The 288,358-nt window shown below is 38.1% G+C and overlaps 6 protein-coding genes and 1 long non-coding RNA gene across 9 annotated transcripts; 3 read left to right on the top strand and 4 right to left on the bottom strand.

Moving 5' to 3' along the window:
- Nucleotides 1-454: 454 nt before the first annotated feature.
- tbcd (tubulin folding cofactor D) lies at nucleotides 455-138,115 on the bottom strand. Its single transcript, XM_034040536.3, has 40 exons — nucleotides 137,997-138,115; nucleotides 137,453-137,673; nucleotides 136,268-136,318; nucleotides 135,361-135,458; nucleotides 134,619-134,720; nucleotides 134,081-134,227; nucleotides 133,596-133,651; nucleotides 125,762-125,894; nucleotides 116,823-116,868; nucleotides 116,331-116,463; nucleotides 111,455-111,600; nucleotides 110,124-110,184; nucleotides 107,534-107,608; nucleotides 107,076-107,170; nucleotides 82,701-82,857; nucleotides 65,812-65,869; nucleotides 62,518-62,547; nucleotides 58,594-58,679; nucleotides 56,334-56,414; nucleotides 56,031-56,104; nucleotides 55,677-55,794; nucleotides 54,024-54,084; nucleotides 53,911-53,933; nucleotides 51,314-51,345; nucleotides 50,817-50,879; nucleotides 47,599-47,675; nucleotides 46,843-46,924; nucleotides 46,184-46,302; nucleotides 45,474-45,565; nucleotides 44,613-44,753; nucleotides 41,106-41,189; nucleotides 40,659-40,817; nucleotides 37,524-37,662; nucleotides 21,992-22,113; nucleotides 20,339-20,416; nucleotides 18,298-18,387; nucleotides 16,483-16,570; nucleotides 9,826-9,935; nucleotides 5,586-5,670; nucleotides 455-2,141 (listed from the first exon to the last, which is right to left on the bottom strand). The coding sequence occupies exons 2-40, from the start codon at nucleotides 137,643-137,645 to the stop codon at nucleotides 2,127-2,129; spliced, it is 3,600 nt and encodes a 1,199-aa protein (XP_033896427.2). The 5' UTR covers nucleotides 137,646-137,673; nucleotides 137,997-138,115; the 3' UTR covers nucleotides 455-2,126.
- Nucleotides 98,311-106,371, top strand: LOC117424311 (zinc finger protein 750-like). The gene is made up of 3 exons (XM_034040537.3): nucleotides 98,311-98,442; nucleotides 103,605-105,269; nucleotides 105,620-106,371. Exons 2-3 carry the CDS (start codon nucleotides 103,834-103,836, stop codon nucleotides 106,185-106,187), a joined length of 2,004 nt encoding a protein of 667 aa, XP_033896428.3. The 5' UTR covers nucleotides 98,311-98,442; nucleotides 103,605-103,833; the 3' UTR covers nucleotides 106,188-106,371.
- Nucleotides 138,116-138,690: 575 nt separating the features above from the next.
- On the bottom strand, nucleotides 138,691-143,151 carry fn3krp (fructosamine 3 kinase related protein). Its single transcript, XM_034040634.3, has 6 exons — nucleotides 142,918-143,151; nucleotides 141,798-141,952; nucleotides 141,504-141,595; nucleotides 141,187-141,269; nucleotides 140,781-140,903; nucleotides 138,691-140,352 (listed from the first exon to the last, which is right to left on the bottom strand). The coding sequence occupies exons 1-6, from the start codon at nucleotides 143,077-143,079 to the stop codon at nucleotides 140,014-140,016; spliced, it is 954 nt and encodes a 317-aa protein (XP_033896525.1). The 5' UTR covers nucleotides 143,080-143,151; the 3' UTR covers nucleotides 138,691-140,013.
- A 3,043-nt stretch (nucleotides 143,152-146,194) lies between these two features.
- On the top strand, nucleotides 146,195-204,107 carry LOC117424126 (ras-related protein Rab-40B-like). The gene is made up of 6 exons (XM_034040225.3): nucleotides 146,195-147,144; nucleotides 186,920-186,980; nucleotides 191,202-191,262; nucleotides 198,661-198,738; nucleotides 200,832-201,054; nucleotides 203,023-204,107. Exons 1-6 carry the CDS (start codon nucleotides 147,003-147,005, stop codon nucleotides 203,292-203,294), a joined length of 837 nt encoding a protein of 278 aa, XP_033896116.2. The 5' UTR covers nucleotides 146,195-147,002; the 3' UTR covers nucleotides 203,295-204,107.
- A 3,404-nt stretch (nucleotides 204,108-207,511) lies between these two features.
- On the top strand, nucleotides 207,512-224,339 carry LOC117424300 (WD repeat domain phosphoinositide-interacting protein 3-like). Of its 2 annotated transcripts, XM_058992450.1 has the most exons (11): nucleotides 207,669-207,775; nucleotides 213,680-213,779; nucleotides 215,404-215,478; nucleotides 216,675-216,776; nucleotides 219,246-219,333; nucleotides 220,397-220,491; nucleotides 221,531-221,721; nucleotides 221,917-222,002; nucleotides 222,968-223,069; nucleotides 223,404-223,525; nucleotides 223,986-224,339. In XM_058992450.1, exons 3-11 carry the CDS (start codon nucleotides 215,421-215,423, stop codon nucleotides 224,090-224,092), a joined length of 951 nt encoding a protein of 316 aa, XP_058848433.1. In that variant the 5' UTR covers nucleotides 207,669-207,775; nucleotides 213,680-213,779; nucleotides 215,404-215,420; the 3' UTR covers nucleotides 224,093-224,339. The 2 variants fall into 2 exon arrangements, with proteins under 2 accessions (XP_033896411.1, XP_058848433.1); XM_034040520.3 differs by lacking the exon at nucleotides 213,680-213,779 and having other exon boundaries at nucleotides 207,512-207,775.
- A 5,056-nt stretch (nucleotides 224,340-229,395) lies between these two features.
- Nucleotides 229,396-247,853, bottom strand: LOC117424789 (forkhead box protein K2-like). 2 transcript variants are annotated; one of them, XM_034041491.3, is made up of 9 exons: nucleotides 247,292-247,853; nucleotides 235,661-235,855; nucleotides 234,840-234,987; nucleotides 234,073-234,219; nucleotides 233,514-233,707; nucleotides 232,891-233,069; nucleotides 232,302-232,595; nucleotides 231,327-231,536; nucleotides 229,396-231,246 (listed from the first exon to the last, which is right to left on the bottom strand). In XM_034041491.3, the coding sequence occupies exons 1-9, from the start codon at nucleotides 247,585-247,587 to the stop codon at nucleotides 231,059-231,061; spliced, it is 1,851 nt and encodes a 616-aa protein (XP_033897382.2). In that variant the 5' UTR covers nucleotides 247,588-247,853; the 3' UTR covers nucleotides 229,396-231,058. The 2 variants fall into 2 exon arrangements, with proteins under 2 accessions (XP_033897382.2, XP_033897381.2); XM_034041490.3 differs by having other exon boundaries at nucleotides 232,837-233,069; nucleotides 247,292-247,852.
- A 25,626-nt stretch (nucleotides 247,854-273,479) lies between these two features.
- Nucleotides 273,480-276,902, bottom strand: LOC131698743 (uncharacterized). The gene is made up of 2 exons (XR_009307754.1): nucleotides 276,495-276,902; nucleotides 273,480-275,807 (listed from the first exon to the last, which is right to left on the bottom strand). It is a non-coding gene; the product is annotated as an uncharacterized LOC131698743 (long non-coding RNA).
- Nucleotides 276,903-288,358: the final 11,456 nt, after the last annotated feature.

The following is a 288,358-nucleotide window of genomic DNA, read 5'->3' on the forward strand; positions in this document are numbered from 1 at the left end:
TATTAAGAAAAAAAACTACATCTGCCGCTAAGACTGTAAATACAAAATGATTACATGACAATTACAACTACCAACATGTACAATAGGCAGACAGACAGGGCAACTCTACTATAAGCGAGGAATAATAAACTGTAGGCAGGTTACGCAACTTTCTTCTTATACTGAGGAACTGGTTTTAAGGTGGTATTGACCTTTCCACCATCATGTCATTTGCTGTGCACTAGCCATTTCTCTGAAAACACTGAATGTAAAAAAAATATATAGAATATAAATCGCTGAGATCAAAACCATTTTCCCATTTTTTTTATCTCAGTGATTTATATTCTATATATTTTTTTATATTCGTAATGGCTATCTGCTTACTTGTTAGCTTCTCAGAGCTCGAATAATTGTAAATCACCCAAAACACAAGAATCATTATCTATTTTATGAACAAACATGACACAGACAACAATTCAACTGGAGATTTTATTTTCAGATGTTTCCCCACACACTGTACATGTTAAGCAACAGTCCTTTTCCTCCTGCTCAGAATTACAAGCTGGCATACAGACCATTTCATTGTTGAACCTGGTACAAACCGAGCTGAAACTATTTCAGCTGCAACCACAGCTCAAATAGGTAAGGAAGGACATTCAGCTGAGTTACAACAGCTTGTACATTATACAGTTGGCATGCCTGTTTACATATGGGCATTGCTGTTTTATTTTCTAGTACAAACAACATTAATTTCTAACTGGAAAAGAAATAGAGAGCGAGACAGAGAAGAGAGAGAAAGAGCAGGTAGTTCTTTTTTGCTTTATATTCCTTCACCTTAAATGTAACTACAAAAGTTCTCCCAGGTTTGATCTTTAAATTAAAAGAAAAAAAAAAAGCTTAAAAAAACAGCAACTGAAAAACAAGGACATAGTGTACCCAAAGGAAGAAAAAAAAAATTATATTAAAAGAATTGAAATAATTGGTCCCCTGATCCTTCTGAAGTTTTCAAACATGAAGGCTAAGTAGCTGGATCTCGTCTGATGAACACACTCTAAAAGAAGCAGCGTTTGTTTTAGTTTGAGGGCCGTTGTTTTTAACAGTTAGGGGATTCTGGCTGCTATGGCAACCAAATTAAGGTCTACATCAACACGCTATATAAGGCAAAACACCAAGAGAATATAAACAAGTTAGACATTTTCCCATAAAAAACTAAAAATTCTGTTTTGTTTTACAACATTAAATTTAAATGAATCAGAGTTAAGAGCTTATAACAGTGACGTTAATACCATGCTAATTAATCTGAAAACCTGCCTGTATCCCTTAGCAACCAACATGAGACTGGGTCACTTGGAGCTGTCCTGAAAAGGAATTGCTGCATTTTTGTTTGTATGAAAATTACCTAAAAAACTAAAGGGGTTTTAGGGAACCTCTTCTTCATTGGCTCATGTTATCTCTGCCGCACAAGGGAGCTGAAGTTTTATTAACCTTTAATGCTGATTTAACCACAGCTTCCCTAGTCTGCCATTCCCCAGTTTAGAAGATATGATTGTATCTCACTGCCTCATGTCGAAGGGTATTCTGAATCATGATATAATATACTGGAATAAAACTATATCCCTCCTGACTGTGCACTGCTGCGTCAGAGCAATGCAAAACAGGCTTCAATACAACAAAATAGCCTTTTTGTTAATAATAAAACATTTCCTCAAATAATAGCAATGATTTTATGAATCATCAAATGTAACTGGGGTTTCAGTTGTTTAATCCACTTGGGAGTGGGTTATTTCCCCAAAGCACCTAACTCTCCCATAAATCAGATTTTTACAAACAAAGAGATTTTAATTAACAAGCTACATACTGTTCCATCTCTTTACGAAGCAATACAGTTGATTCAAAATAAAAATAAAAATAAAATAAAATAATAAAAAAACAATAACAGCAAATTGGTTTCAAAAGAGCGAGCTTTATCGAAATATTCATTACAACATGTTTTTATTAATCCTTTTATTATAATGAAATAGGTTTCTTCGTAACAGTGCATAGTACAACTGCCTTAAAATACCTGTGGGCACTGATTAATAGTTTGAAGTATTTTGCATGCAGTTATCAGTGCGCTCAACAGTTCCTCTTCAAGCCATCCCTACTGGCTACTGGACTGAACTCTAAAGAGAAAGGAAAAGTTTACATTCATTAATGATGTTACCTATGATCTGTAATCACTTTTGCACACTTTTTTGTGTACATGAGCTTTGTTAAGATAAAGGCATTTTCAGTATAGTCCAGGTTACAATCAGTTACAATCAGTTCCCTGAAACAAATCAGTAATCTCAACAGAATTAGCATGAGTTTACTGGATAAGCACAATCTAAATCGTATTGAGGCCACCTATTTGAGGAATCGACTTCAGAATCATCTAAAACCTGCATGTAGTGCAGGTTTTAATCAGATTCAAGTGCACACTGTAGGTTCAGAAGCATTGATCCCTCCAAACCCCATTGAGTTGGGCATGTAAACCCTGCACATTTGTTTTCTTTTTTTCTCCCAACCACCTGTACATTCTGTTTTACTAAGTAAGAATGCTTTTAGCTCAGTATTTACATAACCTGGGAGTGTACGATCTACTGGAGCAAAATGCTGAACTTTTAGCAGGAAATTTCCATAATAAACAGTGCACATGTGGAAACATTAGTGTTTTGATTCATCGCCGATGATGGGTTAATTACATGAAAGAAGAAAATTGCTCCACATTTGCTATGTTAATTGGACAGATTCAAATTTTGCTCAAATGCTTTTTCCAGGAAAATGTTAATTGAATACGCCTGGTTGCTTTTTTATTTCTTTACTTAAAATCAGTAAACAAATGCATTTTGTTTATTTTTATTTTTTTACTTCACATAAACAGCTCTTCTGAAAGAAAGATGATATTTGCCATGGAAGCGCAGACGGGTTGCTCTGGTAACTTAGAGTAAATGATGGTCTAGTGTCGAGGAAGTTTCAGAATATTGGCAGCGGAAACGATTCTGTTTTCTCAGACGGCAATTACACTGTCAGACTCTGTAGCTCTCCGACAGCTCCAAACAAATGAAAAATATCAGGAACCGAAAAAACTGTAGGGTCACACAACCACCAAGATTTGGGCAGATAAAAGCCTGAACCCCACACTGCCTTACTGTATCTGTATTCTTTAAAACCTGTAAACAGGATAGTTTGAAAAAGTGGGAATAATATGAGAGGTGGCGACTAAATAAATATCAGGATGTTATTCCCATTGTTAAAGTGTACCATGCCCTGCCAATCAAAACTTGGACAGGAAAAAAAACACCCAGTACAGATTGTTATAAAACGAATAGCCAAAGAACGAAACAATTCAACTGACTTTAATATTATTAAATATTGTATGGCTTACGTTATGGGTGGCATGTGATTCCGTAATACATAGAAAAAAGCTCTGGTACTTCTTTGGTATGGGACGGAACAGCGAAAATCATAGGTACAATAATGTACAGCTTAAGATATTAAAACAATCCTTTTTCAATACATGCCATTGTGCTCCTTTATCTTATAATGCACAGAAAATATCCACCCCATTCACTAGGAAGGTCATCCACACTGGAAATGAACTTCGACTCCCATTCTCTCACTGCAAGTGTCTGGCCTTTGACCCGCCTTCAGAAAGTGAACTTTGACCCCTCACATCCTGTCTTACTGGAGCTAGTGGCACCAGAAACCAGAAGACAGCACAAGACAACGGGTGGCACAAATACACTGGAATTCAAAAAAAACCTTGCTGTCTAATAGATCAGAATTAAAAGTGTCAGAAACTTTGGGTGCTCTAAACCCCAACTAACTAGAAAGTGCGCAAATGACTCAGCTCACAGATTTATTATTAGCCAGTGGGTAGGTCAGCGGTTACAATTCGCAATTGTGCGTGTGTTGTTTCCTGGCATAAACCTATTTCCAAATCAATCCAACCAAGTTCCATAGAAATAAACATCAAAACACAGAAACACCCATGCCAATTCTCTTTCTAGTTTTTGATTTATTTTATTATATTATTTTGTTGCAGTTCATACTAGGGAAAGGTTTTGCTTGAGTGCTTGGTTAAATGGCCACTGCATTCAGATGAATGCTATTCTACTGTGAATTTGTTTTGTATTCTATTTCAGTAAGTAACCCTTCTGCATTATACATGTATTCATTAAGCATTTAAGCATTCATTAAGCATACAAGTTTACCACCATAATCTAGCATGGCCATTTTGAAGTTTTCCCATGCTTTTATCATTGGTTGTACTCTGGGTGTGATTTGTCAAATTTTGGCAAGCCTTGCTACATCTGTAGTACACAATTTAAACAGTTAAGAGAATCACAAAATTACTTATTTATTTATACCGAATCAACTGAAATACAGCTACTGAATAAATGTATCCCCCCCCGCAGTCCTGGGGCTAAAACAAAGCAGAGCCAGGAACCCCCCCTCCCCCATATCAAATAGCCATGTTTAATAGTGCTGCAGGAACCGATTATTCGATTAATTGGGATCAAGCTCTCGACATGTGAAGGTCATTAGTGTTGATTGGGCTAATTTACCAATCCAAGTGAAGAAACAGCTGTTTGAATTTGTGTGGACTGCTGTTCTCTAGAGAGTCTAAGAAAACCAGCGATAATCACAAATCCTAGCAGCTGTTTCTTCCCTTGTTTTATATTCAAATCGACAGCAATGACCCTCATCCAATTGTCAGCATCGTCTTTCTGTGGAGAGCTCAAGCTGAATAATCGGTTTGCGCAGCCCTATTTTTTATGTTTTACCATGACTTTCTGTGCTTTACAATGCTTTATTACTATGCTTTTACTATATATTTTGAATGTAACATGAATGCTTTTGAACCCAGCATTACAGGTCAAGGACACAGACCACTTCCCGAGCAAACTGTGAACTTTTACAGAAATACTGGCCACCTGTGTATAAAGTCCTCAGAAAAAAACAAGCAGTGCTCACTCCAACAGCTCACACGCCAAGAGGAAAGGGCTCATATTTTAGTTAATAATAAATTACAAGGATTTATTTTTTATTTTTATCCAGGTGTTAATGTCTGAAAGTCCTCTGAATCCACCCAAAGAATTGCCTCATGTTCAAAAACTGCACCTTTATTGAGAGATGGAAAGAAGCCTGGAGAGGTGATGACAGATTCCAACTCAAGTCATTCTCCTTCTGGGCTTTTTAAACATCTGTTTTTATTTTTTGTGTTTGGCTTAATATTTTGTTATACACCCTTCATCTGAACCGTTACTTGTTTACTTGTAATTCACATCCTGGCTTTACAAATGAACTTATATAAGTATCGGAAAACTTTTAGGTTTTTAATCCAAACTATACAGATGTTAGTTTTGAAAACATAAATAGATGGAAACTGTGGAGCAATTTCATATTTGTGGTCACATATATTATTTTTTTTATTATTATTATTTAATTTTCAAGAAATTCGTTTGGACTGAAGTTTCCACATGAAAATCTTTTCCCCTCCAATTCATGCTGGCTCTGGTATTGAACTCGCTATGGGGTGGGATTAAAGCACTTGTCCTGACTGACAGGCCTAAAACTGTTACCTTGACAACCAGAGTAGGCTTCTGGACACCCAGCAATTCGCACAGTTGATTCCTCTGTGTTCTTACTGTGGTCAGTTCAGCTTCCCTGAAAGATAAACAAAACATCACAGATCTGAAGAACAGTGAAGGAAGATTCATACATGCCAGGGTCTGGGTAAGTGTCCCCCACCCTAGACCTCGAGGACCCCTAAAAGTACAGTTTACCACGCGAAGTAGTAACAGCTAATACTAAGAACATTAAAAGACAACTGGGGACTAGACTTCCTCGCAAGGTACAAGCCTAAAAAGGCCAAACTGCCTCTTCTTGTTCCCAATACTTCTAACCATACACGTGCTATTCATTTCTAATGTTTTCTTGTCTCGTACTAAAAGCCCTACAATCACAGACTGGTTTAATAAAGTCAGGTGCTTTCCGACTTTTTGATCAATTCAATATTTTTTTTTTTTTCTTATATAAACAACATTTCAGGGAAATGTCAGCACTAATACGGTGCACTTTTACTGATTAGGCAGTTCAGCTTTCAATGTCAATGTTATTTTATATATACTGGAAATCAGTGTGGCAACATATCTATCCATCCCCTGGCAAGGATATAAACCCATTCATACAGGTGTTGGGATCAGTTATTGTATTTCTTGCTCTTATTGTATTACCTGTATTGTAACACTTGAAATGTATTTGCTTACGATTGTAAGTCGCCCTGGATAAGGGCGTCTGCTAAGAAATAAATAATAATAAAATAATAAAGTAACCTTTCAAGCTTTTCCATCAAAAGAAGCATCCCTGATATAGCTTTTTTAGCACAATGGGAAACACTGGTCTGTTCTCTACATGGTAAAATGTGTCACAAGGTTTTTGGTTCCATGACGTACTCCACAAAACAAACACAGATATGGTTTATGAATCAGGCCTTGTTAGACGCCAGTGTCACTGCCTGCAGTCATGGGAGGCCAGCTTACTGTACTTGTGGCTCCATGTGTTCAGCTCTTGGGGGGCACAGCACTTGTGCACCCTGACTGTGTAAGTCATTACTGGAATATATCAGTCAGTATGTCAGCAACAGACATCCACCGACAATACTATGCATTCATTAGAGCAGAGTGACAAAAAAATAATGATCATGAAAACATGTAAGGTGTGACGTGCAAAGGTACGTACATACGTTTGCCTCCACTATATCGCTTATCCCTCGGGGATAAAAGAGCTTGGATTTGATTTTACCTACATTAACTGCTAAACTCTTCAACACGTTAATATTTTTTAAGTGTGAAGATCCTTTTCCAGTGCTAAGGGTGGCAGATGCACATCACTGAAACACAGAGCAAGCCTCTGCAATGTCCAATGCTGTCAGTTCCTATGTTTCATATTCACTCATTCATTTCAGCACCTAACGAACGCCAAAGAAAGCCATAGTTGATTTCAACCACAGGTCATATAATAACAGTACTGTATAACAGACTGGTTAATAATCATCTGGAGAATAAGGCAAAACCAAGCCACATGATAACTTGTCTACTCAGCTAACGTTATTGTTTATATAAGCTGTAATTGCTTGCTACTTCTAACATAGTACACGTCATTAAATCACTTGTTTGGAGTCTGCTGGTGTATTCTGGAAGACATGAGCTTTCAAACAAAGGCAAGATGTAGTGCTTGTTTTTTAGCCACTGTAAGGGTCTGCAATTACATTCAGAATTTGAGTGTAGTGCTAAGCTTTAGGAATTCCAATTAAAATACCACTTGTTATTTCTGAGTATGTTAAGGTGGAGTCATTTGGGGCAGATTGATTTATTTAAGCAAAATGGTAAGTATAGTAATTCTGAGTTATATAGTTAATATACGGCAGTAATATACTAAATATTAGATGCTGGTTAGGTAATGAATTTGCAGAATGTTTTTCTCCCCCATAAGCTTTTTCTAAAAAATATATTGTTTATGTACAGTATATATACTCTTTCTTAAGAGTCATATACAGGTACACACTTAACTGTTCCTGTTAGAACGGAGTTCTGTTTAGAACGTATTGAGGAGGCATGACCCTGCCAAACAACATGGGTTTTAATGGGGAATTACTCTGGTTAAAACTGAGTCATTTATAACATATATACTGTTCAATATGTAGTTTTCCTGTTCCGTAGGCATGTCTTTTACATTTAATACGTACAGTTTAATACATACAGTACCGTTTTTTTATTAGGTATAGTTTTCCTGTTTCACGGGCAGATGTTTTGCATTTAATATGTACAGTTCTCATGTTCCACAGGCAGGTCTTTTACATTTAATACGTACAGTTTAATACATACAGTACTGTTTTTTATTAGGTACAGTTGTCCTGTTCCACAGGTAGATACTTTGCGCAAATAAGGTACATCCGGGACAGTAAATGACAGTCACAGCAGCATTTGAGATGTCAGGCAGGAAACAGTAGCTGTTTAATTTTATTCTATGTTTTTGTTGTTAATTACATTTAGCGAAAATATAAATTTGTTAAATGGTACTACTTATTACACTTACTTAAAAACAGGGGCATGTTTTGTATAAATAATAAAATCCTGTTCTTTAGCAGTTAAGATTTTTTGTTTTGTTTATATTTAAGATACTTATGTTCTCAGTTACTCGGTTACATATCTCGAATTGTGGTATGTATATTGAAGGTAGCCACGGTAACAACAACTGCAATGTTGCTATCATTTAGGTTTTTCTGTTAATTCTCATAATACTAAATTGACAACCAGGAAGTAAAAGAGAATGCTTGGGCTACCTTAAAACTCAAATGGGCCCTGCAGCCCACCTCAATTATTATTATTATTTTTTTTAAGTATTTATTTTCATTTCTAAAAACTAATAAAATGTTAAATTGAAAAATAAAATAAAATGTGAACTTCATTCCCCTCCATAGATATCACCAAGGTAAAACAGTTTTATCTTCAGTTCTCCTGTACAAAATGAGACAGTGAACGTCTCAACAAAAAGACTTGTTTGTAATTCCAGTAGCATTAATCTTTCCCTTCAAGGGTAAGGTTTCAATAACTTTGACACTTTGTCTGTAACCAATGTTTTGGCACAATCCCTCGTTGGCCTTGCAAAACTGTAATTTCACTGTATCTTCCCTGTTTTAGCAACAATCCAGCTTTTGTTCCAGTGTAAACAAATCACCCTTTTCGTAAAACCAGAGTAGCTGTAATAGCACTAGAAAATATTTGAAATATGCCCAAACTCTCCAGTGCTGCCTTTCCTGTATGCAGTTGGTCCAGAGCATTGACATTAAACATCTGAGTGGCTAGTTTAACTCTGAGAGAAGGCGATTATTGTTTAGCTACCCAGAACATACTCTTTTAACCACATTCTTTAATTAATCCTATTATATATGTACAATTTTCTGGATATAAATTGTTATATTTTGATCACTGTCCTTGCTTTGCAACCACACAGTAAATGCTTATAGCGGTCTCCTCTGCACATTCAGGGCCTCAAAATACTGTATTAGACCAAAGCGGGAAAGGGGGGTTGGGGTTACCATATGTATCCCCTAGATAACCAACACCAGGAAACACTTGCGTTTGACATTTATTGTATTGGCATTGATCTATGCTTTCCTCTTCACTGTTTCCATTCAATATATGAACAAAAATTAATCGAGATATGCCATCTGAAACTACACATGGAACATGTTTGGAGTAAAGTAATAACACCTGTGTATTTTTCTTTTATAACACTGTGATTTTTTGTAGAAATGTATTTCTGTGAGGAACTACTTTAGGCCTCAAAAAAAAAAGCCTGCTTAAGCTGCCTAGTGTGACCAGACATCCCGGTTTGACCGGATTGTCCCCTTTTCCCACCAACTGTCCCAGTGTCTTGACATATTTCCCCAAAACTTAAAAATGTTCTGGTTTGCAAGACAGCACTTCTTAAACAATCGTCAATATGGTTCCAGAATAATATTGTTTCATATAGGTTACTATACTAAATTAAAAGTAGGCAAAATGAGAGTTAAGGGTAAAAATAGCAATACACAAGTATTCTTTAAACAAAAAAAAAACATTTTCTGTGAGGAACTACATAGTTTTAAAATGAATCTGTGTGTCCCGTTGAGCTCTGGAATGCTCCTCTCACAGTGGTGTTATTAAATCTGATGAGTTTCACAGCCCTTCAAAAGCAAGCAGAAGCTAATGCCAATCTGTAACAGAACTAAAGCGTGCTCAAAGCCATTTCCAGTGGAACCAGTTTCCCAGACCTCACCAGTTGGTGTCGCTGAGCATCGTCATCACCTCCTCCATCACGGCCAGGTCGATGACATCATCGTAAATCAACAGCATTTCATACACCTGGCTCGCTGTTGTTTTTCTTATCTGAAGTGAAAAGATGGAAAACATTAGACACACTTGAAAAGAAAAACAATGATATCAGAGGAACACTATAAATACAGCTGGTTCCACTGAATTTGGCTACATTGAGTTAGTTCCAGTTATGCATCACAAACTCAACCATTAAAAAGGAAAATTCACACGTCATAAGCTGGGAGGGCAATAAATCCTGTTAAAAGCTGAAATGAAGCAAGGCAAAGTATTTTTCTAAAGCCTTTATTCTGTGAAGCATTAATGGTATTGACCCACAAAAATGTTACATTTCACTTACAAGTGATGAGCAAGGGTGACACAGTACTAACTAGATAGACCTGATTTCAAGAATACAAGTCCCCATAGATTGGGTAAAAGCACATACTGAAGCAGTAATACGCAACACAAAGGGTGATACATCACACAATGGGCTGATTCGTCAAACTGTGTCAGTGTTCTGGTTACCTAACTATAATTCTGAACTTGCTTTTCCTTAGCGTTCATGTTGTGCCTTCTCATTCTACTCACTGTGCTAAGTCTGAAGTGACTTGGCTTTACTGTGTCTCAGGCAAATAAACAGGGATTTACAGACCCACAAATTGTACATACATTGACTTATTTCGTATTATGACCATTATGAAAGCGATTCACTTTGACTTTATATATTACAAAACGGCAATTGTCAGGAAATCAGAATAGCTGCTGTTAATTGATGAGTAATATTTTGTAATACTGTACCATATTTTTATTGCTATTTGCCATTAACTATTTGGAACAAGACTTAAAAAGATTTACTCACTCATTTACATAACTTTGTATCAAGTATAAAAAATCGCATTGAACCATCAGTAACAGACATTGGGGTTTATTTCAAACATTCTAAACAGCAACAAATCAACACATCAGCAAAACACACTGCCTGGCCACTTTATTAGGACCTGATCACAGCCTTGACATAGACTCCACAAGGTGCTGGAAGGTGTCTCTAAGTATGTTAATCTACTCAGGAACTGATATTTCATGCAACTGGTGCAGAGAGGTAGGATCGTGATGACAAACAAGGCATTCATGTTCGTCCCAGTGGCCATGGAAGCAGCCTGAAGTAGAGGTCTGCTCGGGCCTAAATTTAAAACCCGATCCGAACCCAACCCGACCAAACAAAATCCGAACCCGACCCGAGCCCGAGACCTTTGAAATATCTGCATACCCGACCTGACCATCTCCACAAATAGATTCCTAACATACACTACTGCAACTAAGTACCTTCAGTGTAGACTATTCCTGGTTTCCAGATAAAACATAAAGAAAGAAAAAATAAATCATCTCTCATTTACTTCCTTTCCTAGTAATACAACACTGCATGATTTAAAAGAAGATAACAACAGGTTTTGTTTCCATAAATAGCCACACAGAAGATGCTCCTGCAAATTTGCATACTCATTTTGGACAAGCCTATATCATATCAAACCACTAAACTAACGTTCAACAACAAATGACCACAACTATGGCTTTTAAAACAGCTACAGGACGAATACATCCCTTTTCAGTGTGCGCAGCAGAGATGAATTTCTTTTTGCTGTCATATTTCAGTAATGTTTTGCAAGATCTGCATTGTACAAAGCCACATGGACTTTTATTGTCGCTGAATACAACGATGTTGTAATTTTTCCAAACAGTGGATTTAGACGTACCCTTTACAGCAACGGAACGCTACACTGCTACACATTCTCCTGTTGATAGTCTTGATTGCCGTGCAGGCATAATTCATGATATAAAGCTGGTCATGACACAAACCGAGTTTCACGTTTGCCTATGACAGCACATTACGAGTGCAAGAAAAAAAGAAAGAAAGTGAACGGTGAATTAAAGAGCAGTGTTTTAATACTGTACATTTAGTCGTTCTTTACATTTAAACAAATGCATATAGTTTACTGTGGGACAAATACATTTTGTATCATTAACTGGAACGAAACAGTTTGTGTCTATCTAAAAATGGCATGAATTGTCGACTGATGAGAGCTATCAGTTGTATTGATAGCATTATATTGATTGCATTGCACTTGTTTTTTTTGTGTGTGCATTTGTATAAGACTGACTATGTTAAATGGTGACATTGGTGTTTTACAACTGAACTGTATCCGGTTAAGACCGCCCACACAGCATTTGTTGACGAGATGATTATTGGTTGTTAGTTGCGGTGGAAATTAATTATATCCTGTGGTTACTTAGTAAAGGCCGGCGACGCAGCATTTGACAGTCTGCACAAAACGAATAAGCAGGTTTGTGAGAGGTAATTTCTCAAAGAATCTTCCCGACCCGACCCGAGTCCGAACCATAATATACAAACTGCACCTTATCCGACCCAAACAGGTCCCGTCGGGCTCGGGTCGGGTAGCAAGGCTCTAGCCTGAAGTTGCTGTCATGCTTCTCAAACCATTCACACACAGTTCTGGCACGGTGGATGGGCGCATCCACAATGATGCTTAAAGTAAACTACAGCATTCATCCTTCCAGGGTATACCAGGAGAAGATTCCCAACAACAGGGTAATCAAGAACTAAACACTGTATTTACCTCCCCCTGAACATCACAAATTATAATAAAACACACCGTGATAAATGGTCCACAATTAAGAAAAGGGCTTGTAACCAGGAGGTCCCCGGTTCAAATCCCACTTAAGCCACTGACTCATTGCGTGACCCTGAGCAAGTCACTTAACCTCCTTGTGCTCCGACTTTCAGGTGAGACGTAATTGTAAGTGACTCTGCAGCTGATGCATAGTTCACACACCCTAGTCTCTGTAAGTCGCCTTGGATAAAGGCATCTGCTAAATAAACAAATAAACAAAAGTAGGGTTAAGACTAAGGCTGCAGGTACGGTTTAACCCCCCAGATGTCTATAATATAAAAAGTCTAAAAATGGGAAAAAGAAACCCTTTATTTCTATTCGTCTTGTACTGGCAGATGTCACAAAGTATATTCCATACAGCTGTCAACCAAATAACAGCTCCTCACAGACTGTGCTGCCCTCACTTCCTGTTAATGGTCTCAACCACAATGTTACTGTTGGCTTCAGAAAACTGAATCTTGCCATACGGACCCATATAAAGGCTATATACTGTTCCAACGAAACTGAAAACAGGACAGAGAACTTTATCAACCTGTCTGTAAAAAAAAAAAAAAAAAAAATTTAAAAACAAGTATGAAATGAGTTGGAACTTAATGCAGAACCCCATGCTCCAGAGTTTAAACATGAAACCAGGGTGGTAAGGAAAATTACTTCCAATCTTAAAGCTTTAGCAATAAATGACTCCTCTTTATGATGCTCATAGTTCTTGTTAGCTACTATCTTCTTTATACATGCTACCGCTGGGGGAGATATTTCGTAAGCATAGTGTACATTTTCACAGCTATGCTGATTACACATAGCTTTATATTTCTGTGAAACCTGGGGAAACCTCTGCGGTCTTTGATTTAATTGGATGTCTCTATTTTTTGCAGCTAAACTCAAATAAGACAGAAGTTTTGATTTAGGATTCTCAGCAACAACTGGAATTTACCAATTCTCTAAAAACAGAGTTGAGTAATTTGAATTCAAACACAAAATCAGAGGCCAGAAATTTGGGGATTCATATTTGATTCCGATTTACGTTTTGAGGCTCATATCCGTAATGTCACCAAAGTGTCTTTTTATCAGCTAGGAAATATTGCCAAGATTTGGTCTTGTCTTTCTCGTATTCTGAGAAACCAATTCATGCTTTTGTCTCATCTAGACTGGATTACTGCAATGCTCTTTTTGTTGGGTTAACAGACCATGCCTTTTCACGGTTATAGCTTGTTGAAAGACAAAAACTAGCCTGCTTGCGAACAAGCCTTTGTAATGGTGCTGCTGGATAGCTGCACTAAAACAGCAACGGCAGCAGTGGCTGCTCGGCTTTCAATACTTACCTATCTGTAAGAAAAATTAAACACAGTATATAATACAACCAATAGCTAACGCAAAGCGAAACACAAGGTAAACAGCACTGTAATGTAATAATTAAACAATTATTACAATGATATTAATAACAATAATATTCTTAATATAAAAATCCAGCTGATGAAACAAGTGCAATCGCAGACGCAGTGGTTAAAGTCAAAGGGTGTAGCTTCTCCAAAAGTGTGATTCTGATCAAAATAAAAATGCTGCAGACTCACTGCATTTAAAACGGAAAATAGTCAAATAATTTTGCTGTTAATTTAAATAAACTATCATATTTTTTTATGAAAAAGAATGCACATAGATATGTTGGTCAGAAAGTCCAATAAATGACACCACAGTCACACTGGTATTGTACCTCTGCCATTTTGAAACGGCCATTGAGAATGTTAGCTAACGCTAAGAAGCGCTCTCGGCCTCCAGGCCATTCAACAGAAAGCGCCACGTAACGCTCTGGAGTGCTGTCTATTGAACGCACCCATGGCTTTATGCTCGCGGGGGCGGAGCAGCACTAAGTCACCCTCCTCTGACGAGTGTCTTTGGTGTAAAGTTTTCAGGTTCAGGTGTCTTAAAAGGGGAACACTCATTTTGTCATGGTTAATATTCCCTACTTAAAAGGGAACTCCTCTGCTCTACACTGGCTTCCAGTAAGATATATAATTGATTATAAGATCCTACTTTTGACTTACAAAACACTACATGGCCTGGCACTGATTATCTAAAGAGCTGTTGTCCCTATATGTACCTAGACATGCTTTAAGGTCGGCCGATTCTGGTCTTCTGTCCTTCCCAAAGATTAAGACAAAAAGGAAAGGGAAAAGAGTTTTTAGTTACAATACTCCCAGATTAGGAAATAAACTACCATCTGACATTAGAGATGCAGAGTCACTTAATATTTTTAAATGAAGATTAAAAACTCCCTTTTTTAGACCAGCATTTTATACAAAATGTTAAGAGTTCTTTTCTTTTTTTTTTTCTCTACTAATATTGATGGGGGTTTTTTGTCATTTTTGTTTTTATTGACTTGTAAAGTGCTTTGAGATACTGTTGTATGAAAGGCAATATATAAATACATAAAAGTACTTACTATCTAGTGGATATAAATTGTTCTTCATTGGAAAATTTTGGGAAGATAGACATCGCAATACATTGTGTAACACATTCCTTTATATCCTCGGTACTATCAAAATATATTGCTGCAGTTAACAATTCTTGATTCAGAAATGCCGATACACTCTAAAAACTTGGTTTGTAATATATAATGTTATTGTATCAGAAAATCTTCAAACAAACATTCCATAGGGTAAGCTACACCTCTGATTAAGGTTGGAACAATAATTGATTGTTGTGATATTATGTATAATTTGTTTAGTCTTGATTACGTACTGCACAATTATTACTGCTAATCATATTATCAGCGTTTCTGACAGTCATCTAAAGCAAACAGCGCATCAACGCCCCTGCTAGAAATGTTCCTTTCTCTTCCTTTAGACAAACAGTCACAATAAGATGTTAGGGGGGTAAAGTGCCACGTAATTAAACTAGGCATCGGAGTATTACTTTACTTCCATCTCTCTCTATTACAGAAGACAACAGCGAGAGAGAAAAAACTACTACCTAGGGAGAACATTTCAGTATAGGCCATTCCTACTTTACCCCATGCCCAGAAACATCAAGAATGTGAATGCATCATGTCCAGACCCCTTGTCTAAACAATGCAGTATCCATACGTAAAAAAAAAAAAAAAAAAAATTAGAAAAAAAAGCTGGTGAGTGAACAGTTAAAAACCAGGGTGCCTACCAAGGAATCCAAAAACAATTAAAATGCAACCCTGGCCTCGCATTACTCAGACAAGAGCATGTCTTGAACACCACCCCCTGCCTGTATGGATTCCTCAATTTACTGACTCATTGGCAGATTTTTGCTGGATGAATAAAAGCTGGCCTGCTTCCAGTTTCCACATGACCCAGCTAACAGCTGCCTCATTGGCCACGGACAATAAAACAATAGAGGGCTTATATTCTACAAAGCTGTTAATGCCTCCGGGAATGTTTATGGAATTTTTTTTATTGCATCAAAATGCACTAAATCAATTCTAGTTATTGGTTTATGATGATCATCTGAGTGTGACTTAAAATATGGCACTGGTTCACCTGGCCATACTGTAAATCATAGCTGCAATAGCAGATAGACTATTAAATTGGGTGGGGTAATAACAGGGTCAGTGCTTTGGTTAGACATGTGTCATGGGCTTTGATTACTGATGCTGTCCAAGGTCAAAAACACCACAAACTTCAAAAATATATTTTTCTTACACAGCAAAATGTGTGTGTGGCATGATCTGTGCTGTGATTTAATTAGCTTAGGGTTTTGCAGCTTTTTTCCCCTCTTAAATACATGCCAGTTTATTTATTAGCGATATATACAAAAATATCCAATAATAACCAAAGGCCAACCATTTACATTAGTTTTAATTCCGATTTATTTACTGTATTGATATGACAAATATAGCTCAGACACTATAGCTCTTTTTACAATAGGGGACACGGTGAGTAATGCTGGCCACAAACACACATACTCACAACAGGGAATGGGTGACAGAGCAGCAGCAAAAGTTGCAACAGAACCTTCTTCCGGATGTCCCCTTGGAACTGAATCAGGCCGCAAAATCTGTAAAAACACATTTCTTATTATCAGATCAATAACTTGAATTATCACCAATTTGTTAAGTTGCCTGCAGTAGTGAATGATAACACGGTCGCAGCCCACACACTGTCTGCGCTACACTTTCTTTCTACACTTTGGCCAAAAAAATGTAACAGTTGGTACGACAAGTAGCTCGGCTGAAAAAAGCTCCAACAGCAGGTTTTTTTGTTGTCACAATAGTGGTAAATGCAGCCACTGCGTTGAGTGACACGTATCTCACACAGGCTCTCGCTATCATGCCTCTTTCTGCTTTCCCACTATTGTTGCTGAAAAGTTGCACAAAACTTTCACATGGCTGGTCTGTTGGGGATTCCAGATCAGTCAGTTTAGCCCAAAACTCCCTTTTTAATCCATTAAAGACCCACCCAAATAAAGATGATTTTTTTCAAACTCATACTGTCATCTGATCAACACTATTCAGCATGCTTTCTGAGGTTTTAACACTTCGGTTTTGTTTTTTTTAGTTAACAGGAACTTGCTTCATTTTTATTTTGGATCAAAACGGCTGATGGTTACTTTGGTGCAGAAAGGCGAAACGGTCTTTGTTATGTTGTTGCACATTAATAATCATAAGAATCCCTCAATACTGCAATAGGAATATTTTCTCAGTAGAGTTAGTTCAAATACAGTGTCTTTAGACTGACAAGAGCAGGGAGTTGTGTGAGCTGGTCTGAGGGGGTTTAACTGGAGATACAGTTAACTGTATTCGTGAAATCAACCACCAACTGAATCAGCTCCCTTTGGACCTGTGTGTAAAAATCAATGTGTGTACACAGAAAAAGAAAACTACAGATGGATGTAAGTTTGCTCCCAGGTTTGGTGTTTGTGGATCCCACATTAATCTCCAGTGCCTGAGGCTCTAGGCTTGTCAGATTGCTGTCTCAGCTGTACTGCGTAGTTATATATCAGATGAAATGAGGGCTTGGCCCTGCTCTCTCATACTCTTTTACAAATGTAGTATGTGGTTACATACTTATGGTTAGTTACCTTTTAAACCCATTTTAAAGATATGATTTCTATAGACAAGGGGTGGGTCATATTCACTTCACATTTACCAGTGAGCTTGAAATAGTTTGCACCGTTTTTGTGTACTACCAAGAAACAAATATGTTCTTGTAATAGTAATAGCTCTTAAAATAGACTGAGATAGTTATCTGAAGCTTTTTAAAAAAAGTTTTTTTTCTTTCTTAACTTACTGTGGTTAACTTAGCAAGCTGGTATATGCTTTGTGAATATGGCCTTACATGCACAATATCACTTGGGTTGAAGATTGCATTTCTTGTACAAAATCTAATTTTAAGTATCAACACTGACAGATCGTGTTTGAAAATGTAAAATGTAAGGCATAAGAATCACCGCTGGCTAATTCCCTGATCTTTCATTGCTTTCACCTACAGAGGTCTGGTTTCAAATCTAGCTCAAGTTCACAAGTGAAATTAAAACCCAGTGTTCATTACTCCACTTCCGAAAACTACCAGTATCTGCTTAACAGAGGCCCAGGACAGAATGGCAGGGGGTGTTTAGGTAAGTATTCAGGTGCACTGACTGAGCTGTGATGGGAACCAATCATGGTGACTGTCAACAGAGGGTCTGTGTGAAGCCAGAGACACTCGGCTTCAGCTCTCATTGAGCATCAAATTCACTAGAACCAACATTTTCTATCTATCTATCTATCTATCTATCATACTTACACAGCAATGCTGGATCGAAGCTTCTGGATGTCTTTGGACTTCCTGATTTCTTCTTTGCAAAGAGCAAGCAAGTCCATGCCGAACTGATGACTACGGGAAACAAGATGGTATTGTCAGTCCTTCAGCTATATCCCCTGCCTCTATATTGTTCACAATGGGCCAATATACCCAAGAGACATAGGGGAATGAGGAGCTAAAGTAATGCTGGGACAAATATACAAAATATTCAAACTGAAATGACAGCCCTTTCTGCTGTACAGTACTGTATTTCTCTCCTGTTTTATAAGGTAATTTGAGAGGTTGCTGGTTTTATTTTACTTTTTATAGATTTACTTACAGTGTTACTAATTCTATATATTTTTTAGCTATGAAATTAAAGAATATTTGTATATAGAACTTAACAAGATTTCACATAAGTTCCAAGTTAAGCTAAAAGATCATAAATGCAGTACTGAGCGGCACCAACTATGCTGAATGTGTCTCAACTGATTCACAAACTAGTATCTTTGGCCACCTTTCAGTCTTTAGTAAGCTTTAACCAAACAGATGCTAAAGATTTCAATTAGCTCAGATTTGTAACAAGACACAAATTGGCATGTTCCTGCATGGAGACAACTTCCTGAACAAGTATTTTTTGTTTTACTAAATTAAAACTACTTTTTGAGTAACAACTTCATAATTTTTAAAATTTTATCAACGAATAACTTTCACACTGAAAATAATAAAAAGAATATGCCGCCCCCCGTCCCCCGCTTTCCCCTCTCTCTCTCTACTTATTGTGTCCATCATTTCACTTTTCAACAGCGGGCAATCAGGAAATGCTAGATGGGCTGTGATTGTAAATCGATCTGCCGCTGCTGACATTAGTGAAGAACAGAGCACAAATAGGCTAATTTGAATACACATCTGGAAGTGATTAAGCAAAATGGGAGAAATGTCCATGACACCTTTGTATTTGAACAGACCTGCCCATTCCTTCTGTCACCTGATGGCTCCACATTTGAAACAAAAACAGAGCCGCTTCTTTTTAAACATATATATCAAAAGGCCGTTACTCTTTCAAACCCCATGAGTTGCGTCGGCACGAAACCAACCAAAACAGGAGGGGATCCCTTGGGAAAAGGGATCAGTGGTATTTCCTTCACTCCTGGGAATCCGGTGTGTCTGACTGAAGAATGTTTTTCTAAGAAAAAGGTGAGCTGCATTTCAACTAGATCTATACTGACTTGGCCCATGGTGGTCCTGCAATCTGAGAGAGGGGTAGTGCACTCTTTTTTTATGGGATGGCACCTGGGAGTTGAGTTTCTGATGGTTCAAGGCCTGAGGGCTTTTTACAGAAATAATTAAAACAGTGTGTGCATGTAATTTAATAAACCAGGCTATGTCTTTCTGCCTTGGTTAGGGGGCAAGATGGCGTAGTGTGGCTAATTCACTGTCTTGTTATGCCTTCGGAGGTCTGGGTTTGGCTCAGGTCACATATGAAATAAGCTGGGCTCCATTTAGCTCCCAGTGGCCATTAGTCTATGTCACAAGCCACCTCAAAATTCAGCACAATCACGCCTCAGAAGTACCAGTGCCACTGGCTTTCATTTGTCTCTGCAGAACAAACTTTGAATCCATCTTATTCCAGAGTGCAATAAGTCACACACAGTATAATAAAACCTGATATTGGCAAAGCAAACACGTTCCTTATTTCCCTTGGTCACATAATATTCGTTTTTTGTTAATATTAGTTTTGTTTCTCTTACTAGCAGTTTCGATTTCTTTAAGAGGACCCCAACTGGGCACAGAGTATCTGAATCTTAGCTGTCCTCTTAGACAGTTTATTCTGTCCATTTCCTGCCTGGACCAAATTAATCTGACACTCACTTATTGGCTTTCAAAAGACATTTACATTGAAACCAATGGAGACTTGCTCACAGCTGTGACTGGTTGACCTGCAGTGGTCGCCTTGAAAATCATTCAGTTGAAGCATGACACTTTGAGCATCTTTCAAGTGTACAGTATGTAAAAACGCTGGAGTGTTAGGAGAAAGACTTACTTTTCTTCTTTTGCAAAGATATCAAAGCATCCATTGGCCAGCATCTGATCAATCATCTTCAGCAGTGGGATGGAGACCCTAGGCATAAAGAATGGAATTACTCTGCTTCAAAGGAGCACCAGACTTAGGTAGTGAATATTGATGGGAAAGAATTGATGCTATTTTGGATTAGTTACAACCAGATACTGTATAAAGTTTAGCTTTACAAGAGCTCTTTGTGAAATTGGAACTGGGAAAGGGTAATCAAGCTATTAGGCTACAGGTTTATTTTCATAGCTTTTTCTCCAGCTCGAGTTTTGCAAACATTTTCAGGGTTCAAATTAAAATTAGAATGTGAAAACATGGAACTGTCAGTGAACCAAATTATTGTATTTCTCATTATACAACGTCCTGTTATTTGTTAGGAAGTTTAATTTAGGGGCTTAAAAGTGCGCCTAAGTTTGTAATTAGTTTTGTAACATTAACAGTTGGATTTCCCTTGGATGCATTTGGGTGTGTGAAAGGATATTAAAAGTGTGATTTGTACAAAGGTCATTAAATATTGCAATTTCTATTTGTATGGTGTTAAAGTTGTACTGTAACTTGACTTCTTCCCCCAGGACCTTCTTGTAAAGAAGACAATGTGTCTCACAGGTTTTACTAGCACATGCTCCCTAACTCAAACACACTGATCTCAAGAGAACTCCACAACACTTTAACTTCCCAGAGAAACATTACTGCATAGACTAAACCTTAAATCGGTTCGGGTCCTTTCAGGATCCAAGAGGTCACAGAAAAACAGTCAACTTAAAAATAGTTCCTTATAATTAGTGACAGTTACCTTGTTCAGGGCTTCACAATTAGAAAAGCCTTTCAGAATTTGTCAGTGCTTTCACTCAACAACTGACTTGTCACTCATACCAAACAAACAAAAAAATATGAAATAAATATTAACTTTATCCTGCAGAAAAAAGTGGGGGTTGACAGGTTCATTCATGATTGCTTGCCTTATTAGGAAACTCTATACATATATATAAAAAAAAAACACTTCACATTACAGCTTCAACCTTGAAATAATTTTTTCAAACAGTAATTTAGGATCATATCAGTCTTACATTCTACACTTATAATAAATAATCACATCCACTTTAGTTAATAACATTTCCTATATAAGTTACAAAAAAATCATGGCTACTGTCAAACCAGGTATTACTTTCCAACAATCAAAATGGTTTGCATCACCTTGGGTCCAAGTTCACATCACAAACCATTTCTTACTTGAATTACCAACTGATAATTAACCTTTACAGAACAGGAAATGTGATCATGGGAAAGTATGCCCATCTATTTCAATGGGTGCTTTCTCCAGTAGCGCAGAAAGAGGTGATGGCATATACATCTGGACAAAGGTTAAAAGGTGTGCTTTTATAACAACTCTGTGACAAAGCTAAGCTACACCCATAGCTCCTGTACTTCAGCCATCTACAAATCTTAATATTTTGATTAGTAGAATAATTATTGATTAACAATTACATGAATTACAAGGCACAGGAAGAAATAACAAAACCAGGAAAATAAAGAAATTGAACTCAAATATTATCTGCATTAGGGTGATCAAGGTTATTTGTTTTTAGTTCAGTAAATCTTCTGTTTCTACAGTCAAGCGCCCCCTACCTGTCATTCCGCACATTATCCCTGAAGATCTGCAGCAAAGTGCACCCAAAATTGTTCATGGCAGTCGCGTCCTGTTGTATCGTCTTAAGATAATCAAAGAGGGACTGGGCTGAGAATCGAACCTGCAATATAAAAGGTTATACGTTTAATGATAAGGAGAAGACAGCTTTCTGGATTTACTAAATAAAAAAACAGCAATTGCAGAAGTTCCATAACGTTCTTCAGACTGATTTATAATCCAAACCATGCTATCATAATTATGGATGTAGAAACCTTCAATGTCATATTGTATGATAAGCATGAAACATTTACAGCTGTTTTTTATTCAAAGGTTATTACTTATTTGTAGTGTTTTCCGCGTTTCCGGTTTATTCAGAATTTTACCGAAAAATTACAGAATTTTTTCGAAAAATTACAGATTTTTTTTTTCTTTTTTAACTGGACATCGGTTTTTACTGATTTATACTCATTTGTTGTCTATTATTCAATATTATCCCGGTACTACTTTCTATGAAATACACAATAATTTGATTTTAATGCTGTTTTATTTTGACTCTGACATTGTGGCAGCCCTGCACGGTATCCTAGGATACAGCAGATGTTTAGACGTCAGAGGACCAACTGTGGTTCTCTGTCATTTAACAATCACCTGATTATGTTGGCAAATCAAAGTCTGATTACTGTGGCAATTGCTGGGCGTAGTAACTACTAGCTTGATCAAAAATTAAATTGAAATACTTACACGAAAATAAAATATTTTTAGTGGATGAGGAATGGGGAGAAAACATAAATCAGATTATGAATATTCAAAAGAAAACTAATGTTTCTAAGTATACAAAAAGCAAAAACAGCAGAATTGGTTCAGATGAGGCAGAAGATGCATACTGCTGCATTGAGGTAGGCCTACATGTTCGCGCGGACAATAAAAGAACATACTGAAAAATAAGCGACACATTAAACTAAAACAAGAAAGTGAACTGAGGGCTCCCGAGTGGCACATCCAGTAAAAGCACTCGCTAGAGTGCAAGATGCGCTCTATAGCCTGGACGTCGCAGGTTCGAGTCCAGGCTATTCCACAGCTGACCGTGGACAGGAGCTCCCAGGGGGTGGCGCTTAATTGGCCGAGCGTCGTCCAGGGGGAGGGAAGGTTAGGTCGGCCAGGGTGTCCTCGGCTCACCGCGCACCAACGACCCCTGTAGTCTGGCCGGGCGCCTGCGGGCTTGCCTGTAAGCTGCCCAGAGCTGCGTTGTCCTCCGACGCTGTAGCTCTGAGGTGGCTGCATGGTGAGTCTGCAGAGTGTAAAGAAGTGGGCCGCTGACGGCACACGCTTCGGAGGACAGCGTGTGTTCATCTTCGCCCCTCCCGAGTCAGCGCAGGGGTGGTAGCGGTGAGCTGAGCCTAAAAATAATTGGGCATTTCAAATTGGGGAGAAAATAATAAAAACTAATTGTCAACGACTAAATAAAAAAAATAAAAAATAAACTGAGAGACAAGCAATCCATTTATGCGGCTTTTACACGCACTTTAATAAAAGAGAGAGCAGAATGACTGTTAATGAGTTTGTCAGAGCGCTGTGCTTTGCTGGACAGCCACTGTTTATTGCAGAGAGGTATGTATTGGTGACTACTTGTGAAAGTACTGTCTGTCCATCAGCTAAAACACTGCCTAACACCGACAATCTTAAATCGTAAATATTTGACAGAACATGGTGATGCTTTAGTTGGTAAACTTATGGAACGCATTGATGGAAATGTCCAGTGTGATTTTTGACGCGTCTTTCGATGGCTTGCACCACACAGTTCTGTCAATTTTATTTTATTTTTATGATTTCAAGGCAAATAAACCTGACTTGTTTTGTGCCGATGTCATGTTCATACCTTCTGTAGATACTGTTTCCGTCAGCACAGCGATTGCCCAAACGTTTCGTAAAGTACCAGCTAACTTGGGAAAATGTGGCTTCGACTTGCACAGATTGTACTTCATCAGACATGCCAGGGACGTTAAACCTAATAAGAAACCAGAACTGCTACACATCATATTCTACATGTAAAGTGTGTAGACTGAGATTCCCCACCCCGATTTTTACCAATGTTTCAATTAATTATTATTATTTTTTTTTTACAGGTTTTATCCCTATTTTAATATACGTAAAATAAACTCCGAAAAATTCCCAGATTTTTTTAAGACAAAAAACGAAAACGTGGAACACTACTTATTTGTTATGTAAAAAAATAAAAAAAAATAAAAAAATACATACATAAAGCAAAGACCAAACAAGTCAATCAACAGGCTTCTGTGCCAACTCGTTTGGATTAGCAAAAGTACGATATTGGTGTTAAAAGGAATTTTATAATCCTGAATATATATATATGTATTTTTAAATTCAATATACAGTGTCAAAAAAAACCTTTTAGGGAAAGAAAACACAATACTTGCCAACAATATAGGAGATGACAATTTGTTCACTGAGAAAGGTTTGTAAGTATGCTTACATGCAATGTCTTGGTGCTGTTGTACAAATGTGGTTACTTCAATTCGAGCAGGATGACTTCCTTAAATAACCAATTATCTTTCCGAATGGTACTACAAAGCAAAACGTTTCAATACAGACTCCACACTCCAGATGTCTTCTTACAGCACTCCTACTGTGCGATCGTGACACAGATTAATACACTTTACACCACAAGGTTTAGAAAATTTGGAAAAGTAAATGAACACAGGCTGGTTTCAAGAGAATAGAAGTGGGTTTTAGCGTTTGAAGGAAATCCCACTTCACAGTGTTCTTGCATTACTTTTTGGGTATAGTTCTACCAAAAAGAAAGCTCATGGTTTGACTTCCATATGGTGGAAGTCAAACCATGAACTTTCTTTTTGGTAGAACTATACCTACATGGGTGAATTTAAATTTGCTTCCGGACAGTAAATTATTCATTTTTATATGGATTTTTTTTTTTATTGCTGATTTCCCTTCAAAATTTAAAAAACGGTCTGCTCCCATTAAAAGATGCACAGAATCTTTTTTTCTCAGAGCTGGAGAAATGGAAGTGGTTTAAGGCTCCCATCTTTCACCACTTGAGACCCGGGTCTGAACAGAGACGAAACACAAGCGCAATGTGATTAGCGGCGTCAGCTCTGTCTTCTTGTGGCTCTGGGTGCAATTTCAAAACCATCAAACACACCTGGTGCCACCTGCTCAAAAAGAGGGCCTTTAACAACTGAAGCCTGTTTCAGTGCTTGGGGTGCCAGGAAACCGCTTATACAGCAGTGGGGCTGAGCAACTCCACTTGCCATGCACACAGTTCTGTTTTATGGACTGCTAAGTAATGCCCAGGTACCAGCATCCTGATTGTTTGTTTCTACAATTTCACTTACTGCAAAAGCCCTTTTTCTTACTAAAATATTGTATCAATTTATATATATAAGAAGTTAACGTCGCTATTTATTTTCTGTTCATTAATATTAAACTGCCCATAACATGCAATTACTCTCCCAATCAAATCAGTAACGTTGCTCAGTAGGCAGTATGGTGAACAGCTGATCAGTTTTACTTGTTTGCTGCTCATAGTAATTCAGCAACAGTATTCATTTTAGCAAATATATAGGAGCCAATTTACACATTCACTTCATTCAGTTTAGGGTCAATTTTAAAATCCCGTTCCGTCTCAGTGTCCCGGAATTGTGGAGCCTGTTGGCAACCCTAGTCACAAGTCGACACCGGCAGTAACGCAGACTGGCTGAAAGTATAACCAACAGCTACGATAACTTTGCTGTGTCAAACAGTCTGCAAACTCGGGGGTGCTTCAATCCTTCTGGTGCACCCGTAGACGTGTCTGCAGCTGACATACGGCTTTTGTCTGCGAGAGAAGTATAAACCAACCTTTAGGGTCAGTCAGCACACGGATTTCCTACAGTTTTTAGGAATTCAGAAATGTTCTCTATATCTGTGTGCCTCATAGGTGCTCTGTGTTTTAGAAGCAGTGTTAGCCCATTCAGTCCATCATTTTTGACCACTTTTTACACTTACAGGCAACATATTTTGTGTTTAGATGGTAGCAGGATTTCTGAGAACTGCTTGCTGTAGAGTGGTGTTTTTTTTTCAGTCTTTTTTTGCATATAAGGGATATGCTCGCTCGTTGTGATCAAGTCAACCTCCTCTGCTGGTACATGTGTGATCGAGGATGTTTTTCTAAACAGAATGAGGTTTAAAAAACATTTGGAAGCAAACACTCCTTTCACTGGGCGCTGGCATCTTCTTCACGCGCAAAACGTATGCAAATAGTAATGATTCGTCACGCACACATGGCCTTTCCTTAGCCCTACCTTAAATAATATTCATCTCAAGAGTCATTTACTCACCAGCATCTGTGTTTTTGTCGTGTTTAAATGTAACTCCCCTTTTAAAATGTCCCTGAGCACTGTTTAATGGGTTTTGGTTTCTGAATTGAAACAGAGAAACTGTTAATTGTGAAATTAATTTGTAAAGGAGAGACGAAAAGTCAGAAGAAAACACAGAAAGCAAGAAGCCCTAGTGTGTGTGTGTGCGAGTGTGTGTGTGTCTTTGTCTCGATACGTAGGAGAGGGAGGACGTCTCTAAGAAAATTAGAGGTAGTCTGTTTTTATTTGTTTATTTAAAAAAAAAAAAAAAATTAACTGAATACACATTTTTAAAACACAGATCTTAAGATCGGTCTATTAATTTTCCTGAAAAACACTGTACAACTATTGTTTTTTTTTGTAAATTCTGATTCCAGGGTGGGGCAAGTGCCCCTCTTGCACCTATCTGTGGACGCCCATGCTGGTTGCTATCGGCATGATTGAAGGTGGCCTGTCTGTTAGCAAAGTTGCCCAGAGAATGAGATGTTCTGCTTCAAAAATCAGCAGACTAGTCCAGAGAAACCAGGAAACCGGCTCGGTGAGGGACAGGCCACGTCCTGGAAGGCAGAGAGTCACCACACCGGCCCACCAAGTTGTGGTGAGCATTGTTGCGTTGTTCAAGCCAACTGGTGGGGCGGTGGAAGTGTGATGATATGGGGAGGAATCTCCTTTAACACAAGAACGCCTTTGTGGAAGAGTGGTGGAACATCCCACAGCAGTCTATCCAGAGGCTGATCAGGTCTGCATCAACACTGCCAGGATTGTGTTAATGCTCAGGGAGGTCATACCCGATACTAACTTTGTAATGTTTTCATTTTGACAGTGTGTCACGTTTCATACTGAAAACTTTGATCTGTATTTTTGTTCACATTGTTCACATTTTCTGTGATTTTGTTTGATATCTATGTTTAAAATATTTGATTAAATCCATTAGACCTTCTTTTGTGCATCAGTATCTATATATAATGATTTCCATTACATGAGAGTAGGTGTTAAAACTTCATGTTGATATTGGACTCAGCTCTCGCCAAGATAAGCACCAACTAAGACATAGCTTCTTTTAGTGTAAACTAATGTGATCCATCTGCGTTACAGATATCCTTCTGCCTGGTGTTGATGGCTGAAGTGTAATGCTGGCTCCAGGGATCAGCCTATTTTGCCTCCCTGGCGCATCAGCACACAAAATGGCTGCAATGCTGGCTCCGGGGATCAACAACAGTGCGGCCTCCCTAGCGCATCAGCATGACAACAGTCTGGACTAAGCTGAGTAGGGTACTTCTCTGGGGTCTTCAAATAGGCACCTTCCATCCTTGGTGTTTCGTCGACTAGCTCACGACACCTTAAGACGGCTAGACAGTGATTCTGGCGTCCCAGCATCACCCCCCTCCGTTCCCCACTCAGCTAAGTCCAGCTTACATACCTTCCTTTATATCAATGTTTTTTTTTTTTTTCTACTGTGCTTGAGGTACCCAACCAGAATCGTTTTGTCTCAACCAGAGACAGCTGCTGCTCCTCTGCTTCAGATAAGTTCTTCACTATTGAGTCGCAAATCTTGACCACTGAATACAGTGTCTCTGAGAAACCGGGTTGTCGAGTGCGCCCAAATCCTCGACAACCTACCTCCACTGGGTAAACCTGGACTCTCCATCCTCGCTGTTCCGCTTCAGCAGCTAGTTTGTACCAAAGTGTCTTCCTTTTATACACCTCATCCACAGCATCCTCCCATGGCACTGTTAACTCTACCAGTGAACAAGGCATGCTGATGCAGTGGGAAAATAAGCCGTTGTCCAACATCTGCCAGCATTTTCCAGTCTCTAGCAGCTTCTAGTTGTCCTAGACGAGTTTTGGTTGTAATACCTTTTCTTGGCAGTTGCTCCCCTGGAATGGAGGAATGTTTCTCTTCATGTATCATATTTTGCAAGTATTGGTGGTAACCTGTTGGTCCTGCTGCGCTTGTCTTCCAATGCTAAGGCCAAACATACTCCGTTAATGTAGAACCTCTTATCCACTACTTTACCTTTAATTATAGAGATGCTCCTTGACTCAGTGGGCTAGAATTGCATTCGTGCCCATTCTCCTCCCACTACCCATTTTGACGCCCTAATAATTACTTCCATTGCCATGGTAAAAGCCAGTGGAGAAATGGTGCATCCTGCCATTATTCCAATTTCTAGACACTGCTATGTAGTGGTGAATTTTGAAGTTGAAAAACAAAATTGCAAATCTCCAAAGTAGGCTTTCACTAAGTTTGTTATTGTCCTCAGTACACTGAAAAAATCAAATGCTGCCCAAAGAAGCTCATGTGGTACTGAACCGTACGCCTTAGCTAAATCCAGGAATGTTATCTAAAGCTCCTTTCTCTCCTTTTTAGCTGTTTAAATTTGCTGCCAAATCACAGGGATGTGCTCTAAGCATCCTGGGAAATCTGGAATAACAGTTTTCTGTACTGAAGTGTCAATGAAGCAGTTCTTCAATAGGTAAAGTGAGAATCTCTGTGCAACAATGCTAAAGAAAATCTTGCCTTGCAAGTTTAACAGGGAAATAGGGTGAAACTAACCGATACTCGTAGAATCTTATTCTTTGGGTATAAAGACCCCACCTGCTCGGCGCCATGCTCTTGGTACAACCTGTTTTTGTTCTGCTCTCATCCATTCCTTCCTCATCTGCCTCCTTTCTCTAAGTGCTCAATCTCCTGCTGCTATCTAGACTTCACAGGAATAGTTTGTACTTTCTCCTTTCTTTTTTCAACTCCAAACCTTTTGCTTCCATATGCGTGGATGGTATCCCCAAATTTATCCAGCTTCTTTTCAACTGTTCCACCTACCCTTTCCAGAGATCTGTGTTTACTGTGTCCCACTCTGTTTTCTCAGAAGCTCTTGGCCATTCAACTCCAGGTTTGGAGTTTCTTTTCTCTCTTACGCTGGTTCATCTGACCGGGTTCACAAGGATCATTAGGTCCATCACTAGTTGTGTTTATGCAAATCCGCCTCTCATCTATGACTGCGGTGCTGATATCCTGCGAACTGTGGTTTGCTACCTGTCACTGGATTTCATTCTATTGACTTGACTGACTTCGTAAAAAGTACTGATCAATGCAAGGCATTTGTCCCTTCTCCCTCAAGCATGTCATTCTCCCTTAATGAATCTTCAAATCCCTTTCCTCCGAAGTCAAACGCACGCAAAGATAAAATAGAAAGCTTAATTTCTTCTTACCACAATTCTGTCCTTGCGATCCATAAAACGGCACCCATCCAGGAAAACGCAACAGCAGCGTCCCTTCATGTTGCACGGCGTCTTGCAAAAAGCCTTTCACTGAAACTGAGCTTTTAAAATCATGTGCTATAGATATGCTGGAAGAAGTGCTAAATCATGACGAAAAAACAAAAAAATCTACCACAGAGCTGGTTAAACAAATTCCATTGTCTGATAACAGCTCCGTTAGAAGGGTCAGGGTACTTGGGGGCGACTGTTTTTCGTCTCTACTTTCTGATCTGAAGGCGGCAGATTTCATGTCACTTGCAATTGATGAATCCTGTGACAAAACCAATGTTGCCCAGCTTTCCGTTTTTTGTGCGCTTGTTTGATGGCAAGTCTTTGAGAGGAGCCGTTATGTCTGATTCCTTTGCATGGGCAACTACTAGTGAAGTAGTTTTTGAAGAACTAATCAAGTTTTTTGAAAATAACAATTTGGATCTTCGCGAAATTAACTCAGTCGTTGCCGACGGGGCTCTGCCTATGCTCTTTTCTCAAAAGGGATTCGTTAGCCGGCTTGCTGCTGTAAACCCGGCGATCATGTCAGTCCACTGTATAATTCACCAGTCCATGCTCTGCAGAGCAATGCAGGAAACCATGAATACAGTTATGCGACTCGTTAATTTAATTCGGGAAAACTCTAGTCTTCAGCATTGACTCTTCAGGACCCTTTTGGAGGATATGTCAGTGGCACACAAAGACCTGCTACTGCACAACGGTGTATGTTGGCTTAATAAGGGCAAAGTACTGGAGAGAGTGTGTGCACTGCAGGACGAGATCGGTGTCTTTTTAGGTACCCAAAAAAGCCAAAAGGCGAGTGCCTTTCTTGAATTTGTAAATGACAGAGCGGTGGTGGCAAAACTGTATTTTCTGTGCAACATCACTTCCCATCTAAACCAGCTCAATATGCAACTGCAAGGCCGAAACCACACTGTTGCTGACCTTTACGAGGCAGTAACTGCCTTCCGTAGCAAACTGATTCTTTTTTAAACAGACTTCAGTGGAAAGATGCTCCACTTCCCTTATCTACGCCAGCACTGTGAGAAGAGTAATTCAACTGTAGATGCGGACATGTGTGCATTCATGACATGGTTGATTGAAAACTTTTCTGCACGTTTTGAAAACTTCAAATTCTCCAGCGAGCTCCTTTTATTTCTCTGCCAACTATTTTCTGTATCTGCAAACGGACAGTGGACTGCCGAAGCAAAGAAGCTGCTTCCTTCATTGGATGAGGGATCTCTCCAGCTTGAGGTGGTGGAACTTTTAAACATAGAAGTGCTCAAAGCCCAACACATGTTCTTGCTGACAATGTTTGCACCCACCTACATTTGTGACTCTGGCTTCTCCATGATGAATCTAAATAAAAACCAACAGAGAAGTCGGATAACAGATGAGCACCTGCATCAATGCCTCTGCATTGCCACAACATCTTACCAGCCCGACTTCAGAAGGCTGGCATCTACCCGGCGCAGCCACTTTTCTCGTTAATCGGTGAGTTTTGTTTTTTTGTAAAGAGCAAAAGAACAGAGGTTGCAAAGCTGTGGTTGCTATGCTCGATTTTAGTGATCTCAAACTTTTTTTTTTTTTTTTTTCCCAAATACAAAACTATTAACGGGTCTTATAATGCTTAAATTGTGTAAATGTAGGCCTGGTTCTTTAGGGCCTGTCCAAGAGTTTAATTAGTTATGTAATCATTAAGGACAGGGTTGAAACAAAGACCTGGACTGGAAGTGTTGATGTTGTCTAACCTTATTTAATGAGACAACATCTGTAAAAAAAAAAAAAAAATAATAAAATGTTGGGTGGTTCTTGAGATTCGTTTATAAAGCCTGCCAATTCTAAACTTTTTTGGAAGCATCTGTCTCACGGCATGTGGGATTCTGAAAGGGCCGATCCTGGCAGTGAAGGGATCAAGAATTGAGTGGGGTGTAGAAGTACAGGTCTCTCTGTCACTTAAGTAAAGAACCATAAGCACCAGCTGCAAAGCAGTCCCTACAGCTTCACATCCAGCCAGATGCAAACCACAAGAGGGAAAGTTACTTCCATTCTGAAGCTTTCCCTCTGTAAAACTTGGAATTTGTACACCCAAATTAAGGTTAACATTGACTATAAATGTCACCAACAAATCGGCCTTTGAAAAATGGCTTGTTTTTTTAAACTTCAGCCAATATGTGCCGTTTATTACAAAGTGCACGAAAGTGCAGCCACTTCAGTCTGCAAGTAATTAAGGGTGTGTTTGAACTGGGAGCAGTATAGTTGGAGCCCGGCCTTGTTAGCCTATCACTCTGGCTCTGGTTCCTCTTAAACCCTTGTCACTAGACCCAGATTCCTTCAGATGTGAAGGGTCACAAGGTGTCTCATTATTGCCACAACCCAGACTTGAAGCCTGCACTCTGCAGCCAAATGTACCCTCTAATTCTGACAAGCAGTGACCATAAGGCAGTAAATTGTTCAGGAAACAAAACTTAAAAGGGAAACCGAAGCATTATTTCATGGATTCTACTTTGAAAAGGTGTTGCTTTAGATAAATTAATGCATTCAGCCCTTATAAAAGCTTACCACAATAAATGTACACAGTAATTTCTGCAGAACTAGTTCATGAAGCAAAACAGCAACAAAAGCAAATTGTAATGACAACAAGACGAAATTGTACAACAGAACATAACAGTGCCTAATCCTCGTAATAATTCAGAGTAACAAGGTTAAAATCAATAAAAGAACAGACTGCACTTTGAGGAATGGCTTCACACTGTCTGCAGCAAATGAGTCACAAGGATTTCTTAGATTATAAAGAGTGGAGTAAACATGTAGAAGATTACGTTCTTTGAAAGTGGCAGCTTTCAGTTTCATTTCAACAGTAAAGGAAGCTCCATCTTGCCAGCTTAACACAGTAAAGCAGGCATTAAAAACTGTAGGTCGCTACTCTGTGGGGAAAGTCAACAGCTGTAATTGCCGGCCAATTTGTTGGCTGTCAGAATCATTTTTCTGTGTCGTCACCTGGCAACGTTAAAAGTCACTAATACCTACCCGGGGGGGTGGATCACTGTCTGCTTGACAGTTTAGATCTGGTCACTGAAAAGAAAAGTTCTTGAACATTACGACCGTCAGTACATTTAAATGATGAAACATACTCCCTTTGCCAGCCTGTAAAGACTGCAAGGCTTGCTTTGCTGAATTCATTATTCACCAGCATTGTGTATTAACTGACCCCACAATGGAAGACCCCGAGCCACGTTTCTTGGACTTGGCCCGCCACTCTATTGGGACAGAAAGTCCTGGCACGGAGAACAAAAAAGGTTTGGCCGCTGCGAGATTAGCAGTTTCCTGTTTCTGAACAGCCGTCTCGGCAACAGTGTTTTCATTCGCACCCTCTTTCAGACAGTCAATTTGTGAAGATAGCAGTCTTTTAAATGCACAGCATGTGCACTTAATTCAGTACTCTGTGCTGGTCTGCACAAAGCATGGGAGGCACCTCCACAATGAAACAAAAGCTTTTATTTTATATTTAACAGTAAAACTGTGTATCGTGATTCAACCATAAAATCAGGAATGCATTAGGACTAGCAGAATAATAACAATTTGAAGCGTTTTTCCCACCCTGTTGCTTTTGTGTGGGATGAGGACATTATTGGACATAGCTGTGATACTATACAGATGCCTTTAATGGATGTATAGGGTATGGTTTGTAACAGTTTGAACTGCTAAAAGGTTCTTCCGGATTTTCAACAGCCATCTCAGTCACAAAGATGAAAAGTGGCCGATCTATTCTGAGTTCTCAGCCAATTCGTCTACTCAATGAAGGCCTCATTTGAATGAGAAGAATGGTGAGGGCTGCCAAGAAAAACAGTCCGAGGAAGACAAGACATTGTGAAAGCATTTCATCTTGGTGTTACTGATGACACTTTGAAATGTGTCTCCAAGGAAGAAGAATACAGCAGAGCTCCAATGGTTCTGCTCCCGTCCTCTTCAGTTAGCACGGATGGAATATTTGAATGGTGCACCCTGTGCAATGGTTTATAGCTGTTCTACTTCACTGGGGGGGGGGGGGGGGGGGCGGTTATCGTTCTTTGACTTTGTAATGTTTCTGAACATCGACAAGGTCACTGAAAATGCTATGCGATTATGTTCAATTATTTTCCTGGTTAAACTTTTTTTATTTGTTATTATTCCAAATCATTTACCAGTTTTATTATAGTTCAGTCAACTGTAATTAATGTCAGCTTTTGAAAATAATTCCATTACACAAGGTTGCAATCAAAGATGCCAACAAAAAAAACCAAACTTGACCTCCTCTTTTTCTTTTGAGGAAGACATGGAGCCCGTAGATAAAAAGCTGTGTTTTATTAAAATGCAGCAAAGGATTAACAAGTTTCATCCCAATTGTATAAGTGTTTTTCTAGATACAATATAAAGGAGTGGCATACATATATACATACAGTTTATACATATGGGAAGGCACCTTCTTATAAACCAATACCTCCACTTTCCTGTTCTAAAGAATGTCCTTGACACATTTCATCACAATCAGATACACTTTTCTCCAGATAAAGGAAAAATAGCAAACATAAAAAGGATGAAAGGACAGAAATAAAAATGTAAAAATGTCTTTTGAAGCTATATACAGTACACCCTCGCTATAACACCCTTCATTATAACGAACTTTTGGGTATAACGAACCTGGCCCCAGGATCCCAAATGAAAAAACAAAAAAGATCATATAAACACACACTGTCAACATCACGCACGCGAAGCCACCTCTGCAGTAAAGTCAACTCTTTTGTCTTAATAAAAAACGCGCGCTGTGAAACTATGCCTCCAAAAAGATAATTGTATGTTGCCACAAAGCTAGAAACTATATTGATAGTTTGAAAAAAGGAGTAACACGGGCATGTCTCTGTCGTGAATATAGGTTGTCAAAAACCACTTTTTTGGCTTGTTAAGCAACCATGCGGCAAAGCAAAATTGATTAAAGATAAAAAGGAAAAAAAAATCTGATTAACTTTTCATGTCGAGTTGATTTGGAATAAAAGCTCAGTTTGGGATTCTTGCATGTTGGACTAAGATTTGGTGCACTTTGAAACGATTCGTGCCAGATTGATTTTGAATAAATGTTCAGCTTCAGTTCAGGATTTGTACTTTCTGTACTGCGTTTTAATTCTTTGATGAACAGGATAAAGCAAAGGCAGAATACTGCATACATGAGACGAACATATATGTGTAATTCTATTGTTATTCACAATCTCATCTCATTAACTTACTCCAACAGTTCATCCTTCATTTTGATTGTCCTTTCACTATAACGAACCCCTCGACATAACAAACAGAAGGCTTGGACCCCAACAGGTCTGTTATAGTGAGGGTGTACTGTACTATTCAAGATTGGGGTCAAAAAAGACCAAACATATCCAGTCAATAAGTCTGGAATTTAGCTTGTAGGCACAATGCCAAATTAGTTCCATAGCGATATGATTCTGTAAGTCACACACAACACATAAACTGTAATTAATAAGTTCAGCGTTTCATTTATCTTCTCATGGGTGGCCGACTTTTTCATTTTCCTTATTTGGGGAAACATTCCTATTTCAGGATGTCACTATCCCCTCTGTCACCCCCAAACTTTTTTTTTATTCCCTTATTATTTTTGGCTTCTCTTGTGTAAGAAAAGAGAATCTCTCAACTGTGACAAAATTCAAAACTCACTGAAAGAAGACAGGAAGCAAAGGCTTTGGAGCCGTGTGCCAGTTCTGAAACCAGAAACGTTCCCGTACCAACAACATGTGCTGGTCCTGCTGATACTGTATATTAAGTGATGGGTGGTCTTCAGTGTTATGAATCTGGAGACAGAATGAAGAGTCTCTTTAGACCCCGAGTAAGAGACAGCCTTGGCAGTGTCAAGGGTTTCCACAGTACTGTGTTTGATGAGGGTAGTAGGGTTCCTCTACACTGGATTTCAAACGGTTCCCGTCTAGAGGAGCCCAACTCAAAAGTTATCTGGCAGTAAGCCTTCTTTATGAAAAGAGTACCGCAAGTCTTCTTCATTAGCACAATTTTTTTTTTCAAGGGAAACTTCAGTTCAGCTACAGTGTAAGATGAACTAGGCCTCAAGCTAAAATGGGCTGTGGAAGTGTAAATAAAACAACAAGAACAGAAAAATAACGTTTCTAGTAATAATGGCGGGAAAAACAAATACCAGCAGAAAAAAATTATTTTTGTGCTGGTGTTTAAATAGCATTGGAGAAGATAAGCTCAGCATACAAAGTACTCTACTGTTACTTATGAGATGGTTCATTGAAAAGGTTATTAGCTAAGGCTGACTGAAAAGATCATTCCAACACATTTGTTTTTAAGTGCACGTTTAAGTAAGCAACAACACAGCACAGGGTGTGTAGTAGTTATAAAACTGCCGGACTCCCTGGGTGCGTTGTGAGGCAGAGGCAAAGTCAAATTCCTTCAGCCACCCAGGAATTGAGGTAATTTCATAACTGCTGCACACCCTAGAGTGTGTTACTGCACTTATAAAATGGGCAAACAAACAATTGCAACATTCAGTCTTCACTCTCATTACAAAATTACATCCAAACTGTGAGGTTGTCCAAGAATACCTGCACGGTCATGTGATCGCTAAGAACCAATTTAGATATGAAAATGTACTGTAGGCCTACTACTATTTTATGAATACTTTACTATTTTATGAATATTTTATGAATAAAGTTTAAAATAGATACAAAAGTCAAATAGAAATAAAAAAGTCAACTGTGTGTTGTACGTTTTCTGAGTTTTACAGGAGTGATTTGTAAATTTAATTGATTAGTATCTTAGAAAATAATCCCTTAAAAAGTAAAATACATGTTTACCATAATGCATTTGTCTTTCATACAGAAACATGTGAAACCTACAAAACTGAGTGATTCATATTAGGTAAGATTTACTGGAATTATTTTGTTAGCGCCATAAAGGTAGAGCTGAAACCCTGTTACATGAAAACATGACTAAATATTGCCATCTACTGGAGGTTCCATGGAAAAACACTTTGCTTCCACATCCATTCACCCTTCAGTTTTTAGAGAAAGAGTATTCCTTTATTACTTTGTGGTGATAACAAATGGGTTAATTCTTTAAAACAAGCCATAAAAAATACTTTTCAGTAAAATAAACTAAAATATGTATATATATTTTTTTTGGTTAGATTCTATTAATAATAATTTTGAATGTACTGACCATACACCATAACATTAACACACATTGCAACTCTGACAGATGCATTAGTCATTTTGACTTGCCCTATAATTACATTAATATCTATAATTAACGACGCTTACCTTATTGTGGCTACATCAAAACAAACCACCTCTCCAATAAAGGAAGCAGATTTTCTTTGCTATTGTGCAGTGTCAACAAAAAATAATTGCATAATCTTTGTTGTTTTATTATTCTTATTATTTCTTTCTTAGCAGACGCCTTTATCCAGGCGACTTACAATTGTTACAAGATATCACATTATATTTTACCTTTACCCATACTGTTACCCATTTATACAGTTGGGTTTTTACTGGAGCAATCGAGGTAAGGTACCTTGCTCAAGGGTACAGCAGCAGTGACCCCACCTGGAACTGAACCCACGACCCTCCGGTCAAGAGTCCAGAGCCCTAACCACTACACCAAAAGCTACTTGGAGCTTTTTAAAAGCTTCTAGTTTAAGGATAGGGATCAGAACGTTTTACCTCAAATTAATTTCTTAGAACATGCTGACAATGCTTTAGGGGTCAATTAACTCCTTTTAAAGTAGTTTGAGTCAGTCTCGGTTTTACCGTTCTGTTAGCATCAAATGTAAAACTTTGATTGCCAAGTTAATTGGAAAGATGAGTTTGCAAGTGATTTCCACACTGTATCTAGGAGTGTTCCCTACCGTAGACTCTGTCAGTCCTCCCACAGAGACAGACAGCCCCAGCAGGGTGTGGTACTGGTAGGCAGGCATTCCCAGCAGCTGAGTGATATGAGGGAAAGCCTGAGATGGGGCGTTCCAGTTTAATGTCTCTGCTTCCGAGCTACAAAAGAAAACACAGGTTCAATTCTATTGTTGAACCCAATCCTGCAACACACGATCATGCACATAGAAGACACTGCAGGGGTCAGCATCATGGAAAAGGTAGCCCTACATCAACAGTATGTAGAATAGCAAGTCATACATGTTATTTATCCCGGTTTAAGGGAAATACAATATGAAAATAAACATAGAAGAGTATGTCGTAGTACGTTTTTGTTAGGATGGCACGAAAAATAAGTGCCAAGTATAACAACTGGAAAAGCATGCAAAAATACTGTGCAAATCTACCACTGTAAACTTTTAAAGTGGTTACTAATTGAGTCACACATCAAATAAAACAACACAATCTATATATAGCCTATAGAAGGCTACAGGCTTCTGTATGACTCTTAAAGGACTTTTTTTGAGTGCTCCCATGATCTTATTATTATTACTATTAGTAGTAGTAGTAGTAGCAGTAGTAAAAAATAACTGCATTCCTATTGATAATACAAAATGTAAAATCAAACATTTAAGGTGAAAATATAATACAACACAAATCTAATTTGTAAACCATTATTACAGAAATCTCACAAAAATATATATTTGGGGTTTTTATTTTTGGATTTTTTAATATCTTAAATCCTGAAAATCACAACAGTGCACTGTTAAAATGTTTAGGTAGTTTTCACGCAGAGTATATACTAGGGGTGCAACAATTAATCGATGCATCGATTATTGATCATCTGTCCCTAAATTTCCCGAGCTTCGATTACATATTGCTGAATCAATGCATCAAACTAGATCCCAGTTTGAAGTCTCCTGTTGCCGGTTTGCATTAAAACCTTGAGTGTGTCAGAGTTCTCTTCTTTCTGTGCTAGTGCTGTAGATTACCCCGTTGCTAGGATACACACTTTAGGCCTCTACATTCACAATGGACAAGCCAAATCAGAAGTATGCAAATTGTATCACGTTTTCTTGATATTTTTAAATCTATTATCTCTACCGATTTAGCTTTTGTTTCAAAGCATGTTGTGTTTGGATTATATGGCAATATTATATAAAAAAGAAGCTGAATTTAGTATGATAGTTAAATTAATCAGGATTTGTGAGATTAATTCAAATGTATTGCTTTGCTTTTGGACATAAATGATAACAGTAATGAACAACCATAGTTCAGATAGAAATTACTTCTGTTAAAATATAGTATTTTCTATTATTATTACAATGTTAACACTAAAACCGCCGCAGGCAGTCATTATGACGGTTACATTTTAAACGTCACTATTAAAAATTTAAGACAACCTATCGGATACAATTCAAAGGTTTTATTCAAGCACGTCATACCAAACATCTGCACAGCTGAAACGCTGTATTTAAATGAACAATTAAACATAAAAGGGTTTATTTTCTAACTTAAAGCTCTACTTTAAAAAATGAAAACTGTAATAAAATAAACATTTCAAAAGAAACTAGTGTGTAAAAAGGTATATGTACATACAAAGAACTATAAAAACGAATGTATTTTTTCATTTAAAACAAAAGTAACATATGTTTTCTCTGCATGTGTCACTCTGTATAGCACTGAATCCAGGTTGAGCTGTAGCAGGCTGCCGCTTTGCAGTTTTCTGATCGAAATGTTTCTGCCGAAGCGCTGTTCAAGATGACATCTCCTGATATTTTCCATGGTGCATTCATTTTGCACACAATGTATTGCAGAAGACAGCTATAATGCATAAGGTATGCAGGAATTTGACGAAAGGGTAGCTACAGCACATTTATAAAAATTACATTTGAATCACGTAGACTATATCCCCATATGATTTTTTTTTTTCTTGTATATTCATTTTAGTGCTCTGACTTTGCGATAAAGACAGACCTGTGTACTGAAGAGCGAACAAATGCCTCGTACATCACGGTTACACTTCACTACATTTTAGACTGGTAATATGTGCGCAGAATTCTAGCCACAAGGGAAATGGTGGTGTCTAAAAACCAGGACAACCAGCTTGCTCATTATAATTAAACTTGGTTTATCTTCTTTTGAATATGATGCTTTTTTTACCTCAGGTATGACTTGTATTTATAATTATGGTAAAGTGTAAAGAAGATTACAGACAAACAATTATTATTAATTAACAAGAGCAATAGCGATCTCACACAAGCTGCTCTCTGCTCACGCTCACTGTTATGCAATTACATTTGTTTATAAAAAGAGATCCAAGAACTGAGCCACGTGCAAATCACAAATTAGACTAAATGTTTGAAGGAGTATGTTCTGGTACTGTATAGTACCATGCAACAGCAGGGAATGATTGGACTGGATGTTAGCTTGAGTAGTGTACAACAACAAGAACGTTAGACTTCAAAATTCATACCCTATCCTATACATCCATTAAAGGCATCTGCATGGTTTCACAAAATTGCTTTTCATGTGCAATGCACTCAGAGCATTGTACCTATTAAGTATTAAATGGAAAACAACACTAATAAAATTCAAAGATACAGGCCTAAGCAGTTGAAAAGGCCAAACTTTATGCAGTAAATAAGTCTCCAGGTTTGTTGAATGTGAAGCGGCCCCACAGTCCCACAATGATGTTACATTTTTATGGCAAAATATGATTCTTGGCTGTCAGTTTAATGCATTCTTCCTGTGTGTCTACTCTACTTCTTAAGAAAGCAGACTGTTTAGCTTTCCATTTTGTTTAAATACACCTGTTGCTGACAAGCTCTGCTGTAGCTCAATGAACTAAAACAAGATTGATAAGGAAACACTTTATGATGTTTAAAAATATATATTTTAAAATATTTATTGGAAGGATGTCACTTTATAAGCCCACTGTGAATATATTGTTTGCTATACTGCATGTATTACATAATCACCAGAATAACCAAAAAACTAAATTCCCCTATTTAACTCATGTTCTGTCTATAACTTTGCATGCATAATTGACCAATTAAAAAAATAAAAGATCTGTGAAGTTTTATTTAAACCAATACGTGAAACTATTAGCATACCTGGGAAAGACGCGCAAGAGCTCCTCCCGGTGGGGGATGTGAGGTACTGCAGGGTTATTGAAGTGCAGGATTTGCAGGAACACTGAGCCGGCGTGAGCCCGATACCTGTCAATCTTCTCTGCAGACTGCTGAGCCAGGCAGCACAGCATTCGGCTGCAACTGCAGGGGACCAACACTGGTTAAACTTAGAACACACTTCACCATTAACATAGTTTACATTTGACTTTCTGATGTCTCTTGTTTGTGTATAGTTTACAGCTGGGTTACTAGGTACAGGGGCAAACAACATCACCGGACCCCCAGAAAAGAGACACAGACTGTACATTCACCTGCTTAAAATGACGTTATTATTTTATTTAATATGCATGTCATTGTAAAATAAAAGTTTTAACTCATCATTTTAAAACTATAAAATGAGGAAAGGTATATTTTTGGATCAATATTTACATGTCAGGTGAGATGAGTTCTGGGTGGCTCTGGACCAGGAGAAATGTCACCTTCATAAGACTAGTGATTGCAGCCTCCCGCACCCTGTCAAATAGAAAAGGGACAATCAGTAATGCCAGGCCAGAGTTTCATTACCGAAGGACAGCAACTCACTTACTACTAGCCAGGCCTAAGCTTGTTGAAGCCAAATTTCCACATCCTTGCTTGTACGGCCCACAGCCTATGCATTCTCTGTATGACTGGAAATGGCATTATGGGGCAAATGGTAGCCACACTGCATTATAACTTGCTCTAGGGACTACAGATGTTTACTAATTACGTCTTAAAAGTGAAAACATGTGATTCTCATGTTATTGATGGAGATATTTGCAGTACACATATAATTCATCCACTAGAAGGTGCACTTGCATCCAAGTGCTGAAAAGGCTAATCAATGAACTTTCCGCAATCTCAGACTTTTATCAAACTATACAAAACTGTGGAATCGTCATGGGAATCGTCAACCGTGGTTATCCTGGGTACAACCCCACAGCGTTCTTAACCCAACCAATCATACTCTTGGTCAAGCAGTTCTTCAGCAATTTTATGTAATGTAACACAAAATAGAACATTATTTAACCATCCCTGCTGGTTTGTGGTGCTTGGGGGTGAGACAAAAAAAATATATCATGACTGTTTTTAAAAATAAATTAATTTTATGTGTACATTTGTACATAATATATGTGCATACGAAAAGACAATCAGCTGATTACTATGACTGCAGAGAAATCAACAGGTAAGAGAAGACAGGTTATTAGAAGGGGTTGGGCTTGTTTTTGTTCACAGGAGTTCTTTACACGTTCTGGAACATTGGCAGGTTTTCAGACTGGTACAAAGTGTCTGGAAGAGGCTAAACTCAATTACTCACACCTGCAACAATTAATTAATTCTTTAGGATCCACCCCAAAATCCTTCCCTCCAGCTACAGGAGGGGACTGAACAGAACAAACAACAGATAACCCAAGTGTCTGCTTCGTGTCATTTAACACGTGGTGTGGTGTGGAGGGTGTGGTGCTAAACCTGAAAACCTGTTGAGATAGAAGTGTCACAGTGCCCCATTCACAATGCTTTAACTCTGAATAATAATACAAAAACATATTCAAGAAGCCAACAAATTGCACTGCATAGATTAGTAAATTAGTATCAAACTGTATTGTATTCATGACAACAGAATTAAATAACTTGTGTGTTAAAGCTTTGTGATTAGGGTCCAAGGTTTCAAAGCAAAAAGTGGTCTATATACTGTATGCTTTCCCTCTTCCCATAAAAAACAACATATGTGAGGGTATATGTTATATATTGTAATCCATACAATACAATCATTCCTCAAAAAGTTGGTGATTAAATATTACAATGTAAAAAAAAACAAGAAAAAGTCTGCATTGCATTTCTGGATTCAATTACCCATACAGTTTTATTTTTAATAAAGGCAATGGTGGAATGGGTTCCACACAAACATGTTTGCGTTCCAGTTGATCACTCACAGCAGTATTTAAGCCACCTGTTTGATGGGTTATAAACACGCTGGTGATGGCCCGTTTGGACTGAAACATAATTGTAATCCACTCCACCTAACTGAATCCAGATTACTAAGTGCAATACTCAGCACCATAGCACTGGCTTTTTATTAATGCGTCATTAGACTAAGCTGAGTGAAGGAGTATGTTAAAAGATTGCTTCTATTTGCCACACCTGTATAAAGATGTTAGGAAAATAGCAAAGGCTTCAATATGGATTGGTTCTGCTACATCAGTGAAGATACACCACTCTGAAATACTACCCTAGATCAAAACGTTTTAAATCCTTACTGTAGGTTATTGTGGGTTTTGTTAACATAGCAAAGAAAAACATAAGACTTCAATTCTAACCCCTTCAGATAATCTCCACATCAATTTCCATCTATAAAACAGATATACTAATTCACCTTAAGGCATTCACAATTAAGTGAATATATATTAAAAAAAAAGGTTACAATGAAGTTAATTTTCAGTCGCAATTCAAGCTTCTTACAAAACAACCACAACTAAACTTAAAAACTATTAAAAACATAACAGTTGGAACATTATCTACCACCTGACTGTTCAATGAAGTTGTAAACCACAAAACATTTAAACTACAAAATAATGTTTCCCAGTCTCTTAAAAAGGGATTTTCCTTTAATTAGCAAACCACACACGTATTAACTAAACATAATGTCTTCTACAGTCTCACTACTGAGATCCCAAACAGTAACACAGACTTTTCATAAAAATGGAGATGTTTAGTAGAGCTGGGAGAGCTGTACATTTTAGGCATGGTACAAATGCATGGCTAAGATTAGCGTCTGTTTGTTTCTGGTACATTCCATGAATATCGGTAAACTTTGCTTGGGGCATTGGTTACAATAACAGCGCCCAAGGGTTTTTCTTTTTAAAATGATAAGAACCTGGTCAAGCCACATTTCTAGCAAAACTTGGCAGCGCCACGCATCTCTGGTGGCACTTGAAGGGCCCACCTCCACCCCCCCCCACAGAACAGTGCTGTGAGGAGGGTGGTGCTCTACTCTAGTTGTATGACCACGCACCCCTCTCTTTAGATACCTGTTAAAAGGAGGGCTGCATGGTAAATTCTCCCTATACTTCTTCCTAATAAGGGGATATTTTGCGGCCATTAATAAGACTGGAGATCACTTCCAAAGGTTGGCACCTCAAACAGCAGGCTTGGGTGGCCAAGTAGATTCAGGTAAACAGTAAGATACAGTAACATTCATTTTTTATTTCTTACTAAAGCCCCTAAAAAGACACATCCGTGAAGAAGTTTCACCGGTTGACAGTCTCCTCCAGAACTGATAGCAAGACCTGAGTGTGGACTTACAAGAAACAGCCTGGCTTCTCATGAACCTTTGGTGTCTTCATACTGTATAACATATTGGCAGGTCTAAACTGTGCCAGGTATCTGAAGACAGTGACACTCTGAAACGCTCTAATTCCACCAACTGGAAATCGACTTCTAAATCCAAACTCAAGGCATTGATACCTAGTAAACGGTGCAATAGTAAAGATGGTCCCCTTTCTTATTTTTTTGTTCCCTATTCAACTTCCTCATGCAAGAGGAAGTTGAATAGAGTGATGCACCCCAGCCTGCATTGGTGCATTATTGCTCATTTGTCAACTGCATGAAAATGCACATTTAAAAATCAAGTACAAAGATATTAATAAACTGCTCCATCCTGGTAACTTTGCTGCAGGTAATGTGGTCTGAAAAAGAACACATGAAGTGATTGAGTAACAGGAAGCAGCCATAGCTTTTCACCTATACAATACCTGCAATTTTCCCAACTGAAGTATAAAATACAAACCAGAATTAAAGGAGGACCGGTGATAATATAACAGGTAAAAAAAACAGATGAGCACTTCATTAATAGAAACAATTGTTGGAGATGCCAGAACATTAGACAGAAGTTTGCAAACAGGCTGGCACGATGATTACCAGGAGCCAACGTCCCCTCTGCTGTCGGTGGTGTAGTCTCTCATGCACTCCAGCAGGGTGCTGTATATCTGAGGAACGTTCTGCTCACAAACCACCGAATCAGGGGAGCCTCCCAGAGACACGCCTACAGTCGCACAGACCCTGAGAAGGAAAGAAGATCACATTTGTTCATGTCAGGTGATTCCTGACAGGCATCCACCCTTGTTATTCTCTGTATGACAAGCATTTCTAAATCTGATTAAAATTATTTAGATTTCAAAAGCATTCATCCAAGATTACTTTCATTATCATATTCATTCAAACTGGATTTTAAGGTGTTTTTTTTTTTCAAGATTATATGAATGTTCAGAAAAATTTATCACAATATTGTCTTATTGAAATGCAAAAGGAATGCATTTTGAACGATTATTTTGCTAAATGTACGATAATAAAATGAATGGCAAAAAACTACAAAAGGAATGCATTGTGAATGGAAAAAAAGGATTCAAGCTATTCGCTGTATCTTTAAAATATACTGTACATTTTAAATATCTACATTAACAGATCACTTGAGGAACAGCTCTGAATCTTGGGCAAAAAGTGTTCCTGTTTTTTAAGGAACACAGTCTAGCCCAGTCTAACCCTGCAGGAAACTAGATAACTCCAAACATAAGGAGTTGTGTGGAACATTTCACAGGTGAAAGGGGTCTTGTTTTCACCTGCTAAGACAGGTAATACAGGTAATTCTCCCACAGCAGAGCAGGTTGCAGAAGGTTTACGTGTGGCTTACACAACAAGACTGTGCTACAGGCAGTTTGTTTTAGCTTTCATATACAAAGCACAGATTAAAGGAAAGGATTAGATGCACATTTAACCCCTTACTGTGCAGTGGCTTTCAGAGCATCCCTCCTTGCCTCCGCAAAGCTGACATCCTTCACACTGATGCTGGTGGTCTTCCTCAGGCCTTCTAGCACCTGCAATACAATATACCATCAATATACAGGTGCCAGGAAAATACAATGTATTTGGCTTTTGGTGTGCTTGTGAATTTAGTGCTCCTCAAAGCATTGACTAAAGTCAGGCAGCACGAGAGCTTCATCTCTGTAAGTGCACATCATTCCAGATGAAGGCTGTGAATACACGTTCTATAGATTACACCTTATGTGTAGTCGTTTATTGTTTAAACTATCAAACACATTTTCAATAAAAAAGTAGACCTAATTTACTATTTGCCGTCATGTTTATATTTTACCTTTGCACAAATTTCAAGTTTGACTTTGATTTCACAAACAGTATTCCATTACAGTGGTTTACAATGCACCAAGATACCACCCATGAAAACACTTGACATTGAAAACATTTGAAAGGTTTGTACATTGGTTTGCTGTGACACCTATTCTAGCTTCCACAGCACAGGGTCATTCAAAATCTGTCACTGAATAAACCCCAGTAATATAACACCATGACACTACTCTGGCAACTCGTTGGTATCTCTTGATTTGAGCGTGGTAACAGTTGCATGAAATTTTCACCTCCATCTCGTTGCTTTAGTAGTGGCATTGTCCTTGTGGTTCACTAGTCTGCACACGTACCTGTTGCAGTTTCCCGCAGAGCATGAACTGAGGCAGGGCTCCCAGAGCGAGTGCATATCCACAGCGAGTCATCTCCTCAGTGCTCTGCAGCTGCACAATGTAACGGCTCACCAGCTCATCTGTACGGAAGACATGCATATATTATACATGTATAAAATTTAAAAAGTTAAAAGTTTTTTGGGGTGGATGTGCACAATAATTTTTTTAAATAATTCCTTTCAGTACATTTTGGACAAAAGCCCTTCTTTAGCTTGTACAAAGTAAACAGCTAAACAGCTGTTCGAAACATCTTGAAATAAAATATTTTTTAATCAATTAAACCTTAAAACTTTTCATTTGGTACGCTGCAGTTATACACCCTTGTATGCGCGCACACACACACACACACATTTACCTGCAAAGCATAACTCTATTTTCACTCTATTGCACTTGTGAGCCAACAATTTTCTTAAAAAAATATTGCACTTCTAAATATGTAACTAGCTTGGGGGCAATATGGACTTGGATACATTTCCCAGATTTTGGCGCCATATAAATCAGAATAAAATCTGTATTTTCTAAAGAACGTCAGAGGCAATATTCATGACACCCTGTACATCTCTGCCTCAATGAACTGTTAACAACTATGGTCTGAGTCCAATGTCCTTATTCATTCTTACCCTGAATGGTGGGGTCCACTGCTCCCTCTGCACTTTGATAGTACTCATTGCACAAAGCAGCCAGGGCTGAGACAGCAGCCTCCTGGAAATGATACAGGCTAATTAATGAAGCTGACATGATGTACTGTCTTCACAGCGACTTTATAAGGATATCCTCCACAATTATAGTGCTTTAATATTGGGATATCAGTATACAATACACTTGTGTGGGTATATATAGATACATACATTTTGTATGTGTTGCGTGGGGTCATTCTTCATCAGCTGCTGCTAAACAGACTTCATATCTTTAAATGAATTACAGCTACTCAAAACGGACGACTGAGAGGCAGCGTAGCACAGTGGTTAGGTCAGTGAACCGGGATTCCAGGAAGATGTAGCTTCTCATTTCTTTCAAGTCCATAGTTTTCTCTTTAGCAAAAACAATAGATCTGACATTAGGGCTGAGCCCGATTCTAAATTTAACATTCAGTTTTGAAACCAATGTTTCTAATAAATTGCAAATGTTTTTGGATCTGGTTCAGAAAAGAGGACTGAGTCATTGGGCTGCTCAATGGCATGTTGTGTCATATGAAGCAGCAAGGTCATACACATTAGCTGACACATATACAATGCCTTGTGGAACAACGTTTATTACAACATTACACAACAAAAAAGAGTAAATGAGAGTGACAGACCAGCGTGAAAGCACTTCCAGGTTACCCAAACAAAATAACAGATTTCATATATATATATATAATGTATTTTTAAAAGTACCTTTATCTTCTGTTTTGCTGCGCTAGAGAAGAGATGGATACTTTTTAAGCTGTCATCGATCAACCATTGCCACCCACCTTAAAGACACAATGCATGTTCTGTTAATTCCACACACACACACGCATAAATACATTTTCCCAGTGCATTTTCTATCAGGGTTGTGTAGGAAACAATTTCATCTTTATTTCAGTGCCCACTAAGCTGAAAACATCTGCTCATTTAGGGCAGTTTTTTTCATTATACAGCATACAAAGGGACATTTTTTTCAGTCCCTACAGACCTTGACTAAAATTTAAGTGAAAAAGTCCATATCTTTTAGCCCAAACCACTTAGCCTGTATTAAATCACAAAGATGGCACCTGGAATCTCAGGGGTTGTTGTAGGGTAGTTTTTGCACATATTCTAGTTATTAAAAAGGAGTCCAATAGAAACAAATCATTGAACATGTTTTTATTTATTTATTCAGGAAATTAACCCATTGAGGCCTCGGCCTCATTTACAAGGGGGCCCTGTCATACACAGACACAATCATACATAAAACAACAAAATTAATATTTGTGTGGTCCAGCCTTAGACAATAACAACAAATAAACAAAGAAGCAGTAATACAGCAGGTTTTTTTTCAATGTGGACTAAAAGAAAAGCAATGCCAAGGAGTTTTAAGCAAATCCCCAATACGCTCTTTATAACCAAAAAATGAGAGGTTATCAAACGCCATTCTTAACCCATGTGAAAAAATGTTCCAGGTTTTTGGGAGTCTATAAGAAAAAGCCAGTTCTCCTAATCCGGTCTGTGTCCTTGGGACTACAAACTACCAGAATCACAAGATCGCAAACTATAGCCATTATTGACCTTTCTGACTAAAGTACTAAGACAATTGGGAACCACACCTTTAATAACTTTAAAAACAAAGCAATACCAGTGATAAAGACTTTGATTTGTCAATGAGAACCATTCTAGTTTTTTTATACATCTGACAATGATGTGTCAAAAAAAGCCACTCTAAAACAAAACGGCAGCATGAGTTATATATTACATCCAATTTTTGCAAAGACTGCTTGGAAGAAAACTGATAGATAAAATCAGTCCAAAACAGGTAGAATAATAACAGTCACTAACTTTAATCTGCTAGACTGAGTAAAAAACTAAAAAGGAAATTTTGAAAGCAGTTTATCAATGTGATAATTAAATGTAAAATGCTCATCGATCCATATACCTAAATATTTATAGGAGAAAACTTTCTTAAGTGATTCACCATACAAAGTAGTAATAGCCCAGGTCTGACTACTTATTTTCTTCCTGTTAGAACAAAATAACATGGTTTGAGTCTAGTCGCATTTAGCAGTAATCTATCTCGGAGTAGTTGTTTTTGCACAATATCAAATGCACTCTGCAGATCTCTTTGAACAGCCTGTATGGAATATCCAGTTGTATATAGAATAGTGTCATCCGCATATAGATGTATGCTTGGTGTAGTACCCAATTTACATCCCAAATCATTTATATACAAAGTAAATAGCAATGGTCCAAGTACTGAACCCTGAGGAACCCCTTTGCACAGAGATAAAAAGGTTGAAATATTTCCATTAGCTCTTACTGCTTGTGTTTGATTTGTTAAGCTGTCCTTGAACCAATCCACAGCCCTGTCACTAATTCTCAGGCCACCTAATTTTCTACAGAGAACAGTATGATCAACTGAATCAAAAGCCTTGGATAAATCTAGTAATAAAGCACCAGCATATTTCCCATCATCCAAAGCTATTGATATATCATTAATAACTTTAAGAACAGCAGTATGGGTTCTATGTTTTGACCGAAATCCAGATTGATGTCCTACCAAGATATTATTCTGTGTTAAAAAAAAACTCTTTAATTGCTCACTTACTAACCTCTCAAATATTTTAGCAATAACTGGTAGGACAGATACAGGTCTATAATTATTATTATTATTATTATTATTATTATTTATTTCTTAACAGACGCCCTTATCCAGGGCGACTTACAATTGTTACAAGCTAGCACATTATTTTTACATACAATTACCCATTTATACAGTTGGGTTTTTACTGGAGCAATCTAGGTAAAATACCTTGCTCAAGGGTACAGCAGCAGTGTCCCCCATCTGGGATTGAACCCACGACCCTCCGGTCAAGAGTCCAGAGCCCTAACCACTACTCCACACTGCTGCCCTATTAAGATCTGAGTGTTCACCTCCCTTAAAAACAGGGACAACATATGCCGATTTCCAAATTGATGGAATTAATTGGTGATTAGAGAAAGATTAAATAATTCAGTAAGTGGTTGAGCAATAATCCTAGCTGCTATCTTTAAGAAATATAGCTCCAGATTATCTGGTCCAGCAGACTTTCTTTGATCAAGGTTCATTAGTAATTTAAGTACCTCCTTTGTTTTTATAGTTCGAAAATAAAATGTAGCTGTAGTCTTATCCTCCCTTAATTTGTCTAAGTTAGAATCAATGTGTGACTGAGTATTGACACCAAGCAAATCCGTTTTTAAATGCTTGACTGGCCCTAATAAAATGCTTATTAAAATAATCAATAATATCTTTACTCCCAGTATAAATCCAGTCATTATGTACCCTGATGAGGGAGAGCTCATAGTGCATTGTATGTTTCCAGAATTTACATGGGTCATTCATATTAGCAGTAGTCTCAGGAAATAATCAGATTTAGTTTTCCATGCTCTAGCCCAACATTGGTCCCGAGCTTCTAACAAGCCTTTTACTTCACTAGTGAACCAGGGACAATTATATATTTTACTTAAAGATGATTTAGACAAGTTCTTCTGATTAGGCCAAGTTGGGACTATTATCAATTGAGTTAAACCCAAGGCAGAGCTTACATTTTTAAGATTTCTGGATTGAATAGTTAGCCAGTCGCAATTAAGATCACCCATAAGTTATCAGTTCACTGTTAGCTAAAATATCAGAGAGTCTTAAAAAGTCATTAATAATTATTTCAGAGGCTGAAGGAGGTCTATAACAACCTACTATCAGTAGAGGGTGTGTATTTGGCAAATATAAATGCAAACCAATAATTTCAAATCCCTTGACAACAGAATCCACTAATTTAAGTTCTACTTGGAGTCTTTTATGTATAATGCAATCCCCCCAACCCAGATTTCCTACACAAAAAAAGTTTGTAAAAAATGCAGGCATACAACAACAGAACCACAAGAAGAAAAAAAAAACAACTTACCAATAATAGGGTCGTTCTTGTAAGGCATTTTGGACAAAGACATTTTTTCTATAAGAGAACAAACTGTAGGGAACAAGAGAGAAAACCACATTGCACACAGTTTGCTTCAGTAAATACCACAGCATTTAAACCTATTTCAACTGTTGTAGCACCAGCTGCCCTTGCTGTTGTCCTATTGCATACCCAAATGCATAGTTTGTTTCATGGGCAAGCTGCACTGAACCCATGCAAAATATAATCAGCATCAATAACACAATAATAAATACAGCGAGTTGAAACCTACAAGAACGCACGATCAATTAGCACAGCAAACAGAAATTCAGAAGCTCTTTACTGTAGGATTTAGATAGCAATAATACAAGTTTAACATTTGAAAGAATGAACAGAATTATGTGTGGTTTCTGTCCCCTATGACCACAGTGCACCTCAATGAAGAAAATAAAATAAACCCAACCCCTTGTGTGTCAATAAGAATTTATTCTGGACTAAAACCTTACCTGCTGGTCTCATCAGTTCACCACCAAATCCTCTAGAAAAAGGAATGAAAAGAAATAAAATCGTTATTCTAACAATTGTAATCGCTTTACAGGGGGATTTTCAATTGATCTAAACAGTGGAAGACACTGCTGTCATTTCAATCCTTAAAATAGGACCCACCTTGACGTATGACATTTTCTTACACAAAAAAAAACAAACAAACAAAAAAAAAACACTAGGAGAGACTTGCAGGCACTGTTAGATGTTTAATTTTCATAATCCTGGAGTTGGATGGCCACTATAATAATCTGAACCCATGTGAGGTACAAGAAAGACACAGACAGTCTGGAATGATGGTTATTTAACAACATTCAAAGGATCTCTATTATGTAACTTGTTGCCTACAGCCTTTGATTCTCAGTGTTTATGAAAACAACATGTTTGTTTATTTAACAGGTATTAAGAGCCAGGAGCGTGTACACACCCAAGCCAACTCACAGAGTTGTGTGCTTTAGAGCAGTGTTTCCCAAACTTTTTGATTGGTAACCCAAATGAACATAGGAATAATGAACACATGACCCAAAATTATTCATTATTCATATTTTAACTGAAATACTCCTTAACCAATCCAAAAGCCACGTTTCATTTATTTATAACTACACTACAGTACACTATATAAGCATTCAGGCTTTGATAGTTTTACAGCTTGCCAAAATGTTTGCCTTTATCAAATTAATTATTAGTAGAAAATGGTATAAAATTATCATATTGTAACGACGAGGCAGACAAAACTCGGAAGGGGGGGGGGGGGGGGGGCGGAGGGGGGCACTTCTATGAACATTCTTTCACACAACAGCCAGCTCAGGTGTTTGAGTGAAGGGTCTCCTTCGCGCAGATAACAGGACTGCAGCCAATCACAGACATGCATTTGCAGGACAGCGCCAATGGGGTTTGATGGACTATGTGGGTGCATTGAGATAATGGGTGGTGGGACCGGAATGCATGCCTGTGATTGGGGGAGTGCGCACGACAGAGCGAAATGTAAGCCTGGCTGACGGAAGGGCTGGGTGAAGAGTGAGATTGGAGCTGTGGGATAGAACCTGTTGTTTTTCTGAATTACCGAGTCAGACACGAAGAGACTGTTAGCTTTATGTGTGTTACCTGCCTGTTTTTGTTATTGTTTATTGCATTTATTTTATTGAACTGCTCTTTCTTTTAAAATAAACCAGAATACTTGCCTGGATTGCTTCCTTTACCTCCACATTGCAATATCAATTTTAAATTGTTTTGCAACATAATGAATACCAGTTTTAATTTTCAATTCAATAAGCATTGCAAACATACCGACAACAGTCAGTTGTGCAGTTTTTACATTCATCTCCTTCTCTGAGGCAGTGACTGATTTTTTAAGAAAGTCTTGCAGTTTAGCTAACTGATCAGCTTTCTTCTGGAAAACTCGTGTCGTTTCCCAGCGCAATCTGGACGCCATGTCTCAAGATGCCGATGGCTTAAGGCTTTCGTGAGCCAGTACTTCACAACAAATGACACATGAGGACGCAGATCATCCTCGTCACCAATGTAAGAAAAAACAAAGTTAATATAAGATAGTAATAGCAAGGTTTGTTTTTGTTTCTTTGAGCTGCAAGTAGGATTAGACATGTTTTCATTTTGCATCCATTTTAACAGATTAAAACCCTCTCTTGTGGCAAGGTTGGCAGCAATATTACTCTGTATTTTATACAAGGTAATTGAGTGACAATTTGTTATTGCATTGTGTAAAGAGCCAAAAAAGGTTGGGTTCATTGAAGGAGGCATCTACCATTGCCACAGGTCTGGGAGTTAACATTTCTGTCATGTTGTTTTCTTACCATTTAATTAATTTTCATCTGTTCCGGTGGTGACGAGTTCAACAAAATGTAAAACAAAACAGCGCTCAAGCAAACATTTGAAAGACCAAAAGCCTCCAAAGACAAGGCCAGTTGCAAATTTGGTGCTTTTTCGTTTTTGTTTTTAGTTCATTATTAAAAGACGTTCCAGTGAAACCACAACTCGGCATTAAAGTCAGACAGCCGCCCACCAAGGCATCAAAGCTCCTCTTTTGCCTGTGTTGTTTATAGAATACAGGCTGCTAGAACATGTAAGCAGAGACAGGGATGTCATCATCGTACTGCTTTACAGTGATGGCACCTTGTGGTTAGACAGCTTCTGGATCCCCTCCAGGCACTAATCCCTCAGCAAGTGTCATCACCAGTCAGGACACAAGCAGGGCCTTATGGCTTTAGCACATGGTTTCACGGCACGCAACAAAAGAAATTTGCTGATGACAGGTAAGCGGACGTGAACATCGTGCAGCAACAAGATGCATCAGATCTGACCACAAAAGGATGGTTGGTGGTGGGTGTGTTATTAAATATTTAAATGTTGTAATTGTGTACACAAGGATTGTCTAAACTACAAAAAAACTAGATTATTTTCTTTCCTTTTTTTTTTTTTTTTCAACACATTTGTATTTTTTATTTTGTTTAATTGTGTTTTATTTAGCAGATGCCTTTATCCAAGGCGACTTACAGAGACTAGGGTGTGTGAACTAGGATGTAAACAGGGGTAACAATTTTACCTGTACTGCTGCTTACTGAAGAGCTGTAAAAGAAGAAACATGTTTGTGTTAAATATGCTGACTGTAACTTGAGGACTGGCACAAGACTATTTCAGATGACTAGTTCCACAGACCTTCTCGTGAATGCCTTTGAGTCCTTCTATTGAGGCCTCTTTCAGAAAATCAGTTACGGGCCTGTGAAATTAAAGACACAAAGCATTTCATTATTATCCACATAATAGTAGCACCTTAAAACAACAAAATACTTAATACACTTAAAAATAAAAATGAAGAAATTGCATGAGAATAGTAGTGGTTAGGGTTCTGGACTCTTGACCGGTGGGTCGTGGGTTCAATCCCAGGTGGGGGACTGTCACAAAGACGGCCGGAGTGGGTGGCGTCAGACCAGATCCAGGAAATAAACAACAGAGACTTGGGGTTTTGGTGAAGCACACGCTCAGCATTTAATAATTAACAGACAGAAAATAAAAAGGTTGTAACACAAAACACAGGGCACGGCACTGGTAGCCAAAATAAAGAGACAAACAAAAACGAACACACACTAACAAACAGGGACGAACAAACACGGTGAGAAACACTTCTTCTTCTTATTATTCTTGTTATTATTATTATTCTCATTACCTCCTCTCTCTCCCATTCTTTCGCCCTGAACACCCAACCACCAGTGAGTCAAACGTGCATCTATATATACTGTTGTGCTGGGATTCAATTACTAATTAATTATTCACTTGAATCCCAGCACGTGAATTAATTACGTGCAACCCCGTGCTCACATATTAATTACTTTAAATAAACGTGAAGTGATGTGTAATCCCGTGCCTAAATGCAATTATACATTTTAAATACTTGTGCTGCACACACCCATTTATATCCCGTGCAGCCATCTCTATACACCAACACTTACACACAACACGTAACATACACAGAAATGCACACAGGGGCGGAGCACATTGCCACAGGGACACTGCTGCTTTATCCTTTACCTCGATTGCTCCAGTAAAAACCCAACTGTATAAATGGGTAATTGTATGTAAAACATAATGTGTAAAAAAATAATGTAATTGTATGTAAAAATAATGTGATATCTTGTAACAATTGGAAAGGGCGTCTGCTAAGAAATAAATAATAATAATAATAATAATAATAATAATAATAATAATTCCATCATCCATAACTATTAAACACTCAATAGTGTTGAATTTAAAAATACAAAAAGAAATCTGCTATATTCATTGAACAGCAATTCTGAGTGACAGCAAAGGTAAGATAAAAAAACAAGGACATTTGGTATGCCACATACTATACACTAAACACGTTAGTGATTTATGATTTATCTGTTTCTTATTCAAGATTGAAGTCTATAATGAATTTTAGTAAAAGTGTGTTTACAGTCACTATAGCTAACAATATGTATCACTAATAGAATTTATTTTTTTCATTAGCAGTATGAATGAAGTGAATATGTACTGCAAGCTAGTTTGCTGTTAAATATGAATGACGACATACACATACAGCTCAACGATAAACACACTATGCAGAGGGTCCATAAAGGCATTGTAATGCACTCCAGCCAGCAGTCAAACCCCTCTTAGATGATGGAGCAGAGCTCACTCAGCCACCCCTGAGTAGATATAGAGGGGCACAGAATGAAGACTCCCCACAATGAATCCAACACATAAGATACCCGATAGACCCCAGTAGCCGCTCTCCGAAGCCACACTACAGTGTCACAATCACACGTAACTCTGAATTACCCCGGTACATACCTATTTGTCTCCAGTGCCAGTTTGTAAAGTGCATGTGTAATTTCAGCGCACGCTAAGATGGCCCCATGGCGGGTATGCAAGTCCACACCCACTGCCAGTGGCAACAGCTTTGGCAAAACTGCAACAACAAACAAGGAAAAAGACATTATTTGCAGTCGAGTTATTCAGCTATCACGTTTCTTAAAATGACATTTCTTAAAACGCTTAAGATAGCCAATCTGTAATTAACTCCATCTGGTTTTACACAAAACAGCAAACCATTACATCCAACAGGACTTTGTTTATGTTACTTTTTCAACGCTGCATGAAGAAAAAGCTTGTGTTTGGCACTGAAATGTTTATAACAGGGCTTACCAGTCGCAGCCATGTATTCGGGGGCCTTTGGTGTCAGGTTGTGCAGAGCTTTGGTGGCCTGTTCTCGAATCACACTGAAAAGCATACAATCGGACATTATGCTGCATCCACAGAAAACACATTTATTGTAGTGTCTTGTACTGAGGGAAAGGTGCTTTAACAATGTGATTTACTACATAATAAGTATTAGATTAACTGGATGTGAAAAAGCCAGGGAACAGCCAGGATGTGATAATCTATTAGCATAAAAACACACTTTAAATACTTCTGTACAACAAATTTAACATAAAATGTATGTCTTACCTATCCCAGTGGTTTATCTTCATGCTTACTAGATGGTCTATCATAGGCTGGGTGTACTCTGGGAAACTGGCAATATACACACTGTGGGAGAAAATAGCATGTTTGTATTTTACAGTTCAGCAATCTACTAACTTAAATACTAACCAGCACCCAGTCACTAATATGTGGTCAATAATCTTGATTTCCCTGGAGCACATTATTGCTCTAAATAGGTCCCAATGTGCAATGGTCACCTGATAAAGTTATCAAATCAGAAATAAACAACTCAGACATAATTTAGGGGCCTTGTTAGCAGTTATTTCTTACTCCTTCTAGAACTGTAATTCCAGAAATCGGAATACAAACACTTTGAGAATCTGCCGCATAAAGACCATTCCTGAATCTATCACTGAAATAGCATGTGTTAAACAAACAGTTGTTTTCACACAAAAAATAAAATAATTTATAATTTACATGCACTGCCAATGTCAATCAATCTCTGAATTGCTCCTGCAAGATTTAGCATGGTAAAATTAGCCAACTGCATTTGCATAGAAACCGTTAACTTCATAGAAAACTGGACTTGTTCCACACGAGTAACCTGATTTGCATATCATTTGCATACGCTGCACACTGTTTAGCTTGTAATGAAATCCTCTGGGGCTGGCAGCTATTCTTTTGAGGGATACCTCTATACACATTACAACGTGCTCATTCCTGCAGCTTTACTCCAGACATTATATCGCAAGGCCTGCTCTGAAAATGTTAGATGAAACTGTTAGCTTAAAGCACCACAGACAGTAAAATGACATGCCCACACAATAAGGAAAGCAATTGAGCCGCTAAAAGAAAACAGCTTTGTGGTTAGAATTATGGATACAAGCTAAAAGAATATAGCGTGACATTTTTATCTACATATTAGTATGTAAGCAACAATAGGCCATATTACCAAAAGTTTTAACTCATCTAGTCTGTTCGATGGCTTAAATGAGGTATAATATTTGAACTGCTGTATAGTGGCCATAATTCTAGAACAGTTTCAAGAATAGCAAACTGTGGGCTTTATTCATGTTAGGACAGTTTATAGGACAATATATACTGATATATATTTCTACACCACCTCAGACTGGGACCTAGAAGTCATGTGAGGTTCCAACGTTATTTCCGATGGCACATGTTAACATAGGGTGCTAAGAGAGGACTGAAAGGGTTAAGGCATTTAACTTGTTATACTGCCGTTGAAACCTTTCCCAATGGTTTTAGTGAGGCACCGTTTAAGAGTTTATAACATTCAAGCCCTTAAAGGCTGGTTGATACACATTTTGAGAAGCAGTAATTATTACATAAAGATAATAGGAATTTGCTCAGTATTGAAAAATTGACCACAATGTAGCTATAAAAAAACTCTAATGAGTTAAACACACAATCTCCTCCCTCTGTCTGTTGCCATGTTAAATCTCGTCTCTCCCGCAGGGTTTTTAATATGACGTTAGAACATGTAAGCAACAGGTGAATGAACCGGGGCCAAGCTCACTCAGGGAGCGAGTATCTGAGCATTTCTCTTTCGGCTCTTGTCCTGCTTGCCAACAATGCTGCACCAATGGCTGATTTCAAGCAGGAAACAAGGAGGGGGCTGAATGTCTAATCATATTGTAAAAGGGCACATAGAGGACACCAACCTGTAGCAAACCCTATATCTGTACAGTGTACTGTACTATTAAGGCCAGTTAAGAGTCAAACAAAATGTGGCATTAACAGGCGGTGGCCTTACTACTGCAGGTATACAGAACTTGTAAAAAAGGATTATTTAAAAACGCGTTGGTATAGGCTACTCACTTACAGGAACGGGTCAGTTTCTCAATTAGTTAAATTTAAAGTACCACCTCTGGCAAGCATTTTTTGCATTTCTATACTAGCTCAAATTACTCCTGGCATCACGAAAACAAGGAAGGCCGATTGCATCAGTACAGAGTCATTAAAGCGAGGTGACATTTTTTAACGCCACCTTTGAAACAAGAGCACAGCCTTGGGGCCTCATAATAAGGAAGGTGCACTGCTTTCAGTTTACACCATTATAACATGCTGTTGTACTCCCCTATAAAAATCACTAAGGGGCTTGCAATTTGGTAGCAAGGTTTTATGCTCTTAAAGTTTTCCTATAAACCTGTGGCAGTTTACAGGAAGTCTGTACGTTCATTCTGACATCATCTTGTGGTTCCCAGTATAAAATCTTTGAATCACTATGTGACTCCAAAACCCTTCAACATTACAGCAGTCCTACCTTATGTTTAAGAAACAATTTGTCCGGTTTCCAACAGTGAAGTAGTCTGCTGTGGTGAGAATGTCGATGCCATGTGGGAATGTACCCTGTTGAAACAAGAACATTTAACCTAAAGCAGTGGTTTTCAAACTGGAGTAAGCGAGAAAAATCCTAATCATGTTGTAGTACTTTGTGACTTAGAAATAAAATCAACAATGTTGAGTCTGCTTTAAAATAAAACCACAGCCGCACTGTTTCTGTTGGGCGAGGTTAACTCTATGAATACAGCTGGCTGCTGACAGTGAGTGAGCGTTGCACACACATGGCTAATTTAGGTATTTAAATGGCAAGGCGGTGGTGACTGCAGTCTGTGTATGATGTTGCCCTACTTTAGACAGTGAAATCACTCACTTGTTCTGCACTGGAGCTGGAGCGACACGACTGTTATCTTTACTTGTAATGCTTTTATGTGTTTTTTCATTATTAATTAATTCGTTGAATTAAAGCACGATATTATTATTACAAAAATGGAATCCTGGGATTAAAAAAAAAAACAATCCCTAACTCATGGGATTGGGAAGTGTCTGGAATTGGATTCCCTACTCCAGACCTATTGAGTGTCTTTCATATCATACAGCGCGTGCCCATTAACAAGCTTTAATGGTCTTACAGCTGATTAACATGAACAGACTACTGCACTAAACACTGTAAGCATTGTGTTAAAAGTCATTTTTGACTGCTAGATATAAATATCCCCTTTCTATTTTCAACAAATTAGCTCATGGAAATATTCACTTCAAAACAATGTGCTTATTCTGGCTAGATTTGATACCGCACAAGACACACATAGCCTTTTACATTGTCCCCATTGTTACATTTTCTCTCTACCCATTGCATTTGTTTGTAGAAATGCATGACTTTTGTTGCTTTTTTTATTTTGTTTGGAACCTTAGTTTTGTTTTTCAACATTTTTAGTTTGTGCGTTTGTACCGTTGTTAACTGATAACATTTTATTTTGTTAGTTTTTAACAGCAGTTTTCCATTTACAGTACTTCATCTAGAAATTAGAAAAGGCAGTTATTTTTTCCTGTTTTCATAGGTATATTATGAATACGGGTCTACTTAAATCGTTGAGAATTTACATATTCCCGGGTAGGTTATAGAATAAAATTAGGATATCATAGACCAGTTTAAACATTAAATAAACCTAAGTAGATAAAAATAGTGGCACTTGCTTCCTTACTAAAACGGAGTGCTGTCATTTGTTAAAGGCAAGCATGTGTTGCTGCCGACATTCTCTGTCTCCGTGGTGTGAAGGCTTGCCCATACATTGTACCGAGTCAAAAGAAAGAAAACGTGCCTATACGGGTCTAAAATTTTAACTGCGTTAAAAAAGTAAGCAGCAGGCTGTTTGAAGCGAGGTGGCTGTGCTGGATCGTACCTGCAGCACTGATTTAACTTGGCGATAACAGACAGGAATACTTTTTGGTTGCTCTGACGTTCAGGTTTGTTTTCGGAAAGCTATTATTTGTTTTACGTTCTGTTTAGCAGCCTCTGTAGTAGCCTTTCGTTTGATGTGCGATTCTGAAGCTAAATAGTTAGCGATGGTATTTTCACTAAAGTCACATTACAAGATGTGCAAAACAATTTACCTCTATCTGCATGTAAAGTTTCTTTGGGAAATGTCTTGACACGATCCTCAGCCGAAATATACTTTGCTTTTTTGCTTTGTCGTCCATTTTTGGTATTTTACCTCAATGCTGAAATCTAGATTTCAGCAACCTAAACCAAAATAACAATGCAACACTGACTTTGTCCCACCTCCTACTGTACAGTACAAGTCACAGAAAAGCCAGTACAGACGCGCCGATAGATAGGCTGATTAAAACACTGTTGTCAGTAAACAAGAAAGTTAACCGCTTTGGAGTATTTTTTTTAAAATGTTATTTGTCTAAGGACGCCCCCCCCCCCCCCCCCCCCCCCCCCCATTTAAATTAGGTTTATTTTCTCTTTCTCTAGCACAGTAAAAACTAGTTCAGTCAGACGCACATCGTTTACCAAGGTCACGAGACTGCTGTGCAGTAGTTAGTCAACCCTGTGTTTACCCATCTTATGCCAGTTTTGATACCTGCATAGATGCTCTAAAGAAATCTCAAACCAATTGTTCTAAGGTTTATTGGAAAACGCCCTAAGGAGTGTACAGCCTCTCAGGTCATTGACAAACAGTCATGTTTTAACAAGATTCCAGGGTAACATAAGCTAGCAGCAAAGGCACGAACCTGCACATAATACACCCGATGAGTCTTGTATTGCAAGGAGGTTAGTGGCATCATGGTTGCACACAATAGACAGGCAAATGGCGCAGAGTGAATAAAAGTTTCATACACACGGCCATTCATTGCACAACCCACTTTGCTTTTATGAAATTATCTCTGTTCAACCCGCGTAACTGTAAAACATCAAAACATTATAGAAGCAACAGCAGCTGCTAGTTTGACTATAGTGTCAAACATGACCGGTGAATTGCTGAGGACTTTGACATCTGAAAGGCGCCAATAATAAGCCGCAAATAGCTAAAGAGAAACTGTATTACCAGGTACAGTGCACAGGAAGCAGAATAACACTGAATATAGACTGCTTGCCAACTTTACTATTATTGCACCGATCACAGCCTTGACACAATGTGGCCAAGACACACGGTGCTGGAAGCTGTCTCGATTGATGATAATACAATCAGTCATTAATGCTTCTAAGCCTCTCTCGCTGTCTTTTCCCTCTGTTTGCCACCACAGCTGTCTCTTTTGGCGACAACTTCCCCTTTGTTTTGCCTTTGCTGATACTGATGACCTACATGACTGTACTTGCTATCTACTTGTCATGCACCCACTGTCTTTCAAATGCTTTTAGCGTTTTGCCTTTCTGGTAGACTATTTGCAATTGTGCTTTTAGTGCTACTGGGATCACATGTCACATCATATGATCAACCGAATTTTCATCTTAACCTAATTCAGGGCGGTGCCAAATCTAATCGGGTAGACAGGTCATAAAAAAGTGGCAGCGTGTTTTCACAAAGTTCAGGGTGGACAGGAAATCCGTGTAATCTGAAGTAGGGTCTTTCCAGCTCAAGTGAACCAGTAATATGTCAATTTCTTAATGTCGGAGACTTACACTTTATGTAATATGTCTCTTACAGCAGCTTATGATGATAGCACATGTGATAAATTAGCCAATTTTATAATGCAACAATGTATTTTGTGATCTGTTTCTTGCTAAACCCAGCTTAGTTTCACTGTAGCCTTTCCCTGACAGTCATGTTTGAGCAGAGCCTGACGAATGTGGTTGTCTGCTGCATGAGACGACATGAATTGGCTGAGACAGTAGGCTCAAGGTGCCAGACAATTGTTGCTGGTACAAAAACTGAATTATTGTCTTACTAGAACACAAAGACTCTTACAGAGCCCTGAAAAAAATGTTAAATGTCTTCTGTGATTTGTCAAACACGAATGTTAGTAACATACATCACCTGCCTCAGCTGTACATTCAAAATCAGAGCTTTAAGCATGTCTAAGAAGTTCACGACCTTGACATACATCAACAGCATGTACAGACTAGTATAGAACAAGATATGGCAATGAATCGTTTAATGACAATTGGATAAGTGGTACTCAAGATACATGTAAAAATGACATACAGACAGTATATCCCCACAATCTGACACTCCCTGTAACCTTTGCTAAATAATGTTAATCATATTTCAAATGTCACAAGAATTAGTGCGTTCTGAGACTGTGCAATTATTTAGTGGAACCAAAGTGACTATATATATTCGACAGCAGCCTGTGCATGGTATCCCCGTCAGTCTCTTGACCGTCCAGGCAGGTTCGGTAAGGAAAGTGGCACATGCACGTCTGTTGAGCGGTAAATGACAGCTATTTGTTTACTTACCTGTCTCCCAACATTCTCCTGGAAGGCAGCCTGAAATAAGAGACAGAAAATGAATGAATTAGGATAGAAAAAACAAACCGCATCAGTATATGAGGTCATCTGGTTTATGGCTGCTTTTATCCTGTTCTATTCAATTCTTTAAAAGGGACAAGAGTTTATAAAATGGGAATTTTGTCTATAAAGCAACAGCCAAAAGTTGTTTCACCTTTAATAGAACTAATATGAGGTATATTTTCAGAAATTCATTTGTCTGTTGCCAAATTCTTGTATTGAATCCAATGAAGGCCAATATTACTCAAATTATTTGTATTAGAATTTGATACACATGGAAAAAAAATAAGAATATGTAAATAGTCAAGTTCATGCAAATATAACTTATAGTACAGTAGTTCCAAGGTGAAACAACCTCCATGATACACACTGAATTGCCCTTTACCCCAGATCTCAGTTCTTTAGACAATCAACAAATGACAATAAAAATGCAGGTGTTTATTTTGATTAAAAAAAGGCCCCTCTAAGTTTAAGTTGGACCAATATGTACATTACACAGGTTTTGCGTATGCACTGTTTCACTATTTGTATGAGAACTTGAAATGACTGGTTACAATACATAAATTCTATTACATCAAAATAATTAAAGGCTGTAGTTAAGTACACAAATTGTGCTACTTTCATGCTACACACATATACTGTACCCACATTAAAAGGCAGCAAAGTCACTGTAATTCAATCTGTTTTCATCTAGAACTTATTGCATTTCAAATGTGTCAGAGTAAGGATTGGAGTACTGTTTTTTTTTATTTATTTTTTATTATTATTTGTGTTGTTTTTTTAAATTTGCTTTGTCTTTTTACTCGTCACAGGACAGGTTTTCATCTGCCGTTTCAGACAAAGAAAACAAAATTTTACGTAAAACAAAATCTAAAACCTACTTACTGGAAGGTCTCCTCTGACAATATAATGATTCACACAACTATCGATTCCTTTGGAGTGAAATGGGACCTGTATACCTATGTAAAGTATAATTGTGTATTGTGCAGCTCTGCTGTCTCACTGAGTAGAAATAAAATATTGCATCCAAATGGCTATTTACTCGTAAAAATAAAGCATGACCTTAGATAAATTTGATTGATCTCCACAATACAAAACTCTTTTTATTTAGAGGTGAAGGCTGGACAGTCTAGTAATTGTTTAAACATGGGTAGTAAGCAACTCAGTACTGAAGTACTGTGCAATCTGGTTAAACTGTGTTTTTTCTTTTTTGTATCCTGTTTGTTTTATGACTACTCTATTCCTTCGAATTTAAGACACGACCCAAATTTCAAGCCCTCAATTTAAGGAAAAAAAAAAAACATCAAATAAGTATGCATTTACAAAGATACAACCTCAATTACGCCTATGGAGGCAGTTTGCGTCCGTCTGCTGTCACACAGAGCATTACAGTTATGCGCTGCTTCTCATTTCCAGTCGTGATTACTCACACCTGTAAGGTGAACTGTGGTATTGCTTGGCATGTCGAAAAATACGTGGGTCTGATCAGTATTTCCAATCTGTCCAAGCTGGTACTGTCAGTTAGAAACGCTGAAATTGTAAAAGCTTCTCTTCGAATTCCTCAGGAAGCTAATAACGCTTATTTGAAATGGCTGCCTGTATGGCATGTCAATCACGTTGCAGTTTGTGTACTCGGGTAGTCAGGTCTTTTCTTGGCAATTTTAACACATGTATCACTATTCTGTACTCGAATATAAGACGCAGGCTAAGCAAAAAATGGTTCAAAAAGTGCATCTTAAATTCGAAGGAATACGGTATTTACCCAAATCTCCTGGGTCACTGCTATGTCTCTTTCAGACAAAAACATTAGACAGCTCTGTCTTAAAACCCCAGGCACATGTACCTATTCCATTACAACAATGTATTTGTAAAAGAATGTACTGTTTCTTTAATTTAAAAGTATTCCTTTCTGTGTTTATTCTCCACTTTGTTCATTTGATATATGCATTTATTTTGTAAAACCATAGCCAGCACAGGCAATGGAGACTCACAAATAAACAAATAAATAAATAAATAAAAGAACTGGGTACCAGATATACATCATGTGATATTTTGAGAACTGCAAATTTTACTTTTAGCATATCATTGATTGCCCCTCTGAGGAGCTTAAGTAATTGCATGGTAAAGTGCATGTATCTTTGTGACAAACGTTTCCACTAGAAGATTTTCTCAATGTCTTCAAAAGTTACACCCCAGTAAAAATAAAACAAAAGGTAAAAGATAATAGACTTTAACCTAACAAAACACATTATGAAAGGACAAACAGTTTTGAAACCGCTGTGCTTCAAATATAAAGTGAATTTCCTGCTTCAAAGAAACATGGGCTATTAAAATGATTCCTATGGTGTGTAGATCGGTGTACATTAGGAGGGGTTGTCATCTACCTCCAGCCCTATTCATTAGTATAGCCCCATTTGTGGTGACTGTAATCAGGGCTGGACCTCAATAAAACTGCACTCGTTCTCAGCCTGGGGCTATGATCACAAAGCGAGCGTTGCTGGCGCGAGATGGGCATGATCAAAGGGTCAAACACTTTGACCATCGAAACTACTGTAATTCACCTACTAAATACTGTGTGTGGTGAAAGACAAAGGTGCCGATGTTCAATTGTTTGACTTGTGTAGACACAGTAGGGTCTTTTTTAATTATCTAAAGTGTAGCAGATCTTAATACCACAACCATATAGTTTATAAACCTGTTTTTTCACAGCCTAGTTTCTCTGTACTTTTTTGTATGTAGTAATGTTAATCACCCCTAGGGGAAAGCCTAGTTGGAGCTGCATTATTTATTTTCACCACTGTTTAATAGTCAAAAAACACTGTGTAGAAAAATCACCTATCAGGATCTCAAATCTACAGAACAATATTAGACTGGATTAACAATTATCTGATTTCTCAATTACTATTAATACTAGAACATGGGTTCAAATATTCTTTCAAAATGTAAATGCATATTCGGTACATTTTGAATTATCTGGAAGTTATTAATATTTAGTAACATATTACACTGAAGAAATCTCCCAGAAGCAAAGTAAAAAATGGTACCACATCACGCTTTACAAGCAAAGCACAGAATGTGTATTGTTTAATTGAGACGTCATTAATGCATTAGTTTCCCTTGATTTCCCCCTGGAACCATTTTCAATTATGTTACAGGAATAACTACAAAAATGGTCACTTTTGCCTCTGTTTAATGAATATTATAGAGCTTAACAAGGAAAATGATTTAAAAGAGAGCACTTACAGAAGCAGCTCTTCTGCAATTGACATCCCGGTCAAACACAGCAGCTATCACCAGGGCACTGAAAAGAGAGAACACAAGAGCCATCAGCCGTTAGGAACAACAATAAATGAGGGCCTGGGGAGTCTGGATTCAGATACCCTGGGGCTGCCTCCCAGCACCAGGGAGCGGGAGAATTTGTGGCAAACAGTCTGTCTTATCCTGCTTGGGTAATCAAACACCCCATTAGCCTGACATCAATGAGGTTAGTGTGCATAGGTGAAAGTTTAAAACAACATATACAGTATGTCAGGTATAAAACCCAACATGGAACATTTGAGTCATTCGGTGGTTCGATATTGTGGTCATTTGATATTTAATAATTTAGAACTGCAAACTGAGTAACTAAACCTCTGTGCCCATAAGGAACCTCAAAAGTACATTTAAATTAAATACCATTATAAATTTAAAGGTCAATGAGAAAAACAACTTTTGAAAAAAACAAACATTTTGATTTTGCTTTGAGAAAATTGAGAACCAAAACAATGTTAAACAAAACAAAATTAGAATTTCCTGGTTAGTTTCACAGACCCAATGTTATTTTAGTTAAGGTACTGTAGTGAAAGACTAATGCTATTCAGGGGCTGTGAAACCAGCCATTAGGCTTGTATTTACTAAGCTTGAAGTTCCCAGAACTGAACATTGATGGTTGGTTTTTATAGACCCTGATTAGTACTAATCTTGGGTTATTTTACCTAATTAAAATCTGGGAGGATCGCAATTTGCTTTTAAGTCTGAGCATTTGTGATGTTTTAAATTCATGAAAGCTCCCCGCTACCACCCAAAATCAAAAGGAGTTTCTATAGATTTGTATGGCATAAGACCCCAGGTGCATTTTGAGAAGAATATACATGCCATTCCTTTAAGGGCTTAGTCAGGCTTTTTTGGTCCATTACCAAATATTGCTGCAGTAACCAAATCCTAGGCAATTCCATACTGAAGTGTGAATTACCAGTCTGGTTTGGCCTACAGAAGTAACCAAAACCAAATCGTGTGTTACTGATTCTGTAACGCAATGTTTGGTATTGCTTACTTCATTAGGCAATTTTAGCTTCAGATCAACAATATGCAATCCAGCTGATCATTCCACCTGGACTCCAGTAATACTAAAGGAAACCAGATTTTTTTTTTTTTATTTCTCAGTATTTAGATTCGCCACTTAGATAATTAAAAAGATCCAATGTATTTATTATTTTAGGGACCACATAAAAAAGGGGGGAACCCTTATTGCTCTGTACATCACACACAACATGGTAAACCTTTATCATACACTCCTAACCTCCAGACACTTAGAACCAAATGCAGGTACTGTGCAATTATTACATCACTATGAAGACCTTCTGTATGTGTGCATACTCATTTTAAATGACTATACTTACGGGGAACTGTAGTTTGTTTGAATATTTAAATTGTTGTACAAGTATTAAAAGCAGGTTTATTAGTTTGAGACAGTCAGTTTGAATGGGGGATTTATGTTATCAATGAAAACATTGTCAATACATTGTGGCTACTCCAAGCAGAAGAAAAAATAGACTCTTTTTCTCTTTCTCTCCTTATTCCTTTGTCTTTGAGCATGTTATAACATTGCATAGTTCACTGCCCTCCAGGTCTACCCTGAAGAATTCAGAACAGCAGACAGGTGGCTTGGTGGCTCACTCGACAGCTCCAACCTCTTTCTAGCAAAGATCAACAACTTAACAGGAAGCTTTGGGCAAGTTCAGTTCTGAAGCCTGCGGTCTCCATCCACCTGCTTTAATTGTCATGGGAGTGTGCAAAACCACAATGAGGAGTTCTTACATGGGAAGGATGACAGGGCTGAGGAGATTGTATCACGTTTCAGCTCAAGTCTCACAGGGTGCATGGTTAATTTGCATTGACAGTCAAATCAACACTCCAGGATTATCTGCACTTAAACTACTCTATATGCCCTGTAGTAAACACCAGGGCTGCCCAGCCTGTTGCTTACTTATTTAGACATATGTATCCCTTGTCTATAAGTGTAATAATTGTGTCATCACATTTTTTTTTCTGCTGCCTCATTACCTTTACATCGATTATTATTATTTTTTATATGTCTGTGTTAAGGTGCTCTAACTATGAGTGCAGGTGCTTCTCGTCCGTTCTACTTGTCTGCAATATATATATATATATATATATATATATATATATATATATATATATATATATATATATATATATATATATATACACAGCATATGTAACATAGGCAAGATTAGTCAACGTGTCTTTGTAAGAGCCAGAGCTGTCTACCATCTACCCATCTTCTGAATGAAGTTTTCAAGACACAGAACCCAAAACACCCAAAACTAAAAAAAAAATGGAATAAGTGTAATAAGAACCACTCAAAATGGAATCAAAACATAATAAATCAGTAAAGTAATAATATCATTAATAAAACTAAAGCAAAACAACATGGTAAAAAAGCTTAAATCACTATGTACTATGTAATAAGCTGCCGGGTGTTCTTTGGGCTATCACAATGGCAGAGACAAAAATAATGGGTGTTACTTAGGGTTAACTTAACATTGAATCAGGGCTTGAATTTCCACGTGGGATTGCAGGAATCTCACATTTTCCAAGTTGCTCCCGCATATCTGCAAATTTCAGTGCGGGAAAATCCCACGGAGATATTTTAAGACACCAAGCTACAGTATTTTTCACCCAATTTACAATGCCTGAAACGCTACAACAATCTCTAAAGAAGTGGGTGTCAGTGACGAAAGCACTATGAGCTGCATTCTGCATAGTTCTGGTTAAAATATATAAATAAATAAATAAATAAAAGTAGTGCTGGATATTTTAAGTGCCTCGAGACTTTATTCTCTCGTACGTGATTCTTGGCCGCTATCTTTAAGGATTATAGAAACTCAGTACACTGCAGTAAGTAAACAATTGTGAAAAAAAAGACGATACTAAGTCTATCTAGGCGTTGTTTTGCAAGCGGTGACTTTCACTTTAACTCTTACAAGTCGGCCCCATTCATTTTGGGGCGCCAGCGCACCGAAGGTTACGCAAATATTACTCAGGCACGGTAAAAGCCACCTACCTGGTGTAAAAGTACAGACTCGGGGCTTTCCAAAGATGTATTCAGTGTGTGTATGTGGTAACTCCTGCCTGAAGTTAAGCCTTTCATCATGTGACAGAGTTCACAGCTTAGGTTTCGTTTTGAGTCTATTGCTCCGTCATTGTAGCAGCTAGATTGAAAGGGGCAGTATCGTTGGAAAGCTTAGAAGCTCAGCTTCCCCACCATGTTCATTTTATATTGAGGTTCAATGGTGCAGTGTCTTTTTTTGAGCCATCTATGATTACAATATATAGCAGTGACCAATATTTTGTAATTTTTTTTTTTTTTTTTACATATATTCCATCTCTACCACATATAGTATGCCTGATCCTGTTGCAACTTACATAATATGAAATTAAATTCTGTGGCCTTTCATTTGATATGTTACATGCATCCAGTCCAAACTATCCAGTAGTTAAACATCAATGAAAACAGGCAGAAACAGGGCTGAGTGTAGAGTTAAAAAAAAAGAAATGGAGTGCTGGTTAAGTAGAAAAGCACCTTTTTTTCTGCTGCAATAAAAACTTCACGTCAGGCAATGGCAAAAGCAATGGAGAGTGCTCTGTCTCACAGTGATGAACAGCTGTTAGGTCTCCTGAAAGCAGCTTATTTTAAAGCAACACCAGTGTGAATGATGATGCAATAATATATATATATATATATATATATATATATATATATATATATATATATATATATATATATATATATATATATATAATTTTATATGCAAAAGTGCCTTTTTTTCTTTTGTCAGTCCCCCCTAAAATTTTGGAATCCCCCCATTGGCTGCAGCATAGGGGGGGAATCCCCCCAGCACACAAAAATGAAATTCAAGCCCTTATTAATAAACTAACTGTCAAACTAAATTAACACAGCACCCCTACACACGTTACAAAATGCAGCAGCAATATACATGACATGCACATTATTTAACAGAATGGTGAAGCAACTCACCACAACGGGAAACACCACATTTTTCGGTGACTTGTGTCTGATTCAGGTTTTTTTCAAGAACTCAAACAATTTAAACTTTGTGTAGCAAGAGAAACAGCAGCGCATTTTGCCATTTTGTAGCGATGAGGTGCACTCGTGGAAATCAGAATACAAAACAATTCAATGATATGGCAGCGGTTCTGGAAAGATATAATAAACCAAATCAGTGTCCCTCAAGACACTCTTGCAATGACAAATCACTTTTTTACAAAATAGTACTGTATCAGTTGTGAACAAATCGCTGTGGGTGCCAAGGTGTTCTTTTAAGCGAAGTTCCTGTTCCTTTAGCCGGAGCATTTACAATGGGAAAAAAATCATTTTCCCACAAGGGTGTTCTCTTGGGCGAAGTGTTCCCTTAGGAGGTGTTCCTATATGCAGAGACTACTGTAATCTGTCACAGAGGAAAGACCTGTTAATTAAAAGGAGCTTTACAGAGAACTAAATTAAATGGCAACACCACCACGTAGCATTTTTATGAAATGCAAAATGTCACGTCGATGAAGGTACAGGTGTTGATAAAAATGTTCAGGGCTATTGACAGATGTGGTGTGGAATTATTAGCATAAATATTTTGTTTACTCTTGGATACAGAAGCACCTGCCAACTGAGCATCTATTGCACACCCTCTTACAAAGTCAGATCTGACTGCACTATCTATACAGCTATGGCCAAAAGTTTAGCATAACCTATAGCTTTAGAACCTGGCCCCTGGACCCCAAATAAAAAAACTAAAAAAGATAATATAAACACACACTGTCAACATCCCCATCTGTACGGACGGGATGCCACCTCCACAGTGAAGTCAACTCTTTTGTCTTAATAAAAAACGTGTGCTGTGTAACTATGCCCCCGAAACTATATATTTTTTTTATGTTCCAACAAATCTGGCAACTATATTGATCGTTTGAAAAAAGGAGTAATGCAGGCATGTCTCTGACATGATATCAGTTGTCAAACCCACTAAGATTTGATGCACTTTGAAACGATTCATGTCAGATTGATTTTGAATAAATGTTCAGCTTCAATTCGGGATTTGTGCTTTCTGTACTGCATTTTAATTCTTTAACGAACAGGATAAAGCAAAGGCAAAATACTGCATACATGAGACGAACAGGTACATGTAATTCTACTTTTATTCACAATCTCATCTCATTAACTTGTCCTTTCGCTATAATGAACCCCTCGATATAACGAACAAAAGGCTTGGACCCCAACAGGTTCGTTAAAGCGAGGGTGTACTGCACACAGTAGTCAAAAGTTTTTCCCAATGGAAATGTATAATTTCTAGAAATGTCTCGAAAACAAAGACTTTGTTACAAGAATGCTTTTGTGGATAAGGAAAAAAAGTTACAAGAAATAGATGTCTACAATTCATGGGGTGTGAGCAAGGCCCCCCCGAGGTGATGTTTAGGTACGTGGAGTTAGTAACAGATGAAACACGTAAAGAGAGAGGCTCCGGCTCTTCGATGGCCCAACATATACAGTAGGGGGGTTCCGTTGCTGAGGAGACAACACGACATACGAAAATGCTCCGAAAGAAAAACATGGAGTTAGTAGTCATTAGAACATATAGAGTGGGGTGTTCCGCCTCTTCAAAAGCCCAACATAATAGAAGGGGTATTCCGTCGCTGAGGAGCCCCGACAAACAGGAGTGGGGTCACCGTCTTTGAGGAGACCCGAGAAACAAGATCGGTTCCACCGCTTGGGGGCCCTCACATAAACAGAGGCATCAGAACCTGAAAGAGAAAAAGACAATCATGCATGCTAAAGGAGGGGTTTGGCTGGGGGTCCCCTCTGACTCATGGAGAAGCCTCCTCTACGAGGTAAATGAAGCGACACTTAACAAACGGTTGGAGAAAGTGGAATCACTAACACCCCAAAGGATAGACCCCCGGCTCCCCGCTGATGACATTTATGTGAAGAAAAAGGAGAACCGCCAATGCATATAGAAAAGAGAGAAAAAAGAGAGAAAACATTTAACACGAGGAGGAAAGAAAACACTTAACGTGACAAAGGGGTTAGTAACCTGTATCCTACTATGTGGAGATGCTCCGCACAGTGGAAAGGAAAAAAAAAAAAAACTTTCTTTTTATTTTATGTTTTAGGGGGAAACCTTTGATGGCCCAGGCGGATAGGCTGTCCCCACTCCAGACATACTAGCAATGGACTGATGGGCAGATACTATTTCGGATGATGAAGAACAAATGTAAACATACATATATATTTATTTTTTATTAGATGCTGGTTAATCTTTGCTCTTGCTGCTGAAGTGGCTCCCCCGATTCTCAATGAATGAGGGTAGTGTAGAATTGCGGGGGAAGACCAAAGTGGAGAGCTGAGAAGAAAACCAATGCCTTGATACGACAGACCCGCTTGCATTGATGAACAGGGGGTCAGAAGGAGATTTGGGTTTACGTTCAGTGATATATTTCAGCATGGAAGCATATTGGCATAGAGGAGAGTCAATTTTTGAAAGCGGAATACATTGTACTTGCCGAAGCTGATCTGTTTTTGAAATGCTTAGGAAGAGAATAAAATAGGAATCTAGAATATGCGTGAGATCACTGCAGCGAATACCAAAAGTATTTGCATAATAACAGGTGAACTGGAACGGCCTTTATTGATAATATGACCTGTATATTTGTTTTCACAAAAGAAAAGTATTGGTTTCTTTGAACAAAATGACCCCATATATGTGCTGCTGCGATTATTGGGTTTTAGGTGTGGTTTTCAATTTCTAGTGGCCATGCACTAGAAAATCATTGATTGCTTAAAAACCTCCAAATCGTTTAAATGAGGCGTCCGTAAATAAAGCCAGGTCAAGAGGTGCTGAAATGAAATCATCATAGAATATAGACAGGACATGAGAGCTGACCACAGTTGAATGTCTTTTCTAGCATCTAATTAAATATTACTGTAGGAATCCAAGTGTTTGCTGTTGATGAAAGAGCAAGTAACCGGGATATAAATGTCCGATCTTGGGGAAAATGAGAATTGCAAAATTAAAATTGTCCAGCAAAGAGAGTGGTGTGCGTTTCTTAATCATATTACCTGATTCTGAATAAGGGAACGAATATGGTCGAGTTTAGATACAGGGGGCTTGCTTAAAACATAGTGCCAGTATGATACCTAGAAATTGCAGTGGCGAAACATCACTAGATATTGAGTTATTAAAGTATTTAAAAACAGTAAAAAATGGCAAACAAAAGGAGAGGTAGATGAACCGTTCTTAAAGATTCCACGCAGGCAAAGACGAACAGCTGGAATGGAGTGCAGTGTTGGAGAAGGAAGGAAGTTTTTCAAAACAAGCTGAGGATCCTGTGCTGAATGAGAATGTAACCAAATTAATGTCCAACCGGCGCTGGAAATGGGTGCCAAGGAAGATTTCGTTTAGCTCTAGCAGTCAGAATGCTGCCAGATACAGTAGCAGCAGGATCGAGTACTGTACCATCAAAGCGGCTGATGTAGAAGGTTGCCGTTGTGCTGAGTCTAAGATTCGCTATGTTGGTAGGATTAAACAAGATACCGGGCGGATTTCTTCAGCTATTTCATCTGCTGGATTTGGATAGAGGGATGAAGCCATCATCGGAGATTTCCTGATTTTAGAAAGAAAATTGCTACAGGTAAGTGCTCTTCTGTATTCCAAATAATAGATTTAGATGTGGGTCTGTAGTGATACATGAAACGAAAACTAAAACACAAGACTACTACATAGGGATGACTAATGGTTTAAATAGAGTAGACTTAATTGATGAAAGGAGATGATTGGATAGAGGGGCCCTAGCTAACGCCCCCTGAACCACACAAATGGGTTATCATATATTTATTCCAGCAATTTTTTTGCAAAACTCCAAAAATGCTAATTCAAAAGTATTCATACAATTTGATGCTATGATAGTATTGTCTACAAGGTGCTAGCAATGTCATTATGATAATGCAGAACCTAATTCTAGAAAAGTTTTGAAAATGCTGGATTGTAGGTGAACATTCTTAGAGTATAAAAGGGTTAGGCATAGGATGATTGCTGTCATTACCAATAAGTCAATATGGGAAAAAGTAAAGAGCTACCTGAAGACCTTAGGCAGAAAACTATTTCTTGTCATAAAGCTGGAGAAGGATACAAGAAGACTTCCTAGCATTTGAGTATCCCAATTTCAACTATTGTTTCTATTATCAGGAATTACAAGACTCATGGTACTGTCACAACGCTCCCTCAGTCTGGAAGAAAGAAGGTTCTTTCACCAAGAACAAGTACAAGAATTGTGAGGAAGGTTAATAACAATCCGAGATTGACTGTCAAATATAGTCAAAGTGAACTGGCTGCAAGTGGGACTGGGGTTTCCATTTCAACCATAGGTCGAGTATTGCATGGTGAAGGTCTAAATGGTCGCAGGACAATCACTTAAAGTTTACAAAACGGCATTTGAATGATGGATACGAGTTCTGGTCAAAAGTTTTGTAGAGTAACGAAACAAAAACCAAACTATTTGGTCACGCTGATAGTCGTTACGTTTGGAGAAAGTCTGGTGAGGCAAAGCACATGGTACAAAGAAAAAAACACCATACACCATACCATACACCAAGCATGGAGGTGGTAATATCCTTCTATGGGGCTGTTTTTCCTCTAATGGCACAGGAAATTTAGTTCCAATACATGGTAAAAAGGATTCCATAGCATACCAAAAGATATTGGCCAATCATCTGAAACCCTTCGCTACAAAACCTGGTTTAAAGCACAACTGGATGTTCCAATACAACAACGATCCAAAGCACACATCAAAATCTACTTCAGAATGGTTAAAGAAGATTAAAATCAAGGTTCTGGAATAGCCCAGTCAAAGTCCCAATCTAAATCTGATTGAGAATCTTTGATATGAGTTGAAGAAGGCTGTGCACAAGTGAAGTCCTTGGAATTTGAATGAACTGGAACAATTTTGCATTGAAGAATGGTCAAAAATCACTAATGCTCATTGACAAATATCCTAATCGTTTAAAATAGGTTATTATTGCTAAAGGTGCATCAACTAGCTATTAATTTCATATTCCTTGTCAGGGTATGAATACTTTTGAATTAGCATTTTTGAAGTTTTGCAAAAAAAATTGCTGAAATAAATAATGGTAGACTTCTATTTCTTGTAACTTTTTTCCCTCATCCATAAAAGCAAAACTTCTGTTTCAAAAGATTTTTCCTATAATTCTTTGTTTTTAAGAAATTTCTAGAAATTATGCACATTTTTCTTTTAAATTATGTCTCAATCCTAAAATTCTAGGCGATTCAAACCTTTTTTTTAAAATTTAGAGTGACCAATTATTATTTTTATTTATTTTCCCCCAATTTGGAATGTTCAATTATGTTTTTTCTCCTCACTGCAGCGAGTCCCCACACAGCACAGACATTCTGAGGGCGTGTAAGCATCCTCCAATATCACAAGCCAAAAGCCAGAATCACTTTTACTTCAAACAATACAGAGAAGAGGTAGAAGGACTATCGATCCCGGAGAAAAGAGATCAGCCCTGCCTCTTATCCATTCTGAATGTGCTCGTGTCTGGCCAGTACGGTTCGCTGTTGCGCGATGAGGAGAAGCAGTCCCCGTCGGTTTTCTATCTCCCACCCCGGGAGCATCCGAGCCAATGTGACGCTCCCCTCGGGGTCCCCAGGAAAGTTCGGCCTCTTTACTCAGCCTGGACGTGAACTGGTGCCGTCCGAGCTGTGCGACTCATCCTGCACTCCCAGCAGCAGCGCTTTAACTTGATGAGCCACTCGTGAATCCCGGTGATTTAAACCTTTTAACCATAGCTGTATATTGAAAGCAGCATGTAATTCCATATGTTAATGTAACATTATTCATCAAGTTTCATTTGACTATGAAGCTAAATTAGCAGTAATTTAGCAGTATTGTTTTGAAAACAGTGATGTAAATGGGCTGGCCACAGAAAACAATAACCATTTTGCTGGGCAACAGCCTTGCGTGTTCCTCACACAAAAGAATGATGAGGTAGCTATCTGCACCAGCATATTAAGAAATGAGGCTGTGCATGCAAGCAATAATCAATGAGGCTTACCCTGCAAAGCCAAATAACCACATTTACACTTGAGAGGCAGCCCTTGACCTTAACAAACCCCCCCCCCCCCCCCCACACACACACTTTTAATGTCTGTATTCATTACTGTCGGTGAGCAAATGTATCTGTTTTTTTGAGGAACAGCAGGCAAATCCCAAATGAAGCAGACCGCCCAAAATCAGGAATGAGCGAAATCATCTAGACCACAAGTGAGGCTCTCTACAGCCTTGAGGGTCGTAAGACCCTCTGAAGAAGTAAACATAAATCTTGCAGCGCTATGCAGTGTGTTCAGTCACTTACCAGAAGCAAACTAAACCGGCTGCCAGGTTCCCAAACACAATGCGTCTGTTTGCTGTATGACAAAAAAATATATTTACACATTCTAAATGAAATGAGAATTTTCACATGGAATAATATATTACACGACAGTGGGTACATTTTATGGAAAATCGTGAAATCTGTGAAAAAAAATACAGTCTTACAAATGACTCACATGGGCTTGAAGGGGACATATTTGGTGCTCAGGAAAGATATGGGAGAATGTCACTGGCACAGAACAGGTGCAAAAAAAGCTTACCCTAAGAGCCCTCACCTCTATCCTGAACCGACCATCCCCCATGTAGTGCTGGGCTTCTCTCTAGCAGCCACTGTCAATTGTGCCAATACCACTAAACGCACTACACTGCGGATTCAAAGGTCTTTATTATTGATGGCAAATCTGCTACATAACTTCCAGTTCTCACCAGAGTGCTACCCCTAATTTCCTCACTCTTGAAGCAAGATAACCTGGCTAGAAATAAACCCTCTTGTGCTTTAAAGTGCAATGTGCCAAGATCTGATGTAACAATGCAAGAGCCAGCGTGAAAACTGGCAAGCACCAAATTCAATCGAAACTTCAGCACAGATACGTTTGATTTGTTTTTTAAACTGCAGTGTTCTCAGAATTCAAGACAATAGATTTGTCCGCCCAGAGAGAAACCTTCAGAGGGTGGGAAGAACAAGTCAGGTTGCCTTTTAAGACACTTCAACATGTTAAGACTTGCAAACAGGCTGTTTCCTGCTAGATTAAAAGCAATTACCCAAGTACCTATTACAGTCATTGGTGCCTACAAATATTGCATCACTAGTTTTTTGCTGCAAAAGATACAGGAATTTTATTTTTTTTTATCCAAGCCATGGTGTGTTTTTTTTTTTAAAACTTTCTAAGACGTAGGCCTACTGAATAAACCAGTGGTACTCAACTCTGGCCCTCAAGATCTATTCCAGTTTTGGTCTTTATTCCAATAAGATCCTAAACTAGTTAATTGTCTCTTAGCAGCTTCAATTAACTACATTAGAACCTGCTTGGAGTAAAAACCTGGACTGGATTAGATCTCGAGTGCCAGAGTTGAGTACCACTGGAAGAAACAATAGTAAGTGTTAAACAACCCAAAGAAAAACAATACACAATCCCAAAATATGTGAAACGTTACCACTGCAAATTTAGCACAGTCATTTTGCAGTTTTTTCATGGTCATCCTATTCATTTATCATAGTTTACCTACCATGTTTTGCCATATTGCAATTATACAATGGCTATTTGAAATTAAAAACAAAACAAAACAAAACAAATAGTTTAAAGAGAACATCACATAACCCTTTGAAATGAATAGGAAGACTATCCTTTCCATTGTATTATTGCCTGTCATTGCTTATAAAAGTGTGAATAGACTTTGAGAACTATAATACTGTACATAAAACCGAAGTCATGTTATGTTTGTGGCCGTCTGCTGTTCAAGGATTATCTCAAATCTTTCCATGTGTTACTTGTCAATTGACTGAAGGAATGTACAGCTCCTCTCACTGGTAGGCTGGCAGTGGCTTCCGGTTTCAAGGGGAAGAAAGCTTGCGTCTCGATAGCTAAATCTGGATTGCTGACAAGTCACAGATTTACATTCTTTCTTCCTCCCTTCTGTCTTGCTGTCCTTCTTTTCCTGTCTTTTTTTAATTTACTTCTGTCTTATAAAAGTACAGGGGTTTAAAGAAGGGCACGATTATAATTAAAATGCAAAGAACAAGGAAGTTAACTCAAATATTTAAACTGTGTAGGAGACATAGCTCACAGCCATGCAGGAAAGCTGCTTGTGCTGCTGAACAAGCTTGGCCTGGGGCAAGCTATCTCTGGCTTGTAGCTTAGCCCAACACCCACACCCTACAACTTTTTTCTTTTTCTCAGCACAATAACCCAGCACCCGAGGGGAGACGAAACTGACGTGAACTCCCACAGTACACACACTCCTTGAACTGCGTCATGGTTAACAGGGCTCACCAAGGGACAAGATCCAACACCTCGTAAGAACCAACAGACACTTTATTTAATCTTCCTGCAGCCTGCCACAACCTTGCAGAGGGGTACCCAGTCCTACACTTGAACATTGTGTTTTTGAGGTTTCTTGGAATCAGATTCTGATATGAATAGAAACGCATATACTTGAGACTTTGTATAGCTTTGTAAAATTTTCCAGCCATCTTCAATCAACCAGCATGACAAAACTTCCATTTCCATGAAAGTATTCCTTAAGGATATTCAGAGTGCAGGAATGAAGCAGTAAACGTTTCATGTTAAAAACAGGTTATGCACTGGTGCACTGGGATGCCAAAGTAATACAAAAGAAATAAGTATGGCCACAGGAACGCAACACACCTGACTCAGAATACACCTGCTGTAACTGTTGGATGCAGGTTAACATTTCAACATGTTTCTGTTTTGCTTTAACATAATCAAATAGGATTCAGATCAATATCCCATATCAATATCTACCTGACCCTTTAATAATGCATTTGGCATGTGACAAATAAGTTTAGGGCTCGGTTTTGTATCTATGTATAAAATGTTGAATTCTTAAAGAGCAATTAGCTTAAAATGACATATGAAGTAGTTGTTCTAACTTGCTCGATTTCTGTTGATTTTTTTTCTTATGCCCTGGGTGGTGCTATGAAATGTTTGTACGATCCAATTTCCCATTCCACGTTGTAGATCAGAATTGATAAAAAATGTTTTAGATTTTTTGACATTTAGGAGTCAAGGAAGGTAGCTGGGCTTTTCAAATCAGTTCAAGAACTTTCCCAGGCCATACAAAAAAATGAATAAATCTTGAATACAGCTCTGAGCATCAGCAGTGTTTGTGCTAGGCTGCGCCATTGCGCCAATGCCCCCCTGAAATAAAAAATGTCCCGCTGAAATTCTCTAACGAGCCCGTGTGTCCCCCTTCCCAGACCAGACGCAATACCGATACGCAGTAAATTAATGCATGTTGTATTAGCATGACATGACTGACGACAGGCTAATCTTTTTACTTGTTTGTTTACACTCGCGTTTTCATAATTAAACTCCTGTGCCATATTCAGGCTTGTTAACAACATGGCCCCGCGCAAATATAACCTTGTATCCCTGTTACACCCGACCATCACTTCTGGAAGAATAAGTAATCAGCTTCGGCAGTGACTTTTGAAATGCAGGCTATTATATTTGTGCTTAAAAATACTGTGTGCTGTAGATTTGCTAAACGAAAACCGCATCATTGACAAAAAAAAAAAAAAAAAGTAGCCTACGGTAACGTTATAAAATATGTGAAATTTGTAAAATATATATCCACACAGTGTATGTGATTTTATACAGCACTGTATATCACATACACCACTGGAATCGGAATAAAGGAAATTATTATGTAATACAGTTCACGTGCAGTCACGGTTTTGGTAAGTAGCATTTTCAAAACCATATCATTATGTGCAGTATTAAAATAAGTTAAAAAAAATATAGCAAATCCACAAAACCAACGAAATACATATTGTATATTTGACATTTTATTTTTAGTGTTCTGTGTAACACGGGCCATCGTTTAACCTTGAAAAAAATTCAATACAGTACCTGAAGCAGATATACGCGTTTATCATATCAACAACACCAGAATATTTACTTGGGGGCTAAGAATGAAAAATGTAAACAAAAAAATGCAATTTTTTATATGGAAATTTGTCAAAATAAAGGGGAAGCTGGAAGGTAAGAATTTACCAGTCAGGACAATGACATTTAAATACTTTATTATTTGTTTATTTGTTTATTAAGCAGACGCCTTTATCCAAGGCGACTTACAGAGGCTAGGGTGTGTGAACTATGCATCAGCTGCAGAGTCACTTACAATTACGTCTCACCCGAAAGACGGAGCACAAGGAGGTTAAGTGACTTGCTCAGGGTCACACAATGAGTCAGTGGCTGAGGTGGGATTTGAACTAGGGATCTCTTGGTTACAAGCCCTTGTCTTTAACCACTGGACCACACTACTATTAAACTGTATCTGTTAGTAATGTGGTTTCTTCTAGCAGTTTTCAAACTGGGGTACACGTACCCCTGGGGGTACGCGAGAAAAATTCTGAAATGGCGGACAACGCATTTTATTTAGTACCACTTGCCAATCCTATTGCAAACTTTTGTCATGTAATCAACGTTTAGTCGCTAACACCAGACTGACGAGCTGTGACAGAGCGTGCAGCGCACACGTGACTAATTTACATATTAAATATGTGCGTTTTAAATAAGCCCTGTTGTTTAAATGTCATATAAACAGTTGGTCTGTCTGGGATAAAAAAAAATTAAAAAACTAAAAGCCGAGTCTTTAACTCATTTTATTTCCTGTGTGCGTTCATGCCTGCAAATCGATATTTTTTTTTTTTTCAATGACCCGATTAAAGTTTATTGTAACTAAAGTACTACATTTCAAAATACAGAATGTATGGCCAATCAGAAACCAAAGTATTGCCATGCGGTCTAGTTTGACAAGCCGTTTTGTGTGGTGTGAGAGTAGTAAGAGTTTTTAGCTTTCAATCCAGTGAACAAACATGGATTGTTGGCTCAATACTAGTACATTACTAGCAAAGGGCGATCAAGACTAAATACCGTCAGAGATTAAAAACGCCAAAAATGTCTTGTGACTGAAGCTCTCTCCAATTTCCCTGCCATCATCAGTGATTTGTGTGGTAACAAGCAGGGACATCCATCACATACTAGGTAAGCGTTTTATTTTTGTTTTTTAATTAGCATCAGTACTGTATGTTTTAGTCACCAAGAATTTAAAAATGCCAATAATGAGGTTAGCTGTAGAGATGCGTGGATAGCGAACTTTTCTTAGCCTTCTTTTCTGTAATTTTATTATCAATAAAAATACATGATTGCCATTTGCTATCATGGAATAGTCCTATGTCATTTCTGAATGATATGAGGCTAGCACGGAGGCTTCGTTGATTTTAATTAATTAATATTTACAATAAAATGATGTTTCCAACAACTAGAAACCTGTTTGAGGGACTATTTTTAGCCAAAAGTAAATATAATATATATATATATTTTTTTTTTTTATAATACTGTAACTTTTATAATTGTGTCCATCACACACTCCAAGGCTTGTGTGTTTTGTTGTATCATGTTATTGTACAGACCTTTTTTTCTGTTTTCATTTTATGACTATCTCAGTGGACTACATTGTTTGGAAAGGGGTACGCAGCTTAAAAAGATTGAAAACCCCGGTTCTAATGTGATTTGGTACAATGAATATCCTCTACTCAGTGATACACCAGCATCACTGTGACACATTTCCCAATATTTTCCCCAAAAGTGACAGTGAGTATTGGAGTATTGTAGAGAGTTCAGAAACAAAAGGTCAGTAAAAGCTGGCATATTTAAAAACAAACAAAAATAAGAAATGGTAGTTGGTTCTGAATCAAACATATTGACCCCCTCACTGAAGAAAATGTCCCCCTAAAATTTTGAGGGGGCCACATTGACCCTGAGTCTGTAAGTCCTGGAGCAAACACTGAACAGCACTCAGTACTACTACTGCAAATAGAATAAAAAATAATATAAAACAATTATGCACTTGCTCTTTTGAATGTCACATTTTACAATATATATATATAATCTTCCTACTAAAATATTTCTTAAAACAAGAGAGAGTCAGGTTACGTTGTTGAAAACAATGGGGAAACATATCCAGATTCTCATCTCGGGTATTAGAAGCCAAGGTGGTTGAGGAAAACTGGATTTCAGACATGGTGGAAAACAGAGTGATCTCAAACCCAGGGAAGCTGTCAGCACCCCTGCAGAGTCCCGAGGTGAGAGCACTGGCTTACACACTAACGTTTCAGTACCTGCTTTGTTATATTAGCAAGGCACTACTGTGTTATCCAAACACAGCCAAGGCAAAGTAAGAACTTCAGTTTTGTTTTAACAGGCAGAATTAGCTTTTGTTTAAAGCTGACTTTGTGAGAAACCTCTGGACCTGATTGTATAAATCTGTGGGTAGTTTATTTAAACAGATACTTCACTGCCAGCACATTTCTGAGGTAAAATTATTTTCTGAGGTAAAATGATCTAATGGCTGTAATCATAGACAGTTCATTAATTGGAACCCTGTGGTTGACCTCCAATCCCACAATCAAGCCAATTTCCTCTTTACACTAAAGAACTACAGAACAGATGTCAGCGAGCTACCAGAACAAAGGTCAGCCCTGCAGATGTCCAACTGAGCTCATTGGCGCTTGGATAGTAGGGTCCATAGCGCGATGAGGAGAAACAGTCATATTGAATCATCCCTAGTCAAGTAGGCAAACATTTAATTTCATTCATTAAAATCATGAAGACATTGAAAATAAAAGGTGTCTAAAGGTGTCTTACCAGGCAATGGGAGTGACAAACGGCTGGAGTTCCAGTGGGTCGTAGGCACGCGCAAAGGCCCAGCACACATAACAGGCAGCATCTCGGACATTGGAGCCCACACTGCAAGCACCCCGCTTCTCGTCATAGGTCAGGGCCTTCAGAATCACAGGAACCACTGTGTGGAAGGAATACAGGACTGTTAGACTTGCAATGAAGACTGGGCTTTAGTAAACTTGTTGTTCATTTGTATTTTAGACAAATGATAATATAATTTATTGTCATTGAAAATTAGTAAAGTATTTAAACTAACAAGTAACCGTACATTAATTTTGGACTCATCGTAAAAATATGTTTTGGCATTTAAAGTTAATTATGCATTAATTAACATTCAGGCAGCTTATTGATCATTTGGCTTGGATGCAAACCTAGGCTTTCAGTTAGAAGGTTTGAAAATTAGCTCACTGCACCACCAAACACAGCTTATTTTTCTTATTTGTACATCCGGATTTACTTAGTCTTAACTGAGTTTACAAGGAAAATAACCTTAGGGTAAGCAAATACACAATACATCAATAATTTGCTATATGCAAAGCATCTACAACTTCTGGCACTTTACTGAACACCTTTGTGATGGCCTAGATGGCAGGGACTTGTTAAAACATGAACCAGGGACTCCGGTACTGTAGCAGTACGACAAACTACAACAAGAATTGTGTAACCTGAAGAAACCTTTTTTTTTAACAAGGGTGAACGTTTATCTTTATGCACATTTTCTGACATTGATTTAAATAACTGTACAACAGCTGTATTTTGAATACTATGTTACTGACTCACGATAGATAATCTTTAAGTAGTTTAATTTAAAAACGAATTCAGTAAAGTAGACCAATGCAGTATGCTAACAGCACCAACTTTTATAAAATTGTTGAACTGCACAAAAGTTGGAGATTAATACTACCGGTACTTTTGCCTATCAAACAACTCGTATCAAAACTTTGGATATTTCTAAAAAAGCCGTGATGAATGCATATTTTGACCACATTCACTCCAAATACACCTTTCAAGGCCGTGCCAGCTGCCCTCTATTTAAACATTTACTGCTGGAACAAGTTAAATACAAAAGACAACCTTCCCATTTGACACAGATTTAACCCTTCCGCTACAGCGCTGCTAGAAATCATTCATATATGAACGATGATGTAATGGAGACGTTAGACGTCCATTTTAAGCCATTTTAAATAACCATTGGTTGCTTACCAAACGGCTGACATCTCCAAAGGCTCCAACAAAAGTTAGATAGTCAGAAAGCTAGACAAGTGAGTTTGTTTCGTGAGATTCGGCAATCACAAGTACCAGAAATCATACTAAATCGTCCAAAATGTTTATAAACCCCAAAATAAATTAACAATATATTAATTGTAGTGAAATATTCATAGAATAAACTTTACAGATGACTCTCCAATCAAAATGCATTTCACTAAAGCCGATAGAAATAACTTTTATTATGAGGTGCAGCACTTCAGTACGTTAGGTTTCGGTTCTCATTACTGTATATCCAGGATTTTAAAGCGCAGCATTACCAAAGACCATACAAAATTGCTTTACATAACCAATTTTTTTACAGAAAATGTTGATGAGTTGACAGATCTATCTGATGGCAAACTTCACATTACACACCTGGTGTAAAATGAAAACCAGACACAGTATTTATAAAACTCTTTCTGATCTTGGTTCCTGAAGAGTTGTGGCTACCACTGATACTTTTACAGTTTTTAAGTAGGAGATCACTAAATTACACTTATGGAGACATTTCTAAAAATACTTGAGTACATTTTAAAACGTATTTTTTATTTTCAAACTAGGTAATCGTAGGGTATATTTCATCATAGAGTGAAAACATTATTCTCTTAATAATCTTCAGATTCTAGGCTGTTTAGAAAGGTATAATACCGTGTACTTTCAGTGGATATTTGTCCTGATACACAAGCTGAAAGTCACGTTATGTCAGTCAGACCTCAAACAGTAGAATGTTCACCGGAGTGGTTGGGTTAAGCTTGTCATTTCTTTTATGTTCTTCCCTGGGTGAGGTTGAAAAAAATAATGCACTGTTGAAATAAGTTACAAGTGCCCCACAGCAGCGTTTAAGTTGAAAAACGTGTTTGATCGAGACAGCAATCTGCAGTACATGTGACTCCAATTGGCTCCACTTTTACTTTCCGCTTTCAAGATCCAAGGTGCAATGCTGTTTTGGCTACAGGCTTAAAAGTAATTGTCCCCTTAGTTCCCTCCCTTGTGAAAAGGTCAGCAACACAATAGGTTGCCTTATAACTATACTACAATAACGCGAACCTCTAAATTCTCCACAGCACAGACACTAAAAGCTGTGGAACAGGCTGAAGGAGAAGAGTTCAGGAATCTCCTGCTTAAATTGCCTTCAGTGAGAAGACAGCATCAAGTAAGTGGCGTGATCAAAAGATAAGGGAGGCTTCAACAGCCTGGTGTGTCAGGTCAACCTCACCTTGTGTAAGCCTCCAGTTCTTTATTCAGAACAATTCAAGCAGTCTTTTGCCTTGGAAACATGGGGCCTACTGTGGTGTTTCCACGATGGTTTGTAGAGTATAAATTGCATTTTGAGATGGCTTTGAATAGAATGATATAACATAAAAGACTTCCTGTTGAAATCATTGAATATCTCGTTATTTATGGTCATCTTATACTGTACCATCTAAAGGTTAGCAGTATTGTTCATATACCATAATGGAGCAAGCAAGACTAGAGAAACTTCACGGTCTTCCTCATAACATTGGTGCTAAAGCCCCAAGTGCAGTGGTGAAGTGCAGATAAGAATCGCCAATTACAATTAGAGACAAAAATCAAGCAGAAATAAAAGATTACAAAATAAAAATATAATAAATAATAATAAATAATATCAATTTCGATTGACAGAGCACCGGGTTTGGAGAGAGGAGATAAACAATACATTAGAGAAAGACTAGCAGGAGCAGGCCCAATAGAGTCAATAAGAAAAATCTTGGTTAATTCTGAAGTACTTTATTTTTATTACCTAGAAATTGGCTTCCAATGCAATCTGCAATCCAATAAATCCTTCTATCTAAATAAATGGAGCCTTCAATCATTAAACCCTGCTGTGAGAGGAGAAACATACCTGCAGAAGGCTACAGACACGCTCCAGGTAACAAAAAGGCAAAGTCTGCTCAGGGCAAGTCATTTCTTTTTTTTTTTTTTTTTTTTACCATTATTATTGGAAGAATGCAACACTGGGGTCCCGAGTGGCGCATCCGGTAAAGGCACTCTGCCCGGAGTGCAGGATGCTCCCTACAGCTTGGAGATGCCACTGCCAACCGTGGATGGGAGTTCCCAAGGGCACGGCGCACAATTGGCCAAGTGCTGCCCGGGCAGGGTAGGGGTTAGGTCAGCTGGGGAGTCCTCGGCTCACCGCACACCAACGGCCCCTGTGGCTGGTTGGGCGCCTGCAGGCCAGCCTGTAATCAATTCAAAACTGCGTGGTCCTCTGATGCTGTAAGTTCTGAATATGGCTGCACAGCAGAGTGAAAAAAAGCAGACAGCTGACATCACTCGTTTCTGAGGACACAAGTGCTCGTCTTCGTTAGTTCGGGGGTTGCAGCGGTCAGCCAGGTTGAATAATAATTGGACATTCCAAAATTGGGAGAAATTAGAAAATGAATACAAATTATTGTTATAAAAGAAACAGAAAAATGCAACCCTCAATTAACACCAAGAGTTTGAAAGAACCTGTTTTTTGGGGGGTTCACTTTTCCAACACAAACTCTTCCCATTCACACGAAGACTTCCTATAACTTAGGATAAACACTTCTTATTAGAAGACTGGTTACTTGCTGCGATTAGACATAAATGTAGCCTGGTGTTTTGGCAAGTTGGGACTTGCCTTAATATTCATCCAGAAGCACTGTGCTTTACTGTATTGCCACATGTAGTAAATAGCGAAAAATGTTGCAGTCCATTCACTTCTGCTCTTTAGTCTCATACTAAAAGTGCTGGCAACAGGGGCTGTACGGAAAGACAAGATCATGAAGACCTATTGCACCGACCCACTCCCCCAGCTGTATCGTGGGGCCTGCTTACTGTTTCTGCATAGAGACATAACCGCAACCAATAATGACCTTAAATACTGTGAGGTCCTTGCTGTCTTTCTTTAGGTAGTTTAATTGAAAACCAAATCCGAGGTTAAGTACAAAACCAAGAGGTATTCCCAACTGATATGGATTTTGAAGTCGGCATTTTTTTTTTGTTCTTCCCTATGAAAATAAATATTGTGAGGCAGAACAGCATTTATTAAACCGGTAAGTGTAAATCTGAACGTTCTTAAACAAGCTACTTGCAAGGCAAACATGTTGTTTGCATCTAGTATATTGCAGGTTATTATGAGGTAGTTTGGCTGCACAAAAGACACAACCACAGCCAGATCTGGGCTGCCTAAACTGTGTTGAAAGTATTAAAAGTGTTACCATCCCTGCTGTTTATTGTGTACACTCTTCAGAGTATGTTTTACCTCAGGCCCTTCTTTAGTGTGGTGGAACACAAACAAGACTTGGGAGTTTCCCCCGGCACCTTGATACATTCTAGCCTACAAAAAAAAAAAATGTACAGATTTCGGACTACGTTTTAACTCAGGCCCTTCTTTCACCACGTCCAAACCCTGCATTCACGACCCCTTCCTCTGTCGAGAATGAAGCACAGCAATAACAAGCAGCAGGGCAGCGAAGTCGTGCAGCTCTCTAGGGCTCGTGTTGACAGAACAGACGTTTAAAACAGACATGGTTATACAGGAGACAGAAAGTTACATTTCCACCTAGTGGGCCAAGAATAAATGTGGTGCATCTTTCTTTCTCTAATGTAAGGTGACTCATCCCATCAGTTATAAGTGCAGCGCCCATCACTTCTCTTTTGTAAATCCAGTTGTGTACAGTGAGCCACTTTGTTGTGGCACATGGTGGATGTTTGTGAGAAAGCACAGGTACAAAACGGCAAGACAAAGACCTGAGCTCAGGGAAGGTGCTAGAAATGCAGGCCATATAGGGTTGATTTTCTGTTCTGAGATAAATAAGTCTCAACACCAAGTTTTCAATAGTGCACCACATTATTGAATGCGTATTAATGTGAATTAACCTGTAAAGCACATACATTTTTACTAGGATGACAAACAATTATTTTGTCCAAATACTTGGAGGCATGTACCAAAAGCACAATTATTATTATTATTATTATTTTTTTAAATAACAGTGTATTAAGTTACATAAGACGTTGTAAAGCACTACAACTGAAAACAGTTCCCAAGCAAATGATAAGCAGGCAGTTTTGTCAGAACATTTGTTTACCTAAAACATAGGTCTCTTTTAGCATTAAAAAAGCAGTGGCAAGATTCTAAGACTCAGCAATATCTGAATAAGAGTGTTGTGTATAAGATTAAGCTAATTGCTTAAATATGTGGATGTTTTTTTGATTCTGATGGTCAAACACTGACTGAAAAGTTTGCACTTTGTTCTTTCTGCAGTTTGTCAACTGTAATAGCCTGTTATGTAAATAAAAGTGACCTGTTGGTTTTCACTCTACTTTGGTGCTTTCTTTTCATCAGTGTGCAGATCTGTGTGGGGCTTATATTGGAGATTGATGCACCTGTTCTATTGCTTGTTGGACACTGTTTTCAAGGTGCAGTTAACTGCACTACTCCATTATCTATAGATCTCTTAATAACCCATGGAAACAATATAGCCACACACACCCATATGAGTATGTTTCTCTTGAATTGGCAGCTTTAATGTTTGGGCTTTATACAGACGGAGAGCTGGGACAGGGTTGACCTTTGTTGTCCTTGCCAAGATCGCATATACCTGACCCCCAAGACCATTGCATTCTCAGGTGCGGTAATGTTGTCAAGTGATCCGGGGACGTGACTTTAAATCTAAAATAAAAAAGGTAATATTCTGTTGGGCTGGATTTGACATGTGACTGGCAACACCCTGCTCCTGCCATTTGATTATAAAAATGTTTTCATGTTTTTATCTGGGCGTTGGGAGCAACTGTCAACAGGTAGTAACATTAATTCCCTATAACTGCTTATATGCGGAGTAGTTTGTAAATCATCAATGGAAAGAATTCTACTTGAAGCTGTTACTGTGCCTTTAACAATGACAACTTGAAACATTATGGCCTTGATGGTGAAGGTCACAGGTTTAAGGCATTCCCTGTTTCTTAATGGCCAAGCACATCATCATGTATGCTTTGTATCTTTTTTGCTGCCGACGCAGTGCTTTGCTCTGTTATTTTTCAGTAATAATATAATATCTTTATTTTTTTATATAGTGCCTTTCATAGTGGACCACAATCACAAAGCATTTTACAGAGGTAGGATGTGAACTGCGCATTATATGCAGTCACTTACAATAGGACATTGATTTAACATCTCATCCGCAGGATGGAGCACAGGGTCACACAGTGAGTCGGTCAGTGGCAGAGGTGGGATTTAAACTGGTGACCTTCTGGTTACAAGCCCTGGATTTTAACCACTGGACCACACTGCCTCCTTAAGGATTTTAGCTGTGGTTGCTAGGCTGCAATGGGGAACTCGCCCAGTTTGCCTAAATAAAATGCCTAATTAAAATGCTACAACAATCTCTAAGGATGTGGACGATAATCTATCTAGGTGTTGTTTTGCAAGCGATGATTTTTGCTTTAAAAAATACGAAATGGAGCGCTGGTTTAAAAAGAAAAGCACCGGGCTCCTGAGTGGTGCATCCAGTAAAGGCGCTCCGTGTGGAGTGCAGGATGCGCCCTATAGCCTGGAGATCACTGGTTCGAGTCCAGGTTATGCCATCGCCAATTGTGGCCGGGAGTTTCCAGGGAGTGGCACCCGGGTGGGGAGGGTTCAGGTCGGCACGGTAATCCTTGGTTCACCGTGCACCAGCAACTCCTGTGGCTGATAGGGCGCCTGCGGGTCTGCTGTAGAAGCCACTCAGATCTGTGTTGTCCTCCGGAACTATGGGTCTGGTGGCTTTTGCTGTAGACCTGCAGTGCGAAAAGAGAGGCTTGGCAGGGCACATTTCGGAGGACATGCGTGTCTGCCGCCATTTCCCGAGTCGGCGCTGGAGTTTCAGCGGTAAACCAGGATAAAAAGTAATAATTGGGCATTCCAAATTGGGGAGAAAACCGGGGTAAAAAAATCATTGGCGATGACTAAATGTATAAATACAAATAAAAAAAAAGCAACAAAAAAAACACCTTGCACTGATGAGGCAGCGGATTCTTCTGCTGCAGGCAAAAAATGTTTGCCGGACCCGTTAAATGAAAACACAAACGATAGCAGTGAAGGGAAAGGCAAAAAAAGATACATTTCAGCCAAACTGAAGATTTACCCATGGCTGGAGTTTAATAACGGTGAAATGAGTTGTCCAGTCTGCACTCTCTATGCAACTGTAAAGTTTACTAGCCACTGTTACAAAACGTCTACATTATTGAGACATTCTAGTGGCAGTACACACAACGCAGCTTTTAAAAAGAAATGCAAAGTAGAAACTTCACGTCAGGCAATGGCAAAAGCACTGGAGAGTGCTCTGTCTCAGTGATGAACAGCAAGAACACATTGCAATCACTTTGGTGGAGGTTCCTGATAATTCAGTGACGGCCAGCCCTGTGATTGGTTTGATTTTAGACGAGTCAACAGACATCAGCAATAGTAAGAGGCTTATCACTTATGTCCGGTACATAGCGAACAATAAACCTTGTACAAAATGTTACAGTCATGTTGAAGTTATGGATGGAAAGGCAGAAACCATTTTTCAAGAAGTTAACAAGTTACTTAGCGAGAAAGGCATAGATAAGAGAAAACTTGTATATTATTGTAAAACTGAGATTTAATAGTTGATCCTGGTGCCTCAGAGCAGGAATTCTTTAACTCCCTTGAAGGTAATAAGTTTAAAGGAGACAAGCTGTTTGATTGCCACACTCAAAACCCAGCTTTTGATAATGTGAAGAGCAAATACGTAAGCTCCTTAATTGATGAAATTGAGCGACGTTTCCCTGCTGATACCATGAATCTTCTCACCTGGTTTTCTGTTTTAGAGCCAAGGAGAGCACTGGCTGCAAAACAACTGAAGAAGAGTTTAGCCAGTATGGCCAGGAAGAGCTTGATCGTCTACTGAAACACTTCACCACTACTGTATGTGCAGAGGTAGCTATATCAGAGTTGAAAGATTATGGTCTCAAATGACACGTACTCATTAATGTCTTTTCAACAGTTTGCAGAGACTGTGCTGAGTGAACATAACAGAGTCTTCCAAGAGATTGAAAAGCTTGTCCAAATTGCAACGGTCATCCCTGTTGCAAGTGTCTCCTGTGAGCGTGGATTCAGTACTAAGAATAGAGTGAAATCTAAATTCTGAAATTCGCTGAAAAATCATAACTTGACAAGCCCGATGATCATTTCAGAACTAGGCCCTTCCAGAGAGAAATTTGATTTCAGCAGGGCAGCTGCAAAATGGAAACAAATGAAAAAGAGAAGAGGGCAAACAATGAAGCTGTAAAATAAATTGAAGAAATTAAGGATGTACATAGTTTAGATGTTTACATTTCAGCGAACGAAAGGGTGGGACGGGGCTGGAGATGCCTAGTGAGTGCTTTGTTGATATGCAGGGACTTTTTTTCGGCTTGTCTCGGCTCCTGTCACTCCCACTCGGCCATTGAATGGTTTTCTCAGCTTTTTCCGGAGAAAAAACGACTAGAAACCCGTTTTTTTGATGATGTCAACCGGATGATGGACCGGATAGGAATAATTGCAATGTCAGACCAGGTCCAACATAGGACCGCACAGGGTTAAACCCGTTTGACTGTGGAAAAAAAATACTTTTAAACAGCGCGTCTAAAATTAACTGCGCGTGTGAAAATAAATTGTACCTGACGCGCCTGACACGCACTTAATAAATGGACTGCAAAGGGTTAATCTGTAGGTGAAGTTTATCATCACTGTCCAGCTCCATTCCCAAAAGGAACAAACAGTAAAGTCCAGTAACAGTAACAGTAATAGAAAATATGCAGCCATCTCTCAAGGCCTATGTTTCCTGGAAGCATGGCAGGAACACTGGATAAACTTTAAGCCAGAAAGCTTTCAGCAGGAGCCAATTAGATCTCCACATTCAACATAAATCTCCCCATGCAAATAAAGAAACAAAACAATACTGTAGTAATATAAACGGCAAGCCACACTGTTGAAATGCCCGTCTGTTTATTTTACAACTGTCTTGATTAACTGCACACAGTTTGGGAAGGGAGGTGAACAGGTTATTAACAGGATGTTGGAAAACACTCAGACTCAACAGCACCACATAATACCAGAGTTCCACCCGCCTCCACAATTAAGTTGATTTAATTTATTTTTCTGCTTAATTCACACAAGAGAACCCAGTAATTGAGTTACAGATACTGGTGTCTTACATACTTTTATATACTGTAATTACTGTGAATGAGTGAGTCTTGTATACCTTATTATTATTATTATTATTATTTATTTCTTAGCAGACGCCCTTATCCAGGGCGACTTACAATTGTTACAAGATATCACATTATACATTATTTCACATTATACAGATATCACATTATTTTTACATACAATTACCCATTTATACAGTTGGGTTTTTACTGGAGCAATCTAGGTAAAGTACCTTGCTCAAGGGTACAACAGCAGTGTCCTCCACTGGGGATTGAACCCACAACCCTCCGGTCAAGAGTCCAGAGCCCTAACCACTACTCCACACTACTGCCCTACGAATACCTTACGAACTAAGTCACCCCTGGAAAAGAGATTTTAACACAATGAGATTATTTGCTTGTAACTTCCTTTAACAGAGTTCTAGGGGTTATTACACTGAACACCATTTTTATTTAAAATGTTTTAGTTTGTTTTTGTATTTGTTTTGACAATCATTTATTTAACATCAGAACCAGCTTTAAAGCAGGCCTCAGGCCTGAAATCTAACAACAAATGGCTACCAACACCCAGTACAAATATTCATCCCAATGCCCCCGGGTAAAGACTCATTCTTTCTGGGTGTTTCTTAAAACCAAAAAAACAATAACTCTGGCATACACCCATTTGCCCAAATGAATCATATTTGTCACAAGTGTCAATGTCATTAAGTCAAATAAGCTCATTTAAACAGAGGGTGTTCTCTGTGGCACACAATGCTGCAGTTAAGATAATGAGTGTTCTCAGACATTCCGTTCCAGAGGTAATGCACTGATCTCATTGAGCCTTACCAAATCTGAACCATGCGTTTGGAAACGCACTCGTTTTACATGTGAAACACCCATTCTCTTGAGAGACAGCTTTACCCCCCCCCCCCTCCCCTCCCCACCCACCAGCATGCCTTTTTTAACCAGAAGCCCCCTCCAAGATCCACCGTTATATATGACTGAAGACCAGTCATAACCCAACTTCTAGTGGCTTTAAAAAAAAACATTGGTGGTATATCAGATTTCTTTGTAAGTCAAGCTGTCAACTTACTGAATTTTAGCCTTCTGGATTCAGGAGAACCTAAAATGGAATTTCCCTATAAACTCAAATAATCTACAACAGTTTACATGTGGCAGACCTCAAGAACCAGCTCAAGCATAATCTTGTATTTGTGTCCAGAGTAACTGTCTCACTGCTGTACCAAAGCTGACCTCTTCATTCTGGAAGTTAGTGGCTCAGGGAGCATTGTATCTCTGGCCTATTTCATTACATAAGATGGCTTTTGGCTTATAGGAATGGAAAAACAAAAACAAGCATCAAGAACTGAATAATCTGCATAGCAGCCTACTTGCTGCTCTTCTATCTACCTACCAATTTCAGCTTTAGTCACAATGGGGAAGACAGCTGATCTGAAAGACATGAACCCAGTCTCAAGAGCGCTTTTCAGTGCTCCAAATGTGATTGGTACTGTGGCACAGTTTCAAGAAACTGCCTGGAAAAGCAGAAATTAACATCAGTTTCACAACACTGTAAAACATAAATATGACGTTGTAATACCAAAAGAAACATATTCAAATCCAGTGAAAAATCTAAGACAATTGAGATAAATCGGACTGAAACCTGTTTGCGTGTTTCACACCTGCAACAGGCTTACAGTATTATACCGTTGAATGACAAAGGCACAGCTAGTTTGAAAATACTGGTGCACCTTTACACAAAGCTGCCCAAGTAACTTCTGACACACCTATCTTTACCAGAACGCTCAAATAGTAAAGTTAATTGCCGATACTGTGTGTTAATAGTACAGCACACAGAAAGAAACTGGAACTTCTTGTAAATTACAATTCTTATAATGATTTAGAGAGACTCCACCACTCCCAAATGAATTTGCTTGGAATCACAACCAGCAGAACAGAATCGCTTTGATTATTAAAAGAACTGTTAGGGACAAGTATGAATTAAAGCCAAGCCCCCAGGTAGCACTTAAAATGCTGGCATCATACAGCCAACTGAGCTTTACAAAATCTACAGCACAGAAGAGCAACACTTCAAGATATAGTCAAGGGTATGTATAAGTCCCATACGGTTATGGAGATATGGGCGCAAAAAGGTTACAAAATATGAAATAATTAAGTCGACAGACCTTTTGGAGTACAACTGTTTAAAAGAGGGTTTATTGGTGTACTCACATTTTTCAAAGTTGTTTTTCTGTATAATGTTTAAAAAAAATATTCCTTAAAACATTATTATGAACTGTTAGTATTGCTTGTCCATGTTTTATACTAAGCTTGTACTTTGGTAATAAGGACATTAGATACAGTATGGTACTATTTTGTTTCCTGTTGCAACAGGAAAAGGAAACAAATGGTTCACAAATGTAATAATGGGGACAAAAAGAACACTAGAAAATATGTGGCAGTTAATAGGAATGCTTCTGCTCATTAGAATAGGCAGCACATATCACTCATGAAGGATGACTACAATGGAAACAAACAGTAACTGATATTGTATCCACACAATATGTTTGTCATCAGCATTTTTTGTATCAGAAGTGTCTTAAAAGTGTTTAAATAAGCTCCTACACTTTCTTCTCAAACTCATATGTTTTATTGAAAGCAAGCGTCACACTCTATAATGTGATGCCTCTCCAACAACCAAATATCATTCTGAGTCAGGTCTTCTTCCATTAGCAACTTGTTACAGTTCATGCAATTTCCATTACTGAAGTGCAAGGGAGCCTGCATACTGCGCCTCCCACCTCTTGCCAAATTGCACTAGTGGTGCTGCACTCAATTTAGCTTTTCCTGTGTTCTCACTGATAAGAGCTATTGACAAAGATTGTATTTTACATATGAAGATCTTATCGCAGTTTTTCCTTATTTTTGTACAGGCCATCAGGTACAAATGGGATACACCTGACGGAATTAGCACCCATCCTGTCGGCATTCCTTTTGTAGTTCAGTGTACTGTTGTGAAATGGTCTTCTGCTGCCACCATGTCTCTATCAAACCTTACCAACTTAATACTGAAAATCATCCAGGCTTGGGATTAGTGCTATCCTGTCTACAAAGGTTTATACTGTCTTATTGTAGTCATCTGTAGTGTTAACCAAAACTTCCTCCCTGCAACATAAAGCTAGTTTAGAGATGTTCCTGTTTGAAAATGGTTCCTCATTAACTTTACTTGTGAGGTGGTGTCATCAATAACAGAACCATTGTCCGGTGGGACAATCCTAGGCACCAATAATACACACCAAAACAATTGCCTACTGCACTATACTGGTCAAGTCTGGAGTTTTACCTCATCAAATACACAGTTACCATTATATGAGAATCTATGAGAAATGATGGCAAGACATATTCTGTAAGATTTACTAGAATTATTTTGCTTTGTGTACTTTAGGAATACAATCAGAAAGTATTTACTTTAAGTATAATAAAGAAAAAGATTAAAAGCAAACAGGAGACCATTTCTTCCATCGCCTGTTTTAAATGTGTGCAGGTCTGCTTTTGACTCGTGCTTTGAGGGGCTTCAGCACAATATGCAAGCTGTGAGGCTGAAAGATAACGTTTTCAGCTCCATTCAGTGTTAACACAAAGATAATAGAAAGCATTGTTAACGCTCATTACACTTGTTCAGTAACAACACTTGGGTGCCAACGGTAACTGGAGTGTTCTTTCAAATGTTCTCTATTATGCAAACACAAGGAGCAGCTATTGAAACCATGTTCCATCGTAGTCGCAGGGAATTAAATCTTCTTTTTGATACACTCAATTTCAATTCCAAACTTTAAGATACCCCCCCCCCCTCGACCCCGAAACTTATTACGACAGGCAAGATCTGTCAATCATACTTCTGATTTTTGGTAAAGCTTGTAAGTAGAGAAACATTTTCAGCAAGTGTTCACTTCCCTTAGGGGCTTATGCGATCAATCTACCATATATATATACCGACGGCATAAAACATTGCTGGATTTATTTTATACCATTATACAACACCACAGATTTTTAAAACGGCAATTAACTTTAGGTATCTGAAAACTATTTGACATACGGTCTCCTTAACTATATAACCATTGCCAGGATTGTGCATAATTACTTCAGTGTTCATTTTGTCCTGTTGCTTGGTGAATTGATACTGGTATTTCTCTTGTTACAGGTCTCAATATCTAAAGCTGACACTGAAAGCGCTAAACAAATTACTTTACATAAGCTTTCAATAAGAATGACCATACTTTAGTTGGATAGAAGTTCACCAAGCGAAACTAGAACATTAAACAAGTGAGGGGAATATGAATGCCTTACACAACTGGCATGGTAAACTATGGCAGCCTTTCAAAAGAGATACTTAGCGAATGTAAAGCACAATACTGAGAGCACTATCAAGATGGTAATGGTGGGTGAATACACCAGCAGGGGGGTATTATTTATATAAAAATGTTGAAAGTGATTGCTACAGGAAGAGACCCACTTTAATACAACATGAGGAGTAACCTCTAGTCACCAAGTATCAGCAACATTTACTGTACACACATGCTACAGATGCCTAAAAAACAGATAGAAATCAGCCACAACACAATGATCAAAAATAAACAAAGTACTGTAGCAAACAAACACACACACACACACACACGATAGTTAAGGTTTCTCAACAGGAGAAAAAGGTAAGGTCCCCGGGCACTAAAAACTAGTATAAAGTTGGGGAAACAGAACAGTTTATACCAAAAACATGCTGCCATCATCTGTCTGTACCTGGTTTATGGTATTCCTAGTAAAAATGTAGGAATATTTACAGTGTTTTTGTTCATTGGTCTGGATACTTCCAGTTTCTTTAGGCGAAGTAGGAAAGCAAACTCAGTTTTCAAACAGCCTTAAAAAGCTTGTAGGTAATGCACAGTAATATAATATATATATTTTAAATATGTTCAGACTGTGCCTACCGCCATACTGCTAGTTTGTGCATTTTCTTTATGTCACTTTCAAAGTAAAACTTTTAGGTTTCGGGTCAAGCTCATTATAACCGTTGTCTGTAATTGTGACCAAATTCAAATGGATGGCCCAGGACATTAACAGAGGTGCATAAAGAAAAACGATATCCCCAGAATGTATTTCCAAAAACGCAAAGGATTTTGCCTATATTCATTATGTGTATTGTATACCCCCACCCCCCGTTTATAAATTACTTGAAACAGTTGAGGGATATTCAAAGATTTGTATATTCTGTAAAGCTGTTTTAAAACAATACTCAACACCCCTTTAGAGTCATTTTGATGCAAAATGGGGTGTAGTTTCAGGTGAGATAACATGAGAATCTCACATTACAGTCTCTATGCTGGGAAAGAGGGCCCGTCTCCATACAGTGTCAATACGGTACGCAATCTTTACAGGCCAGTGTGTGTGTATAACATTATTGTTACTTCAGTATTTTAAAAAATAAATACATTTACTTATTCAGTGTTCAGTAAGTGAACCAAATAACAGAACAAGAGTTTCATTTTTCAATGCTGAAAATTTTCTGGGATTTTTTTAGGATACTGCTGACCATCAGTCATTTCAAAATTGCAAGTGAAACCTAGAGACACATACCTGTGGTTAGAATTGTTTTCTCTCAGTTACAAACATTGATTCTTCATTAAATACTTTAGAAAAAGAAAGCATTCATAAAAATAAAAGCATACAGCTGTGTTAAATATATACAAAGGCTTTAGCAAAATATATTTCTATCTATGGCTTAAAAATGACTTTTTACCACATCTGGCCATTTATTCATATAACAGCATCAGTATACATTGACAATTCACACAGCAGCTCACGTCTCCCTGGCCTATTCATCAGAAATTGTGGGATGACTAAAATAAGTCTCTGCTGAATGCAGAGGGCATGTGACAAAGAAAAGAACAAAAGCCACACAAGTGAACAATTACCTGTGGCACAGTCAGAGACACCTGTTTATGTAAACAAGGCCGGCTTCTTTTCAAGGGCACGAAGCAACAAGAGTTCTGTGGCTAAAGATCAGGTGTGGAGGTGACTCTAGCAAGTGCTAACAATTCAACAAGAGGAAAAAAAGGAACCACACGAACTGTTGCTTGGGGCTGGGTTTATATCAGGTGCATCTCTACAGCCTAAGGGCTCAACTCCTCTGCTTTAAATCCCTCCCACTGAGAACAGCAGCTTCAGTTTCACCTAGCAATCAAGAAGTGAGCAGGTACACCTTCCTGCACTGGGCTTTTACAGACCAAACACACACATATGTCAGGTAAGAAAAAAACTTATTCGGATATCAAAATATCTTTCTTTTTTTATTAACATACATTACTTTGTGTTGCTAATTTATCCAGGGGGGTAGAGTGATCGTTGTCAAGTATTGAAATGTATTGAGAATTAAGTACGGATCAACACAATAACACAGGAATTGAGTGTGCATCATTTTTTAATCATTTGACATTTTGTTGTAAAAAAAAGAAAAAAAAAGTTATTTCAGCTGACTAAAAGAGACTAAATCTCAAACTATATATATATTTTTAAATCACGGAATTTGTTGTCTTTACATTTGCAAGCTTGGACAGTTTTTCATATGTATTTATTTATTTCAAATACAGTGGATACTTTTCATTTAAATGTTTCTAGTAGCCCAACATGTGGTTAAACACCCATATTTTAACACTTATATCGGTACTGTGACCAATCAATTGGCTTCGCAAATATAGTTTACAGTATGTACAGTATCAAGGAAGTTAAATGATTTATGCATCTTTTAAAATACCAGTTCTGTAATCCTCTCTGAAAATCTTAAGATTAAGAAATGCTTTCCCTCACCGATTCGGTATGTTTTTTTTTTGTTTGTTTTGTGCATTAGTACTTCAATTACTTGAATTCACACAAATACTTTTACACTGTGCACCTGTTTTTTTGCTGGAAGGGCTAAACAACAAGTATAATGTAAGATTGTTTGCTATAGTCACCTCAAAGCAAATATTCTTACCATAGACATCACTACAAAATAAATTATTAATGATTTATACAATTACTGAAAAAATGTATAAAAAGCTATCTGAAGTGAAAGAAGTTAAGAGAACGAAAATATGGGTTAAAATGTTTAAGTTAGTTTCCGAGAGAAAATGTTAACATTTACTAAATGGCAACTATTTAATTGTATTTTATTTAAAAATGGAATGTTTGAAAAAAAGTACTTACTACTTAAGTTACTACTGCTACACAAATATGATTTTAGATTGAATCTGCTACGTTTAATAGAGTAAAACGAGAAAATGTACCTGAAATTGAAAGAATTATCTGCCACTGCGAGAAAAATAAATGATACTGATGACACTTTTTTTTTTTTTTTTTTTTTAACAAATTGAAACACATAAAATACAATTTTACACTAAGATATGCTGTGTAGTCACTTGTATACAGACATGGCCAAGCTCAGAGCTTAGAGATTGAGTTTACTGGCCAAACATTGCTGGGACAAGCTTGGGCAGAACTACAGCTATGATCAAATGTTTTACATCACCCTATAGAATTAACTAATTTAGCTTTATAAAGTCGAATGAAACCTGAATAATATTACGTTAACATATTGAATTACACACCGCTTTGTAGTTTTCCCATATACTTAACGAAAAACTGACAATATGAAAAATGTAACATCTCAAAATATAACATGAAATACTGTACTACTATTATGGCTTACGGTAGACATTTGCGATATAATTTGTAGTTTCTTTGATTACACAATGTCAATTTTTTTTTTTTTGTCTCAGTCCGAAAATTTAGGTGATGCAAAACTTTTGGCCATAACTATATTATGGAGCAATCCCAGTAGGACTAGTTGCGGCAATAAACCTAATTTTTAGCAGATGAAAAAGGGAAAAAGTGCGCAGGGTGTGGCGGATAATCACAGGCTTACAGAACTTGAGCGTCAATGTCTTGCGACACAGTTGTCCGACAACAGTAAATTTCTTTGGATGGTACGTCAACTTCGAATCACTCTGGTATTTTAAAGTCATTAAAAATCTGGACCACTGCTTTTAAAGTAAGCTTGGGATGATCAGAGGTGTGCGCAGAACAAGGTAAGGTTTTATTTAATAAATATGCATATAACTCGTCCCCTTTTGATATGCGTGCGAATGTGTCTAATACACATCTTAACAAAAGCTATTTAGTTGCATTGCTGGGATCATGAGATGACAAATTATAGGAATGATTAATCTGATATGTATTAAAATAAATTGTAAAAAAAAAAAAAAAAAAAACACACACACACACACACACACACACACACACACAGAAAAATAGCAAAAACAAATATCAGTTTTAATATAACTCAGAGGATGTTAATATTATTATTTTAAATTTTAGTATTAAGGAATTTCTTTAAAAAGTAGGTAAATGCTTTAATTTAATTTATTGGATTTAATTCTGAACTTGCACTGTGTCACTTTTATAATCCATGTTAATTAAAACCTCCTCACAATCTGCAATTCTATAAGGCTTCTTTCTACAGTACATGAGTCTCACCATTAAGCTTACATACATCAAAATGTTGACATTTCATAAACTTGCATCAAAGCTCTTCAAAATCTCACAACTCACCATAAGGACAGATTTAACTTTGAACAGGTATTGTCAGATAATAATAATTTCAAAACATTATGTAAAAAAAAACATTTTTTGTTTCCTACTGTACACCAGGAACCCTGAATATAGCTTTTACTGTAGGTAGTGTTTCATTATTTCATAATAAATAATATATAAATCCTTTATGAAGGATTATATATTGTCAATTCTACCACAGTAAATGACACCGTGTTCAATTATTATTCTAATACAGACCATTATTTGTGTTAAATAGAGTTAGTGGGGGAAAAGTGAATTTTGGTAAATGTAAAACAAAATTCTAGATTTTAGGCAAAATACAGAATGCAAACCTAAAAAATGTTAAGACTTTTTTTTTTTTTCTCCATTATAAAAGTACTAAACTACTTCCATTACTTTAAACAAAGTTAAATCTGTGACATCTTTATATTTGAATACACATGCTGACGAGCAACAGTGTTGTTAGAGAAGCCATGCACTTCATTGTTGTGGCAACACTGGTCTTCCCCCACAGAGTGTGTAGAGACGGAAGCGTTCAGAAAAATCACATGCTAGCTGGTGTGAACTGTACTGAGTCCATTCACTGCTGGTCTCTGTATGCTGTAGCCTGTCCCACAGGGAGACGCACGTTCACTAACAACGCTACCTGACACTGTCCAACCCTTTTACTGACAAAAACAAAACAGCGTGTTAAACAAACAGGTGGTATGTGTAGCACTGTCGGAGCTTTTAGTTATAATGTGTGCTCATTTTATTACATTTACATAATCTGAAGGCATTTTTTGTTTCATAAATTTATAAAATCTTCTGGATAGCAATGACAGGACTAGACAGGTAATGCTGTTGACTGAATGGGTCAAATTTGTTAAGGTCTTTAATCCAAAATGCTATTTTCTAAAATGTGTGTGTGTGTGAATGAAAAATCTAACTACTATTACTAAACACAAAGTACTGCGAATATCTGAGTGACTTAAGTAATGAAAAACAAGTAGGCACAATTAATTAAGGCATTGAGAAAGGCTTCTGGTTGAAACATTTGTCAAATAACTTTAGAAGTATCACATAGCATGAATATGCTGTTGATAGCTTTGCAACATTAACACTTTTACCAAATAAATGAGGCAAAGTGTTGAAAATTAGCTCAAATGTCTAAAGTTAAGTGTATGTTAGGTTTGATATTAACTCACCCCCAATGATTTTTAATGTATGCAAGTTCCCTGCTGCAAAAAATCCAAGCTCAATACTCCTTTATGTGCAATAAAGCTAGCTTTAAAATAAGGGTTTTCACACAAGCACAACTTGAGGAACAGCCAGTTTCTAAATGTGTGATATGACCATAATTCCAATAGGAGCCAATTAAAAGGAAACTCGGAGAAACTGGTTGGAACGTTCACTGGTACTCCCAATTCAGTCTGCTGCAGATCAATTGAGCTGAAATACTGAAATGTACCATCACTTCATTTGTTCAGATACGGGAGTTCTCCATCAACAGAATAAATTGTTTATGAGTTGTTTTTTTTTTTTAATGTTAATTCTTTGCAAACTTGTGTAATGCCTAACTGCACAACAATGGCTAAATTGCATTACAAAAAAGAACAGGGTTAATTTTGGTGCTGATAATAAATAATTTAGATGGCAATTATAATTATGGCTGTGGAATGTTTGAAACAATATAAAGTGAAATTAACTAAATTTACTAAATTATGGAATGTAATATACAAGCTAGTCTACTGCTTTTATGAAGCCTTTAATACTGAAAAAACTTTTGATCACATGAAATTCAAAATATGCTCAAACCTTTTTCCTTTTACTTCTGGTGGTCTTGTTCTATATACATATATTGGAACTAAAAAGTAAATCGTCTTTAGTGAGCATTTCTTTATTTGGCTAAAGACTATGCTCCTAAAGAATGTTTTTTATTGCATTCATAGTGGCCACTTGAATGAAAATCTGTTACCATAAAAAAACGCAATTGTTTTAATTTTAAATAAAATTACCATACGTATAATTAGGGGTTTCTGATAAAAGATGATTGTATCAGGTTTTATCTCAACGATTAGCGTAAAAAATCCTGCTGCTGAAGTCATGGGAACTAAGCTGCAAGAGGTTCTCACGTCTCCAGTAGAAGTTTGTATAAGAGGGACATGTTGGTACTAGCCTCCTCTGCTTATCTGCCAAGAAACCATCTTGCTAAATAAAATGATCTTGCTTGGCTCTTGACAACTGAACCATAGTAAAGAGATATAGTTCATCATCGTTGTTTCATCACGAGATCCAGAGATCTACCCAATTCAGCTGCCATCAACCTGACTTGTGACAATTTTAAGGTTTAAATTTTAACTCAGCCATCAGCTCATACACCCCCAACCCCCAAAAGTAAAAGCTGCAAAACGTTTATTTAAACCGCTCAAGTATTTTAAAAGCTTCTCCACATAAAGCAAGCACCCCGTTACAGACGAAATAAATATTTGGAAAATGGGATCCGTCTCTTTAATGGTGTTGATACAGATTATGATTAAAGCTTTGGTAAATACTGTTGAGCAGATTTCAAAACTGAGGTTGAATGTCTGATTGAATAGCAGCATAACACTGGGCAACAGTGCCAATATATTTTTTATTGAATTCCCCTCTCCCCCTTAGTAACCTGAAACCAAAGATTTACCAAAAACTGAAACCTAGATAAACAGGATTAACAGGACTAGTTAAAAAGTATTTTTTCCCCATGCAAATGAAACAACGCTGCATTGTAAAGAGAAGTTGTGACATCATCACATTAACATATAATCACATTAACTCCTTTTCATTCGTCTCTTACAGATCCTGCACAACCCCTTGTTACGGTGATGATAAACCCTAAAGTGTTACTGGCTTAAACCAAAAGCCCTTTTTAAAGTACTGTCATCCCAGAGACGACTACGAAAACCTGCAGCACAGGAACAAGCCTAGCCAGGAAGGCAGGGAAAGTGAAGACCTCCAGGCGCCCCGCACGACCGGTTCTTCAGCCTCTCCATTCAGCATTGTTATCAGTTGTATCCGCACCAGAGAGATGAACCTTACAAAAGAACGCAAGCCCAAAAAACCTCATTACATCCCGAGACCTCCAGGGAAACCATTTAACTTCAAGTGCTTCCAGTGTCCATTTACTTGCAATGAGAAATCCCACTTGTTTAACCACATGAAGTATGGCCTGTGCAAAAACTCTATCAACCTGGTCAATGAGCAAGACCGCAGTGGGAAGTCAGCTAAGATAATTTCAACAGACTCCCCGCAAAAGGTTCAGACTGAGCCTGCTGGCAAATCTAGTCCATGCAGAGCCAGTACAAGTGCACCTGCAAAATGTGAGATCCCAACCGAACAAAGAATCAACAAAGATGAAAGCGCAGATGACTTTAAGAATCAAGAGCAGAGCAGAGCTCAAAGTCCAAAAACAGCCCCCCAAAAAGAACAGCAGCCTGAGCCAGCTGCAAAAGAAAGTGAAGCAAACAAACACTCAGAAAGCATTGCAAGAGTAAGACCTTCAGCCTTTGTCCCGATCTTGGGACACATGCTTACAAATACTGTGGAAAGCAGTGATCCTGCTCCATTAATTTCCAAACCAGACATTGCTTCTCCTCTGCCAATCCGATCTGCCTTTCACAATCCCAATGGGCCCTGGAGATCAGGTCCAGTTTTTATCCCACCTGACTTTTCTCACAAAGTTCCGTCTGGCAAGATAATCGGCCCAGTTCCTAACTACATACCTCCCATGATTCCAGATTTCCCCCCTTACTTCTTTGCAGAACACACTCTGCCAGCCATCTACCGACCCTACCTCTCTCCTGGAAGCCCCCATGAGAGTGAAAACCCACCCTTTCCGACATATTTCTCCCCAGAGCAGAGGCACTTGCTGCCCCATGCTTTCCCAGTTCCAGGAATCCCATTTCCAGGACCTATACCACCTTCGGCTATAGAACATCACTACAGATACCATCAGCCTGTCCAACAAAGTCCCCCTTTCCATTTTGGAATCTACCGGCCTGCACTCACTGAACCTGCTTTTCAAGACTTTAACCCAAAACCAATGCACCAAACAGAAGGTTTCAATAGAGATGCAGGTCTTCATGTACAGGTAGCCAACCAGTCTCAATACACACACTTAAAGAGCCCAGGTACTTCAGATTACCAGAAGAAATTGAATAAGGGCTACATGAGGCCTGCTGTAATCATGGAGGTGGGCATCATGGACCACGAAAATGTAAGAGGGGTGAAAATGAGCCCCAGGGCAGGGTGTGCCGCCACTGGATCCCCAGACAGGCCGAGCCCAACAAACTTCACAACGAACAACCCAAATCCAGAAAGCGATCAGGATCTCTCTGCAAATACCATTTCGAGCAAGATGACCCACTCCAACCAACCAAAGATCAGCAGCATTACAGCTTTCCAGCCAATCAGAATAGTAGTGCATCCTCCAAGTCCACCAGACAACGACCGTCTTGCAGACAGGTATGAATAACATTCCACTTAATGTATGTACTATAGACAAATAGACAAAAATGTCTACTATGTATATTATATTGTTAATATTAATTCAAAACCATTGCATTTTCAAATCTGTTGAAAATGGTTTTTGGTTCAGTTTTGACTATTGGTTCTACAATCCAAAAATGTCCACTGTATGTGTATAAACCTTTTCAAAATAAATATAATATCTAACCGCTTAAATTCTATTAAACTAATAACATATTTGTTTCACATTAGGGTAAAACTATTATATTTTTCATAAAACTGTTTTATATAAAAGAGAAACTGCCTTTTCTTTTTCTGATAAAATATTTTTTCTTTTCTGTTTACAGAAGAGATGACAGTGTCTCTAACGAGTCTTCTTCTGACCACGAGGAGGAAGAAATGGCGCCACTCAACCTTTCCACAAAAGCTCAAGCAGAAGAAGAGCCCTTAACCTACACCAGCACAGACCACTGGGACACTCCAGCAGCAGTGGACAGCCAGGACATGCCCTTAAACCTATCTGTTAAAGGCTCTTCCAACCCAGAGGCACCAACTGCTAAACTGCCTCAAGCCTCACCACAAAGGGAAAGACGTTTCAGCAGAGAATTGAGGGGCAAAAGCCCGGAATTGGGAGAAATCGAAAACTACGACGAGCAGAAACAAACAGCAGCCTTTGCCCTTTGCCAGCTGGCCTCCTACAGCTCCCACAAACTCAGTGGAGAGCGCTCAGCCGTCCCTTCTAAAGAGGAGCATCCCCTTCTTCAGAGCAGCAGCTCTGCCGTTTCCACGGTGACAGAAGATAAACCCAAGGAGAGGGGACAAAAGAGGTCACACCAATCTCTTCAAGCACAGGCCAAGAAAGCAAATCCAGATGAGCCTGTCAGAGTATTTAGAAAGAGGCCACGATGTTCATAAAACATCGTACTCAAAAGTGACTGAATGGACTATATTTTTCTACCAATACATTGGTGCAGTGGGATGGACTCATATACTGTACATATTGACTTTTAAAAAGCTGCAAAGGATTGTTCCTTCATCTTTTTGTATTTGTTTTTCTCTTATATGACTATATTTTCCAATAAAATATGGTTTTAAATAACTTTTAGTTTTCAACATTCCTTCACAATAAATAGGAGCCATATTACATTAGATAGCCACTGTAAAATCTGTTGTAATATAGGACTGGAAAAAACACAGCTAAAACAGTGGATGTTACACCCACAAAACTATTTTGTTGCCCAGTATCCCAAGGCAAATGACTGCTTTGTAATAAGACAGGATCCCAATTTGACGAATGACAACAGATTCAACTCTCTTGGCCAATATGGCTGTTTTACAATGGAACCCAACTTTGTAGAATACAGATTTTCTAATATTTTCTATATTCAAAGAATTATGTAGATTTTATAAGCTATTGAAGTCTGGGACATTAAGTGTATGAGTTTTTTGTAAAATCCTGTGTGTGCTGCACAGGCCAGAAAGCTTATTTAAAAAGTAAAGAAAAATTAAAACATATTTATTGCTCCCAGGGGAAAGCACAAAAGGTGATGCAACATTTCTGTAAAAAAATTGTAACACTTTAAAATAAAAAAACATATTAAAAAATGTGGTCCACTTGTTTATGTTACCTTAATTAGCAAAATTATAGCTGAAAATGAGAAACTGCAGGCTTTAGGTGAGGACAGGCTTTAGGTGAGGAAACAAACTTTATTTCAATTGATCTTACAGTAGCCATGTTGGAGAATAGCTGTCTGAAAATGTTAGCAGTCGTAAAAAGTATGGAGGTATTCTTAAGATACATACCGTCTGGGAGTCTGGATGGAAGCAGTAGGCCTCTCCTTCCCAGTTCTGCCAGTGCCAAGCAACCCCCATGCCAGGCATTGTCTGTCTCTTTGAAGCTAGAACAGAAATGTCATCAGTCCAAATGCACTGACAATACAAAGGTACACAGACAGCTCCAAACTGTTCATCGTTTTTCCAATGAGATCTCTACACTTAATACATATTTGCCTTTGCATGATCTGATTAAAAATAGCAACGTATTAGTGCCTTCTGTTTATGCACAATACTAAATAAACCCAAAATAAAACACAAGGGCTTGAGCCACACTTTGAATTATAAATACTACTACTGGCTGAAGGGAGTATTTTGATGAATAAACAAAACGACATTTTTTTATAGTAAAGTAAGTATTAATTATGCATGCCGTGGCTAAAATAAAAAAAATTAAAAAAAAACAGTATCAAATTAACAGAAATTACCTAAAGCAGTCCAGCACTGAGCCAACCACGTCATCTGCCAAGTCTTTAGGAAGTCTACCGGTCACCCTGCCAATGCTGTGCAGAAAAAGAATGTTTAAAAAAGCATACTGTATATATAGTGAATAAAGAAAATGTCTGAAAAAAAATAAAGAAAGAATTGGAATAATACTGGCTATTTACAATACAGCATCTCAAACTCAGTACGACATAGATTCTGATGACACTCCAAAATGTTTATATTATATATATATATATATATATATATATATATATATATATATATATATATATATATATATATATAAATACACACACACAGTGCCTTGCAAAAGTATTCAGACCCCTGAACAATTCTCTCATATTACTGAATTACAAATGGTACACTGAAATTTCGTTTTTGATATTTTATTTTAAAACACTGAAACTCAAAATCATTTATTGTAAGGTGACATTGGTTTTATGTTGGGAAATATTTTTAAGAAAAATAAAAAAACTGAAATATCTTGCTTGCATAAGTATTCAACCCCTGTGCTGTGGAAGCTCCCAGTTTACACCGATGAAAGAAATTGCCCTAACAAGGACACAATTACCTTACCATTGGCCTCCACCTGTGAACCATTAAAGTTGCTGTCACATTTTCTGGATAAAAACCCCACTGTTGAAGGATCATTGGTCAGGCTGTGAATCTGAAGGAAAATGAAGACCAAAGAGCATTCTACAGAAGTTAGAGATAAAGTAATACAAATGCATAGATTAGGGAAAGGGTACAAAATAATATCCAAGTGTTTGGATATCCCAGTGAGCACAGTTGGATCAATAATCAGGAAGTGGAAGCTGCATCACACCACCCAGGCACTGCCAAGAAAAGGCCGTCCCTCAAAACTCAGCGCTCCAACAAGAAGGAGACTTGTGAGAGAAGCCACGGAGAGGCCAACAATCACTTTGAAGGAGCTACAGAGTTCAGTGGCTGGGAGTGGAGTAATGGTGCACGAGTCAACCATATCAAGAGCTCTGCATAACACTGGCCTGTATGGGAGGGTGGCAAGAAAGAAGCCATTACTCAAAAAGTACCATCTGAAAGCACGTCTGGAGTTTGCCAGAAAGCATGAGAGTGACCCAGCTGCGATGTGGAAAAAGGTTTTGTGGTCAGATGAGACCAAGATAGAGCTTTTTGGCCAAAGCTCAAAGCGCAATGTGTGGTGCAAACCACACTGCCCATGCCTCAAGACACACCATCCCTACAGTGAAGTATGGTGGTGGCAGCATCATGCTGTGGGGATGCTTCTCATCAGCAGGGACTGGGCATCTTGTTAAAATTGAAGGAAGAATGGATGGAGCAAAATACAGGGAAATACTGCAAGAGAACCTGCTTCAGTCCGCTAAAAAACTGAAGCTTGGGAGGAAATTCACCTTTCAGCAGGACAATGATCCCAAGCACAAGGCCAAAGCAACACTGGAGTGGCTCAAGAACAAAAAGGTGAATGTCCTACAGTGGCCCAGTCAATGTCCTGATCTCAATCCCATTAAGAATCTGTGGCACTATTTGAAAATTGCGGTCCACAAGCGTCGTCCAACCAACCTGAACAACCTGGAGCAAATCTGCCAAGAAGAATGGGCCAAAATCACTCTGACACTGTGTGCAAAGCTGGTACATACTTACCCCAAAAGACTTAAAGCTGTTATTGCAGCGAAAGGTGGCTCTACCAAATATTAATATGTGGGGGTTGAATACTTATGCAAGCAAGATATTTCAGTTTTTGATTTTTCTTAAAAATATTTCCCAACATAAAACCAATGTCACCTTACAATAATTGATTTTGAGTTTCAGTGCTTTAAAATAAAATATCAAACAGAACGAAATTTCAATGTACCATTTGTAATTCAGTAATACAGAGAATTGGTCAGGGGTCTGAATACTTTTGCAAGGCACTGTATGTATATATATATATATATATATATATATATATATATATATATATATATATATATATAATATAAACATTTTGGAGTGTCATCAGAATCTATGTCGTACTGAGTTTGAGATGCTGTATTGTAAATAGCCAGTATTATTCCAATTCTTTCTTTATTTTTTTTCAGACATTTTCTTTATTATTGGCTTCTACACTTTGAACAGTCAAAAGATGTACAATGATATATTCTCAGATGGAGACATGGTCCAACATCTCAATGTTTATTGGATGGCAAGGGGACCGCTGGATGGTGCTGGATTGACCTTTAGGGATCAAATAGATTTCTGGATCACACTGGTTTTTAACACAAAAATATGGTTGTTGGATGTCCTGCTCCCAGAATGTTCCAGTTCACAAACAGAACAGTAGAGCTTTTTAAAGACAAACAACTACAGGTATGTTTTACAGTATTTGCCCAAAAGCTTGAACAATTGTCTGTATAACTGTTTGCAAGGAATCCTCTGTTGCTTATAATTTAGGTCCCAACCACAGACCAAGCACAGTGTGTATTTATGTACATTGCATCTATTGTATTTATGTTCCTAACATCAGTTTAGTCTGTAAAGATACTGTTTTGGTTACCAGGAACTCTTAACCCCAGTGAAATCTGAAGCACTCACCCTTTTGCTGCAGACCATCTGACAATGGTGTCTTTATCTTTCAATCCAACCAGCAATTGTTCTGAAAATAAATATTAGATTGTAAGTATGATATATCATACACATTCACATTCCTACCATCGTGCAACATTTTACACCTACATCAGTATCTGTTAACGACATTCTTCCATTGCTCAGCCTTTTTTTATCAGAAAGAATGAACTTTGACACTCCAGTATGTGTATCTTTCTCAAATACCTGAATGTCCCCTTGAATGTGCCCGGTTCTATTTGCAACAGAAGCTTCTTAAAATATGTAAAATATGCTTAAAGCCACATGGAAAACAACCCATTCACTGGATTTGTGTGCCTGCCTAGCAAGGCACAAGCTTCAAGCAGTAAGTGGAAATAAACAGCTGCACAAATATTCATTTTCAAATGCTGGTTGATCAGGTGAGTATTATGCAGGGAAATGAAACCTAAAGCCAGTGCACTTTCCACTGGCAACCACCTGGTCTAAAAGAATGTCCTCAGAAATGCAGACACTGATATCTCGTCTTTCTTGTATTTTCACTAAGCTGTCTTGCTTTTAGTTGACTCCAGTCTCCAGGTCATTTTTCTAGAATGGCCCCAAAACACAAACCATGCATTTGCCTTCCAGTAATGAAATAAGTTGGTTAATAGACAAGGGATCAAAGCCCTTGAGACTCAGACAGTTTCTAAACAGTTTAAATCAAGTATAAGGCATTGGATCAGCGTCAAAATTCAAACACCCTATAGATATCATCCTGTGCATGGAAGATACTGTAAAACAACAAAAACACAAACACTTACGGCTAGTTTCACAGAGCTTGATCGGCTCTAATTTTGGATTACCTGCCCTAAATTAACATTACTCTAACATTGGTGCTAACCAGGCTTTGTGAAACTAGACAATAATGTTTATGAGCAGGTTCGGAGTACCATCTTCATTTTTGTGATTTATAATAAGTTAATTTGTCATGTTTTGGGTGTCTCTTATAAGAGATTTCACAGTTTCAGCAGACAGACCCAACCTAAACTACACAAGATGCCATCTCTTATACAGTAAAGACACCCTACACCTGGTGTATTACCTTCCTGTATAGAGCTATCAGGATGTGAATGAGATAAATCAGAAGGCTTCACGCTATTTGGCTTTGAACACGCCACTGTCTCTGAAGTAGGTATCGCTAAGATCTGGCCTTGCCCAGATTTCATTCAATGCTGTGCAGAGAACACCAAAGGAAGTGCATTTTAAATTGACAACACTGGCAGCTGTCTAGAATTAACCATTTCCCCAACACTGTGAACAGTAGGCAGCATTGTGCTGACCAATGACATGCTCCATCTCTTCTGGGATGTCATATCCCTCCTCCTCTTCTTTGTCTGTCAGTTCTGTGTTTTGCTCCACTGCATGTGGCTGACCCTGAGTGGAGATCGAAAGGTTGGCAGCCAAAGACCTGCTCCCACGTTGATACCTGCATGAAAAACAAAATGTTTTCAATTATATTCATATTGTATCTTACAGCAAGCAATGAAAACACCTAAACAAGCTTCTGGCATTATCTTTTTGTCATCTTACTAAAAAAAAAATACTTTAATGCTTTTGCATGTTTAAATAGTGACTACTAATTTGTTGTTTTCAGCCAAACAAGACATGACTTCAGATACTTAATAGAGTAGGAAACCACAGTTAGGGTCAAATCAATTAATGGAGGAAACAGCACAGCATAGCAGAAATAGAATGATGGAATGCCATAGGACACCCAGTAGATTAACCTTCTGCTTTTGAATTCAGATTGGGGGAATAGAATACCAGGATACCAACATCAAGATTCTACAGTTTATGCTGCACATAATACACTGTGCAGCAACTGGATCCAGCCTTATGTGGTGATGTAATGACCAAACAGAAACATACAGTCCATTTATGTACAAACCACTTAATTGTCACTCAATGGATATGTACACACCATGCAATTTAGCAGGTTCAACTGCAATTAATACAAGAGAAGCGGCGGAGGCTGTGTGCCAGTGTAAGCTTCAGTCAACGTGGTGCAATAAACACTGCTTGAGTCTTTGTGGAACAGGTTTGAGCGAGAGGAGCGTTTTCATGAAAATGACCACAAAAGGAGTTTAGAAAGGTATTTCAGTAGACATACCCTGACGTGGTTTAAATGCCACACTGGAGGAAATTCACAAAAATGTCTGTTATATGACCTGAACAGTGGCATGTGAGACTGAACACAGTACCCTGGAGTACCCCATGCAAATCCGCCATCTTTACTGAATTATTATTTTTGGCCCAAGGCACAAAATACATACTGTAAAACCCTTAACACTTATGGCTACAGTTCACATGAAATTGTTACAAATGATTATTATTTGTATAAAAACAATGTCTTTACTTAGCTAAAACGTTTTGAAAACTCTAAGCAAGATCTATAAGTAGGCTATCCTGCTAAAACTTGTATTCTGTGTTGCTCACAAGTTTCTCGCAAAAGCTTCATCAAAATGCAGTCATCAATTCACACAAAATGTATTGTATTTAGTAGAGCTCTGTATTTCATTACTGTAGCTTTTATTAAGAAGCATTCAAATAAAATCATAATAAAGTTGTCTGATGTTTAAATATATATAGAAATGATGAGCCTTATAATACAAGTTATGCTGCTAAACCTGTGTATCTTTACCTAACTATTTTTTGTTGATGCATCTGGCCAGTTCTATTACATTAATGTTTTATCTGTGAGAATTAACCTGCGTATAAAGCTATTTTAGTTTTTAGTTACGTGGGACCAATGAGGAAAGTTCTCATGATGTAAAATAATATGAGAGAGACTGGGGTACAACGCTACCCCAGGGTACCCTCATTGTCTCATATCTAGATACTGCTGTTCTTTAACTCTAGATTAATTAATCTGGAGTTATCTCCCAGAGGTGACCAATTGATCCCTAATTACAGTGAAGTCCACAAAAAGGTTTATACATGTATTAATAAGATCCACCACTATTTAGAGCATTTAGTTAGACCCTAAAAAAAGTCTTATACCAAGATGTGTGAACTTGTGGAATTTTATTACAGAACAATGCAGGCTTGTTTCCATCAGGCTACACACAGTTAGGTCACATATTGTGCGTTTACACTGGCCGTTTTCAGGATGGCTTTGGGTCGTCTCAGATCTTTTTTCTGCAGTGTAAACGCACATGGCCAACTCTCGGCTGTCCTAAAAACGTCCAACTAAAGACGTGGCTCAGCGCCAACTTAGGTCCGTCCGAAAGGCAGTGTAAACTCACCCGACTTTAGGTCGGCTCACGCACGACGTGTGTGCCGCTCGGCTCCTCCCCCACGGAATCTAAACAGGAAGAAGCTGCAGTGCCGTTGCAGCGTCACAAAAAGAGAAGAACGACTTGAGACACAAGTGTCCTGAATAATTGAATTTATTAACTGTTTATATTGGGGAGTATTTGGAAATATCTACGTTTTATTATTAAGTTGTCATCAAAAGTGTACCCCAAATATCCATACATTGGGCTATGTAAACTTTTGATAACTTTTTTGCTTTGTTCAACAAGTGCAGACGCCGGTGGACGTCAAAGAAACAAAAGTTAGTTTATAGTAGTGCGCCGCTAATTTAAACAATCTGGTATTCAGTTAAGGCTGAACAACAATTAATTAAGGTTTAAAGGGAGGGAGAGAGAAGGAAAATAAAAACCAAAAACTAGAAGCCCTAATTACAGTACACAATTGCGTTTTGCATGTTATGTTCTAAGTTTTAAATAAAGATTGTTTTAATAATTTGCGTTCCCTGTCATTGTTTTTTAAAAAAGGAATAAAATGTATTGAATAATTACAAACAATTTAGATAGTGTACTTATATAACTTATTAAATATAAATTATTATTATTATTATCATTATTATTATCATTATTATTATTATTATTATTATTATTATTATTATTATTATTATTATTAATAATAATAATAATAATAATTACTTCATTAGCAGTAGTAGTATTTGCAATTTCTCCGGTATTCCTGTGGCTGCTTAGCCTATTTTAACAAAAAATAAAGGACTTATGCATCATACAATTATGTATATATACAAGGCGAGATAATATTGGTGAAGAAACAGAATAGAGTTATTTTGAAAACAAAGGGGTCTTTATTATTACAGTAATCAAGAGCAAATTTACTTATCTTACTCAAGGTGAAACCCTTCACATAACAAATGGGTCAGGAACCGCTATGTCTAAATGAATAACCATTTTTCTCATAGACTGCAAGATAAGTATATATTTGACTATATATATGAGTCCCCGCAATATGAACACGACACTGTATTGTTTGTTTGTAATACCACTCTGCCTCTTCCGCCTTTGTGGTTTGGGGAGGGGAAAACTTGTCATCTCTTCAGTGGTCGTTATGATGTCACCGAGCATGTATTGTAATTTAGATGGTATGTGCACGCATTTTGACCCAAGCCAGCTTAGGTCCGAAGTGGCAGTGTAAATGCAGCAATAGTGAGACTGGCCCAGACTGGACCCAGGCTGAATGGACAGTTTCACACACCAGTGGAACAACACCACAGGCGTGGCCCTGCATTGTTTTGTCAACAGAGACTTCAGCAACTTTTCAAAAAGGCGTTATTTATTTTAAACTACGACTGGAAATCAAAGTTAAGCTTCAAACCCACCCTGCACCACTGTAAGTGCCAGTAGGGCTCAACATACTGTATATGTATACTCCAATAGAACTTAATTATGAGTCATTCCATGACAAGTCCGAAAATCCAGACCAAATGTTCCAGAACTTCAAAACGAAGCGCAATTATCAGGTTTGGTCAATTGGTCAATTTGGTCCATCATACTATAATCCCCAAAATCGCAATTTCATAGCTGCTTTATTTTCAGGGAAATTGAGTGAAAAAGTCAGGTTTAAATGGTAATAACTTATTAATTGTCTAAACCATAGTTTAATACTAACACGGTGTTGGATGATGCTGCATTAAAAGTAACTGTCTTACAGTAACTGTTTATGCCTCAATCTCCTCCAATGGACACAATGAGGCTGAATTCTAATATGTAACTTGCATAAAATCCTGTATACCATCCGAATTATCATATCCAAAAAAAAATTACAGTGGTGTTCCTGCTTACTCCTGAAGTTAACCATATCATTATACGGCAAACTAGTGAAGAAACATGTTTAGCAACACTGGCCTTTATAACGTGGCAAAGAAGAGCCCCAGAACGTAAATACATTAACGGTAATTAGCTTAAATCACCTCATGTTTGTTTTAATTAAAGACTGCTCTTTTAGAGTCAGTTTTGAGTAATTAAATAAGGTTTTTTACTTTTCGTAAGAGGTTTCCAATTTCCCCATTTCTCAATACTCGAATTATTACATGCTTTTATGTTGTATTAAAAAACAAAGGTTCAGTTTTTGTGACTGCCATTTTATTTTCAGAATGTTCAATGTCAGAAAAGGCCCAGCATAACGCTGTCCTGATTCTGTTTAATTGTTTCAACACCGCAGCATCAACAACAATCAAACACAATGTGAAGGAATGTGCCCCCCCTCCTCCTGTACTCTCTCCCCAATACACACATTCAAAGCTGCATTAAGTCCCTGTACCTTAAACTCATTATCCCCTCCTTGTAATGTAAACTCATTAGGGAGTCTCGCGATCAGCTCGTGAGCTGGCTGATAACATCTTTTATTCTTGCAGTCATGGAGGTGGGCAGGTTACCTTGTCCTTAAGTATTTAACACCCACCTTCCCAACAAGGAGACCTTCCGGTCTATTCAGCCGAGCTTAAAAATGACCTTTAATCATTCAAAAGGGGCCCTCCCTTTTTTTGTCTTAAAAAAACATGCAGTAAAGACATTAATAGAACATAATAGCTAGAATTCTTTTGTAATGCTCATTGTAAATGGTACATTGAATAACTCATGCATATATACAATTAAGAGCAGCAGTTATATATGCTGACAAACCCTATTAATATCACTTCAAAAGGAATTGAAGAAAACTGTGAGTTGACTTTATCAGGTGTTAACCTAGAAAAATAAAAATTAAGACACAGGAGTGCTGCTGTATGAAATATGCCTTCTTTGCTGTGGTATAGGTTTCTCCATAGCATTCATTCCCTGGGTGAAGTCCTCACTGACGGGCACACTTTACTTATGAGAAATCCTCACCCACCTCCACTTGGCGACCTTTGGCTTCAGGAAGGTGAGTCCCAGCCGCTGAACAAGCTTCACCCCCAGCTTGCGGAGGATGGTCTGGTTACTCTCAGACAGCTTGCAGTTATCAAGGCACTGGAGGACCGTGGGAGCTGCAGGGAGAAGCAAGAACAAGATCATCCCCCGGAATCTAAGAGGACACTCAATCAGGAAGGAACGTTGGAACATGCAACACACACTGCAACACATATACACTGTGCTGTATATAAGGCCTTAGCTGTTAGCTGTTGGTCAGGTAGAGGTAATAAGGACTAGAGAAGTGTTAAAAAGACACTACTGTATTAGAAACGTTTGACCTGCCTGGCATACCATCTAAAACATATTTATCAATATTATACTGTATGCATACAAAAATTATCCAGAGTGATTAATGTTTTGATACACATCATGCAGTGTTGGTTGTGGGTGGGTTAAAAAAGGCAGAGTTGCTATTATGTACTGTTTGACTTACCGTAAGGTAAGAAATCATCCCTTTTTCCATGCTTGAACAACTGAGCCTGTAAGAAAGAGAATATTAATTATTATTTCTTTCGTTGCTTTACGTATACCAGTGGCTTGTGCACTCAAAAGTAATGAGACTATAATGAGAATATTCAAACAAATACGGCCTGAAATGCATTCGGAGACAAGAAAATGACAATGTTTGTATTAGTTACGAAACCAGAATTTGTATCTGGATCCGAAAGATATCCCACAAAGGAAGGCATAAATTACGGTCTAAAATAAACAACATTCTGTCCTTTGTCACATGGTAATTTGATGGGGTACCAGGTTTGTTTTACTCCTGAGAGATTTCTTTCCTGCCTTATTGTATTCATTATTTCATTTTAATTTAATTCAAAATAAATGAATATTAGTTTGAATTTTAAACATTATTTTAAACAGGAAAACCCCATATTCTTCATAGCACTAATGAAGACTACAGAGAATGGGTCTCTAAATCAATAGAGTAAAATATACAGAGAGAACTTGTTTGTTAACGATAGTCTTCCATAGTTTGTCCAGATCTGTCCATTTAGTTTGCTTGTTTCCCAGGAGTTTTCTACAGGTACAAGCTTCCTGCCAAACCCATCTTTCCAAAATGAGCTCCCAACCCTCTTAAATCTGTGAACCCCATAGGTATGGTTCACAACACCTTTGTTTCCTTCCTCAGTGGTGATCTAGACTGTCAGGACTATTAGTCCCCCCAAGAAGTCCCATCTAGAAAACTCACAGTTGAAACCTATGGCTAGAGACAATCAGTCTTCCATCAAATACAGCAACACACTAATTAATCACTAGGAAATTGTGACAGGTTAGCTGGTGGTGGATGACGTCAGGCCAGGAAGCAGTACACAAACACAAGATTGCGGGGCAAAACTGCATGGCTGCGCAGTATATTTATTTAATAAATATAAAGTAACAAAAGACTTTTAAATAACAAAATAAAACGGCTCAATGGCCAAAATAAACACAAACAAACAAAAGATACGAGTACCTTCAGGATGATTTAAAGTAAGTAGCATTAGTTATGTGCCTTTGCAGTTTACATGCGACACGTCTCTCTCCAACTCATACTAAAACACTCTGAGAGCGAGACCTTATATAGCAGGTGGTCAGGAACTAATGAGACAATTGGCGATTATTTATCTCGTGACCACCTGCATTCCACACGTGAAGGCAGGGAGAGGAAGTTAACCCTCTCTCTACTGAATCAACACAATATTAAATAGTGGATGGCTTTTCGTCAGCCCTCATAAAAATACAATATACAATATTTATAACCCACCACCACATACACAACCAAACCCCATTAATAATTACAATTACAATAACAGACACAACAAAAACAGTAATATTAAAAAATTATAATAATAAAATAATAAATGCCCAGCATACATAGACATATTTACATGGGGTGGGGTCACCCTGTCACTGAAATAAACTGTTTGAGGGAATGTTAGTTTGGCAACACATACAAACCCCCATGTATTCTTTGTAGGTCCCACTTGTAATCTTATCCCTGCACTCAAGTTTAGGCATGCTTTCCAAGGCTGGTTTCCAAATTGTTTTTATTTTTACCATAGCACAATCTGCTTTATCGATCCTTAATGCTATATTTAATTTAATAGTAATTTGCTTCAAATGTGAGTTCCTGTTTCTTTTTAATTATTACGCATGGTTCTTATTGCAATGCCTCAATACTGTAGTTGTTATTTTCTGATAGGTTTGTGTTAAGGTGCATTCACCTGGAGTGTAGGTGCTGCTCTTTTGTTCTAATTTCCTGTCAGGACCACCTACTGATCTTTAGAAACAACTCTCCTTTAGTTTTGCTGGCAATACACTGCTGTGCACTAGATGGCGCTGGCACCTACTAATCAAAAGTAACTACATATGTCTATGGCAGGCAACTGGAACTCAACAGGAGCTCCTGATTTCAAAGCACCTAAACAAAAAACAATACGCGAGTCATTGCCACATAAACCACTCAAACATAAACTGGAAGGAAACTTTAACATGGACACCATTAGAAATAATATGGTGTTTGTAAAAGTGCTCTGGGGTATTCTTACAGAGAGAGAGAGACACTAGAAATGGTTGTTGTTATTAACTGCCCTTTGAACTTTAAAGCCCCAGGACACTGTTAAGATTTCTGAGTGAAAAGGGGGAAGTTTTCAGGTAAACTGGTCGGCCAGGTTAACGAATCACCTCGTAAAAACACGTTATCTGACAGCTCCTGTGAAGCTGTCTATTCAACAATGTTGCTTAACACTCTTTTGAAAAGTTTCAAGGCAGGAGAACACTTGAGCGAAGAGCAACTGGGTCTCGAGTAGTTCTGAGATAACCCAGAAAAACACTTTCTGCCACTGACACCCAGAGCTTCACATATTTATGTATCAGTACATTAAAAAAAACAGCAGCCCATGGCAATGCACCTGTTGTCTTTAAAACAACCATAGTTCCTGTATTTCTTCTCACTTCTCAGAAACGTTCTTAATATTTAGCAAATTATTATTTTGTTTTATCCAGAATTCTAAGGTATAAAGTGTAAGAACAATCAAGTATTAGCACTGGCCGAAACATTTGTTTACTTGACTTAGTTTCCCCCGAACGAAAATGTGTTTACCTTTTTTTTTTTTTTTTAAAAGACTGAGATCAGATGTTGCATATCTTCATGGCCTTCCTTCCTCAAATGCTCTAATTCTTGGCTGAACTTACTTTCATCAAAGCCTTAACAAAAGATTGCTAGTCTTTTGGGTTTTTCTTTTAGTACTGTACTGTAAACTGCCTGGGGATGTATGCTTTAGTGCCACACAAATAAATCAAACAGATTGTACAATTGTCTGGATGACCCTACTGTATGAAGTTTGGTGGTCCAGAGGTTAAAGAAAAAGGCTTGATACCAAGAGGTTCCAGGTTCAAATCCCCAGCTCTGCCACTGGCTCTCACTGTGTATGACCCTGAGCAAGTCACTTAACCTCCTTGTGCGCCGTCCTTCGGATGAGACGTAAAACCGAGGTCCTACTGCAAGTGACTGCAGCAGCAGTTGTTGATGCATAGTTCACTCCCTAGCATGTGTAAGTCGCTTTGGATAAAAGCATCTGCTAAATGACCACTATTATTATTATTATTATTATTATTATTATTATTATTATTATTATTATTATTATTATAATAATAGAGGGGAAGCTGGTTTCAGGGTTAGGAGCCCCAGGCTCTACCAAGGGTTCTGTCAAAGGGCAGAGAAACCAGCCATTCTATCCAAACCAGTCCCACCAGTGCACAGGCTCACACGCCACATTCCTTTGAAGAAGCTTTTTTTCAAATGACAAAAAAACATATAACAAGAATTCTTCTTTGACAGAGCACCCCCTGTGGTTTATTTGGCCATTGCAGAAATGTTATTAGTTCTTACAGCAACACCAATAGAACTTTCAGACCCTAATTCGAATGAATCCAACCAAGTCCTTGGTTACACTGGCTTGAACCAACTCCAAAAACTGCTTGCTGTTTTCCAGACAAAGAAACTGGCTCTAGTATATTCTTATAAGGATTTCACTAATTTTCTTCTTTCTTTAAATTGAAATATTCCTATGGTTAAATGTCAATGAATAGAAAATATAAATAAGGTATTCTGAGACCACCTTCCTCCAAAACATTGTCTAGTAGAGGTTTTACTGGTAATAATTTAAAATGATAGAAAAACAAAGACATTTCCTAAATGGACAAACCGTATAAATTTTCCAAAGGTCTAACACCACATACACAATGTTAACACACTTTCATGTCATAGACCCATTCCCCAAACCAATGACGGTTTCTTCGTGAAGGTCCTTGTGTCCTTAATGATGATTCAGCTCCTCCTGGCCTCTCCCAGTCCTTCTCTCCAAAAGGCCACATTGAGAAAAGGTATGCCGACATAAGCTAAAGGTTCATACTATATAAATAGTGCACTCACTACCCTGTGAAAGATAAGTGCCATTCTAGGACTGTGTGTGACTGCCTGTCAAAAACAACCAAAAATAAGAATCTTTAAGAATAATAATAATAACAATTAAAGAAAAAGATCCTCAAAAGGCCAAACACGTTCCAAACAACCTTAAAGTCACAACAGAAAATATGAAGTCGCTAAGGCGACATTTTTGCAAGCAGCCAGTTACTGCCTCAGGCTTTCTTTTGATTGAACCACAGGTCCCCTTTTTACAACAAAAAAAAAAAGCTAAAAATCAGAACATGCTAACATCTGACTGTCTTCCATAAGATTATTACACAACATTCCATTTTGCTTATAATAACTATTCAAAAAAATCCTTACACATTAATGAAATCATATTCTTGCACGTTTAGATGCCCTGGGCTATTGAGGACTGAGCATCTCTGTCACGCTACAGGAGTGTCTTGCACTGCAGCATTTTAGGGATTGTCATCCAACATTTAAATTACAGGGCTCAACAAGTCTATAAACGCAAGGCTTTATGATACTTTCAATAGCAGACTGCATACACACACACACACACTAAGCATGCAAAAGGAATTTTACAAGTCTAGCTTCAATGTAAGGTGTGGAAGATACTTTCCTGTACAGCTTTTGGTTAATTTATAGATGGTGATGATTGAGGACTTTATGGAAATTTACCTTATTTAAAAAACATATCCGGTTGAAAAACAACACTTTTGATCACTCCTTCCTGATCACTTGTATACTTGTACATTCCTAAGATTTAATTTCGTACCTGTTTAATATTATATTACACATACAGTTTAACTTCACTATAACTAACTTCTTATAACGAACCCCCTTTTTCTAACGATTCAAGCAGCAAGAACAGTTTTTTTCAATGGAAATGAGTCCTATTAGAACGATCACTTTTACAAAATCTACCCCAATAAAACGATCTCGGTAGTGACTGACACTGAACTTTCTCCAGTGTGAATGTTTTATTCTCTCAGTGAAAACAAAGACCTTGGTAGGCTAATTCGAAGATAAGGCTGATTCATAGATAACCTATTGTAGTGCGAAATCACGTGTGACGTATGCAACCGTTGCCATCTTCACACAAACTGCAACCATGGCAACAGATTGAAACAGCGTGCATTGAGAAAAGCACAAAAAATATGAAGCAATCTACGCAGGATATGTTTTTCAAGAGAAAGGGCATATAATGACTGTATTCAGCATGTACCTTTTACACAACCGACAATACAAATATCATCCCTTCAAATCAAAGCACTACTCTTTCCATGCCGTAAAAAAAACACAGTCAATAACACATACATACACACACACAGGTACTCGGTATAATGCCAGATAACAGAAATAATAAAAGGCCTTGATAAACCATGCTGGTCCATATATGAGAAGTACAACAACAGTTTATTTACTTTAATATGATCAACTGAATGTGTACAGTATACAAAATACACAAGCTTTTAAGACCACAAAGGTCTCTTCATCAGGTAGGAACTGAGGTAAAGAAAGTTCCTCTTACAGGTCAGTTCAGCGTCACAAAATAAATAAAGAGCATTCTATACTTCAGTCTGACCAGAAGAAGAGAACTTTCTGGTCTCGACAGCTCACAGATTTTTCACCTATTTCACATATTCAGTTGATCCTATTAAAACATATCCCCATTACTTTGTTGTACTTAAGCAATTGAGAACAATTTGCCCAAAAATGTAAATAGCAGGTCATTTTAAGTTTACTTCAGCTGATGAAGGTTATAATCATGTAATGACAAGTCTGCTTAAAAATAAATAAATAATAATAATTGGAAGACCTACAAATATGGGAGCTCCTACGGATTACACTGATGTAGTGTCAAGGATCAAACTTGTTTTTCAGCTGCTCAATTATATTAGACTACACACGCACCTGGTTTGAAACCATGAACCAAAATAAATAGGCGATTGTATTTCATTTAATACTTCCTAGCAACGGCTTTAAGTATGGTACCTGCCCAATTGTACATTAAGGAAAAAAAAAAGGGTGAGGGTAATTTAATCATGACTGCTCATTATCAGGTGTATCTGGTAAAGAGAGGTGTAGTCAAATCACGATTCTGCAGTTGATGCTACCTGCTCACGGATCACCTGCTGTTACACATAAAAACTTAGCAGGTGCACAAGTCCGCTCCAAACCCTGCAAGCCCCAGCATGTCCTGCGGCAAGACCATTAATAAACCACACTGTGTATACAAAGCTCAAATTCGTCTTTCTTTCATAAGGTCTGCTAGGGGTAAAACCTATTACCTGATGTGTGCGAGTGAGGACACATATAACTGATCCAGTCATACTGCTGTGTGTTATAATAATACAAGAGGAATACAAGATTCTGGCAGCGGTACATCAGGGCTCATTCTGTATAAACCAAAAAGCAGACATTAGAGCATCATTTGAATGCATTATTAACCCCGAGGACTTGCTTAATACCTTGGAATCTCTCTAGAGATAGTTTTCCCTTATTCAAATGCATGCAAAAGATTTTAATGAGCCAAGTGCACTGGTAGTAAATGAATAAACATGTCAGCAACACACATTCCCTGTCACGGCTCTAAATCCCAAATTCAAAATAAGCTTTGACTAAATTAGAAAACGCGGATTTTTAAGCAAGCAAATAACGTCTTAGTATTATGGTAAAATACATTAAAATGACTTATTTACAGTAAGAGGAGTAACTTGGATACAATGTAAGTGTTCTACTTCTTAAATAAAAAAACGTTTACCATTAAAAATGAACTGCACAATCCAGTGAACTTTGGAAACAGGTCCTCTTATGATCACACAACAGTAATTGTATCAAAGTTTATTCTTCCTATTATGAATCCATTATGCCTAGAGACTAAAACTGGATTTTAGGCCTTTAAGGTTTGTTTTCATTTGTTTTTAAACCGACCACAGTTTCTAAACAAACAAAGCTATTTCTACGACTACTACACCACGAACGTTGGCCAGAGGGCTTGTTTTGACACAGTAGGACTGCAAAATGGCTTTCCTGCTTTGTAAGATTTATTAAAGAATTTTAATAAAGTTGGTATTTAAGTGTTTTCAGAGTTACTTTTTTTTTTTTTTTTTTTTTTTAATCTAAATGAAATGTTTCTATTTTTTTGTTAAGTATGTGTAAAACTACAAAGCAGTATGTAATTCAATATGTTAACGTAACATTATTCAGCAGGTTTCATACGACTTTATGCAGCAAAATTAATTCATTATATTAAGTGATGCAAAACTTTTGGCCATAGCTGTACATTAAAGAACAGATTTGTTTTAACCAAACGACTGATCTTTTTCAGCTGGTTGCTGTGTTACTCAGTAGTCAAGAATGCACAAATTCAATAAACTGCAGTGAAACCTCGCTAATAAGGCCAGTCAAGAGACCAGCAAAATGTGGTCTTAAACGGGGGCCTCACTACTGAAGGTACATCGTCCATTTATTAAAGAATTTTAGTAAGTTGGTATTTAAGTGTTTTAAGAGTTTGACAGCATGTTGATCTTATTAGTAAGGTCATTTAAAAATGTCTTGATATATTTTGGACTGATGATGGTAGCCTAAATACTGGTAGCCTAATTCAGGCTGCACAAAATAGCAGCCCTTGCTAAGTGGATTTCTGAGTTTAAAATAAAAACCTGTTTATTGTTCACCTGTTGTACTGGAAACAAGTGCCTTTAAACTAAACCAATCCCAGCACTGGAATTTCAGGAAAGTGAGCATAATGGGATTGTTAGAACATGTTTTAGCATGTAGCAGGTAAACACTCTGTGACCTAATATGTACTTTCGGTTGGCTTGGGCAACAGTTTCACTCAAAAAAAAAAATGTGGTTACAGATACTAATTTTTGGGCACAGTCCTGCATTAGCATGATTAAACTGTCAGGCAACAAAAAAAAAAAAAAAAAAGAAATGACTGTGTGTTCCAACATTTCATTACCATGTCCTGCATTGCTTAAAATACAGAATAAGAGCTACAGTATAATAAAAAAGTAGATCACCAGAACTTATACCCAAATGTAAGTATGACATACAGTGTATACTAGAAGTACGGATATATTGCAATCTGATACTGTGCTAAAGTATGTCTTTTGCAAGTTTTGTCAATTGGATAAACATGCAAGAATGTAAGTCTGACTTACACACATACAGTGCATGCGTTTTCATCTCTGTCACCACGATAATAATGCACTTTAATGGGCTTTTGTATATTCTATGTACCCTTATATTTCTATTGCTCTTAGTTTCTACAACATACAGAAATTACATAGTTGATACTTATTACAAATCATGTTTAACTTGTGGTTTAAAGAATGACAATCAGTTATTTACGTTTTAGCAATGTGTGTATTACCCTAGTATTCTATTCCTGGTCTTAGAAACAGGAGAGGATAAAGTGGGTCAAATCAAAAGTGCTGTGTTTAAAGAAATGTGCTGTGCATTGATACTACCAACACTTCAGAGAAGCAACCAAGCATCAAACATTATGGGGTTTATAGAAGGTGTTTTTAAATATGAACCTGTAGCTTACAACAGAAAACTACTTTGGGCAACAGAATCACTCAGCTAACAATCTGTTTTAAGATACAGCATGTGCATTAAAATAAAGTCACGCATCGTAGATATTACTAGCTGTTTTAAATGGTAGCCAAAAGAACATATTGAGACGAAAATATTCCTCTGGCGCACCCTAGTGTCTGCTCTGCAAATGCTAGCACAGAAAAGCTTTTTTTTTTTTTAAAAAAAAAAGGGTAATTAACAAAAAACAAACTGGTTCTCAATGCTTAACAAATAAAATTAATTTACGAGTAAAATAATCAGTTTAAAAGAAAAAATACATCTGTTGGCCCCATTGTGTTCAGTCTGCTAGGTCTGCTTATGAGGTGGCTGTCACACTGGTGCAATGTTTGAGGCTGGAGTGTTACCAGAGACTGCAGCATGCCGTCCACCACCACGGTCCCCTCCATGGTCTGGTAGGAAGCCTGAGACAGAGTGGAGAGGTTCCAGTCCAGGAAGTCTGCCAGCCTCTTCTGCTTGACATCAGGGCGGATAACAAACCTGGGGAGAGCAACCAATACTTAACATTAAAGGACGAAAAAGAAAAAGTTTACAAACGAGAGGAGGACATTCAGTCCATCGTGACGAACACAGTGCCAAGCTCAAAAGGACGATATATATATATGTATGGTTCCAAAATGTATAGGGACCCCCCTCCACAATCAATAAACACTGGGGTGTCATACTATTGGTATCTGTTGCAGAGGGTGTCAAATATACTTCCCTCATCTCACCCTAGATGGCAGCAGTGGAGAAAGCAACGTCGTAGTGTTACGGAATACATTTTGAGGCTGTTGCCCGTCAAATAGGTCAACTATTATATTCACTCTCAGTAAGAATCAGAGAAACAAGTTACATGGTTCCAAACCCTAAGTTGGCTCTATCTTGAGAATCGCTCTGATGAATTTAATGAAACTTTCCATGAATATTCATAACAAGGACTAACTTCTCAGTCAAGACCTATTTTTTTCATCAAACCAACGCATTACTGGCTAAGATATTGAGGGCTACATCTTAGGAACTGCTTGACCCATTTTGATAAAAACCTTCATGGGCTACAGCCATGAAATGCTAATCCACAAGCCATGGAGGATCTGCGTGCCACATGATCATGCATTTAACTCACTCACAAAAACTTAGAATCAGCAATGCTATCAATTGGATACTGGTCTTTTGTTTCATTAATCCCAAGGCAACAATGTTATGGGTGACTAAAATTAAATTAGGTTGGGAGTTACTCCACCTTGCAAGAGAACACTTATGCCCCAACACGCAGTTTCATTATCGTCATTTTTATGGGTGTGTTTATAAAAAATCTATATACAGTACACCCTCGCTATAACGAACCTGTTGGGGTCCAAGCCCTTTGTTCGTTATATCGAGGGGTTCTTATAGCGAAAGGAAACAAAATGAAGGATAGACTGCTGGAGTAAGTTAATGAGATGATATTGTGAATAAAAGTAGAATTACATGTACCTGTTCGTTTCATCATGTATGCAGTATTCTGCTTTTGCTTTATCCAATTCATTAAAGAATTAAAATTGCAGTACAAAAAAAAACACACAAACTCCCAAATTAAAACTGAACTTTTATTCCTAATCAACGCGACATGAAAAGTTAATCAGATCCTCAATATTTTTTTGTTGTTAATCAATTTTGTTTTGGGTTGCTGAACAAGCCAAAAACTAGTGCTTTTTGACAGCCTATATTCACGACAAAGATATTCCTGCGTTACCTACTGTTTCAAACGCAAAATAAAATGATTTTCATTTCAGAGGCAGTTACACAGCCTGCGTTTCTTATTAAGACAAAAGAGTTGACTTCACTGTGAGGTGGCATCCCGTGCATACAGACAGGGATGTTGACAGTGTGTATACATTGTAACAAAAATCCTTAACGCTATAAGAATGAGCCTTCAGTCGATTCAGGGCCAAACTCGATCTTATTACACTAATAAATGATCAAAGACAATCTGCCAATTGTTAACTAACAATTAACAGGTCGCTGTGGGCCATGACCTACACCGCTAAAACTAATAAAATTTTTTAAGGAATCTCAGGGTGTAACTATTCTGTCTCTGTTTATTCGCTTATCTCTCTGCTTCACAACAACAACCACCACTCCCCCTTGCACTGGTCTTTAGCCAAAGTTAGTCCCGCCTCGTCCCACTCCACGGCCAATCACCAGCAGCTCCTGTAGTCCATGCCTGTCGCCCATAGGCTGTTCGACTGATGTGAAACACAGTTTTGATGTGTGCTTTGGATCGCTGTCGTGTTGGAACGTTCAGTTGCGCTTTAAACCAAGTTTTGTAGAGGAGGGTTTCAGATCATTTGCCAGTATCTTTTGGTATGCTATGGAATCCATGTACTGGAACTAAATTTCCTGTGTCATTAGAGGAAAATCAGCCAATAGAAGGATATTACCACCTCCATGCTTGATAGTAGGTATGGTGTTCTTTTCTTTGTACGTCTCACCAGACTTTCTCCAAACGGAACGACTATCAGCATGACCAAATAGCTCGATTTTTGTTTCACCAGTCCACAAAACCTTTGACCAGAACTCATATCCATCATTCAAATGCTGTTTTGCAAACTAGAAGCGATTGTCCTTGTGGCTTTTTCCTTGGCCTGCGACCATTGAGACCTTCACCATGCAATACTCGACCAATGGTTGAAATGGAAACCCCAGTCCACCTTGCGGCCAATTCATTTTGGACTTTCTTTCTTCCAAAACGAGGGAGCTTTGTGACAGTACTATGAGTCTTGTACTTCTTGATAATCAAAACAATAGCTGAAATTGGGACACTCAAATGCTTGGAAATCTTGTATCCTTCACCAGCTTTATAGACAATAAATGATTTTCTGTCTAAGGTCTTCAGATAGCTCTTTGCTTTTTCCCCATATTGACTTATTGGTAATGACAGCAATCATCCTATGCCTAACCCTTTTATACTCTCTAAGAATGTTCACCTACAATCCAGCATTTTCTAGACTTTTCTAGAATTAGGTTCTGCATTATCATACTGAAATTTCTAGCACCTTGTCGACAATACTATCATAGCATCATAGTGTATGAATACTTTTGAATTAGCATTTTTAGCATTAGGAGTTTTGCAAAAAAAATTGCTGAAATAAATAGTTGTAGACATCTATTTCTTGTAACTTTTCCTCATGCACAAAAGCAAATGTTTTTCTACAAAAGATTTTTTCCTAAAATTCTTTGTTTTCAAGAAATTTCTAAAATTATAAATTTCCATTGGGGTACGTAAACTTTTGACTACAACTGTGTGTGTGTGTGTATATATATATGTATATATAGATATAGATACACATACACAGTAGTGCCTCCCTTTAAATGTTAATTAGCCGTTGTTAAGCTGTATCTGCATCCTAATAAAGAGAAAACTACTAATTAAAGACTTAGTTTAAGATAATTTTTTTCTTTGCTACAAATCAAGGTTTTAAATGATGGACTTGCTGTCAGTGTTTTTTATGCTGAATAGCAAATCTGTCAGGACAACTCTGTTAAACGAGTGAAAATAACAAAAGTACAACCATAAACTAGGCGACTGCAAGAATGAAATGCAATTAGGATCAGCGATGAGCAATTAGTGTAATTTGTCACATTTGTTTGAAATAACTAAGTGAAACAGAATCAGGCTCAGTCAAGATATTGACAAGTGATATTGTTTTGTAATTAACAGCTTTTTAATTAGTTTAATCAGGAAACAGAATCAGCTCAAAATAAGTGTAAAGGGACGTCATGTGATCAAAAATAAAACCTGAAAACTTCAAGCCCTATATATCTATACTGAGCATCAAAAGAAACTTATCACTTATATTTGAGCATCAAAAGAAACGTATCACTTATATTTGGATAAAATTCACTAGATGTGATCGAAAAATGATAAACTCTGTTTTAGAGCAGGTGTAGTGACTTTTTATTGGGCTGATTAACAATTGACATCACAAACATGCTGCAAAATGATCTGTCGATCTTGGGCAGGTGACTCTTGGTCTCCCAGTTCATGGCCTGTCATTGACACTGTGTCTGGTTATACCGTCTCGCCAGGTTTGAAATTGCTGGCTGTGCGCACCCAAGACGGTGAGTCACAATGCGCTGCCCAAGTCCAGCCTCCATTTGCACGAAGGTGCTGTTCTCTTGACAGACATGTTGCTTATTGTTTTTTTGGGGGGGATTTTCTTTATTACTTTTATTCAAGCTTACAATTCAACAGCTGAAATCTCTCCATATCCAGTGTTCAATTAACTGTCTCACTAATTAGGTGATTAAGTGCATATGCTTTAGTCATAGTCAGTCAAGCGTGTCATGGTCAAGGATGACTGATCGAGTGATTAAAAAGAAACAAAAAACACTTAGTCAATGTCCATCATTTATATACCTTATTTTTTTTCGAAAATAAACATGTTATAATAGAGAAGTTTATTTTGATGCTTGGTGTATATATATATATATATATATATATATATATATATATATATATATATATATATACAGTACTGTGCAAAAGTTTTAGGCAGGTGTGAAAAAATGCTGTAAAGTAAGAATGCTTTCAAAAATAGACGTGTTAATAGATTATATTTATCAATTAACAAAATGCAAAGTGAGTGAACAGAAGAAAAATCTACATCAAATCAATATTTGGTGTGACCACCCTTTGCCTTCAAAACAGCATCAATTCTTCTAGGTACACTTGCACACAGTTTTTGAAGGAACTCGGCAGGTAGGTTGGCCCAAACATCTTGGAGAACTAACCACAGTTCTTGTGTGGATTTAGGCAGCCTCAGTTGCTTCTCTCTCTTCATGTAATCCCAGACAGACTCGATGATGTTGAGATCAGGGCTCTGTGGGGGCCATACCATCACTTCCAGGACTCCTTGTTCTTCTTTACGCTGAAGATAGTTCTTAATGACTTTCGCTGTATGTTTGGGGTCGTTGTCATGCTGCAGAATAAATTTGGGGCCAATCAGATGCCTCCCTGATGGTATTGCATGATGGATGAGTATCTGCCTGTACTTCTCAGCATTGAGGAGACCATTAATTCTGACCAAATCCCCAACTCCATTTGCAGAAATGCAGCCCCAAACTTGCAAGGAACCTCCACCATGCTTCACTGTTGCCTGCAGACACTCATTCGTGTATCGCTCTCCAGCCCTTCGGCGAACAAACTGCCTTCTGCTACAGCCAAATATTTCAAATTTTGACTCATCAGTCCAGAGCACCTGCTGCCATTTTTCTGCACCCCAGTTCCTGTGTTTTCGTGCATAGTTGAGTCGCTTGGCCTTGTTTCCACGTCGGAGGTATGGCTTTTTGGCCGCAAGTCTTCCATGAAGGCCTTCTGACCAGACTTCTCCGGACAGTAGATGGGTGTACCAGGGTCCCACTGTTTTCTGCCAATTTTGAGCTGATGGCACTGCTGGACATCTTCCGATTGCGAAGGGAAGTAAGCATGATGTGTCTTTCATCTGCTGCAGTAAGTTTCCTTGGCCGACCACTGCGTGTCCTCAATGTTGCCCGTTTCTTTGTGCTTCTTCAAAAGAGCTTGGACAGCACATCTGGAAACCCCTGTCTGCCTTGAAATTTCTGTCTGGGAGAGACCTTGCTGATGCAGTATAACTACCTTGTGTCTTGTTGCTGTGCTCAGTCTTGCCATGGTGTATGACTTTTGACAGTAAACTGTCTTCAGCAACCTCACCTTGTTAGCTGAGTTTGGCTGTTCCTCACCCAGTTTTATTCCTCCTACACAGTTGTTTCTGTTTCAGTTAATGATTGTGTTTCAACCTACATATTGAATTGATGATCATTAGCACCTGTTTGGTATAATTGTTTAATCATACACCTGACTATATGCCTACAAAATCCCTGACTTTGTGCAAGTGTACCTAGAAGAATTGATGCTGTTTTGAAGGCAAAGGGTGGTCACACCAAATATGAAGAAGATTTTTCTTCTGTTCACTCACTTTGCATTTAGTTAATTGATAAATATAATCTATTAACATGTCTATTTTTGAAAGCATTCTTACTTTACAGCATTTTTTCACACCTGCCTAAAACTTTTGCACAGTACTGTATATACTGTGTATTATATATATCACACACACACACACACACACACACACGCGCGCACTCTCAGTAAAAGATTAGTGGGTTCAGTTCAATTCCTTAATTTAGCCAGGGAGAAAAAACTGTTGAGAATGACCAAGAAGGCTCAAACTGCAGAAAACGTACAATAATGAACATCCATCATAGAAAAAACAAAAACAATATTGATGTAACAGAATACAACAATACATATGTTAAATCACAGCAATACAATCCAGACCATTAAATGCACATTTAACAATCAATCAGTAACAGATCCAGTTTATGACTAAAAAGATTAACAGAAAACAAGTGGATCTGTAAAAATCCTCTGTAAAACATTCCAGCTATCTGCTGCAAATTCAAACAAGTGTCTACCGAAAGAAGCTGAAAATCGTGAAACTACTTTATACAACTTTTTACTCTTGCAGGGAAAATACTCAACAATTAAATACAACTGAATTAAATTGGTTTAAATTACTGTATTATGCTGTACTATACTGAAACTAAGGAAATGTTTGTGGTTAATGAATAAAATATACACTCTGCATATATGCAACTTCTTAAAAATACTGTATTAAAATAAGTAAATAATATGGTTAAATGCCATGTTTTACCAATAGAGGGCACACGTTCATTTAATTCAAAATTGGTTCAATTATAGTAGACTGAGCAGAAGTATGTTTTTTTTTTTTTTTTTTTAAAGGATTTCAGAAGCTTGTTAACTGTTAGTGATAATATAAGGTATATTGTTTTTTTTCTGTAGGCAAGTCTACAGGTTTAATTCAAAGATGGATAAGACTAGCTAACTATCAGGTATTGGGGCCCATTCATTACTTATGAAAAAATCATTCAGTACACTTTGTATCCCATTTAAGTCTGTATGCTGGAACCATTCCAGCATGCAGACTTAAATAATTTAAAGTATTGTGTTTATTTTATTGAGAATACATATATATATTCTTTCTATTCCTTAAGGATATTATCTTCAAATATTGCTCATCCTTGTTAGACAGCTTTTTGGGTCTTCCAGTCCTGGGTTTATCAATTACAGATGATGTTTCTCTATACTTGTTGATTATGCTTTGGATACCACACCTTGAAAATTAAGTGATGAGAACTATTTCACTCAATGTTTTTCCTTCTTTATGCAAGTCAAGGTTGTTATAATAGTAGAAAACACTAGTGGAGGCTTTGCGTAAATTGTTGATGCTCATAATGCATCAGAGTAGAAAAATGCAACGTCTAAGACTTTTGCACAGGAGTGTCTATATTGTTGCTGTGCTTAAGCTGCATCAATTTACAATGCTAGCCTGCCCTCTCCTGGTTAGACCCAGTAATTACAGTTGTGTCAAACTATCATAAGCCCTTTTCACAATGGCATGCTCTCCCCAGGTCACGACCCAGTGTCATGCAGGTCGGCTACGCGATTTCACACTGCTTTTTGAAGAAGCAGGGTCGACCTGGGTGACTGAAGCAAGTACACAACGCATGTAGCAATGTCCTGGAAGCAGCTTGTTACAGACGCTTCCATCCAAGCTTCTCTGGATTGAATCGTCAGCCGAAATGTTGATTAGAACAAATGTTTCTCCATCCCTACTGCAATCTGGCTCATGATGTGTCTCAATCAACAAAAATATGGCTAAACAGAATAAACAGAAATGTTCATTGTGGAAGTGAAACCTTCATGCAGGCATGGCTGGTAGTTACTTTGTTAGCTTACAAACGACCATCATGCATTTTGTTTCGCTCGACCCGGGTCAAAGCGTGTCGACCCACATCCAGAGGTCGGTTGCTGTCAACCCGGGTATGACCCAGGTACGTGGTTTCCCACTACACAGGATTGTGACAAGGGTAGGAGCGCCAGTGTAAAACGGGCTATAATCTTCTCCAATCTGTTGATACCAAATTGGAGAAACCACAAAGTGAACTACAGTATTATAATTCTGAATCCACTGTAGTGTCTATGAATCAAGCAATAATACCCACTATATCAGGCATAACCAAGCTGTAGAGTGTATTAGTGCTGTTATAAACCAAAGAAAAATCTTGTGAAATACATTTTTAAATATGTTTTCTTACAGGACAGATAACACTTACTTTGATACCAGAACAGCAGCAGCATCCCTTGCCTTGTCACTAACAGTCAGGTAAGACTGAAAGAAATACACAAGGGAAAAACAAATTCACCAAAACAAATGGTATACAGTTGTGACTTTAAAGGAGGAACAAAAAATGTACTTCCATTAGTTAAATGGTGTCCTTATTTTTTGCTGCACAGACTTTATTTTTCAATTAGACCAGGGTGAAGCCTACTTTTCCTGGAACGCCACTACCAGCGTAAGGATAAACACTGTTTCCTGTCAGTTCACTTCCTGCGTAGCAGATATTAGGAACCCCCATACCCTGTACAGAGTGCAACATACCGCCCTCTTTGTGTGTGAGAGAGCAGTTCCATCCCATGTCCCTCCAATCCATTTGTCTTTTATATTAAGTATGAAGAAAAGTTGGTAGAGAAATAAGAAGTGCATTTTTTTCTGTTTTGGTCCACTCAGCGTTACTTCTGTTTTATTCCAGTTTGTTACCTTAGCAACAGTGAGAATTCGATCCATGATGGGCACTCTGGCCTGTCCGCTCTGTGCTGTGATGTTTCCATCGAGGCGAGAGAGATCGAAAGGAATCAGGCACGTCATGGACAGCCACAGGAGCAGCATGTAGCGGGTCTCCCAAGTCTGAAAAATATGCAACAGTGTGTTTCATTTTTCACCCCGATTCATAATGTCTAATTATGTTCCCTCACCCCAAACCTCCCCACAATGAAGGCTAGTGGGCATCAAGCCGGTCACCTCTTTACACCCAAAAGATCGACAACAGATCCATCGGCATGTAGATGACAAACGCAGCCCCAATCAGTGTCCACATGAGTCACAAGAGGCCAGGCCAGTAAGGACCGCTGTAAAGTTGGGAGGAGAAACACTCCCTGACAATTTTGCCTCCTTAACTTGCAGGTGCGCCAGAGCCAATGTAACACACACTCTGTGAAATCGCTAGTATTTAGAAAGTAACCACAATTTATAATACTGAAATTAAAAAATCTTTATGAAAAGTTTATCACATGCTTACCTCATAGCCTTTGGGATCTTGCAGGCAGAGGAGATCCAACACAGGCTGGACATCGGCAACTTCATGAGGAAACAGTCTCAGAAAACACTTGTTACCACGCACCTGCCAAAGAAACAGACTCCTCGTGTGACATGTATTAAACAGGTCACAAACGAACACACTGATTTCATACAGCTACTTCCCATCCCACTTAAAAACATTAGAGGGTTTACAAGTAAGTAAGGAGATAAAGTAGCATAGAACAATTCTACCATATAGAACACTGCAATACATTTTGTTTACATCAAATATAAATTGTATTAATTAACACTACTGTAATCAGTGCATATTTTTTGTGTTACCATTTTGTCTATTATTTTGCCATATTATTGGTAAACTCCTGATAAAGTCCACTCTGCATATTATCACTGTTTTTGCTCAGTTATTAAATGGATTTGACAGATTGAGATTCAATTTTGGAATCTGATGTAGGAGTTCACAGGTGTCTGTAGGTAATTTTGCTGTGGGCTTCAGAATTAACAAAATCATAGTAAACCTGCTTTTACCTTCTCCGTCAAACAGTTAATCCAAGAAAGACTTTTAAGAAAGGCTTTCAAACTAGTTTTACCTCAGAATTGATGGTTTAGTGTTTGAAATTTAAAGACACCTAAGAACTAGATGATTGTAACACAAATAATTATTTTCCGATTTTACTGGAGTCAAGACAGGGTTATTTCTAATTAAAACTGCTTAATGGTGTTACCTTAGAGATGATATAGAGAAATTTAAATCCCAAATGAGCCAGGGCTGGTGGAGACTTCTTATCTCGTACTATTTCAAGCAACAAATTTAACATCCATTCTGGAAACAAAAAAATAGGTGAATGATCAAGACAAATACAGTGACACAGACAAGCTAGACACCTGCTGCTTTCCTACATTATATCTGGCAGAATGTTTAGTTGACTTAAACATCTAACAGGTTAATATAAGGTGTGCACAAGTAGGTGTTTAAAAAATGCAGTCCTCCATACCAACGACTTTAAAAACAATAGGCAGTCCAAGGCTTTTCCATTTCACATTCTTGTACAAATAGGTATTACAATTTAGGAATACCTATTTTTTATGTTCTATTTTTTATTTTTTTTATTTTTTTTTAATTTAGTTGTCACCACTTATTTTTATTATTTTCTCCCAATTTAGAATGTCCCATTTTTAGGCTCAACTCACTGCTCACAGGGACGAAGATGAACACACGCTGTCCTCCGAAGCATGTGCCGTTAGCCACCCACTTCTTTACACACTGCAGGCTCACCATGTTGCCACCCAAAGCTACAGTGTCGGAGGACAACGCAGCTCTGGGCAGCTTACAGGCAAATCTGCAGGCGCCCGGCCAGACCACAGGGGTTGCTGGTGCGTGGTGAGCCGAGGACACCCTGGCCGACCTAAGCCGCCGCCCCATCCACTCCCCGAGCGGCGCTCGGCCAATTGTCCCCTGGGATCTCCTGTCCACGATCGGCAATGGAATAACCTGGACTTGAACCAGCAACGTCCAGGATATAGGGCGCATCCTACACTCCACGCGGAGCATCTTTACCGGATGCTCCACTTGGGAGCTGTTCTATTATTTATTGTCCAATTCAACTGTTATCCATTGAATTGTCCTCTTACCGAGATGTGGGTCCAGGAGATGGGGCTGTTCTTGGTATTTATCCATTATAACTGGAATAAAGAAGAATTAAAACGGATTAACACACAGCCACTGTGATTACAGATTGCTTATTAATACAAGGCAAACACGAAGGGGCCATTGACACTAAATAGAAAAGCAATTCTAATGTAGCACAGATCAACGCAGATGTTGGCTTCAGGGAGGCCTATTGTGACTTGTGTGTGGCTTACTGTCATCGGCTGCTGAATGTGCAATAAAAATGGGATTTGTTAAGTTTACCAAACAAAAACTAAATACCTAGTCAGATACTGTACCCAAGATGTTGCTGCATAGTACCTGAATTCACTGCATGGATAATATGTCTTCCAAAAATGCTATTGCACTGCCAGATCCAAGCTGACACATTCATATGTAGAATATGTTTGGAACTTTCTGACTCTGTATAACATTATATACATGGCACATGTACACCATTTAAGTACTGGGGAAAAGATGGCAGTGTGATGCATGCCAGTCTTTTTCTAGGGGTGCAATATACACAGCTGCCATACAATCCTTTGGCTTGGGGTATATCCACACACGCTGTGGCTTATATGACCGACCGAGTGCTGAATGTGGATACTGACACAGACCAAGCCAATTGGGAACTTAATTGTGTTCCCAGTGTCTGTGCCAAAATGCAGGACAGCTAGATAAGTCACTGTATGCATGGATATTCCCAAAAGTACATTAGGGCAGCCCTGTATAGTGATACGACACAAACATAAGATCTATAAGAACAGGAACGTTATGTTCATTATTTACTCCGAATCCAACCAAAAATAATTGTCTATTTAATGACATTGATATAAAAAAATTAAATATAAAAGGGGTGTGGTGGGGGGTAATTTCAAATCAGCTATGGTACTAAAATGATCAGGTGTCAGTATTCTGAACAATCAGGCTCCCACTGCAATAAACCTACTCTAAACTGATCAATCCTATCAGTTATCCATCCAGGAGTTACCCTTACCTGTATTTCTTCATTGCTGAAGGTGTTATACAAAGACAATCATGTTCTGGGCAAGTTTAGCATGGGCTTGATTGCTGGCACCTGATAATTTTGCAGCAAAGAAATGTGAACATTTGAATGACAGATAGAGCAGGTAGGTACCATCACCGGTTAAAGAGAAATTCACACATACCAAGGAATTTCTGAGTTGTCACCTCCAATGCAGTCAAATCTTCATAGACAGTCTTCAGGCTGCAGATTAAACTGCGAGTCTCCTGACTTTCGCTAAAGGTTTCTAGAATGTTCCCCTTTGCAATTACATCAGGCTCCGTTGATCCTTCATCTTCTCTGTCGCAGACATCGCTTTCCATGTCATTTAAAGCCATTGCTGGATTTATTTTACCGAACTGTCACCTAAGCAAAGCAAAATTAAAAGTGAACTTGATTTTTTTGTTTGTTTTCGAATTACAAAATGTGCGTAGCTATAATGAAACACATATGCAAATTCCACTTTTTAAAACGTGATCAATGATTCGTATTTAAAATTTGTACAACTATAAATGTCAACAGCTTATCTAGACTTTGTCCAAATAATTACAAAATAATAGTATACAAATTTTGCAAAAATACACAGCTAATCCGAACACTGCTATCCATGCAATGGCAACAGTTAACTAAAACAGATTTTGTTATAAACATTCGACGGGTTAAAAAGGTTTTAATCATTAGAAACATACTTGCGGGGAATGTCGCAGAATGAAATCTACAAAGCATGCGCAACCAACCGCTCCTCTGTTGTGTCTGTGAGATTCAACTTTCACCCGCTGTTACTCAGCATCTACAGGGAAGGAACAGGGCCAAAACACTCAGACAGCACGACGGCGTAGTGTCTGATTTTTAAACCGACAAAATAGTAAAGGGCGAGATTTACAACGAAACGTTGCAGCATTTTTTTTCTTTTTTTTTTTTTTTTTTTATACATCAGAAAACAATTGGATTAGAACCGAAACAAAATCATATTAATGCTGACTCTAATATGTTGTATTATGTCTAATTGGTTGCAGTTCATTGCAAAATCGCTGGATGCGACGTCTCCCTAGAATTTTAACCACTGGGGACACAGTTAGGGGACACTTCAAACGCAAATCTAGCTGACTCCTAACCGATAAACGATATGGCATCTAATACAAATGTATTCATTTGTACCATATATAAGTATTCAAATAGTATGCATAAATATTCGAAATGTATTATTTAAAATCATGAGGTTGCATGAATGTAAAGGCGTTTAAATGGTGTAGTGTCCCATGCGTTTTATTTTATTTATTTATTTTACATATGCGGCATGTTGTTCTGTACTTGCCCACAGATAATATCAATATATTATCCCTGCGATTAAGCAAAATCAATAGACTTCACACAAGAGATCGGTTTATTAATTCTTTGCATTTTATTTGTTCTGCCATTGCACCACACATCACAGATATTGTGTATTTTGTAAGGGCTAATCACAGAAAACTTAATACTTTCTAAGTGCTGCTGTGGAATAACCCCTTTCTCACATACACAAGTATGGTAAGTGCCATTAAGAGTATCCTACTCTGATCCCTTGGGATCGTTAATACACCTGTCCTCATTGTACATTAATAACTTTAACCAGCAGAGGGAGCTGTCCTCAATGTACAGTTTCTTCATGTCAAGATAAAGGAAGCAAACACGTGTTAGTAAGCAAAAGGTGTATTAGACTTTACATCATTTCTTTTTTAAGGATTGGTTACTTAAAACTAATTGCAGCACGATTACACCTGGTACAGCAAGCAAATAACTTACAGTCTTGTTTTAGTAGGTGCTGTAGAATTCACTTATTTAGCCATGTTTTGTATTGTAAATATCTAAGCAGACAGTCACAACAAGCCATTTACAATGAAACAGGTTTAAATGGAAAACGACCCTATATTCATACTAATGACAGTCTAAATCTCAAAACAGGCAGTGCCTTCACTACATACAGCCTTTGTGTGTAGATCTGGTCTTAATGCACAAAACACTATGGTCTTGCATGGATATCCTACATTAAGAATGGTCCCTTTTGTCATAGTCAATTTTTTTTTTTTTCGATCCCACATTGTTCTGCAGGATTACTAAAACAACATTCAGATGGAAAGGCTCAAGATCCTGTTAGGATATCCAATTCTTTTCCACAGGGTTTCTGACTGGGGTTGCTTTGCAATGGCAAATCGGAAGTATACAGTCAAGTGGACCATAGTTTGCATACTACTGTAATACCGATAGTACAGTATATCTAGTCCAGTGTTAATGACGGGCGATTCCCATAGTGTTGTTAGGTTATAATTTGTAATTACAAGTATATTTTGAAGCACAACAATTGCACTGTATTGGACATGTAGTTGTAACATACAATTTAATCTCATGTGTGATCACAATGTAATACCATCATAAAACCTTGTCCCCATAACCACTGAAAGGCAGGATCATGGTTTTCCATAATATTTAAATGGGGCCACTGTCATTTGCGAATGGCTGATCTGACTAATTATATTGAGTAACTTGAAACATTTCATAGAATGTGCACAATATAAATGATTAGAACCATAGCTCCTATCAAAGCTAAAACAAACCAACAGCCAGTTACTGTTATCTACTGCAAAAAACAAGTGTCACGTTATATTGTGGTCATGCTGGAAGGGTTCTGGTAACAGGTACACCAGGAGGTATACTTCATTCTCAATGCAGTTATTTGACCAGGTTCCTCATGATATTAAGGGAAGAGCCCCTGTACCCTGTTCCGAAATGGTTCCAATGGTTTAAATAGTGGAAGAGCTGATACAGCTTCAGTCGCTTCTCAAAGCCAGGCGCTTTGGGGATCTTCTTGTGGTACGCTGAGTAGAAGGACCCCCCGAATCCTCCGAACATCCCTGCAATGGCCAGCTCGAACTCAGAGTGCCCATAGTAGGAAGCCGGGTCAAAAACGAGGGGCCCAGCCTCATTCTCTGCAACGTTACCTCCCCAGAGATCACCGTGGAGCAAGGCTGGAACAATTTCCACACCACGGAACAGGTCTGGAATTTTCAGCTACAAAAGAAAGTTGGTGTTTTGTTTTGGTTTTTTTTTTGGTTTTTTTGAGCGTCCATTTATTATTATTATTATTATTATTTATTCCTTAGCAGACACCCTTATCCAGGGCGACTTACAATTGTTACAAGATATCACATTATTTTTTACATACAATTACATTATTTTTTTCACATTATTATTATTTTTTTTTTACATACAATTACCCATTTATACAGTTGGGTTTTTACTGGAGCAATCTAGGTAAAGTACCTTGTTCAAGGGTACAGCAGCAGTGTCCCCCACCAACAACCCTCCGGTCAAGAGTCCAGAGCCCTAATGTACTAACTCTGGACTCAACACATCTGCTAAACACACCTCTACTGCTTAACAGAACTGCACAGAATTATTGGCAGCTTCCTATTATCCTCTACATTTGTAAGGATTACCTGGAGCTTGGCCCAAAGCTCTCTCGCTTCTCGGTCACCGTAGTCCTTCTCTACCATGTTCAGCTGGTGCTGCAGTCTCTGCTGGGTGTAAAATGAAACCCAGTCGCTCTGCCAGTCATTCACCTGGAGAACAAGCAACAGTAATTGAACAGCAAAGACAGCGCAGGAAGAGATGTGATAAAGGAGAGGTACAATAAAAAACAGATCTGGGATACCTTGCTTGAAATTTCAAACACTTCAATCTAAAAGTGTTGCTTGTAGTTAGAACTAAAGTAAACTGTAGTACGGTATAGAGATATCTCAACTCCATGTATTACAGTATGAACGTAATGCCTGTCCTGTGGTTTTATTTACATATGCACTCTGTGTCTACATGGAACTCTCTTTTTAAAGACACTGAGCTTACCTGTGGAATATATCCACAGCAGGTGGCTGTATGAAAGCCAAACTTATCCACATATTGGACCTCTGACTGTCCGGAGCCCTTCCCTTAGACAACAGAAATATCGGTTAATATTATTATTTTTATAAAGTTTACTTTAACATATAAAGAATCAGTAACATACACAAAAATAAATGGTAATACAAGGAATAAGCTTTCTCTAATGTTACATGTCTTAATAGGTGCGGTAATTCCATACTGAATTCATATTTAAATCCAGCCTTTTGAAAAGTGTCTTGAACTGTTTTATTCAAGTTCCAGTTCTGTTTGAGGTGAATTACCGACAGTCTGCTCTCCCTTGTCCAGCTTCTCTTTCAGACTCTGATTGTGAAGGTGCAGGTCCGCTAGCTGCTCCCCAAGCATTGCTGAATGTCTGCAACATAATCCATTAAAGCAAACATGCATTTTAATAGTTTGCTTTCTATCATCACTCTCCTAATATTGAATGTCTTACTTTTTAATGTACTTTTATATTATCTATGGTTGTTTCTTCACTAATCTTGGACTAGCTAATGTTACCATAAGTCTATATACATAATTAAACTGAAATAAAAATGTTACTTAAAAGATAATACCTGTTTATACTTCTCATATCCAAGTGCTCCATAACAAACACAGCGCCCCCACCAGGTGAGAGATCAATTACTTTAACTGGCTTTGGTGCTTTTATAGTGTTGGTTTGTAGGATGGCTTCCAGACTTGCCTTTTCTCCATCGAACATTTTCCTTGCCTTACAAAAAGAAAAAGCAGCGTCAAAGAAATGTAGCGAGGTCTTTTATAGCATTTCAGAAGAATGTCTGTTTATTCCCCAGAATTGCTGGGGCTGTATTAAAAAAGTATTAACTTTCAAGCATCTGTTTCGATGGATTAAATACAGTGAATTTTGTTAATTGTTTAACGAATCAATGGCTGGTTTCAGAGACCATGACTAGCACTGATAAAAACAGATGCATATTTTAAAAACAATGTTCCTTATTTCTAGTTTTAAATTTTATATTATTAATTTCAAAAGTAGTAATAACTTTATGCACGTCTCTTGTATTTTGTGATTTGTATTATTGAATAGACAACGAGCTTTAAGTATTTCGTAACGTTTGATATTGCCTTCATTGGACAACTATAACAAGCAGTGCACGCACAAGTGCCATTTGAAATTTCTATCAAACATGCAGTATGTTTATAACAGTACTTATTACCAAATACTATAAAGCTCATGTTTATTATAGATTAAACTGTAGGATACCCATAACTCAAATAAATTCCCATTCCAACTTTCCAATATACTGTATATCTATATCTATCTATCTATCTGTAATGATCTATATAATTAATTATACACGACCAGTATGTTACGTATGACATGGCTTGTTTGTTTTTGGGTTTTTTTGCTGGGTGTGGTATTGGCAACAGGACAAGTGGAGAATGTTCGTGACTTTGTCGATTTACGTCATGAATGACCAAAATATGAAACATAGCAGGAATATTTAAAACTACTTATCAAGTAAACGGAAGCCAATGAAACATATTACAAATTAAATGATCTTGTTATCAGACAATAATGCACTAATTTGAATGAATAAAAAGTACTGAATACAACGGCATTCTACTCCAACCTTTTATGTACATCTTCACACAAACTGCAAGCCTAATACCTAAGCAAGTGCAACGCAAGGAGAGAAATATAAAGGTATTGACCTCACTCTTGTGATTAACTTTAACAAACACTCTTCCGCTGTCAGTATCATAACTCTGTCCTTCGCTAATGCAACCGCCCCCTGCACGTCCCGTTGCCTTCAGAGTTGAGGTATTCAATTCTTTTTTCAGTAAGCTTTCCATTTCTCTTTGCAGCTTTTGCATTCAATTTTGCAAAGCTTGCACAGCTAAACGCATTTATCCCTCTAGTAGCTTTCTGTGACAGATGACGTGATGTCAAAGTTAACCTAAAAATGAGCCTATTAAATTAGCAAAACGAAACAATGTATTGTTTTAATTGTTTTACTTACGAGCCCGTGAGAAACTATAAATAGTGAAGATTATTTCATTCATATGTTTGAGACATATCATTGCTTGTTTTTGTTTTGTTTTATATAAATGTACATATGCAGGCAGCTTGGAATTCACTTTGTAGGTCCTACTTCGGGGAGGGAGCAAGGTTACATGGGATATGTGGTTTTTTTGCATTGTATGCCATCAAGCAAAAAAAGAAACGGGTGAAGTTATTGTAGTCCTAGGCTCTATATGCATTTAGGATACTTTTGTAAAAATCATGTAACTGTTTACAAATATGTAGTACACAGCAACATCTGTATACATTTGCAGCAATTGTATTCAAGATGGGATATTTCTGTAATAAAAATATGAACTGTCAATTAGAATACCAGTGCATATCCTAGTGTGGAGTAGTGGTTAGGGCTCTGGACTCTTGACCGGAGGGTTGATGGTTGTGGGTTCAATCCCCAGTGGGGGACACTGCTGTTGTACCCTTGAGCAAGGTACTTTACCTAGATTGCTCCAGTAAAAACCCAACTGTATAAATGGGTAATTGTATGTAAAAATAATGTGATATCTGTATAATGTGAAATAATGTATAATGTGATATCTTGTAACAATTGTAAGTCGCCCTGGATAAGGGTGTCTGCTAAGAAATAAATAATAATAATAATAATACTATACTGCGCTCATTATAGAAATGTCACCTTGCTTAGGATTACCCAGACTGCCCAAAACATCAAATATGCTAGTGTTTTCTGCAAAAACAGAAATAAATGATGATTAAGACCACGTATCATATCTAGACAACATTTTCAGTAAAGGAATTACGTATTAATAAAATGAAAATAATATTGCACTTGAACAATAGTTTGTATTTATCAACCCACCAACCATACACTATACATGAGTGTAGTGTGAATGACCGGGAAAGTGGTCATCGCTGTGACATCATGTCGCCTACCTCTTGTAACGGTTAAGTTCCACTGTTGTAAAAACAGCAGGGGAGGCTCTTTGCCGATGAGATTTGATTGAGCTTTCAAAGAAACACATTGCTGCAAACAGATTTCATTTCTGCTGCTCAGCTGACTGATTCTTCCCCTGAGGTCCTCCCAATCAATACAGACTCAATCATTGACCTTAAAAGTCCCTCACTGTGGGCCAAGTGCAAGTACCTCAGCCTTGTGTATTCTAACCCATCCTGACAGCAACGCACCACACTGCTGCTTCCTGTAGAAATCACAGGGACTCAGCTATCTAGAGACATTCAATCCACAGACCATTTTCTGTACCAGTAACCCTTCCTTTGTCAGCCAATTTGCCAAGTAACCTTTTGTGCTCCTTTTGAACAATGGACTATCATTGATATGCCAGTTGTTCTTACAGAGCAACTCAGTTGGGGTATAAAATATCAGTTAACTGATTTGTTCTTCTTGTTGGTGCTTTGTATATTATTTTATTTTGCACGCATCATACCCTGGTGACTTTTTAAAACTCAGAGGTTAAAAACACACTTGTGGCCTCAAAAGAGCTCTCAAAATCATATAAAATGTCACATCTTGTACACCACAGTGTAACCATTAAAGGCCGAAGTTCAACACTATGGCCCTAGTGGATGTAATCAATACTTCCATAAGAAATATGCAATAGAGTTGAGATTCACTGATTCCACCTGATAGGCATGCCTTACATCAAGAACTGTTGCTAAACACAAGGTGGCGATAGTGAGCTGTTTTCATGATGAAATTCTGTATTATTTCACTGTTATGTACAAAAGCATAATATAAGAACACGATTTTGCTTTGATACCAGTGTTGTATATTTTATTATGAATGTATTACCATACCCACTATTTAAAGGTATACGTGTATGTAACAAGTGCAGATGTGTCTTATTAAAGTAATAGTAAAATAAGGAATGGATCGAAAATGCTATGTAATGGGACTCTTCTTTCCAGCTCTGTTAGCTATTTGACCCCATAATAGCAAAATTATTTAACTGGGTTTAAAAAAAAAAAAAAGGTAATTTTCACTCTGAATATTGTGAAGGTAATTTCTACAAGCTTTTGGTATGGAATGATGCAAAGCACTTTTTAAATCCTAAAACAAAACATCCACTTTTTTGGCCCAGGCTAATTCTTGCATTTAAACCACAGTAATGACAAAGATGCTGATGTAGCACAATCTGAAAATGTAATACCATCAGCATTCTTCTGTTGGTTTTGGATTATCCCAGTTTTCCTCTAACATGATCTCTCAATTATTATTATTATTATTATTATTATTATTTATTTATTTATTTATTTATTTGCAGACGCCCTTATCCGATTTACAATCGTAAGCAAATACATTTCAAGTGTTACAATACAAGTAAAACACAAAGTCCAGTGCTTGGGACATTTCTTTTGCTTTAATATAATGAGGTCTGTGGTTATGAGTGAAGTGGGAAAAAACCATAATGCTACCAAAACGCATAATGTAGAATGGTATCTAAAAAGAAAGCAAGAGACTAGTTTAACTCGGTAAGGTCTCATAATACACTATATCAATAATATTTCAGGGGGCTAATTCACTAGGTATTCCATCCCCCTTCAGCTAGGAGTTGGTTTCGCATCTGGTTTAGGTCACAAATGATTTGAGAGACTTCCGGTCTTAATATAAAGTAAATAGAGTGTATTTGCACTTTTCTACGCTTTAATTATATTATTCCAATGGATTTAGCGACGACTTTTTCCACTCGCTTCTTTCTCACTAAGCGTGTTGTTGTCAAATATCATGCGCCATGCTAAACAACATCAACAAACCATTCCCCCGCCCCTTTACCCTGGGATTTGTCATAAGCTCCGCCCTCCGCCGTCTGTGGACGGCTAGTCGAGTTCTTTGAAACTGATTGACAAATATAGAAACCAATGGAATGGGCGAATAGCCCTAGCAACTCGACAGAAAAACCATTTGGATAATAGATGGGCTGGACTCTTGTTTAGCAGCTTGTGGGCTGGATTGTGGAAGACACACATGACACAGACAGACAAACCTGAGCAGATACAGCAAGAGCTTCGCTTGAGGGCAGAACTTATTGGAATACAGCGTGGATCAGAGTCCGTGAGAATACGATTTTGTTTTGAAGTGTCATTCTAATGACACACGAAAGCTCAGCAACAGAGAAAGCCTTCACAACGACGTTTTAATTTACAAGCAACTTTATTGCGTAGCTAAATGTGAAATTGCGTTATTCTAGGTGGCAGCGTGAATGTACTGGATACAGTCTACATGGGAAGCTCACAATAGAATACTTCAGCTCACAACTGAATCATGTATTATTACGAACACTTAAAGTGATTGCATTTTCGAATCCAAAAGTTGCGAATACAATTGGATATTTTCTTACTAGTTGATAATAAAAGACTGACATATGGTGATTAAGATCTGGAACTTGAAATCTGCTGCTGCATGCTTAATCGACATATTCAGAAACTACGTAGTAGTGTTATCGTGGAAGCCACAAAGTTACGATTTAATCTTAGAATGCAATTTATATTTTGCTGGCTGAAAACTATCGGTTGCAAAATCTAAACTGACAACAATATATAGTAATTTGCATAACTGAAAGTTCCTGGGATTGTGATACTGATGCACATGTCAAAACTTGTAGCAGTCAGTGCTGAGATAGCTTCCCACACACCGTCGATTTTGGGAACAAGCAGACGAACGTGATCAAGTTGTGTTTTTTTTTTTGTGTGTGTGTTTTTTTTTGGTGCCATTACGGGACATCAACGTTGATATGCCAGGAGGATGACCAACAGAGGCAGCCCAGTGAAGGCTTATGATTTTCTGCTGAAGTTCCTGCTGGTCGGAGACAGCGATGCTGGGAAGGGAGAAATCTTGTCAAGTCTGCAGGATGGAGCCAGTGAGTCTTCTTACGGATACAATATGGGTAAGTAAGCAGCACGGCACCACCAGTCAGCATTAATGACCTGTCAAGATACAGTAGCCAACATTTAGCTGTATCAGATGCAGTTACAGTACTGCGCACTTGGTAGTACAGTACTATTTATTTTTTGTCATTATAGATTAATTGTTTACGTAAAATAAAAAAAAGAAAGAACATGATTATTTAAACTTAGGTAGAACGAGACATTCCATTGGCAATCCTATCAATGTGTTTTTGACGAGCGTGATAGGATAAGGAGTTTTATCTGGTGTGTGTGAGAGAGAGAGAGAGGGAGAGGGAGAGGGAGAGGTAATGATAATAGATAATAGTGGTTCCGTTTCTTAGATTCTTGTAAAAAAAAAAAAAAAAAAAGGCTATGTTTGTCCATTGGAAAACCTGAATAACACTGAAACTGACTGTCGAAATTGACGGTTTTTGTAGGTATAATAAATATGCCTATGATTTGAAAGGGAAGTGTGTACATTGTACTGTATTTCTGTAGATTAAACGACATGATTTTCTCGCTGGACAGATTACGTCATACATTAATTCATCAGTGTTAAGTGGCGCGCGTTTTAGAAGATTCGTGTTTTAAAGCAGGTATTAAAAATGTACACATCAGAATACATATACATGTAACATAGTAGCCTATTCAATGGTATGGACAGACACACGTCTCAATTAAAATAGTGATTAGGTATTACTGGGTTTTACAAGGCTGTTTTAATATTAATAATAGAACAATTACAAACACTATTATAGTGATTTTTATTACCACGTTTTATAAACACCGTTGTAGTAACTAGACCTTACTCTCCACTTTTATGACCAAATCGCAGAGTGCTATATAAGAACGAAAGAAATTTCACTTTAGTTTGCAACAAAAGCGGCTGATAAATTTAGGCAGAATGCCAGTTCTATATTGTAATCATCCTTACATATGCAGTAGGTTCCCACAGAAGAGCACACGACTAACCGCACTACTTTTAGTAACTGGTTTGTCATGTCCCCGTGTTGAGAAATACGTCAGAGTAATCCTGACCTTTAAACTTGAGTATGCATTTGTACTGCCTTTTAAACCAGTGCTTTCTATCAGAGTGTAACTCCAGGTACATTAATGAGTAGAACCAATGATTCCAATATTGCAGAATAAAGCAGATTGTATTATTGTGTGCTCTCTTCCCAAAGGAGATACAGTATACAGGTCTGTAGTTCATCTCAGTCAGAATACAGCTTGAACCTTCTAAATATGTATGACGTTTTAACCCAGCTGGGTGATAAGGTACAGTGGCGGTGCCCACATGTACATATGTCAAGTTTTAATTGTATCTAGAAACCCATCCGACTGTAATGAAACTGCTGAGGGTATGCACAAGTTATTTATAGTACCATAATATGGGGGTATGTGGAGAGCGTCAGTCAGGCTTCACTCTGCATGATGTAGGTCACAGGGATTTACTTATTCGGGATACTGATTGCTCTTGTATTTGTACATGTGAGCAGGGATGTTTTTCACTGAAATACTTTTTTTTTTAGAACAGTTCTTCCCAATCTTCTCCTAGACAGGACCTTCCTTGGTCTTCAGGGACCACAACAGGTTTCACTATGAGCTTGATTAGCCACAGTGTATAGATAACAAGCTCAGGTATGTCTAATTAAACTTACAATAAAACTAGGAATGGACCAAACTGTTAAGCAATGGGAGTCTTATTTCCATCACTTCACAACCTGTATAGGACTAAAACAAACGTTACTGTACTAGTTTCTTCTTTAAAACTGCAAACACTTCTTTAGATGCATTTTAATAGTGTTTCACTTTATTTGGAATAGATGGATCATTAACAACTAGGATGATGGGAAGAGATACAGAGCTTGTTCAGACTGTGCTATGTGAAATGTAGCTAATGAACTGATTTAGAAAAACACTCAGCTGATCCAAAATAAAGTACAGTGTACCGTATACAGCTGCTTGGAAGTATGTGAAAACGTTCATATGTTAATTATGTGTTGTATCAAACCGTTCCCCCGAAAACAGCTAAAACAACAACCACTGGTTATTAATAGATGAGTAAAAGTTATTTGCAAGCGGTATTATAAATTGGATGCAGGAAGAAAGTGTGCCAGAGTATCTACCTCTATTGCTTAGAAGGTCACATTCTTTCCTGACAGTACATCATCTTTCTAGATAGTTATTACTGTACTTAAAGAGTGCAGGTTATTTGCAAACTGCTTCTCATCACTGTGTTGTGTGTGGGTCTGCTGTGTGAACATGTGAATAGAAATCTGGAGGGAGATATTCTCACATCTCATTTACACTATCCTTGGAGTGTTACAACTCTGGGTGGCTTTGGAAAGTGGCGGTGGTTCTATATCATTAACACCAGATGCCCATGCAATAACTCCACTGATGGAAAATATTTATTTTTTCTTTTAAAGGCTTGTGGTTACAGCATGGATTAGATTGCTTAAGGGTGGGGGTGGGTATGGGGTAGAATTTTAGTTGGCTGATCTGTTCTGGAGTTCTTCCAAGAAATGTTGGCTGTGTGTGTGTGTGTGTGTGTGTGTGTGTGTGTGTGTGTGTGTGTGTGTGTGTGTGTGTGAACCAGGTATTCTGAGATGCCTGCTTGCAGGATCTTGGTGACAGTGATATTCCAGAAAGTATGCTGCAAGTGTTTATTGTTGAGAGAGAAATCATGTAGCTGCAAGTTGAGAAGAAAATTATAAATGAATACATTATTTAAAAAAAAAAATCAAGGTGGTTTTGGACTTTTTTTTTACACATTCCTAACCCTGTATTTAATTAAAAATTTACACATTTACACTTGTACTTCTGCCAATAGGTGTTCCATAGCTATCTGAGCATTATTTTACAATTTGAATATATAGCAGAGGTGTGATATTGTTTGTTGCATATCAATAGTGTGGTTAGACTTCAAGTCAAGTATCATGTATATGTTTTTTTGCCTTTGCACCCTAAGATTTAAGTCAGCTTTGTGGTTTGTAACAAAACACTGCCCAGCTGATGCATGCACTTCTTGATTCTGTTTTTTAAATAGTAAGACCAAACTAAATTAAATTGTGGGTACCTTTGCAGTAGGGCACACTGTCTGTTTGCATCACAGGAGTGAGTTTGAACTACAACATCTCATCGACGGCATTGCCTTTGAAATATCTGCATATTCCAAGGCGAATTGTACAATAAAGCATGCTGTCTTCAACAGAAGAAAATGGCAGCTGTAATATTGCTTGTGTTAATAACAGGTTTAAAACATTGGTTAGAACTTCTTTAACAATGAATCCACTCAGGTTCAGAGGAGGGGGCCCTTGTTAACCAAGATGCTTGCAGGCTGCATCACTGGCACTGCTCTCTGCTTGTCCTGGAGGAGGGCCCGCTGGTACCTCGCAGACAAAGGGCAGGGGTGAAAGACACGTTGCTGGCACAATATTGTTGTCCCACAGGCAGATGCTTTAGGTCAGCATTTACACACTTAGATTTGCTATCATGCTGGGGTCTCAGGATTATAGATACTGATTAAAGGCTTTGGTTGCTCTTTTGAACCCGGGGGGGGGGGGCTGGATAACTGCATTCATGTTTTTTTCATTGATGTCTTATTGATTAGTGTGTTGGAAACATCTTATGTTCTGTCTTTTGAATATATATAAAAAAGAAAAGGACATGAAATGTTTCTGTCTTAAGGCACTGTACAAATCAATGCTTATTGTGAAATGCAGCACATACTGTACTATTGATGAACTTGAGGTCTTTGTGTGTGTATAGTGTGTTGCTGTGTATTTTAGGCAAGCAAGATAGTATGAATAAGGTCAATTCTAGCTGTGGAGTGCGCAGGGATACAAATAGAAATCAGAACATTCTGTTTGATGAAGAGGAGCTATAGAGAGAGAGCTTGGGGATCCCACAGAGAAGAAAGTCAGTGGCTTCCAAACACACACACACACACATATATATATATATATATATATATAGTATATATATACTTTTGCAAGGCACTGTATATATTTATATATATATATACTTTTGCAAGGCACTGTATATATATATATTGTAATATATTGCCCCCACTCGGGTTCGTTGCCCCTTTAAAAATTGACCCAGACACAGAAATTGGATGTTCACTTTTAATAATACAAACAAAAACAAAAACATACACCTAGCTCCTTCGGAGCGCTTACTACACGGTATGCTGGTCCCTGACTAGCTTGCAGGACGGCTAAGCCGTTTACCTGCCATACACAAAACAAACCACACAGTTTTAACAAAACCCTTACTTTTTCCCTTGCCTGCTTGGACACAGAACACACTACCTGTCTCCTTCTATACAGCAGCCCTGAGCAGACTGACTGCACCTCTTATATACCCTGCACCTGGTCCTAATTTAACAATAATTACCAGGTGCAGGGGATAATTAACAATTAACACAAATGTGCATTCTCACATATTTTCTTCCATGCAGGGAGGATTAACCCCCTCCCTGCTGTGTTACACTATAGATAGATATAGTTTCACAAACCTTTAAAGAAATCAGAATGCACAATACAAACATATGTGGCTTTTGAAAAATGATATTGTTGATCCTTGCAGATTACACGATATAGAACTCTGGGTTCATATCAGATGACAAGTTATTAAAAAAAATACAGAAATCCATAGACTGAAGAAAATAAGATGTAAATTTGATATTGGTCTGGTGTATCGGATTCCAAAGACAGAAACATCTTCAGCACATGTGTTTCTGTCTGTGTACTCACCACTCCTTTGAGGTTTAATATAATGTCCAGCTTTGAAATTGTAATCTTTTCTTACACTTTTTTAATCTAAACATTTTTGCATGCTATGAACAGTTGCATTTAATGCTTTAAGCAAATGATATTCAAATATCCTCCACAGTTATTATCAGTAAAGTATGATCCTACAGACACTTGCTTCAAAATAGGGACCAATATGGGGATAGACAGGTTTTGGTGCTCTGTGAGTTAACAGTCAAGGTTTGACATCTGAGATTTTGTTTTCTTGTCCAAAGCATGCTTGAAGCAAGGTGTATTCAAACCAACACTTTACCTCAACACCAAAATGCCATGGATAATCAAACTAGTATATCAAGTAGCAGCAAAATGATCTGGAACTTTTGCAAGTTTTATATTGAAAGAAAATCAAGAAACAGAATCATGTTGTGCCATTGAACTGGGCTTAGACTAGCGCACTCTGGGCCAGAAAAAGAAATGACTTGTCGTCACTATTGTGTTGGGTTTTACAAATAATGTTGTTAAAGCCATTCGTTCACAAAAGGACTTCATTTTTGGTGTGTTCAGGTGCTTAGTCACCACACTGTACAAGTCCACACAGGTACTCTGATTACAAGCTCCAAGTTTAAACTCAGGATTCCAGAAGGGCATCAACTAAGAAATGGATACTCCTGCAGCATTTTTTGGATACAGGTATCATCTTTGATTTCGAGAATGACTTTGCAAGGTATATTTCCACTTAATTAATTAAATCTGTACATGTTACCTTGCCTGTTGCTGAAAACAGACTAACTGGAAATGCAAGTGATAGAGTGAACTATTGCCCTCCCCAACTCATGTAAGAGCAAATGCAAATTCAGTGATCTCTGTGTGGCCACCAGCCAAAATCAGCAGCTCAGCAGGATTTGAACCAGTAAGTTCCTGATGGTACACCTCACCCTGCCCTTGATGCAGTGCCACTGGGGAACTTTTTTATTGAGTTCAAAGCAAAATTGTTATAGGATCCAACCTCTGTGGTTTTCTTCAGCATGTTCTGTTGATAAGGCAGAGCAGATCAGAATGCCCTTGACACAGTGCAATGAAGTTGGTGCCGACTGGAATTCGTGACTACAGCAAAATAAAACCAACCTGTTTTAATAAGAATTGAAAAGGACATGTTTTTTCATCTTGCTTTTTCATGTCTTATGTTTAAGGTTTTCCATTAGTTTTCCCAACGTGGATGATCAACAGCAGTAAAAGATCTAGTATATCCTTAGGATTCTGTTTCCTACTCGTTTTTATTGTCCATGCCATTTTCACTATTCACCTTTATCATCACTGTGCAATGGACTTTTTAGCTGCTGATGCATTTTTTTTTTAAGTCTCTAAAAGTCAAACTAAAGGACAAAATCAGCCTTATTTAACAGTGGGGCAGGTGAAGGAACTTTTAGGAAGTTCAACTACTGCTCTTTTGAAAAGATTTCTACTTTGCAAAAGCATTGGCAAATTGACTGAATGTTGGATATTCTGTAATGTAGCTGGCTTAGCCTACCTAATTTACTGGTACCTGCCAACTGTGGGCATTGTGTTACGACCGTGGGCATAATGTAATATGTTCTAAAAAAAAAAAAAAAAGAAATCTGAATTGTTGTCTTGTGAAACAGCTGTATATCCAGGGTTTATTGAAATACTGTAGAGAGGAAGAAGTACATTGCATGCAACTGTCACCTAAACTGCATTATAGAAGGAACCCTTTTACATGCTTATGAATAATAGAAAACACCAGCCTGCTGAGGCCATCTGCCTCGAACGAAAGCTCATTGCCTGTTCTGTGAGTTGGTACTCAGCCGAAAAATAAAACCTCCCAGGATATATCACGCCCCCCCCCCCCCAAATTAATTTAAACCACCTGTGACTGCTGTCCGTCATGGATTTTCCTTTGAGGACAATTATGTGGTCTTTAGATTGGTTGATGTGGTTTAGATTAATGTTGAAGTTGCACACTCTAGATTTCCAGTGCCTTGCTGGGTTCTGTTAAATTGATTGCTGAGTTCTGAATTTAAAAATCATAGAACAACATTTTTACTGGGAGATAACCTGGATGCACAGCACAGTACTGTAGGCTACTCCAGTGTTGAACCACGATGTAGCCTTGTGCTTTGGGAGCTGTGCACTCAGAGGTGTTCTTCAAATGTCAAATAAAACTGTGGACCTGCTTACACCGATGTTACAAATCCCGCATGACTTGGCAAAGAGAAAGAGCAGCTGTCGATGAATACTGTCATTGCAAAATCTTTCCCAGGACTAGACTAATCCAATTGCACTGTATAAGTAAGTTTCATTGCAAAATAAAATCGCCTTTAACAAGATTAAATCAGTCCAGTTGCACTGTACCTAGTCCTGTTTATTATTTATCTGGTTTAGTTTTGTTGCTGATCTCCCATGCTGATCTACAATGAACTGGATAAGAAATACTGTTTTCCCTACATGGTTGCCCATATCTCTTCCTGTAAGACATACAGATTCAAGTGTTTAGTTTATCAGACCCAAGTTAGTACTATATTAAAGTAGCATAGCTATAGTGCTAATCATGTGAAACCTGCCAATTACTACAGTACTTGACCCTAATCATTAGCAACACATCTTAGGAAGGCTGAATACTGTAAAAACCTGGGATACCCATATTCCATCTTTTAAAGAAGATAGAGATTTATCCCAAGATTTCACTACCCTTTATCATTCTCTTTGCAAATAACCCTGCATTCTCACGCTAGATACCTTGTAGTTTACCTTCAGACAGTAGTTCGACTTTCTAGTTCGTAGATGTAGCTTTTTCAAAGGAAATCACTCTGCATGTTTAACCTTGGATTTTTGGGAAGCAGCGATAATCCTGTGGATTTATCCAAACTGTAGGCATAAAAAAATAACAGTGGTGATATTCCTTTGAATGTGTGGGCAGCATGTTTTTGTTAATAAAGTGTGAAAACTATAGTAAAACCATTATCCTAAGATCACAAGTGAAATTAGTTTGCTGAGAGTGGATGTTAGGAAGAAGAAAAAAAACACACACACACAACACAATTCAGCACAACTAAATGGCAGGGGGTGTTCAGGTCAATATTGAGGTATGCACACTGAGCTGTCAAGGGAAGCTGTAACTGCCACGGTCCCACATTTCTAGAGCTCTACATAGCAAAGTAATAGTTTTTTCTGATAAGTGTGGCAGTGTGTGTACTTCTGTGTAATTCATGTGCATGCAGTGTGTAAATTAGCTTGGGACTCATTCATAAGAAAGTGATTTGAGATCTCCATTACACTCTCAATTTAGAATTGCAGGTCATGTCACTCTTCAGAACTAAAGAGTATTGTATTCAGCTGTTGGAGTTGACGGTTTCCTGTGAATTCTAGCTTGGAGGTTTATGAAAATGTAATTAGGAAGACAAAGTCGGTGTTTGAGATTAGAAACAGTGGATCTTACAATAAAGGCTCTATGTTAATGCCTGTTATGCCGACACAGTTTCATGTTATCGTAAAAGAAAACAGAATGCACCTGTGTTATTAATAGAGCCTAATTCAGGGAGGTCTTGCATCAAATTTCAGGTGGCGAGTCTTCCACAGATTCAAATGGGAAACCTCTTAAAAACACCGTGCCCATATAAAAAAACAAATCCCTAGCAACTGTTGCTACCCTGTAGGTGTTGTTCAGTATAATAAAAGCCATTCTAGTGAACTAGTGCTTATTTCAGTGTTTTTAAAGTGGTCAGTGATACAGACCAGGCAGGCGGAGGTACTGATTGTAGAAGTGAAACTAGTTTTATCAGGTTTACTTACAAAAACAGGTCTGATGTACAGTACTGCAGAAATATCTAAACTATGTCATACGTCTGTTATGAGACTGACAAATAGTTTCTTTAGACAGCATCTGTTCTGGACTTTTGTTTTTTTCTATTGTGATTCAGCAAATTGCATTTAGCAGTTGGCATCCTCCCACCCTATTCCATATGTCCAGTTAATGTTACATTTTTAATTTTTTTTATATAGAGGATTAGGATATACAGAAGATGGCAGGGTTTACAGATTCTTTCACTCTACATTTTCATGTATCTTTTTCTTCAGCTTTTCACTGTCAGGCTGCAGGCTGCATTCATTAACGACTCTAAACTGCTCTGTGAAATATCAGCTTTCCTGTTCACAACTTCGCATCTGTTCCCATCTGCAGTACAGAGCAACACTTTACAGTTTCCATGTCTCATCTGTGGAATAACCGATCAGTACAGCTTCTAATCTAAAGCTTGCATATTCCTACACTAACTAGACATGAGATTGTAGATACATATGGACCTATATACGCTGTTTGAGAGTTGTGTGCAACTATTCAGCAACAAGAACAGTTTAGCAGAAAGATCTCAGTGACTTCTCAAGGGTTGTCCCTGAACACAGTGGCTACATCGACTAACTTGTTAATCAAACCAGTGTTCACCACCGGAAAGCACAACTCTGTTTGTAATTGAGTCATGGCGGATTGAGCTTCAACATGTTTGTAACACACTGTGACGTGTTAAATGACCCTTTCAATCCTAGAAGTCATTATGCAGTCCTAAAACTCAATGTTGAGGTAGTGTCAGGGTTGCATCTTATTTTTTTCCCCAAAAAGGTTTACAGTCTTGAAAGAAACTTTTTTGTGTTTTGTTTTTTTTTGGTTTGTTTTAGTACTTATTTGCTGTGTGACCTAGATTGAAATGTGGTCAAACCAGCTTTACCTCCGTGTTTGTCATAAAATAATACTGTGCAAGCCTATATACTGCATGCACATCAAAAAATAATCAAACTTGACAAACACCTCTTATTATGTTATACAGTGCCTTGCGAAAGTATTCGGCCCCCTTGAACTTTGCGACCTTTTGCCACATTTCAGGCTTCAAACATAAAGATATGAAACTGTAATTTTTTGTGAAGAATCAATAACAAGTGGGACACAATCATGAAGTGGAACGAAATTTATTGGATTTTTCAAACTTTTTTAACAAATAAAAAACTGAAAAATTGGGCGTGCAAAATTATTCAGCCCCCTTAAGTTAATACTTTGTAGCGCCACCTTTTGCTGCGATTACAGCTGTAAGTCGCTTGGGGTATGTCTCTATCAGTTTTGCACATCGAGAGACTGAAATTTTTGCCCATTCCTCCTTGCAAAACAGCTCGAGCTCAGTGAGGTTGGATGGAGAGCATTTGTGAACAGCAGTTTTCAGTTCTTTCCACAGATTCTCGATTGGATTCAGGTCTGGACTTTGACTTGGCCATTCTAACACCTGGATATGTTTATTTGTGAACCATTCCATTGTAGATTTTGCTTTATGTTTTGGATCATTGTCTTGTTGGAAGACAAATCTCCGTCCCAGTCTCAGGTCTTTTGCAGACTCCATCAGGTTTTCTTCCAGAATGGTCCTGTATTTGGCTCCATCCATCTTCCCATCAATTTTAACCATCTTCCCTGTCCCTGCTGAAGAAAAGCAGGCCCAAACCATGATGCTGCCACCACCATGTTTGACAGTGGGGATGGTGTGTTCAGGGTGATGAGCTGTGTTGCTTTTACGCCAAACATAACGTTTTGCATTGTTGCCAAAAAGTTCGATTTTGGTTTCATCTGACCAGAGCACCTTCTTCCACATGTTTGGTGTGTCTCCCAGGTGGCTTGTGGCAAACTGTAAACGACACTTTTTATGGATATCTTTAAGAAATGGCTTTCTTCTTGCCACTCTTCCATAAAGGCCAGATTTGTGCAGTATACGACTGATTGTTGTCCTATGGACAGAGTCTCCCACCTCAGCTGTAGATCTCTGCAGTTCATCCAGAGTGATCATGGGTCTCTTGGCTGCATCTCTGATCAGTCTTCTCCTTGTATGAGCTGAAAGTTTAGAGGGACGGCCAGGTCTTGGTAGATTTGCAGTGGTCTGATACTCCTTCCATTTCAATATTATCGCTTGCACAGTGCTCCTTGGGATGTTTAAAGCTTGGGAAATCTTTTTGTATCCAAATCCGGCTTTACACTTCTCCACAACAGTATCTCGGACCTGCCTGGTGTGTTCCTTGTTCTTCATGATGCTCTCTGCGCTTTAAACGGACCTCTGAGACTATCACAGTGCAGGTGCATTTATACGGACACTTGATTACACACAGGTGGATTCTATTTATCATCATTAGTCATTTAGGTCAACATTGGATCATTCAGAGATCCTCACTGAACTTCTGGAGAGAGTTTGCTGCACTGAAAGTAAAGGGGCTGAATAATTTTGCACGCCCAATTTTTCAGTTTTTTATTTGTTAAAAAAGTTTGAAATACCCAATAAATTTCATTCCACTTCATGATTGTGTCCCACTTGTTGTTGATTCTTCACAAAAAATTACAGTTTCATATCTTTATGTTTGAAGCCTGAAATGTGGCAAAAGGTCGCAAAGTTCAAGGGGGCCGAATACTTTCGCAAGGCACTGTAGTTGATTGCGTAGTACCAGCCTTGTGGCATATATTTCTTTATGTATTTAAAAAATATCTATTGATAAAGGGGAGGTTTTTTTTGTTATCACTTTTACTCTCTTTTTTTTTCCTAACAAAATTTGAAATGTTCATTTCGAGTGTTGCCTCATCACTGCAACCCACTTATCGATTAGGAGGACTAAAGGTGAACAGGCAATCTACTATGTTTCTACTAAGTCAGTTGCCTGACCTTAGCAACATGTGAGCCAAGGGTTAACCTATACTCATATATAGGGCTTTTAGACTCAGTGTAAATATATATATATATATATATATATATATATATATATATATATATATATATATATATATATATATATATATATAATTGTTGATTATCTGCTTTTCTCCAGAGTGACGTTAATAAGAGAAGTTTCATAAGTGACCAATAAAAATGCCATCGTGACCTAGAGCGCTCTGAAGCAAAAGGTATTTTTCTCCTCCGTGAACTGATAGGCAGAGCCCTGAGCTCACACAGCGAGTGACAGATCACCTTGAATGTCACTTTTCAATGCAATCATTACACATCCAGCCAGGGCCCCCTAGCATATGAACCCAGCGCACCTCCTGCTGAGCCCTGGTTGCAGAGATGCTTAAAGCTACTTGACCTGCCTGCATGGTATCAGTTGCTGATTGTGGTAAATGGAAACCCTGCAGTGAGAGATTCTGGCATGCTTCAGTACACAGGGATACGTGTCCAAAAAATATGAAATTAAATGAGATATAAGAATGTGTCTCCCGTGAAACAGGACAGACCCTAAATTCAACTCCTACAGCATGTATTCCAAAAGAAAAGGCTTGGAATCAATTATCTCCATGAAAACAGGCTTTAGTCTATCAGAACTTATTTTCTAAAAAGAGATTAGTTTAATTGTTGGATTGGAAAGGGAAGCTTTGCTTGTATCGTAGTGTTATTTGTCAGTTCTCAAATGTTGTAGAAAACTAAATGATTATACTTTCTACAGCATAGTGTTTTCATACAGGTCCTAAACTCTTATCTGATTAGAATACCACACTCATTGCCAAAGAAGCTGCTCCCTTTCTTTTCTAGGCTATTCATCTTCACACCCAAATTGGATTTCCGGCCTCATGTTAGTTTTTCATAAGCCACCTAGCTATGTACAGTATATAATATAAGTATACCCTATATTGCTGCTCAGTATGTATTCAACCTTCTGTAAACTGTGTTGGTTCTAAGAACATCAATCATTTTGACGATTTAACTTGGCCTCTAGAAAGGCTTTGAAACTCAGCTCTGTCTTTAGTATATTTTCGTCTTTCAAAGTAAAGGGTGTGGGAGAGTAATTGAATTTTGTAGAGCCGGGGTGAGCAAGCTGACCTCACCTGGAGCTACGTGTCTGGCCCTCAAACACTATTTTAGATAATAAAACTGCCTGTTTTTTTTTTATTATTGTGTAAAGGCCAAAACATTGTTCAATACTGTTTTACAGTAGTTAGTTTTATCTAGCCCACGTTTTTATTAAAAAGGAAATTCAAAGAAAGACCTCTGCTCTTGAGACCAAAATGTGTACCGCTAACCACAAACATGTAACGTATGATGCAGATCAAATATTCTTTTACACACAAAAGATTATTATAAAAAATGATCAGGACAATTCATTGGACCACTTAAAACCTGGTCTTTAAAATCGTCTCGGAATAACGTTTTATCTTTTTAAAGTATTCAACAATCCATTAATTTTCTGAAATGTACAGAATCGACATTTCCCATTATTTATAATAAGTGCAGGAGTCTGAAACTAAAGAGATTTGCTGGTTCCTTTTTTGCAGTGGGTTCATGTGGCAAAGTGGTTTGCAGTGCGCAGGTGTAGAGGTGACGTGATGCATAAACAGATGGCAAACAACAAAGTTCACGGTCCAAACAATTCTTTATTTGTTTTAATTGTAATCATAATCCCAAGCAATACACAGCAATGCGTATTGCACAGTTTAAACCACAGGTTACAGTCCCGAAATAATAAACACAGTATAAACACACACAGGCACACACACAATCACAAGTCCAGAGTGAGTGCTAACGTGCAAGTGGTGAAATATATTAGTGCACAGTGGTGCAGTGCTGGCCTTAAGCGACAGCTCCTGGTACATGTTAGCCATCTAACAAGAACAAACGAGTACAATTAGAAACAACAAAACAAACAAACAAACAGTCACAGTTCTTTTATTACACTCCTTCAGCGGTTTTGTTGCAACCATAACACAGGAGCAGTTTGCGTGGCCATGTCCCCTTTGGTACTGTCAGCCACGCCCCCTTGGTTAGCGAGTGCAATTGCTTTTCCTCCAATCAGCGATTGCCACATCGCTTCCCATTTGGGGCGATGACTTGGTGTACTGTGGCTCCGCCCCCTTTCTAGAAGGCCGACTTCCACCTTTCCCTGGAATGAATTGTCAGACAGTCCAGTCCGGGGCACACTGTTCCCTTTACACAGCGCCCTCACAGGTCGGGATGGAGATTTATAACCAAGATTCATTCTTTCTCTGTCGCAGTTCAGTATAAAGCCAAGTGACAGATGGCCTATAGCTGAAATATGCGTGGCAGGCAGGCCCAGACTACGCTGTTCACATCCTGCGTCAGCCTGTAACCTCGACACACTACAGTACTTCAACTGCCCTGCTTATCATCAAGCTCAGCCCTTGCCAGAAAAACCACACACTTTTAAGTTACGTTAAAAAAAAAGAAGAAAATCTGTTAAATTCCCTAAAGATACATAACATATGTATAAGATGTATAACATAAAAAAGACATAAATCTTTTTTTTGCTGGTACCTTTTCAGTAAATTTATAGACATGTAACTTCTGACCACCTTGTTGGATTTATCAAAAATGTCTATATAGCTTCGTAATTGTGAGGAAACCAATAAAGCAGCACAGTTACAGATATTTAACACAAAGCATCCCCCCAAAACACACCAAATACCCACCCACTACCTAGGAATAGATCAGAAAGCATAATGGCTTGTTAGCATTAGGCAAACACCATTCTAGTTAGTTGTGTCTTCGGAACAGCTCATCCAGTTGTGATGAAACTTGGTACGGACATTCTTTGTCACAATATCTGGAGGTGTATCAGAGTTTATGCAAGACTGTTTGGGCTAATGATTCAAAACCTTGCCTCATTTTTGATTAAGCTTTGCATTGATATGTATTTGGTGATTTTATTCTGTGTAAAGTATATTTGTTGTAGAGACCAGCTCCCCGCTCAGTACAGAGACACTATGAAGATCTCTCTCTCTATTACGGCCAGCTCCCTATTAAGCTGGTTTTGCTCACTCACAGAAAGATTCACAGCGACCTACTTGATCACACATTGACAGCTGTGCAGTGTTATTTAGATCTTTGTGGGGGGATATGTACTGTATGCTGCTTGCATCCCTTGTTGCTAAAGCTACCATTTCCATTGGGTAGCAGAGTGTGCATTCATGCTGTATGAATGAGGTGCCAGTAAAATGACTCACTGCTTCTGTTAGTTTTTTACTGTAGTTTTACAGATTTGTTTATGGGAACTCAATACCAACAAAGAAATGGGTGGTTTAAAATTTCGAATAAATTATGCAAATCAGTACCTTGCAAAGAACTCACTGGAAGGTTTTTATGAGTGCCAAAAACTTTATTATAATTGATTGTGAAATTTAGTATAGTAGCCCCTAGCTAAACTGTACATTTCTGGAGACGTGCTGTCTGAAATAACGAGGTGTCCATTTAAAAAATAATAAATAAATAAATAAATCACACTTTTATCATGCTCATTTTATTTTAAATGTGTAAATGATTGCACTGAAATAACATTAATGTGTTCACTGTACATATTACATTATGTAAAATATATAAATCTGTACAGTAGGCCTACAGTATGCAGTAGTAATAGTAAAATCGAATTAACTTTTTACGTTAGCCTGTAAGTTAACGGTAACACTGAATAAATCATGCTGCTGCATTTTCTGTACATATTACTGTACAATTAGGAAATAATAATAAAAAAATTAAACTGAAACTAAATGATTTTAGCACATTTTCTTTTTTACCATAGCCTACTTAGTACACAATTAACACAAAGCAGATTATGGTGCCACCTTAACACGTTGTGATACTGTACAGTACCTTACATATACTGCACACACTTTACATTTGTTTTACATAGCTCCCTTTTAATTAGTGAATATTTCATCTATAAATAACTACTAGGCTCTTATACCCTGATAGATTGGAATCGTTGTTGTGAGCCTTTTAAACTGTAACAGCAGGGTCTTGGAAAACGAACAGTAACCCCTGGCACATGCTGTGGCTACAATCAAAGGATCGCGTGGGTGTGAGAATTAAAAGCTCACCTCTTTTGTTATGACAAGCTGTGTCTTATAATTCTTGAACGTAGTCAGAAGAAAATGCCAATGAACTGCCATAAACCTCAACTGTAAAGAAGGAAAGCATGGTTTTTGCATTTGAGGTTGTGTGTTTTTTTCTTCAGCATGTAATAATGTTTAGATTTCCGAAGTCAAAACTCAGCTGGGCTGCGATCTGTCAGCACTACTAAAATTATTTTGGTGTGCTGGCCGGCATTGCTTTGTGTTCTACGTGATCATATCATGTTGTCTGAAACTAGTTCAGAAAGTACTAGCAACAAATGGAAACACAATTTTAGATTCAGAATCTCCAGTAAGGAACAAGCCTGCATGGTGACACCAGTTGTGAGCAGAAAGGGTACTAAGTGCAGTACAGGCAGGTGGGCAGACTAGTAACAGCTCAACAGAAATATTCTGCTGCTCATGGGTTTGTAGAATGTGATGCTCTGCATCTGTCTTAGCAAGATTTATTTTAAGCCTTGATCAGGGTTTTCTATTTATAAATTAAAAAATGATACAATAAAACCCAATTTCAGTCAAGATACAGATGCTTGCTATCACAATGGATTAGTGGTATCCAGTAGGAGATTCTAATCTTAAGGGAAAGATGTAAAGTATATTGCTTTAGCTGTAGTAAACAAAGTGCCTCTATTGAATTTCCCATATGGTGTTTCTTCCATCTCGCTGCCTTCTGTCTTGTAACTGCTGCTGACAGGAGCCCGGAGCTTGCCCTCTGTACTGAACAGGACTGTGTTGGCAGTGTAACAGAATTTTAAATCTGGATTGCAGTGTTAATTTCCTAACCCAAGAATCAGACATCCATGTACATATGACACCCCGTGAGTCAAAGTACCACTCCACACAAAGAGAGAATAATGTCACACATCCAGGGCCATAAAATCACAAAGGAACAGAATAGCTCTGTCTGTGTGATGTTATTGTTGGCAGTTTTTTCGACTTGCCATACGTGGCTTTAGTAACATGCTCAATTAATTATCATCTGCGAGATACTGTAAAAGATTTTATCAGTGCTATATATATATATATATATATATATAGTAACATAACTGTACCACTCAGGTTCGTTGCCCCTTTAAAAACACTGACCCAGGACACCAGAAATGGAGGTTTCAAAAGCGCTGACGAGCTAATTTTAATACACAAACAAACTAAACAAAACAAAACAAACACCTAGCTCTTTTTTGAGCACTAACTAAACATAACAGGAACCTAAACTATAAAACAGGACAGCTAAGCTGTTTACCTGTAACACAAAACATAATCTTCAAAACAAAACAAACCACACAGGTTTACACTACCTTTCTTCTTCCTACACTTGTACACACAACCAAGCGGGCTCTCCACACAGCAGCCTTCTGCTTCCTTCTACTCAGCAGCCCTAAGCAACCTAACTGTCTTTCTTGGTCCTAATTTACAATTAGCGGCCAGGTGCAGGGGATAATTAAACAATTAAACAATTAAATTAAACAATAAAGCAAACTAACAAAAATGTGCCTGTGCATGTCTTACACAGGGAGGATTTTAACGCCCCCTCCCGCTATGTTACAATATATATATATATATATATAGTAACAAGCTTGCACCACTTGCGGTTCGTTGCCCCTTTAAAAGCACAGACCCAGGACACAGAAATGGCAAGCATGCAGTTGCATGGGTTTTGTTGTCCACTTTTGCTGTTCCTTTTGGATGTAGAAAGAATGTAACATCCATCTAATAGGTACAATGTGACTTGTGGTCTGCTTTCCTGGGAAGCAGCGGTGGAGCTAATATACGGTAATGGGTTTGTTGTTTTCAACTCGGTCTCCATAGCCGTACTGCCACTGTTACCATGAGCAATGAATCGTTTGAATCTGCACCCTCATAAGGAACTTGTATCACTGACATTTATTGTGACACATTTGTTTTGTCATATTAAGACATTCTGTTTAAATTTAAAATTAAAGCTATACAACATACTTTCCGAAGCAAACTTGACCGAAGCAAATTATCTCAGTCCGTATACCAAACTCGCACTGCCAGAGGTCCAGTTTCAAATGGTGTTGCTATTGCTCTGTTGCCAGTGGAAACAAACAGGATCGTTTTTAAAATGCTTTCAACAAGGTATAAGGCTACTCTTACTGCACACACACTCTATTGCACACAGCAAGTTCGAAATGGGTATTGTACTAACAAGCTTTTAAAGTAGTCTAGGTAAAAACTTACAATGTGGGACTAGCTGGAAAATAAATAATTGAAAAGATTAATGCTTTTAAAACATAGGGTAGTAGAAGAATTCTTGTTTGATTCACTTACTGTACCACAAACAGGTTACCCACGATTTAAAACTGGGTGTGTTTGGTACATAAAAATCTAGAGAAACCTTTCATATGTTAGAATGTCAGGACGCATTCCCATTGTGTTTTGATTTTCCAGGCTAGGTGTATAAACATGGTGGGATTGTAAACAAATTAATTGTATCATTTAAACTATCCTTAATCCACTAATTGAGCCACAAAGCATGGCCATAATAACGTATTGTAAGAGCAAGCAATAATAAGATGAATCACTTAACTTGCATATCTAGTTAATTAGGGCTTTTGAATAGGGTCTTCACAGCCAAGTACAGTAGTTATGGGTATCTCTAAGGATTCATTCTGTAAACAATTTGACCAGATAATCTGTTTGTCTGTACAGTTCTCAATCCTTATTGATAATTTTAGTGGGATCTCTATTGGAGAGAATGCCACCCACTGTTTTTTGAGCAAAATGTCAATGGTGGTTGCAAAAATATCTGGGATGTTGTCTACAGAAACAATTTGTCTACTGTCTGCTGTCTGTGTGCTGATGTTTTTTGACATTCCCTTTAGGTGAAGTAATAACACAGAACCAAGAGCTGCAAATCCTTAGAATAAAGAACACTTTAAAGGGGAGGCCATGTTAGTGACAATGGACCCTAGTCACAAAACTGTAAGACATTTAAAGACTGGTAATAAATAAAGTGTAATATTTATGAATATGTAATAGACTGTTACTGGCTTCTATTATATTTTATGAATGCTTTCTATTACACTCCCTGCAATACAGTAAAATTCTTGCAAAGGGTTCCACTGCCGGTAAATCGTCATTTATCTTACAGAAATAATAACATATCCCTTTGTTCTCAGCACTTCGTCATTCCAGTTTTTATTGCCTTTAATTGCCTCTCAAGTTGCTCATCCCAACTCCTAACAGATTTGCTGCTGGATTGCTTTCCCATATAAACATCAAAACTGTAATAGGCTTCTTACACGTGGGCATGGATGCATGGGAGTAGTACAGCTACCTAAACTGAAGGGAAACATTTATTGATCCTGTTGTTTTTTAGCTAGGGTCAATAGCTGAGTCTTAATCTTACTGAGAGCTGCTTTGAATACCTGCTTTTTGTCTACAGAATACTGATTATTTTTCAATGAGCAAAACACAAAATGCTTGACTCATGGACTATAAATAGCACTAAATGTATCTGGTAAACTTGCAGTACTGTTCTTTGGGTATATTTATTGTAAACAGTGGCATTTAAATCAACAATGCAAAAAATGACTGCAGTGATTTCTTTACATTTAAGAAAGCAAAGATTTTTTCATGTATACCCTATCTGCAGTTGATCCTGTGCTTCCCATATCATTTTCTCCCAAACCGTACTGTAACTAGAAAATGCTTCCCTCACATGCGGGATCAATTCAATAGATGTGAGGTTGTCTTCTTAGCATCATTAACTTGCAGGTTTTTAATTCATGGAAAGTATTGGTGGAAAGTCAATAGAAAGGACAAGCAGCTGTTGATCGGAAGAAAAACATTTCCTGCTTCCTTCCAACCTCCGAATAGGGGATCAGTTTATAAACAGCAAAGCTGAATAATGAATGAGGATCCTGTTCTACGTGCTGAAGACCTGTTTACAGACATAGCTTCCGCTTACACAGGGAAGAAGAAGGAGCAGACTGTCCCTTTCTTCCCCCAGTGTGTAAGTCTCCTAACACTGCTCGGATGCACACAGCCAGTTGCGTCTAGTCCTATATTTATCTTTGTTGCTTCCTAACCTATTTCTTTTGCACGCTCAGATGTGTTTTTAAGCCATAAGGGCTATTTTTAGCACAGTCCTTAGCGGAGCCTGAAACAAAACTTCCACCACTCTCTGTTGGTCTAGGCCACATAGATTAGACTTGTTAACTCATGTGTGACTTTAAATGTTACTGGCAGAACAAATTATCTCAAATCATAAGTCAGGAAAGGTACAGTAGAGGATAGTGGGGCATATTTTAGTGTTTAGTCTTTTAGGCAAAACATTTTTTAGTGTTTAGTCTTTTAGGCAAAAAAAAACCTTTTCATTTTTCAGACTTTTAAGCAAACTACATATTTAACTCAGCACCTGATTTGTTGAGAATTTTTAAATAGAGTTATTAAAGTGTGAACACATTAAAAAAAACAAAACAAAAAAAAAAGTATTTCCTTGGCAGAACTATACGTTTTAGCGCGGTTCCATGTGTTTATTAAACACAAACAAAATAAACAAACAAAAACCTAACTCCCCTTGGAGTTCCAACAAAACTTTTGTAATAACCCCATCCCTGCCAACCACCACCAAAACACACACATTTTCAGGCAGGGATCTGCCCTGCCACATATCCTCCCCCTTGTGCGCAGGCAACTTTCCCCCCCACCTTTAAAATTCATGCAAGTCCCACATTGTCCACTTTCACCCATGGTTGTGGGCGGGCTTGATGGCGGGTCGATCCATCTTCCAGCGCCTCCAGGAAGGGACGTGAACCAGTGACAGGGGACCCAAACAGGGTGGTAAGGCCGACTGGAGCGTAGGACGGTGACCAGGAGGTTGGTAAAGCCAGCAGAGGTGAGAGCCCAGGAGCCGGCGCAGCGACATCTGATCCTCCAGGGGGAAAGAAGTAAAAGGCAGGGGGAACGCCAGTGACGTCTGCTGACAGCGTAGTGACATCTGAGGTTTCATGGGAAGCTTTGTGCCAGATGGTCTCTAGGCCCAGCTCTATAGCTGGCGGCAGCATTTCTTTCTCCGGCAGCAGCAACCTGCCAGCCACACCACTTTCTGCAGTAGCAGGTCCAGTTCGGAAACCTCCGGTTCTGGCAACCCCAACTCTTGCCTCCATCGCTTGTTGTCCTCTTTTTGTGTAGCAGTTGACTACACCAGTACTTTTAGCATTTTTTTCCAGTTCATTTTTTTTTAACTGTGCTGCGTCAGTAGGGGCGCTCTCCCACTCTGACACCATATGTGGCCAACCCTCTTTAAAATACTGGCCCAAACACAGAACTGCGCACGTTTATTAAACACAAAAACAAAATAAACAAACAAAAACCTAACTCCCCTCGGAGTTCTAACTAAACTTTTTTTTTTTTTTCTCTAACTAAAGGGTTAAAGCCGTTTTCATAACAAAACCACTTGACACAATGTTTAGTTTGTTTTATCTACAGTATTTAATTTAAATATGGATGTGTGGAAATGTATTGCTCATGAAAGGTCAAGGGCAAAGGATCTGAACTTCTCATTAGGAGACTATTAATTGTGCCCAACTGAAGGCTAAACTGGGACCACTAAGCTCACTTGTGATCTACAGATTTAAACCCAGGTCTCCAAGGATGAAAGGTATGAGGAGCTGGTGAATTCGCCTGCTGCATCACATGTAGTAGATCTTTTTGTTTTTAATCCTCATTTTTGATCCCTGCATCTCATACTAGCATATCTTTTAAATATATTTTTGCTGTACATTTGAAAATAAACAACCCAGTTTCCTGCAGCTGATTATGTAGGTGAATCAAAACCATTTTATAAGAGTAGGTCAATCTGACATAAGAATTTTTTGGCTCACTTGCAGATGAACTGTTGGTATAGATTTATATTGTGTGGCATAAATTAATATTAAGTAGATATGCAATTGCATATTAAATTAATGTTAAATTAATATTTAATAAATATGCAATAGCTGGTTTCTTGCTAAATGTTAACCAAATGTCGATTGAAAATGTAATGCTGCTGCATACTCCTGCTCTCCCTCAAGCTGGTGAGAGCTGAGATTGAAAGCAGCAAAGTTAAAGTTGTCTTGAATTTAGCTATGCTAGGAAACTGTAGCTGTGCTGTAGGTTAAATTAAATTTCATGAAAGTAATATAGCAGCACATGCTAAAGATTTATGGATTTAAACCTAGGCCTACTATAGTATGTTTTTTTTGATGACATTTAAAATATGTGTCTTTCCACCTTCTAGTTACAGGGTGAAGAAAAAAAATATTGCAAAGGGGTTCTCACCCTAAAGTCTTGACCCCTCAAACACCCAAAAACATACATTTCAAGAAAAGCTCATTTCTAATAAAAATGTATGTTGTTCATAGTTTAAAAGAGGATAAGCAGATTATGCTTTCGCGCTGGTTTCAAGCAGATGGCATTTAAGTAGCGATACTAAGATCTGATAGGAATGGTTGGAGGACTGTCTGTTACGGGAAGCAGATTGCCAAAAGGCTGCTTAGTCCAGGTTAAAATGTAATTCAATGAAATGAACATTACTCTGTTCTTTACTGTTTATTTACTTCTGCAAAAAAGTTTGATCTGAAAAATAGGATGGTGTAGGAACCAGAAGGAAAACCTGGTTAGAGAGTTTCTGAGGATATGGTGATAATTTATTTATGCTTATATACATAGAAGATATCCCTCGTCTCACTAATAATTGAAGGCTCTTATCATCACGGCGCTCATTAATTACATAGACTATTATTGTCCATGTGTTTCTACTGCAACGCGTCAAGACTGCAGTCTCGGTGGATTTTATGTTTTTGGGCAATGGACTGAAACATAAAGGGTAAAACTTTCACTGAACTTTCGAACTAATTTAACACAAGAGGGGAATGTAAAAACAAAGCAGTAAAAATACTTCTAGTCATGGTGACCTTATTATTGTTACTTCAGAAGATGTTTTTTCTTAATATATAAGAATATAACCACAATGGAATGAGGCAACATTTTAAAATGATACATTAACAGGCAGTGGCACCCTGCCATTGAATTGTATGCTGGATGACTCCATCATAGTGACCTACTGTACCAAACTGTTGCCTTTACATTGGGTTTGCCAGGACCTACCCCCATGGGGATGAATGATTTGTTGTTCAGCTCTCTTCAAGACCATTGTAGGGACTATAGTAGTACTTTATAAGGCCTATATATAACATACACCTTTATAGGAGAATCCCTGTGTGTTATATATGTGGCACTGGCAAGCACTATACTTGGATAATGGTATTCTATATAGTATACTATAGACTATGATAGTTACAGCAGGGTCTTAGACTTAAATTCTTGTTAGAAACCTGTTGTTTGTTTGTTCTGCTTTAACAACTCTGCCCTTTTCGTTGTGCAGTTTAGCAGTAATTCATGTTGTATTCAGAACTGTATAAAAAGCATGTTGACTTAATTTAATGATATGCAGGGCATTTAAAAGTTGTCACTTTATACCCCCATCTCTGATCTTCCCTTTTCACATCTTGCCTTACATAACCTTCAGCAAGGTACTTCTACCCATAAACAATGAGCCAATTACCAGTTGACTTCTAAGATGAGGAGCCAAATACCTCTTCCAAAGTTAAATTACACTGACGAAGGCATTAGCAGAAACCTTTGTTACAATTTGATCTCATTATCTCCCAATATAAATCCAGCCGAGCTAATATTGACCAGCCTGCATATAAACTGTCACATCCCTGTATGTCTTCCACTTCTTCCCATTTCTGTTCCTGTGCTTCACACCAATATTGTCTCTTTGTAAATCCAACACAATGTCAACAGCTCCTCCCTTTTTTCTATTGGCAGACTACCAGACAGTGTACTGTAAGGAGATTTGTTTTTTTTCTAATTACATGTCATGGGTCAAAGGCTGTTACAGTTACGTGTGTGCAGTTTTAAGATCATAGTTTATTTGTATTGGATAGTTGTGTGCATGTTTCTTTTTATGGTTAAAAGTACAATATGGAGTTTATTGGTGTTGCACTTCAGCAATTCATGGAGAGGACACATGCCTGCACTTCCTTTAGTGCTGATTACATAACAGACCACATTGTCAAGGCTGTCATTGGCAGCTTTTCAATACAGTTTTTATTATGGGGTTTCATGGATAACTACAGCCCTACCCTTCTCAATGAATAGCATAGCTTCAAATTGCTTAGGGGTGGGGGGAATTGAGGCTGTGTGGTTTAAGCAGAGAGGTGGAAACCAGTGGTTTCCTATAGTCTCTTGCTTGCAATAGTGCTTACTTGTAATGAAATTTGGAAGACTTTTGCATGGTTTAAAAAAAAAAAAAAAATCAAATGTTGCCAAAGAGGGTCCTACGGCTGCCAAGCCTAAATAGAATGAAGTTTAAATGTTCCGCTGTTATTTCTGCGTTTCATTTTCAAAGAAATGGTCCCAGGTGAAACAAGGCAATGCTAATTTATTGTATCTGAAAGACCCAAAGCCTCATTTAAGTACTGTATCCAATCAGTATACAACCGTCAATGTCAGACTGTGTGAGCAGCACTCATGTTTTAAACACTTTTAACAGAGATTTGCAAGCCATTACTTGATGCCTGCGGGGGACTTTTCCTATTGTCTGCTTTGAGTTGCATTTGTACAGCGTACTGAATCGAGCCACGTGGTCCCTGTAGCTGATTATCTTACTGTTTGTAGTGTGGCTTTGCAATCCGCTTATATTATTTGCACTAGCTTGCTTATAAATAAAAGATGATGCAGGCTTGTTTTGCTACTTTGCTTTAAAAAAATATATATAACCTGTGGAGATTTTTAAACAAAGGGAAATTGGGTCTTTGTGTAGACCTCTTGTTAAACTTTAAGCCTGCATTTCAACCTCTGCTGCGACTCTAATTCTCCCCTACCAATCAAGTTCATACAATTTTAGACAATTTAACACTTGCCATTGCAGATAACATAAAACTGACAGCAAAGGTTAAGCAGAATCCTGGAGTTTTGATGTTTAAAAAGAGCCTGGTAATGCTCTGAATTTGTTTAAAAATCTCTGTGGTATAGCATAATAAACCATCTTATATAGTTAGACCATCCTGTATCATCCTGTATTGCTGATTTATATCCTCCTTGAAATAAGGGGTTTTATCAGTATATCTTGATGAGTTGAAATTAAATAGATGTTTTCCATATTACAATTCCGACTTTATTTGTTTCCGATGCATAGCTTTCATTAGAATTGGGTTGTCTAGATATAGCTGTTGCCAGTGATAGTAGGGAGGTGGTAGACTTGACCAGCTGCATTGGAAGATCACAGGTTGAAAACATGCCTGGGGACAGCCTGGGTTTACTCCGTACATCTATAAAAATCCCTAGCTTAGTGTGGAGAACTGCAGTACTGTTTCAGAGTTGCTGTAATTTTAAAATGTGAAAGAAACCTTGCTGTAGAGTATCAAGGGAGAAAAACTCTCCTTTTGATTTCCAAGGTAACAGAGATCGGTCTGTCCACACTGTGACAGGGTCTTCTATTCTTTACAAACAGATACATCTCAGGGGGATTTGGTGCTGACTATCTCACTCCTCCTTCACCTGTAAAGCGAAACTTTTTTGTTGTGCTTGTGAATAAAACCAATCCTGACTGCCCTCTATGAGATCAACAAGACTGAAGGAGTGTCTGTCCTGAAGTCTTGATAGGATTAAGTCTTTATGAACACTAAACTCATATTGCAGCTGGGGGAGAGGATGGATATGGATACACAGTGCCTTCTGTACATCTATTGTCACTAATCTAATTATGGTAAGCCTTTGGTGTCTAAATTACTGCAGTACATGATAGGATCTGGTCTTGTTTGCCCAAATTTGATTACATTTTAAGTGGTTGCATGAAGTTTTTCCAGATATTGTGAAGATAGTTTACAGTGACTTACTGTACCAGAACTGCTGTATCACCTAATCAGTTGAGCCTGACTCTATCTTGGGAACCTTATGGCCATTTGCTTGTCAGTCTCCCATGAAAGATGGGTTTTAATAATTTTCTAAGATGGAATAGGTAACTTAACATTTGGTCTATGTAGAAAATCATCTGTGTGCATCAAGTAGAAATTCCTTTTGTCCCTTTTTGTTCTGTGTTTTATGTACTGTAAGCTACTCCGTTCTCAGAAACAGGCAGGCTGTTTCCCCCCAGGTTTAGATCAGGTCATGCAGGCTCTTTATTTGTTGTTTCACTTCTATTGAAAGCAGCTGTTTGTTTACATCAATTCAAACAGCTGCTGCAGCACATAAGCAGAAGAGCATTTCCTGTCTAATGCCTGATTTGGGGGATATTTTATTCTTTGATAATTAGGCATAATAAATTTGTAACACGTCAGCCCCCACCACCGCATACATCCACCAGAAGCTATAGCAATAGCTGGAGATTATGGTTATTATTTGAAATATTAAGCAGAAGAAAGTTGACAGATATCACAATCTTGGGGCTAGAGGCAGTGGGTCTTACAAATCATACTGTAATTGTAAAATGTACTTTTATGTATTGTTCTTTAACCAAATTGCCCTCACCCTCCAACATTTTCCACCAGTATTAGAACACTTTGTCCAGTTTATAGTTATACAAACTTTGCATGTCCCTTGTCATGTACAAAACTCCTCTGACTCTCTGTGGGTTCTTGCGTTGTGCCAGCAGTAAGCAGCAGAGGTACATTACAGTGCAATAGTGGGTGTGCTAATGTATCCTTTAACAGGTAACAGATAAAGTAATGTTATCCACATAGCTATTGTAACAAAGGAATGTGTTTCGTGGTGTTAGAAACTGTGTTTTTGCAACCAAGGTATGCATTATCAAATGCATCAAAGCTTTGGCATGGACCAGGTACGGGCACAATATTAGATAAACATTTTGAAAAAAGAAACAACTGCTTCTAGTTAACAGAGCCAAGGGCATATGCGTGTGATCTGTGATTAAACAAAATGCCTGACATACCAGGTTTCAAGGGATTCTGAGATAATGCTTTCACAGGGAATTATTCTGTGCATTAAGTTAAGCGATGTCTCAGATCCACACTGTAATATGTCTATACATTGATACCAAGTTTGCATCCTCATTTAAGCCAGACTTCTTGGTTGGTGGACTCAATGCATGCTTAAGATGCAGCTCATTTTGTAGATAGCTGTTGCTTTGCTTGCTTTGTCTATTCTTATGCCAGTCGGGGCATGTTCTTACTACAACTTTTAATTTGCTTTACCCAATGTCTGCCCTTTATGACACAACCTATAAAGACAAGTAATATCGTTCCAACCCCCTAATACTACGGCAATGGCAACTGGTAATAAGGATGAGATTTCTTCATTAAGAATACCATTAGTATTGGTTGTTGGTGTTTTTAATGTAGCTTTGCTCCCTTACTTGGGTTATTTGAAATTCCAACAACAATTCTAAGCACATGAATAAGTCGGAATGGAGGAAACTGAATTTAAAACATCACTTCCCATGTTGTGACTATATTTCCATTCATAAACTGTACACAGGCATGTTGTACATATTCAGTAGTATAGCCATTGCCACCCAACCTTTTGCACACTGAGCATTTAGTGCATCTTCTTGTAAATCTGTGCTACAAATAGAAAAATAAATCAAGTCATGCTTATATTTAGATGTATTGTTGCTTAACTGTACCTAAAGCTGAATTTCAGTAATACCCCATTGATCTTGACAAATAGCCTGAAGTGTGGTGGAAAAACAGAAACAAGACTTTGTACTTAGCTGTAAATAATGTATAAGGAGGACAAAGTGAAGAAGTGAGAGACCAGCAAGTTAAGTCAGGAGGACTACACGGTTACCTCACTGGGGAAGTCACCGGTACCAGCTGGTGGTTTTAAAAGAAGGTAAAAACAAGCCAGGCAGAAGAAACCATCCTGTTAATTTGATGTATTTAAAGAACAGAATAGAACATGCATTTTATAACCGCCCATTCATTACATCATCACAGGAACTCAATGTGCTCTAGCGCTGTGCATGTACAACTGAGTCACGGAGAAGCTACTGAAATACAGCCACATCTTTTCTGCAAATGATTACTTAGCATTTGTAGAAAGTCACGGATGAAGGTGTTTAGAGTTGTGGCTGATGTCAGACTTTGGCTTTGATTAAATGTTTTGGTTTCCCTCCTAACGGAGGTGCTCTGAAGTGTACATTTTGAATCCATAGAGATGCTGGGAACCAGCGGGCTGCAGTTTCTAAGAGACATATGCATAAGTTCATGTGGCAGAGTGTCCCGCTCCTATTATTATTATTTGTATTATTGTTTGCGGCGTGGATAACAGCGCCGCGTATTTCTTATTATTTATAATTTAAAACCCGTGAGGATGCATGACTGATCAGCTACTGATTATGTAACTAGCTGACAGTCATGCATCCTTACCAAACGCGTGCAGACTCTGGCCGAGGGGTAATAAGATAATTAACAACTAGTTAACCCCTCGGCCAGAGTATAAGAACCTGCCGCTGTCCGTGCTGGGGGTGGAGTGTACAGAGGAGAGTACGGGGAGCGGAGAGAGCGAGGAGAAACAACGACAGTTAGAAACAATTGCTAAAACGTGCTGGATTAGCCAGCACGACACTTACTTGTTTGTCTGTCTGATTCGTTTGGCCCTCGTGCCCTTTGTTTTGTTGTTTGTTTAACCCTTTGCGGTCCATTGTCGGACTGGGTCCGACATTGCAATTATTCCTCACAGGTCCTTTGTCGGACTGGGTCCGACATCATTATAGCAACGCAATAAACGGGTGTTTAGTCGTTTTTTCTCCGGAAAAAGCAGAGAAAACCATTCAGTTGCCAAGTGGGAGCGACAGGAGCCGAGACAAGTCGAAAAAAAAAAAGGCGTATCTCATGAATAGTCATACATGGTATCAGGTATCAGATAACGGGGCGTTCATAGTAAACAAGCTGGCTGAGTGCGTCAGCGCACAGAGACTATCATGGACATTTGCAGAGCTTTTTTCAGATGTTATAGTAATAAAATAATGACTTGGATCGCATTATTGAGGAGTTTGGTGATAAAACGAGTGATCCGGAGATGATCGATCGGTATGTACGACTATTATTATTATTATTATTATTATTATTTCTTACATAGGTGAACGCTATAGCAAACGAAAGGGTGGGGCGGGGCTGGAGATGCCTAGTGTGTGCTTTGTTGATATGCAGAGCCATTTAAACCCGTTTGACTGTGAAAAAAAATACTTTTAAACAGCGCGTATAAAATTAACTGCGTGTGTGAAAATTAATTAGACCTGGCGTGCCTGACGCGCAGTTAATAAATGGACTGCAAAGGGTTAAACCATTTATTTTTGTTTTGTTTATTAAACACGCTGAGTGCAGTAGCATTCAGCTTCACCCGCCCATCCATTGTTTTGGTTTCAGTTACTTCCTGGTCCGTGACGTCACCACACCTCACCACTGCGAGCCAGCCTGTCACAGTTCACTAAATACAATATTTTTCATTTTAAAAATGTTTTCAGTATTACTTCAAATGGACCAAATTACACATTTCTTGTTACAAATTACACAGCGGACTTTTCAAGGTTCAATTCATAGTAAAAATGCCTGAAGATTGTGCCTCATCCAACCCAGCAGTAAAAAACAGACACTACAAGGAAGCACAGTCTCCCTGGAATTAAATAAAAATGCACTTTGGCTGCTTCTCAGATCTTCTAGATAAAGACATATTTTTTTGGTAATTTCTGACACGCAATCTTGCATGCCAGATCATATTAATATTTAGAATCCTACTAAAAATAAAACTTGTTATAAGTATCTCTAAGCCTTAAAGTCATATGCACATGATGTAGACGGGCTGTCTCTGCTCTATAGATGGCATTACTAAACAGGTCCTAGTAGTAGGAGAATATAGCTCAAGGCAGCAGTAGGCACATTCCAGGACAATAGCCCTATCTGTCAGTGGTGCTACACCCTCTTTTTTGGAGTAGGATCTATACATTAGGATGTGGCTAAAATAAACCAACTCCCAGTAAGTGTGGGTAGAAGCTGAAGTTACATTTTTTGTGATGTTAATTTAAGCTTACTAGAATGAACCTTTTATTATACCCTCCTGTAAAATCATTCTAGGCTGCTAGTTCTCCATTTTAGGGAATATGAAAAAAGTCAAGAAAGCGTGACAGGGCGTCCTGGGGCGTAACAAAAGGGGAGATTGGTAAGCATTGCTGGGTGTTGTAAGCAGAGACAGAATAAGGTTTCACTGGCCAGTCAAAACTAGACAAGGCGGTATTGCTGTTACTGCGGAATGTCCTTGAAAACTATGATCAGGAATCGGTACACATGCGGTTGGTAATAAGCAACTTCTAGCTACAGTATGTCATTTTAAGGCACTTGCAGTATGGAGAAAGATCAGTTTGAAAGTGGAAAGGCCCCAGTAATATTATTATTCCAACTTAAATTAGCAGTGTCACCTCTCTGTGATGCTACAGTCATTTCACCAGCGGATGTTGCTAAGTTACTGAGCCTTGAGTGGAGCTTGTCAGGTATGTGCCTGGCCTCGCCTGACGCTTGACCTCACGGGTCACTTTGGTGTGGTGTGGCACATCAACCTCAGATGATTTCCCTTTCCTTCCCCATGGGAGTGCAGTGCCTTGTGCAGCAGCCTACAACATCATCTACTCCGTACATTTATTGTTACTGCCAAATGTTACTGCCAGTACTTCTGCTCTGTTGAATCATACTTTGTGATTGAAAATGTTGCTAAGGAATCTTGGTCCAACCAAATAATTTCATTTATGAAATTCAAATTGTCTAAATGGAGTCTTATTCCCAATCTGTGTTACAGATGCAGTACTGATAAAATAATTACAAAACCAGATTTCAGGGTTCTACAGGGTTCAGTAGTTTAAAGCCATTTCCATTGGACACCTATTGGGATTGATAAAGGGGGGCCTCACAGCAGTACCGTGATAATGGGGTGTAAAAAGCGCTCTTAGTTCATTGGCAGTATTGATTTTTAGATTCTGTGTTTATTGGCAGGAAGAGATAGCTTTACAGGTTGTCAGCACAGTAACCAAAGAAACAGAACATTTGCATTTCTCAAGGATAGTTTAAAACAGATGCAGCACTTTTTTTTTTACTGTAGAGTGGTTTGGCACCCGAGCTAAGAAAAACTAAGAAACTTAAACTCTGATGATGGCTGTATCCTGTTAGTCAGATATACATCCTGTCCACTGTGTATTTTACTTAAAATGAAAAGTTGCGAAATAAAGTTATTTCTATTGCTGTGACAGGCAGCTTCATTAATTTAATTTCAAACGCGGGTTATTATTATTATTTGTTTATTTAGCAGACGCCATTATCCAAGGTGAATTACAGAGACTAGGGTGTGTGAACTATGCATCAGCTGCAGAGTCACTTACAATTACGTCTCACCCGAAAGACGGAGCACAAGGAGGTTAAGTGACTTGCTCAGGGTCACACAATGAGTCAGTGGCTGAGGTGGGATTTGAACCGGGGACCTTCTGGTTACAAGCCTGTTTCTTTAACCACTGGACCACACAGCCTCCTAAATTGGATCTAGGTCTTAGGAACTCTCCTTTCCCTGTATATTATAAAAATACAATAAAAAACTGCTAACTACTGTATGACAAATGATAGGGAACTGCTTATGATCATTTAAAAAATAAACTTAAATTAATAAAATCACTTCAGGCACTGAAGGGAGTAAATCTCATGGTAATTAAAACCACTGCAATCAGGTGTGTTTTTGTTTGCTGTCATCGCTAATGAAATGACATAGTACCAGTCTTTTACAGCATCAACACGCATCAGCCACTGAATATATTCCACCCATGCGTGCCTATTGATTAGTTGTACACAATCAATTTATTTTTCTCTATTGCTCCAGACTTTCTCCGATCAGGTGGATCTGTTCTTGTTTTAATATATTATAAATGAGCATCAAAAGCACCTGTGTTTCGCAGCCGCTTACTTACAGTTTTGAGCTGGGGGATGTATTCAGCAGAGTGCAGGACTCTTACATAAGCAGGGAATGGTTTGTCAGATGCGGAATCCGAATAGCACACTGTCAGGAACATACAGTTCTGTACCTCACGGCATTGACTCGTTAAGAAGCCTTCCTTTTAAGACGTACATTTGCTACAGGCTAGCATAGGTGAACAGTTTTGGAAAATAGTGAACTTGTCAGAAAGAAAGATAATTGTTGCAGCAACTGTAGGTACTGCATCAGTATTCTTAGTATCTTTTAGTTATGATGTATCCTTTATTTTGTTATTTCCTCAGTTTAAAAGATGATCTGGATGTTGGAAGCAGCTGGTCAAACTGTAGGTCTTGTGTCTATGCATGTGGGCATATCATTTATAACATAAACATTTCTGGACTATTGTCATTCTAACTAATTTTCCCTTCTACACAATGGGGTCTGTTTTATGGGGTCTAAACATCTTAATGTCGCTGCCCTTAAATTTATAAACCTGATTTTTAGCAGCCGTCATTTCACTTTCTTTATTGCATGTAGTAATATTTGTAAGTGGATCAATAACTCCTTTATGCAATTAACTACTGTACCAGGCTTATGCAAGTGTCCAGTTTGCATGTACACTGTGTTCTGTTTCCGGGGACTTAAACTGTGTGTAGTGATAGCATACAGTAATCACAAAGGTGTTATACTAATATTATACTGCTTTATTCAAACATGCAAATCCCTTAACCAAAAAATAAGATCATTAGGAATTGAACATCCGTTGTATGTGCAGTGAACCTTGTCTCTAAACCATATTAATTAAATGGGCTTTGCATGTGAATCTGAAGCTTATCCACATATGGGTTCAATGTTAAAAAGGCAGTTTTTTATACAGTTTCTACAATAAATACGCAAATCAAATTATAATTACTTGTTTTCTTTTTTGTACAGTTTCTGCTTTCTGTTTACTTATTGATGTTGACAGGATCCCATTCTAGCCCATATCTCCTCGCATCTCCAAAAGGAAAATAAATCAAATAAGATGCTATGTTTTGTTTGTCAAGATCACTGTGTTGGAACCTGATGGTGGAATCACACTACATTGCATTTTACCCATGCTTTCACTCTTAAGCCGTTTGACAAGTCTAGACCCACCTTTGCACCCCTTCTGAAGCGACATACTGTTCTTCGACTGTTGGAGTCTGGGGACAACTTGCTGTAAAGAGACAGACGGGAAAGCAAATTAAACCGTTTTAATGAGTGAGGCAAGAGCCATCATTTGCGAAGTCCCTCGTGTGAACATGGTACATCAGCTTATTTCATCACGCTTTACTGGGGATGACCCTTTTAAACACTCAGCGTGTGAAAGTAGCTGTAATGTACAGTTACCCAGGAAACTGCAGCACATCCTGGCAGATGGTGGCTGTTCTGCCATCTCGGGTCACTTCCTGATGGACAGGAGTGTGAGTAATAAAGCAGCAGCCAGGTCTGGCTCACATTCGCATCACTTTCTGATTCAGCAGGATTCACAATGCTCCTTGCCTAATGACCGATTCTGATGTTGTAGTTAAGCAAATGCCCACTTTCCTTTGCCCCAGTTCTTTTGTGTTTTAATGAGCACAGAAACAAAGACTCACTATCCTATAGTAAAATGAATTCATCTTGCATCCCTCCAAACCTGGAATATCAAGCACAATAATGTCGGGGAAGGTTGATGTCAGATTATTATGGCAAGAGATAATGTCTAAAATAATTCCTTGGTATTTTCTTTTTTTTCTTTTTTTTTTTTTCTTTTTTTTTTTATAAATTTAGTCGTCGCCAATTATTTTACCCCGATTTTCACCCCAATTTAGCATGCCCAATTATCATCTGTATCCCCGGCTCACCGCTCGCAACCCCCCCGCCGAATCGGGAAACGGAGGCTGGAATACGGGTCCTCCGAAACGTGCTCCTGCCAAGCCGTCATTTTTTGCACTGCAGATCCACAGCAATGCCACCAGACCTATAGTGCCGGAGGACAACACAGATCTGGCGGCTCCGCTGCAGAGCCATAGGCGCCCTATCGGAAACAGGTGTCGCTGATGCGCGGTGAGCCGTGGATTCCCCTGCCGACCTAAGCCCTCCCTACCCGGGCAGCGCTCAGCCAATTGTGCGCCGCCCCCTAGGAACTCCCGGTCACGGTCAGCTGTGACATAGCCTGGATTCGAACCTGCGATCTCCAGGCTATAGGGCACATCCTGCACTCCGTGCAGAGCGCCTTTACTGGATGCGCCACTCGGGAGCCGCCTCCTTGGTATTTTATTAAAGATTAATGAACTTGGGTATTTTGCTAACACACACACACAGACACAACTCCTTCGAGTTTTTACCCAGGGCTGTACGTGTTAGAGATTTATCCCACGTCGGATGGTAGGATGTAGGATGGTACAGAGGGGAAAAGAGAGCCATGAAGTTCGCTATCTCAAGAATTTGGCGGGAACCCACTGACCACTCAAGCAACTGCTACTTCTGCATGATGGACCCTTCCAAACGTCGGACTGGCAAGAATGCACCTGCTATCACGTATCCGGACCTTCCTTCATCCATTGCCCCGGTGCCACACTACCATGAGCTCCCCGTACCCACTCCTCCGGAGAGAGAGCAGCCGTCTTTAGAAGAGAGCAGCAAGTCAGAGAGCGAGGAAGACATTGTAGATCCAGATGACAATTTCAGAGGTGGAGCTGAGGAGAGAAACCCATACTACCCCAACCAAAAAGACCTCAACGACTTGATTAGAGATCTTGGTCTCACCAAGTCCAATGCCGAGCTTTTGACGTCTAGGCTCAAGCAGTGGAACTTGTTGGATGAAAGTGTGCAAGTCGCAGATCAGAGGAAGCGTCACCAACCTTTTTCCAGCTTCTTCACCCGTCAAGATGGGCTCTGCTTCTGCCACAATGTGACCAGTCTGTTCGAGACAATCGGAATCGCCTGTAACCAGAATGAGTGGCGCCTCTTCATTGACAGCTCATCCAGGAGCCTCAAAGCTGTGCTGCTCCATAATGGTAACAAGTACCCGTCTCTTCCCCTGGCTCACTCGGTGCACCTCAAAGAGGATTACAACAGCATCAAGACCTTGCTGGACGCCTTGAAGTATGATGAGTACGGCTGGGAGGTCATAGGAGACTTCAAAATGGTGGCATTCCTGATGGGTCTCCAAGGCGGTTTTACCAAGTTTCCCTGCTATCTTTGCCTTTGGGACAGCAGGGACACCAAGGCGCACTACCACAGGCGGGACTGGCCACAGCGGACCGAGTTCTGTGTGGGGAGGAACAACGTCAAGTGGGAGCCAGTGGTGGACCCCCGGAAGGTGCTGATGCCACCACTGCTCATCAAATTGGGCCTTATGAAACAATTTGTCAGAGCTCTAGATAAGGAGTCAGCAGCCTTCAAGTACCTTCAAGACTTCTTCCCTAAGCTGTCTGAGGCAAAGGTCAAAGCCGGTGTCTTCGTCGGACCACAGATAAAGAAGATCCTGGAGTGCAATGAATTCCCCAAGAAGCTCACTAGTAAGGAGAAAGCGGCTTGGAACAGCTTTGTCGCAGTGGTTCGGGGCTTCCTGGGCAATCACAAGGCCGAAAACTATGTGGAGCTGGTTGAGACTCTGGTGAAGAACTACGGCACAGTGGTCTGTAGGATGTCCCTCAAAGTCCATATCCTTGATGCTCATCTTGATAAATTCAAGGAGAACATGGGCGCGTACTCGGAGGAGCAAGGCGAGCGCTTCCACCAGGATATACTGGACTTTGAACGCCGCTACCAAGGACAGTATAACGAGAACATGATGGGAGACTACATTTGGGGGCTGATTCGTGAAAGTGATTTACAGTATAATCGTAAATCTCGAAAAACTACTCACTTCTAAATCTTTTGTAGTCATTTTTGTATTACTTTAGTATAAATACATGTTAATTTGGATTCATATGTTGTTTTTTTCTGACTTTATGTGAACGAAAAGACACAAATTCGCCCGTTTTCTCATTGGAAATAGGTCAATTTCAAAATATCACTGTCCTGATCACAAAAGCAAAGTTTGTGGGGAATAATAGCCATTTTCTATACTTTTGAGGCATAAGCAATTAGGAAATAACACTTACTACCCAGGAACAAAAATTGTGTTACATATGTGTGTGTTTATTTGTCAGCATAATACAGATTAATATATACTTTTCTAATGTTTTAGAGAATAAAGTATATGTGTTGTAGTTGATTACTTGTGATTTGGTGATAGATTGAAGTTACACTAGACTGTTTGTTTTCCCTCCAGGCAGACAAAGTATTTTGGTGGATATTTCCACCAGACCCCCAAAAAATCAGTATGTCCTTTACCCCGGAGAGTTTGCCTCCCTGTTATCAGTGCTGAGGTTTCAATTTCATCTTGTCTTCATCAGTCTTGTCACTGTTCATCGGTTCCAGCTGTTGATTCCTGTGAGGCAGTACCTTTTACAGTTGACTGCACACGGCTTTTCCATTTATCATATGAACTTCCACACTGTGCTATGGCGTTGTTGTGCCACTTTAGAGTTTTGTATATCTGTAGAACCGCTTGTCCTTATTGGGATAAAACCTGGTTAGGACACCTGTATTATAAATCTGGTTCTATAAGTAGATGCCTGTCTGTCTTTACACGTACATCTACCATTGGGCATTGTGACAGTACATTACATTTAAAAAAGTCTGCCAGAAGGCCTGGTCTAGCAGGGCTAAGCCAATATGTATCTGTGCACAATAGTGGGGTCCTGCTGAGTCCCACCAATAAAACTGGGTGTCCAGCACATGTAAGCAAATGAAAGCCCTGTTCCACCTGAATCACTTAACAAACCTGCACCTCTTTGATCTGACCTTTTTCCTAACTAAATGTAGCTTTGTGACAACATCCAAAAGTAATACTATTTAAAAAATCTCTCACCAGTTGCCTTATTAGTTTTTTGTAATCCTTTCTGTTTTTGCTCAAGGTGTAATTTGAACAAAAGGATTAAATGTGTTTTTTTTCATTGCTGTAGGAATATCCCTCACAGCAGACAGATGGTAGTTATATCAGTGGGGTTAAGTGTGATAAAAACCTTTTTTTTTCAGCTTGGTACATTCTAATGCGGTTCCAGGAAAAAAAAACAAAACAAAAAAAACAAAACAATTACATTTGGAAACATTATCAAAAGAAGGGCCTTTGGGCATTCAGTCATACCGTAAATCAGCAGTCATAGTTGGAAACTTTCTACAGTATTGGATTTCTGCCTCCATGCTTTAAGAGTTCGGACACTGGTGTGTGTGTGTGTGTGTGTGTGTGTGTGTGTGTGACTGTGTGTGTGTGTGTGTGTGTGACTGTGTGTGTGTGACTGTGTGTGTGTGACTGTGTGTGTGTGTGTGTGTGTGTGTGTGTGTGTGTGACTGTGTGTGTGTGTGTGTGTGTGTGTGTGTGTGTGTGTGTGTGACTGTGTGTGTGTGTGTGTGTGTGTGTGTGTGTGTGTGTGTGTGTGTGACTGTGTGTGTGTGTGTGTGTGTGTGTGTGTGTGTGTGTGTGTGACTGTGTGTGTGTGTGTGTGTGTGTGACTGTGTGTGTGTGTGTGTGTGTGTGTGTGTGTGTGTGTGTGACTGTGTGTGTGTGTGTGTGTGTGTGTGTGTGTGTGTGTGTGTGTGTTTGTTGAGGAGTGTAGCGTGCAAAACGGAACGAGGCGCAAAACACCACAATGATATCATCTCGTAAAAGAACCTCCCGGAAATCCCACTCTCACTTGTGCTGGCTCACACAACCCCGGCAGGGCTCGTTTTAGAGGTGTTTCAGCCACTTTGCTTGGATAATATGATTTCACTTCAGTATGAGATTGCCAATACTGAAAGTAGGGTTACTTTCATCACCAATGAAGCTTCTTTCTGGGGACATTACTGTACTGTTGGTCCACCAACCTGCTCACCAAGGCAGGCCATGTTTTTAAATGGTTTATTTAGATCAATTAAACATCCTTAGGGATCCTAAATGGCTTAATTACTTAATTATACCTAGTAAACCTGGATTGAAATGGCTCTCCAGGACCATGCTTGCCCATCTATGGTCTAAGGTGTTGGGAAATGAAGCCTGTAATATCATGTACTGAAACATCACTCAACTAAATGAGGCAGTGGAGGGAAATTGTCTTACCTCTTACAACAATACACTCAAACAGCTTTCACATATTGAAAACTATGGAGTGCCACAGAGGCAAAAACTCTGTACTTCTCTATATTTTTGCAGCTGTATTTTCTAGTTTTGATTTTAAGTGGGTGTATGCTTACTTTCCTGTAGTGAGGAGAGGACAGCTTGTTTGGTGTTCTCATTTTAAGCTGAAAGACTGGGACATCCTTAAATAGAGCAAACCCACCACCTGTCAGTTTAGTTCAGTGCAGTTGCTATAGATGGTGAAGTCAGAGTTCAACCCAAGTTCTCCTTGAGTACCTCAAATTCAACACATTTTCCACAGCACAAGCAATAACCTGACTATATCTCGAGTCTGACTGAACTTCATTGTTAACCAGGCAGAAGGACGCCTTTAGAATTAGGGCAAGGCAGGCCTGACACACAGCTGCAAGCCCCAACTCTGACCTGAATCCAGAAAGTAAAAATTATAAAGTGGACCAGAGGTCTCCAAAATCACAGGTGTGCGTCCACTGGGGTCATGCATTTGTGATCTGAGAAACTGACCCATGTGAAATTTGAGTAGCACATGTTTAGTATGACCAACAACCGGTTTCAAGCAGCACATTGTGAGGCAGTGTGACAACAAAGAAAGACTTCAGTCAGGTTGAGTAGACAAACACCTTGCCATGCATTTTATCTAGTAGACTGAAGAGTAATATTAATCTCTGCTAGCATGACATTATTTCCATGAACAACATTAACACTGGTTCCCCTATTCTAAGTGCTGATGATCGCTTGGTTCGCTGCCTGTCTACTTTTAAAAATACACAATAGATTAAATGCTGTTGCTTCTGGGTACCTAATCACTTCATGTGTTGTAGATAATATTTATTGCAGTGGTCTAACTGAAATCGAACCATGGGGTCTATTCCATTAACCTAAACTGTGGCAGTTCTAAGTACGTTTCTCCTACAAATCTGTTACATATGGTTACACACATGTGAATGACCTTGTGGTGGTATTTAGATCCGCTGCTGTTTGGATCAGTTGGATAGATCCCTCATGTGACCTGTAGCACAGACTGTATCATTAATCTAAAACACTGTATTAAAAAATCGGCATACAGTATCCACTCCATTTCAAGTCGATTGTACGATTTGAATGTCAGTTGCATATACAGTAGTCAATGTCTGCATTTGAAAAATGTTTATTTCTTTCTCTAATAGAAAAGAGGGTTTCTAATCTTTGCCTTGAACAAGAAATCCTACTGTTTCACAAGCTGTGCTAAATTGCTATGCTCATTTCTGTGTTCAGCTTTCTCTTTTCTCCAAGACCGAGCACTGTGTTTTTATGTAAATTAGGTCTCTTGATTTTATGACTTTCTAAACGGGGACTAATTTTCTTGTCTTTCTGTTCAGTTTTGTCAATGCACTGTACAGTAGGTGTTATATAGCGCTCCAATGAATCTAACTGTAGACCACTAGTCCTGACACTCTCTCCTAGCACCTGATCAGAGCCTTTCTGCTCATCTTCCTTCCAAAGCATGGGGGGAATGAGCTCTAAGAATACCTGCACAGCAACATCTGTGAAGCACCATCACAAGATGGTAAAGCAGCTTTATAGTAATGTAGGATACTTCAGCTAACATTGGTGAAACAGCCTATTAAAAAGACAATCAATGATTTTTAAAATAGACAGGAAGACTTTATGATCAGTGCTGGTAATTTCAATTCTAATTGCATCCAATTTTATTAAAAATGAATACTGCATGCGACCCGTTAAAAAATATGTCTGCTACAGTAATATCTTATTTCTTATATTCATATCAAATAAATTTGCAGTATATTCTGCAGTACAGTATGAAATCCTAACTCAAACATTACTGCGTTGATTTATCATGGAACTGATTGTTTAGTGTGACTGTACACGCTTTGTGTCTGATTCATTATGGTAAGTTTGTGGTATCAGATTCCTATAATGCTGACACTGCCTAACACGTTCCTCTTTGTCATTGACAGGGATTGATTACAAGACCACAACCATTCTGCTGGACGGACGGAGGGTTAAACTGCAGCTCTGGTAAGTTGAGTTCTTTACAGATGGAGGTCAGGAGCGAGCTGGATAACTGAGTCCTCAAGAACGCAGCTGAACCCCTGTTACTATGGGTCAGAGACTATTGAAGTCATTACAGAGCTGAAATCTTATTCATTCTGAAATTTCAAATAAGGCAATTTTTAATGCACAAAAGGAAAGGATATATTCTGGCAATACCATAACTTCTCATCCCTCTGATGAACTTTTCAGTTGAGTTTTTAATTTAAAAAAAAAAAGTTAAATTGATCAGTTTTAGACTCTTGAGTTAAACCTAATCAGATAGCTGGTGTCAGCTGAAGTTTATATTTAAACTTGAATCTGTAGTGTATGTGGCAGAATGAAAGATTCAATAACACACTCTATGTTGCATTAATGGTGGGCTGTTGTATATTTTAAAAACTTCAACTGCCTGCAATTATAGTTCATTTATAATTACACACTATCCACAGTGGCTCAGAATTTGGGTTTGGAAGTTGTGGGAATAATTCCATTTGAATTTGGTCAAGAGAGAGTATCGCATGGAATCTATTTTTCAATGCAATAATTATATCTTTCCTTACTGGCTTTGAACATTCAGCTGTTTCTGTGAACACATCAAATTTCTTTTGGGATGCAGAGAGCATTTGCAAGATTATTTTTGTAACAGTTTTTTTGGCTCAGTTTACATAAACAATATATTGCATCTATCTAAAAGTTTTGTTCAATGAGGATGCTAATAGATAATGTTTTGATTCCAGTCTGGGTGTCTTAACATGCAGTATAGTTTAATACATAAAATACAGTAGTTTCCCCCAACCAATGCTGTCAAATTTGACCAGAGTCCTGTCAACCGAGCAGCTGCAGTCAGCAGTCTTATCAAACGCGGTCAGAGCTGCTGTCTTGATATGTGAAAAGGAGATGCAGCCTCTATTACAGAGTGCATGTCAGGAATGTCATTTCCATAACAAATTCATACTTACGTGGGGCTGCCTTTGTTCACAAACGCATGTGTTACCTAACCGTGTTTCTAAATGGTATACCACACTGTATTTAATATAGATACTGTATAACTGGCAGCTTGTAACTAACCTTTGTGGCACATTTTAATTTCCTTTCTGTATTTTGGAGCTTATCCAAGTGCATTAAACCAGCTTGATTTGTGTGGCATAAACCGATCCACCAGCAGACCCCAGTGTTCCAGCACACTCAGTTGTGTCAGACCTGACCCGGGCAGCCTGCCAAGGAACAGAGAGTGAGCGGAGTGGAAAGTGCAGGAGTCTAGCAAGGCTGTTCAGATTGCTACATCGTGAAGTGATATGATGTGTGGGACTGCAAGCAAGCTGGCAAGGAAATTGAAAGGGTGGCGGTGGTGGTGATGATTTCTTTATCTGTGGGGAATGGTAGAAAAAGAAGATCTGTGAATACAATGCAATTGCAATCCATTCATGAATTGTAATAATCATAATCTTAATGCATATCAACATACACACACACTCACACACATAGATTCGTGGATGCAAAGTGTGCACTGTTGAAGGCACAAGCAGAAACATTTGTCTGCATGACTTGTTTCTTGCAAGATTGACCTTCTATTTTTAATTCAGTGACTTGAGGTTATGGATGAATCATTTCCCTTTTGTCAGACTGTCATATAACAACTGTTGAACAGAAACACTTTTATTTGTCTGTTATATAAAAAATCTCAACAGATTCTGCCCTACCAAGTTATTCTTCTTCTGACAAGCTGTAGGTGATAATAATCCCATGTACTACTCCTAAAGTATTCCAAATGGCACTTCCATAGCACTGATTGGGCTGAATGAATAAACAAAAGGCTGGCTCAGTTTGTATCCCCAATAGAGTCCTCATAATCGCATAATATTTGCCAAATGCAGTCTGCAATGCCTGTGTACAATACAAGTTTGGTTAAGATTGGTGCAAAATCAAGGCAGTTATCATGCTCACCATGCAGAGTGTGGCAGACGGACAGACAGGATCAGCGCATAAGGATCCCTGTTTTTAAGACCCCAATAAATTTGATTTTGTTGTCTTTAGTTTGCATTGTGTAAAGCTTATTTAAATAACAGAAATGAAATAAAAGGTAAACGTTAGAGAACTACAACAATCTTTAATTTGTCTTTGAGAAATGTAATTAGGAACAATACAATATGGCCAGTATGCGATAGGGTCTAATACTGTAAATAAACAGCATATGTTGTGTATGCAATGGATTACGAACAAAAAAGAAGAGAGGAATTACCGGTTTCCCCACTGCTGAAATCAAATGTAAACAGCTGCTTTTCAAAAACTTTCAAATCAGATCCAATCACATGGGTTTACTGTAGAACTGTGCAAGTACAAGGTTTTCAAAGCTAGATGGGAGGATTGAAACACAGGTAAACCCTTAGGACCACCTGTTACAGGAGACCGTGGAGGCTATTCAGTTGATCTTAACAATGGGGAATCTTAAATAGTATTACAAATATTAAATATAAAGAAATAACCAAAAAAAAGCAACTCATACATACTACCAGATACCTTTTGTGTAATGATTTCAACAATGGCAGTATTTAGATCCTCAACCATTTAGATTAATTGAATCTTTTCAATGATCAGTTGCCTACAAATTTGTATATACTGTTAAGTCTGTTGTAAAAGACACTGAGCCCTGTTTTGTAAAATTCTTGAGTGTTCTTGTTTGGCTTTCTTGAAGTTGTAGTTGGAATATCTATTTAAGCCTGTAATTTACATTCCTCAGGTTTTATCAGTTTGCAAAAATATGTGCCTGATCTCCTCTACATTCATGAACATTATCACTGTAAGGTTTTAAAAGCTGTAGGTCCTGAAATACTAAAACACTCACCTCCTGTAACATAAACTGATGGGTCTGTGGGTTTTAATGGGAGTGAATCAGCCAACCCAACTACTTAGTCTTCATTGCAACACATAAAGAAGCAGATGGAGAGATAACACAATGGAATATATAGCTTGCTACTGTAGCAGTGTAAGCCAAGCTATTAAAGTACAGCTCATTCATCTCTGTGCTGCTTTGTGCTCCTGGGTACTGATCCAGGCATCTAGGGAAGAACAAGAACAACATGGTTTTTATAAACCAAAGCCTGTGAACGTAGCTTCCCAAAGGAACCGCCCTGTATGACTAGATGACATTGGCAGAGTGAGAAAACTTCGAGTTAGCTTTTTTTGTTTTGATTGGGGATCACTGGCTGTCTGGGAATATTTTTCTGAACAAATAACGTGCTGAAAAAAAATGTATTGCATGAGATCATGGCATTGCAATAATCTTATTTCTGTTGGCGTAAATATTGCTTGAAATGAAATGCAACTAGCTTCAGGCAGAATTAAAGGTTGCCCTTCTCTTGTTTCATGTGCCATGGTCCAAAGATCAGTACAGCAAGTCACAGTGAACAAGCATGGACAGAAAACAACCACAAACTGGTGCAGATATAAGTTGCTGTACAAGGATCGAGTCCCCTAATGGCTATTTACAAAAAAAAGTATTTAACTAAATTATTTCCTCCTGGGTTATTAAAAATTCACAGGATATATATTGAAACCTGAATATCTCTTACAGATAGAGTGGTTGAAATTGTTTCATTGAAGACTAAAGAATAATCATTTTAATATTATATGTTTTTAATTTAAGTCTTGTGTACAGTGCAACCACTTTGGTTGTGTTTATTTAAAACCTGTTTAATATAAATTCTTAAAAGAATAAAACAGCAAGTAATTAATAAAATACATCCAACTCTTATCAAAAGTTGAGTAAAAGTAAGTGACATTACTTGGCTAATCTAAGGATCCAAAGAAGAGACCAGATCAACTGTACAGTTTATATAAAAAGACAAGGCAGCATGAAGAGCTGTCAACTGTACAGTATGAGTGCAGGTGTTTTGTTTAGATCTCTTGATGGGTAATGTGATAGCAATTTTGAGTTGGAAAGCCAGAACTGCAGATCAAGCCCTCTATTGAACCTGAAAGTAGTACAAAGGGTAGCGGATGTTAAGGGATTCGCAGTTGATCTCTTCCCTTGTTATTCTAAAGCCAGTGTTACTTTTTGGCAGTGCTTCAGGGGTTTTATGACATGAACGGAGTAAACTGGGAGAATAATAATGACTGGTAGCTGCAGCTCACCTGGAAGCACGTTCGTACAGTGACTGGACTCCAGTTGTATAACTGAATTTCCATGCTTTCTTTTGTGTCTTTTAGGGACACATCTGGCCAGGGGAGGTTCTGCACGATATTCCGCTCCTACTCCAGAGGTGCCCAGGTAAGGTACTTTTTTGGGGCAATAACTGTATTGAGCACCAACACTTAGAGAGAAAGGGGAGACTACTGAGCAGAACTGTTATGCTTTTCAACAGGAGCTTTAACTAAGCCATTTGCTTAGGATGAACAGTTACATTTGAGCTTTATGTATTTTTAAACCCATCATCTGCTACTTTCAGCTTCATTTTCCATACCGTTTGGCTTTCATGTCACATTCAACCCTGCTTTATCATTTAGGTTTTTCCTTTCTTCTTTGATCCCGTTGTTCTTCCGCGTTCACCATTATGACTGATTGTCAGTGTCCCTTGTGGTAATGAAAGGGGGGCTTCAGGGCTGTTCCAGCAAAATGCTGTGCAAAACTGTCCTTGTCATATGCACGAAAGCACCTTGTTTTTTAAAAAGCTGCTAATGATGCATTTTATTCATCTGAACACAACGATTGTGAACGGGAACTATTGACCCTTTTTATGCTAAAAGGGTGACCGATAGTCAGGCAACACATCCGTTTCGAACCCCGGCCTCCTGGGTAAAGCCGTGAGAAGTAAATGCTTCCCAGCCCCCTATTCCACCCATTTGTACAGCTGGGCTAGAGGCCCAGATAACTCCAGGGTCAGATACTAAATCAGTGTCTGAGATGAGTTACTCCAAGCTCCAGTCCTATGCTCTGAACACAAGGCACAATTCCACAGCAACAAGTAAACTTGAAGATATTTAATCACGTTGGTGCAGAAATAGTTGTGTATGCCTGTCGGATTGAAAAGGTTGTAAAGCAGAACTAATGATGCCTCATTGCAGACAGTACAATTGTAACCTTGATCTGTTCTGTGCTGCCCTGTCTAACAGAGCTTCAGTAAACACAGTGCTGCAGTTATGTACAGCAATTGTCCATTATGTAGATTCCAGCTAAATAATAAACCCTTCTGTGGTACAGGGGTGTACGCAGCACAGTGTTAATTGTTGAGACCAGCAGTGCATTGGAGTTTATATAAAATTCTAAGGAGGGCCTTATTTTAAAGTCTAAGTAGATTCACATTAAATGCATGCTTTTTTCTTAATGTATCCAACATTTTATGACAATTACAATCATTCTAAGTTGTTCTATTGGAATTATCAAATCACTGTGTTTTTTGTTTTTGGGAGCTGCTCTTCAGCTGCCTGCCGTAGCTGTAACATCGATCTAATAAAACGTGTTTGTTGACAGAGTGATCTGCCACTTCGAATCAGGTTTCCTTTTGTTTTTCTGATAATACACTGGTTGTGCACTAGATGGTGCTGGCGCTTCCTAATATAAAGACACTAAGGCACACATCTGACTCTGGGAGGCAGCTAGAACAGGCAACAGTTAAGAACATAAGAACATAAGAAAGTTTACAAACGAGAGGAGGCCATTCAGCCCATCTTGCTCGTTTGGTTGTTAGTTCCTTAACTCATGGTCACAGCACCTTAAAACAGATTTATAAAAAAATAAAACAGTATTTGAACAATTGTAATAAGAACCAATCAAATCATAAAAACGTAAGGCGGTATTAAAAACCAAAAATAAAAGAATAATGATTTTTAAATTGTGACCTGTGTTTAGCTGTATTGATTAGACCCCTATGTTTGGATAATACTGTAATACCTTTTACATGTAATTCAAATTCAAGTACTGGTTAAGTGTTATATACTGTATGTAATATTTGGCACTTAAAGGATTACTCGAAAGTATATGTGCTTTACTTCTTTGGGAGTCATACAGATACTAATACCAAAGCCAGTCAGTAATAAAACCCCACCTATACTGTAGAGCTTCCTTTGGAAAAAAATGTTATTTGATGGCTGGGGGCATTTAAGCTGTTAGTTGTCAAAAGAAAACAGTTGTGTGGCTGTGTGCCCATGTAAGAAAAGCACACACTGAAACCTTTGCCATTTGTAAGGCCCAAGAACACATTTATGACGGTGTGATGTGTGCGGTGGTAGAAATGACCTCACAAAGTCATGGGTTCGCTACAAACAGCCCCAACACCAGCAATGGTAGTCGGGGTGCACTTTATTCAAAATGGACTCACAGGCCAAAGGAATTGAAATGGTCAATAAAAAGTCCCAACAGAACGAGTCCCTCTCAGTTCTGGGTACACTTCCCAGGGTGGTGAAAAGTGCTCATGCTCAAATACAGGTTGTTCAGGGCAAAGGTAAACAGCTCCAGGGTTTGGGTGAACTGGCAGTGGTGCAGCAGTTCCCTGGGGTCAGTCACTTCCCGGTCCTATTAACACAAAGCACAACACATAGACACACGGACAAATAAACAAAACACACAGCAGCTCAGGTTACACATTACGTCTAACCTCAAAGTGACCCGTACTCCCAGAATGACAGCCTTTACATATCAAGAGACTCCACCCCATGATCAGCGCGACTCGACACACCTGCCCACTGTCTAATGCAACACAGCTGATCACAGTAGTCTCGTCCCCTAATATGGGCATTCCGCCCTGCACCAAGACAGCCGACTTCCATTTCCGCCCCAGCCTTCAAGCCGGCTGCTCTCCGCACAGAGGTACAAGTACCTGTGCTTAGCGCCCTCTTGGGTCGGGAGGGAGATTTACAGCTCAGATCCTCTCGCTCCCTGCCACAACGTTGAAGAGCAGCCAGATCTCATGTTTCTTATTGCGTCTAATTTAATTTACCATCAGAAAAACACTCGGAGTTGCCATTTTTTAGCTACAGTTAACTATAGTTTGATTTTGCTTTCATAACTGTACAAAACCAACTGTGCTATCAATATGTACATACAAAGCTCTGGTCTCTGAATACAAACATACCAAATGCCACCAATGGGCAGGTGTGTTACCTTCCTTCAGTGTACCCTGACTGCTATTTAACTCAGCAGTACTTGTGTTGTTGACTTCAGTGAGCTTTAAAGACTTAAAGTTCCAGAAGAAAAGACAAAGCACATATGCAGCATGTCAGAATCTCTGTGCTATATCTGTACTTGCATACCATGCGCTCATCTGTTATTCATGAGCATGATGCCCCTGGGGAGCACACTGCACCAGCACTAATTCAGCTTCCTAGCACAGCCACCTGTGGCATTTAAAGCACCCCCCCAAAGAATATTTATCTTTGATTACACACTCATTGTTTATATACTGTTGATTAGTCTGTTTGTTTACCTAATTTGTGCAGCTGCGCTGGGCTTTAGTCTAGTGGCAAAATATTTCGCAGAAGCTGCAATACCCAATATCTTCATATGGTTCTGTTTAGATCGGATGTATTGCATTGTAACTTTCATCCCAAGGCTGCTTTGTGTAAAGATTTTAGACACACAATGGCTACTTCAGCCAATAATAGTCAAAATTAACAACTTGGCATAACAGGATTGTGCTCCTGATCGTATGAAATGCAACGTCTTCTGTCTTCATAAACTATTACAACACCGGGCTTTAAATGGCTTTATTCTCAAAACAACATAAAAACGGACATGACTTTGCACGGATGTCTGTAATTACTGCCTTCTCCAGTGCAAGTAGTGGTTATTTAGATATTGTAAACACACTTGCGCTCAGATAAATTATATTTTTAGAACCGCACCACACTTTGCAAATGGCAGCATTTTAACAGTGCTTAATTAAATTCTAGAATGATAAATGTTTCATGTTCATGGAATAGTTGGGTCATTTGTAATTAAGATTTAATAAGAAGCACAAGGCTTGTTTGTTGCAGTGTAACAGAAGGACAGTTTGGGTGTGTGGGAATAGGAAAGACATTCAGGGGCCACCTGGAATAATGAACCACTTCATACAGCTCCATAGATCTTCATATAGACACAGTTTAACACGCAAATATAAAAAGTGCTTGGTTTCAAACAATAGCATTACAGACCGGTGTAACTGTACTGGTGTAACTGGGGAAAACAACCTTCAAACATTTCAATGAAAATCTAAATTCTCTGATTCACTTTTGACAAGCCAGTTCTTGAAGCACAGGGAAAACAGTGATCCATATTGCTTAGCTGCGCTGAGGTCAAAACAATATTTGTGACCTTTAATCTTAAATTGTGTTCAGTGACTGCCTTTTGGGCTGCAGTGTATACAAGTAAAGGCTGACAGAAGTTAGAGTCCATTAATATTATGTAAGGTAGGTGCAAAAGTAAGTCCGTAGAATACATTAGATGGCAATTTGTGGTCAATTCTACCGGTAGACTGAACGTGACATGTAGGCATAGTGCAGAGCTTGAGGGCAGTAGCAGCTGTCATCTCATTTAAGGACACATTTCATTTACATGTCACTGTGAGAGATGGTAGTGATTAATAGCATTTTTATAGGGAGCGGTGAGATTGAGAGTAGACCCTTCAGAGGCGCATGGTATCATCAATCAGGTTTTTCCAGAGGGAGATGCAATGACAGCTACTACAGGAGAGCCGAAGATCCACTGCAAATGGATGGGCTGTGTGCTGTCCAGTGATTTAGCGAAGCAAGTTAAACTGATACCTTCTCCTTAACACTCTTCATAAAGCAGTTATTATTACTCACACGCTGAGGGTTATTACAGAGAAGAATGCCCTCTTTCTTTCATCCACATGTTTGAAATAAATTTCCTGTTGTAGTTTTACTTTACTATTACAAGTGGCTACAGCTTTGTCTTTCCTCATTTCAAATCGCTGAAGAACCATCTGTTAACTGTACCGATTAAAAAAGTTTCTTAAAACTAAAAATGTTAAAAGTTTCTTCCCAGTCTTCTTCTTATACCAGTAAGCCACAGGAATATATGCTCAGTTTGTTTTGCATTCTGTCGCATTTTGAAATAAATAGTATAACAGGGCAATGTGTTGTGCAAAGTGATATGTATGCCACCAAGTTTTCTGCCTAGACAGCAGTGTTTTACAAAGTCTGTTTATTTGTAGTGAGAAAATTCCACTTAGTTTATTCATCGCAGACAGTCTGTGCCACTGAAAATAACGTAATACAGCAATTTATTTTTAAAAACAGCTGGATTTTTCTTTATATTTCCATATGCCTTGTTGCCCTCTGTGATCAGATGGGCTTGAGTGGCGTGTGGGATGACATCACGGACCAGGAAGAAGTGCAAAACAAAACCGTTTGTACGGGGCCAAAACGACCGCAGCCGTATCGTTATTAAATAATAAAACAAAGATTTAAACAAAACACAAATTAAATGGGCACATTGACCAAAACAAAATAACACAAATAATTATAATGCTTTTGATCAAACGAGTACTTTGTTCGCTAGGTAGTAGCTTTCGCTCTTATCTTTATTTCTCTCCTCACGACTCTCCTCCTGTCTGAGCCTTTAGTGGGTCTTTTATATTGTGGCTGGAGCCTTAATTACCCATTAAACAATTACCTTAGTAAGGCTCCAGTCATATTCCCACAGGCTTTATTGGAATCGGGATTTAACCCCATCCCTGCCAGCTACACTTTACGAGACCGGCTTTTCACTGGTCTCAAACAATAAACAATAATGTCGGATGGCTTTTATCCATCCGCACACACATATAATAATAATAATAATAATAATAATAATAATAATAATAATAATAATAATAATAATAATAATAATAATAATACAAATACATAAATAGGCACAAGGGGAGGGCACCTCATCACACCCTCATACTGAAAAGCACTGCACATTTGCCAATTCACCCAGGAACTGAAGAAGAATACATTATGTATTTACTTAAGGTAACATCCTTTTTCTTATTTTTTACTAATAAATAATGAAGAATCAGCTACTACCAAACATTAAAGTTAGTAATTATTATTATTATTATTTATTTCTTAGCAGTCGCCCTTATCCAGGGCGACTTACAATTGTTACAATTATATCACATTATACAGATATCACATTATTTTTTATATACCATTTATACAGTTGGGTTTTTACTGGAGCAGTCTAGGTAAAGTACCTTGCTCAAGGGTACAGCAGTAGTGCCCCCCACCTGGGATTGAACCCACGCCCCTCCGGTCAAGTCCAGAGCCCTGACCACTACTCCACACTGCTGCCTCCCGGCCTGTCTTTAACAATTATGCTTAAAATTGAGGATTAGGAGGAATTTTATTTTAAAATCTGGTGCCTTAATGCTTTTAGTGATAAATGTCACCTGAAGGCTTCAGCACTCCAGTGTTGGCTGTCATGGAAAATATCAGTGGGTGTGTTAATGGCTTTTGCTTGTTTGATAGAAACAGGAAGGTGTAAATTAGCAGATTAAACAATGGAATTGATGCTGTTAATCCTGTCAGTGACCCAAGGAGGGGTTGACAGGATTAGTACTGTTCCATTTTCTTTCTGTAGTCCCCAATGCACAACTTTATGATCTGTTTTCAGTATTCTTTTCTGTTTTCATATTATTACAAAGAGTTCAGACAATAATGTAAAAGTATGAGATTCAATTGGGGTGGCTTTTATGAAGACCCTGAATGGCTGAGACCACCAAGTTTTTGTCTTCCTGTCAAGCATTTAACATCTCATTTTAAGTTGAAAATAGGGAAAGAAATGTGGAAATGACAGTGTGTCACAATTACTTATGGATATACTCAATAAATTACTAGGTTTTGGTTTATATTTCACTTTTACCCGACTTTTTTGTTATGCTGCTGTATATGCTTGTGTGTGGGTTCTCCAACTCCAGTGAATAGGGTAGCGTGGCTCCAATTCAGATTTGATCTTCCCTTTGAAAACCCCACTGATGTAGACACCAGAGGGCACTAAGCTCTATGTAAAATCCTGTAACATTTAAAAGTTGAGAAATGTGACTTTTTTTAAAGATAAATATATCAGTCATTGTAAACATGCACCCACTTTGCCAGTTTGTGATTTTTCATTAATCTCCAAGCCAGATCTAAACCTTGGTAGAAAATGTTACTTCTGTCAACGCAACGATCAACACACTTCTAACAGTTTTATAAAGATGAAAATCTCTCAGAAGTAATTGATTCCCATTAGCTGAATGTTATGTTGTATAATTACTGGGCTGCCTACAGTACAACACAGCTGTTTTATTTAGCAAAATAAAATAAACATTGCTGGCTTATCTCTACTTGCAGGGAAAAGTATAAATCATTCATGCCTGTTTAATAAATTGTTTGGGCTTTTTCCAGTCTGATGAAAAGAGGCAGAACTATAACAACGTCTGAAAGCTGGGAAAAAAACGAATTATTTGAGATTTTCAGGAAATTTATTTAAACCTGTCTGTGTACAAAAATAGGTTGCCTGTAGCCACGGACAGCTGTTTTTTTTAGCTGCAGGTGTTTATGGAAAATGACTTTGCATTATGAATTCTGATTTGCAGTTTTTTTAGCTTCCTTACATACAATTGTTAGGTGGCTTGAGCAAAATGGTTTCTGATTATCAAATAAAAGTGGCTGATCTTTATATCCTGTGTCTATTTTTTGACAGGGCGTGATCCTGGTTTATGACATCACCAATCGCTGGTCATTTGACGGTATTGACAGGTGGATCAAGGAGATTGATGAGGTAGGTTACAGTTCACCTGCAGGTTATTAGAAGTAGTGATACCGGCGCTAAGTGTAAAAAGAGGTCGGCCCATTACAAAAACTGTCTGATGTAAGTCAGGGTAAATAAATTTAAAAAAAAGTGCATGACTGATCTTCTGGGAATGTGAGTAATTATGAGGAAATGCAGAGCTTATGAGTGTGGCAGGTGCCATACAGCATTCAAAATAGCACAAAAAAAAAAAAAAACACTTTATTATTCTATTGAATTTGAGCTTTCAAGTTTATTTGCATGAAATCTGAACACCAGTATTATGGCATTAGATTTTGTGGTTTAGGAGACCTTTATTTTGATTCCACTATTCCTGTGCTTCATGTTGGCGAACATGCAATTTACAAAGCTTTCGTGCTGGAAAAATATGGGATTTAGCTGGAAAAGAACATTGTATATAATAGACAGTATTGGTTGACATGCTTTACGAAATAAGATATCTTGTTAGTATATATACCTCACTTTAAGAAGTGCCTTGAAAGTCCACTTTGAAGAACAGTGTTACTGTATCTTAGTTACATAAATAATACAACAAGAAAAACAAGTCAGAAGGGTTTAAGAATGACTTTTAAGATATGCAGCTGCCTTTAAAGTTAATGATTGGGATTTGTTTGAAAATCAGTGAAAAATCTTGTGAAATAGGACTGGAAAAAATTAGCCTGAACCGAACTGTTGCCAGTGGCGTGCAATATAATTTGGATTAGATATTGGAGACTAACTTCTCATACATCATATTACATGGTCAAATCGTTTTTTGGTTTATCTTCCTTTTTCAAACCACTTGTAACGCATTCTTCGTTTGGGCTTCTATGTACTGTACGCAGGGCTTTAGAGTAATCAAAGTAAATAATTAATGCCACTTATTCAGGTTTATTCAACCGTTGTCATTTTGGTTGTGTGTTATGTAGAGGAATATAAAACCCATATATACTCCGTGGGAATCTAAAATGTGAAATCAGCAGCGGTCACATCCTGAAACAATTTTCTTCTTGCACCACATCAGAAGAGTTTTATGAGAATGTCAACAAGATGAAGACATGATGTGACTTGTACGTGTAGGTTTTTTTAAATTTCCCCCCTGCTCAAACTTACACATACTGTGTAATTAAACACATTACATAGCGAGAATGTGAGGCCCCTTTACATAGGGGGATTTGATCAATGTATTAATCCACTGCGTGGTGCTTTGTTTTGTGAATCTCCAAAGGCCATAAACAAGTTTCAACACCCTTTTAAACGTTTTTCAAATTGAAAACAATAAGCAGGAAATGACCAGATATACTGCTGAATTGTCAGAAATGGCCATGTCCTCATTATACAAGTTGCTTTAGATGTCATTCTTCAATCTCTGAAGTAGATAGAATGTAGCTTCTGTGTTTATTTTTACTCTGTTCTTATTTTGTTGAATAGCTGATAATCTAAAACTACCTGCATCGATAAGCTTAATGATTTCAGTGCTGCACCAATATAAAGAAAGACTCTTCGGATCAATTTTAGCACTGTAGTAAGTTAGTGTATGACACAGATTAATTGCTGTGATGATTCACTGCAACCTCCACTTTAATCATCAGAGTTTAATGTCAGGAATAGTTCTGCAAAGACTATCTATTACTGACAAGAAGGTTGGTGAGCATATATCCCCCAATATAGAAATCACGATCGGCTGAGACCCCCATGCAAACGACATGGGGCTAGTCCTGTGGGGAAATATTTTAATAATAAATACTTAATTAAACGCAGTTTTGCTACCAATTTATATACATAGGAATTCAAATATAATTCCACATTAAAAATAGTATAATGACCTACTGTATTCCAATGAAGTAATCCCTCTTTCATGATTAATTCCACATGTATTTATATGAGCAGACACCTATAGTAAATCAGTGGCCATATGCTGACTGTCTGAAAACTGCTCCGTAATACAACCTACCTGAGACCCTAAGGTGCTCCACTGTCTGCCAGCAGAGGAATACAAACGCTAAAACTGTTAGAACTGATTTTAATTAGTCTGAATAGAGGACTTATACAACAGTGCCATTTTCCTTTTTTATCCTCACCAGCATGCACCGGGTGTTCCTAAGATCCTGGTGGGGAATCGTCTTCACCTGGCCTTCAAGAGACAGGTGACTACAGAGCAGGCCCAGGTCTACGCAGAGCGTCTCGGCATCACCTTCTTCGAGGTGAGCCCTCTGTGTAACTTCAACATCACCGAGTCCTTCACTGAGCTGGCCCGGATCGTGCTGATGAGGCACGGGATGGAGAGACTCTGGAGGCCCAACAAAGGTATGCTGAATGTTTCATCCTTCGTGCTGCTATTAGGGCATCCACACTAAACTTGAGTTTGTGAAACCAAAGCAGTCGTCTAGCATTAGTTAGAACCTACAGCTGTGGTTTCAAATGGTTTGTATTGATTAAGCATTAATATCGGACGCAGTGTTCCCTCCTAATTATTATTTAGAAAGGATTTTTTTTTAAACCTTTATAAATGTGTTTTGATGGCATTTTTGGTACTGGATAATTGTCTTAATCACAGTTGCTATCCCTGTGGGGATGCATATCAATGGTGGGATTGGAGGTGCTCATACATACTACTAACAGTATCAAAAGGGCTCCTCGTTACTTTTATGTTTCCTATACAGTACTGTTCCCTGCTACAGAGGCGAAACAGATCAAACATATTGATGGGACTGGAGGAGGAAATATAGTTCAGAAACATTAAATATTTATCCTCAAGGCATGTCTGCATTGACAACTATAAACTCGCTCTAAGTGTGGAAATCAATGTGACAGCCTCTATGACAACGCCGTAAAGACTGATTTTTCTTCCACACAAAGGGAATGTTATCTAGAATTTGAATCCTCTTGTGATTCAAAGGCAGTCCTATAATTACACATCCTTTTAAGATCTGTTCTTTTGTAATTATAATCCTTCTGCACAGCTATTTCACAACCTATTTTAAAACTGTGCTTGGTGTATTTACAAATGGTACAGAGTATAAAGGGAAAAATCTAATCTAAATGATAAAAACACAATGGGCCAATTTTTTAAAGGTCTTTACGCTAAAATGCAATTTGTACAATTTTTTTGGAAAAGAAAATCAAACTGTTCATATTGAAATCTGGTAATAAAAACATAGTCATACCTTTGAGAAACATTCTGAGTGGTTTGTTACTATTCTCAGCCTTCAAGCCAACCTAACCAGATAAAAGCACTGTTTAGATTATAATAGCTATAGGCTACAATTTACAACCACCATTGCATTCACATTGAAATTAGACACATTTTTCATGAACATGAATTAAAGTATTTTGCTTTTTATCGTCATTTATCTGTATTTGCCTTATTGTCAAGTCATTTCTACTTTTATCAATATAATTTGTGTATATAGTGTTTACACCATGTTTTTAAATACTGTTTTCTTATAGAAAAGGGCAGTCAAAAGATTATGTTATATTATTGAACCAGTTACAGTGTAGGCTATTTACAATTACTGGAAGGAAAATTGCACTATAAAGTTGGCCACTTAAGGGTTTTGACTAAGTGTTCATGGCTTGGCTCATGGTTTAATTCCCTCTTTGCTAGATGTCCTATCTAAATGTCCAAGTAAATAAGAAGAACAGTGTTAACAATTATTTACCTCAATGGAAACTATGGTTGCATTTGCATGGCAATGTAGCTGTTGTTCTCATAGTACTGCTGCCACCAAGTGGTAAATGATGAAAGTGAACAATGGGGAAATGGCACCACATTGCCACACCATATAAAGGTTTTTAAATTCTCAAAGCACTATGGAAAGGAGCATAACAGGTTATACCAGCAGAGTCGTGTCAAAGGTATTACCAGACTGGTGTTTTATATCCATCTCGGTGTTACTATTGCTTTTGTAGCGGGCAGTTATATCTTGTGGTTTAATCAAAAGGCTAAAAGGAAGGCATGCTGGGTTTAGGCCCAGTTTAGCTGCTGAGTGACTGGGCAACTCTCCTTACTGCTATACCTAGATGAAAAAGTAAGTGCAGTATAAGCAGGACTCCATTTGGAAATAACTACCAAGGATACAAACAAACCTCTGGTGAGTTCTCAGTCTTGTAGGTGGAGCAGTGTACACATAAGTGTCAATATAATATACTTAAGGGTAATACAATATCGCTTGGCTTTTGTAGCATCATGGTGGTAATATATATTTCACAAAGATAAACTAACATACAGAGGTAACTTTTTGTATCAGAATTTTTTTCCTGTATCTCTCCTAGTGTTGAGTCTTCAGGACCTCTGCTGTCGATCCATAGTGTCCTGCACCCCTGTTCACCTGGTGGACAAGCTCCCTCTCCCTGTTGCCTTAAAAAGCCACCTGAAGTCTTTCTCCATGGCCAACGGACTGAACGCCAGGATGATGCACGGGCGCTCGTATTCCCTCACCGCCAGCAGCGGCAACAAGAGGAACAGCCTGAAGAAAAACAAAATGATTGGTCCTCCTCTGAGCCTGTCACAGAGCTGTGCCAGGAACAGCTGCAAGATCTCCTAGCCCCGCCCCCAGCAATAACTACAGGGAGTTACTGACTGAAACCCCTTGTCATTCAAGGACCCCAGAAGCTATTCACTACTGGGCTTCATGGAAAGGAGATGAAATAATAATGATGAATGTTGGGATCTCTTTCTGGGTTCACTCAGATTAATGTTGCTGCTAGATCAATGTTGTGGATTCGGGACGACAATGCACTATAATGGTGTGCAGATGTAAATCTTTACCTGGGAGGTGTACAGAAGAGACTTTTCTTTTTAGTTTGGGTTTTGGTCTGAGCCATTCTTAATGAATTAAAAATAAATACATGGAAAGTATGACAGTTTTTTGTTTTTTTTAAATCATGGAAATAAGGGATTGTGTGTAATCAAAACTATTAAAATTTTGGTGGGAGTTAGTATTTCGATGCAATAGAATTATTGTAAAATAACTACATTAAAGTTTGCTGACCCATGAAATGGATTTTTATTTAAGCCATTTTCAAGTATTCCTTGGAATCTCACAAGCACTAATGAAAGGTGGCTGCAGAAACCTGTACATAAATTAATATACAGGAAAATCTGCTTTTTGTGTATTTAATATATATTGTGTTATTTGATACTTTTGTGCTTTATTGTTTGGTCTGTATCATATATTATTTCATTTTTAAAGTGTAAAGTGATAGGGATTGCAAAGAGGAAGGAAGATGCCAAAGATGTTGGTAAAGTGAAGAGATGTCGGAGCAACAAACAAAAGTGTTTTTACAAAGTGTTTTGTAAATTATGAGCACTATTATTTCCAATAAATGTTTCAAACAAGAAAAGACTTATTTTTCACATGTTTTGCCCTCCGTCTACATTGTTTCCTTACATGGTTATCTTAACTAAATAAAGTCCAGGACTGTTACTTGCATACTTGCAAGATTTTGTCAATTGGCTATATATTTTCGTAGATACTAAACATGTTAAACTATTTGAGTCCACTGTAGTTGAAAATTAAGACAAGAGAAAGTTGCAAAGAAATCAGTATATTACTAAAACACTTTGTGCCCAAATGGCATACCTCAGGTTGCACTACCATTCAATTCACTGCACTCCCTGACAGAAAATCATGATTTAAAATCAGAACTGAGGAAAACATTGTACAAAGCTACGGAAATACCAGCACTAAAATATATTCCACACAATCAGCCTGATTTTTTTTTAACTTTGTAAATCTGCATTAATTAAGCTCTTAAACCAAAAAAGTAAATGTTCTATATTTACTTTGACAATGTATCTGAGCAAAACAGAGCATCAGACACAAGTTAAAATGCAAAAGCAGATTTATTTGTTTGAAATTGATATACAATTCACTTTCCAAGTTTTGAAAATCAGCCCCAAAACCATACATCCTTTATTAAGACTTTACTAGTTTATGAATGTCACCACAACCTCTCGATAAAAATCACACCCCTATTATAACAGTCAGGTATACTGCACTGTATTATTATTATTATTATTATTATTATTATTAATTTATTTATTTATTTCTTAGCAGACACCCTTATCCAGGGCGACTTACAGTTGTAAACAAAAATACATAATAATCATGTATTATTATTATTATTATTACAAAGGCAATACTAGAACTTGAAACAGCCCATAGAGTTATACATGCTGCCTTTAATAATTCTGTTTTGACTGATATCCTACAAAAGCCCTGGTGTGAACGCTTGACGATGTCAAGTTCAGGCCTCCGAGGCTTAAGAATATCGATGCAAGTTCTTTAAATTACTAAGCACTGTGACCAGTCCCCATGAACAACAGGAATATCATTTCTCAGGATGACAGGAATTTAATGGAAAAGGTTTACTGCTGTAAATAATAGACTACACGATAGTGTGCAGTCTTTGTACGCAACAGGTCGTAAAAAACCGCTACAGAAAGAGATGTACTCAAAGACTTTTCATGGAAAACAGGTAATTATGTATTTAGGTCCAATGCGAGTGTATTGAGCTGTAGGCACACACTTAATTACACTCTGCCCTTTCGTCTCCAAGCAGGACTGTGGACCCTGCTCATAAAACTTTAACTAGAGTCTTACTTAAAGGTTTTAAAACCTATATTAATTATTAAATAGTGTTTTGAATGTTTACTACCAGAATACTGTAAAAGGAGAAGGGTCTAACAACCAACTGCGGACATTTTTGCTGCAAGAAATGTTTTTGGTCTATTAAGTTGGACACCTTACCAAATGATCTTCAGTGGAATGCTGTGACACTAAAATTGCTACCAAGTAGGCTGCTTGGAATGTTATGGTCTGCTAATTATTTTGTTAGGATAATGTACTGGTATTATAATTGTATCTTCCTGGAATGGGATTACATTGACAGCAAAAATTATATATATAAAAAAAAATGATGCAAACATTTCTAGTTACAGTAATTACGAGTGTATGATTTGAAATCTGAATTCTGGTTTTCATAGATTCACTTCTCTTTTCGGTTGACCACAGAACAGCACCGTGCTGCTGGGGAACATCAGGCTTGGGGCTTTCCAATGATGTCTCGTGTGCCCGGATGACATGTTCCTAGAATAAACTACAGCATCCAGAATACAGTGGTGCCTTCACTTGCTAGGAGACAGCTGTGCACATTGGACGTCGTATCTATTTTGCATAGCATAAACAACACATTATACCAAACGATGACTAGAAGTAAAGAAAAAGCAAAATAAAGTGTTCATGTACACATGTTCATTCATTCATTTACTCCAGATGTTAGTTATATGCTGTTTTATTCCTGGGGTCCGGTAACAGGCCAGTAAAGCAACTTCCAACCCCTATGTGTTATTTAATGCAAGCAGTTATATCAGAGGTCCAGGGAGTTCACAGCCAAATAATCTCTTTAACATAAGATAAAACTGTGACCTCAAACTTTCTAATGAAAACTAAAAATGTCTCATGGTGCCTGGCTCTGCTATTGATTAATTTCTATAGTGCCTTTCACTTGTTTTTTTTATTTTTATTCCACATGTTTGTGACTATATTTTATTAATTCCAAACACTGCCTTCATATTTTACATACTGTATTGTAAACATTCATTAACCTGCTGAAAAGCCCAGAAACTGCTAGTGACCAGCAAGATTGGAGTGCTGAACCAGCATAACTGGCTCATCTAGCATTGCAGTATCTTAAATTCTCAGGTCATTGTAACAATTTCCAACCGGCTAGTAGACACACTAAAATATTTTCTGCTGGTTAAAAAAGCGCATTAGAACTGAAACATTGTAAGTCTTGGGTGAAATTGTAATCATCAATAAATAACTCATTTAGCTGTGATATTCACGTTGCACAGATTTGCAGCATCAGTTTTAATATGAATGTGCAGGTACAACTCCATTGGGTTGTGTTGTTCAAAGACGCCCTGCAGGTCCACAGCCGCAGATGAAATGTATCGTGGTGTAAATTATACAGAACTACCTCTTTCAGACGCCGAACGATGTGAAGCACTGCTTTTGCATACCATCCCTTGTCTCTTTATTGTTAATAAACAGTGAAAATATTGGCATGGAAACAAACACGGTTGTAAGAATAAACTGCTGTATTTTGAAGGCTACTACAAGAAAATAATTATGAATGCCTACAGCTTAGTACAGAACTAGAAGTCTTGAAACTGCTTCAGTATCCTGCATACTGCTGTATACTTTTGCATTATATTTAAGATAAGCAAACATCTATCATTATGCATTGTACTGGCCAGACCTGGGAAACATATATTTATATTTGTGATTACATTTATAAATATCAAATATTTCAAGATTTTGTCAGCACTCAAACATTTATTTGAAAATATTTTAATATAAAACTAAATAGATATTTCATATAAAACGTAATGTGTTCTGTTTCACATCATTGTAACACATTTATAAATATATTTGAAACATAAATCAAAATATTTGGATATGTATTCACAACAACATTATTTGAAATATGTAATTATTTAGAATCATATCAAATACATTTGAAATATTTAAATAAAAGCAATATTTATTCCCAGGTCTGGTATTGGCCCCGTACTAATTTTAGTGCTGGAATGCTCAACTCGTTCATACCAGATAATTGTTTATTTATTTATTTCATTAAATGTACTGCGTGTCGTGTGTGTATATATCTATCTGTCTATTTCTATCAGAAGGACCAAACATCGCTGTGCTTGCACAAAAAGTAACGCACAATTTAAGAACCTCAAATCCGGCTGTGTTTGATTGCTCTGTCGATGCTGTTGAAGGTAGATTCCCCTCCTTGCTCCATCGCTCGACGTGCGGCAGCGCAGTCTGGTCAGGGAGGAAGAGGTGGATGATTGGGGCTGTATGTGTTTTCATCTGCGCTGACAGAACACAGTGGAGGGATGCTGAAAAGAAACCCCCCAATAATTGATATAAACAAAGCTTCACCATGAATCTTTTACCTTCCAACCCTCATGGTAATGGTCTGTTGTTTGCAGGCTTTAACCAGGACAATGGTGAGTCGCAGATTTAATTCAGTTTCTGCACGTCGTATTCTTTATGTCTTGTGCGATGTTTGTTTGCCAGTGAATTACTGATAGCACTATCGACCCCTAGGCCTACGCTAAGCTGTTTGATGAAATTATAATGTACATACTTTGATGTACAGAAACTGGTTGAGCTCTTGCTAATTCGTGGTGTAACCGGTAGTAAACTTCTGGAAACTCATATCTCCACCCATTCATCGATTTTTATAGACTTCTTGTGAATTTCTGTACAGTAATAAATATTGGAAAGAAAGTAAATGTTTTATTTGCGTTGGTTTAAACTACTGTAACCAGACCAGCGAAATCGAGGAATGTTATTGAAGAATGTTTGCTTGGTGCACGTACCTGTACAGTAGTTGCATATCAATTTTTCAAAACAATTAAAAATCGGAGTGAACGGTGTTTGCTGTTGTCAGTCGGCTCAACAAGAGAGGCCCACAATTGCACCCAATAAAATACTAAATTGCTATGCATTAATTTAGCGTACTGGTACTTTTCAATATAGGAAACGCAGTACCAAATAACAATAATCAAAAATAAAAGCATGTGATTATTTGTAACATTTTGTAAGTTAGTCGTTCCATTATGTGTTGATCCTGTAAACCAACAAGTGTATTCTGATTTGTGACTAAGCATAAGATATGGCAGTCGAGGTACGGTAGGATGTATCAATATCCTATTTGATTTAAAATAGCATCGCTAAATGTTCTAGGTGAAACAAAACCACATCCTCCTTGTGCCTCTTTTTTCTAAATCGAGAATTCCAATGCACTCTGCACGATGTTAGATCCATTCTCTGTACACTGTATTGGATACAGTATACGGCTTGAATTGACGAGCAGAATCAATCAGATGAAATGTGGAATGTCTGTATAATTATTATCGGTTTTATGTTGAAGTGCGCTTGTTTCGTTTTTTGCACAGGCAACCAAAATGTGCCAAGGCATTTTAGCTTAATATTTAACTTAAGTTAAAGGGATGGGGCTGGGGGTAACAGATATTCCACTTAGTCATTATTATTATTATTATTATTATTATTATTATTATTATTATTATTATTATTATTATTATTACAGTTGTTTGTTTCAACATTATTAATAGCCAAGTGCCATAATAGGGTGTCAGTGGGGCTGCAGAGACAGCACTGATTTAATGGGATGAGTGAAAGGTAAACATGAAGGAAACCTGCTGTGAACTCTTCAGACTTGACCTTGAATATGAAAGCACCTACCAACCGAGCATTAAACAATCTGACCTATTAAAGCCTCTCAGACCAGCTGTCATGCCCATTGTAACTCAAACTGTACCAAAGTGCAGGTGCAGTCCTGGTAATGCTAAGGTATTAAGACAATAGGCATCTAAGTACTCTTTCCGATGCACAGAGGCATTGCTAGCAGATGGCAGGCAGAAGCCCAGATGATCTTTCATTTGAAGAGCTTCTGTAAGACTGTCTGTGAAGTGCAGTTTGTTTTGTCTGATGCCCGATAGAAAGTGCAGCAAAGGCTGCTGCTATTGAAATATGGACACCAGAGAGAACAGTCTGATAAACTGTACAGCATGACCCCAATACAGAGGAATTCTTCAGATCAGCCACACCTCCCGGATCTGAGATTACCACATTTATCACATTTAATTTGATCACATTGATCACATTTAATTTGATTTAAGAGCTCTATAGCTGATACCTGAGTGCTATTGCATTACTTGCTTATTGTGGGCGCTGCTTGTCTCAAAGAAGGGTTCTGTGGAGAGAGTTTTGTGGCAGACTCCAGACAACTCTCAGAAACACAATCCAAGCATGCTGTACCGATTTATTATATTAATAAAGCCCTTTCTATATGATTCCGTAAATATCTAGCAATACAGTAAAGCAGATTTACAGGCACTGGATTAATTCCTCCTCACCATGATGAAAAACGACAGTTTACTCGAGTTGTCTTACAAACAGAGGAGTGGTTTCTAGGAGTGAAGTGAAGTGGATTAAACTGCAGCTTCAGAGAGCAACACACACCTTTCACTCATGTTTAAATTGAACGTCTTGCTAGTGTTCACTCTGTTGACTTGCTTCTATGGAAATCTTCTCCCCTGAACCCTTTCAGGATTTTTGTAGATCTAGCAATAAAAAGGGATGAAAAACACTTTGTCCAGAGTCCAGACAACCCAGTGCTGACTGTAACAAATCTGTCAGTAAACATGCTTAAACCTGCCATGGCTGTATCATGAAAAAGAGAAAGACCATGAAACACACGCCTGTATATGTAACAATTGAAGAGTGACGCAAGTGCAAGCAGATTGACAGGTGTCATGTATCCCTATATACTAGTCTTAATAACTAAAGAAGGTCTTTACCAAGTTTCATCACGATAGAATGCACCCCTCCTAAATATACGTACAATTTTAAGTTCATACAAACTGACATATAGTTGGGTGATCAATCCTTATATATCCAGATTCTGAAACGCTCTAACTTTATAATCGGATAAGGTATATGATAGTTCATGAGATCTACTATACAGCAGTGGAGTACTGAGGGGGGGAGACATAATGAAATTGTTTCAGTACTGAATGAAAGTGATTATTAGCCTGTTTGATAGGTCAGAGTGGTCACAAGGACAATCCATTAGGTGATATTCTATTATCACAGCATTGCAGTAACTAGTACAGACCTAGCCAGCTTGATGAGCTTGAGAACATACTGTAGGGCACTGAAAGAAGCTGTCAGTACTTGATACGCAGATTGAGCTGTGAATAGTTTTACTTGTCCAGGGTGTACAGAATAGCAGAAGCCTATGACTGTTTCAGAAATACAGCCCAACCTTTCCTTTACAGGGTGTAAACTTCAATTAATACGGAAGGTGAGGAAACCTTAACTACAAAGAGCTTGTGTTGTTTTTGGACATGCCTAAAAGAATACAGTGCTGAGTAACATCACTAGTTGCTTGACCGTTTTTCATAGAGGAATTAATGGTGGCCAGTTGCATGAACAGCCAATTACTAAGATGAAACTAAGGAGGGAGGGAGGGAGGTGGTGCAGTTTCATCTGGGATTCAAAGCAAACCCATCATTGCCAGTTTTACTCTTAAACTCAATGCAGAACAACAGTCACCTGAATGCATTCTAGCGTTAATAAAGTGAAACGGAATGAAAAACAGTTATTCTGGCTCGGGAGGTCAGGGTTACTAGTCAGAATGCTGGCACCGTATCTTAGGACTGGGTGCAAGGGAAGTGCATTGGTCCAGCCCTAACCATGTGGGTGAAATCAGTAACAGGAAGGTATACATGCCTTAATTTCCAACTGAAGCACAAGGATGTCAAGTGACTTGACAAAGCAGGGAATCATATATCAAACCCAGGAAGTTCTTTGCTTTAACCACTATGTCACACTTCCTTGCCCCAGACATTGCTGTATATTGTTGTTGCTGCTGACACCCACAGTTTTGGAACTGTAGCCTTTAAATCATTATTATGATGTTTCCGGTACGGTAACCATAAAAAAAACCCTTGAAACATTGCAACTGGAACTATTGTACGGCATAAATATATACACTGTATATATTTATACAGTGTTGAGAAATGTACCCAATAAGGATAAAAATGAAACGCATACATTTCTGTAAAAGGAAGACACCACTTTTAATTTGTCAATACATTTTATTGAGAACATATGAAAACCATTATGTTGGCGAATGTTTGTAATGTCTGGTGAAAGGGGTCATATTTTGTGATCCTGAGTACCTTCTGCATCACAGTTAATGGGAGGTATGGTAGCAAGTTTAAGTGAATTTAGAAATCGCTATAGGGACAATCTTTGACCTTTGTGTAACCATCGGATTCAGATTGTGTTGTAGACTCGGAATGGAACTGGCTGCAGCCCCAGAGTTTGATATTGGAACGAGATGAGATTGAGTTTTATGGTGCTGATGGAAGTGCGCCATTGGACTGTCTATTTTTGTTTTCATTAAGAAAGATAGAAAACAATATAATTGTACAATTTGTTTTTATACAGAGCTCTTCATGTGGAGCATCCCAAGCTGCTTTACAATAAGAACGAAACAATACAGCTAAAAAATAAGCTAATGCAAGCAAATGTTTTAAAATGAGATTTAAAAGATTTGACTAGGCCAGCATTCCCGGTAGGACTTGGGATGGAGTTCCAAAGGCAGGGAGCAGAACAACTAAAGGCCCTTGCCCTTCCTGATTTTAGATGACTTCTAAGAAATACCAAAAGTTTAACATTCACTGATCTCAGGGTGTGACTAGAGCCAGATTCACATGGGTTTAAAAATCTCCACATAAAGAGGTGGTTTCAGAATGTTTTACTGACAGCAGTGAAATTTAGTCCTGTGTGAACTGTCCATTTCTTTCTATCCCAGATAATTTTCTCAGAGGTCCTCTAATTAAATTTTTTCTGAGTCTTTTTACTGCCGTGCGAATCGACCGTGTCAGTGTTATGTTAGAATTGATAGAGCATTCCGGGGTATTTGCCTCACAGCAATACCAGCCTTCACAATAAACCATAATATATAATATGTATATTGGTACAATCTGTCTTGAGATTCTCCAGTTCAGTAAAACGCTACGATTGTGCATAACCAAACTGGGGACGGGCGAAAACACAAAACATAATCAGTGACTTAAAAAATGAATGCTTTTAACAGTGCATTTGAAGATATGTGTGGAAATACATATCACTCAAGGGACGAAATGGTTATTCTAGCCTTTGAAAAAGAAGGGTCAACGAAATCATGCACAAAAGCGCCTTCTCTGGCCACAACATCGCATTTCATTTTGAATTTAACGACTTTCCTAGATAAAAACTAATCCATATCTGGGAGGTTACTAGATGCCCTCTGCTTTTGACTGATTCTGAGGACAACTGGTTTTTAGTCCTATGCAAATCATGCTTAGGAGAATAAGGTGCCAACAAAGGCCCAAAACCATGACGCGCAAAGATTAATAAATGGTTTAAAACAGGCCAGATACTCCACCCGTCTACCCTGGTTATTGAAGGTGTAGTTGCTGTCACACATACCCCTTCTCCAGTGGCACATCCGACCCGTGAGGGCTCGGTACGGTACGGGTACGGGTGGTTCTCACTCAGCTCGACAAATAGCCAGTGGAGAACCGTGAAACTCAGCCTCACAAGACATCTGAATCTGGCTGTGAGCCAAGCCGAGCCAGGGGCGGTGTTAAGGATTTTCGTCATCGCATTTCCACAAAGACAAACAACAAACAACATGGCGGGCAGAGAGTGTGATGAGAGAAAAGTACGGCCTTGGGACACTGAGGAAGTGCAGGCTCTAGTTTCTCTGTGGGCAGATAGAAGTGTTCAGGAAGATCTGGAGTCTGAAATTAGAAAGTTTATGCCTGAATTTCTGACGATTTGAAGCAAGTGGAGTAAAGCTTGGGCACTGTACACTTAACTCACACACTCAAGAACACAAAATTCTACCAAGTCTCTCATCCTTGACCTTCATTATATTAATATAAAGAAAAAAAAGCGGAAAATAAAACCAATTCTAAACTTATTTACAAAAATATAGTAAAACAAAATAAACTACGGCTCTCGTTGCGCTCATGCAGCTTCTTTTTTTAAGCACCCAAACAAAACACAACTAGAAAAAACAACAACTATCCTTAAACGGGATATCTTTGGCAAATCATATTTTTTAAAACCTTCTATTTTCAACTTTAACAAAACTAATTGAACTTTATTAAGTTGATATAATCAGTACAGTTTATATTTACAAAACATAGCGATACAAGATACAGCTGTATTGTTGGTCTATTAATTTTTGAACACCATTTGTTTGCACACATTTTGGCAACCTGAGTTAATTAATAACAACTGTCTTTCGTTGCGTGTGATGTCAGTAGCACAGCTCTGCAGTGGAAAAACAACCCAGATACCCTTGACCGCACTGTGAGGGCTCGGTACTGCTCCGGCGCAGCTCGGTTGTACAGCGGAAAAGAGGTAATACTGTCTGATATGATAAGCAGGCCAGGCATTTTTTTTTCTGATAGAGGTAATTAACCTTGCTTTGTGAACAAAGTAAAATGAAATCGCTGGTAACAGCGACTCAGATGCTATTGCTTTCCAGTTACCAGTGGTTAAATTATTTATATATCCAAGGGTAAAAAACAACAACTGAATATTACTCTGAAGTCTGGAGTAAATGACTAATCAAAGTATTCAGGTTATTATTGGGTTAGGAAAATGATCTTCACATTTGTCTTTTTGTTTTTCATATGTAGCTCCCTAAGAATGATACTTGATCATGTGAGGATAGATTTCTAATTTCACAAGCAAGCGGTGCCTGTGGTTTTTATTTATTTTTTTATAGTTTCTGGGGCATAGGACAATAAAAGAGAATATTTTAGCTTGCTTCATTGACATAAATACAGTCCTCAAATTGTTGTTTATGCAGTATTTAAAGGCTTATGATGAATAAAGTTAATACCTTTCATACTGTCAATGCGTGTTAAAGTACATCAAAATAATCCTAGATTTAAAATGCTACATATAAATCGTACGAGCATCACTAGACTGCATTTTGTTTGTGTGGATGCTTCTGACACAAGGACACACACAAGAATGTAGAGCTCTAAGAGAACTTTCTTTAACGGAGGAAATTAATTTAAGTCTAGAGTCTAAAAATGTGTTTGTTCAGCTGCTATTTAGTTCCATTGTATTGCTACTGTAACACAGCAAAACCCGGTTGAACTTTTCTCAATGGAGTGTCGCCTTGTTTTAAAGTTTCAGCTGGCTGTTACTCAAACGATGGCACGCTCATCACCAGTTAGTGCTTCATTGTTCTGTAAAACCAAGGCATGGAAAAACAGCCTCAGTCAAATGTTCCTGTTACCTGCTTTTGACTTCAGTGAACAGAATTTGAGAGTATAGTTTTCCAAACACCTTGAAAAGTCTATTCATACTGTATTATATACACCGTCCTGTTGTTTCTATAGGCTGGTTTCACAGGCTCCAGTAAGCACTAACCGTAGACTACCTTTTAAGGTAAAGTAAGCTGTGTGTCTGGTAAATTAGAAGCACAAATACTATTAAAACAACCTTGTTCTTTAATAACTCGTTTATAAGAAGTCTTAACAGTCTTTGTGATAAGAATTTCCCCAACACAGTGGATTTGGAACAAATATTGCATTCCGGTAATGATGCATACTACAGTGGATGCCCAGTATGCATTGGTTCATAGCATTGTAACATATGAAATAAGTCTACCAATGACACATAGAGTACAGTACCACTGCTTTGTCAAGATCATGGCAATACAGTGGCATCTATTCTTAAAATGAAGCTGTACTAATTGTCATTCTCAAATGTATAGTTACGGTTGAGAAACTGCAGGAGAGCATGAACCTTATGAAATGCTCACCTCAATTTAATTAGATTTTCTGTAATCCTGCCTTAAACATCATTTTCTTTTACAGTGGAGGTCAATATTCCCACATGTTTGATATATCTACAAAGACAGTAGACTGCTGTTGGAAAATCCCTTTTGATGTCATGCTTGGCTGGGTATTTAATTAGACAGATAACAGCGTGGGGTGCTCAGTTGGTTCTTTGCTTCTCGTTGCAGGGTGTTTTGCGTGTGGAATGGAAAACGGCTTCCGCGTTTACAACTCCGATCCACTGAAAGAAAAAGAAAAACAAGGTAAAGTGAGGAATTGTTTTGTAACCCTTAAAGGCGCTGTTTTTGTTGAAAAATTGAATTGTAAGCTGTGTATTTTTAATTGACAACTTCGGTAAACATTTGAATCCTCCAGAACGTTACTTCAGCCTGCTGTGTTGTAGTGTTTGAGAACGAGGAGTGAATTTCACTCTTTGATTATGTAGAATAAAGTAACCATATACAAGAAGTTCAACAGGTTTACTTTGATGGTCCCCTTTAATAGGATGAGCTGACTATTTATATACAATACACATATGAATATTTCTACATATTTAACTGATCCTATTTAAATGTATCACCAAAAAATGCTTTGTTGTCCTACCCATTTATTAGTGACAGTGTATAATTAAAATGAGGGGTGGGGGATATACAAACCCTGAAGCGTCTTTTTGTAATGTAAATATTGTGCACGAAAGCTTCATTTCTTTTTAATAACTGAATCCATGTTACTCTTAAGGCAAATGTTTCATGACATCAGCAGACGCCCTGGATAGTCAAGTCTTAACAAGCTCCACCTGGCGTGGCGTGCAGAATGCGATGAGGCTTAACAATGTGGAATATATACAGTGTACTGCATCTGTTTATTGCAACCCCAGGCACAGTGCAGCATTTGTTAACTTTGAAGCAGTACAGTGGTGTAGATCAAGCAAGTTCTCCCCAATTGTGTCTTGTATCTAGCCCATTCTATTACGTTCAGCCTCTCCCCCCTCCCTTTAGTCGGTTTAATAACAAAAAGTATAAAAGTTTCAAATCCTTGTAATTCCCCGTGGCCTGCTAAGAATGGCAGTAACCATGAAGACAAATTACAATTCCAACATATTCTCGACGCATTACATTTCATATTGTGTTTAGCAATCAAATGTGTTATATTTCCCGATAAGGTACAGATTTGTCAGTGTGCAATTCAGGGTTGGTTATCAAGGGATTGCAAACTGGTTTGGTACAGTAGATCATGTTTATGGCAGTAACTTGTCTCTGTTTTAATTCCATTTAAAATTAAAAAAAATGCCATTTTACCTCTAGGCGACAGTCAGGTGTAGCTGTAACAGATTAGTATAGACAATTATCTAGATAGTAAGACCTCATCCATTTAAAGTGCATGCTGTATTCTGTAATTTATAATACTTAGTGAATGTATCTTTTGGAACCCCTGGTTTTATACCTTCTTTTTATTTCAGAGTTCCTGGAGGGCGGTGTTGGTCATGTTGAAATGTTGTTCCGATGTAACTATTTAGCACTAGTTGGAGGTGGAAAAAAGCCAAAGTACCCCCCTAATAAAGGTATGGTATATTGTAGCATCTGGTGTTCCACCGTGTAACAATTTTTTTTTTTTTTTGGTTCCTGGGTAGTAAGTGTTATTTCCTAATTGCTTATGCCTCAAAAGTATAGAAAATGGCTATTATTCCCCACTAACTTTGCTTTTGTGACCAGGACAGTGATATTTTGAAATTTACCTATTTTCCAGAACATTCCAGATAGATTCAGTGCTGAGTAAACTTGGAGTAACTTCTAGAACATTCTAGAACTTTCCAGTAATATAAATAGTAGTATAAATACAGGTTGCCTTAAGCCCACCAGTTCAGTTTAGTTCCAGCTGCCTAAGTGGATACATATCTGCATTTTTCTGAGATGGCATCAAGAGGCTGCAAGCATCCGGCAGACGCATTTTGCTATGTCTGCGGCCAATTTATCAAGACAAGAGCGAAAAAGTACTCCGTGGAAGCATCTGCTAAGATGTGTGAGGCCTACAAGGCATATTTCGGCATGCCTGTCGGGGATCAAGACAAACCCTGGGCACCTCATTTCACCTGCGAGCACTGCAAAAAAAATCTGGAAGGTAAGATGGATAATTGTTGCTCGGAATTTTATGTTATAAAATTTGTTAAAATTTTTAAAATTGTAAAAGTTTTTAATTTTAAAATGTTTTACAATTTTCAATGTTATTGAAAAATATATCATATATGAAAAATGTTGCGAGAATCTCTTACACATTAGTCATGGGTGAAATAAATGTATTTTTGTAGGATGGTACAGAGGGGAAAAGAGAGCCATGAAGTTCGCTATCCCAAAAATTTGGCAGGAACCCACTGACCACTTAAGCAACTGCTACTTCGGCATGGTGGACCCTTCCAAACGTCGGACTGGCAAGATTGCACCTGCTATCACGTATCCAGACCTTCCTTCATCCATCGCTCCGGTGCCACACTGCCATGAGCTCCCTGTACCCACTCCTCCGGAGAGAGAGCAGCCGTCTTTAGAAGAGAGCAGCAAGTCAGAGAGCGAGGAAGACGTTGTAGATCCAGATGACAATTTCAGAGGTGGAGCTGAGGAGAGAAACCCATACTACCCCAACCAAAAAGACCTCAACGACTTGATTAGAGATCTTGGTCTCACCAAGTCCAATGCCGAGCTTTTGACGTCTAGGCTGAAGCAGTGGAACTTGTTGGATGAAAGTATGCAAGTCGCAGATCAGAGGAAGCGTCGCCAACCTTTTTCCAGCTTCTTCACCCGTCAAGATGGGCTCTGCTTCTGCCACAATGTGACCAGTCTGTTCGAGGCAATCGGAATCACCTGTAACCAGAATGAGTGGCGCCTCTTCATTGACAGCTCATCCAGGAGCCTCAAAGCCGTGCTGCTCCATAATGGTAACAAGTACCCGTCTCTTCCCCTGGCTCACTCGGTGCACCTCAAAGAGGATTACAACAGCATCAAGACCTTGCTGGACGCCTTGAAGTATGATGAGTACGGCTGGGAGGTCATAGGAGACTTCAAAATGGTGGCATTCCTGATGGGTCTCCAAGGCGGTTTTACCAAGTTTCCCTGCTATCTTTGCCTTTGGGACAGCAGGGACACCAAGGCGCACTACCACAGGCGGGACTGGCCACAGCGGACCGAGTTCTCTGTGGGGAGGAACAACGTCAAGTGGGAGCCACTGGTGGACCCCCGGAAGGTGCTGATGCCACCACTGCACATCAAATTGGGCCTTATGAAACAATTTGTCAGAGCTCTAGATAAGGAGTCGGCAGCCTTCAAGTACCTTCAAGACTTCTTCCCTAAGCTGTCTGAGGCAAAGGTCAAAGCCGGTGTCTTCGTCGGACCACAGATAAAGAAGATCCTGGAGTGCAATGAATTCCCCAAGAAGCTCACTAGTAAGGAGAAAGCGGCTTGGAACAGCTTTGTCGCAGTGGTTCTGGGCTTCCTGGGCAATCACAAGGCCGAAAACTATGTGTGGAGCTGGTTGAGACTCTGGTGAAGAACTACGGCACAATGGGCTGTAGGATGTCCCTCAAAGTCCATATCCTTGATGCTCATCTTGATAAATTCAAGGAGTACATGGGAGCGTACTCGGAGGAGCAAGGCGAGCGCTTCCACCAGGATATACTGGACTTTGAACGCCGCTACCAAGGACAGTATAATGAGAACATGATGGGAGACTACATTTGGGGGCTGATTCGTGAAAGTGATTTACAGTATAATCGTAAACCTTGAAAAACTACTCACTTCTAAATCTTTTGTAGTCATTTTTGTATTACTTTAGTATAAATACCGTTTGGATTCGCCCGTTTTCTCATTGGAAATAGGTAAATTTCAAAATATCACTGTCCTTGTCACAAAACCAAAGTTTGTGAGGAATAATAGCCATTTTCTATACTTTTGAGGCATAAGCAATTAGGAAATAACACTTACTACCCAGGAACAAAAATTGTGTTACATAGTGTAATTACTCCGGTGCTGTTTGTTTTCCGCAGTGATGATATGGGACGATTTGAAAAAAAAGACAGTCATTGAAATAGAATTTTCCACAGAAGTCAAAGCGGTGAAGCTACGTCGAGATCGGTAAATAGTTCATTGTTTACTATATATAGTAATATACATTTCCGTTTCTTTCATAACTTAAACCCTTACTCTAAAACTATTCAAGGCAAGCAGACAAATGCCCGGACAGAAAAACGTTGGTTTAAAAGGTCACCTTGACTTGGTTTCCTACTTTTCTTTACATCGGGTCTCTTGACATGTATTTGCATTCTTGCCAATTCCCTGAGTATAATAATACAGGCTAGAGGTCCCCTTGTTGCCTCCATTTCTTCCAGTCTTGTCTGATACATAGTACAGGAACACACATTGTGTAAATCAGTGACTTTAAAATCTACACTGTCTTGCACAGAAATGGTACTGCATACTTTGCCAAATAAACAATCTAAACTCTCTCTCTCTCGGTTTATATAAGTACAGGAAAATTGTCAGGAACTTTATTTATGTTCTCCTGCACTTAAAAATAAAAAGTATTTTGGCTGGTGCGTTTTCAAATATATGCTACCAACATACTGGAATAATTTAGCTAACTGCTGGCAGTGAGTGTGCTGCCAGGAATAATGATGGTGCAGAGCCAGATAAGAAACCCCTGGGGCCTTCGCGCTGGATAATTCCAGTTCAGAACAAGACGTGCAGTTTCCATATACATTTACATAATCTTATTTTTTTTAAATCCTCAAATACTGAGCAGGTTCCTATGTAATATGTCATATATACATAAAGTTTCTTACAATCCCCGGGCCCCATTTGAATCTTGTTTCACCTTTTTATTGTATTGGAGCAGTTTTTTGAAAATATTCCCTGAACTAGATTAAGCAGAATAAATTGCACCTCTTTAAAGTAACAGAGCATTAACGCTTCCTCTTGCTACGTCTCATTGCAGTGTCAAAATATAATCTTAGTGGCTAGGGGTGTAACGGTACACTGTTTGGTGAACTACAATGAGCTATGTTGTCCTTTTGATCTTGCAGTGTTAAAATGAACTGCTGTATTCTGTTTTGCAGTGTACAAGGCTGCATCTTCAGCTTCTATGAAGTATCGGTTTCAGTTCTTGCTAAATGATGGTGAATCTGTCTGTTTGTTCCAGGATTGTGGTGGTTCTAGACTCCATGATAAAAGTTTTCACCTTTACCCACAACCCCCATCAGCTGCATGTATTTGAGACCTGCTACAACCCCAAAGGTCAGTCGTTTAGTCCAGCTTCACATGCTTACTAATGATTATTATTTTTTTTTTTTATATATAAATTTAGTGGTCGCCAATTATTTTTATTGTTTTCTCCCCGATTTTAGTAATGTCAAATTATTTTTTAGCTCAGCTCACCGCTACCACCCCTGCGCTGACTCGGGAGGGGCGAAGACGAACACACACTGTCCTCCGAAGCGTGTGCCGTCAGCCGCCCGCTTCTTTACACACTGCAGACTCGCAATACAGCCACCCAGAGCTACAGCGTCGGAGGACAGCGCAGCCCTGGGCAGCTTACAGTCAAGCCTGCAGGCGCCCGGCCAGACCACAGGGGTCGCTGGTGCGCGGTGAGCCGAGGACACCCTGGCCAACCTAGCCCTCCCTCCCCCGGGCAGCGCACGGCCAATTGAGCGCCACCACCTGGGAGCTCCCGTCCTCGGTCGGCAAAGGTATAGCCTGGACTTGAACCGGCGACGTCCATACTATAGGGCACATCCTGTACTGCACACGGAGCGCCTTTACTGGATGCGTGATTACATGGTGGCTTGAGCTATACCTGCTCAGGGCATGAATAGGAGAGAACAAAATAAATAAATTTTTCTGCTGCTTTCAAACTGGATTTGAAAGTTTACACTTATAACAGTAACAGGTTTATTGCAGCAGTAGTGATTTGCCCCCCATCATGCACTTGACCCGTTCCTGAAACCCTGATCACTGACAAAGCAACTAAATACACCAGCATATACACTAATTTCCATGAGAGCCCCTCGGGAGAAGTACAGCATTATAATAAACTACCTGCCATTTATTATTCTCGAGATAATATATGAAGGTTTAGGAACGTGAAAAAAAAGAATGCACAACAAAAAAGCAGATGATAGCTAAGGCCATTCGTTTCTTATCCTAATTTGTATTTTGTATCGCGTTATGTTATTGATGTATCTTGCCTTGAGAAGGTTCTGTTTGAAGGTAGTGGAGTAGCTGATGTCATTCATGCCTGTCTGTCATTGAGTCTTAATATCCACTCTCTCGGCAGGTCTTTGTGTATTATGTCCGAACAGCAACAACTCCCTGCTGGCATTCCCTGGCTCTCACACAGGACGTGTGCAGATAGTGGACTTGGCCAACACAGAGAAGCCTCCTGTGGATATCCCTGCACACGAAGGAGCCTTGAGCTGCATAGCCCTCAACTTGCAAGGGACACGGATCGCCACTGCTTCAGAGAAAGTAAGTGCGGAAGGCTGATCTGCAATTTCTAGAGATGGGGCATCGAAAACGTAGATAGTACAGTTTATCACCTGGACTGACAAAGAGTGAAAAGACAAGGCTTCCAAAAAGATCCAGCAGAGTCAAAGATGTGTGTCAGTTAACTCAGAAGTCACCCAATGTCACGTTAAATAAAAACACTTGTTTATTGTGTAGGGGACACTAATAAGGATATTTGACACTACATCGGGGCACCTAATTCAGGAGCTGAGGAGAGGATCACAGGCAGCAAGTATTTACTGGTAAGCCTACACATGTTACATTTCTAGTATCTACAGCCTGTGCCATACCTGTTCACTAGTGTACCTAGTGTCTTTATTTTAAATTGGAGATGAGCAAACTGGTGGGAGTCCAGCTTTCTTTTCATTGTTTTGCCTGAGTGTACCCCGATTGTAATCTGCACCTCTTGTATACCACCCTATAAAAAATACCACAGTATACAGTACTGTGTAGAACAGTATAAACCAAGTGTACTGTGGACTTCCAACATGATGCACATGTCTTCTATACCACATACAAATGCTCTTGAAATTATTAGTGGCACTGATCATACTTATTACTGCTTTTCCAATGCTGTGCTGAGGCCAATCATGAGCTTTTGGAAGAATTTACATCCGGTAACTTCCAGCCAAAGGCTATAAAGTTTTTTTTGTTTTGTTTTTTATGGTGCTATCAACAGTTTTGGTTGTTTTTAGGTTTAGTTCTTTCACACTTGTGTCAAGTTTTAAATGGGATGTAGAACAGGGTTCAATTCTATGTTGTACAGATGTTTTCAGATTGAATACCAGATTGGGTTTTTGACTATGTAAACTGGGTTTTGTTGAGAACCACTATACAAGTTAGGCATATCATCATACCTCAGGCAATTGTGAGTGATTTAACTCCAAACCTGTTTTACCATCAGTTTAATACTAGTGTGATGTTCAAATTAAACTTCTATGTGGGACAGTCTAGCCTTCTGGCCTTCAGTTGTAGTTGCTTTAACTTGGAGGTCCCGAAGGATAATACAAAATAAATAAATCTGATTGCAGTTTTGTATGAAGAGTAAAGACATTCATGGGCTAAATGTGTGCTATTTACTGTACTGTCTGTGGGAGGTAATCTGTTTCAATACTAGATTAACTTTTTTGTTTTTGGAATATAACAGTTGCTCTTTTAAATGTGTAGAGTGTACAAGTGTAAAAAGACTTTTTTTTTTTCTCTGCAGCATAAATTTTAATCAGGATGCGTCTCTAATTTGTGTATCGAGCGATCATGGCACAGTACATATCTTTGCAGCAGAGGACCCAAAAAGAAACAAACAGTCAAGGTGAGTTAAGTCCTCGAAAAAACTAAAAAATTACTAAACATCGTTCCTCAGTAAGAAACAATTTAAGTGTACTTACTTGAATCTTCAGACTTGTTTCTCATGAGTAAACCAGTACACTGAAGGCGGCGGCAGTGGAGTGTTACCTTTTTGTCTCATTCTTTTCCTTTATATTGGCTGTATTAAAAAGCTTTGCTAAGTGTATGGGCTGATATGTTCTATCTGGGCAGACTTTGTTCAAACAGTAAAAATCATGTTATAAGGCCAAGCAATGCAACAATGTTTTTTTTGGATTTTGATGCAGCTTTTTCTTTCCCCCTTCCCTTTGGTTTTGCAGTTTGGCATCTGCAAGCTTCCTTCCAAAATATTTCAGCTCCAAATGGAGCTTCTCCAAGTTTCAGGTTCCCTCAGGCTCTCCCTGCGTCTGTGCCTTTGGCACAGAACAGAATGCAGTAATAGGTACGGCAAGCTCTTTGAAATAGTGAACCTGTGTTTCAGCTCTCTGATTAGCAGTGCTTCACATGTAGCACAACACAACATGTTTCTTAAAAAACATAAATTGTTTCAAATTTGAACAGTTTGGAAGAATAGTTTAATCTCATTTCTTAAAATGTGTGGGGCTAACATGCATAATTTAATGTGCACTTTACTGTGTAGTTTTATGAAAAAGTACATAATTATGCTATTTAAAAACTACAAGACTATTAGCAAATTGGATTAACACCTATTTTACAGTGACTGAATTGTAAAATGTTGAATTGGTATTAATATGGCTAATAACTGGTCTGCATGGACCCCTGGTGGAAGTAAAGTTATACTGCAACCTCAGGATTTCCTGTAGTATTTCAATATATAACTGCTAAGACCTAAATCTGTAATAATGTAATGACCATAAAATAACAACCTGTTCCTCTTCCAGCTATCTGTGCAGATGGCAGCTACTACAAATTCTTATTCAACCAAAAAGGAGAATGCTCAAGGGATGTGTATGCCCAGTTTTTGGAAATGACAGATGAAAAGATTTGACTGAAACAGAAATGCTGAGGGCTCTGCTGTTACCTGCTACCTTCAAGAGGATTTATGATAAATTCTTTTATTGATTTCAATTGTACACTCACAGGACTAGAATGGGCCTTGATGGAAGTATGGCTAAGCACTACAGGAACACCATACAGAGGACTGAATGAACCCTGTGTCATGTGATTTTGAAAAACTTTTTTATTTGTTGTTTTTGCAGAGAAATATTAAAAACATATTACTTCTTTGACTGTCACCTGTGGATGTGAACTTTTAAAACAAAACTGCTTGTCTGTTTGTTTCAGAGTCAAATGTGGCAAGGGGGAATCTCTTATGAAAGGACAGGTGCTTTTTTTTATTGCAAATGGAAAAAGGATGGTCTACGCTGCCCTATTATTGGGTACCTGTGTTGTTTATACTAAATGAGGTAGCCTGTGGACTTCGCTATATTTTGTAAAAAGTTATGATTCTGCAAGATCTGTAGAACATTAACCTTCTGTATCAACTAATACCACCTAATTTAGCATAGGAGTGTCTTTGGGTTGATTTTAAGAAGGACATATTATAAGGATATAGAAAGTCAATAGAGCCACATTTCTCTCATTGTATAAAGCACACCGTGTAACACTTTTTTTTTTTTTTTTTTTGGTTCCTGGGTAGTAAGTGTTATTTCCTAATTGCTTATGCATCAAAAGTATAGAAAATGGCTATTATTCCCCACAAACTTTGCTTTTGTGACCGGGACAGTGATATTTTGAAATTTACCTATTTTCCAGAACATTCCAGACAGATTCAGTGCTGAGTTAACTTGGAGTAACTTCTAGAACTTTCCAGTAATTTAAATAGTAGTATAAATACAGGGGCCTTAAGCCCACCAGTTCAGTTTAGTTCCAGCTGCCTAAGTGGATACATATCTGCATTTTTCTGAGATGGCATGGTCATAGGAGACTTCAAAATGGTGGCATTCCTGATGGGTCTCCAAGGCGGTGTTACCAAGTTTCCCTGCTATCTTTGCCTTTGGGACAGCAGGGACACCAAGGCGCACTACCACAGGCGGGACTAGCCACAGCGGACCGAGTTCTCTGTGGGGAGGAACAACGTCAAGTGGGAGCCACTGGTGGTCCTCCGGAAGGTGCTGATGCCACCACTGCACATCAAATTGGGCCTTATGAAACAATTTGTCAGAGCTCTAGATAAGGAGTCGGCAGCCTTCAAGTACCTTCAAGACTTCTTCCCTAAGCTGTCTGAGGCAAAGGTCAAAGCCGGTGTCTTCGTCGGACCACAGATAAAGAAGATCCTGGAGTGCAATGAATTCCCCAAGAAGCTCACTAGTAAGGAGAAAGCGGCTTGGAACAGCTTTGTCGCAGTGGTTCGGGGCTTCCTGGGCAATCACAAGGCCGAAAACTATGTGGAGCTGGTTGAGACTCTGGTGAAGAACTACGGCACAATGGTCTGTAGGATGTCCCTCAAAGTCCATATCCTTGATGCTCATCTTGATAAATTCAAGGAGAACATGGGCGCGTACTCGGAGGAGCAAGGCGAGCGCTTCCACCAGGATATACTGGACTTTGAACGCCGCTACCAAGGACAGTATAACGAGAACATGATGGGAGACTACATTTGGGGGCTGATTCGTGAAAGTGATTTACAGTATAATCGTAAACCTTGAAAAACTACTCACTTCTAAATCTTTTGTAGTCATTTTTGTATTACTTTAGTATAAATACATGTTAATTTGGATTCATATGTTGTTTTTTTCTGACTATGTGAACGAAAAGACTAAAATTCACCCGTTTTCTCATTGGAAATAGGTAAATTTCAAAATATCACTGTCCTGGTCACAAAAGCAAAGTTTGTGGGGAATAATAGCCATTTTCTATACTTTTGAGGCATAAGCAATTAGTTAATAACACTTACTACCCAGGAACAAAAATTGTGTTACATAGTGGCATCAAACAGAATTGTGTATGTGTAGAGGATAATTTTTGCTGGAAAGTGGTTTTCCATTTCATGCTGTCATTGGTTATTCAGATATGCAGTTTTCCTTTAAGTTTGTCATTTGGGTGCAGACTTCCACAAAGCTGAAGTGTGCTAACCATTAATATCAATGTATTTCACTTGCTTAGAAGTGCCAAATCAAGGGAGTAAGTGAAAGGAATTAGCACCTTTAACTAAGGGAAAACAAAGCTTTGACTCTTCAGTAAAGATCTGTTGCTAGCCTTACCTTAAAACCTGGATGGAGTTTTTTTTTTTTAGTAGTATAGTCAGTTAGTGGTTACCAGGGTACCATAATTTATTGAGCCCTAGAAACATATTGTATAAGTTAATGAAAATATACATACTGTTTTGGTGTAAATTGAAACATAAAAAATGTTCAATGTTGCGATTTTACCAAATGTTTCCAAGTACAGACTAGCAGGACAATTATGTTTTCTGTTGGATACACAAGGTGGATTTTAAAAGCATTAATAGACCCTTTCTGTTAATCTAAAATGTTTACACTCCCTACCAATTTCATAGATTACAAGGAGAATAAATTGTAATGTATGTTGTTTTGATAAGTGATTAATTTATGCACAATATTATGTCATGCTTGTAAACTAATTTGAGGACAAGTGTCCAATTTGAAATGTTCATACAATAAAAAAAGCAGAGCAGTGTATATCAAAATCACAAACAATTAAATTAAAAATTCTTTCAAAGCGTACGTTTGTATGTAGTGAACATGCTAAACAATTGGCTTTGCATTTTCCGTGCTGGTCATTTAAGAACTGCAATTCTCAATTTGACATGTTGACAAGTTGGTTTTGTACATTTTGCAATGAGAAAATTTAAAGTATTAAGTTAAAAAATCACCATCAAACCTGTATGGTTTGACAGTTAAAAAAATACATGGTGTAAGAAAGACAAATACTGTAAAATTAAAGCTCACTGGTCAATATACATCATGTACAAAAACCTTATCATGTTTTATGTAATTTTGAATTAAAACTAATTACTGGCACTTAAACTTGTATTAAAATATTTGTTATGCACAAAATACTTTTGTTTGAAATTTCAAAAATGTTAGTTGTTGACCCATAGGTAATGATTCTTTAAAAAGTGCCCATGGCTTCACCTCATGACTCGCAATTAACCTGAGCTGTGGCGCTATCCCACAAAAACACACACACCCCCTGTTGTGCCATATTGCAATTCAATATTCAATTTTGGATTAGTTGTATGTTGCAGAACTGGAATATAAGTGCAAAAACTGAAACTTGGTGTTTTGTAGATTATTGCTTAAATGTACACAAAGACTCCTAATAAGGATTACCCAGTTGTTATAATATATTGAATGTCCATTTCAGGTTTTATATTCATCCTTGTACATCATAATATCCAGCTTCTGGTGATGAGTTCACAGCAGATGACAATGGGAATAGGACATTTTCATAATATAGCTGATCCAACTGTAGCTTTAGGCCAATACCATATGTAGCAATATAATCATGTTTGGGTTTATACCTTCTGAAGTGCTTTAATAGTTACATGCTGAAGATTTGATTTTATCCTCTTCTATTCGAGAATGGTGTGTATGTTCCTACTAAATCCGCAGATGTCCTTTACAATCTTTTATCCAAAATATCAGAAAGCTGGATTTTCAATCCAAACCAATGTCAGTAAAAGACTCTAATGGCTAAAAATAATCTAATGGCTGTCAAAAGCTTATCTTAAAAGAAAAAAAAGAAAAAAAATCAATAGAAAACAAATTGAGAGCTGAGTAAACTTACACTGTCGCTATACTTTCCCTGTGGATAAATTCAGCAGCCAGCATGATGTGTGTGTGTGTGTAATTTATTTATATATATTACACATAGATACACACACAGCAGCAGCAAGAGAGAGGGCCAGCAAATGGGAACAAACAGCAGCAAATCTGTACCTTCAAGAAGAATGCAGTTTAAACAAAGGAAATACTGTAATCTGTGTCCAAATTGCATATTGGCATGTTTTTTAGTTGTTCTTTAACTTCCTATTCAAATGTAAACTTATAATATGAGCCACTGCTTAGATTTAGTAAATTATGCAATATTATAAAATATGATGAAAGGAAGACAATTAAATAAAAGTAGAAATCTAGCTCACTTTGAGCAATACACATCTTCAAAAAGCTTCTGATCAATTACTGGATCTTATGTTACTGCACCTTGTCCAGTATGCATATTATTCAGTATTTAAAATGAAATTTATATGCAACTGTTAGTATTTGTAAAAAACTGATCAAATAGTGACCACTAGGGAGAGCACTCCTCACTGCATTATACAAGTACAGTCAGCACTCGCATATCCGACCCTATAAAATTTTGACTTTAGTGACGGTTAAACGAGTGTGGCACATATCCGATTATTTCATTTTGACCCGTTCCAACCCTTGTCCGTTTTTCAGGAAACACAAAAAGGATACAATATCAAATACATTGCTGAAAGGACTGTTTTAAAATAAATAGGCTTCCACGTAGATGTACTGTATTGGTTTTGTTGGTACAGTACTATATTTTCAACAGAAGTAGTATTTTAATTCAGAACAATATGATTCTGAAAATATCACTTGCCAAAACTAAAGAGATTACACATTAACTAATACAGTACATACTTTTAAATCCTGTATGTATTGTTGCAGTATGTAAAATTTCCCATTAACAAACCAACAGCAAAATGAAATCTAAATGTTATCCATGCACAGAACTGCATAAAAGGCAATGCAATTTAGCAAAACCAAGAGAGTAAAAAAAAGTTCTGAATTAACAGTATCATAAGTCAGTATTAAAAATTGCAGAATAGTGCTTGATAAGGCCCTAATGTCACAGACTGATTTGACATTAGAGAGAATTAAAAATGCAGGCTGCGACGGATAGTCAGATAAATTTTAACAATGAAGAGATGGGCTTTGTATCACAAAACTGGTGACGGAGTAGGAAACGGCGTGTGACAGGTAAGTGCATTATATTGTTACATATAAATAATGGGGACTGATTTTATTCTTAATACAAGGACGGTAAAACATGACTGACGTGTATCTGGGTAACAGATATCCGAGTGCTGACTGTATTGACATTTCAATTTCCATGTGTTAGCATTTTCAGTGATTTTAAATAACTAAATTAATTGATATGCTAATATGGCATTAGCACAACTTGGTTTAATTTAAATAATTAATAAGGATTTGTTTTTATCTCACTAAAGTTACAAATCATTTCAAACCTAGAAAAGCTGACCCTCACAGGCAAGACTAACTGACTAAAACGCACACACCTTCATGTGGAGACTAATTTATGTTGAACAGCCTTTATTTGTGTACTGATTGACTAAAGCAAGCATAGATGCTTTATAAATGTGTAACACACACTGAAGGGTCTTCATCCATTGGAATTGTGCATTCAACCTGAAGAGGCAAACTGAACCAGTATCAAACAATAAACTAGAGAACTGCTCAATGTATAAAATGGTTTGAACCGTACCAAGAGCATCAAACATTTTATTTCTATGCCAGGTTTTAAATCATAATTGGTACATTTTTAAATATCAACATGTTTTAAAACTAATAAAACCTGAAAAATTAGCATAACACATATTCAGTTATCCTCACCAGGTTGATTTGTGCAGAGTATTCTTACATTTAGCTTCTCATAGGAATTTATTCTACATATTTCCTTTCCACAGGTTCTGTTTTGAGTCAAGTAAATAAGGACTGACAATAGCCCAACTTTACAGACACACATTCTCAGATACGGTTTTTAAATTAATTTATATATATATATATATATATATATAAAAACCAAAAAAAAAAAATTACCCACTGAAGCAGAACAAACATCTATCACTTATTTTTGCTCGGAACAAATACAATCGGAACAGACTTTTCTGTAGCTTGAACGTAAGAAAATAAATCAAGCAAGGGACTGCCAATGCCAACACAAAGTAACACACAGCTGAACATAGCAAGAGAGGAAAAAATGGGAAACAGTTATTCAAGTGCAGCTCTGGTCATACTCATAGCAGTTCTTTTTTCAGTTTACGGCTCAGTTACATTTTCTCTAAATTGGTTGCATGCAAGCTTGATGAAGCATCTGATCACTACACATGGAAACAAAATTAAGAATCATTTTTATCAGTTATCTGTTAAAATATGCAAATCTGTAGGTGTAATAACACAGCTAAATTTGGATTTAACAGAATAGACAAAAGTAATCCACTCCCATTGATAGTTTAAAAATAAAAAAGGTAAAAATAGAAGTTACTACATTCATTTTTACTGAACATAAAAATCCCACATACAAAAAAAAGCTTGTGATTCCAAAGTACAAATGGAGTGATTTGAAATGTTGGTGACCCCATTGTTTTTGCCTACAGAAATTAAAAAAAACACCCAAAAAGATCCTAGTTTCCACATATGAACAACAAAATACTGGATATCTACCAACAACTGCATTAGGTAGGTCAATATGAAAGGCTAGCTGCCGATATATAGGAAATGGCTCCACGCATTTGTTCCCTTTATGGAATACACTATTGTTTAAACTCTGGTTTACACTAAGCGCTTTTCATGCTCTGTTACACTGGTGTGTAGTCAGTCCATTCACACAGTTAAATGAGAACCTCAGACAAGTGTCATTCATTTTTGAGTTGCAGTCCTCCTTATCTCTCCATTTCCCAGTGTACACTGAGGTAGTTGAGCAGGAGGTACAATACAGCCTCTTAAGCTGGGCCACAATGTTCAGTCAGTTTGATCTTCACTCCTAAGTTAGTCCTGTGTTTTTAAGGCTTCCTGTGCTGCAAATTACAGTTTCTTCCCACAGGGCACCTCCCCCATTTTTCTTTTTTTGTACCCATAGGGTGGTAACACATTCCAAAGTTCAAAGATGGTTACGTTAAATCTTCTCCTTTTGGCACCTTGGAGTCGATATAAAAAAAAACAGTAATACCTCAAAGTCTTCAGTTCTGGCTGCCTTGTTCACTTACAGTGGGAGTGTCTATGTTTACTGCAATGACTATGCTTTCTCCTTCTGCTTTGATACGTTTAAGTTCTGGTTGTTCTGCCTGATCGCCATTTTGCCGTTTAGTTGGAAGAGAGGCTGATGCAGAGGCATGGGTTGCCAACATGTGTAGTGGGCTTGCAACAGCTGAAAAAAGAAAACAAATAAAATGTAATTCTTGTATCTACCCAAACTAGATTAATTTGATATTAAACAAACGTTCTTGCCTGTGTTGACATGTCCCTGTATGGCTGTGGTGATAGGGACTACATGGGTTCCGTTCTGTGTGATTGCTTTGATTGGTAGCTGGTGCTGTCCAAGAGGGGCTTGTTGCACAATTGTAACCGTTTGTAAAGGTGTTGCTTGAGAGGTCTGAATGACATGACTTGGAACTCCCATAGTAGCGTGGGCAATGGCAGGAACAGGTTCTACTTTCACTGGAAAACCAAACAGTAAATAAGTACACTGCAATTGTCTTTGAAAAAAAAAAAAAAATTCAATTAACCAAACTAAAATTATGCAATCAATCAATCAGTACTTATTTTATATATATAGTGCCTTTCATAGTGGACCATCATCACAATGCGCTTTACAAGATAGTGAGGAACAATGCATAACACATTAAATAGTGAAATATAGGGCACAGTACATTAAATACAAACAGTAAAAAACAATGCAAATACATTAAATATTAGGCATGCTACATTAAATACAAGGCTAGGATGTGAATTCTAAACATTGTGGATGCGTGTGTCATACAGAATCATACGAATAAGATGGAGTGAAAAACCTGAGATAGCAATTTAGACAACAGCTAATAACAAATATCAGGCTTAAAGAGCATTGAAAGCAAGAGAGAACAAGTGGGTATTGAGAGTTGATTTGAAGCGAGCGACTGTGGGAGCATCACGCACTAAAGCTGGGAGAGAGTTCCAGAGTCGGAGCCATGAAGCTAAAAGAGCGCCCTTAGTGTGGTGCACTTTTATAAAGGGATGGAGATTTTTAAAAAAAATAGAATAAAATAAAATAAAAAATTACCTCCTTAAGAAATAGGAAATAAACCCATGTGTGTTTACATACAAGTTTGTAATTACTTCCTAAATGTGCTTTACATTTTCCTCAGAAGTAAATTATCCATGCCCTCTATTGAAATTCATAGATTAAAAAAACTAAACAAAATAAAGAAAAAGAGAAAAACTTGCCTTTTACTTCTTTGTGCACTCCATTTTCTTGCGGTTCCACTTTAGGCTTAAACAATGCTGCCTGAGCGACCATTGTCTGGCCTGCCACTGTGTATGTATTTGCTGGTGCTAATCCGGCAACACTAGTAACCGACACAGCTGGTAACTGGTGGACAAGGTGAACTGTTTGCATAACTGGTTGCTGGGATGTTGATGTTGTCACTGGGGTGGCAACAGTGTATGTGACAGGTTTAATGGTCTGTGGTAATTGCCGTTGGACTGTTATTAAGACTGGCTGGCTATTTAAAGGGGAACCTGTAAAAAAAAGGTGAAAGTGAACATTTAGGTTTTATCATTTTGTTTCATGTTTAGCTTACAAAACACACACGATAAACAACTAGTTAAATAAAGAAACTACAATTTTATAAAAAGCTGTAACATTTTCAGCTATTAGTCTTTTTTTTAGCATACACTTAGAAATAGCTGTCAATGTAACGGCACTGTGTGTTTCCTACTGTAGATTGCATTTAACATTTTTAAAAAAAGTAATGGTTACCTGTTATTCCTAAGGGTAATGTAATATTTCTGTTGTGAGTGACTTGACTCTTACCAGGTGCACTCTGAGCAAACCGTGCTTCCTGTATTACTGCTAATTTAGCCTGCACTGCAGCGGCGGGCTCCGGTTCCATTGGGACAGGGGAACCTTCTCGAGAGAGGCTCTCTGGGGTCTGCACACCACTAGAGTGAGCAGATAACACTCCAGAGTGATTTGGAGAGGCTGGAGCACTTCTGCAAAAGAGTGGGAGATATGTTAAAAAAGCAAACGTAGTAAAGTGAAATCTGATGTACAGACCAAATCAGGGACCCTCAAAGAGTTCGTTAAAAATAGGAGATTTATCCCCCCGCCCTTTAGCTACAGCCTGTTGCTTTGCATTGTTAAATTGTCTTAGCAGCAGTATAACCAAATGGCCGCAAGGTAACACTATGAGCACTAAACTCAGCATTTACAAAAAATGCACATGTCTTGTGCTTCCCTCTATGCCAGCACACACTAGTTGCAGCCAATATTGTTGCCGCAAATTATGACAGCTGTTTGAGTCATAATCAGTTTTTAATGCTGACTTAGTTTCGAAACTCCAGAAATCAAATGTGTAGTCACTTTGAAAGCTTTTAAAAATAGGGAATTCTTTAAAAAAAGTAAAAAAAAAAAAAAAATTATAATAATTTGATTACCTAGATGAGAGAGGTCCTAAAGGAGTTCGAAAACAGGGTACTCCCCTTGGCCTTCGTTTCCTAAAGGCCTGCTCTATCAGTTTGCCCTCTGAAGCAGGATCTATCCTCCAAAATGAACCCTTTCCTGGTTCTTCTTGCGAGCGGGGTACTTTAATAAAGTAACGATTCAGAGAAAGATTGTGACGAATCGAATTCTAAAAGACAAAAGATGAATATTAATTGTTTGTGAAACCCTAAAGAAAATACAATATTTATTTAAAAGGCTAAATGTGTTATTATGCACACTATCATTTATTAATTTCACTTAAATTGGTAAAAAAGTATATCACATTTGTTTTAAACAGTGCAACTTGTAAAATACTATGCTTTAAAAGAATTACTTCATTTCTCTCTGTTCGAGAAATTGTGGAACACTGTGACCTACATTTCTTTTTTCCAAAACATTCTTTCTCCATGCCAAGGGAAATAGATAATAGGGTTTTTAAAGGCCAACAGAAACAGAACTCATGTTATCCACAATATAGTTAATACAAGGCATTACATTATAGATTACAGTTACCTGCCAGCCTTTGTCTGCTGTCCTGTAGTACGGGTAATTTTTGGTGATGTGTGTGTAAATTCCATTTAGTGTAAGCTGCTTATCCTGTGCCATTGTAATAGCTTGTACTATTAGTTGTGCATAAGAGTATGGTGGCTTTGAATCATCCTGCAAACAAAAAAGGCATAAGATTGTATCATGCAATTTTAGCTTCCACTGTTTATACACAAGAAACCATAATTACACATAACCTCAAGGAAACAATCAATGCTTTTTCTTCCCAGAGTAGCCAACTCACCAGTTTAATTTAATAAACTTCAGGTACTGGAATCAATCATTCAGGACAACAATAGAATGTAATGCATATGAAAATGTTGCCTTTTGAGGATGGATTATGAACACAATATGATAAAGAGGGCAGCAAAACAGTGTATCATATAGGCATTACAGAGTTAAACTTTCAGATGTTTAGCTTTGTCTTTCTTTGCTAATTGTTCTAGTGTTGGAAGACTGTTACTCCAGGCATGAGATCTATATTTGGCAGCCTGTTCTCTTGGGTCCGAGGGTGCATTATGATTTTAATGGAACAGCAGGGTTAGACATTTTGCTTCTTTTCATCATCAATCAGGAAATCATTTCATTCAGAATGTTGTTCATCAAGATAGACCAAGAAAACAAGCAAACACATTGGTAAAGTTCAAAACATATTGTGGTAAGTAGGGTTCTTGTAGGGCTTGCAAACAAGCTATGTTCACATTTTAAACTGTGGTGTATTTTTAAACCTTTACCTTTGGGCTATCTCCCCCAGATGCTTCCTTGTCATTTTCTGACTGCGAGTTGTCACCCATTAGCTGTAGGTCGGATGGAATAACACGACCCACTCTGTACCCCGATGACCCAGCTCCTCGCGGACTTGATGGGCAAGAGTTTGCAGCACTGAAAACACAACAATGAAAGCTGAGGGTTTTGTTTTGTTAAACTACAAACATGGTATAACCAGTACTCGTTTGCAAAAAGGTTTTTCAACTGAGATTTTAAACATTGTATTCCTGTTTGGAATTAAACACAGTAAAGATCAGTCGCAAACCAGTATTCTTTTTAATACTTTAAAATAGAAATTAAAAAATGAAATAGAAATGTGCTAGAGTATTAAGTTGATTGAGAAGATGAAAATAGTTTTAGATCTTGAGATCTTACAAGCACTTTCACTTTTAATCTCATGAAAAACTATAAATTGTGTCTTGGCTTATTATTTCATCCTGCAAGACTTGTCCCATATTGATAACAACATCTGTGGAATGTCAGGACATGACAGAGGACATCAGCATGGGGTAACTACAAAAGGAACGCCAAACCACTGGGTTCCCCATAGCTGAAATTGTACTGGGTAAAATGAATGGAAAACACAGACCTTTATTTTTAATATAATTTTTGTTTTAATATGTTAGTGTTTTCTGGAGATCTGTCTAGGTAAACAAATGTATTTATTTAAAAAAATTAAACTTTTTTCAAAAAGCTAGATTGTATGAATGCACAGCAATCTTAAAACAATAGATATGAGCAATACAATTCAGTGACTGGCACACTGTGCTGAGGAACACAAGCATACCTGATAGTTCCTGTTGGGGAAGGTAGCGGACTCATTAAATGTGCTATGTTGTCTGGAATGTTTATTGTTAAGGGCGAGATCTGGGGCTGCACTGGCTTTATTGGTGACTCTGGCGCCTCCCGTTTTTCCTTCTTGTCGCTTGATAGGGCTGTAAATGTGATCTTGATATTTGTACTTGGAAACCTGAAGGTACACCTAAAAAAAAAAGAAAGGGAAAAAGATTCAGTTATTCTTATTTTCCCGCAGACAGAAAATAAATTGTTTTGAAAAAGCACATTTAAACTCAAAAGGTTGCAACTACAACTTAAATGTGATCTTGTTTTAAAAACGTGTTTCATAGTTTTTTCCTAAAAACCAAACAAGTTATAACCAATTAAGAACATGTTAAATATAGCCATGTGTGTATATAAACCGTGAAACTGAGCTTACCCATGCCTGACCAGACTCAATTACATTGACACTGCAATGAAGAAAATGCAGTCTATCCCCATTTGTAACTGAGCTGTAGTGATCAAACAGCTTGCTCTTTATATGTCAAAGTTGCTTCCCCTCTGGATATCTGCCAGATTATCTGGGTAGGACCTTCTGCAATATTTACATGACATATGACACAAGCTGGGAGGTGGTGTCAGTGACACAGAATCTACAAGTTAGGGTCTTTAACTATTCTAGCTAAAGCAGCTGTACATCATCACAGAAAAGCAAACATTTTAATATGTATGAATGTATCTGGGGTAAATATTCCAGCTCATTGGTCTCTCATGGACCGATCAACTTGTGACTTTGTGAATGTTTGACTTGTGTTATTAGATAAGTGTCTTGTAAAAACAAAACCCCACTTATAGCTTGACTGGTTCACTAAATTCTTCAAGATACACAAAAGGTTCCCTGTGACCCCAATTCACCTCAACAAATGTATAACTTACTTTAAGGAAATGTTCCTTTCAGTGCAGTTTGCAACACATTTGCTAGTAAATTTAAGTAACATACTAAGAGTACAACTATAATAAGCAATATTTGGAGTTATTCAAACATTTTTCACCCTTTCTCTAAGCTGAATTCAACTCCTGATGTACAGGTGTTTGAGTTTGTTGCATCACAGATACAAAATCATTGCCAACTATTACTGCTGCTTTGTGAAATTCAGATTTTTCCTGATGTTTTCAGTTTTGTAACTGCTGAACCCCAGATTTTTAAAAGGACTTGTGTATAACCTGTCAAGTTTCTCTGCATTTTTTGCTGTTTTTCCACCAAAATGCATGCAATATTTACAGTAGGCTCCATCAAATTCTGCAAAGACAAAACCAATATTTCTATTATATACTTTTTTTCACAGCTATTCTTCCTCATCTAACATCTTGCCCCATGATGGCTAACTGGAATGCGGCAGCAGGTTGATCCTGGTTTCATACCCTGATGGCTTTTACTTTCTTTTTTTTTTTTTGGAAGGGCAACATTCTTTCCCTGCACTACTCTCACTCAAATAACTTTAATACACACATTGCCATTAGATTTACAACCTATTTTATTTTAAAATAATAAAATATTGTACAGACAATCTCATATACAGTGCACTCCGTTTATAAGAATTACTGATAAGAATCAACCGCATATAGTGATCAAAACCACTGGGACAAAATCATTCCTATACTAACTGTTAAAATACACCGCTTGGAAGAATCAAGCAATCCGCTTACAAGAATCATTTCGGGGGGAAACTGACTGCATTTAATATGATACTGTATCAAGTGCAATGAAGTGTCCAACCAATAAAGCTGTTTTATGTGTGCCGACATGGCAGGAAAAAGAAAGAAGCGTGACTGCATTGTACAGGTATTTTTTGTGTTCTTTATTAGTGAAAATTTATTTTAATAAAGTGAATACACATTCATTGGATACATACCGAGTACAGCACTTATTGTGTGATATGCATGTGGAGGGAGGGGGATTACGGAGCGGGGCGGTGAGGGGACGGGGTTGCGGAGCTTTGCATCTCCGCTTAGTGAAAAACTGTGAGATTTGCATCGCAACAGAAAATAAGCAAGTCACAGATGCTTAAATGCAGTGGTAGTCCTGACAGTAAAATACTGTACTGTCATTTTAATTCAAACGCCATTACACGTAACACTGCACGACAGTTAAACTAGGCACTCACGAGACAATCGCTTCAAGTATACTATAGTAAAATAGAATTATGCAGCCTTGAGTAAACATAATCGTGATCATATAACAAGTTGCTTATATATATATATATTGCACTAAGTAGCCACATTTTTTAAATAGGTAAATCAGCTTACCTTCATAGGTGCCAGTTCTGCTCTGTTGCATTTGAATCACAGACAACTGCGCATGCGCTTATTCATACACAGTAAATGCCTATTCCGGGAGTTTCCAGGTTTAATTCGAATGCAGAAAAAAGCATTTGGGGGGAGAAATGGGGTTAAATCTGAAAATCAGACGCCCTAAATATAATATATACAATCAATACCTTAAGCACCCAAATATTAAATAAAAAATTTGCAACATTGTAGCTATAGTATTTTATTATTTTTTTTTTTAATTACCTTTCAGATTTCCATGGGCACCACTCCACAACAGGAAGTCAAGCTATTTAATTGTTTCAAGTAGAGCCTGATGTTCCCAGCGCCATCTGCTGGTTTGGAATCTAAACTTTCATATGTTTTTTTTTACAACATCCTCTTGTCTCTTAATTACTATTAATTCAGGTTTCACTGCATATTGACCTCAATCTGTGGGTTCTAAACTTGAAGCATAAACTTGGGTTGTGGTTTCTGTGTAAAATTGTTTATTGAATATGGATGTTAAGTTTTCTGCAAAACAGCCAGTTGAAATACAAATTCAGATTTGGCCTTTGTGTTGGTAATCAAATTCTGATACACTAACCATCCAACTTGGTTGCATGATATGCAAATAAAATTCTAGTTTGTGGGCTTTTGGTGCACGTGTGTGACCATTCTTCCATGCCTTAAAATAGATCAGACTTTCATTGATACAAGTCTTAGCAGCTACTTTTGTGGAAGCCAATCCCTTGAGGTAAAATGAAGAACAAACTACTGTCATTCTAATTTGGTAGTACATTTGGGACAGGCTGCACTTTTGGGGTCCCCTCCTTATTAATATGTTTTTGTCTAGTTTTGAAGAGAGCAAAGGATTATCTAGAGGGATCCGAACATATTTAGTGCACAAGAGTTTTGGTGGCGATGCAATCTAAGCACTAGTTACTGCAGAAACCAAAACACTTTTCACCATAGCAAAAAGAAAGACACAAAAGAACTAGAACGCAGCAATCAATTGGAAGGAGCATATAATACTGCCCGTCACATCTGCCGGTAGAAACCAGACAGCAATTCATTAACTGCTCATGTAATGTGCCTGGAATTTGAGGCTCCCTATCCTAAGAATACAAAGAAACAACTCCTATGGAAACAGAGTATTTCCCGCTTCTTAGCGTTTGTTTTACAGTTCAAGTACGACTGCATGAGATGCCAGCAGAGTGTTTCTTTGTCATAAAATAAAACACAAAGAAAACACACAGTAAATTATGATGACAAATAATGATCTGCTGTTTGGGATTTTTTTGTTAAATGCCCAGAAGTGTTTGTTGATGTATCATGGAGGCACATACAATCTTTGAGGTCACTACAATCATAAGTTCATATTATTATTATTAGTAGTAGTAGTCGTAGTAGTAGTAAAATGTGACTGACAACCTGCTTGGAACGGTAACTGTTAAATTAAGTTTTTGCCTATGTCCGCTGCAGTTGGTGCTGCTGCAATGCAAGCTTACTCGCAAGCAGCATCAATTACGTGTAAATAAACGTATATTTTTATTTAATTATAAAAACATGACTACTGTTCTATATAAAGACCACCGCACACAGCCCAACTCAAGCCGTCCCGACTCAACTGGCCGTACAGAGTCTGGATGAATCGTAGCAGTGTGCGTGCCCTTAAAACCAAGATTATGCAGATTTCAGTCAGGACGTCCTCAGATTTGAAGATTTAACACGTTGAATCTTTATCAGACACAGTTTCGTTCAGATGTGTTCAGTCTGTCTGTGTGCGGCGGTTGCCGACCAAGACTGACTGAGACCGATTAGTCATAAGGGTGTCAACCAATGGTGAAGCAGGTTTAAGTGACGTAGCTTGTCGTGTAACTTGTCATACAAGATGGCGGAATATTGACAGCTTTAGTTCCACAGGTAAAAATCCATTAGTCTTGCTCAGAGTGATTTTTTAGGCGTTTACTAAATCAAAGGAAAATTATTAATCTACCTTTTTATTATCAAATCTCCTGGCAGCCTATATTTTCTTACTGCGCTAAAACAGAAGTAACCGGTGCGTCGATCTCCAATAGGTCACAAATCACAAGCCCCTAGATCCACACGCTGAGAAAAAAACAGCAAAGTCAAATACAAATCAACAGGTTGGATTTTATTTACCACAGGCTAAAGTGTAGCAGACAAACTGTACAGAAAGTGCCACTGCCTGAAACGTTTGCACGGTGTAAATGGTCAATAGCTAAATTAATAGGCTAAGTGCTTCTTTTGGTTGCCTCGCGGCACTGTCTCCGCCGTCTAATCAGCATACGATGCCATGCATAATATGAGAGTCGCTATGTTGGGCTAAGTTAATACAGAAATGTGTACAGGGCAGTATTAATTAAATTTGCATACATAGTAATCACCAGTATCTAGTTGTGGTCGTAATTCAGTCTTAGCAGAGTGCGACATCCAGTCGGGAAAAACTCAATTGTGACCTCAAACCAAAACTGAGCACAACTGATCGCAGAATCTGTGCATACCCAAATGAGAGAAGTTGAGTCGGGCTGTGTGCGGCGGGCTTAACGTATTTTTAAACTACATGTGAATGTTTTATTCCATGTATATGGATTACCTGTAAAATAGGATTTTCAATCAAATATATATTAAAAAAAAAAGTATCTATGGTGACGTCACCACTAAATTATGCAAATTAGTACCATCAAAGGTTCGAACCTTTGAAGGTCAAAATGACCCTTAGTTGCAGCCCTAATTCACTGAACATAATACAAATCTAAGTGGCTATGCAAAGTCATGTAAAATTTTGATTAAAATATGACAGCAAGGTGAAAAGTATCACTGCAGCCATGGCACACTGGAAGGGACTGCTGCTTTAGCTAGCTGAAGCTGGGCCATGTAATTCATAAATTTTAACCAACAGGAAATAAAAAAAAAAAAGAAATTTGAGATTGAATTATTTCCATGTGAATAGGCCATAATGTTAATGTAGTTTTCAAACCTTGTTTTTTTTTCTCCTTTGGATAGTGGGGTTGATTTTTTTTTTCTTTTTTTCTTCGCTTACCATTATGTTTACACTGGAAATTTGTCAGATTTTACACAAAACAAGGCAACGGCTAGTGACGGCAGGAATATGAAAATCGAAGAGTGCAATATTTAAATGCAAATATATTTATCAAATGTGTCTTAAAACATCGTGATTTGTTTGAATTAGTTTTATACCGTGCTCTATAAAAAGAGGGCTTATTCTGTTTTTTTTTTTATTTTGAAAAGCATTAACTCGATAATGATTGATAATCGTTGTTAGAATTTGCAGGATAATCGATGTCAACGTCAGGGTTCGATTTACAACACTAGTTCTAATATAACCAAGTCAAATACATTGGATTTACAGTGTTTTCCTTTTTTTCTTAGCTGTAAACAAGTTACTGTGATGATTTTTTCTTCGCGCTGCTGTAAAAATGAAATGCCTGTCATTGATGTCAGACAAAAAAAATAAATCTAGTAGTGAAATTCAACCCCTCCCCTATTCGATGATATGCAAAGCATGGTGGCCCAGTAAGTCAAAGAAATGAAGAGCATTTATCGTGTTTACCCAATCCCAGAATGACACTTCAGTATGATCGTATTTACATGATAACTGTCCTTAAAAGGGTTATATTAACTGCCTCCCAGCACAAACCATTCTACACGTCATTATTTTGGTCAATTACATTACTAATGCTAACTAACATTAAAATAAATAAATACATAAAAAAAATAATGCACTTTTCCCTACATTAGTAAAAATATTTAAATGAAACAAAATCATTTTTCCAATAAAGAAATGAATTTTTGTTTTAAAACCGTGATGATATCCTCTTTACAACCCACAATAATGCTCTTTCTCGCTGAAGACTTTAGACATCCTGCTACCCTGAATGCAACTATGCTTTGTGTAAAGTAATTACCTTTTCTGTGTAGTGTAATGAAAGCTTGTTCCTATAGCAAAGAAGTTAGACAACAACTTCACAATTTTTGGGGGAATATTTTATGCTTCACATAACGTATCCCCAAACAGTACCATGCCACAAGAAGGCAAATAAGTTCTGCAATTATGCACCAAAGCCATGTGGAAACTGTTAGCAACTAGACACTCTAGATAAAAGGCAAGTTGCCATGACATCTTACTGCTCTTTTCAGTTACTTCACTGTTAATGGAAGGTTACCAACCAAGAACAAACAGTACACTGTACTTTCGATTGAATGTAACTGTTTATATTATCCTGCCACTCTGGTAAACAGTAATCTAATATTATTTTCTTGCCCTCTTAACTAAGGCGAGTCGGCTTTAAAGAGGCATTTTGTTCAACAGCAGATGCCATTTTAACATGGAAGTTAAATTACACAATACTGCATAAGCAATGTATTCGAAGAGGAGCACTGCAAAAAACAAAACATTTATTTCAACTGAAATTCTAGCTTTCTGTATAAATGTAAAATAGACCCTTTTTTTAAATGATTGCATCTTTCTGAAATTTATTTTTACTTGAATGTACTTTTATCTGGAAAAAAAGATGTGCTGGAGTTACTATTACCATGCAACCATTTAGCCCAGCACAGGAAATATTATTTAAAAAATAATTAAAAAAAAAAAAAAAAAAATGTTGAGAATGACATGAAACCCAGTTTACTAGAAAAAGTAGGTCGCCAAATGGTAACACTGGTATAACCTATAAGTCACATCTGAATGTCTGGCTTGTTAACCAAGTCATGTACTGTACTTGACAGTTGTAGCCACTACTTTGTGCACTGGCCACAAATAAAATCCCTCCCTATGCTGCTCAGGAAGAGGTTAAACCGTCAATACCTGCATATTGTGGTTAGAGATTTTATCTCCTCAATCAACAATAACAAGAAATGTGAATAAATACAAAACATTAATTATCTATTGGGCTAAACCAGGGGTCTCCAACCCTGGTCCTGGAGAGCCCCTATCCACCAGGATTTATAGGTGTCTTTACATCACCAGTAGCTAAAGATCTGGAACACCTGTTAATCTTGACTAATTAAGCCAATAATTGGTTCAATTAAATAACAAAGATTGGTTGAAACGAAAACCAGCAGCCACAGTAGCTCTCCAGGACCAGGACCAGGGTTGAATACCCCTGGTCTAAACAAGGGGGGGGGGGAGAGGAGGGAGGGGGGGAGGGAGGGCTAGGTAGGCCAGGGTGTCCTTGGCTCACCGCGCAAGCGACCCCTGTAATCTGGCCGGGCGCCTGCGGGCTTGCCTGTATGCTGCCCGAGAGCTGCATTGTCCTCTGACGCTGTAGCTCTTGGGTGGCTGCATGGTGAGTCCGCAGTGTGAAAAAAAGCAGTCAAATTTCAAATTATGGCACATATCTGACTTAGGAAAAAAAAACAGTCAACACAATTTAATTTACTTCTAACCTTGCCAAGCCTTGAATTCGCTAGTTATGTATAAACCGGTCAGTCTTTGTAAACTTTAACAGAGGTTAAGATTGGACAGCAGTAAAAGGCTGAGACACATCAGCCACAGTATCTTACTATACACAGACATCAAGAACCCCAAGCAAGCACTCGCTATTAGGAGTGAGACGATTCATCGTGTATCTATGCATTGTGACACTTAACAACACGATACACCTCTGTGTATCGTGATACAAGCTTGAAATGAGTAGCTTACAACGGACAAAAACGTGAAATGACTTAAGAAAGTTAAACAAAATTGAGAAAAAACAAAACTTAGATATATATATATATATATATATATATATATATATATATATAAATAAATAAATAAATAAATAAATAATAATAGTAATAATAATAATAATAATAGGCCCAAATAACAAGAATGTTTTTTCTGTATTCCATTGCTAGCAACTGTACTAAAGGCTTCAGAACTGGCTGCAGAAACACTGCCTGGCCAATGGTAGTTGAGACAGCGGTGATTCTGGCCAATGGGAGTGTAGGAGGCGGAGATAGCCTGCCTTCTTGTGGACAGAGAGGAATCAGGAAGCGAGCAGTGTCTGTAGAAACTCGCTGCTATGACTGTAATTTTACTAAAGTTACTAGCTTTTGTATTTAAATGCTATATATTTGTCTCCTTTTGTGAGAGAGCATTTTATTTCATACAAATAGATACACACACACACACACATATATATTAAGAGGAAAGTCTGTCATTTATGAGGCAGGATAGGCTATAAGAATTGAAATTTTGCGGAAAGAACGTTTCCCGTTTCCTATAGCGCCATTTATTATAGATGACAAAACATATTGCATTTCTTACAAGTTTTATTTTATATTTGCTCAACTTTCAGTGTGCCCAAATAATGTTTTTATTTGGTTCAATAACCCTTAAACTTAGATTTGGTTGAATATGTTACTTTCTTTAAAGAAATATGTTAATCCTGATGAAAATTACTTACTTAATGTAATTTTATCATTCATTTTAATCTAAATTAAAGTTATTTCTAACCACATTTAAAAACAGCAGTGTATAATAGTATACAAAATAAAATAATACTCAAACTTAAATACTTAGTGATAAAATGTATGGTATAATAATAATAATAATAATAATAATAATAATAATCTATTGAGTTAAAGTTTAGTATGATGCAAGCAAAAATGCTGATGTACTTTTAAAATATAGAAATTGTTATTGATTAGACCACAACTTAATGCTGAAAAACTTCATATTTAGATTTTTCTAAAGAAACACATGAACAAAGTTTGTACTTTAATAGTTATCTAACACATTGCTTTGTATTTTCTCCTCCCCTCAGAAATGTGGTAAGGAGATTTGGTTAATTCAGCTAAAATGGATATCTCCTACTTTGTGGGAAATAAATATAATTTATTTTATTTTGAACTGAATCTGTGTCTATATAATTGTAATTATTTTGAAGTCCATCAAGTAGATATGAGTTTTTCATTAGTATCTCGATACGTATCATATCACGGCTTGTGTATTGTGATACGTATTGTATCGTGACCTTGATGTATCGTCTCAATCCTACTCGCTATACTTTCAAACAAACAAGATTGACTGCTCGAATCTTGAAGATGCATTATACCCCAGAAAATGAAACAAAGTTCAAAAACCCTTTCCAACAAGACTATTCTGCAATTATTGGCATATTTTAGTCAAACTTAAATATTGCCAAAACTGATTCATGCAATTTGTATAAAAGTTAGTGTTTAGGAATGCGAGTTATTCAGTTAAATTAAATAAATATTGACAGAACTGAAAAGTCTAAAGCTGGTCAGAGGAAAAGTCATGCAACCCTTATTATCCACTTCTGGAGGAATTAAGAATGTTTAAGACAATATTTATTCTCTCAGGAACCGTTTTTAAGGCTGTTGTAAAACTGATCCTGACAGTTTGTGACTCATCCTGCACGTATCTATTGAAATGAAAAGGAAAAGGTAGCAGTAATCTGTTTACTACCACAAATAAAACACACACTATGAATATGATTCAGAATCAAGTACTTGAGCAGGATTTCCATTTCCTTCCTGTTTCCTTAAACATTCACAGTTCAAAAAGAATAGCAAGAATAATGAAAAAGTGAACATATTCATATACCTATGATTTTTTATACTTAGCGGTTGTTTACAAATCAATGGAATCTATCATCACCTTCGGAACACTATCACATCAAGCAGTGTACAACTTTGTTCAGAAATTCTAAAAAAATATCAAATGTAAATACAGTAAAATGACTGCACAACATATTTATTAGTAGCATACCACATGCATATTGAAAAATGCTTTTAAATTGTCTTACTTCAAAAGTACTACCTTCTTTTGAGATGTACATGTAGTGTGTGTGTGTGGAGTTGCTATGCACAAATTATAAGCTGGTGTTACTAGAAGACCACATTAAAGGATTGTTTGTTTCTGTTGGGAACTCAAGACTTCACTGTACTCTTAACTGAAGATGCACTGCATTGTTTACATTGAAAGTTTGCCTCAGGCACTTGTCAACATGGTTGTGCAACCATTCTTCTACACACTAGTGTTTACATGCCTGTAACAGTGATGAAAAACAACTCATAGGTTTAAACCACAAACTACTGATTTATTGCCTTTGTAAACTTTGCTACAATATTAAGATGAATTATCATGCTCTCCACTGGGGGGGAACATATTCACAAAAAAATTTCATGAATGCTGTTTAGTTGATTGTATTTGATCTCTAAAAGCATTGGATTTAATATTGTATTAAGTGTTACAAAATGGTGTAAATCACACCAGGTTTATGCCAGGATTTTATTTTTTGTTAGTCCCCAGTTCCCAATTTACAAACTTTACTCCAGACCAGTTGCCAGACGTTTTATTTAACAGCCAGATGTTTTTGGCCTAAGACCCACACATAGGAATTTGATTTCTGGTGTCTAACTTCCATAATTCCCATGCTTGCAAAAGGCAGATTAAATGTCTTTCATTAAAAAAGGCTAATGTAGAGCTGGTTCAAACAGTCTAAATAAATAAGATAAAAAAGGGCTTTTAAATGAAACCTGTAGTCCATCCTCCCTTTAAAGGAAACCACATATTTGAATGCCCTCCCCCAGAGAAAGTTTAAACAGATCTGCGAATACACGTTGATGTAAACAGAATTGCAACCCTCCATGACGCTGTGTCTATTGGAAAGGCACAATATGCATAAACAGAACCCGACAATAAAATAAGTTACAAAATTAACAAAGGGGATGTGCTCTAAAACTGTATACAGTAACACTTATTTATCTCGCAAGCATAACAATTCGAAACCCATTCTATGGTTAGTGTTGTAGCATCCGTATTTCCAATGCGAATCATACTTATATAAATAATAAAGCTGACATATGAGTTGTTTAATTGTTTACTACCTGTATAACAAATGTCTGCCTACTACACTTTGACGTTTGCCATGTTGTGATTTCAAACACTGATGTTTAAGTTAACTGAGCTGTAAACCATCAGATAACTTTTACTGTTTAACAAATTAGTGGCAGCCTTTCGGACACAAATTAATGAAACTGAATACATTACTATTTATACTTCTTACATCTTTATAATCACTTTTTTGTATTGGAAAGCGTTTTTATTTGAGAGACTGCGTCAACGCATACCGATTTATTAACGTTTACTTGATACCCAGAAGTAAAGCAAACCACAATATTATAGAAAGTAACCCCGTTAGCCTTCTCATGTTACACACAAACGTAATACAGATGCATTTGGGAGCGTCTGTATTTCACGCTTCTTCATTCCACCACACGTGCAATGAAAAACAATAATAAAAACAACGACAAAACTAACGACTACGGTACTCACAGCCTGGGCAGCTGCAGCGGCGGAGCCCCCCGTCTCTGAAACACCCCATCCACGAACACCCCGTTTTTGCCGAGGCATCGCAGGTAGAAGTCGCCACCGCCGGCCCCGTCCTCCCCGGCTGTGAAGATTTCTAAATGCCGGCGGGAGATGAAGCTCGAGTGACCCATGCTTACGTCCACAGAGCCCTGCGATGAATTCCGCCCGATGGTCACCGAGCGTTTCTTCATAAGGTATTCGAACTCACGGCCCTCGAGCCGGGCAACTGCCGGCACGGACACCCCCCTCATCACCGCCATCTTACAGATGAGAGGTAAATTCACAAACGACCAAAAAAAAAAAAAGAATAACGCCCTTATATATGGGTTCCGAATTGTTTTTCAAATTTGAAATTTAGAAAAGAGGGGAATCCAATTTAAACAGATAAATTTAATAGGGAACGTGCCAGACCAGGGACAGCGGCTCCAACCCACCGCCGCGAGACAGAGAGAAAGGGAAGGAGAGAGAGCCAACCAAACCGGCGCTGATTGATTGGCAGGACAGTTTAACCAACGGCAACCGAGAGTCGAGATGGGAGCACAGGGCAGCTACCAATGGGAAAAAAATATGGCCGGTCGAAAAAGAGTGTGGTTAGGTTGCAGTGCAGGAGCGCAGCAGAATGAAAGGTGAATAGGAAAACAGCGAATGGCATTTTTTGTTATGGTGGAGAGGAGTTCACTAGTCATTCTCATCGTATTACTAGACAGAGGGTGCAACCCTACCTTAGATTATTCATAGATATACACGCCATATCAGCAGACATTTTGCAGAATAAACAATATTTCATGGAGCGTCCACATTTTGGGAAACCACCTATTTTCTGAGGCAATACACGTACTGGTTAGAACTAGACTTTGTTCTTTTTTGTTTTTTTTTCATTCAAACAGACTACTGCAATTGCCAATGTGAGAATTGTCCCCCAAGGAGCGTTTCAGACTACCACTATCCCGTTCACACTGACCCCGGTGGTCTAGCTCGAGTCTACGTAATTAGCGAAATATTTTATTAAAACAAAATACTGGTGGAAGCAGTGCCATTTCTAACACCGCTTTATTTAAACTAAATTTTATTAACTGAAAGTAACGGTATAAACACAGGCAGCCAAATACAATGTACATTGGCATTTCGAATTTACATGTTACTGTATTTGTAATGTGCACCATACACAAGACGAGCCTTGCTTGTAACTAAGCGTAATGTAAATGCTTTTTTTGTTGTTTTTTTTCTGAAAAATGTCAAATCCCATTACAAATCCATTCTGTCTTTTGAGAGCGACACAAATGTCTGCGGCAGTTTAGGTTTACAAACCGTGGTACCCATAATGCACAAGGGGCTCGGTCTGTGGTGGAGGTCACAATATGATGAATTTGATATACAAACACATTAATACAGTTAAAACACAGAGCGTGCACAAAACAAACACACGTCTGAATTGCGTGAGAACCCTCATGTGTTGGGTTCTGTATTGGAGAGTATATATATATTTTTTTGTTCCACAAGGGGATTCAAGTTCCAAAACAAAACATGTGCTTTTTCAGTGACATCATCAGTGGCGACTGGCCAGTGACCTAAGCAAAAACTTATTTGTAAACATCGAGGAGGAAGGCTGTTTTGTGGGGTGGGGCAGATTAAGTTCAATCAGCACCTAACCACAGGAGATAAACAGGTGGCAAATACAGCGCTTGTCTGCAAACGTGGAGAATGGTCGTTTATTTATAATCTCTTTTTATCCAGTAGGTGTATCTTTTTAATGATTTTAAACTAATACATGACAAAAGATTGTTCCTAAGTGCTGTAAACTACAACAAAAGTGTTACAGGAAGCAAAATACACTAGGGAACATGGCACTGTCTCGAAAAATATGTTTTACGTTTTATTTTTTGACACGAGTGGCAAAAAGTATATTATATACCTTACATATGTGTCTTAATATTTGTAACTGTACATCTGTAATAATAATACTACTAATATATATATATATATATATATATATATATATTAGTATTATTATTAATATATATATATATATATATATATTAATAATAATACTAATTTCACTTTCTCAAACCAAAATATACAAATCGTAAACCTATTTTTTGTCTTTATGAAAGAATTTAAATAGTATGCCAACATGATGAAATTATCTAATAATCCAAAAGCTGTAAAAACAACCAATATTATACTAGCGCTAAAGCTACCTTAATAATTTGAATGTCATTTAATTTTCTTGGAACTCTTTCCCTGGACTAACTGTTAATTGTTATCTCTCTGTTGTTATACATACCAGTACATGTGGGTAATGTGTACTACTTATGCATGCCAATACAAAAAAAAAAAAACAACACAAAAAAGTTAAAAGATTTCCTAAATTATTAAGCAGTGGACTGATACAGACAGATACAGGGCAATGACTAATGTAAATTGTAGCCTATGTGCAAATGTTGTACTGTATCAACAAATGTTGTATCTCACCAAGGATAGCGCTTGACATGAATATTAGCTTGGGGTTATTCATTATGTGAGAATTACTGAGGGTAACATTCACGCCCATGGATTTTTAAACATGGCCTGAAATAATGTTATTATTAAACTTAAATGTTGGTGTAAAAGTATTAGCTTATGGCTTAAAAAAAAGGCGCACGCCCAGGGGGTGAGGGGTTAGGTCGGCCACGGTGTCCTCGTCTCACCGCGCACCACCGACCCCTGTGGTCTGGCCGGACGCCTGCAGGCTTGCCTGTAAGCTGTTCAGAGCTGTGTTGTCCTCCGACGCTGTAGCTCCGAGGTTGCTGCATGATGGGCCTGCAGTGTTTAAAATAAGCGGTCGGTTGACGGCAACACACTGTCGTCCGCTTCGGAGGACAGCGTGTTCGTCTTCGCCGCTCCTGAGTCAGAGCGGGGGTGGTAGCGATGAGCTGAGCCTAAAAATAATTGGCTATTCCAATTTGGGAGAAAATTATAAAAACAGTTGGAGAATACAACATTTTTAAAAAAAATGGCAATGCAGTTTGTGATATCTGGCCACTATGACATTCCAAAAGGCACTCTGACTTTAACATTCCACCATCTATTTCTCTGTACAAAATGCTGGATCATCTACTGAAAACAATGTACAGATAGAAAGTTGCTGGCATTTTTTTCCCCAAGCTAGTTCCATGTTTGCTTAGTAATCATCAAGATTTTGTTATTATTATTATTATTTTATTATTTATTATTACAGCTGTACAGTGTTGTGGTTTATTAAGACACACATGTAATGTGTATATGTGTGTGTGTGTGTGTGTGTGTGTGTATATATATATATAGATTGTCACGGAGGGACCCTTGTACAAGTTGCAAGTACCTTTATTGAGTGAAAGGTATATGCGGCAGAGATGTCTGACTCTTTGATAGAAACAGCTTAATTTATTTGAGGTTTGCCCACTGACGATGGGTATGAGAATGTAGAGATGGGAGCCCAGCTAACAAGATTTAAGTTTTTGCAGGTATCAAGTAAAGACCCTGGTCGCCCACACTAGTGATGTAAAATGCAGGATGCACAGGCCTGTTGTGGTGTTCACAGAGCCACTTCGAGATGAGCCAGGAGGAGAATTCGAATCTTGTTAGGAACAAGCTGACTTATTGGATATGGATTGGATGCTATTGAATGAAATACATTGCTAATAGTAATGTTGTAGGATCCTGTATTTTGTATCCTTTTGAATAAGTCTGTGTAAGGTCTGAAAAAGAGAGCTCTTGGTATCAAAAGGTCAGGTCGACCTGCTGATAGTTTAAAGCCTCCCTTATCGGGAAAAAGCATATTTTTTAATTAGACTCAGAGCCTTAAAACATTCTGATCCAGTGAGAGCAGAATGGCAAACTATGTGGAACAGATTTAATATGCCAGAAGCAATCGAACTAGGTTCGATTATAGTAAGAAAAAACAAAAGTATTTAAATAAATAAGAAACCTAATATAATAACATTAAGTAAATGTATGAGCAGTCCTAAGTTTTAATATTCAAGGTTGCATTTGCTGGTAAGCAGGTGCCTAATTAAAAATTAACCTCTTGCCTTCTATGTATATCAATGAAGTAAAATCAAATTACAATTTATAAGAGATTGCTATATTGAAGTATCTGAATTAGAACTACATGTTATAAAATCATTTAAAGTATAAACTGTAACTTTACATATACATTGAACCCATTTGTAACCTCGTCCTTATTAAAAAGTTGTCTGGATATATTGCATGCTCAGTGCATGAACAAAACCACTTACAGGAGTTTAAAACATCTCTGTCCTCCTTAAACATCTCCCCTGAGTTTAAGAGTGTGCTCAGAGCATATATATATAAATAAAAAGAGTATGTGCAATTCTGACAGTATATATCGGGTTCGTTATTCACAAATTACTTAACCCAGCACACAAACTGGCACACTTTTATTTACAAAATAACAAATACACAAACAAAACAAAACAAAAACCTAACTCCCACAAGGAGTACTAAACTAAACTATTTTTTTTCCCCTAACTAACCACACAGGGTGGCTAAGTTGTTTTCCAGTTACCACAACAATTTACACACACTTGGTTTCTTCACTGATTCCAACCAGGCAGGTCTCCTCACGACTGTATGCAGCCTTCCACCCTTGACTGCAGGGTTTCCCCTGCCTTTATGCAGGGCCCCATCAAAACAAACTGGACCCAGGTGCTTCGTCTGACTCCTCCCCCTACTCTGCCACAAAATAGTATATTTTACTTCCTGTAACACCTTTGTTGTAATTTACTTAGGAACAATCTGTTATCGCGTATTAGTTTAAAATCCTTCAAATGATATTCCTACTGGGTAAAAAGAGGAAATTATACACAAAGCCCTTTCAAAATGACTAATAAACAAATAATGAATAAAACTATAGGGCACAAACCCACCCAAAATAACCAAACTTGCTCTCGATATATCAGATTACCTGTTGCCACACAGCCCGAAAGGTTAAAAACTATTACTTATTGTTAGTCTGAAAGTCCATGTTAAAAACACCAGTTTTATACATCATTCCTGTAAAAGGCTCTCAATATACAGTACAAAGAAACCATGGGGACTCCCTCCTCTCATTTCAGTTCTTGTTCTGGGGTAATTTTATTCCACTATTGTTCAAAATACCTATTTGAATCACAGAGTGAGTGAGTGGCAAGCAGGGGTTAGTGGGAGGGGGAGGGGGCTCTACAGCTAAAACTACACCTGAAATTTAAACAAACAAACTGCAACAATCATTACACCGACTTTCTGTAAAAGTAGACAACACAGGAATAGGAAACTGTACTCATTAGAAACAAAAAAATCAATTTTAATGTGAAATTGTTGATTATTACAACAATATGATTCCAGTGTAATTGTTTGTACACAGCACACTAATATCTTTGAACAAAATACTAAAATAATAAAAGATGCTTGTTAAATTTGACAACATTTATTTGAAGACTTCGAGAAAGACTTTTAGTCTAAATGTTTGTCAAAAGTATCTTAGAAGTTCACAACAACCTTATCAGTAGATGTAAAATCATCCAGTACACTGCTGACCTACTCCAATTCTGTTGGTAAAAAGTGACGTTACATTTAAAAAAAAAAAAAAAAACATACAAGTACAAATAGCTTTTTTTTTTTTTTAGTTTGAAATACGTTTTCAATATTGACCTTGTGTGACCCCACTCGTTGCCATAAATAAGCCCTTGTTTTCATCCCATTGTGGGCTGGTGTTTTTATTAACTAACCCCACCCCACACCAGACCAACACCTGTCTATGGCTACCCCTCCCCCATCCTGTCATAGTAAATGAACCCACACAAACTGCAAATAAAATAGTTTCCTGTTCTATTTCCTGCATCTCCTTTAGCCTGCAACCATTAATATCACCACTATTAAAAACATGACACCAGTCAATAATGCTGTAACAGTAACATACACCCCCAGACACAGCTGTAAAGTTAAAGCTATCAAATCACAGGGACTTACATCCATACCATATTGATCTGTGCGACATACAGATGCTTCCATAATCACAGATACTGATACGCACAATAGCTTGTGCTAAAGAATGACCTAACCAAGTTTCATCATACTCAGATCTGAGCTTCTCTAGATGTGTAAATGTCTGGCATGCGTATGTAAAAACATTTTTTAATTGTGCTTTCTGTGTAAACTAAAAAACGGGATAGAGATTGCAATACAGTTTGGGCTCTGTATTGGACAGATTTAAGCTCTCGTCTAATTAATTGTAACATTTGTGTACGCATGTAGGACGTCACAAGTTAATTGCTGGGTTTTGAGCATTTTACAGTACTTTACTGTTTTTAGGGATAATCCCAGGATAACCCCAGATGTGTGGTTGATTCAATCCAGGGCGATTCCCTGGTGCTGTAAAATGCTCTAAAAACCCAGATGAGGCCCGATATAGATTAATCACAGCAAGATCTGCTGTAAGGCCCCTAATCAATACCCTTTTAATTAGGTGAAAAGAAAATGCATTGATGAGGAAAAAAATCCAATCAAAATAAAAATGGCAGGAAATTTGCATGGTTTATTTCCCTATAATGATTTGTTTTAGTTGCATGAACTGGACCCTAAACTTGGACAAATGTCCTTAAAAACAGAAGTCTAACCATTATTTTGGGTCTGTAGCTATAAGGATGGTCAGTCGATCTGTGACAGCAGCATACTGTACAAAAGCTCCTCACATAGCCTCACATTTCAGAGTGTAAACAAGGAAAAGCAGGGCGTGGTGGAGAGCTGTTTGGCGGCAGACTGGTACACATCCAGAATGATAATTGCAAGCTGTGCGGTGCTCATGATATCTGCCAGCTGTGTCCGAGAGAAGGAAGGGGATTATTTTACATCAGCCAGCTATTTGCACCTCACATCATCTCCACAGCACAGTCTTTAACAGCATTCCTGGCCAAAAATAGCAAGTCGTGGAGTAGTTTCTTTTAAGGTCAATGGCATAGAGTATCTTTTATTTTGTATTGTATTTTATCTTGTTTATAAACACATTACACAACACACGATTACTGTATAACTGAATTACAGTAAGAATTTACAGTAAGTGGTGGGAGTAATTATACTTAAAAATAAATACCGGTATTATTGCATACTGCTTTTTAAATTAGGTAACTTATATATATATATATATATATATATATATATATATATATATATATATATATATATATATATATATATATATATATATATAACACATTTATTTTTAACATCTTAATCAGTATCCAAAACAATACATATTCGTATTCATCGTGCTTTAGCTTCTCTTCATTAGTAAATAGCCCAAAATTTAAGCACCACCTTTTTATTTACATTTTTGCCCTGAATGCATATGATTGAGGACCTTGATATCCAGGAGGTCACACCTGACCTAGAGAATATCGAGTTCAGCAGGATTCACTGTATGGTGTGATGCAAGGCAGGCAGCAACAGTAATATTGGTGCTCCCATTCAGAAGACAAAAATCGATGGTTTGTGTTCTACTATTCTCCTGATTGGATAAACCATTCCAATGACTTCCAATTGATTTTTAACTGTTGTATGTACATCAATAGGGCCAGATTTTTCAGGTCTTTTACACCAAGGGCTGTAATATTGTAAATATTGGTCAAAGGCAATGGAGTATATAAATACCAAAAATCACTCAACAGATTAGCCATACAAAAATATATTCCAAACTCCCAGGGGTAGATACATATTGTTTTAATTTATATGAACAGGAATAAGGGCGTGAACAAATGATGTAATCAATAAGATAAGTCTTACACTACTGTAAGAAGGCAGCTATGTTACTGCATATACACTCAAATACAAACTGTAAAAATGTATTATAATAATGATTTTTGTAAACTATAAGGAAGTAATGAATTAAAAAAAAGAATACAAAGTTTTATTAAGAAAAAAGAAAAAAGAAAATAAAGCAGGAAAAATAAAAAGCTTATTAAGAAATCAATAACAAATAGTGAGGATGTGGTATATGAGATAAAACTTTTGTAACAGTATGGTACAATTCCAGTTTGTTGTTCAATAATCTCTATTTGATTAATTGTCATACAGCGCCACCTAGTGTCTTTAGGAAAAATGGGAATTTTAAAAAGACTGTACCTAACAAAATGAATATTATATATATATATATATATATATATATATATATATATATATATATATATATATATATATATATATATTCTATATGAAAATAAACTTTAAAAGGCAAGAATTGACGAACCCCTGCAAAATAGAAAAAATACAATTTCTTCAGTTCTTCAGGACGTTTCGGACACAAAAGTCCTGCATTAGCTAAAATTACACAAAAATATTATATAGGATAAATAAATGTGACACATATGATCATCGGATTAGCTGGAATACATTACTCACACGTTACTAGCATTTATTATTATTATTTATTTATTAAATGCATTTACATAATGTATGAGAACAATTGTTGAAACAGAATTGACATTATGAACTGGCAGTATTTATTGTAGTGCTGATAACTGCTAAAAGCATACTTAAAACAAAGCAGTCAATCTTAAACTAATCAATCAATCATTTAACCAATCTATATTAAACAAAAGGTTGCATTCCTTTCTTTGCCTGGCCTGGATTAATCAATCAAATCTTATATTTTATATAGCGCCTTTCATAGTGGACCACCATCACAAAGCGCTTTACAAGATGCAGTAACAGCAAGAAAATCCATAATACTTTAAATACAGAGAAATGCATAATACATGATATACAGGAAAAAAAAAAGCATAATACATTAAATACAGTGGAAAGTGCATAATACATGATAATAACATAATATGAAATAGTAGCAACAACACAGCAGCTAATAGCAGATATCAGGCTTAAAGAGCATGGAAAGCAAGAAAGAACAAGTGGGTCTTGAGAGTTGATTTAAAGCGAGCGACGGTGGGAGCATCACGCACCATAGCTGGGAGAGAGTTCCAGAGAGTCTGAGCCATAAAGCTAAACGAGCGTTCTCCAAGTGTGGTGGAATTTTGCTTGAGGCTAACAAGCAGGCTAGAGTCGGAGGACCTCAGCTTGCAGGCAGGGACATAGCGGGTCAGCAGGTTGAGGAGGTACTCGGGACCTGTGTGATGAAGGGCATTGTAGGTGAGCAGGAGAGTTTTGAAAGTAATCCTGAACCTTACAGGTTGCCAGTGCAGCTGGACAAGACGGGGTGATGTGTTCGCGTTTTTTACATCTGGTAAGGATCCTGGCAGCGGCATTCTGAACTAGCTGCAGTCGGTTTATGGTGCGTGCCGGGAGACCACCATAAAGAGAGTTGCAGTAGTCGAGTTGAGAGGAGACAAATGCATGACAAAGTATTTCCGCATCCGTCAGGAAAGGTAGTGACGGACTTTGGATATGTTTTGAAGATGGTAGAAGGAAGATTTGACCACAGAGGAGATGTGGGCATCAAAGGAGAGGTTACGTCAAGAAGTACACCAAGGCTTTGTACTGTGGGGAAGGCAGCAGCAGACAGTTTCCGAGGTTCAGGGCAGCTATATTGAGATTTTTAAGTTGAGTTTTAGATCCTACTAGGATTTGCTGGTGTTCAGCTGAAGAAAATTGGCAGACATCCAGGCCTTGATGTCTTGAATGCAAGCTGAGAGCCGGACCATGGCAGAGGGGCTTCCATTAAGTACAAATTATGGCAGCGCCGTAGCCATTATAAAGTATAGCCATGGCACTGCTGTACATTTTTAATTAATTCAGGCCCCCAGGTCTCTATAGTTTGGTTCCTGGGCCAAACTATAAGCAACCTAGCACATAATATTTTCAAAGTTCCTGTCGCTTAAATCTTAAATCAAAGCTTTTAACAAGCATTGTGTCACTTTGTAAAGGTGTAAATACAGATTAGTTCCTTTTTATTTACCTTGACAGAGCGTTTTTTTAAAACATTTCTTTGCATGCACTGGATAGTGTTCACAGTAGACTGCCAGCATTTACCTTCATTTACATGTGACATCCACTTTATTTGTGCTATTGTTTTACCAGAAAGAAAGTGTCCTAGCACTTTGAGGGTTGGTCCTTCATGGGACATGGGACACTGTATTCAGTGCTTGGTAATTTCTGTTACACACATCTCTGCAAAGAAAGTAACTAAAAAAACAAATCACATTTACTTTGACTTACGTACATTAATAGTTTTCTGAGCAAGCAAGAACAAGCATTTTAGCAAAGCAGATACTTTTAAAAACTACAGAACTGAGAACATTTACTTAAAATCCTTAAAAGGAAGTACACTTGGACAGGAAACAGGAGCAATGTTATCCTCAACCTATAGAATAATTGTGGCAGAACAGATGGGCTTCCCTGCCTGAAAATAAAGTCTAAAAAAATGTAATTTACAGCAAGATTAAAAGGAAAATGTGTTATGTCTATTAGATTTTTAGGTACACTTGTAAGCCACAGACATTTATTTTACTTTTTTTTTATTTAAGTCTATTACAGACAATTTGATACAGAGCCTTGGTTGTAAGTGAATTATAATGAAATACTACAGAATTCCATTCCCTACATCCTGTGGGCAAGACTTCATGTAGAGTAGCCTACACGATGTAATGCAATTACAAATGCCATTATAACTTATACAGGAAGGGAATTAGTTCATCTAATGGTCAATAGTTCTTAGTCTACAATCCCCTACCAATCTTATCCCAGCTGTTTCCACAATGTTTAAACAATGACAAGATTGGAAGGGAAAGTAAGCCTTATTATAAAGTACTATTTTACTTGAAAGAGACTCAAAAACACAAAAATGGTGTTATAAAGGCCAAACAGCAACAATTAGAAGAAAATCAGATACGTGTCATGGGGCACAATGAATAAACTTTGAAAATGTTTATTTTCAGTAACATACACCAATTATAGCACATGTTTTTTACAGGGGCCCTTATATTCATATACTGTATCTCCAGATTTTTATATTTTCAAGAACTTTAAGAGCAATGGGATCAGTGTCCTCTAGATATATGTCATCATATAAGTGTGGACAGGCACCTTCATGTATGCCCAGCCTCTGATACTCTCATAATATTGTAGTGTGCACTGGGGTAGGGCTGGTAGGTGGCGCAATCAAAGATGAAGACATAAGCCCGATACCAGCTCCTGCAAGGGAGCCGGCTCTATGGTATAGCGGTATTGGTGCAATGCTTCAATGTGGGAGGTCCTGGGTTTGTGTCCCATCTCCACCTGTGAGAAACCTCTGCCTATGGGAACTGAAATCATTACAATATGCTAAACAATGTCATCACAGTTGGATTCTCTAGATATATACTACATGCCAAAATGGAAGTGAAGTGGGCATGTGTTTAGGCTACTGCCTCCATCAATGTGCAGGAAGCAGGGCAGGAAGGAGCAAGCTGTGAAATATGGTGCTTGAGGGATAATTGAGTTTTGACACCTTTTCTGTTTAGGAAGATAACTTTTTGTTTCACGGGGAGGTGAAACTGTATATGACCAAACAGCTGATCAGTCAAGGGATAGCTAATATTGTAGATGGTTTTAACACTTTGGTAATATACACCTGTCTTTTTAAAAACTCTGTTGGTGATGACAAATTTGTAAACCTTTGCAAGGGGCCAATGTATATTATAAAACTGTATTACTAACTGAAAGGTGTTTTAAAAACCTACATAGGAACCACAAAGGGTAACAGTCACATAAATGCTATTATGGAAAACCATTACTTTGCTTTTCCAACTCTGAGGTAAAACTGTCAGAAGCCAAATGAACAAAAACGTTTTGGCTAATGGCTTCTTAGAAAGTAAGTGCTCCATGGATACAGACAGACTCATGTTGAAGGGTCATTGGTACGTACCACTATCAAAATGGGGATGCAGTTTGCTATGTAATACAGAGCAGCAGGGGACTATAATAAAGGGCCCTTTTACTGTTGTTCAGTGCAGTAGAGACATAAAAAAAATGTCATGAGAAAATAATGAGAAAACGTATTGTGTCCTGTAGTCTTTACTCTGTATGAGTGAGTAAAATATTAGTTTGATAATGGGCATATTTTTTTTTGTATTATTTTGGCTTATGTTTTAATTACTAGTTTTCAACAGCAGGTGTCACTGTGGTACTAAAGTTCCTAATTTGGTACAAAAGTTCCTGAAGTCCTGTGTTCTTATCTTGATATTATAATGATACTTATTATGCAGTAACAATGACTGCTATTGTCATGTAAAAGTTTACCGCAATAATCTGCACAGTAATTTTGCAGTTTCCCCATGCTTTTCACATGGCTATACACTATACAATTCCTGTACCATACAATGGTCTACCATGCTTTGTGATATGCTTTGCCATACCTCTATGGGTTTTACCTCCCTTAGCATGCTTTAACTATGCTTTGTTATGCTACTTTGCTACTTGAGTTACTACTAAGCTACGGCTTTGACTTCTTTGCTTGATAACAATAACAAAAGAAGAAGAATGATAATCACAAAATAACATCATCCGAATACGATGACGTTTTGGTTATGCATTCTTGATATTAACAAATTGGGCATCTGCAATTATAATAACAATTCGAGTATTGGGTAAATGTCAAAAGCATATTTTGTGAAAGCAATGAATGTATCATATCTATGTTAATGTCTAACTTTGATCATTGATGGCCTGAATTAAATCACTGTGATAATGTCACAGTATCTGTAGAAGTGTTTTGCCGTCATTGCCTTGCTACCTGTATAAAGAAATGCAAGAGTTCCACTTAAAAACACTAGTTTCCTATGGTACTGTTGTAAATACTATAGTAAATTAGAATTTCCATAAAGGTTTGGGCGGAAAAACAAAGAAAGGGGGACTAGGCAGAGCAGCCTCTAGTTTGCTATGGCGTGTACTGTAATATACTATTGGAAACTACATTGTTTTTGAATGGTACTATAGTAGTTGTAAAATAAGGAAAGAATAAGAGCTTTACAGAGAAAACCTGAATTAACCAGTAACCATGAGACTGAACAGTGCTTTAATCTACAGCCAGTACGTCACATTAATTGTTTTCAAGGCACATGTATTAAACATACAATACCACTAGGATCATAATTGCATCGAGAAGCTTTTACCGTCCATTTAGGGATCTTATTGCACTTTCGCCAGTCTGCTAATGCTCTTCCATGTAAAACCACAGGCTCCCAAAGGAGAAAAGAATCACTTGGGTTGATTCTTTGGCCTGTTTTGTTCTGTGGCCAAAAAAATAGAAAGAATGTTTACCGGCCTGGTAACTGGAATATGAACACTTAAACATGATTTTCCAGTTATTTTCCCTGACCACACATTGGGAAATAACAGAGGCAGTTTGACCCATCAAGGCTGTTAAAATGTTCCTTGTGTTTTCTAGCTGTTATTATTTTACCCTGTAGTCTATTCCATGTATTATAACATCCTACCTTCTGTTATAAACTTTTTCTCAGGTTGCATGTATGCCCTCTTGTACTACTTTTTGTTCTTGACTGCAGTAAACCCCACAACAGCTCAGAAGACAACTGCAAGCCATTTTTTTTTAAAATAACAAACACAGGGAGGATATAACCTTGGATACAGCCAGGTGGGGTGAAAAGAGACGCCAAGAGAGATTCCCTACATAGCTCTCAACGTCAATCATGGACCTCTCTCAATCACTGCCAAAGTTGTACACCATAGTCAAAATTTATTTGAGAATCAAAACAAACAAACAAACAAAAAAAACATAAATGATTCAGTAGTGTAAATATATAATTAGATGCAACGTCAAATATGATTATCTGGTAAATGTCCACTCTCATACAAACACACTCACTCACACTGACGTCTGCTGAATGACATAACAGTAGAAAATGTCAGAATTTCTAAGGAGATCCCTTGCATATTTCCTGAAAAACTTCATCTGGTGAAGGCATGGCAATGTGAATATGTAGGGCGAGTTAACAGGTCTTGGAAGAGGAACCCATGGGGTTGAAGAGTATGCCCACTGACCTTCAGTTCTCTAGATCTAATTGGACATTCTAAATTGGGCAGAAAGATCTTGAAATAAAAAAGAAATCGAACTGTGCAATACCTTTGCTGCAATCATACATAGAAATGTAATATTGGTTTAGAACGATATTACAGGTTTGTTAATGATTTATCAGGTATTAAAGGTGGAAACTGGGCCAGATTCACTGAAAGGAGGCTTCCCTGCTAAGCCAGAAGAAGCTTGCCCTATACCGGTTTAATGCTTTTGTTGCAGGTATATTTATTCAAGCAGCAAAAAAGATTAAAGATCAAATAGACCAGCTGGTTAATTAGTGGTGTGATCTTGGTTTTGCTATGATCTTGAATGGCAAAGCAGAGGCACTAGAATAGAATGGTTCTGTAGACTAGGACAATGGTATCACAAGGAGATCTACTGTGTAGACTGGTACCACAGTGGTATACAATTGACTTACCATAGTATAGCATCATCACTAGGGTGCAATTGTATCAGGAAAAGCATATTGTGTTAGCATTTCTGTTAATACAGGGGTATGACAATGGTCAGATAGCGGAGTATCACAATAGTATTTTTCATTTTTTTCTGTAAGGATGAAAATAATATGATAACATTGAAAACACTGATTAGATAATACTGGCTTTGGCTCCAGCCCCCAATGTCGAATTCCCAGGACACTTTGTTTAGAAAATATTCATTCAATAAGTTAAAAGTGTATAATAATGACTTGTCTACTGCATTGCAGCAGTGTTGTCTATCTTCGTCTAACCAGGCAGCAAATTATGCTGGACAGAAATGACAGCTTGAAAGTACATATCAAGAGCAGGGGAGGAAAGATTTGGGAAGGGTTGTCCAAACTGGGGCCTTTTGGAACGGCCTTTAGCTGGTCTGAAAGACCAACTGACATAAACGCCATCTTGTAAAATACTGTATTCTTTCAAAAGCTCTTTTTTCTGTTGACACCTAAAAAACCTATATAAGTTATTAAGCCCTTTTATCAACAAAAGAATCTCCCAATGAAAAGATTTTGTTGGCAGGTTTCATGCTACACCACATTGTCAGGAAACAGTAGGTGTGGACAGCTTCCTATGTGGTGGCTATACAGCATTTTTCTGAAGGCTAACATTTGCTCTGTAAACAACTGTGTTGAAAAAGGCATTAGGATTTTTGCCTCTTTTTTTACATCCAACAGCTATAGCACAAGCAGTGTGAGCTTCCCCTGCCTGCATTCCTCAATCCTGACCTGGAGTCATAGGGGGTGAGAATTAGTTCCCAGGCCCATTTAATTTGTCTCATCTTTTTATCTGTAAAGATGTCCACTGCCAGCTGTGCTCAATTGTGCGCTGTGTTGTTTTTTTTTTTTTGTGAAGCGGAAATCTTTTTTTAATTTTTTAATCTTGATGAGCTTCATTTGAATTATATTTGACAGCAACTGTCACAAGACTAAGTGTAGAAAGTACGTGCAGTGAGCTAATGGACATGCACCATTAATACGACTTTAATGGATCTGGTTTATAGTTTCCTTAAAGTTTTTTCTTCTTTGCACACACGTGACTTTGTGTTGTGTTTGAAATTAAATAAAAAAGAAAAGCAAAGGTTTGGGACAGTACTTTGAGATTCTGAAGCTTAGACAATTCCTTAAATTGGAGACTTAATTCTAGGGGCGAGCATATGTCACAGGTAGGATTACAGGCTGACAAAAAAAAAGAAAAACGTTTACGAGTGTGCAGTCTTGTACAGTCGTCAGAATGGGAGACTGTCAAACCATTATTGAGAATATCAGTAGGTGAAATTATCGGTGGGAAGTATACAAAAAAATGTATCTTTTGCCCCAGTGAAAGTATGATTATTGTTAACAGAATCATCTACAGTGTGATTTAGGAGCTAGATAAGATGAAGTTAAATGGTTGAATTGTTATTGCACTACACTTCAAAATGCTGAAGATGAAGGGTTTCAGTAGAGTAGCCGACCAAATAGAACATTTCCTCCATGACTGTCTGGATGCGGAGTAGAATATTTGTTCATAGGAATGTACCAAAGAAAGGTGTGGGGGCCTTAGGATGTGAGTGCTGATATAGAATCTTGTTCAACTGGGATTTCCCTCATCTAGTAATATTTGAGAACAGAGGAGCTGTAAAAGTGAAGAAGCCATTAACATTGTTCTCTCTCTTAATGCACATCAACTGTGTGTGTGTGTGTGAGGGGAGTTGGGCAGTCTTACCTTTTGGTGTTATTTGTGTGAAAGGCTATTCTGCCATTTACTGTACACACAGGATTGAATTTAACAATGGTATAATTAAGTACTTGAATCTTGATGTCTCATCAGTCTGCTGGGTTGCCAATAATCCTATTTCAACTAGGTGGTAAGTATCAGTTAGTTGTAGCTTGGTGCTAGTGCTAGTATTAACTGTTTATTTCCCTGCCCTTGTAGGATTCAATATATGTAGCATTTCCCTAAACTAAAATTAAACTTTACAATACATTTGTTTTGATAATAAGTGGCTTTTTCAATGACTGTCTTTTTACTTTTCCTTTTATTTTGTGTCAGTTTCATTCTAAAATTAAAATTCACCAGTTTTCGATTCCAGTCAATAACAACCTTCACGCTGACCAGATAATTTGTTTGAGTTTGAGAACTGGATCATTACAGTAATATGTCTAGGGCAAGAATACAGCTGGCTCTTCAGTGAGCAGGGGAGATGACCATTTCAATTAAATAAAAAAAAAAAACACATTAAGGCACAACCAGAGATTTTCATTTCCGAATGTCTGATCTAATTTCATTAACATTCATTTTATACTGGCTCCTGCTTGTTATATTGCCCTGCAAACTTACACATAATTTTTTTTTATTAATGGTGCGCTTTCTGTTAGTTTTTTTAGATTTGTACAGGAATCATATCCGTGAGAATCTGCACATAAACTTGACATCACTATGAGGATCTTAGCTTTATGATGCTGTTTTGTTGTTGCTGTATACCTTGAAATGGTGCAAGGAGAAGCACTTCCACTATACGGAAGCTTTTGTATTTATCTTTAAAGCAGCTAGCTTTTTAATTCCTTTTAGTGCACAAATTGTTTAACATTTGTGAGGCTACGGATTAACATCAGGAATGAAGAAATGTAAAACATATTATTGGCCATTAAAAAAGGGGAAATGGGTAGCTGTATTACATTTCAGGAGATTCAGTTAAGGAAATAGGGATAAGGGATATTTCAGGAGAATCCCGAGGAAGGAGTGGTGGTTTTTGGAGCACACATCATTAGTTTATCCTGAAGGCACACATACTATCGGAGCAGGCAATTTATCTATTTTCAGCTATTCAAAAAGCCCTACCTTTTCTTTTTCTTTTTTTGGTATACAGTTTTATATAAGAACATAAGAGCATAAGAAGACTTACGAACAAAAGAAGTCCATTTGACCTGTCCAGCTCCCAGTAACTGAAATATAAACCTTGTGAAGCTGGGTCTCGGTGATTCAGCAACAATAACATGGTGAGGTAACCCATTCCATACCCTCACCACTGCCTGGGTCAAGACATGTCTCCTAGCCTCTGGCCTAAGTCTATCTCCACTAAATTTAAGAAAGCAAAGTTTCCCAAATTAATTTAACCCAAATTCATTTAACCTTTCCTGGTTAGTTAAAGTCCTTGGCTTGGACTTTTAAATCAACCAGAAGTTTACCTAAAGCAAGGTTTAATATTTCCATTTGGGCAACTGTTTATTTAGCTAAAGCAATATGGTTTTGAATAATGGTTCTATGAATTCCATAATTTGTATTATCCGCAAGATATTGTATAATGCACCTGATGGGATAACTCCCATGGTAATGAGGAGGCTAGCCAATAAGAAATAAATAAAATATCTTCTTGAATATTAGGAAGCTGGTAATGTTCAGAAAACCATTCCACAAATCAAATATGCATGGAATTATGTTTCTTATTGTAAGGGACTGTGACAGAGATCGAATCATTGTTGGTGTTAGATCTCCTTCCCAACCTGTGAGGGTGCTGAGTAAAGGGAACAGAGTACCGTGGATTAGATGGCCCGACAGTTCATTCCCAGGGTTAGGTGGAAGTCGGCCATCTAGAAAGGGGACTGAGCTTCGGTACACTAAATCATTGACCCAGAAGGTTATCGGTGTGGCATCCGCGGATTGGAGGAGCAGGTGTGCTCGTTAACCAAGGGGTCAGGGTTGATGTTATGAGGTAGTGAGGTGATCTGTTCCTTTGTGAATGGTTAAATCGAACAACCAAAAGGAGAACCTGTGTTGTAATACGTGAGTGTTTTGTTTGTTTTGTTCGTCATTATTAATATACTGTTGTATTATTATCTGGATGGCTAACACGATCCAGAGATGTCGCCAAAGGCCAGCAGTAAACCCGGATCAACATCGCTGCACTGTGTTGTCACAAAATAACTGTATTCACTACGAGCACTAGAGCACGCACTGTGGACTGGTGTTGGTGTTTGTGTTACGTGTGGGTGAACTGAAAGGGGACTGTTATTATTTCAGGGCAAACCTGCAGATTATAAATAAGCTGCTGTATTGCTTCATTAACATTGTTATTGTTTACTGTTGTTAGCCATCAGGCATTGGATTATGCAATGAAACCTTGTCAGTTCCATCCTTTGTTTAGTAGAAGAAATGCACTGTTGCTCTTCATAGCTCCTTTGTTCACCAAGGAGACCTAATGGACTAACAACATAAACAGAAAATCCAGTTCAATGGCCTCCTCTGTATACAGTTTTACAAAACTACAACCAAACAAATCAGTAGTTTAAACTGAAGTTCTCTCAAATACACCGAATGTATATATATTGAAAATGTATTGTATATGTGCTATAAAATACAAGCTGATATCTATTCCACCAGGCCACAGCACCCTATACTACAGTATTGGTTAATATACTGTATGGTTAGAATCATTATAACAAATCTTAAGCTAATCTCAATACAAGCTATTTTATACAAGCTATCTAATACAAACATATTTCAGATGGCTGTACCACATCGCAGGGTCTACTATATATAATCTATTATTATGACAACCAAGTCAAAGATAACGGCTGTTCAACATCAGCCACATGTAAATGAAAGCCACATAAATCAATAGATTCAATTAAGTTTCACTTTACTGCTCTCTTTGAACACTACTTCTATAATGTAGTGGTCTCGCTAGAGTTTTACAGCAGGAAAGCTGATACACTGGAAGTGAAGAAATGTAATAGTATTTGACCTGCCAGTCGTGACAGCGGTTTTGGATAATCTTGCTAACTTCACAGAATGTTCGAATTGCATTTGCTGTTTGTACTCCAATATTTATTTAAACATATATATTCACCATAAGAAAAACTGCTCATTTTTTTAATTAGGCATGTTGTTTCATAAATACATGGCACCACATGTAATGACTGTGTTTTTAAAATGTAGGAAAAGAATATAAAGCGTTACAGTTTCCCACAAATACAGTTAAAGTAGGTAGGAACGTTAGGTTACTTACCATAACCCTGGTTCCCTGAAAGAGAAGACAACCACCAAACACTACTTATGGGATATGTCTGCCTATTGGTAGGTATTTACTGAGCTCTTTATATCAGAGCTGCCGATAAACCCCTTCCTGTGGTGACATCCTCAGTCCCGCTTACCGAGGGGTTAAAACTGTCAGCCCACGGTAGCCATTTCTCTTTTTGCATTGAACCCGTGAGGGTGACTGATGCGACCTTGCTGGTTGGTGGTCGTCTTGTCTTTCAGGGAACCAGGGTTACGGTAACGTTTCCTTTCAATTCGAAGACGACTACCAAAACATTACTTATGGGAAAGTATACCAGAGACATTGTGAGGGAGAAGGAACAGCAGCATATGAGGGATGCATCAAGAACCGTATAACCCAAGGATAACGGTGCGAGAGTGCAACCTCAAGGACCCTAGTGCCTATTGAAGGCAAGGAAGGCTCTATCACGTTAAGGCGATAGAACCTGGAAAAAGTATGTGTCGTAGCCCAGCTAGCCACATTACAGATATCTGACAGTGAGGCCCCTCTAAAGGGGGCCCAGGATGTAGCCAACCCTCTGATTGCATGCGTGGCTACCCTCCCAGGTGGGGGCAAGTCAGCACAATCATACGCAGGCCAGACTGTGTCCACAATCTAGTGCGACAGTCGCTGCTTCGAGAGAGGCTGTCCTAGGGTCCATATCCCGTGACAGATGAAGAGCTGGTCAGAATGACACAGAGCTCTTGTCCTATCCATGTAACACCTCAATGCCTGCACCGGGAAGAGGAAGTTCAATTTCCTATCCTCCTCCTCCGAAGAAAACGGAGGTGGATGGAAAGACACCAGTTCCACAGACTGATTCATGTGGAAGGCTGTGATCACCTTAGGGAGGAAAGCAGGGTTTGTACGCAGTGACACCCTGCTACCATCGTCCCAAATACGCATACAGGAGCTGTGCACCAACAGCACCTGTAGCTCACTGAATCGCTTTGCGGAGGTGAAAGCCAAGAGGAAGGCTGTCTTCATAGACAGATACTTCAACTCTAAAGAATGTATCGGCTCAAACGGGGCATTCATAAGAGCCTCCAGTACAATATCAAGGCTCCTTTCAGGGAGAATAACCCTCCAAGGAGGGCATAACCGTCGAGCGCTTTTAAGAAACCGGGTTGCCAAAAAATGCGCACCCGGAGACACCGAGTGTACGGGGGCATGGCATGCAGAAATAGCAGCTAAGTACACCTTCAATGTAGAAGGTGATCTACCAGCATCGAGCAGTTCCTGCAAAAACTGCAAGATAACTGGCATAGGGCAAGAGACTGGGTCATGACCCTTAGTCAGACACCAGTTCTGAAAATATCTCCACTTGTAGGCGTATAACAACCTAGTGGAGCCTGCTCTAGCGTTCTGCAACTTTCCATGACCGCGTCAAATAGCCCTAGGGCTGACCAGCGGTCCCATTCTGGGGCCAGTCCCATAACTGGGACCTGTCCGGTTCCTGATGCCAGAGAGTGCCTCGCCTGACTGAGGAGATCCAGGTGAAGTGGGATCTCCCAGGGCTGGCCTTGTAAGAGCTAACACAGGGTCAAAAAACAGTTTCTCCTGGGCCACCTGGGGGCCACTAGGAGAACTGATGCCTTCTCTAACCAGACATTTTTTAGAAAGGCGGGGAACAATGGTATCGGCGGGAATACGTAGAGGAGTGTTCTGGGCCACTTGTGGGCTAGGGCGTCGACGCTTAGTGAATCGCCTGAGCGGTAGAGGGAGTACCACAGAGGGCAGTGTGTCGTCCAACAGGTATGTGCGCATCGTACTGGAGTCTAGCCGGAGCCCCAAATACATCGTGCACTGCGCCGGTGTAAACCGACTCTTTGCATTGTTGATGGTGAGGCCCAGCCTTGCCAGATGCTCCATCACAATTGCCGTGTGGGCTACTGCTCCCTCTTGCGACTGGGAACAAATGAACCAATTGCTGAGATAGTTAATTACTCTGATCCCCTGCAATCGCACTTGAGGAGCTAATGAGAGGCTGAACGGCAGCACGGAAAACTCGTAAATGCTTCACTGAAAGGCAAAGCGGAGGTACTTCCTGTGCTCTGGATGAATGGGAACGTGAAAGTACGCGTCCCGTAAGTCCACGGTGGTAAACCTGTTGACCGGCCAGACAGACTGGAGAATGTGACGAGTCAGCATTTGGAACTTCCTCTCCTTCAAAAACTCATCAGTCAACTCATCAAGGATGGGGTGAAAGCCATCCTCCTTGGGTACCAGAAAATATCTCAAGTAGAACCCCTCTCTGCTGGAGGTGGGGTCTACGAGACAAATGGCTTGTTTGCACAGCAAGGCGGACACTTCTTTCTGAAGTACCGAGACCTGAAGAGGGTCTGTCTTGGATGTATTCGTGACCCCTCGAAAGGGAGGAGGCCCCAAGCGGAACTGTAGTGTATAACCGTTGTGCACGGTAGCGAGCACCCAGGTGTCCGACGTGCAAGCCCACGAGTATTGCAGCTGGTGTGCGAAGAACGGATGGGTCTGAGGCCGCAAGCCTTCAAGGCCCCTGCTGGGGCTGCTGAGGTTGAGGCGGAGCCCTTTGAGGCCTCGAGGTCCATTATGTCCCTCGACTGTTTTGAGCGCTTAACCTGTCTTGCTTGCGGAGATGGGGAGCGGCTATGCGGGGTTCAACACCCAAGCCTGCGTGCAGGGGATACCCTGGAGGGGCTCTGGGACAGCTGAAGGAACAGGGGCTCTGGGGCCCCAAGGGCCGCCGACATCCTGGCCACAGCCAGCCTATTCTGACACACACAGAGCTGAAAAGCCGCATAGATGTCGCAAGCCACCTCATCCCCAAGGGCCAAGGTGGCATGCTGTATGCCCAAGCATCGCGCTGTCCTTCTGGGGTATGCAAGCATGGACCCCGGACCTGCTTGTTATTATTGCACCAGGTATCGCGTGCACCAAGTGAACTAACACAATGTGCGTTGGGCCCTATGCGCACCGAGTGCACCGAGCACCGTGCGTACCAGGCACCGAGTACCACATGCACTGGGTGTACTGAGCACCGAGGGCGCTATGAGCACCGAGGTACTAACACTGTGTGCATTGGGCCCCCGTGCGCACTGAATGCACTGAGCACCATGCGTACCAGGCACTGTGAGCACCGAGTACCGTGCACATGGAACACCATGCGCACCACGTGCAACGAGCACTGCGTGCTCTAAGGCACTATGCGCACCGAGGCACCGAAGTACCGTGCACACCGAGTGCCCTGAGCACCGGGCACCACGTGCACTCTGTGCACCGAGCACCGTGCGCACTGAGGCACCGAAGTACCAAGGACTGAGCGTGCAACAAGGTACCGAAACACCGGGGGGCAGCTAAAGCAGCGGTGCCTACCCTAACTGCATGTAGTCATACACCAGGGAGCTGAAAAGCAACTGCAAAACAACTGCAAAACAACTGGGGGAGAACACATGTTGTTGTTGTCTATCTAACCGGGTTAGGCGGGCCGAAGCAGCTGGCGACGTCTACTCTACAGCAGGGTAGGTGAAAAAACAATCCCGGTGGGGGAAAAACATGGCTGACTGGCTGTTGTTGTTTTTCATTTTTTTTTAAAAACTGCACTGCAGCTATCCACAGCACAACAGAGGCAAAGCAGGGTTGCGCGAACAGGTCAACAACAGGCATGTAATAACAACAATAAATAATTTTATTTCATCCAAATGTACACATGGCAGCCGATGGAATCGCACAACAGCGGGGTACAGCAAAGCCTAGCCCCGGTGGAGGAACTGCGTTCTCCCACTAGAAAAGACTACACTTCTTTAAATCAATACTGCACAGGCAGTTGCTCACATATGACAGACAGAAAAGGCAGCTGGCAACGCAGGCAAGCAGGCTGCTGAAGAAAGGAGAAAGGAGCCGCTGATTCCACGAAAGTGGCAAACCAGCTTTCAGCATGAATGCAGGGGAACTGCTGTCGACTCTGCACTTTTTCAAAACACGCTCAGTTCAACACAGAGGTCTTATCTTACCGTCTTGAGAGGCAAAAAGAGAAATGGCTTCGGTGGGCTGGTGGTTTTAACCCCTCAGTAGGCGGGACCAAGGATGTCACTCCAGGAAGGGGCCTATCGACAGCTCTGATATAAAGAGCTCAGTAAATACCTACCAATAGGCACGCATATCCCATAAGTAATGTTTTGGTGGTCGTCTTTGAATTGAAAGGGAACTGTAATTACATTTTTTTAAGGAGATTCATTAAACGCAAATATGTCATACCTCTTCCTACATTCTAACCTGTGCTTCTCTGTACCATGCTTGCAATACATAATCAAAACGCTGACCTCACAATTAAAGGGAGTAATTTACATCTCCCAGGTTGTTGTGGTGAATTGCTGTGGTGAGGGAGCATAATTAGAGATTTTCTTTTTTAAATTGAGCATGTTCAAAGTCCCCTGTAGTTTCTAAAATTTCAGAATGACAAGAGGTTTACCACCATAGTATCAGGTGATGACATAGTCGGCTCTTCAACACTGTAAACATGGGTGTGTATTATGTCACGGTATTAAAGGAAGATCAGGTTTAATTATTCTAGTTGGGTTTCGTAAGTAGGGGAGGAATGCATCTCTCTAATACGTCAGTAACCAAATGTTACCTTAAATCACTCAAAATGTAAAGCAGATATGGTACAGAGCTAATGGCTCAAATCTAGGTTGATAAACCCTACTCACACTTCTGTACGATTCAATAATAGCCTTTCCACACTGCTCATAAAATATGTGATCATCATGTTCTGAAAATGTATTTGTGAATCACATGAAGGCAGTCACGTGGTTTCAACATGTGTTGATCACACATTATTTAGGGATAAGGTAAAAATTGTAGCAATTAGGGAGACTAATTCACAGAACCATAAATCTGAAGGTGGCAAAAAACAAAATACTAAAGTTGTGTGAAACAAGTTCATTTGGAACTGCTGTGCCATTTAAGACAGCGGTATACATGTACTGATTAAAATGGTCTTGTTGATCTGCTCCCCTGTGTTTTACACAGATCCAGTTTTACAGGTTATTGAGTCACTGTCAGCTAGCTTTGACTAAGAAGAACTTAAAATAGCATTTCATAGAAGAGTTGCTGCAATAAACAAGTCTAACAAGTTGGTATGATGAAAGATTACAGTTGCTAACAAAGCTATGTTAACAAAGATTCTGCAATTTTGCATTTTACCATAATTATTGTCAATGGTTACAACTATGCATTTGCTATGTCTACCATAATTAACTATCACTTTATTACTATACTACTCTGTGTTTACCATACATTGACAACGCTTTCACATTGATAAGCTCTACTATTGTATACTGAAGAGGCTTTTGTGACTTAAAAAATGCCATTACCAGAACTGGTAACCAGCTAGTACATTATTATTATTATTATTATTATTATTTATTTCTTAGCAGACGCCCTTATCCAGGGCGACTTACAATCGCAAGCAAATACAAATACATTCAAGTGTTACAATATAAGTCATACAATAAGAACAAGAAATACAATAATTCAAGTGTGACAAACCACAATTCAATAATACAGCAGATAATAGTGAAAGTTACATCAGGATATGATTAAATAGTGATAGTTACATCAGGATATGATTAAGTACAAAATACTACAGATTAAACACTTGGCAGATTACAATATTCTGAGGTACAGGATTAAATGCAGTAAAATAGGGGGCGGATAAGAGCAAAATAAAGCATATTTAAATGAAGGGTGATAGTGTCCCAGGATACAGCAGAGGAGTTCTACAGGTGCTGTTTGAAGAGGTGAGTCTTAAGGAGGCGCCGGAATGTGGTCAGGGACTGGGCAGTACATGGGAATTGGAGCAAACATTTCTGACTTACTGGGCACCCAGCAGGTATATACAATCAGACAGCAAACAGATTCATTTAGGAGTGTTGCCAACAACAGCTGATTTTAATAGAGTCATTTCTTGGACCAGTTTAACCAGCTCCTCAACCCAAACCAAGTCTCCTGAACCAGTGTGATTTGCTGAACACCATCAACCCACCAGCTCTAACCAGCATACACCAGTGTGCTATTGCATTGCCAGTTCAGGTAATATGGCCTTCGAATGGTTCCACTCGCAAAGATTACAGGTTAAAAATAATTTAAAGACTGCTGTGTGTCCTCTTTTAAAAACTCAATAACTCCTTTAAAAATGAACTTACACCAGTTTCCTGGTTGATAAGAGTTCAAGTTTGGGTGGAAATTCACTGTATGTTATACAGTTTGCATGAATACAATCCTTTATTTACTAATGAGCAATGTGCATAAATAGAATTGTGTAGGTCTTTTTGTCGACTGGATTACTTAAGATTCCCTTTACAAATGAAGCTATTTTAAAGTGTACTGCAGTTTTAGTAACATATGAGATAGCAAAGGTGTAATAATGGGATTGTGGAAAATAAACAACAGAAAAGAATTATAAAAAGCTACTTTGCTGGAAATTAACTTTGAAGCTGCATATGTATATAAGTTACATTTTGAAGGTAACTCAAATTTTGATATAGAGAGAAAGTCTAAAGCAAGACTGTGGCAAAGTGGTAAGTGGTACGTGCAGTGCAGGGTTGATGCAGTGCAGTAATGAAACACAGAAAGTTATAATCTAGTTTGAAACAGTTTTTAATTGTATCCAGGTCTGGTGACCAAATAATAATATCCGGCAATACACAGCAATGTGTAGTGCACGGAGTAAATAACAACAGGGTTACAGTCCCAAATAATAAACACAAATATCCGTCCCACAATATACTAACATGGTCACCAGTCCTGGCAACCGTGCAGTAGTGCTCGTGGTGGGTGATAACAACTATACAGTGACTGTGGTGTAGTGTTGTTCCGGGTAGTGCTGGCCCAAGGCGACAGCTCCGGAGACGTGTTAGCTGTCTAGTGATTTACAAAAACAAAAGACAATTACTAACAGCAACAAACAAATAAATAAACACTCACAAATCCTTCTAGTTTTTAAGGGTTTCTCCCAGTCCTTCCTGTTCCTTGTATCTCGAACCAAGCGAACGAAAAGATTTGCGATTCTCTGTTCCCTTTATGCTATCACACATGACCCCTTGGTAAACGAGTGCAGCTGTCTCTTCTATCTGCAGCTGCTACGTCGTTTCCCTTCCGGGTCAATATGTTCCTGCAACACAGTCTTGCCTTCTTCCAGACTGACCGACTTCCCGGCCCAGGGAAATAACTGTCAGGCCAGCCTGTCCAAAGACTTCTCCTTTCGCTGCATAGCGCCCTCACAGGTCGGGAGAGAGATTTACAACCAAAACTCATTGTATTTCTGTCACAAAGACAAATGAGAAGAAAACGGATTCAAAACCAGGATTCAGTCTATCTTCAATAGCAATACAGTGGCAACCATTGAAATCCAAAGATTCTGTACAATGGTAGACCAGTACCACTGGGGTCACATTTTCATATTTACGTACCAATAAACACTGGTAATCTATTGCAGTTCAATGGTACCACTATTGCACCACTGTGCTAATGCTCAGTATTAAGACTATGCAATACTTCCTCCAGATCCATTGTGCTGCCATTGCCGGTAATGCTGCGGTCTGCTAATGGTTCTGCTATGGCTTGTTCTGGGTAAGAATGGTTTCCTAATGGTATCCGAAACCAAAATGGTATTTTGTAAAGTGCCAGCCAGATGTTTGATATGGTGGTTCTAAATGACAATGTTTGATTGTTGTGAATGAAAGTGATGGCAATCTTAAGAGGTCAAAACGAAACTAGCAGCTAGCTCTGACAGCTAGCTCTGATATTAAACTGGTTGAATTTAAAAATAGATTTTAATTGAAAAGTGGATGTCAGTTTCCACCCGTTGACAAATATTGTAAAAAAATGCTTTTAAATTGTATTCAATGTCCTACCATTCACAGTCAAACAATTGAGCAGATGGGTACATCAGACAATGATGCAGGTAGAAACTAATAGTCAATATAACAAGAGAATGCAACATGTTTATGTGTTGAAATGCTGTTAAAAGCACTTTACCCCAGGCACACTTTGCATGTGTCTAATAAGTCTAAATACTCGATAAGCACAAAATTAGGAAAACAACCCGCTGTGTTTTGGCTACATTCACAAACAACACTTTGATGTTGTTTGAGTGTGCTTTCTGAATGTAAAAAAACAGATGTGGAACACTCAAGTGACTGAAAGCTGTCCTGTTGCTCCACCAATGGTGGTAGAGTATTGGTTTCCTATGTTTAAAGCTAATCCATGGTTTTGTAACATCAAATTGTAGATCTTTGTCATGATTACTGAGTACAATCACAAAATGCACTGCTGGAATTGGAAATGTAAGTGTTTAACATACCTTTCTTTAGGTCAGTAGCATTCATGTTACATTCATTTTTTAAATACTCAATAATAAACAATACAACAATTATACATCCAAGCAATATCAATAAAAACACACATATACATACAACACACACACATATAAAAACAAATTCACCTCAAACGCAGATTACACTGAACAGCAGTAAACATTTGTGAATAGTATCAGTGGTATTTAAATTCCTCTTTGGTTGTGACAATGGCATTGCATTTACAAATAGTATGGCACATGGACAAAACAAACTGATTATGATCTCATGGTTTAGACTTGAGGTCTCAATTTAAAAATATTGGAGGACATTTACTGTAAATCAGTGTTACTCAAAAGTCCAACAGAAAAGCCATAATTGTCCATAAATGTTCATTCTATGTGAAATACATAGTTTCAGTGGTTTCAGAGAAGAGGTATCCATGTGCTGTGTAAACTCCAAAAAGGGACATCTTGTAATGTGCAGCCTTATGCCTCCTTTGGTTATATTGCACACAATAAAGTGCTAATTAAGTGCAAAAGTATCTATCTTCATTATTTGTAGTCAGTTCTTTCAATGGTGCATATCTTCATGACCTTTCAAGCTTGTGTTCCTAAAGAAAAAATAACATTTTCAAAATAAATACCAAATACAAAGTGACATTTTACATTGATGCAGGCGGGAGCTATTTCTCAACCTTGCTGTAAAAAGGTATCAATGCACAGAGGACATTAAGAGGAAAGGCTATGGCTCCAATTACACGATTTAAAAGACGTACTTGTAAATTGTTCACATGCTCTTATTAACCATTTTTTTAAAAGTGTGAAGATAAATACCTGTGTATGTATGGGGTGCCATGTGTTAAAAAATCTCTTAACAAGATTTAATATTTAGCTAAATATTTCACTAAATCTTAAATCTCTTAACAAGATTTAACATTTAGCTAAATATTTAACTGGCTAGCTAAATCTGGAGTTTATATACAAATGAGCCCCACCCGCTTTGTGCACAAAACTTGTTTGACTTTTCCCGGACAACATAAAATTGACTCATCTGACAAGACTTGCGTTGTAATCTGTGTTATATTTGTACTATTTCCGTTTCCATTATTACGCAATTGTTTTTAACATTATCAATATATATATATATATATATATATATATATATATATATATATATATATATATATATATATATAGTACATTGGACGAAAATTCGTAGTTAATGGGTAAACTTTCAATTTTAAAACGTTTTTTACAAGTGACAATCAGTTCTACTATATAACGCTTTTAAAACAAACCTTTTAATAAGGAGACATGTATTCAAATCTCTCGGGATAGCTTCTGTTCTCCAGGTGGGATATTTCCAGGTAATCCTTTACTCTAGAAACGTTCACAGTTCAACTAGTATTGCTTGTAATTCAATAAGTCAAAAAAAAAAAAGTTTCACGCTAAGCACAGCTCTTCATAAGATACTTCAAGGTTGACACTGTACCAGAATATCCAAAAGATGAGGCTCAGGGATAAGATGATCGCTCCGGTATAAATAAAAAAATCCCAATATATGAAATGGGAAAAAATCCCAAGTAAAAGGAGAGCAACCCCAACAACATCACACACTAATGCAATCACAATGATAGGCACGCATCGCCCCACATTTTTTGAGGATCCCATCACGAGATATGCTTTACTGCAACGCACATGCGAGACCTTTGAGAAAGTGCTCAGGTGTACCAAAACAGGTGCTCCTTTATACACACGGGGAGTTTCTCTGTAAATTACACACGCCTCCCAACTGACTGAATGCTGTAAACTGTGGTTAACACATAAGACTACTGTCATATCACTTTTATGTAATTTGATATTCAAAGCAGAATATTTAGAAATGTTTATTTCTTTTTTTAAACGATTGCATTTTAACGTGTAGAATATGTAATTTCCTATTACAATGACCTCTGGATTCGTAATTTTACTATAGCAAAATATAATATATCCTCCTTTCTTTCTTTCTTTCTTTCTTTCTTTCTTTCTTTCTTTCTTTATTTTACTGAGCATGAATATACGAATACAAAAACAAAATATTGATATTAAATTTAATTAATTATCAAATTATAAAACGTTATTTGTGAAATCAACTGATACCAGATCATTAGGTAGTATAGTTAAAGATTCTTTAATGTATTAAATCAGTTAGGCGATACTGATTTCTTTGGGAGTAGGTGATATCAATTAATATATTTCTAAGGTATTAGTACACTTTTTAATGTATCATTTAGGAAAGTGTCATTTATATAAAATGTAGTGCAGTTTGCTGCTTTATAACTCTTCCTTAAATGCGCTTTACTTGCTCTTATCTGCTCCATATTTTACTGCATTTAATCCTGTACTTTAGAGTACTGTAATCTGTCACAATTGTTATTTAATCTGTACTATATCACTGACACTGTTATCTGCTCCGTTATTGAATCGCATTTTGTCATATACTTGTACTTGCTAGAACCGAAGTCATTGTATTTTATCTTGCTCTTAATTGTATTAATACTTGAACTGTGATTCTTGAAATGTATTTTTGTTTACTACTGTAAGTAGCCCTGGATAAGGGCGTCTGCTAAGAAATAAATAAATAAATAAATAAATAAATTAATAAATTAATAATAATAATAATAATAATAATAATAATAATAATAATAATAATAATAGTAATAATAATAATAATAATAATAATAATAATAATAATGAAAGTTCCTTACTCATTCAGGTGTTGGTGAAAGAAAATATTTCTGACTCATGACTCATGTTGTAATGCTGTACTTATTTTCTGTCTACTCACCATCCTTTGTTTTGTTCCATGAAAAGATTTAAATGCACGGTTTACACACAAAGAGAGAATGTTTCATTATTACAAACTGTTCATTAAGGGTGTGGATTGCTGAAGGAAGGATGACTACAATTCTAAAAACAAAATCACTTGAATTAAACAATATATGCATTAATCCCTTAAAATATACAGTATAGAAGATCCTGCTATTGATGTGATACAGCCGTTTGAAATGCCATTGTATCAGATGAGCTGGAAATGACATCAATAAAATTAGGTATACTTTTTAATCATTCTTATTTAACTATACAAGTGGCCAGCAAGTCCAGTTCTGACCACTTGTGGAGTAGATATCAGTCTGTACAACACTGTATTTTATATATATATATATATATATATATATATATATATATATATATATATATATATGCCTATAGAAAGTCTACACCCCCTTGAACTTTTTTTCACATTTTTTTGTGTCAGTGCCTCAGAGTTTCATGCATTTAAATAAGGATTTTTTCCACTTATCTACACACCATACACCATACTCCACACTGTTAAGGGGAAAAAAGTTTTTATTAAGAAAAAGATTATATATTAAAAATACAAAATTGAAAGATCATAACTGGATAAGTCTCCACCCCCCTCAGCTAATACTTGGTGGAAGCACCTTTGGCAGCAATTACAGCTGTGAGTCTGTTGGGATAGGTCTCTACCAACTTTGCACACCTAGATTTGGCAATATTTGACCATTCTTCTTTACACAACTGTTAAAGCTAAGTTCCTTGGGGAGCGTTGATGGACAGCAATCTTCAAGTAAGCTCTTCAAGGGGCAGCAGTGTGGAGTAGTGGTTAGGGCTCTGGACTCTTGACCAGAAGGTTGTGGGTCCAATTCCCAGTGGGGAACACTGCTGCTGCACCCTTAAGCAAGGTACTTTACCTAGATTGTTCTAGTAAAAACCCAACTGTATAAATGGGTAATTGTATGTAAAAAATAATGTGTAAAAAAAATGTAATTGTATGTCAAAATAATGTGATATCTTGTAACAATTGTAAGTCGCCCTGGATAAGGGCATCTGCTAAGAAATAAATAATAATAAGTAATGCCACAAATTTTCGATTGGATTTAGGTCGGGACTCTGACTGGGCCACTTAAGGACATTTACCTTTTTGTTCCTTAGCCACTCCAGTGTAGATTTGGCTGTGTACTTTGGGTCATTGTCATGCTGAAAGGTGAACTTCCATCACAGTTTCAGCTTTCTTGCAGAGGGCATCAGGTTTTCCTCAAGGACTTCTCTGTACTTTGCTCCATTCATTTTCCCTTCTATCCTGACAAGTGCCCCAGTCCCTGCTGATGAGAAACATCCCCATAACATGATGCTGTCACCACCATGCTTCACAGTAGGGATGGTGTTCTTTGTGTGATGCGCTGTGTTGGGTTTGTGCCAAACATAACACTGAATTTAGGCCAAAAAGTTCAATTTTAGTTTCGTCAGACCACACATCTTTTTGCCACATGGCTACAGAATCTCCTGAGTGTTTTTTTGCATACTTCAATGGGATTCAAGGTGGTCGTTCTTGAGTAAAATACAGGCCAGATTTGTGGAGTGCTTGGGATATTGTTGTCACATGCACACTTTGACCAGTCTTGGCCATAAAAGTATGTGGCACTTGCAAAGTTGCCATTGACCTCTTGGTAGCCTCTCTGATCAGTCTCCTTCTTGCTCGGTCATCCAGTTTGGAGGGACTGCCTGATCTAGGCAGGGTCTTGGTGGTGCCATACACCTTCCACTTATTAATAATCGTCTTGACCGTGCTCCAAGGGATATTCAAGGCCTTTGATATTTTTTTATACCCATTCCCTGACCTGTGCCTTTCAACAACTTTGTCCCGGAGATCTTTTGAAAGCGCCTTGGTGCTCATGGTTGAGTCTTTGCTTTGAAATGCACTACCCACAGGAACCTACAGGAACTGCTGAATTTATCCTGAAATCATGTGAATCACTAAAATTTAACACAGATGGAGGCCACCTAACTTGGTGTGTGATTTTGAAGGCGATTGGTTACACTTGAGCTAATTTAGGATTATTAGGATTATTATTTAGGATAATTTAGGGGGGGGGGGGGGGGGGGGGGTGGACACTTATCCAACCAAGCTATTTCAGTTTTTATTTTTAATTAATTTTCTACAAATTTCTAGAATATTTGTAGATGTAGGATGTGTAGATCAATGAAAAAAAACTATTTTAATGCATTTTAATTCCAGGCTATAAGACAACAAAAGGTGAACATTCTGAAAGGGGGTGCAGACTTTCTATAGGCACTGTATATATACACTGCTGTTGTTTAAGTAACCAATGGTCTAGAACATTTTCATGAATATCAAACTTAAATCTATCAAAACAACAAAGGGAAACTTGTTTTCCAATTATTTAATGCTTGGCAGACCTTACGAATTCAAAGTATGAAGCAGCTATTTTTAATACTCTAGATGTATCAGTGATACACACCCCACCCTTGCAGACTAAAGGTATCACTGTAGGCATTCTTTTTTTTTGCACTGGACCAAGGTGTGACAAAAAGGAATTTAGCTCAGTTTCACACAGAAGTTGGGTGGTTGGGGAATCAAAGCCTATGAATGATAACAATTAAGTTTCTTCAAAGATCTGCTAGATCATAACTTTCTTCTGCGTTTAAGCTCTAAACGATTAACATCCATAAAAGGTCAAAGGTTAGTAAATAGTTACTCATGCTTACACAGTTAAAAAAAGGAGTGCTCAAGAACCAAGGGTTCATACATAACTGACCCTTGTGACACAACAGTGAGGGAAATGTGTGGCCTGCAGAGTTGCAGTAAAAAGATAATCTGTTGCTGGGACCTAAAAATGGAAGTATACAAAGAGAAGTTTTACTTCAATGACAATAAAAACAGAGGCGTAGAGAAATTTCAACCACCGGACAGTCCTTCCCTTCTTGATAAAAAACAAAGTGAGTGGAAACAAATGAAACAGGTTGCTGGTCAAAGCAGAGATTAATTCCCTGAAAAACACATGACACAGAGGAATGTTCCGGAAAACAGGACCAGTGGGCAGAGGGTCATTTTTGATGTGGGAAACCTGGGAACAGCTGCTTGCTACATTAATTATTCAGATGTTTGATTATGATGTTCGTGTTATTTTTGTAAACTGACAATTGTAAAAATATCCTTTGGGATTTCATTCCCCTTTGAACTATTGATAATTCAAACCAACTTCAATTTTATGAATTATAATAACCAGTGGAACCAATGTGCAGGGTGATTAGAAAGTAAGTTTACCACATAAGATATGGAGCGTTGATGTGGTAAACCCTGCACATGACGGTGTACACAGATTCACAAGATGATATTGATGTGTTTAGCTTATGTGGTGAGTCATTATCATTCACTGTCTTAAGCCAACTACCCTAAACCACCCTGAGCCTGTACTAACTGGAATTAAAGGAATAGAAATACATTGTAACCAAAGCTGTAAAGAGCATTTTCACAGGTCATTTTACTGCTCAATTTTGTATGTTGCCAGGAAGCTATATTACTAATAAATGACACTTTCGTTGTTACCGTTTATGATCTCCAATAGTCTGCTGTTTTTTGTTTTGTTTTTCAATTATTTGTATTCATCTGTTTTTAAGATGCTCGTCAGTCTTAGTTGTCAATCATAGATACATGCTAGATCAGCCACTGTGTCTTTATGTTAGTTGTGCCATCAAGTGAACACCTACTGTGTGTTGCCAGCAATGCAAAAGGAGGGGACAAAAAAAAGAAATGTATTTTTAAGTTACACACTATTTAACTTATGATGCTGTATTACACTACGTAACACAATTTTTGTTCCTGGGTAGTAAGTGTTATTTCCTAATTGCGTATGCCTCAAAAGTATAGAAAATGGCTATTATTCCCCACAAACTTCTCTTTTGTGACCAGGACAGTGATATTTTGAAATTTACCTATTTCCAATGAGAAAATGGGTGAATTTGTGTCTTTTCGTTCACATAAAGTCAGAAAAAAACAACATATGAATCCAAATTAACATGTATTTATACTAAAGTAACACAAAAATGACTACAAAAGATTTAGAAGTGAGTAGTTTTTCAAGATTTACGATTATACTGTAAATCACTTTCACGAATCAGCCCCCAAATGTAGTCTCCCATCATGTTCTCGTTATACTGTCCTTGGTAGCAGTGTTCAAAGTCCAGTATATCCTGGTGGAAGCGCTCGCCTTGCTCCTCCGAGTACGCTCCCATGTTCTCCTTGAATTTATCAAGATGAGCATCAAGGATATGGACTTTGAGGGACATCCTACAGCCCATTGTGCCGTAGTTCTTCACCAGAGTCTCAACCAGCTCCACATAGTTTTCGGCCTTGTGATTGACCAGGAAGCCCCGAACCACTGCGACAAAGCTGTTCCAAGCCGCTTTCTCCTTACTAGTGAGCTTCTTGGGGAATTCATTGCACTCCAGGATCTTCTTTATCTGTGGTCCGACGAAGACACCGGCTTTGACCTTTGCCTCAGACAGCTTAGGGAAGAAGTCTTGAAGGTACTTGAAGGCTGCCGACTCCTTATCTAGACCTCTGACAAATTGTTTCATAAGGCCCAATTTGATGTGCAGTGGTGGCATCAGCACCTTCCGGGGGTCCACCAGTGGCTCCCACTTGACGTTGTTTCTCCCCACACAGAACTTGGTCCGCTGTGGCCAGTCCCGCCTGTGGTAGTGCGCCTTGGTGTCCCTGCTGTCCCAAAGGCAAAGATAGCAGGGAAACTTGGTAAAACCGCCTTGGAGACCCATCAGGAATGCCACCATTTTGAAGTCTCCTATGACCTCCCAGCCGTACTCATCATACTTCAAGGCGTCCAGCAAGGTCTTGATGCTGTTGTAATCCTCTTTGAGGTGCACCGAGTGAGCCAGGGGAAGAGACGGGTACTTGTTACCGTTATGGAGCATCACGGCTTTGAGGCTCCTGGATGAGCTGTCAATTAAGAGGCGCCACTCATTCTGGTTACAGGCGATTCCGATTGCCTCAAACAGACTGGTCACATTGTGGCAGAAGCAGAGCCCATCTTGACGGGTGAAGAAGCTGGAAAAAGGTTGGTGACACTTCCTCTGATCTGCGACTTGCACACTTTCATCCAACAAGTTCCACTGCTTCAGCCTAGACGTCAAAAGCTCGGCATTGGACTTGGTGAGACCAAGATCTCTAATCAAGTCGTTGAGGTCTTTTTGGTTGGGGTAGTAAGGGTTTCTCTCCTCAGCTCCACCTCTGAAATTGTCATCTGGATCTACAACGTCTTCCTCGCTCTCTGACTTGCTGCTCTCTTCTAAAGACGGCTGCTCTCTCTCCGGAGGAGTGGGTACGGGGAGCTCATGGCAGTGTGGCACTGGGGCGATGGATGAAGGAAGGTCCGGATACGTGATAGCAGGTGCATTCTTGCCAGTCCGACGTTTGGAAGGGTCCACCATGCAGAAGTAGCAGTTGCTTGAGTGGTCAGTGGGTTCCCGCCAAATTCTTGGGATAGCGAACTTTATGGCTCTCTTTTCCCCTCTGTACCATCCTACAAAAATATATTTATTTCACCCATGACCAATGTGTAAGAGATTCTCGCAACATTTTTCATATATATTTTTTCAATAACATTGAAAATTGTAAAACATTTTAAAATTAAAAACTTTTACAATTTTAAAAATTTTAACAAATTTTATAACATAAAATTCCGAGCAACAATTGTCCATCTTACCTTCCAGAGTTTTTTTGCAGTGCTCGCAGGTGAAATGAGGTGCCCAGGGTTTTTCTTGATCCCCGACAGGCATGCCGAAATATGCCTTGTAGGCCTCACACATCTTAGCAGATGCTTCCACGGAGTACTTTTTCGCTCTTGTCTTGATAAATTGGCCGCAGACATAGCAAAATGCATCTGCCGGATGCTTGCAGCCTCTTGATGCCATCTCAGAAAAATGCAGATATGTATCCACTTAGGCAGCTGGAACTAAACTGAACTGGTGGGCTTAAGGCCCCTGTATTTATACTACTATTTATATTACTGGAAAGTTCTAGAAAGTTCTAGAAGTTACTCCAAGTTTACTCAGCACTGAATCTATCTGGAATGTTCTGGAAAATAGGTACATTTCAAAATATCACTGTCCTGGTCACAAAAGCAAAGTTTGTGGGGAATAATAGTCATTTTCTATACTTTTGAGGCATAAGCAATTAGGAAATAACACTTACTACCCAGGAACAAAAAAAAAAAAAAAAAAATTGTTACACAGTGTTATGGTTGTGTAAAAATAACACAAAACTGCCTTTTTTAACATCTTATTTATCATTTGCCCATGTAGTTTAGTCTATTTAAGTGTATCTCATTTGCAATCTAAGAAAGTACCGGTATACTTTGAATAGGTATGCACTGGGTACTGCATGTCCTGCGTATAGTCAAATGATGATGGAAAAACACAGAGAACAATACATCTTCAGTTTGCCGTAATCATTGTCAGGTGAGAACTGATAATGTGGCATTGAAACATTCAAGATGTTACCCTACCTGACTTGTCATGGGATGGTGAACAAAGATGGTTAAATTACTTCAATGGTGCCAGTAATACCTGCCCAGTTTTTTGTATTGTCTCCTTCCCTGTCTAATTATCTGGCATGTAACAACTCATAAATGTGTTTTTGGAATGGTGTGCTAGACAGCTATTGATTTTTATTCGTATAGGGTGGCACAATACCTCAATAAGAATAAGAATTTGAGTCATGTGACTGTTGGGAATTCAATGGTTTACAGAAAATGAGGCGCTCAAGGTGTTGGGTACGTTTTTTAATTTGTTGACAGTCAAGTTTGTTTATGTTCCCCAAGCTTCTAACCCCCCCCCCCCACCCTCCTTTGCGCTATGTGGTTGAATCTGTGGCACAGATTACTGGATCAATATGACCTGCGTTGTTTCCCTTTTATGGCAAGCTACTAAAGACCACGGGACAGCCCAAAACACAGCACTGCATTAGCAAAAGAATGAACAATTCTTAAAGCCTTTGGTTTAACATATATACATACTATGCTTCAATCCACTCATTGAATTAATTGGCACCTTTCTTTTCACAGGGTGGATATTCAGTGATAGCACTTATTTCAACTTTTGCACTATACAGCCTACTGGTATACATGTAAGGATTTTTTCCCCAGTAAGGTGAAAGAAATGTTGCCAAACTTGTAGGTTGGTAAATAGGTTACTGGCAGTTAAACACTGATCCCAGTTCACAAACAAGGACTTCCTGCTTCTCACACACTAGTCTGCATTTTTCATTCTTCTTTGTATCAAACACACATTTAGTTTGAGCAAACCTGCAATAACACTTTGAATAGGGTGGCAGACCATTATGGGCAGTCATAAAAGAAGACGGAGGTGTGTCTGTGTGTTTACTGTCATGTTACATTACCTTAAAAAAGATTTCCGGAACACCCTGCCACCAAATGAAAATCTGCATTGTTGTGGTCACAGGCAAACAACTCCCTTTGAAATGAAAATAATGTGGAATGACGCAGAGCAAAGATGTTATGTATTCCTTTGAACTAGAAAAATGCTTTTACATCAGGACGTCAGAAATTCTTAAATAACAAATTCATATCAAATTGGGCTGCTGTGATTACTCTAAGTTACAAATTTGCATCTTGGAGTTCTGGTGACGTAACCGTGAATCACGTCTTTGCTATAATTTCACCGGAACCTTGCAAATAATAACCTTTAAATTATATTATTTTTTATTTTCTATGTTCTTTCTGCACTAGAACTGCAGAATTGTGGAACTGTCAAAGAATGTTTGTAAAATCTTAGACAAATGTTAAAATATCTCGATCAGTGTCTTCATGAAAGATTGCCAGTGGTATCTTTAAGAGAACAAAGAGGGCTCTATTATGGAACAAACACATCTTTTGTGAGAGGAATAAAATAGCAACATTATGAAAACATCAAGAAACCATTTATGCTGGTATAAAAGTTAATAAACCTGCTGCTGTACTTACAACGGCTTTTCAAAAAGCATAAAACAACTATTGTACTTTATCTACTCCCATTAGAACAAATGACTATCTCCGTGAAACGAGCCGACCGCATTTTACTTCCTGCTCAATCACAAATTACACTGTAGACTGTCACTAACAGAAATCACGTTATGTCTCAACAAAATTGACTTATTAAAAGGCGTGTCGAAAACTGCATAATTGATATAAGCTTTGGGCTGATTGTATGTAACTGAAAAAAAAAAAAAACTTTCCTCTTCCAGTATAAATAACTTTGTCTTATTTACTAGCACACTCCATTAACTACCATTAATGCCTTTACTGCATAAAATGTCACCCCCAAAAATCTGTTGCTTATTGTTTTGTTATTTCGATTTTTAATGTCTCTCTTCTGTAGAATTTCAATTATACCATTATATCTTGTGATATACTAACTTGGTACAGAATCAGCATGTATACATTTTATCCTGTGGATTACAATTGTATACTAATCCCAAACTACCTTTGCTTTTGAAAGTGCTTAAAAATGGAGCTCCTTAAATTGTAATATCGCTTTTAAAAGGTAGTCTGGAGGGACAGGAAGGGTTACGCCATCGAACAAACCCATGATACACCTTTATTTACAAGTGTCTATCTAGGAGAGACTTCACCTAATTGTAATCAATTGTCCATTATTAGGTATACTTGTCCACAAAAGGCAGTGGGTTAGGCATGGGGATAGGAATGTTGCCCATTTATTTGTGAGGATGTATCTCTACAGAAGTCATCAGTAAACATTACGATTTTTTCCAGAATTATTTTATTCATCATACTTCAGTAACCCGATTCAGTTGTGTAAACAAACATATTTACTTATTTTAGTTTAAAAAAACACAACACAAATTTACACAAAATTGATTTATGCAAAAATACAAAAAAGGCCAAATTTAACAACAGATAACACTTTCACTATTGCCAGACATCTTCCATTCCCAAATGTGCTTCTCTTTCTTCTTTGTGCAACATATTTCCAGTCATTTGTATAAATATACAGTAGCCAGCCAGGTTAAAGCTTTCAGACAAAATGCCCATTTAACTGAAATGTACCAGTACCAACAGTCCGAGCTATCGCTGCAGAAGAGGAGGCCACCCATATTTAGACTTTAGGTCAAACAGCAACAATGGTTGGTTCAAAGCAGTTTCAAGAATCCTAGAAAAATGAAGAAAACAAAAACACACATTAGTTTGGACTGTACAGCCATGTTAGCAAACACGTCAGTATTAAAAAGGTCTAGTGTCCTGTATGGTTTTAAAATGATAATGTTGTTACCTATTACAGTGTTTCTGGCTATCCACAGACCTACATTCAAAACCTTATTTAGAAAAATGTTAAACCCCTGTTTATAGGTTTGGATTCTTTTGGTGATATAACAACAGCACCCCTTTTTGTCTCAGTGATAAGTGTAACAAGCTTGACCGTCAAGAAAGTTTGCATTTTGATACAAAGTATGATAGGCTTTCTAGGCAGGCATTCCCTCAATCTGTAAAATGTTATTGTAACTCTTTGTAGGTAAGCAAAACCACAAATCAGATGATTCAGTTTTCAGAATGGAAATATGTTAAACTGATGGAAAGTGCAGATTTTACATTTACTGTAGCACATCACTTAAAATAAAAAGCATGCACCACTTAGCACTAACTGCTCTCCAGTTGTGTAATCCACACAGAGTACTAAATGAGTCAGCAATTTCATGTTATTTTGTTGATTACATTTCATGACATTAAACAATAAAAACATTAAGGTACACAGTGGGGGGGACGGGGGTTCAGTGCACCCATATAAAAGAGAGGGTCCTCATAGTGGTGTCCGAATTGGGCAATGCTTAAAGTTAATATTTGTACAAAGCTCAAGGTTTGTTGAAGATTGAAGCAAAATCAAGAAAGGTGTACGCAATATAGTGTGACAGACATGTTCAGTGATTTATTTTTTATAATGAACACCTTAACAATGCTCTTTGTTAAAGTAGAAAACAGATAGATCTTCTATTGTAACATGTATGTACCCTGGGATGATCAATCACAGTGAATGTATTACTGGTCAAACTTCTGTACTGCAGGTTTTTAATTACCCACAACTTAAATAATTAAAGTTACTTACATCATCTCCTCCCATGCAAGCCAGTTCTTTGCCAAGAACTCCTGATAGCAGCATTAAAGACTAAAGTCAATCCAAAGCTCTTTATATAAAAAGTTACATAAATTTAATCTAAAAGGTGCTCAAAGTATTAATTCCATACATAGTACCCTATTAGTAAGAGTGT

This window comes from Acipenser ruthenus, chromosome 19 (assembly GCF_902713425.1).
Source record: "Acipenser ruthenus chromosome 19, fAciRut3.2 maternal haplotype, whole genome shotgun sequence".
Taxonomy (NCBI): Eukaryota; Metazoa; Chordata; class Actinopteri; order Acipenseriformes; family Acipenseridae; genus Acipenser; species Acipenser ruthenus.

Bases quoted from the DNA above. Each gene is read 5' to 3' on its own strand.
- LOC117424126 (XM_034040225.3), top strand. From the start codon at position 147,003: ATGACCAACAGAGGCAGCCCAGTGAAGGCTTATGATTTTCTGCTGAAG. The intron at 147,145-186,919 runs GTAAGTAAGCAG...TGTCATTGACAG, and splicing joins TTCTTACGGATACAATATGG to GGATTGATTACAAGACCACA. The intron at 201,055-203,022 runs GTATGCTGAATG...TATCTCTCCTAG, and splicing joins ACTCTGGAGGCCCAACAAAG to TGTTGAGTCTTCAGGACCTC.
- fn3krp (XM_034040634.3), bottom strand. From the start codon at position 143,079: ATGCAAAAGCTGCAAAGAGAAATGGAAAGCTTACTGAAAAAAGAATTG. The intron at 141,953-142,917 runs GTCAATACCTTT...TCTTTTTGTAAG, and splicing joins AAGTTAATCACAAGAGTGAG to GCAAGGAAAATGTTCGATGG. The intron at 141,270-141,503 runs GTAATTCACCTC...CTGTTGTCTAAG, and splicing joins CAAGGGAGAGCAGACTGTCG to GGAAGGGCTCCGGACAGTCA.
- LOC117424311 (XM_034040537.3), top strand. From the start codon at position 103,834: ATGAACCTTACAAAAGAACGCAAGCCCAAAAAACCTCATTACATCCCG. The intron at 105,270-105,619 runs GTATGAATAACA...TTCTGTTTACAG, and splicing joins AACGACCGTCTTGCAGACAG to AAGAGATGACAGTGTCTCTA.
- tbcd (XM_034040536.3), bottom strand. From the start codon at position 137,645: ATGGCTTTAAATGACATGGAAAGCGATGTCTGCGACAGAGAAGATGAA. The intron at 116,464-116,822 runs GTAAGTCAAACA...TTCTCCCTGCAG, and splicing joins GGATGATTTCTTACCTTACG to CTCCCACGGTCCTCCAGTGC. The intron at 53,934-54,023 runs GTCTGTGGAACT...CTTCTTTTACAG, and splicing joins TCAAAGGCATTCACGAGAAG to CTCTTCAGTAAGCAGCAGTA.
- LOC117424789 (XM_034041490.3), bottom strand. From the start codon at position 247,587: ATGGCGGTGATGAGGGGGGTGTCCGTGCCGGCAGTTGCCCGGCTCGAG. The intron at 232,596-232,836 runs GTAACCATTACT...TTTTTTTTACAG, and splicing joins ATTACCCTTAGGAATAACAG to GTTCCCCTTTAAATAGCCAG. The intron at 231,247-231,326 runs GCAAGAACGTTT...TTCTTTTTTCAG, and splicing joins ACAGGGACATGTCAACACAG to CTGTTGCAAGCCCACTACAC.
- LOC117424300 (XM_034040520.3), top strand. From the start codon at position 207,709: ATGAATCTTTTACCTTCCAACCCTCATGGTAATGGTCTGTTGTTTGCA. The intron at 219,334-220,396 runs GTAAATAGTTCA...TGTTTGTTCCAG, and splicing joins GTGAAGCTACGTCGAGATCG to GATTGTGGTGGTTCTAGACT. The intron at 222,003-222,967 runs GTAAGCCTACAC...TTTTCTCTGCAG, and splicing joins CAGGCAGCAAGTATTTACTG to CATAAATTTTAATCAGGATG.